Source organism: Meriones unguiculatus, chromosome 18 (assembly GCF_030254825.1).
Source record: "Meriones unguiculatus strain TT.TT164.6M chromosome 18, Bangor_MerUng_6.1, whole genome shotgun sequence".
Lineage (NCBI taxonomy): Eukaryota > Metazoa > Chordata > Mammalia > Rodentia > Muridae > Meriones > Meriones unguiculatus.
Window position 1 is genome coordinate 36,134,328 of NC_083365.1, and position 288,358 is coordinate 36,422,685.

The 288,358-nt window shown below is 46.7% G+C and overlaps 4 protein-coding genes and 1 pseudogene across 10 annotated transcripts; 2 read left to right on the forward strand and 3 right to left on the reverse strand.

Annotated features, from left to right (window-relative positions):
• Positions 1 to 11,040: 11,040 nt before the first annotated feature.
• Positions 11,041 to 23,875, forward strand: Rcn1 (reticulocalbin 1). The gene is made up of 6 exons (XM_021662153.2): positions 11,041 to 11,564; positions 15,726 to 15,919; positions 16,805 to 16,983; positions 18,651 to 18,711; positions 21,546 to 21,745; positions 22,686 to 23,875. Exons 1-6 carry the CDS (start codon positions 11,329 to 11,331, stop codon positions 22,791 to 22,793), a joined length of 978 nt encoding a protein of 325 aa, XP_021517828.1. The 5' UTR covers positions 11,041 to 11,328; the 3' UTR covers positions 22,794 to 23,875.
• A 4,149-nt stretch (positions 23,876 to 28,024) lies between these two features.
• On the reverse strand, positions 28,025 to 183,811 carry LOC132648954 (uncharacterized). Of its 4 annotated transcripts, XM_060371535.1 has the most exons (5): positions 183,658 to 183,709; positions 130,320 to 130,395; positions 129,115 to 129,232; positions 110,180 to 110,422; positions 28,025 to 28,972 (listed from the first exon to the last, which is right to left on the reverse strand). In XM_060371535.1, exons 3-5 carry the CDS (start codon positions 129,198 to 129,200, stop codon positions 28,594 to 28,596), a joined length of 708 nt encoding a protein of 235 aa, XP_060227518.1. In that variant the 5' UTR covers positions 129,201 to 129,232; positions 130,320 to 130,395; positions 183,658 to 183,709; the 3' UTR covers positions 28,025 to 28,593. The 4 variants fall into 4 exon arrangements, with proteins under 4 accessions (XP_060227518.1, XP_060227520.1, XP_060227519.1 ...); XM_060371537.1 differs by lacking the exon at positions 129,115 to 129,232 and having other exon boundaries at positions 183,658 to 183,759; XM_060371536.1 differs by lacking the exons at positions 129,115 to 129,232; positions 130,320 to 130,395 and adding an exon at positions 178,732 to 178,895 and having other exon boundaries at positions 183,658 to 183,722.
• On the forward strand, positions 111,649 to 119,421 carry LOC132649070 (transcription factor BTF3-like; annotated as a pseudogene).
• Positions 183,812 to 234,426: 50,615 nt separating the features above from the next.
• On the reverse strand, positions 234,427 to 277,974 carry Wt1 (WT1 transcription factor). 4 transcript variants are annotated; one of them, XM_060371492.1, is made up of 10 exons: positions 273,964 to 274,096; positions 271,944 to 272,066; positions 271,558 to 271,660; positions 261,865 to 261,942; positions 260,870 to 260,920; positions 243,489 to 243,585; positions 240,789 to 240,939; positions 238,715 to 238,804; positions 237,806 to 237,889; positions 234,427 to 235,811 (listed from the first exon to the last, which is right to left on the reverse strand). In XM_060371492.1, the coding sequence occupies exons 1-10, from the start codon at positions 273,971 to 273,973 to the stop codon at positions 235,690 to 235,692; spliced, it is 909 nt and encodes a 302-aa protein (XP_060227475.1). In that variant the 5' UTR covers positions 273,974 to 274,096; the 3' UTR covers positions 234,427 to 235,689. The 4 variants fall into 4 exon arrangements, with proteins under 4 accessions (XP_060227475.1, XP_060227474.1, XP_021502048.2 ...); XM_060371491.1 differs by having other exon boundaries at positions 237,797 to 237,889; XM_021646373.2 differs by lacking the exons at positions 260,870 to 260,920; positions 273,964 to 274,096 and adding an exon at positions 277,392 to 277,974 and having other exon boundaries at positions 237,797 to 237,889.
• A 1,301-nt stretch (positions 277,975 to 279,275) lies between these two features.
• On the reverse strand, positions 279,276 to 279,740 carry Vcx3b (variable charge X-linked 3B). The gene has a single exon (XM_060371564.1). It carries the CDS (start codon positions 279,738 to 279,740, stop codon positions 279,276 to 279,278), a length of 465 nt encoding a protein of 154 aa, XP_060227547.1.
• Between the last annotated feature and the right edge of the window lie 8,618 nt (positions 279,741 to 288,358).

Consider the following 288,358-nt stretch of genomic DNA (forward strand, 5'->3'; position numbering starts at 1 on the left):
TTGAGAGTTGGGGAGGCATAGAAGGAGTTGGAGCAAAGGGACCAGAGAGATGATAGGGAAGGGGGAATTGATAGAGTGATATTTTAAATAAAGAAATATATAAAAGAATTCACGTTTTTCTTGGGGACAACAAGAAGCCACTGAAAGGTGGGGTGCAGTGGGGTGTCCTGATTCCATGTGTTATAGAAAGAGCTCCATTTAGTGGAGGAGTTACAAAGGAAGGCCCTGCTATCAGCAGAAGGTGGTCGTAGCCGGGTAGGGAAGAAACCTGACACTTAAGACTAGGACCTGTTAGACCCCAGGGATCTGGCTTGGATAAAGGCAGTTGTGACACCACTGACTGAGAAAGCAGGTGCTTGAAGGGCCACAAGGCAAGATACAAAGAGAGATAGTGTTAGTTCTCTCCACATCTCTGTGAACCCCCTTCCCCTCACTCCCACCTCACTGGGTTTGTTGGTCAGACTTAAATGGCTCATTCAAACGCCTCTGGATTTCCTCAGGGGTAACTCAGAGTTCCTCCACCCAGCCCCCTTAACCCAATGGCCCAGAGCAAACCAGCCTCATTTCAGCCAGTCTGGACAGAGTGTGGCCACCTAACCTGGGGCCTTTACTCTGAAGCAGAGACACCAGGAAAAAGAACGGTTCTCTCCCTCTGTCTTGCTTCTGCTGACCCACAGCAGCTTCATTCTTTCACATCCGGCAACTCACGGTTGAAAGCTGAAGTTGCAAGAGAGGAGAAGTATGAAGTAAGCTTTGTCTAGATGATAGATAAACTAACAAGCTGTTCTGTCACAGATCATTCTAGCATATCCCACACTCAGAGTCCTTTAGATTCTGAAGCAAGTTTTAAAATCCTGAGTGGACTATGATTTGGGAATGGAGTGGGAGCTAGAGCTTCCCAGGCTCTAAGCTACAAAAACTGCTATCCCTGATCTTTTTGCAAATAAGCTCATTTCAGTAAGTCCTGCAAGGAAATGTTTTGCTTTGTTCCTACATATTGCTTTGCCTGAGAGGGCTACCTCACACGCAGTTAAGTCTAAATGGGAAGGAAAGCAATTAGCCCAAGTATGCCAACTTCAGCAGTGCCGATTGGGAAGTGCCGATTGGCCGGTTAGTTGATTTTAAAAGCTAATTGTTTTGTTTCTAAAAGCAGATTGCAAGAACAAACAACAAGGCACAAGCTGCTGCCCTCTGTCTGCTCCAGCCGTTATGGCCCTTGGGCGTGAACTGTCTGAGCCCCACCCAGGTTCCCAGGAAGAGGACCACAATGGAAACACTAGACCACGGGATTTCAATAGCCAGTGTAAGAAAGCTACATGACCCCCTAAAGGCACCCACAGAGCCCTGCTCTGTGTGCCGTCAGTCTGCGTGGCTGCCCACTAGGACACAGAGGCCACTAGCCCCACCTTAGCCTCGCTCCCCATCTATCACGAGGCAGCTTTGTCACCGTGTCTAACAATCCTGAGTTTTTGGATCCACATCTCTCTCCGGGATTAGACCTGTAGATACCTGTTATCCAGTCCCGCCCAACATATATAAACTTCCTGAAACCCCAGAAGAGTTGGCTGGAAACCCCCATTCTTCAACCTGCTTCTGAGCAAGGCCTCCTTTTCCTCTCAGACGCATGCATTTTCCTTCCACTGTTCTCTGTGACCAGCTCAAGGTCCCTCCAGCAACACTCTAGCCTTTGCAGGTTATAGGGTTCCTCTGGTAAATTCCATCCCCCTCACCTTTCAACTGTCAACCATCTTTAAACAGAACTTCCTAATTGCCCATCTCCTAGCTTTCTCACACTAGACCTCACTCCTACTTCTCTGGGGATTTAAAGACTACCAAATGAAAATTTCCTTCTGTTGTAGAAGCCGACACATTTGCACCTTGACTCTGGATTCACCCATCGCTCCTGGACACCTCATAGTGTTTGAAACCTCCTTCCCCCTATGTGTGTCCCTACTCCTTCCCTTTGGCTCTGTTTCCTTTATGTCTCATTAGAATAACATCTTAGTATAAGAATTCTCCCCAGCACCCTAGGAGAAGAATCAGTGATGACATAGTTTGTAGTTGCTTACCACAATTTAACGTTAAAGTAATTTTGTCTGTAAATTCTTGATAACATTAAAATAATTGTTTTTAATAAATATCTTTCAAAATAGAAAATTTCAAAAGTATCTGAAAACTATAATGAATATATAATGAGTATAATGAATTCACATTCACACGTACTGTGCGGCAAACTTTTCGTAGGGAGACACAACACACACATCTGCTCACCCCAGATAGGGAATCCACAACAAATCGAAGTACCATCAAAGTCCAACCAATGAGCTGGTCAACCAATAAGTTATACATTGCATGTGTGTGGGGAGGGTGGGACAGAGGCATTGGATTCCCCCTAGAGCTATAGTCCTGATGGGCATGCTAGGGGCATCTGAGCTCTCCAAGAGCAGGATGGGGCTTTTGACTGTTGGGCCAACACTCCAGCCCCTCCCCCTATAAGATACCTTATTTTTCCTGCTCATGTCTGGGAAACTTTGGTGTGTATCTTTCAATTCAAGTGCAAATTCCAATCCACAGACAACCTGTGGGTTGTGATACATCAGAAATATAGAGAAACTGACTTTTCCACATAACTTAAATTAGAGTGTTCATTGGTTTGCCTTTCTCCTCAGCAATTTGCCAGTTGACTTTGTGTTTAGAAATTTGTATTACAGACTAATCAGGCAACAACTGAAAGTATTTGCACAGGACTTTGCAGGGCGGGGAGAGGTAGCTCCCAGCTCTCAGGTCTTCTCTCTACCGACAAGTCTATTCTGCGCTTGGCACACAGCAAATACTGGCAAAAGATCTTGCACATTACTGTTAGCCCTCAGAACAGCCATAAGCACAGGCCCCAGCTAGCTTCTGGGACAGTTCACCAGAACAGTCATCTTGTCCCAATTGTCTCCTCTCTAACCTTTTCCCTGGAGTCAACAGGCAGCCAGCCCGTGAGTAAGCATCGTCAAATGAGGAGGAGTGCTCAGCCAACTGGCAGCTAGCTGACTTCAGAGAATGAGACAGCCCAGCTCAGATCAGCAGAGAGCCACAAACATGTAAGTTCACTAAGTTCTTCACTAATTCTTGTTTGCTCGTTCAAGGCGTTAGTACACCAATGGATAACAATCGCTGTCTAAATTCCAGACAATTAAAGGATGCTCTACTATTATATAGACTCTAAGAAGGCTGATGTAGACCTATAATGGCTGGAATTGTTCAATGCCCCCTTCTGGTGTCCTTGGGTACCCTTGCATGAACACTTACATATATGAAGACATACACATAAATAAAAATAACCTTCTCCCCACCCCCGGTTTTCTTTAATAGTCCTGAATGACTTTCCAGTGCCTCTTGCTGAGTGTCATAGTCAGGCATTCTTGAAGCATCCTGTACAGGAGAGATAGTACCGTCGTCTCTAACAAGCTTCACTAAGGACTGTGGGGAGCACAGCACAGTGGTGACACTGTAAAGAGAAGCCCTCGGGGCGGAGAGGTGACTTTGTGTCATCCTTAAAGGTCAGAGAAGCCCTAACTTCCCAGCCCCACTCACGGGGACTCAAGGGGTGAAGACACTGGCTTCCAGTCTACGGAGCAAAGCTAAGTGCAGCAGCCCTGATCTTCCTACCTACCAGATATATGGAGGGCCTTCGGGCAAACAAAGGAACTTTTCTAATATGTAGTAACAGGTTCTAAGTTTCATATACCTAGAATAAGTAAATGCAATGCTCCAGGGCAGGTCAAGGATATCTAACTCCTCAAACCTTCAAAGCCTTAAAGCAAATTTCCTTCCTTTATTCTGTTGTTCCTTCATTCCTTCTTTCTCTTTCCCCTTTTCTTTATCTTCTGATCTCCTTAGGCAATATACACCTTCTTTATAATAAATCCTAGATGAAAGCAAACAGATCTTTCTTTACCTCTGTTCTTCTTGCTTGAGTCTCAATGTTTAAGTACATCCCACATTCAGTTCTCTTTTTTAAAGATTTATTTATTTTTGTTGTTTTTAAAGATGTGCAGGTATATATGTGTGCATGTGGTAAACACACGTGAGTGCAGGTCCCCACGGAATCCAGAGGCACTGAAGTCCCTGGAGCTGGAGTTCTAGATAGTTGTGAGCCCCTGAAGTAGGTGCTGGGGCCTAAACTTGGGTCCTCTGAAGGAGCAGCAAAGGCTCTTAACTGCTGAGCCAGCTCTCCAGCTTACATTCCAATCTTATTCTCCCACTACTGCTGCTGTCCATATATGGTGGCTTTTCAGATTTTTGCTTTATCATACACGTATAAAGTTTCATGCTTTAACGTTTTCTTCAAATACTCTGTGCTAGGGATGAGTTGAACTTCTTCAGTCTGCAGCATAGATTTCTAATTCAGTTTACAAAACTTTGGACCATTCTTTCCTTAAGTAATCTTCCCTCCTTCTCTTCACAGACTCAAATGATATATTTATACTTTGAGACTGTCTCAGAGATCTTTCATCATCTACGTTTACTTTTGTTCATTTGGGATCATGTCTTTTTATTTGCATTTGAATTTATTTTTATTAGTCTTTTTGATTAGGACACAAAATGTATTTCAGTACAACATTTCATATCTATGTATATATAAAAGAATTTCATATATGTGTGTATATGCAAATATATATACATATATTTCATATGCATACATATATTCATATATGTACCTATATTTCATATATCTATACATTTCATTCTTTACTATAGTCTAAAACTACATTGTCCATACTGTAGTTTCTTTATCTGTTTATCTGTTGATGGCTTTCTATATCCTGTGGCACTGTAAGCAGTGTATTGAAATGTGTTATGAAATCTCCTTTGGGCCTCTACTTTTATTAATTTGCATTCTCTTTCGGTTTTTTTTTTCTTTTTTCTTTTTTTGCCACATTGGCTACAGGTTTGTCAATATTACTTTTTTTCCCCAAAGAACCAGAATTTCAGTTGATTCTATGTTGTTTTTTTAGTCTCCCTTTTATTGACCTCTGTTCTAGTTTTTATTACTGTGCTGCCATCTACTACTTTTGAGATAGCTCGTTATTTTTCTGAGACTTTCAGGTGTACCATTATATTATTTATTTGAGTTCTGCCTGGTTTATTAACATAGCACTCACAGCTATAAACTTTCCTTTTAGAACTATTTTGGCTATATTCCAAATTTTCTAATGAGTTGTGATCTCATTTAATTTTAGGGATTAAAAATTTTCCTATCTGATTTATTCCACTACTCACTGGTCATTCAACAGTAAATTATTTCAGTAATTATTTGAGTGTTTCAAGTATTTGTGTAGTTTCTGTAGTTTCTCTCGCTACCAATTTCTAACTTTAATGTCTGATTAGGTGCAACAAAACACTTCAACCTTTTCTATTTTGTAGACTTCTTATATAACCTGGAATGTGATCTATTTTAGAGATGGTCCCATAGGCTGCTGAAAAGAATGTGTTTTCTGTATCTGCTAAATGGAATATTCTGTATGTATTTGTTAAGTCCACGTGCTCTATGGTGTAGTTTAATTCTACAGTTTGATAACATATCTATAGATGGGAAAATACCAAAGTCACTCACTGTTACTGTAGCAGGATTGAACTCACATACACACACTCAGAGAGAAAGACAGAAAGAGAGAGAGAGAGAGAAATTGGGAACCCTAACATTTAGCACATATACTAACAATTGTTATTTCCTTTTCATAAATTGTTTCCTTCATTAGTACGCAGTCATTTTCTTTGCCTCTTCTGACTAATTTTGACTTGAAATCTACTTTGTCAAGTACTTAAAATAGTTATGGCAGCTAATTTTTAAGCTTCAATTTGTTTGATCAATACTGATTTCTATCCTTTGACTCTTGTCCTACAGGTGTCTTTGCCAGTGAGGCATGTTTCTTGGAGAAAACCAGCCCCTGGATCTTGGTTTTATGTTTCTTGTTCGTTTGTTTTATTCCAGTCATCTAGCCTGTGACTTTTCATTGGAGAACTGAAGCCATCTACATTCAAGGTTTTTGCTTGTTTATTTTTGGCATGTCTGCTTGGCCCTCCCACACTCCACAACTCTTTCCCAATGTTGTCTGTCATCAGGTGGCCATAGCAGGTTAAATTTAGGCTATCTGACTTTGTGACTATATTCCTGCTCTAGGGTGCTCAGTGTAGCTCGGTTTTAAACAAAGATTCCCTCTCAAGAAGGTGCGCAGTCCTCTGAGCCAGGAGACTCTTCTCCATTGATGACCCACCCTAGTGGAAAAGTCTCTCTCTTATCAAAACATGAGCCTGAAGTATGGCCTAGAGAGCTGTGGGCCTGTCCTGTGGCTAGGCCGTCTTCTCTTTTTACTTGGCTTTCTTGTTTACCCTTTTTCCTCCTGACTTGGGGGACCCAGGTTGGAGTTGTGTTCATCTTGGTATTCTTCTTTTCAGTGTATCACATTTTTACCATTCTGCACTTTTTAGCTGTCCTATCCTTTTGTGCATTTCTTTACATCTTCAAAATAAAGCCTGGCCTTCCCTTTCTTCCTTCCTTCCTTCCTTTCTTCCTTCCTTCCTTCCTTCCTTCCTTCCTTCCTTCCTTCCTTCCTTCTGTCCTTCTTTCCTTTCTTTTCTCTTTCTTTCTTTTCTCTCTCTTCCTTTTTTCTTTCTTCTTTCTTCTTCTTTCTTTTCTTTCTCTTCTTCTGTTTTGTTCCTCTGGGACAGTATCTCTCTACATAGCCCTGGTTGTTCTGGAACTAGCTGTGTAGACCAAGCTGGCCTCAGACTCACAGAGATCCACCTGCTTCTGCCTTTTGAGTGCTGGGATTAAAAGCACGTATCACCACACCCAGCATTATCAAGCCTATTTTTTTCTTATCTTGACACATCTGCACTGTATCCCATGGAGACAGCTGCTAGTCCAGAAACCTTTGGGATAGTTTTGACTGCTATCCTTCAAGTTCAAATAGTTTCTTCTACAAAATTGAATCTTCTAATCTTATATGGCTATTTTTCATCTCATATATTTCAGTTTTGATCATTCTGTTTTCAACTTGCATATGTTTGTTACTTCCTTTTCTCTTCTGAATTTTCAAAATCTATTGAATACAATGACAATAGTCATATTTAAATGTTTTCTCTATCCGTAAACATCTGGGTCAGCTGTTAAGGGTAGTTTCTCATTGCCCTTATGCTATGCATTGTTTTGTCTTTTAAAAATTTTATTATGAACTTTTTGTTTGTTTTCAATGTTGTTGTTTTTGTTTGTTTGTTCGTTTGTTTGTTTTTGAGACAGGGTCTCACCATCTAATCTAGGCTGGCTCCTAAGTCCTGCTCTTTTTGTCTCAGCCTATCAAGTGCTTTGATTACAAGTATTAACCACCAGTCCTGGTTCCCTGTTATGTCCATGTTTGAATGTTAGAAACTGTGAGTTTTGTAGTTGTTCTCAACCTGCGGGCCTCAAACTCTTTTGCTGGTCAAACGACCCTTTTACGGGGTCTCCTAAAACCATTGGAAAACACAGATATTTACATTATGATTCATAAGAGTAGCAGCACTACAGTTATGAAGCAGCAACAAGAATGATTTTATGGTTGGGGTCAGCACAGCATGCAGAACTGTATTAAAGAGTCACAGCCTTCAGAAGGTTGAGAACCAGGGGTCATATTGTCATTTCTTCTCCCCACCCGCTCCCCACCCCTCACCCCCACACAATATTAATTCTTAGAAGTTTTCTTGAGCCTTTTCTCTTGAAGGAAGTCAAGTTACACGGAACAGCTGTGTCTTTCGCAGTTTGTTTTTAGATTTTGTTAGTCATTTCTGGGAGCCATGCTGAGCCTAGGGCTGATTGTGACCCACCTCTGAGACAGGACCTTACTGAGCTCTCCGCCCAGTGTTAACTACGTGTTTTTCCAGCCTGACCGGTAGGAACAGATACTGGACCCGGTACTCCTTGTTTCTCGGAATGAGACAGTCCCTGGATTTATGCGTATGAGTAGGAATTATATAGGATCATTCCTCTCTGGGAACTCAGACTTAAGAGAAACTGAAATGAATCTGTTAGTGCGAATCAGAGTATGAAAAGTTATGTGTGAGATGCAAAGGCTCTGGGCATTTTGAGTTAGAAGTGATTGATTCTGATTTGAGACCTAAGGGAAAACATCATGGTATAAATGACATCGGAGCTGAGTTTTGACAACTTTCTATGACACTGAATGATGGAGAGGCAGGAGGTGACATGAGGAAATAAAGAAATAACTTTTAAATGCACAAGCAGCTAATTACAAATCCTTGTGGCAACTATAGCCGTCTGGCTTCTTCTTTCCTGACAGAACCCTCGGGGTATGCTTCTGAAGGTTCTATTGTTCCAGCCCTGTGGACTCAATTTTGATTGGTCTAATCAACCACAGACTTTCCATACCATCCTGGCCAATGAGATGTGAAAGGAGGTCTGATGGGAAAGTTTTCTTCCTAATACAGGGATGAAACTCTTTTTTTTCTTTCTATTGGAGGAAAGCCCAAAAAGCTTTAAAATCTGGTTCCTTGGTGATGCCCTTGAGCCATTTGCATGAGCCAGTCTGATGCTGATGTAAGTCAAGACTTTTTGAGCTGTGAAGACGTGGCTCAGTGGGTAAAGAGCCTGCCCAGCAAGTATGAGGATGTCAGTTTGAAACCCATGTGAAGCTGGGGCCTGCTGAGACAGGAGAATGCCTAGAAGCTCGTGGGCTAGAGTCACATATAACCACAGACAGGATGTGGGACAGAAGTGCCCACACAAAGACTTTCTGATACATGAAATAATGTCCCCTCAATTCTGTTAACCTTTAGTCTGAGTTTGGATGGTGTCGCTTGCAGCAGATCTGCACACCCTAACCATCAATTCATACTGCTTTTCCTCAGCTACATGACACACCTCATCCCATCTTGAGATCCTCTGCCTTACTAAGGGTGGAGGCCAGCTTTGAAGGGGGAAATGTGCTTCATCAATCTTCCCACATGAGCACAGGGGAGAGATAAAAAGCAAGCTTTTAAAATGACAGAACACAACAACTTAATGAGGGACCTGGGCCTGTTTTTGTATCATCACCTTTCCTGATAATTCGGTTGAGGGGACGTCTTAATTCTCCAGGGAAGAATGAAAAAAAAAAAATGCAAGAAGAGAATGGAGGCAAGTTGCAGGAGAAATTACACAAACGCTTCCTGTTTCACAGCACTGTGGGTAATTCCCACAGGGAGCAAGCCTCCATCTGAGACAATCTGTGGGAAGCCACCAGCACGTGGCAGGAACCCCAAGTGTAGCAAGGGTGAAGATACGTCACCTTCATTCCTGACATTCTGGTTCAACAGCTGTGAGCCTAGCCCTGCCAAGGAAAAAGTCATGAATGGGCAGCCTGTCACCACTCCCCACTCACTCTCCAAGCCCCTTTCCAATTTCTGCTTCCCTCTTCCCCCACTCAAGTCATATCCTGTTTGCCTTGTGAACGCAAAGGGCATTGAGCCACTTTACCTCAAGACATTTGTGTTTGAGAAGTTTATTAGTCGGGATTCTTTCAGGGAACAGAAACAGTAAAATAAATATGCATTGTAAAAGAGGATTTATTAGATTGACTTGCAGGCTAGTGGATCGGTGGCCATCCGTGTGCCAGAGAGGCAGAGGACCGGAGAGCTGCTCGGCCCTAATCTAGAGCTGAGGGGTCAGGAAATGCCTGGAGACTCACTCACTGGTCTTCAGTCCACCTTGGAAGCAGGAAGAAGCTGGAGTCTGATGGCAGTGGCCACACTCACCAGCAGGAAGGGTGGCAAGCAGGCCTGCTTTTCCTTCGCGTCTGGAGCTGCCCTGAACGCTGCCCCGAACCCTTAAATCGCTGACCGCTGGAAGGAGTCGTACAAGGCCACAGAGCATTACTTCCATCTCCACTGTCCTCTGCCAGACAGCATAGAACCCCTCACACTGCCACGTTGCCCTGCCTGGCTTACCCTACTTATCATTAGCCTCAGTTCCTTGTAAGTCGTTTACCTCGGTTGATCTACGATGGGACATACACTCTGTAGAACCGTGGCTGTCTTGTTCCTCATTATACCCTCAGTTACACCCACCATCTTCGTTTGTGAATTGAAAACGGTCTTTATAGAAAGGCACTCGCAGCTATGTTATAATGTTCTGACTTCCTTACTGCCAAGGGCAAGCAGCACAGCCCCTGTGACCTTGAGAACGTTAGGAAGGTGAAGGAGGTGAACAGATGGCCTTACAGCTCTTGAGGTTGGAGGCTTCTCTCTTCAGTCAGTTTCCTGGGACTCTAGAAGATCCACTGACCCTCTGACACTGTAATGGAATCCCGACGCCAATCAACCCTACATGACTTTTTGTGAAAAGAGTCATAGTCTCTGACTGGCACCCTCAGGATGCCAGCCGCCGGCCGTGGGCAGCTATTTACGTGTAAACTCAGCTACTGAGTCTGGATTCACTCCGGTCAAGTGTTCAATAGCTACTACATGTAGGACAGCCCACACAGAGAACATTTCCATCATTGCAGAAAGTTATAGAACACATATCACCTCTGGTTTCAGATCTAACATGCTGATAGAATTTGAGTCACGTGGTGGGCCTGTAAAATGTCTTGACAACATTCAGAAACGAAAGCATTATAATCTGATATGTTTTTTGGAGGGAAGCCTCTCTGCCTCCCTCCCCACAGAAGGCAGAAAAGACTTCTTTCTCAAGAGTCCCCTCCCACAGTTCGCCAGAGCTTATCTCTAGGATGTTGAGATTTGCCTCCTCCTTAACCCAAGGGACCACGCCCATCCTGGCCTCCTTCCAGCCTCTTGTAACTACACTGCAAATTGTATTCACTGGTCTGCAAATTGTATTCACTGGAGTTGAAGTGGGCTTAAATGCTCATCCCCGGGCAAGCCTGGGGCTTGAGTTTCAGGTTCTCAGCTGGCCCCTGAGGTGGAGCGCTGCTCCTCCACACTGGAAGAAGAGCTATCACCCCGAACATCTGTTGCTTTTTTTTTTTTTTTTTTTTAACAAGGAACTTCTCTCCGGCCTTGTAGAGAGCCCTCCAGTCCGCAGCCCCCTTCATCTGGGCCCGCCCCTCGCGACGAGCTCACGGGGAGGGGCCGAGGCGAAACCCGAGCCCGGCGCCCACCACCCCGGCTGGCGACGTGGCTCTGCGGCCCCGGCCTCCTCCGGCGGCGCCGTGTCCAATGGGCGCGTGAGTGGGGCGGCCCGAGCCTCCCCGCTCCAGCCGGTCGCGCCCCTCGCTGGGGAGGGGACAGCGGCTGAGGCTCTGCAAGCCCCTACTGCCCTGCCGCCTCCCTGGGCTCGCGACCATGGCGCGCGGCGGCCGCCTGGGACTCGCCGTGGGGCTGCTGCTGGCACTTGCGCTGGCGCTGCAGGCCAAGCCCACGGTGCGCAAGGAGCGCGTGGTGCGGCCCGATTCCGAGCTGGGCGAGCGGCCGCCCGAGGACAACCAGAGCTTCCAGTACGATCACGAGGCCTTCCTGGGCAAGGAGGACTCCAAGACCTTCGATCAGCTAAGCCCGGACGAGAGCAAGGAGAGGCTGGGGTGAGGCCGCGGCCCGGGCCGCGCGGGGGACCACGCTGGGGCCCACGGCAAAACCTCAGAGGGAGCCACGCGGGACCTCGAGCGCAAAGCGAAAGCGAAATCGCGCCAGTTGGTCACAGCGCCAGACCCCGCGTGGAAGTCGCCGCCACGCCCCGGTCGGGATAGCTTCCCACGGGGAGGCGAGAACGTGGCAGCGGGAGCAGGGAGTTAGAGGGCCCGCCCCCCACCTAGGTTTCATCAGAAGAGACTGGAAAGAGTGAGCCAAGTTTGCTGGCTGTGGCCTTTTAGTCCCGGAGTTCTTTCCCACAGTCTTAGCCACAGAGAGGCACTTGAGACTTGTTAAAAAGCATCTCAAGATCAAACAGAAATGGGTAAGAGCTGAATGGAGGGGGCAGGCGATGGAGAGGCTTATTCCTGGCCTGTCTCAGGGTCAGGAAAGGAAGATGAGCTCTTGTCATCTGACCAGCCATCCCAGAAATCTCACGTAGAGACATAGAAATCAGGTTTTTAAAGGGAGTAATTGGGATTTGTACAGAGATGGAAACTAATTCCTTGGTCTCTGCTTTGAGCATTATGCGTAAGGCACTCAATTTTTTGTTTTGTTTTGTTTTGGCAACTGATTGTCTGGGGCAAAAATGCTGCTGAGCGGCTATGGTGGTGCGTTGTGAGCTTAGCTTGGAACTCGGAAACAAACCTGGGCAACCTCTCAGCACCCTCCTCCCCCGATCCCCAGGAGACCAGTGTGCAGTTGACGGGAGAACTATGAGAGGGACTGGTAGCTAGAGAAAACCAGCTGCAGGCAGGGCCGGGAGGAACACAGCAGCCCTACGTGTGCGCCGCCAGAGTTCCCAGAACCTGGCTCCTGGGCCTGCAGGATCTTCGTGTTGTGCTAGAGTTGAAAAGAACACAGCCATCTCTGTGCAACTGAAAGGCCAGAGTGTTGAGTGGGACAGGATAAATGATACCTATTGTGGAGGCTCAGCATCTGCCTGTTGTGATAAAAAGACCTTTGGACTTCAAAGTCACCTCCAAACACTATCTTTTACTTGGCAGGGAAGTACTTTCTCTTCTTTTTTGGGACTTAACAATAGGGGCTGTTGATAAATTCCCTCCTTTGTACTGCTGTGAGGCCTGCAGGCTGATTTAGTCTGGGACCCAGATTGCAGTCGTTCTGCATTGTCCTGGGAAGGAGGAGGGGGAAGAGAGTCGGGAACTGGAAACACTAAGTTTAGGTCCTCTGGCTTCATTTAACTCCTTCATGCAGGCTAATCAGCTCAAATGGCAGAAGTGTTGACGGAAAGACCTTGATTTTGTTCATTTATTCATCCAGCAAGCATAGCAGTGGCTACTGTGCTTGGACAGTGTCCGACATCCATCTGGCAGGTACAAAGATGAGCCCTCATGGTCTAGGTCTCAGGGTGCTGGCCATCAAAGGTGGAGGCCAGGCAGGTCCTTTCAGGATCGCTATCATGGTAACAACAGCCTCAAGTGCCTGGGTCTCAAAGGCGGTACCTCATCAGAGCTCATGAGCTGGTTCAAGGGTTGCCGGGAATACAGCATCAGCAAGGTGTTCCAGAAGTGAGGGGCCTGCTTGTTTATCGGGGGCTTGAACTCTTTTGTGGGGCAGGAGGATGTCCTGGGCTCCTCAAGAGGCAGAGAAGAGGAAATGGGAGGTCTAAGAGAAGGGAAGGCAAAGGGCAGAGGGAAGGACCTCAAGGAGGCAGAGCTGTTACCTGCGCATGTGGGTGTGCTGATCAGGACATTCTAATCCCCAAACCTTGCTGAGGAAGCCAGCCTGGCCTTAAGAGTAGAGAGCGTAACCGTGGCAGATGTGGCGTTCTGAGTAGATATGAAGGTGAGGGTTACTGTGTCCGGCTATTAGGAAGAGAAGGCTGAAGACCTGGTGTGGCAACACTTGACCTTGACCCAGTGTTGAAGGAGGAACCAAAGGTAACATCTGGGCCCCTGGCCTGAGCCTCTTCCCTTCTAAGGTAATATGGGCTAGGATTGGGCTGTATCTTTTGGAAACGACAAGTCTAGCCTAAGGCTAAGTGTGAGGTTGCCTCCCGTCTGCTTTCTCAGTAGTCCCCTCCAAGTCTGGACTGTTGAAGGAGGAACCTGGCTAGATCCCGGCAACTTTGGCTCTATCGCTTGACCATCTGTTAGAAACACATGTTGTCTTTAAAATCTCTGGAAACACTGAAGGGTTACAAAGTGAAGCCATAGGCCAAATACAGCCTCATCGACCTCATACAATCTTAGAAAAATGCAAATGACTTTCCAACACCTAAAGTTGGGAGTGATTTCACCTGTCCACCCCAGTTTCTGGTTTCTCTTGAAAGCAACAGGCAGGGCAACATCATTTGCCCTAGGCAACTCCTGGAGGCTTTCTTCGTTTCTTTTACTTGCTGAGAGTTCAGTTTTGCTTCCACACTTGACCTACATCCTCCTGAGTGAGGAAAGGCACCCCCTCTCTTTGTTCCTCACACACATCTTGTCATTTGGGTGTTTTCGCTTACAATGGGGAAACGGAAGCTCAGAGGTTCACTAGCTTGAGGTCACAGAAATAACGGGAGACCACAGCCAGGATGAAGATCTAGATGTTCTGACTAAAGGCATTCAGAATCTACTACATTCCGTTTCCTTTCAGGATCTTACTCTTGCGACCTTTCAAGAGAGGTTAAGGTCCCTCCTCTAGTTCCAGTAAATAGTTTTAGAGTCCTTACTGTGTGTTGGTCCACAGCTATGCCCTGGGTGTTGGTTGTTGCAAGCTATTCTGTCTTCAAAAGAGGGTTGCATGGTGTCATGCCATTGAGCCTTTGTTGACCTGAAGTTCTGCTTCTCAGCGGTGTTGGGTAACCAATGGGCAGAGTTGCCAGCATGTCCTCAGGACTGGAGCTGCGCCTCCCTGCGCAGTGTTGAATTAATTCTGCTGTGTCCATCTCAGTCTGCCCCAGGGAAGCCTGAAAAGGCATGGGATCTAGTTTTTCAGTCCCAAATCTATGAAAACTGTGCTTGAAGGGACCCTTTAAAGTTGTTCTTAATACCCATAATTTCCAGAGAAAGGAGCTGGTCTCCTTGGGTTTAGATAGGAGATGTTGACTTTGTTTGCCCCTCCCCCCCATTTCTCTACCTTTCCACTGAAAGGTTCTCAGTTACTGCTCAAACTGTATTTATAAAGAACTAAGGAATTCGGGTCCCATCTCTAACTAATCAAGTATTTGCTGTTAATCAGAACTGCCACTGAAAAAAAAAAATGATCACTGGGGTTGATAGAACTCTAGCCCCAAAGAAAGACACTGAATTGTTGTTGGCCTGGCCTGTATGGCTTCATTCCAGGTGTGTGAAACTTTCTCTTAAACACTGGCAATAGCTTTTGGGTTTTTCGAAGTTCCCCCACAGAGAAGGCACTCCCTATTCGGGACTGTTTGACACAGAGACAAACAGATGGTGAGTGTCCAGTCTGAATTTTACCCTGAACTAGTGTTTAGGATGCCTCAGTAGAATCTAGTGTGAAATCCATGGACCCTAGGCCGTGTTTGGAAACCCAAGAGGGCACAGTGGTCTGTATCCTATTAGCAGGGGAACCTTGCTCCTTCAGCTACCAGAGGGCCAGGTTTCTGGGAGAGTTTGCTTTGTCCGACAAGACTGGTCTCCTGCTTCTTAAGTTTCAAATCCCTGAGTAAAAGGTATCAGGATTTAAAACACACAGCTCGCCAATCTTTGGATTAACATAGAATTTCCTGTTGTTGCATCGTACCCAAAGCTAAAAAGAATGTGTGCTCAACCCAGTTAGACCTAATACGTCTGCCAAGCCAGTTTTCAACAGTTAGACATGGCAGTCTCTAAAGTCCTGAGCCGAAAAGAATCCTGAATTCGTATCTGGGTTTCAAGATGTAGAAGCCTGATCCATTAGTGACGTCTGCCGCTGGCCTTGGTTTCCAGGAGGAGAAAGCATATCATCCTTGGAAAGAAACAAACCTTAAGGCCCTTTGATCTAAGAAGCATCAGATCACTGATAGGCCGAATCTCTCTTAGAATCTTATAACATTTAAGACTGCAAATTGCTTGACATTTTGCTGGACCAAGACCATACAAGTCTTGATGATGACCCTTGAGGAATTTGTTTCATTTTATTACTTTCTTTTCTTAAAACTACAGGAAAATTGTTGATCGAATTGACAGTGATGGAGACGGCTTTGTTAGTACTGAGGAGCTGAAAGTTTGGATAAAACGGGTACAGAAAAGATACATCTATGACAATGTCGCTAAAGTCTGGAAGGATTATGATAGAGACAAAGATGAAAAGATCTCCTGGGAAGAATACAAGCAGGCCACCTATGGCTACTACCTAGGTAAGGGGTGCCACAGTGGAGAACAAGGTCACAGGAGACTGTCATCATGGCTAGCCTTCTTCTGCCAGATGTCCCAACAACCTTCAAAGTAAAACCTGTTGTATAACATCCTCCTCTGCCTACTAAGAATGTACCAAGTTGGCTGACATAAGGAGGTGTTTTAGGCCATGGCCTTGCTTGAACCTAGCTCTCAGAGGCGCACACAGAGAAGAGACAGAAAATGTGCTTCTGGCAGTTTCTCATTGCTGCTGGAGTTGGGCAGTTAGGATGAAGTATGCCTGAGACATCATCAGGAAGGGCTTCAGTGGGAAGGGGGGTTTGGAAACTGGGCCTTGAAGAATGGATTTAAATTTGGAGCGATTGTAAGAGACTGTGAGGAAGATGGCAGAGGCACGGAAATGCACTCATGGTGGACGGGGCTTGGGTTAGAGGAAGGAGTATGGTGACGACCCCCGTACACACACCCAGGTGCCTGGTAGATCGCAGGGAGACAGGCTTGGGGGGAAAGGAAGATAATCAAAGCCAGATCCTGAGCGCTTGAAAGCTAGTGAGGCCTTTAGACATTCTAGAACACACAGGGAATCCTTGCATGTCCTAGATCAAGAAGTGATATGATGAATGCAGAAGTCTGTAAATAGAGGTCTGAAATTGTGTGGTCTAAAGCCTGCACTCTTCAGCGCTTGCTCTGAAAGCCCCTAATGGGCACCAAGGCTGTGATTCTGGGATGACTTAGAGAGAGAGAGAGAAGATGCAAGGGTATTTTGAATAGAAATGTTTTAAAGAAGCCAGTGGGTAAGTTAAGGTCTTTTTTGTGTATATAAAGAGTGAGTGATCTGGGACAGAGGGTCCCCTTCAAGGTTGGCCATTGCTGTGTGTGCCCTGCAGGAAACCCCACTGAATTCCAGGATAGTTCTGATCACCATACCTTTAAAAAGATGCTGCCACGTGATGAGAGAAGGTTTAAGGCTTCGGACCTTGACGGCGACCTGACAGCTACTCGGGAGGAGTTCACTGCCTTTCTGCACCCAGAGGAGTTTGAACACATGAAGGAAATTGTAGTTTTGGTGAGAACAGTGAAAGTCCACACTGGGAAAATACCAAGGAGAAAACTGTCCCCACACATTGTCCCTTTTTCCAAGAAGAGACTCTTCTCAGGCTGCTGGGAATTGGGGAAGGACTGAAGTTGAATGATGTCAAATCTCTGCCTGTCCAGGAAGTAGTCAGGACAAGCTAGATGCTATAACAAATACCCCAGTTGAAACCATTTAACACAAAGCAAGCTTGCTCCTTATTTGCATAACATCCCTTAAGGATGGTCCCAGGCAGATCCCCTGGGCAACTGTGCTCTAAATACTAGCAGGCACCCAAGCTACCTCTACCTTCTGCTCTGCTATCTTAGCTTCAGGGTCATCCTGGTAACAGCAAGGTGGTAGACACAGGACAGAGACAGAATGAAGAAATGCGATAGCCTGTCTTTAGTATTCAGGCTTTTAAAAAAAGGATATATGTATCTATTTCTGTTCTGGCCCCTTTTAGTTATGCAGAGGCTGAAAGACACACACCACTTAGAAATGTGCTCAGAAAGAACTGATGGGTTAGTGAACAGCTAGCTGGGCTCTGCCTAGTTTTTGTTGCTGCAGGTTTTTGCTTGCTTGCTTTCCTTCCTTTCTTTTGTTTGTTTTCAGCGTAGGAGGAATAGAACACCTTATGGAAACGTAAAAGTGAGCTTGTGGCTGGAAAGGCTGTTCCCAGCAGTCACCTCTAGAAAGCAGATGGCTCGGATGCCAGGCCTCTAAAGGGTCAATGCCTATAAGGCCTCTGAGTGTCACTGCTTTGTGTAGTGTCCCATTGGGCCCCATGTGCCTTTATTTTTCATGACATTTCAGTAAATACCATCACCTATTTCCTGGACAGAGTCAGTTCCAACTTCTGGGATGCTGTCAAAGATTATTTTCAAAAACAGCTCTGAGTATCTGAGATACCTAATCGCCTCATATTTTGCCTCATGACTCCCATGATCCCAAGGACTGGGCAGTGATCCAGGAATCATTTCTCTTAATCATTCAACATCCATGTAGTGATAACTAATTTTCCAGAGGACAATGAAGGAGGGCAGGGGCGGGAGCATTGCCACAGGGGAATTGTTTGCCTGCAAGCAGAATTGGTGCTCTGAACTCAGACAGACAATTTTCTTGACTCAGGATGTCCTTGAGTTGCTGGGCCAATGGACAGTCAATTCACTTAGTTACTGATGCAACTAGAAGCCAAGTATAGCTGATTGAAGCAAGGTGCTTTCACAAGTCAGTTTTAACTTTCAAGTTTAATCTTCTATAGTTTTATGTCTCCGACCCCATGTGAGTGTTCCTAGCTCCTAGCTATAGAATCTATTTCTATGGTCCCTCTAATCCGGGCCTTCCCATGTTGGACTCTCTCAGACTCCTAGGGGTGAGGTCTGGTATTGGTTGTTCTGCCAGGGCATCTTGAGGGCCTCAGAGCACACCGAGTTTACAGACACTCTTTCCTTTGAAGGGAGGGATCTGCCCTTCAGATTGTGGAGGGCGGGTAGGGGGATACCAGCCATCACCTGTGTTTTAATGTCACAGTGGGCTGCCCAGGGAGCTGAGAGAATGAGTCACCAAGTGTTATAAAAGCCAGACAAAGAGGGCAGCGGGAGTCTCGGACTTGCTTAAAGCACGTGGCCATCTCGTGTGGTTTCCCCATTGCTTCCTAGGAAACGCTGGAGGACATCGACAAGAACGGAGACGGTTTTGTGGACCAGGACGAATACATCGGTGAGTGCAGGCTGCAGTGGCTCAGCTGTCCCCCCACTCCCCCTCCCCCCGTGACCTGATGGCCTCACTGCTGGGAGCGCCCAACAGAGAGGACCCTTCAGCCCTATTTGTTGCATAGTCCCAACAAAGTGAGTAACTGCACCTCCCTTGGGGGAGGAAAAGCAGAAGGAGGCCAGCCAGCAGCCTGCTCCACAGGGCTCAGCAGTGCTGCTTGTCACACTGCCCTAGGCACTGGGATGGGAGAGGCCACAGATGTACAGTGATGCTAAACTAGTTGGGGAGGAGAAGACTAAAATTCGACGGAGGTCAGCTAGCTTAGAACCCAGACTGGGTGGGCACGGCCATGACTGACGAGATTGGCCGTGTGCCAGAGCTACAGGTGATGGGGTTACACCTGTCTGCCAGTGGGCACAGTTGCTCCTTGTTAGAGCCACTCATTCTCTGGTATTTCATCTTTTGGCTGGTGGTACCGTAGTTGACATTTACCAAGAATCAGGGAGAGTTGCCTGACTGTAGCCATAGTGCCCAAGCACAAAGATCTGCAGCCCACGGCTGATGCCCACCACCTGCACAGCAGGGGCACATGGCTCTAGCCTCAGGCTGCTGACTTGTAGGAGCCCTCCTTTTCCTGTCTCACGTTAGAGCAGGGGAAATCACAGCTTCAGGTGCTAACTAACAGAGAGAGACAGGAAGCTTTTTTGTGTATCAACAGGGGCGGTTACTCACCTTTAAATGTAATATTCTGCCCATGTTGCCTCGTCCCCTGGCTTGTGGCTGTACGATTTTGTCCCCGTGCGTAAGGACAGGCACCTTTGGTAATGTGATGAACACAGCTTTTGCTAATGGTGAACGGTCATATATAGTTCTAGAGCTGAACACTTCCCTGGGTGACCTGGCTAATAGTCGGGTAGCTCTTTGCCCGGGTAATTAGAGTGATCTCGGTGAGCCTTTGTACGATAAGGATGCTGACAGTGACCTCCTCAGTGTGAGAGGTGGAGCCTTCCTCTTGAGAGGCACAAAGGGTGGGGAGTACTCTGAGCCTCAAACCTGTCACCATGGCAGCAGTGAGTGAATTAGACCGAGAGGGGCTCCCTGATAAAAACAAACAATGCGGCACTTTTGATTAACAGTGTACACCCTTGATGGCCCTCCTGAACTCTGCGCTGAGATGGTTCCTGGCGGGGGCAAAATTCTCAGTCGCTTTGACTAAAAGAAACATTTCATTGGGCAGGGAAGGGAGAAGGGTATTATGTTTGGCAACAAGTTTTCAGCAGGTAATAGTGAGAAAGACTTTTATATAAGAACTTGTCAGGTAAGGGACCTGATTTTTTAGGGTGTGCTCACTCTTGAGTTGCTAGTGTGGAGTACTCAAAAGCTTTCCCATCCACTGAGAGAGCCCTGTAATTCTATGCCCCAGAAAGACGTTGTTCTTTAACGTGGGGGAGAACAGTGTGTTCTCAATTCAAGTGTCACCCTCTCCTGCCAGGTTAAACCAAGCTCGGACTAGCTAATGTGATTGTTGTTTCTCAAAAACAGTAGGCAATGGTGGGCGTTTGCTCAGCTAATGCAGCACCTGCTGTGGAAACATGAGGATCTGGGTTCAGATCCAAGATCCACCTGAGCAGTCTGGAGTTGGGGCACACACCTGTAACACCAGCACTGGGGAGGCCGAGACAGCAGGACGCTGGGACTCCGTGACCCGGCTACTTTGTAGCTTTTCTCTTTTTCCCTCCCTTCAAGTGTCTATTCAGTCTGATGACTATCTTCTTATATTGAAACTTGATGCAAAGAACCTTTTTTCTACGTTGAAACATTGTTGTAGTTTTTTTCCCCCCAAATGAAACTTTACTGCCAAGGGTTTCTTTTCTACACTGAAATTTTATCACAAAGCGCTTTGTTCTTTTTGTCTATCCTTGAAACTTTTTTTTTTAATTATTATATAAGGTTTCAAAACTGTGTTTCCATCCAAGAGAAACCACCCGTGGCTTCTAAATGGAAAGCTTTAACAAATAACAAAACAACAAAAATTAAAAAGTGTGTGAGGGATAGTCATGGTGTGCACATCTTTTATCCCAACACTAGGCAGGAAGAGGAGGGCAAATTTCCTAAGGGTTCCAGGCAGCCTGGTCTATATCGTGAGTTCCAGGTGAGCTACATCGTGAGACCCTGTCTCAAAACCAATCAAAAACAAAAGCAGTGTATGAATGTCCCCTTCCTCGTTTGTCCCGGGATTTTATAAAGTGGAGATAATGATCTGTCTTATCTCCTAATTGCTAGAGGAGTGAAATAAGATGGTCCGAGGAGGCCCTTTGGAAATGAGGTACGGGGTAGTAATAAGCGCAGATGGGAAGATGGGTCTTGGCACCAAGCCTCCCATGGTCCTGTGCGGCAGCCTCACATCATTCTCATCTGTAAAACTGGAGAACAGATGATATAAAGGGAGTGTACACGGGACACTTCCTGATGAGTCTGGGCTGTGGGAAGTGCCCAGGGTTATTGTTGCTGTTGATTTCCCCTTCGTGGTCAGCTGGAGTAGAGCCTCTCCCTTGAGTAGCCCTTTGGTCTTCAAAAATATGACTTACTGATTATGATCTCCATTTCACAAGCTTTGGGCTCAGATACTGAGCCAAGAGAACCCACCCAGGTCTCGTCTGCTGGCTTCTAACCGAGTCTGCCTGTCCCACCCCTGTGGCCATCCCTCCACTCTGCACCTGCTGTGACCTTCGCCCTCTCCATAGGTTGTCACCCTTCCAAAAATGAAGGAGTAAAGTTCTTTTGGATTTTTTTTTCCCTCCTTCTTGTCTTCTGTAACTGAGAACAGCTCTTCTTTCCAGCGGACATGTTTTCCCACGAGGACAACGGTCCTGAACCAGACTGGGTTTTGTCAGAACGGGAGCAGTTCAATGACTTCCGGGATCTGAACAAGGATGGGAAGCTGGACAAGGATGAGATTCGCCACTGGATCCTCCCTCAGGATTATGACCATGCGCAGGCCGAGGCCCGGCATCTGGTCTACGAGTCAGACAAAAACAAGGTAGTTTCCGTGGTCAGGGCCGTTGATTGACAGGAAGCAGTTTGTGCAAGATCGGGTCTGTCCGCCTTGTTAATGATACCGTCAGCTCCGTTTGTCTACTTCTCTTACTCTCCAGCAGAGGCCTGCACCATGACAGCTGCAGTGAGCAAGGTTTCCTCTTTCCTGGACAGTCACTTGTGGGCCACAGACTGAAATGGCTGAGTCTCGCCCTAGGACTAAAACATTAGTATCGTTGATATAGTGGGGCAAGGATTTAAGAAATTAACCCGGTATGACCTGAGGCAAGCTTATTCCTCCCTTCATCTAGTCATCAGTGTTTATCAAGTATGTCTGGCATAGGGGGTCCATTCCATTAGAGGTCAGACACCTCAGGCGAGTCCCTGGGGATCTGTTTGTTTGGGGACAGGGGCTCTACCGATTACCAGTATTTCCATGTCCGCTGATAGGTATCCAGGTAAATAGGGGCTGGGAGTGTTTGTAAAGCAGATGCTATTGTGAGTCAGGCCCTGGTACTAGAGTAGTAATACTTTGTTAGAATCCAAAGAAGTAAGTAAATGAGATGAAGACAAAAATCCTGCCTCGTCCGGCTCTGTTAATTGCCCCAAACACCGAGCTTTGCAGCCCAAAGAGTTACACAGTGAGGCCATGAAAGGGAAGTGAGGTCCTTCTGGCCTGTTTTGGGAACACCCCCATTACTTGTACAATCTATCTTCCGGTGTCCCGGGACCTAGCTGAGGCGCTCCAGCACAGCCCTCACAGACAGCGAGAGTTTCGTTTCTGTCTGGAGTTTTGCACTGCGGTCATGGGGGGTGGGAGAGGAACACATCTGGACTGGTGGATGTGGCCCTTGAAACCCTGCAGGCCAGGGCAGTACAGTGGGCGGGATGCTGACCGGGAGAGCTTCCAGCCCCCGCCTGACGGCTCTTTCGCTTTCCCTCAGGACGAGATGCTAACCAAGGAGGAGATTCTAGACAAGTGGAACATGTTTGTGGGGAGCCAGGCTACCAATTACGGAGAAGATCTCACAAAAAATCACGACGAGCTGTGAAGGGCGCTCATCCTGATGCCGACTGTCACAGGCTTCCGTCAGGGGTTCTGGGGGGCGATGGGGGGTTGCTGTAGGTGTCAGGTGTAGAGCCGCGGTATCCCTAAACGGTGAGATTATACCTCAGATTGGGGTAGGAGTTGTTTTTCGCTCCGTATTTACTGGAAAATAGCCTTTGCTATTTGTACCAGTGGGGTTGCCCCCGAAGCACATTAAACTCTTGACAAATTGCAAGTCTCTGAGGGGATACATTGCTATAATGTGATTTCTTAGTCTCCTCTCCCCCACTTAAATTTAAAGGAAGGGGGAAGAAATCATGAAAGGGTTCTGTAACGGAAGGAGGGTGGGTGGGTGGGACACAGTGTTAAGAGTTGACTGCTATGCATTTGAGCTATTAGATTTTTTCTTTCTTTCTTTCTTTTTTTAGTTGCCACTGTTAAACGGTGGCGAAGAAAAATGATGAAGGAGTGAATGTTGTATTGTCCTAGGTTAGCTGAAGCAGGCATGGTATTTCAAATTCTTTATATTTTGAGCTGTTACTGTAAATGGTGTATAAATTTTTGTGTGTTTTCCTGTATGGACCTGCTAATGTACACAATAAACCCACATCTTTTTTTTTTTTTTTAACCAAGAAACAATCAAAAAAAAGATAATGTGAATGAAAAAAAGGAATTTTAGGGATGGTAAAAAGATGAATGCCAGGTATTTGAAAAACTGTATGACCATGCTCAACACTTTAAATATACTTGAGAATTTTTTTTTTTTTTACAAGTTAATGACGTGGGTCCGGTTTTTGAAATAGTGAATAGAAATAACAGTCCTTTCCTGAATGTGAGGAGTGCGAGGCTATAGAGGGCTAGGGATCCAGATGTAGTGGAGTTGATTGTTTGAGCCTGCTTCCAGCACAGTGTATGCCAAAAACACAGGGCAAGGTCGTCATCTAAGCTGGTTTAACAAGTACAGGTGAAATTCCACCTCAGGCGAGTCCCTGGGGATCAGTTTGTTTGGGGACAGGGGCTCTACCGATTACCAGTATTTCCATGTCCGCTGATAGGTGAATGGAATAAAGGATACCTTGAGGATTTTCCCGTGTGTCTTGCGGTGTTTGACTTCATAGAAAGAATGGTTTCGTTGTTCCTCTGGAATTAAACAGTGGTAAGGGTCCATGGGTCAGATTGGAATGGACTCAGTCATTACTAGCAAGTTCGGAATGTATCCGTAGTTGCCGATTCCATCCCTGTATCCTTCATATCCTTCTGGGAAGTGAGGGAACCAGATGTCATTTCCACAGTAGGATTTTCCTGAGACAGGTTTTAACTTGGAAGATCCAGACCTCTTCCCTGTGCCTGTGGGGTCTGCCAGACAGGATTCGGCTGTGCCGCCCTTCTGAGCACTGTCTCCTTATTCCTCGCTTACCCCACCTTTTCTCACCCTTTACCCCAGACTGCACCCTCACTGACTTTGTTGTCCTCAAACACATCAAGTGTTGCTGAGATACTCTCCCCGGGTGAGATACGAACATTGTCCTAATGAAAAACCAGAGTATAGTCCCACTGGCTTTCACCGGGGAAAGCAGAGAGCTTCCCGCGCTTGCATACAGAGCATGGGTGACAGAGTACTGAGAACACGGTCGATCCTAGAGCAGCCACGCTGCAAAATCTTTGCCCAGCATGAACTGTACCGCTTCCTCACAGCCCCAGACACCAAAACCCCAAGCCCACTCACTGCACAGGTTGGGTTTGTGTCATCTTGACACAAGCTGGAGTCAACAGAGAGGAAGGAGCCTTGGTTCAGGAAATGCCTCCATGAGATCCAGCTGTAAGGCATTTTTGCAATTAGTGAGCAGTGAGGGAGGTCAGAGGCAATCGTGGGTGGTGCCATCCCTGGGTTGGTGGTCCTGGGTTCTGTGAGAACACAGGTGGAGCAAGGCCTGGGGGGCAAGCCAGTAAGCAGCACCCCTCCATGGTCTCTGCATCAGCTTCTGCCTCCAGGACCCTGCCCTGTTTGACTTCTTGTACTGATTTTGTTGAATAATGAACAGTGACATGAAAGTGTCAGCCAAATAATCAATAAATAAACCCTTTTCTCCCTGACTTGCTTTTTGGTCATGGTGTTTCATTTCGGCAGTTAAAAAGCCCTAAGAGAGACAACCACATTTGCAGTAGGGGCAGAACTGCATACAGATGACTGGAGAGAGCAGCTGCATGCTGAGGTGACAGCCCACCAACTCTCCTCAACCTCCTTCCAGGAATCCTCCCGGACCCTCCCAAGTAGGCACAGCTGACCTCAGTGGACAGTGGACTGTCTCATCTCCTCCTGAGGCTCTAGAACAGTAGAGTCTGCATACCAGACATCGTCAGGGCCCAAATTCAAATCTAGGTGCCAAAAATTTCTGCGATTTTGTATTGAGCTGTACTGAGCCAAGTCTCTGATTCTCCTGTATTTTCTCTGTATCTTTGCTCCTCGTTGGTTTATTATTGCATGGCTAGAAGCATCTTAACGTCTTAGAGCTAGAAATAGGCTGTTTCTCCTGCTGTCTCACTTCCTTCCCTTTCCTCTCCCTTCTCTCTCTTGTTCCCTCGCTCGCACTTTCTTTCCTCCCTTCTGTCTGAGGTGCCAGGATAAAACAAACCATAACCAAAAGCAATTTGGCGGGGAAAGGGTTTATTTCATTTTACACTTCCAGGTCTCGGCCTACAACTGAGGGAGGTCAGGACAGGAACTGACAGTAGGAACTTGGAGGTGGGAGCTGATGCAGAAGTCATGGAGGAGTGCTATTTACAGGCTCTTTCCCCATGGCTTGCTCAGCCTGCTTTCTTACAGTACCTAGTACCATAGACCCGCTGTGAGCTGGGCCCTCCCACACCAAACAGCAGTTAAGAAAGTACCCTACAAACCAGTCTTCTTGGGGGGGTTGGGGAGCATTTTCTCAATTGAGAGTCCCTTTCTTCCCAACTCTAGCTTGTTAGCAGGACGGCATGAAACTATTCACATACCTCCTCCTTTCCCTTTCTCCATCTCTCCCTCTCTCCCTCCTATCTTCCCTTCCTTCCCCTTTCCCTTTCTCCTTCCACCCTTCCTTCACTTTCTTTAAAACCACGTCTCACTGTGCTGCCCAGGATGACCCTGAGTTCAATGTGTGATCTGCCTGCCTCAGTCTGCCCAGCTGCTATGTAGCATTATGACCAACAGTTGATGCCTTTCCTTTTTTTTTTTTTTTTTTTTTTTTTTTAGAATTGGAAACCCCAACTTTGACAAAATGACAAAGTAGCATTGTGCAAACCCGATATATAATCATAGAATTTTGCAAGGCACTCATTATTTTTTCCCGTGCAAAGGGAATCCTGGCTGCCTTATTAGGTCGTGCATAGTAGGACGTTAGGTGCATTTGGAGCACTGAGTTCTTCCTCTCAAGCCAGTGCACACGAGGAGGCTAATACTCAGAGACTTGAGTGTCTGAGGCTGAATTTAACACTATTTAAAGAAAGAAAGCCTTAGCCAGGGGACATAACTGTTAACATGGTGATTTGTAAAACCCTGGATTTCTAATAAGGTCTGACTGTTTCAAAGAAAACATATTTTGTTTCTAGGTAACATTTCAAGTCTTATTATGAACAAACACTACAGAATTGACTTGTAATGGGCAATACTGCAATGTCACTAGACATTATTTAATGCCTAATGTGACTGAAAGCACTAATTGCTGGGAGCCATATTCTGTCCAAGCAGAACATGAGCACACGTTTTGTACCTCGTCTCTTACTGTAGGTTTTCAAATGAATTCGAGTGTAACAAAAGGCACTTAGAAGAGCTGCACTGTCTGGGGGTTTTCCTCACCTGCTTGGATGGTTGCAGTTGGGCCCTTGTTAGGAAGCACCGGAGTCACACCTGCTCAGAAGGGCCCTGTAACAAGGCTTCCATGTTGCTCGGCTACCACAAGTAGCCAGCGATTTCTTTTTTAAGGCTTATTTAGTCACTTCTGTAATAACACCCTCGCTTCCTCCAAGAACATGCAATCGGGACTTGGCTTTCTCTGCAGCCTTAAAATGAGTTTACAGTGCTGGAATTTCCCACTAAAATCCAGTGAGTGGTGTCATGTTCTTGGCTTTGGCTCATGCTGGAAAGGGTATGTCAGCACATTTCAGCTGTGGAGTTTACCTAATACTGAGGCTATTTCCAAAGACAACTATTCCAACTCTCAACTCTGGTGAGTTCCAGGAGACGGCCTAGGTCAAATGTATCCCGTCATCTCTTGGTCCCTATTTTACTGTTGTCATTTTTCTCACATAAAATAGGAATGACGTCTGATTCACTACAGAAGCACATAAGAGAAATGTAACAATCGTGTATCTTTCTGCCCTGAGGTGCGGGCACACATAGCACTTTAGTTCTCCTGGGGGAAATACTGATGGCTTTCTGGCAGGTACCAGGGAAGGACAATCTTGCTGCCCAAAGCTTGGTGAGCAGGGACTGATCCCCATTTCACAAATCAAAGAATTACAAAGGCAAGTAGTGAGTCAGTTACATAGCTCATTAGAAAGGCAACGCTAAGTGCCCACGTGGAGACACTTTTGCCAGTATCTCCCCCAATCCGGAGCCACTTTTTTTCTGCCAAATAGCCTTGACGGTAAAGGAATATCATGTAGGCTTTTTGTACATCAGGCATGGCACGTGTATGGCATGGCAAGGGTATCCCAGAGCTAATATAGGTGGCAGGGATTTGACACTCAAGTCACAGCTGACTAAGAGCCTCTGTTTGCTTAAAGAGCATTCAAGAATCCAGCTGGAAAAGGTCATGAGCGACCCCCTTTTCCAGATGTGGACACAGGCCCAGAGACTAAACCTAGAGTTTTTCCTGTCTGGTTGGCGCACAGGTAGACCTAATACCAGAACCTCTCTCCCTGTTCCCCACCAGTGTCTATAGAGGCTCGTTGTTCTCATCTGGAAAATGGTGATGATAGCATCAGCTCCTTCAAGCACTCCCCAGCATCAAGTGTGGCCAGCAGTCAGCAGAGGCAGCCTTTCCTCTCACCCCTCAGTAAGCTCTTCACATGTCTTAGCACCAAAGATTAATCTTATTGTTACTTTTCGGCTTCCACCCTTGACACTGGTGCTGAACAAAGGCTAAGGATGTGGCAGAGAAGTATCAAAGGCGTGGCATTTTGTTGTTTTAAATATATGAAAAAGAAAGGTGATTTTTTTCCCCTGTACCATAGTTCACATTGACAAAAACAAAACAAAACAGGTATCTATTTACTGAAAGAAACTGAAGACACGTAATGCGTCATATTAGATTCATGAACCCAAACCATAGGTAACCTACCTGGTAAGATTGGCAAAGAAGTAAAGAATTTCACGGGAGAAGCTGTCAGAACAGCTGGCTTGAAGGCAGTGAGTGGCCACTATGTGGAAGTGGCCATCTTCGTGGCCCTGGGTTTGCTCAGGGTTGGGGACTGCCTGGGCAGGCAGGACATCGGTGTCGGTTTTGAGTGTGAGTTTGGAGTTCCACAGAGGCAAATGGCTTTGTAAACCTCACTATCCACTTTTCCTAAAAGGGTTAGGATGGTGCCCGCTTCACTGCGTAGTTGTGAGCTGCTCTGTGTGATAAATCGTGTGAAGTCCTTGGCTACAGGGCTAATCTAAGGTGCTATTCCACTATGGCAGTATATGACTCTGTTATGAAGATGTTTAAGGAACTGATAGCCATTTTAAGGGCGAAAATACATGCTAAGGAATTAAACAGAACAATCTAAACTTCATTTTATGATGGGATAAGTCCTGTGTCCAGCGTTAGAAATCCAAACTATCTTGGACTCATCAGCCTCCGCAGGCCGCTCCTGAAGTCTTCTGGAAGGCTCTGCGGTTTGCCAGTGGCCGGATTCACGAAGACGTGGACGGCAGACCCCGTGGTGCACGCCAGAGTGTCAAAGTGTGCTAATTTGGGGTGGCCTAAGAAGAAACCGTCAGTGAGGTCACGCTGATCTGCCGAAGGCTGGTCCTTGCTGGGTTTGGGAGGAAACAGAGCCAGTCGGTAGCATACACTGGAGCGGCCCACTTTCTCCACAGCCAGGGCAGCCACTGGGATCTGAGGGAAGCTGATGGGTGCGTGGTACTTGCACTGATTGGTCACCATGAACCCCACCAGGGGGGATGTCAGCAAGCCGGTTTCCAGGCCACAGTACCTGGAAAGGGAAACCACAGTGCTTACTCTAGGTCACCACGATGCTGACAACAGCTCCTAACCCCAACTGTGTGTTTAGTGGCTTGTATGCACATAAGGCTAAGGATGTGGCAGAGAAGTATCAAAGGCTTGGCATTTTGTTGTTTTAAATATATGAAAAAGAAAGGTGATTTTTTTTTTCCAGCGCCGTAGCTCACATTGACAAAACCAAAACAAACCAGGTGTCTGTTTACTGCAAGAAACTGAAGACACGTAATGAGTCAAATCAGATTCATGAACCCAAACCATGGGAAACAGGTAACCTAGCTGTTAGTAAGAAACTGGCAAAGAAGTAAAGAAGTCTATCGCTTCCTGCCTGAATTCCTCAGGACGAGTCACTTAACTTCCCTACATCTCATATTCTACAACAATGTGATGAACATAGTCTTCATAGTCTGATTATGGGCATTGAAAGGCCAATGTTTAGAGCTGGAAAGAAGGCTCAGGAGTTAAGAGCACGTGCTGTCCTTCCAGAGGGTCCAAGTTTGGTTCCCAGCTCCCATGTTATGTAGTTTACAACCACCTGTTACTTCAGCTCCAGGGTATTCGACGCCCTCCTCAGGCCTCCGTGGCCACTACATTCATGCACACATACCCACATACAAGTGTAAGCATGGATGAAAGCAAGCCTTTTTTTTTTTTGACGTTTATCATTTAATATACCACAGTTTCTAGGCATAATGAGCCTTCATTAAACACAGGCTACTTTAATATAATTCTGTCAAACTTGTCCAGTTTTGTTTGTGTTGTAATAACACCCTCTGACAGAAAGCAACTTAGAAAGGTTTATTTAAGCTCATAATTTGAGGTTGGAGTATGTCACTGGAAAGGGAGTCAAGGCAGCAGGGACTGGAAATAGCTAGTCACGCCTGCAGTTAAGAGCGAAGAGGAATGAAGGCATGCATGCATGCCTGCACTTAGAGCTCTACTTACACAGTTCTGTGTCCCATGCCCAGGGAATGGTGCCACCCACAGTGGGCTCCCTACATCAGCACCCCCACAGACATACCCATAGGCCAAACTGATATATACAATCCCTTACTGATATTGCCTTCCCAGATGATTCTAGATTGTGCCAATTTTGCAATCAAAATCAACTATCACACCTGTTCTTTTTTTTTTCCATCAAGAATTAGGTATTTCTGTGATAAAAGAGAGAAAACTCCGCCGTAAGACATTACAGTATCCTTCATCTCTGCCTCTAAACTTTGATCTCTTTAAGAACAGGAGATGCATCTCACCCCCCCCCTTTTTTTTTTGCTTGTTGACAAACAATGGAGCGACACTTGACATAAAACATAAAACTGCCAGCATAGAGGACCTATCATCAACTCTTAGCTGCTGAGAAAAGAAGAGTCAGTTTTCCCTAAGAACGTAGACCCCAATAAGTCGCCCATGCTCCAGTGGAAGGCTACGCATCCAAGATATTTGAGCAGCACAGATTGGCCTATTTAGACCAGGCTGGGGGTGGAGGGTTTGGCGGGTGGAGAGTCACAGAATCGGGTAGGAAGGGAAGGGTGAGCTGAATCTAGTAAGGGGTGGGGAAGAAAGAGTGAACAAGGTCAAACAGAATGGGAAGGAAGAGCTATGTGCCAAGTTGCAGCCTCTCCCCCCTCTCCTGAAGGCCCCTTCCTTTTGTGAGTTGAGCATTTTTCCTACTGCCCTTTCTTGCAAAGAATGACTGTGGGCCCTCACTATAAGGAACAATGGACAATGGTAGGCTGTGTAAAGACCTCACTCTGAAATTGTTTACTGGAGGGGGCATGACAAAGCCCAACTCTTAAATTTCAGAGAGGCCATGGGTGGGGCTTGTGCCCCATCACCTCCACTGTGGTGCTCACTAATGTCACCCAGGGAAACACTGGATACTTTTTTACTTTCCCACATGGAAAGCTGTCCAGTGAGAAAGACCCTTACAGAACAGCTGTACCAAACAATCCTGGGCGACCTCATTTGTGACATAAGAACAGTGTATGGCCAGATTGCCTAAGGAAAAAAAAACACAAAAAACTTTGAAAAGGATGAACAGCAAACTGTGATATCTAAGACTTACAGTGCTTTCTTTTTCTTTTTTCTTGTATGAATGTTTCCAACTGAACACTATTTACCTTTGAAAGAAGAAAATGTTTTCAACTGAATGAATATTTTAAAGTAAGAGCACCCAAACATCTAAATGAGGTCTCTTGGTCTTTTCTCTGGCTGTCCTCTGGGTCTCTTCCTCAGGAATGGCACGTCATAGTCTGTTCAGGTTACTGTTACTGGGGGTTTTATAAACACAGAAGTTCACTTCATACAGTTCTGATATCCAGGGCATCTAAGATCAAGATACCAACAGATTGGGGTCTGGGGAGGGTCTACTGAATGCTTCACAGGCGCTGCTGAGTGTGCAGAGCATGAGTGAAAGCGCCCTCCCAGGTCTAGGTCAGAAGGGCATTAATTGTATTTGGGAGTCTCTGCTCTTGTCACCAAATCAACTCTCAGGGGTCTTGGCTCTAGAGGCACTCCTACTGAAGAGTAAGTTTCAAAGCAGGGATCCAGGATGACTCAAGCACCCATAGCATTGCAGAAGGAAGAGCAGAGAAGAACCTTGCTTTGTGCTCTGTCTCCAAGATCCACCAAGAATCAGATCCCCACTTCATTCCCAGAGCCTCTCCAAGGCTTTTCTATGCTGGCCCACCTTTCCCTCTCCCTGTTAGAAAGCAGACAGCAGAGAAACTGCATCTCTTCCCAGCAGATAGAAATATTTCATGAGCTCCTTGTTTCCAAGTGAGCACAGCCCTGATGCTCTTAAATAATTTAAACTCTAACAGCTACTGAGCACCTGGGATGCCGCAAGCCTGTGTCCCCTGCATTGTCTTCTCTTCACTTTTCCAAACAACCCTGCAAGGCAGCCTTTGCCTCCCCAGTTTACAGGGAGGGAGATAAAGTAGAGGAATCTGCATGCAGTAGTGCTGGGCTTGGCCCCAAAAGCTGGGCTCTCTCCATGCAATTTCCCCTACTCACCCCCATTCCAAACTTTTAGATGATGAAACTAGCAACAAAAACAAAATAATAATAATCTGTATATCAGGTCAGTGGATGGAATACATTAAAAATATTTTAAATTATTTGAGAAATTCATACAATTGATAACTACTCAATCTCCCATACTCCTCTTGTATTCACTGCACTTTCCTTAGCTCCACAACTTCTCATGCATGCATGCATGTTTGCGTGCGTGCGTGTGTGTGTGTTTGTGTGTGTGTGTGTGCATGTGCCAGGAGCCATAACCCTTGCACTGCAATTGTTTCTGTGATTTCAGAGCATGTCATCACCCTGACACACATACCATGTTCAAAACTTCATAGGCCAGTCTGGCTGGACTGGTAATAGCCACAGGCTCCCAGTGAGAAGCCTGTCTACTATTGATTTTATTTTTCTTCTCCAAGTTCATATGTGTAAGGGCACTTCTAAAAGTCAAGTAGTTGTTAAGGCCTCCAAAATAAAACCCAGTAGTTTTCTATGGGTTATTACCCTTCCATTGGCAAGATGATGGCTTGTTCCCTTTTGGTTGCAAAGGAAAGTCCTATTTCCCCTCCTATTTTATCCTTCTTCTTCCCATGCATAATATTTTTATCTTCAACAAACTTTAATTATGTACCTAATACATCCCCATCATGTCCTAGGTGAGAAAGAGGAAAAAAAAATAAGCTGGAGAGCAAGGGCCTATTTACATACAGTATCAGTCTCAAGTAGAATCGGTGATTGGGTTCAATTTCAATACAATTCGATAAACTCAATACGAAGCTAAAGTACAGGGGATCTGCCAGGTCAGAGCCGGGGACCCTACTTCATCTTGGGAAACATGGATAGTTTTCAGAGAAGTGACAGCTTAAAATGTGATGTTGTAAAGATGCAGGAGTCACTCAAGTGGCCAGTGGAAGGAAAAGCCTTTTGTGGAAGACGGCATATATAGGAGGCCAAAGAGAGATAGGCTATTTGTGGACACAACAGAAGCTCCCATCTGCTGAACATAGACTGTAGAGGAGATAAGAGACAGATTGGCAAGGGTTTTGTGAATGAGCTCGGCCTTTATCCCGGGCAATGGGAAGGCAGTGTGTATGTATGCAAGGGAGACGAAAGATGGGGGTTGTTTTGTCAAATAATCAATGTTTTCAAATGAGACAGTGGAAGATATGGAAGGTAATAATGCCTGCAAAGAGAGCTACAAGACAACTCCACCTTCCTGGAAAAGACGCTGGCGGCTTGGACAAGAGCGGCCACAGAGGCGATGGAAAACAATCTGATGAACTCAAGAGAGGTTTTCTTTTCTTTCCTTTTCTTTTCTTTTGCAAGTCTAGTGACAGAATGATGGAGAAGGTACCTAAAATAGTAGTTCCCAGGCTTCAGCAAGGGACTGGTGACTCCATTTGTGGCAGGAGGGAACGGTGGCAGTGCTTGGTGGGGGTGAGAAAGGAAAGTGAATCAGGTGCTAAAGAGGCTGAGTTGAGAGACTGGAAAGTTCTAAGCGATGATATGAATCATTGTCTAAAGTTCCCTGCCGAGATCTCTCCGCTCCGATCTCCAGCCAAACCTGTTTTCTGAACTCCAGATCTACAAATCCAAATGCTTCCTGGGAGAAACTGCCAGGCTCTGTGCTTAATGGAATCCAGTTCAGGCAGTAACACAGAGGGTCGGGGTTGGCTGTGAGTAATACAGTGTGGTTTGTCTGTGGGGAACTGGAAAGCAGGTGCGGGTCTGCCTCCAGACAGATTCAGACTTTTGGAAGGAGTTCGGCACACAGGCTCACGGGAGACCTGCCTGGTTTTGTCCTTCAACACCCCTGTCTACAACCTTTCGGTGAAGCGATCCTCCCAAACACGGGAGGATACACTGTCTTGGTGACACAGAGACTCGGCCTTCCATAAACGCCTTCGCAGTTGATGACTTCCGGGGGTATAACACACAACCGGAAGTGTGTGATTCCCCAGCGCTGAATGCTAATCTTCCGTAAACTTTAGACAACGGAATACTCGAACTGAAAGAGCCTTCGGGAATGGATCATCTAGCACTGGGGCTCTCAAGCCTGATACAAATCAGAATCTCCTGAAGAACCCCTGAAACAGCAGACCTCCTCAAGAAGGAGTGCAGGCAGCCTGGGAGGCTGCAGGAGATTATGCGCCTCAGTTTCCCCTCCAGAGCTGGGCACTCAGCTGAGGAGAAAACCCAGATGAGGAGGCAAACGCCCCAAATACTCTCCACACTTTTCAGTGGGGCTGCTCACCCCTTCACACCCCATGATAACCCAGCCCCGGATCTGGCTTGAGGCCCAAGAAGTCTCTGAGGCATTCATTACTCAGGGTCAGGCGAGCACTGCGCACCACCCTGCCCGCCCAGACTTGCACCTGACCTAGCAACTGGGTCCATTCCCACTCACTCCCCTCGCCTCCAAGTTCCCATTTCCTTCAGTGAACTCATAATTAGGTTCTGCCCGAGCCCCCAAGAGGTATCCCAAGAGGAAGCCACGTCTCCATTGCCTCTAGTCTGTCTGGGGATACAGCCCTGAAGAACATGTGCCTGTCAGGTAGTGGGAGGCCCTCAGGCTGGCGGCACTGTGAACCCTTTCTCGGAGGAGTGCAGCTATTTATGTCACTTGCTGTAATTTACAGAGAATAGGCTCTAGGCTACGGTCAGTCACCTGGAGCGCAAGGGCAGGACGACGACGACAGGAAGCCCATCCCCGCCCTCCCTCAGCTAAACACGGGTTTGGCAGTGGGAGCCCACACAGGGATGAGTTCTCAGGGAGCACCCCGCGGGATCTGGGGGACTGTCAGCCTCAGGAGATTAAGAAGCCAGCTCTTAGGATCGGATTACCTGTGGCTCCGCACGAATAATTCGTTTTCTAACAAGCGTGTGTGGATCTTGTCGTCACAGAACGATTAGAGTCCAGGAAGACTAATAGTCTCTGTGTCAGCCACGTCCAGTAATTTGTCATGGTGAGCCTTGGGTGGCCTGGAACTCTGCTTCTCTGCTCTGAGAGCAGAACCATTTCTCTGCAACTGCATTCTCACAGGAAGTTCATTCTGGTAAATCAGTGTCAAAATCAGTGTGTATAACCTGAACTCATAGAGATCCACCTGCCTCTTCCTCCCAAGTGCCGGAACGAAAGTTTTGCATCGCCACAACATTTAAAAGCGACCCCCACTTTTAATTTGTTGGTTGTTGTTCTTGTTTGTTTGTTGTGGTCCTGGGAACACAACCCAGGGCCTTGTACAAAGTCAAAGACTAAGACAAGAGGAGTAGCTACTGAGGCAGATTTCAGACTAATGCAGTTTGTGTAGTAAATATAATAGAATTTAAGTAGTATTTACTGCACTGCTGTAACAGGAGCTCTACTGAGCAAGTCTGGCTTGGGTCTTTGGTGGCAAAGACTCAAGCATAGCCAATTTGTGATAGTGAAATATTAAAAGTTGATGACCTAAGATTCACTGCTTAAGTTTTACCAATTTAACCATACCCTGCTGTTTGGTGCTGGTAAAAAAAAAAAAAAAAAAAAAAAAAAAAAAAAACGAAAACCTTTTTTCCTCTGGTGGTGCTATAATAATCAAAGAGCGGTGAACACTTCATTAGAAGCAGAGTGTGCCCTGCACAGGTACACAGTTGAATGGGAATGCTGCAATAAAGGGATCTGACTTGGTATAAGGCAAGTGGAACATTAGAGCTCTTAAGGTACCAAAAAAGAGGTAGGCGAAGTTGGAACATGGGATGGAATGGGAGAATGGTGATGGGAGAGCTGGGAAAGGGAGGCTGGGCCCTTCCATGTACACGTTGGACCTTCTCCTAACAGAACGGGACTATTCTGTGGAAGGAAGATAGTAACCGTGATCGTGTTTGCACCATAAGACCTGCACTCTGGCAATGAGCTGGTGTAGGCAGGGTGCATGCAGAGACGGGGTAGGAAACCACAGATTTGATGGATGGAAACATTAGAGCCCAAAGTGTGGCTTCCAGAAAGATCCAAGGAAGGAGGAAGTGAAGAGATCTGGGATTTTCTTGGCTAGCCATTTCCTCTGACAAAGGTCACAGCTGACGGCAGTTATGTCACAGGAAGAGATGATGTCCCCACTAAGTAAGTGCTCACCATAAAAGAATGTGACCTAGTAGATCTGCTTCAGTCTCCCTGTCCGTGCCTAGGCTCTCATCCCATTGTCTGGTGTGCTCATGTTCTTCCAGAACATTATTCTACAGCTGGGGGAAATGACCATACAGATAAATAAACTTATTTAAAATCTATGGAAGTTGTTTTGCTTCCAAAAGGGATTGGAGGCAGTAAAGATGAAAATGGACCAAAATGCTTTTTGACAGCCTCGTATTTTAAGCAACTATGGCAACTACGACCTCAAGTGCACTGGGTTGGTTTTTTATCTCTCCCTTTGATTAGTTTCATGCTGCTTTTGAGCATATTTTGGCTCTATTTACAGGACAAATGATCTTGGAGGTAACAAGAAAAATTTTTCAAAACTAAACTCTAGCAAGATGCTAGATTGAGCAAATATCTAAATAAGCTTTTAGCCCAAGCTATGTTTATCTTGGTGCTCGGCAATATACCAATATAAAAAATAAAAATGATATTTTTAAACCAAGTTGCCTAGCTCTAAACAAGTGAGCAATCATTTACATTAGGAATATGTGCAGATCCAGCTGGCTGCAGATCGTAGCTACTGCAGTTTTTACTGTGCATTCAATAAGGTCCCAGACTGGGGAAAAATCAGAATAATGGAAATTATCTGCTCTGAGAGCAGAACCATTTCTCTGCAACTGCATTCTCACAGGAAGTTCATTCTGGTAAATCAGTGTCAAAATGACAAGACAATCCAACATGTCTCTAGAGGCACAACATATAACAAGCAAAAGAAAAAGAAAAAATATCCAAATCTGTGTTCAAACGATGAAGACATTGAATCGATTTTTGTTTTTGTTTTTTGAAAATTGAAAGAGTGAAACAAATTCATTAAAACATTTTGAGTGAAAACAGGAAGACCATGACATGATGCTCAATTAACAGGAAAACACCATCAGCTAGAGCAAATGTAGAACGAAGCAATGTGACTTTTCAGATGCTGAGAAGCAGAATCTGCCATTAAATATGGCTCCAACAGAGGGGCTGTGGTACAGTAACCATCATGCTCTCTGTCTTTCCTGCTCCCTAATGGATGCTTCAAAGACCGCATCTCTGAGCTGTGATTAGCAAGTGGCTGGAGTTCTCAAAATGAAGCAGGCCAGGGATCTGATCATTGTCCTGGGCCCACTGAGAAGAGTGCGCAGAGAAGGTCCTATGTGTCTGGGTAATGCCGCCCTTGCCACAGCATTCAGGCAGGTCGCTAAGGTGGCTGCCATGGCAATCAGGCACAGACAAGAGAGAAGATTTCCAATTCTATTTTAAATCACCAAATGGCAGGAAAGACTTGAAATATGCAAATAGTTTTAGAATACCTTGCATGCCAGAAATTACTCTGAAGGTGTTTGTTTGTTTGTTTGTTGTTTGTTTGTTTGTTAATCTAGATAGGGCAGAACTAGAGGAGACAGACAGAGCCTTTAGAAAGATGTCTTTTGGGGCTGGAGAGAGGGCTCAGAGGTTAAGAGCACTGGCTGATCTTCCAGAGATTATGAGTTCAATTCCCAGCAACCACATGGTGGCTCACAACCATCTATAATGAGATCTGATGCCCTCTTCTGGTGTGCAGGTGTACATTCAGACAGAACATTGTATACATAATAAACCAAATAATTCTTAAAAAAAAAAAAAAGATGTCTTTGGGAGCAGACTGGGGAGATCGCTCAGTCAAGCTTGCTGTTCAAGCATGAAAACCTGAGTTCAGATCCTCAGAACCCACATTAAAAAGGTGGGTGCCCTAATGTCTAGCACTGGGGAGGTGACCATAGGAGGAGGCCTGGGGCTTGTTAGCCAGGCAGTCTAGCCAGACCTGTGATCTCTAATTCAAGACAAAGACCTTTGTCCCAAAAGAGATGGTGGGGAGTGATTGAAGAAGTCATCTGATGAGCCATCTGATGGCCAGCCTGGTCTACAAATCAGGATAGCCAGTGCTACAAAGAAAAAACCAAAAACAAACCAACAAAAATCAAATAATTTTGTTCTTATTTTAAGGCCAGAGGCCCTGTGGGCACTATGCAAGGGTTTGATTAGGTCCACAGGGCAGGGAGGGATGAGGTGGGGGGCTTGGAGGATGAGGTAGGGAGTATATACCTAAAGCTAAGGCAATCTGAGGAGATGAGACCAAATAAGCAGAGTGAACCATTTAGCCGGGCAGCCAGGCTCAAATGCCTTTCAAATCCATCCAAAAGAGACTGAGTGAAGAGAGGCAAGGAAGAGACAGTGTGGCCACAGCGGAGGGTGCAACTTTCATGATGTCAGGGCCTGTGATTTCCGGAATCAACTTCGGACCAGGAGGATTAAGGAATAACTTAATGTAATTAGCAAATGCCCCTTGCTAGATTCCCTTAAAAAGGCACACACCAAAGACAAGATAAACCACAGAATCTATTCTACATCTATCCAAATATGGTTAAGACTCACTAATCTGAGATTCTGCCCTTGGAGATGATTACTAAATCTGTCTGTGTGGAGTGAGTTGGCTCTGAAATCTTTTTAGTGGTTAAAGTAGTAATTTTTAGGAAAAGCATTCAGGAAACATTTTTTAATCAATTTAAATGATTAAATATTTTTAAAATACTCATTGCATTCATTCTTGAATATCCAGTATTCAGATCTGTCAAGTAATATTTCATGTTCATTTATTCAGCAGGTGTACCTAACTGCTTGGGCTTTAGTTAATTCCAGATGCAGTCAAGCTGACATCAGAGGCTTTAAGCAAAGGGCTGGTGGGAGGAACGCTGCAAAAAACCCTAGGCTAGGTCCTGAGGGGCTCCATGAACCCACTTCCCTCACAGATCCTCCTTCTGCCATGGGAACAAGTCTAGGCTAACCTGCTAGAGACTGAGACCATATGTGACAGGGTCACATCACCCCAGTGCCCTAGCCAAGCCTACAGGTGACAGTCATCCAGGGTCAATTAAGATGAAAACTTTCCACAGATGCAGGAATGAGGCAGGTGGGAGGAGAAGAAAAATGAAAAAATCAGATGCAAGAAACAGACACCACTTTTAATCAAGTTCAGGGGTGAACAGATATGTAAGAAAAGCTAAATGAGAGGCAGGCCTCACACTCCAGCAATATCAGTGAGAAGCCAGTGTTTTCACACACCTAGAAGGTGGGCAAGTTCACTCACAGCCAAGATGATAATACTGAGATCGCTGCCTCGGCAGAGGAACGAGAAGGGAAGCCAGCAGCAGGATAAATGAACATTTATCGACCGCCCGGTTCTGGGTATCTAGCTTATTAGAATTGTACTTCACATTCAAAATTAACCCGTGATGAAGCAGCGTTATTGTTTACCAGAACAGCTTTGACAGCCATGCGATGATACGTTTAACCGATGGCGATGGCCAGCGTTACCACCCAGCTCTGATAATGAGTCACTTTCTCTGCTGGCTGCACTATAAGGAGGTGCTCATCTTTGACTGAGTCCCATCACCTTCAGAGGGTCCTTTGACAAAGCAGAAGTATGTAGAGGCCTTTCAGCTCTGTTTGCTGTTGATGCTATTTTCCAGACAGGGTCTCACTATATACTCCTGTATACTCGGGTCAGCCTGGACTTCGCCACATAGTCTGGGTTGGCCTCAAACTCACACTCCTCCAGCATCTGTCTTCCAAGTGCTAGGAGGACAGGTATGTGCCACCACCTGTGGCTGGGGGTCAACTTTTTGAGGCTCATTTACACTATGACGGACGACTGAAGTTGGCTAGGCTGAAGCAGGAGCAGCCCGGAAGTCCCCTCTGTTCTCTCTGCCCAGAGTCTGGGTAGAGTCTCCTCCAGCAGAATTCTTTTTCAAGAGGTCTGTTCTGCTCCCTGGCTCTTTGCCTCTCCTTGACCTCCCACACCCTGCTGCCATTCCATCTCCAACTGAGTCAACAACTGTGCCTTTGTCTATCCAACCTCCAGCAGAGAAATGGTTCCTTTTTCCCGTAGGAAAAAGTCTGCACTCATAAGACCTAACTATTAGATTTTCAGAACTATTTTTTACCAATTTGTTATTAAATATGATCACAACTAAAAACTAAATTACATACATATAAAATGAAATAAATGACAGTCTTAAATGCTCAAAACTCATTACTCCTAGTTGTTTTTCTACAACTTAAAAAAAAGATTTATTTATTTTTGTTATATGTGTGTGTGTGTTTTGCCTGCATGTATGTGTGTGTATCACATGCATGCCTGGTGCCCACTGAGTTCAGAAGAGAGCATTGGATCCCCTGAAAGTGGAGCTACAAATAGCTGTAAGCTGCTGTATGGGTACTGGGAATTGAACCTGTGTCCTCTAGCCTCCACCAGAGCAGCCAGTGCTCGTAACCACTGAGCCATCTCTCCAGCCCCTCACTTTATTACATTTTAAACCTATGCTCTGCATTGATTTAGATCTATTGTACTTGCAGTTATATGCTGCAAAGCTCTTCCCTGCCCTTTGTTTCACAAACAGTATTTAAACATGGCCACGGTGGTGGTAATTGACACCAGCATTGAAATCAGAAAATATTTCAGATGACTGCCTTTGATTTATCAGGTAATTTGTTGTTTTATTGATTACAGCGACTGGGAAGAAAGCAGCAGGCATCTCTTCTAGAAGATCAGATAGTGAATATTGCAGACTCCAGGACTCATACAGTCTCTGTCACAACTGTCACCCATGCCTAGGTGAGCAGGCATGCAGATGTCCAATGACTATCACCTACAGAAACAGGCACAGGTCACAGCTGACTGAAGTGTCATGGTTTGTTGGTCCCTCAGCTAAAGACCCAAGAACATGCTTGAAATGCAGATTAGGTTTGAATGCACATCTGGTCTGTAGCACGAATGGTGGAAAGTAGAAGGTACTGTCCTCCAGCGTTTCCATTATGTTTGTATATGTGTGTATTTTGTGCTTGGGCAGGTGTCCCTTGGAGGCCGGGAGAAAACCGGACAGTATCCGCTGTCCCTCCTCGGGTGCTCTCTACCTTTCCCTGCTGTTTGGCAGGTCTCTAAGTAGCCCCGAACTTGCCAACTGAAATGGTCTGACTGCTGGGGCTGGAGAGACAGCTCAGCTGTTAAGAACCTGGCTGTTCTTGCAGGACACCCAAGTCGAATTCCCAGTAGCCATATTGCAATTCACAGCCCTCTGGAACTCCAGTCCCAGGGCATCCAGTGCCCTCTTCTGGCTTCTAGAGGTATCAGGAATGCACATGGTGCACAGACGTGCAGATAAAACACTCATACAAAAATAAAATAGGAGTGGGCTGGCTGGCCAGTGAACCTCACAGATATGCCTGTCTCTGCTTCCCTTGTGTGTGCCACACACTTGACTCCCTTTTTTTTTTAACTCCTGAATTTTACATCATGGACCCCAATCCCACTCATCTCCCAACCTTCCACCCTTGCAACCTTCCCCCACCAAAAGAAAATACTACTAATACTACCAATAATAATAATAATAGTAATAGTAATAATATCTCGCCATGGAAGATATACTATGTCCCAGTATGTCACACACTATACCCTTTTATTCAAACATCTTTACCTGAAAAATATTCATTGCAGTGAGTCATTGGTCTGGTTGGAGACCTCTGGCTTCTACTATACTATCAATACTTAATCTTCACTGGGACTCCTCTCAGATATCCTGCAGCTTTGTATCTGCAGGACTGGGTCTTGTATGCACTCCGGTAGTTCACAGATGGGGTAGATGTTGGGGTACACCAACCCAAACCCAGCCCTGGATCTGGGCCTGGGTGGCAGCTGAGCCTGACAGCTCTCTAGCACAGGCCTGGCTATCTCACTCAGTGCTGCAGCTAGCAAGGGGCAGGGTTAGTTCTTCAGCATCCGTGCCCTCAGGGCTGGATCAACTGCACCTTTGCCACCAGGGCCAGCTCTACTGTGCTGCCCAGCTGAGGTGCAGGGCCTGCTCTTCTGTCTGCCATCGGCAACGGGAGGTGGGGATGAGATGGGAGGAGGACATCTCTTTCTTACCCACACCACCGCATGGCAGACGAGGGGCAGAGCCAGCCTCCCCACACCCTTGCCATCAGAGCCAGCTCTCCTGTGCTGCCCAGGTGTGGTGCAGGGCCAGCTCTTGTGAGTGTCAAAGCCAGTGAGGGGTAGGCCAGTTCTTTGAAGCTCTTGAGCATCAACACAGTCCCAGGAGGCAGCCCAGACCAGGGGCATCAGCATGGCCTTTGGTGGCAACATGAGCCACAGATATCAACGCAGACCCCTGCTGCTGCATGGCCACTTCAAGGACCCAGACATGGCCCTTAGTGGCAGCAGGGGACAGGATTTCATCATGTCCTCAGGTGGCAGGGCAGGCTACTCACATCAGGCTTCTCCCTCCTCTCCACCCTTGCACGCCCAGTTCTGCCTCTCTTCACGGTGCTCAAACCATTCTGCTTCTCCAGCAGCGGGTGGACCTCTGGGCCCACTTGGCTCTTTTTACAGGGGTCCTGAGGAAAGAGCTCAGGTCTTCACACTTGCAAAGCAAGCACTTTACTGAGTGGTCTATCATCTCTCTGGCCCTTAAAAACTTACTTCTTAAGGCCCACAACATAGTTTTCATTCATTAACACCAACACAAAGGCCAGGCTGCATCCCACGCCAGAATGCACTGTGTCAAATGCAGCTGAAGGCTGGCTAAAGATAGAATTCAGCCCAAATCCCTACCAGTGTTCTCTGAGAACCAATTAGCTGTATGGAATTTACAATAAACAGGATTGCAGGTTTCATTACCATTTGCAAACCGTGTGCCAAGCATCTTTTGTTATTAGTGAAATCCATAGTCACTGCACACGTGTACATGGATGCTGGCTGTTCAAAACAGTTCCCTGAACACCACCCCTCAGGAGGCACTTGGTCATGACGCAGAATAGTAGATGCAAGTGGATTTGAAAAAAAGGGCACTGTTGCCAAATTCCCAAGCCAAGTGTGTCTGAATCTCCTTCGAGGCCTGTTTGGGGGTCGGGGGGGTGGTGAGAGAAGCCCAAGGCATCTCCACTGTGTTGATGAGAAAACGGAGGCTACGTGTGGGTTACATCGTTAGTTAGCGAGTTACTGATGACACCAAACCCTGAGCTGAAGTCTGTGCAGCTAGAGAGGCTAGGCCAATAGCCATGGAGTCTAAAGAGGCAGACTCTCTAGAAACAGCACGTTCGATGCAGAAGAACATAGCAGGGTTGGTCACGGAACAGCACTCAAAAATGGGAGAAACTGTAGAGTCAATGAAAAGGGTAAGGCCAGGCGGGCCTGCCTTAACCAGTACAAATACTGGTTGTGGCTATAGCTGAGAGAAGACAATTGGACCTGCTGGGAGAGAGAGGGGGGGCTTCCTGAGTGAGATCAGTGACAGCAAACCCACCAGTGGCCATCTGTCCCAATGAGCAAATTGTGAGTGTGAACATCTCTAAGTCAGTTCGGTGGTTTGTGATGGAGACGGAGCACACATTCCAAGCAGTCTCCAGAGGTTCACATGAGGTGCCAGGCTGCAGCTGAGAATGGTACCAGTCAGCTGTGAGGTACTGTTGACTGTAGTCACACCGTAATCACAGGGCTGGGGCTGGGTAAATGAGGAAGGGGGGAGGCCCCTGGCTCCTGCAGAGGATATCCAAGTGCAGTGCCAAGATCTCTGAGGATTGAAGCAATGTGCTCAGAATTTAGCTCTGTCCTGATTCCTCTCTAGCCCTCCACCCCTTTGCCTCTGGTAGCTTCCTGTTGAAGAAGGCAGGAATCCCAGGAGAGGTCACTCAAGCCTTTGTAGCTTCACACCAATCCTCCAAGAGACTAGAGCACCAGTCTTCCCATTTCTGAATATAAGTCCTCTTCTGCCCATCGTTAGTCGTGTGTCCATCTTCAGGCCAATCGGGGAGGTCGGGCAGGTCGGGCACCTACATAGGCCTGGGGGGTGAACTGACAGCCTTGTTAGGCTCACATGAAGAGAAGAGGTATTGATCAACCAGTAAGAGGGTGTGGTTTACCGAATGAGGGAATAGATGCTGAAAACACCAAAACCTATAGCTCCTTAATTTTCCATAGAACTCTTGGATCTGGAGCCAGCATGCTACATCATGGCCTGGACAAGGCCCTTGCCATCGACCCTAAAGGACAGAGTGGATGGAGAACCAACAGTTCTCCATGGGATGAGTACTGTGTGTATGAAGCTGTCCTTCGTACACGTGCTGCTATCCCGGTTCTTGCAACTCTGTCTCCCTCATCTCAGAGAGGAAGGAACAAAAATCAAGACAGTCAAGCAGCTTTCTCAGGCATACAGCTGATATCTGCCAGAGGTGGTAAAAAGAAGCTCAGAGCCGGGCACCATGGTGCACGCCTTTAATCGCAGTCCCCAGGAGGCAGAGGCAGGCAGATCTCTAAGGTGGAGGCTAGCCTGGTCTACAGAGTGAGTTAAGACCATTTAGCAGGGACATAGGTCTCTATCCCTCAGCATTAAGGAAAAGGCTGACTTAATGGTTTCTTCTCTAGTGTTAAAGCCTTACACATATTTACATCATATATTCTCGGTCTGTTTCCAAAGCTCAAAATGGAAAAAAGTTGCTTTCTCTTTCATCACTGACATTTGCATGTGAGATGTATTTTGATGCCTCTAAACACACAGAAAAAGCACCAGACTTGGCTAGAAGATGGTCTTGTTCATACTGCCCCAATAGCCATGGTGTCTCCAATAATATTCAGCAGGAATCAGCCAGTGTGTTGAGCTTCCTCTGCTCACAAATCTGTGTAACAAATGGCAAAGATGTTACAGAATCAGCAAGCAAGAGAATGAAGTTAGTTACACCTTGTCCCTCATTCCTACCTCTGCCTCTGACAGCTGATCTCTAACAACTTGACCTCCATCAGCTTCTGTACTGTGTCCAATCACACTTGTCTTAAAATGCACCAAACAGAAAATCATTTCCCTGACACTATTTGTTCTACCTACAACCCATGTCCTTTCTGGCCACAAGGGACATATTCCTGCCTCAAAGGCAGACAGTCTACTCACTGAACAATGCTATCCTGCTGAGAATTCCAACTGAGAAGAGTGGAGACTGTTGACGGGGCCATGGTGGTGACTTGAACCAGAAGGCAGAGGAAGCAGGAGTGGCTAACCAGCCTTAGTTGAAAAACAAATGAGCAGAGGAAGCCAGCAAGACAAAAGAGGTACAGTGGACAGACAAGACAGAACAGGTGCCAGCCTCCTGAGTGACAGAAGAAGAGCAAGAATGACCTTCATCTTTCCAGCATCAGGGCACTGCCTAGTCTCTGCAGGGCTAGCCTGAGGAACTCTCCATTCCTGGCATCAGAGCAAGACAACACAGAGCACAGAGAAGCAAGAGAAGACTGGTAGGAGAGCTTTTATTTCTGGCACATAGTAGGTGCTCAACAAACACAAACGTAGTTCTTTCCAAGGGCTTCATTGCAAGAGGTAAAACACAAGCAAACCATCTTTCCTTGGGTCTTCTGGCTTCCTCCTTCCAATCCTCCAAACCATGATCAAACTCACCCTACAAGATATACTGCACAATTAGTGTGCACCTCTTAGCCTTGGCTAATTAGCTCTTTTATCAATTAAAAAATATTTTTTCCCATCAAGCCCAGGAGTTGAGAGGAAGAATAGAGCCCCTCCTTGATTTCTAAAACCCCTGAAAAGCCCCGTAAGATAATGTCGCTGATTTGGCTCATTTCAGGTGCACATCAGGCTACTCAACCTAGGTGAATTTAATGACTCAGGACAGGTCGAGCCATGAATGTCCCTGTAAATCATTTCTAATTGCAAGCATAAAAATTAAAAATCAGTCTGAAGAGCAAGATAACACAATGCTAATGACAGAGAGCAGTAATCTGAAGATAGAGGTTCCCTGCTGTAATCAGGCCCATTTGGATGACAGAGCACAGAGCCTCTGGGGGCCTATCCTGGGAACAAAAGGCTGGGAGCCTACTTCAGTCTTTAATGACTTGCTATGATAAAAGAAATTAACTGAATTTTCACATTGTAATTATAAAACTTGAAAGGGAATTTTCCCCACTTGATACTCTTTATTTTTCTCCTCTCGAGATAAACCAACAGCTGGTCTAATCTTATAAGGATGACTTTAAAGACCCATTATGTTCAGCCATGTCATATACAAAGTCTAGCTCATAAATTATGTCCAGATGGAGGAATCAACAGTTCTACAGGGGAGCACGTACAGAGGCTTGAAGAATTTTGAAAAAGCCAAGTCTTATTCCTAATGTTTTGTTTTTTAAATAATAATACTGTAGTCCCTTATGGCAGTTAATGTCTACATGCCCGTAAGCAGAGTACCCGACTCAAACAATTCAAGAGTGGAGATACTGATTAGGGTGTGTGGTTTTGGAAAACTATCAGTTTATCTGAGTGGAGACAGTGGGTGGTGGGGTACTTCTGTCGGTGGCAGCTGAGGTGCCTTGGCAGAAAGGAACCAAGGCTGGGCGACAACCTTCAGCAGTCTTCCCATCCAGGCCCTGCCTCCTCAAGATCCCACAGGCTTCACAACAGCGGCACAGCCTGGGGGCAAAGTGCCGGGACACACGAGCCGTATTCCGGAGTTCCACTTCCGTCAGAGTCAAGGTCGCGTTGAAATTCTCTCTTCATGGATGACTGAAAACTACAAATTGCACCCCCCTTTCCTTGCCTCTTGAGCTGGGTGGATCCAAAACCACCTTTCCTTCCCCTAGAGGTGCTTCCAATAGGAAGCCTTATCTGAGTACTCAACTCTACTTCCTCCTTTCCCAGAATATCCCCAACCGGAAGGGACATCCCTCTCCTTCCTGTTCCCTCTAGACCTTTCGCTGAACCTAATCCAGGGTTTACCACTCTGGGCTGCAACATAAGAGAAGTGGGTTCTTTGTCTGTTCGGCAAGTACTCTACCAGTGAGTGACGCCTGGGAGAAAGCAGCAGAGAGGAAAGCAAGGCATTAACTCTGGTGAACACAGAGGTTGGGGCAGGATGTTTTTGTAGACGGGTAATCTTATTTAAATACACGCCCACTACACACACACACCTTGCTCTTGATCCTAAGAGAACACCTTGGGATAGTTTATATGGAATGTATACATATTTCTGAGCACGCTTGATAAAATCACAGTGTTTCCTAGAGCTGGAGAAGTGGCTTGTTGGTAAAGAGTATACAGTGCAATCTCTTGCAGAGGACCTGAGTTAGGCTTCCAGCACCCACGTCTGGTGGAACACAACCACTTAAAACTGCAGCCTCAGGGGATCTGACTCTCTCTTGGCATCTGTGGGCTCTGCTGAGAACAGACACACACTCACACATGCACTTAAAAATAAAAACGAAATCTTTAGAAATCATAGACTTTCCCTGAACATCTGGGGTGACACTGCCCCCATAGTTTCCTTTCCACACCAACCAGACACAGTCATTTGTGAGGTGGATGAGGAAAGGAGAGAACCAACTTCAGTCAACTTCAGGGATTAAAAAGTCAGAGGCAAGTTCAAGTCCTAAGTCACAGAAGGAGCTGTAAGTGCAGGGGCAAGGAGAAGAGCTGTGGACCAGAGTTTCTTTTCCATGAGGGTCCTCACTCCAGTCCAGGCGGCTCATCCTCTCTGTAAGAGGCTCGATCACAAGCCAACTACCTGCTGAGCTCCTCCTCAAGCCCCAGAACCAGTTGGTTAGACACAGGGCCTGGGCACATGCATTTCTAACCAGTGACACTGCTGCTACTGACTTGGCCACCAACTCTGAGATCCACTGCTCTGTCCAGACAGAGCAGTGCACAGACAGAAAGCCACCATGTTTTCAGCTCATCAATCACCAGGAGAGGTTCTCTCTGCCCTACAACCATATTCATGGTAGACAGGATTCACTGGTCCAAGTGGAGTAAGCCCCAGCAGCCATTTGTGCGTGTACAGTCGTTTCCAGAGACGAGAAACTGGCACAGGGGACTGCCAGGACAATCAGCAGCCTCTCGTTACTGCTGGGCTAGTGGAGGCCCAGATATCTGTGTCACAGCTCAGGAGGTGCCCTCTCAGCTGGGACCGAGTAATTCCCATCTCTGTAGGCAAGAGCCTCTGTAAAGGAATTCTGATCCCAAAGGCCAGCAGGAAGTAAGCTCTGCAGTGGACAGTTGACCAGTTTGGTCCACAGCGAGGTTCCCCCCCCTCGTAATTTGGGGCTCAGGGGAATGACTATTGGCGATTTCTGGAAAGAAGCTGTTTGTTTGTTTTTAATTACAGTTTATTTGGAAAGAAGTTTTTACAAATTGGATGAGAAGAGGAGGTTGGGAGCTGAGGAGATGGCTCAGCTTACCACACAAGTGTGAGGACCTGAGTTTGGATCCCCAGAAACCAGAAAAAGTAGAACTCACACCTGCAACCCTAGCACACCTGTGTCTGGTCTCCAGCCTAAAAAGATTCCTTAAAAGCAGCAGTCTCCTCCAGGGCAGGAACAACCTTACTATATATAGTCACATGCCATCCCTACACTGGGGTCCTACAGAGCTTCTTGTTGGCCTTGTGAACTCGGGTACACCACCCCTCTAGACCTCAGTTCCCACACACCTAAAGAGAGGTGTTAGGGGGAACTTAGCCCAAACAGTAACCCCACTCCCCAGGTCTGTTATAGAGCATTCTTGTTTTGTATTTGTTGGGTTTTTTTTAATTCTTTTAAAAAATATTTGTGTATTTCATGTGTATTTCAAGCTTTTTGCCTTGTGTATGTATGTGTACCTTGTGTGTGTGGTGCCTGAGGAGGTCAGAAGGCGGCACTGGATCCCCCAGCACAGAGTTGGGGATGGTTGTGAGCCACCATGTGGGTGCTTGGGATCTGACTTCTGATCCTCTGCAGGAACAAGTGCTCCAAAACATTGAGCAACCTCTCCAGCCCGTGCTGGTTTAAGATAGGTTCTTACTATGCAGTCCAGGTGGCCATCATCTTCTTGCTGCAGCCACCCAAGTGTTAGGATAACAGATGTGCACCACCATACCTGGTTTTGACACTATTACTGTTATGATGGAAGTATTTTTTTTTTAACAGAATTGGGCTGGATAGCTCAACAGATTCAGAATAATCTGAGAGCTGGGAAAGTAGACAGCTATGAGAACAAGTGTGTTTAGCATCATTCTGCCATCTTTCTCCATCTCATCCCAATGTGTCCTCATGTTGGCACTTTTCATACTGAATTACAGTAAGTGAATATTAATCTGAGCTGATACTAATCACCAGTGACAGAAAACTCCCACTCTGATCAAACTTTCATAACGTATTAGGAGTAAAAGGCCCTCTGCTGCCTCGTACAGGCTGATCTCCATGTTAGCCATTAGCGGATGGCAGGATCTGTTGATATGCAGCAGGCTCCTTAGCACAGCCCAGTGACAACCTGGACACTGGGATTGCATGGCAGATGTTAGCTGTCCAGGCAGCAGCCCTCTCCTGCATCAAGTGGTCAGTAATAACCAGTGTCCTGCATCCTTCAGGTACCTGAAAGATGGCAAAAACTCCACCCACAGAGTTGTCACATGTATGTGGAAACATTAAATCTTGGAATCTTAGAGTTGATGCACCTTGAGTCTCTGCCAATCCAATTTGTTTCTTTTTGAGCTACCTGAGCTTATGGAAGGGACTAGAGATGTTCCACCACATACAATTGAGTTATGTCCTAATTATCAGCCTATAAATTGAAAACACCACCAAGCAGAGAATGCAATGGATGTGCCTAACTTACCAAACATCCTGGCTCTCTGGCATCTTGGGAGAGGATTGGACCACCCATCACTAGCCCAGAGGAAGATCAAGATTAAAAGTTCCGAGGAGAATGATTAGGCCTGACCATGTCTCCTGCTTGCCACATCATACCATCACAGAATTGTGTACCAAACCATCAAAAATTGGTGACTGACTTACATGAATTTAACCTGAAGATAAGAACTCTTGCACAGGAACTTGACTATTAGCTACAGTGTAGAAATAATATCAGTTTTGTCACTTCTAACCCAGTTGTTGTAGACAGCCCTTTAGGAGAGTTCTGTGCCAATATTTATCTGGGCATTGTGGTGATTTTATTTTGATCTAATGTGATACTGTTTGACAGTTAATGGATTTGTCCCACTTCTTGATATACTGAGTTATTTGGGCCTTATTTTATGTGTTTTCGAGATGACTCAGTTCTTGATTTATTTCTACTTCTCTTTTTAGAAATCTATCTATCTATCTATCTATCTATCTATCTATCTATCTATCTATCTATCTATCTAATTTACTGTGCAGGTGTGTGTGTGCCTACATGAGCTTGTATACCATACTCATGCAACTTCCTGAGGAGTCCTGAAGAGGGCATCAGATTCCTTGGAACTGGAGTTAGAGGTGGCTGTGAACCACTGGGTGTAACTTTGTATTGTTGCTTTGGAAGCTCTAGAGTATATTTCTATTCTTCCCATCCATATTATTTTAACCTACTTAATTGCAGACAGTCTTTACACAGCAAACTCTGAAATTACTGAGTATTGCTAGCTTCCTCCCAAATCTAGCACAAATCTTAGTATGTAAAGATGACCAGACAGCTCCAAAGTTAAGGGTATTTCCTACTTAGCCCTTTAAGAGAAAGTTCAGAGGCCCTCACTTTGAGATAGTTTTGTTGGATGAAAAGTCAAGGTCGATGGCAATTTTCTGACAACGCTTCAGCATCCACTGGCCTTTAATATTGCTTAAGAGAAATGACACTTTATGTGGCGCTAGGAATTGAACCTAGGGTTTGGTGCCTGCCCAGCAAGCACCCTGCCGTGGAGCTGTACCCCAGCCCTTTGCTCTAAACTCTTACTGTGGCACATGCAGCTGTGAATTTTTCCTTGTCACTGCTTTGAGTTTGGCATGCGTCTCTATGTGAAGGTCCGAGTCTGTCTTCATTCTTGTCAGCTGCTCTTACTGCTCCATCTCCTTTGCTGGAGCCTCTGACCTCATTTCTGTATTTCAAGTTTTAAAAGAAATTTTCTTGCTGTTTTATTTGGTTAAACACCCTCCCTAGCCGTGCGGCATGCTGAGTGAATTCATTACCGTCTTCCAATCCACTAGTTCTTCAAATGATTAGCTCATTGATTTCCCCTGGTTGGGTGACTATTAATTCTTTGTTTTTGGTTTTCTAATTGGCTATCCTTCATTTGTCTACTTTGATTTTCATTGCTTGCTATCTTTCCTGCTTGACCACTTTGCAGTGGACTCCATGAACATTACCTGCAGTCTGCTCTCCAGTGTCATTTGGGGACTTTCCTTCCTGCAAGCTGTTTTTCCCAGGCGTTTTGTTACAGCGTTGGAAACCTGACATGCAACTGTTGAGGAGGGCCAGGGATGGTAGGGGACATCCTCCAATACCCAGATCCGCCGTGAAATAATCTCGCCTCCTGTGCCTAGAGTCCTGATGGCGATACATTTGTCATAGCAACTCCAGAAGTGACTAGAAATGGTCAGCCTGTTTTTACAGGTAAGGAAGCTGCACTCCAGGCCACAGATTTCTACGGCAGAGTGTGGCTGGGTGAGCGCTGTGAGGTCTTGTCCTCTCGTAGATGTACCTTTGAGCATCACTGTCAGCTTCTATCCCAAAGCTGCTGGCCAAAAGTCTCAGCCCCACTCATGCTGTTTTTCTGGACAATGAATTTTTCTTGCTTCTTACCTATACCTTTTGTACCTCCTTGGTTTGCTACTTAATAATTTATTTCTTGTAAATACGCATTTGGGACAAAGATTTGGGGTTAATTATGAATTCACTGAGCCACTTTGTCCCAAATAACCTCTTAATGAGGCCAGTCAATTATCTATTTGTTTATCTTTTCATTTTAATTCTTTTTTAATTTTTATTTTTATATTAATTACAGTTTATTCACTTTCTATCCCAGCTGTAGCCCCTTCCTCATCTCCTCAAAATCCCACTCTCCCTCCCTCATCTCCTCCCATGCCCCTCTCCAAGTCCATGGATAGGGGAGGTTCTCCTCCCCTTCCATCTGACCCTAGCTTATCAGGTCTCATCAGGACTGGCTGCATTGTTAATTCTTTTCTAAATAAAAATATCAGATGTTTTTGAAATAAGCCCTCATAAAATTAAAATTGAAAAGTGAGGTGTAAAGCCTCAACAGTTAGAGGGCTGCCATACTCTCCTCCTGGTTTGGATGTGACGTGCCCAACCCACTGAGCTTCACATATTGAACTGGTTCCCAGCCGATGCTCTAGGCTGGAAAATTAAGAATGTGGGAGACTAACTTCAGGAAGTAAGTTACCTGGGGTGTATGCTGGACACTATATCCTATCCTGGGCTTTCTGTCTCCCTGTTCCTGTTTCCTGTCTGGCTGTGACATGAGCTGTCCTGTCACACCCTTTGCTGTGGCAGACTGATGCTGTGAGTGAAAGAAATATGTTCTCTTGGTTACATCATCCATGGGTCATTGCAATGGGAAAAAGAAAATCCTCAGTGAAACACTGAATTATTTCTTAATGACCCTGAAAACATCATACAATTATATATATTATAAATTATAAATTAATTAAAATTATAAAATTATATATATATTTGTATAATATGTGTGTGTGTTTACAGAATGTTTGCCTGGCATGCATGAGGCCCTAGGTTCAATCTCCAGTACCACTGAAAAAAGACAGTGAAAAGATGAGACTTTTGAATTCTCTCTAGAATTTTTAAATCTCTCTATCAACACTGTAAGTGTTGTTACCCAAAAGAAGCCAGTCCATTCAGCATCCAAGCAGCAGCTCCAGGAGGTTTGATAATTCTCAGGATCTCAGATGGTTCAGGGTAAGAGGAGAATCTGGGCTCCCCCATCCTTGGCCTCTGCAAGCAGTAATTCTGCCAGAACAAGCTGCCCTGGCTTGTTGGCATCCCTTCTAATTTCTCTGCTTTTATTAATTTAAAAGATTTTTTTATTCTTATGTCCATTGAAATAGCTCTCATTTACTACTTGAGGTCTTTTAACTCTGGCAAGATGCTTGAAATAATGGCTGCATCTATCCATTTATAAATTGAGCATTTAAGAAACAACAACCCATCAAATACACAATTCCATTAAAAATTTTTTAAATGACCAGGTTATTAGAAAAAAAGTGCAATTTCTACTGTATTATTGTCTGTGAAATATTACAAGTGCCAAATGTAATTACCTTAATGCTATTTTTGATATCATATCAGCAAATTGCGCCGAGTCCCTGCTGTGACACTTCTCTCAAGGTAGGCATTATCCCCGTACGAATGTAGGTCCCTGGAGAAAATGGCGTTTCGGTGCTGCAGCAATTAGCCACCCCAAGCCTTCCAGAAAGGTCTGATTCCAAGCCACTTGTGGAATGTTGAACCTGTAAACATCTAGGACATTTACCCCCTGTTTGTTCTCTTCCCAATTAATGCCCAGAGAATCCTCTTTATATACACAGCGAATCATTTTATGCAATAAGAACCTTTCTCGCTCTATTTTCCTTCTTAATCATCAGAAAATCCCCTTCTCCCATTAAAATACACACCATGAAAACTGGAAAAAGAGCTAATAATGACACATTGTGCTGATGGCTAATACCCTAATGCTGAGAGGAGGAAACACACGTGATCTGATGTGTTGATGGAGGATTAGTTCTCTTCATGTTGAGCAAACAAAAATAAGAACCCTTAGCAACCTCTGAATGCCAGTGATTCGCCTTCCAGAGTCCACAAGCTTATTAAAGATTTTTTAAATGATGCAAAGAGCACCCTCCCACATATTTAAGCTTTGCAAAATACCCACTTACTTTGGGTATAAAAACACCATGTGCTGAAGTCCCATCTGGCTTACAGGTAGAGAAAGCTATATGGGGAAAATGGCACCCTCCGGGCACTAAAAATACCATTTAGCAGGTAGAATTTTAAATGGTCTAACTGCACAACAAAGGATTGCATCTTTACTTCACCCCCATTGAGCTCTGTTAAAAATTAACTAGAGGGGCTGGGGAAGTGACTCCGTGGGCGAGGGGGCTTATTGGGCAAGCACAAGAAAGGACCTGAGCTCAAGTCCCCAGCACTGAAGATGAGCCTGTTCCTCAGCACTCGTGAGCAGATAAAGATGAACTCCAGACCAGCTGGCTTCACTAAAAGGGTAGACCTCATGCTCAATGAAAGACCCTCTCCCAAGTAAATAAAGCCTAGAGGGACAGAGGAAGACACTTGATGGCTTCTTCTGTGGATGGGCTCATGTGAACATGCAATAAACATATACACGTGAAACGCTCCCCCATCCTCCCCCCCCCGCCAAGACACACAAACGGAAAAATAAACTGGAAAGACTCTTGAAATTTCATTGCAATTCTCAGCTGTCAATTTCTTTGGATGGGGTCGTATGGGACTTGCAGTTTTGAGGCTGGGCTTAGTTATAAAGCATCATTCTCGCCGGTCCCCTCCAGCCTGGCAGCCTGCTGGGGCTTAGTTGGAAAGATAAGGACCATAAGGTCAGTTACTGAGCCCCTGAGCAAGTCTGCGTGCTCAGTGTCTATTTTGGGTAGGAAACCATCCCTCAGGTTGCCATGCCATTTAGAAATGTAATTAATAAACCATCATCTCTCAGCTCTGCACACAGCCTTGGAGCGCGCACAGCGAAGAGAAAGCAACCGAGGTCTGTTTATTATGCATGTGTCCCTGTCTGGGCCTCTCACGCTTTCCTAAGCAGCCTCACATATCTAGACCAAGGTGCTTGGAGTTGTGTGAGGGAGCCTGGCTCTCTCCTCTGATGACAGAACTATCTCTGCTCTTTCTAACCAGCCAGTTCCCAACCCAGATTCATCACAGGTCAGCTCTTTTGGCTTGAAGCTTGGGTCTTGAATATGGCCCAAAGGCTCATGTGTTAAGGAATGTCCAAAAGCTCATGTGTTGGGGCCCAGTGGAATGAAGTTAGAGCATCGGAGAATGTCCTGGGGGGAATATTTGGACCTCATGCCCTCTCTCTGCCTTCCAGCTACAGTAAGGTGAGTGGCTCCTCTTACCTGTCCTGTCATTCGAGCAAAGGCCTCACCAAAGGCCCCAACAACAGTTCTGAGTGAGCTCCCCCATCCTCTCAAGCCCGAGGGAAAGCCTAGCCTCTCCCTTTCAGCTTGACGTACGTACCCCTGGCTTATCTCTGGTGCTCAGTACAGTAGACAGTGAATACCAGAAGCACCCCAAGGAATCCCCAAGGACTGACTAAAATGCTTTCCTGGGATGACACCTCCAAAGGGACCAGTGGAAGGAGACCTGAGGGGCAGAGTGTGCTCTAGGGCCAGGCCCAGGGGTGGGCAGAGCATCCGGAAATTGTAACTATGACACAGATGCTCATGCACCTTCTCTGTGCTGTGTGAACTTGGACATGTGATTTCTCCTCTCCCCCCATCTAGCTATGAGGGTTTAAAATGTTTATTACCTAAAACAGAAACACTGGTGTCTTGTCCCAGAAACATTTGCAAGAATTTATTGTGTGGATATTCGTGCATGTTCATGTATGTGGTGGTAGTGTGTGTGTGTGTGTGTGTGTGTGTTTCAGTGAGAGAGAAAGAGACAGAAAGACAGAGAAACAGAGCAGAGACAGGGAGACAGAGACAAGAGTTATATGATGTGTGTGAGAGATCCTGGCCATCTAGCCTCAGAGGTCCACCTGTCTGCCTCCTCCCAGCTGGGGTGACAAGTGCATCCCATGCCACCACACCTGGCTTTACGTGTCGGGTCTGGGGCTCTAACTCCAGTGCTGTACTTACATGGCGGCCATTTTACTGACGGCCATCTCCACCCCCACAGAGGATTTTCATCCACACTTTACCCCTCTTAAGCAACAAAGAAGGTGACACACAGAGATCAAGACAGCAGCTGTCCTCTACAGCTGAAAGTGCTGTCCAAGTCCCCAGGGCCCTGCACTCCTAACGGGGGCTTCATTCTTCCCACCTTATCTGACTGTCCCTCTTGCTACCTGCCCGGTGAAATGTTTGGCTGCCACATTAGGCCTAGAAGGCTGACATTTTGTACCCCAGCTCTTTGTAGCTTTAAATTAATATTTACCCACTCTGACTGCTGCCCTGACTAATGTCTAAAATTTGAGCAGTGCGGGTCTGCACAGAGATTTGTATCTATGATTTTAATCCTTCATACCAAGCTGGAGGGCTAGCTTAGCTTCTGGGTTTTTTTTTGTGCCTCCCTGCTTCTGAGTGCCAGGTATTTGGGATGAAGTCCAGCCTGAAGTGTCACTCGCTCCGTTTACTGCTTTGTGTGGTTTACTGCTCTCTTGTTATCGGCGTTTGCTTTGGTGCTAATTGCGCATGACTATGGCTGAAAGCAGGCAGCCCGGAGGACAGCAGCAGGATTCCAGGCTGCAGCTGCCACTGTTCTGTGCGATCCAGGTAAGACCACGTCTCAAAAGAGATGCCCAAAGGAATAAGGGGACAAGAGGGAGATCTCACGTTATAGTTCTTTAACAGCCGGATGCCATGCTGACCTTAAGAACAAACGACCACTTCAGGGCTTTCGCAAAATGTCCTACCATGATAGTATAGCAAAGAGAAAAATGGATGCCGTTCTTAACATCCTTTAACAGTTACCAAAATAAACCGGAAGCTGCAGACTCTAGAATCTACATGTCATTGTTTTCAAGGAGTATTATGGAAGAGAACTATTCAATCCAAAATTTTAAAGTATTTGAAAAGATGTCGGTGGCAATTAACTTGTCGTTAATTTAAGCATGGAAAAAGTCAGATAAGACGTTTGAAGACTGGAATTTGAACAGAAATTCTCAAAATCAGCTTTCTGCTTCTATGCTGTCTAAGAATTCACAGGGAAAGTTCTGTTCTGCCCTCTGCGGAAACACAGCCGGTATCCTAAGACGCGAAGTGACCTGAAGTCACGCTCCAGGGTAAAATACTCTAGCACATTACGAATACTCTGCAAGTTATTCTGAAAGGGCACGTATGGCCCTAAACACAGCTAAAGAAGTATGATAAATTACACATGGAAAACAAATTATGTAGTACTTCTCGGTATTTTTATTAACTTAAAAATGATTTTAGCACTGACATTTTGCACAGTGTAATGAAACACAAATTATAATTAGCAAATGCCTTGGTGTTTACTCTCAGATTCGTCTTTTTTGCCATGCCCGGTTTTCTGACGAGTGCACAGCCTCTGGGGAGGAGGAAGCACCAGCCACCACCAGCCTCAGCTCCCCTCTCTAGGACTTCAGTTCTTTCCACATCTCACACATCCTCGGAAGAGAAGGGACAGACTCACAAGAGGCCATGGGAGCCTAAGCCGGGGCCTTCAGTTCCTGCCTGTCAAGATTCTGGATCTAGTTTTGTACCTGTATTATTTTCTGCACATAGAAACGAGAGTTCCCAGGGGGATCCAACACTCTTTCGGCCTCCTAGAGCTCCTACGCAGGTGGTACACATAAATTTGCACAGGCAAGGACATGTGCTCAGAACGAATAAACACATCTAAAAGCATCTACCAAAAACTAATCCAATCAGCACATGGGCCAGCGAGTTAGACATTTCTGTTTAATATCCTTAGTGATCAGGGAAATGTAAATTAGAACTACATTAAGATTTTGTCTTACCCCAGGCATATTGGCTACCATCAAGAAAACAAGCAGATGGGCTGGAGAGATGGCTCAGTGGTTAAGAGCACTGGCTGTTCTTCCAAAGGACCTAGGTTCAATTCCCAGAACCCATGCAGTGCCTCACTATCATTTGTAACTCAGGTTACAGGACATTTGGTGCCCTCTTCTGGCCCCCACTGGCAACAGGCACACTGATGGTACACAGACATACATGTAAGCGACACACACATAAAACAATAAGTTAAAAAAAATAGGTTATAGCGAAAGAAACATTTTCCAGCCCTGACCATGAAGAGAAGTCACCTGACAAGATAAAGCAATACCTCTGCCCCCAACTTTGCAAAAAATCTTAGCTTATCATATCTTCCATCTCATTGAAAAGAAAAAAAAAAAGGAGAACACAGAGGGGTGTTAGTTCAGTGGTAGAGAGCTTGTCTGGCATGCACAAGGCCCTAGGATCTATCCCTGGCATTCACACACATGCACGAACACACAGATCATTAAACAGCTCAGGCTCCAAAGCTGAGGAGACACTTCCTGACAGGCACTGAGCTCATCATATCTAGCTTCTGGGCCCTAATGAGGGCAGCGCACAGCCTCCAAGAAGAAAAGACGGCATCGGAAAGAGATGAGAACATCATCAACTGGGGAGAAGGGGGAATTCTGGGGCTGCAAATCAGACACCGGAAGACAGGGTCAGTTGTTTCAGAAGGCCATGTTGTGGCTTCTCAATGGGATTTCTCTGAGGGTGGAAAAGTGTGTCCACCCAGTCACAAACTGGGAGCTGACAGATTGGATAGGAAATGGACAGAGGCTAAAACAGCAAATCAAGGAAAACCGACAGTCTGAAGCAAGAGAAGAATGAGCCTCTAAAATGAATTTGGGGTTGATTTTAGGTCTTTGGGCCTGGATGAAAAAAAAAATGACAGAAGCAGTTGATTTGATCTGGGGAATCGATGCAATTTCTTATTAAACTGTCAATCTTTCTTAGTGTCATTCCTAAAGCTCTTGATTTGGTGAGAGTTACCAGTGAACCAGAAAGCTACAAGTTCCAACATCTCTCCTTGAGAAGTAAACACCTGGCTCTCACAGTTTCTGGAAATTTTGGTGCCGTGAGCACTGCCAGGACAGTGATGAAGACATCTGCAAAGGCCAAGATTTCCCCGACAAGCCACGTTGAATTGTTTAACTTCGGAAATAATTTGTAGAAAATGTCAAACTTGAAAAGCACTTTCAAAGGAAGGTACCAAGCTCTGATTTCCTTAACACTCCCAAACAAACGAAGCCTGTAATACCTATGCCCAAACCTACAGTTTTCCCATCCAGAAAAATGTGTAAATTGCCATCCTGGAAAGCTGGTAATTTACAAGATCCAGCTAAAAACCACTAAGTTTGCTTTAATTATTTCTTCTTCAGTGATAACCCATGGCATCCATTCCTCCAGCTTCCTTGAGGCTGCGAAGAAGGTAGGAGATTCATCCAGACTGTAGTGGGGCAGGATGTGGCATTACAGCTCCCACGATTGTGACGTGGGTCAGTCTGTCCACATTAAGCTTTAAGACATAGGCCGATCTGGATAACCCAGCCAACCTGCCCGTGCTCAACCGCCGTTTCGACAGGCTGAACCAAGACAGCCTCCTGAATTCAGCTGACATCGACTTCGATTCAGGACCGGGCAAGGAAAAATATGTTTGCACATGCTGTTTCTCCAGTCTTCCCAAGGAGGTAGGAAGGCAGTATTTCCTCACTAAGAGCTGAGCAGAGGGCCGAGAGCATTAGGGACAAGAGGGTCATTCATGCATAGATGCACATGGAGATGTGTGCATGCTGTGCAACACATTTGACAAAGCTAAGCACTTTACATTACTGAATCCCAGCACTGAGCTAAAAGCCAGATGCAGAGAAATGCCCCAAATGATGAATGAAAGAATGAAGGCTTTGGTCTCATCAAACCATTTTATAGATAGGCTAAGGGAAACTAAAAAAAAAAATATGCTAGCTAGCAGAGTAAAGCCTAGGAATATTAATATGTCCATATGTCTACCTCCATAAAATTCACGGCCTTAACCTGTTTATACTCTTTAAAAAATATTTTTGGGGGGATGAGAATATAGGGTAGAGAGCTTGCTTTCTCTTACATATCATATTTGAGGTTATTTTAGGGGAATAGTTTAGTGATAGAGGGCTTGCCTAGCATGTATACAACCTTGGGTTCAGTCCCCAGTACTGAAAATGTCTGTCTGTCTGTCTCTCTGTCTGTCTGTCATCTACCTAACTACCATCTCTCTTGGCAAAATGTGTCAGACACTATGCCAGGGCTGTATGAACCCTGCACTTACTAAGTATACAGCATGACAGAGGGCACAGGGCCACTGACAAATGTATCAGCAAATAGTGGATGCAACAACTACAGTAGAGACAGAGTAAACTAAGCTGAGCCATAGAAGACATCCCAGCTCCCCGTGGAACATGTCATGGGCTGCCCTAGACTAGTCGGCACTGGGCCTGGATATAAAACATACTGAGCAAATCCAGGCCGAGAATGTCTTTCCTTACTGTTGATTGCTTGCTGATTTCACCACCTTGGTGCCCACCAGACACACCTCAGAGACGGATTGTTTAAAAATTAGCTGCCAAAGCGGCGGATTCTGATCTGCTAAGAAAGCATCTCTGCGGGGAGGCGGGGGAGGGGGCATATCCTGGGCTCACAAAGCTTTAGAGCAGTGATCACGCTGGCCAGTCAGACTTAGACCAGAAACCCTAACCCAACCAAGATCTGGTAGCAACATGCACATTGGGCTGTGCTCAGGGGCCTTCAGAGAATGGCACACCAGGAGAGGGTTTCAGCTCTCTCTCCTCTCATTCACTGGGCCCTGAGTCCCTTTCCTCACCTGCTCCCATACTCAGAAACTCTGCTCCCCGCCCATTCCAGAAGTGTCCTCAGACACATTTACAGCCTCCTCTATCCAGATCCAAAGAAATGAAGCTTGGAGAAAAACAGAATTTCCCCTTCCACGTCCAGTGAGGACTGCCTTCCACCCTCCACTAGTCTGATGCCACCTCTTTTTCTGGATTTTTGTCCCCAGGAAGGTTGCCTTCTTGAAGAAAAACGTCCCTTTGCTCACGAAGTGGTGGCTTTCCTCAGGACCCAGCGCGTTTATACAAGCGCTCCATCAAGGCTCGTCACCCACAGCGGAAATACAGGCCATGGGTGACTGACAACAGGGCTCTTAATGGCCATTTCAAGTCATGATTCATTATTCAAAACACGGGGTGGGAAGCTCTCTCTGAGCCAGAGGCAAAGCAAGGAAGATACCATCTCGGTCCTCTAGGGGGTGCACTGCAGTTAAAATATAATGGGGGCCACCATAGGCAAAGCAATCTACCTTTTCTGTATCACTAGCCTCCGCAGTAAACGTACAAAGACGTGATGTGAATAATGTATCTTATTTAACCCAATCCACCCAAGACATATTTAGTTAGACATGTATTTCATAGCGCATGTATGGTTGAGCTGTCCTTTCCCAGACCTCTCAGTTCACAGAAGCAGCGTCTGCAGGAGACAGCGGGCTGCTGCAACAAACCAGGTGCCACCTAAGGCTCTGGTGATGTACACGTTCCCAGTACCTCGTTACTCCTCCAAGGAAAGCCAAGTTCTGCCTTACCCAGGGCACAGTGGCCCAAGTCATTTATAGGCCTGCTGCCTTGGGCCGCCCTTGAACACGGATGGATGAACCAGGCAAGGGAACGGGCTCAGGATCATGAAACATGATCCATGCAAGAACTGCAAGACCCACAGGGCATCACTAGCCTGGGGTCCGCTGCCAATCCTTAGGCGAGGTTTGGAAAGGATCTGTTGGTTCCGCCACCCTGCGCTGTCCTACCCAAAGGCTTCCACAGGTGTGCCTGGCGAATCCCAGCTGTCACTAACCCCTCACCTACTGGTTATAATGAATATTCACTTTGCACTTAAGGAGTCTCCAGTTGTCAAGGGACCGAAATAACTCGGATTACGGATTACGGGCAAAGGAAATGGGCACTTCCGGATATGGAAGGCTCAGACAGGAAGCTGAAGAAGTTGCGGTAAGGGGCGCAGGGCAGCAGCTTTCGCACTGGAGAGCTTTCATCCAGTAAGAGATAATAGTGCCTGGTCCACTAGCTCCCCGGGGTTCACATTCTGCTATTGGCTAGGACTGGATCACGTGTGCATCTTTGACCCAATGATTGCAAGTGATTGGTAGCTTCTCTAATTGGTGTAGGCCACCTCAGGAGCTGGAGGAGAGGTTGACTCCAGCCGAACTACCAGAAGAAAGAAGACTGAATCGTGTGTGTGTGTGTGGGGGGGAATCCAGGTTTCTAAGCAGCTGGGGGTAGATACTGGAGAGGGCTTGAAAAAGCGTCCACAGCAGTCGATAGGACTGGTCCAAGCTTGTTTCTTTATCCTGCCTGGTGTATGCATATTCAACTAGGAAACTGCTGAATTCTCTAGTAGCTTCAACTGTGTCACCCCAAATTAATTTCAACCAACCCAAAGAACTGTCATAACGGTGGAACTCCTTTGGCTAGGTAAAACTTTGCCTGGTCCACCACCCTTCCTGGGAGGATTTCCCCTGGGCTGTTCAAGCAGACGTCTGCACACCAACCAGGGATATAAAACCATCAGTCCTCGTAAAAGTGAAAAACTGTAGACAGATTTTTCGAAGAAAGCACGGGTTATCAGCTAGTTAACACAAGGTTGAGCGAGTAAAGGCTGACTAGCAAGAGGTTGCACACATCTTTCAGCATTAAGAAAAGTGACTTCCGGAAGCTTGGGGTGTCAAATTTCTGCGAAACCTCCTTTAATTGATTTTTTTTCCTTAAGTTTCTCCTGGTGGCAGGACTGTCCCACCAGCCTAAAGGACTCAAGGACGAAGCAAGTGATATACTCTGAAGAAAGAGTAATTCTTGACGATGGAGTATGTTTCTCTGCTTCTTTCTGCTCCAGGGCACTTAAAAATACCACATTTATTTAAAAGATGGAGCACTCTTCCCAAGTTTATAATCTGTAGCAATTACTGCAATTAATAATCATTGGCATCTCCCATGGCAGGGGCTGCATCGGTCTATTCTGTTCACTGGTGAGTGCTCAGGTCTCGGAACAAAGCAGGTTCTCGGTACGGTGGCTGCGATGAAATTACAGCCAAGTCCTGTCATAGAAGCCAAAGCCAATGGAATTGCAATAGGCAGGTCAGTCTAAGGTGTTTTGGTGTGTTCTGTAAGTTCTCAGACTGGTTAGAACTGGAGGAGGAGGTGGGGGGGAGGGAGAGGGTGCTTGAGAAGGCAATGCTTAGAGACCACGAGAAAGCAATGCTTCCAACAGCTCAGCCTGGGTTTTCCCAGTGAGGCAGATGGAGAGATCACAAGAGCCATGATGTGACTCCACGGCAACCGCAGCGTGATGCGGTCTTACCCGGCAGATTTGGAACAGCAAAGAGTAATGAGGGCAAAGAAGAAGCGGGAGTGAGCTTCCCTGCTGGGCTAGGCAGAGGCTGATGTTAGGCTGCAGTCGGCTTCACCTGAAGTTCCCACAAAGGTGTCCTGAGACACAGGGGCCAGTGGGAGGGCCCGAGTCACAGTCACTCTGGCAGCTCCAATCCCAGGAGCCTGGGGCCTCGAAGGTGGTCCATCTGTCTTCACAGCCGGTTGAGCATTCCCTTCGCCGCCCTTAGGTTCCTTGTGATTGCCCCCCCCCATGAGCCCACAGGTTCCCAGTCTGCCAGATCAAAAGCCCAGTCAGGAATGAGTTCAGCACCCAGGGACCGAGGACCTCGAGGACCTCGTTTTCAAAGGAGGCTGAGAGCTGCTTTGGATTCAGTGTTCTGTTGCTGGCATTAAAAAAAAAATAACAAACAAGAAGGCCTGCATATTCTCTGCTAGATGGATCTGTTTTTGCCACATCGTTTTCAGTGTTCCTAATGAACTGTTAACAAGCTGTCAATTAAGTACACAAATTAGGAGAGATGGCACCAGAAGGGTGCTCTATCAGAACTCCCCTAAGCTGCAGACTGCAGGCCTTACAGCCCCTCTGTCTTGATTTTGACCTTTCCTACCTCTGACCCATACAGGGAAAATGATGTGATCAGGTCAGCCTTAGTCCTGAAGGGAGGGCAGAGGGTATGGAAGATACTGAAACTCAAAAACAAACTTCGTGTAGAAAATCCTCCAGCAAATCACACAGTTATTTCTCTGCCGGAACTTTGTAAATCTGTTTAGCTTAAGTGGGCGCTGTGAAGGCTTGACGCCGTGAGATTCCAATTGTCATTTCTTTTCCAGCCAATTGCTTCCGTAGGCTTTCTGCTGTTTACTGGCCCTTCTGTGTGCTTTTTGGTGGGGCGGATGGGGGGGGCGCTGCACACAAAGGAAGAAAACGGCACAAAAGAATAACTAACAAACTTCAGACATAATTATTCCCACTCTCTGCCTGCCGCTTCCTCCCCAGAGAGTCCCCGGAAAGCACAGCTCGTTAGAGGAGCCCTAAATCTCCTGGGCCATTTGACTGTCACACAACTGACTAGAGAGGAATGTCTAGCGAGAGCTCTGTCAGGGGTGCAGAGAAAAAGCAAGCAGGTAGGCACATTCCTGGTGACAGTGGGACGTGAAGGGACACAAAGGGACTTGCAAAGCTTTCTGTAGCCCGAGAGAAAGGAAAACACATCAGAAGCGCTTCCCAAGAGAGCTGCCCGGGAGATTTCCTCACAGAGAGGCAGAGCGGCAAAAAGGCTAGTTACTGGTTAACTTTCAAAAAAAAGAGAGGACACTCTGGGAGGAGGATGGCGAGCGAACCCGGTGAATGAGAGGGCCCTGTCCCTGGGTGTGCGGTCAAAGGAGTCCATGGGCGTCAATCTGGAAAGAAAGCCGCCGGGAGGACTGACCCTCAGCACATGGTGCCGGCAGTAACAATTGTTCAGGATTCACACCCCCGGAGTCAATCATTTCCCAGCCGTCCCGGTTGGACTCTCAAAGTTTGCAGAGCAAACGCCTGGATGGTTTGCTTATTCTGTGACTAAGTTTCTTCAAGACCTGGAGTGATATTTCCAGTCCCCGAATGAAAGCTGTCCAGGGCCAGTTCCTGGGTTGCCTGGTGAGGCAGTCTAGAGAGAGGGTTCTGCACACTCCTCCGCCTCCCCCCCCCCCGCAAAGTCATGTTCCCAGAGGCTCTTTCCCCTCCTGTGGCCTTCTGCTGCTGTGCCTCTGGTTTGTGCCTCTGCTCAGTCACACCTTGAAGACTCTTAGGTCACCCAGAGTGTGGACTCTGGTTTTGACCATTTCCCTCACCCAGACAGGGGCCTTGAGTCTACTAGCATTTGAGGAGCAGAGCCCAAGGCTTGATTCTGCCTCTCACTGACCTTCGCATCCTCCTCTGAAACAAAACAAAACAACAACAACAATAACAACAACAACAACAAAAAAAAAACAGAACAAAACCCTATGTGAGGTTCAGATGGAAAACTTCCAAGCCAGACAGCCACAAACTGGAGGCTTTTGCAATTCTCTTTCCTGAGTTCTTTGTCTTAGCCATGGGCCATCTTTCCAAGAGTAGTGTTTTGAAACTCAAAGCCCCTATTCTTGTCGTTTAGATGGATGACGGCAGGGACCCTCCCCAGTTTGGTTTCTCTGATGTTGGGTATGGTGTGAACTGTTTCTTTAAACACAGACTCTTACAACCTGGTGTCCTTCAAGCTTGTTTTGGGTCTATTTAATCATCCTATCACCCTGGGCTCCTATTGTCTGACCCTCCTGCCTACTGATCCACTAAAGAACACTCCCCCCTCACACACACACACACACACACACACATTACACACAGACATATACAAACTTAAGAACTAGATAAAAATACAATTTCCTTAAAACAAGCCTAAGAAAAGCAAGTCACAGATTCATTAACCAGAATAGTTTGAAGGCTCTAATAATCCCTATTAACCGTCTTATCTTCAAAGGTGACCACCTTCTTGTCTGCTGGACAGTGAAGGGGCCAGCAGTTTGCAGAGCTCTGATCAGCCAGCAGGGCCTGGGCTGAGGCTCCAGGATATTTTCATAGGTTCCATTGTCATCTCGGCCCCCACTTTCACCTCAGCATGAAACACTGCCTCCCAGGGATGGAAAATCAAACTATGCTCATTAAACCTCAAGCCCTGAGAGGCACAATGACAGCTTTCATGTGTCTCTCTGGACAGAAGAGCTGAGTGTCATTTTACATGCGTTGTCTGGACTAGACCAGTGATTATTTTGGGAGCATGGGACCCCAGAGGCTCACCACACCCATCACAGCGAAAAGTTCACTGACAAGTTATCCTTACTTAAGAAAAGGCAATGGTGCTTTTTCTGTGAGTCAATAGGCCTGATTTCTGTCTCATCCTGTTGTTAATTAAACAAAACAAATTATTTTATAATATTTTATTTTGTGTATATATGTGGAGACCTCTGTGTGTGAGAATACTTGTGTGTGTGTGTGTATGTGTGTGTGTGTGTGTGTGCCTATACAAGGTGACCTAGGAGGTCAGAACCTCGGAACTTTGAGTCACCTGATGTGAGTGCTGGGAACTGAACTGGGGCCCTCTGCAAGAGCAGCAAGTGCTCCTAACCCTAAAGCCATCTCTCCAACTCTTTCCTGTTTGTTTATAGCCACAACGGTATCCAACGAGATAGACCAATGCAACATATAAACAGAGAAGATGGGAGATTGGAGAAACTGAGGCAGAGCCCTGCCGCCGGTAGAGGTGGGGGTGGGAGTAAAATGTTCTGTTTGCAAAAGCCAGAGGTGGGCCTACAGGGGGCTAGTCTCCTTCCACGCCTCAAACTGCAGCGCCAGTGTGGCCATTTGTGGCTTTCTTCTGCCCTCTAGTGGGAAAAGGTGGTCAGTGTTTTTCCTTGAGTGACAGCCAGACTCTCTTCTGCACTTGTGGGCTTTCTTATTACATCATGAATTTTGATAAGCCCATTAGCCAGCCAGGCAGCCAGGAGGAGGATGTCTTTCTCACTTGATGACTACACAATGAGGAGTAATATATTTTAATTTAAACACCATAAACCTATTGAGTGCTTAATTAACTTTAACCGTCTTCAGGGGAATGAAGCCAATTTGAGGGGGTCAAAAGGAGTTGTTTCAATATCAAACAGTTTTACATAGTCAATCCATTCATTCGGCCTACAGCTACTGATTAACACACAAAATTAACATGTTAGTAAAAATTCATATTCGGGCCTCTGGGGAAATTAGGATGCACATGCACGGGGCATGATTAGCAGCACTATTGTTATCTCCCAACAATATAATTTAATGGGTTTTCAGAATTACAGAAAGAGAGACTCAGTGCTGGTTTGAATTGATTATTTACCACAAAGCTTTGAAATATAGAAACGACAGAAAACATCTCAAGCCCAAAGGGCCGGGGAACAGAGGCAGAGGAGCTCAGGGTGAGTGTGGTTTCCTGGGGAAGCTGGCCAGAGTGCACCAACAGAAAGGCGGGCTGGACGCCACAGCCAGCCAGAAGCCAGGCCAAAAGGCCCAGGGAGAGGCTTTTTGGCTGCCTGGGAAAGCACAGTATGGTCTGCTTTCCAAGCAAGACGGAATTGTTTCGTTTAAGATTTAATCACAGGACACAGCCAGCCAATTCCCTGAAAGTCTGTATCTTGGGCAGCGGATGCTACTCAAACACATCGAAATCAAATATAATGAGAAAGAAAACAGTAAAAGGGTAATGTAATTACCACAGTCACAAGACAAATCTAGTTCTGAGCTTCCTAGCAGACAAAGGAAAAATGCTAAATGCCCTTCAGTATATAATGCTCATTATCTCGTGTCCTTAGACATGTCTCCTTCCTTGTGCTGAGTAAGACTGATGTGTGGTCACTTGGAGAAAGGTCCCTGAGTTAAGAGGACTGTCACCGCTTCTAACGACAGCCCAGCAAAAGGTACAGAGGTCTTCAGAAAGCTCTTCTTACGTCGGAGTTCAAAGAAAGGCAGGCCAGAAGCTTTAAGCTGATCAGGCAACACCAGTTTTGTGTGGAGCTAAGACAGTGTGGGTCAGAGGGTCCGGGAGACCTTTCTGGAAGCTGGATGGGAAGGAAGCAGGTCAGGTTTTTCTCACTTGAAGAATGAGAAGCACCCATAGCTCCCTGACTACCTCCAGCCCCTGCCTCTCTCCATTACACTTTGCCTGGCTGGTTCTTATGTGAACAAGGTTCCCTCACACCATCTGACTGAAGGGCCAGCACTGACTGCTGTGTCACACGCTTTGGGGGAGTTACATGGTGATAGTACTTCTCCTCCTCACGTCATTACAGCATGGTTTCTTACCACATGATACATGTCTGCAGATCCCACTGCCACAACAGAGTGAAAGGGTAGGAGGTGAAGCAGTTGGAAACTGGACACACATGGCCGCTCTGGAGATCTCTTCTGGCTACCCAGAGACCTCCCTTCAACGCTGCTGGTGATGCCAGCACATCAGCCACAGGTCTTCAAGGCACATTCCTCAGATCCTGTTCATTTACATCAAGGTAAATAATTGCAGGTGCATTTAGAGATCTAACTGTATAGACATTGACCTCGGTATTAACTCGAGAAAAGCCAAAAGCACACTCAACAATAGATTAAGATTGGTTTGTGTTACCTGGTCATGCATACCTGAAGTCTATTGCAGACCTACAATTTATCAATACAGCAAACGTGCCTTCTGTAAGACTGAGTCAAAAGAGCAGAGAGTAAGGCAGCACCTACCACCTAACCCCACTGTCTTTAGGAGCGTATGCACGTGAACATACAGAGAACAGTCTAGAAGTGCAGCTAGCAAGATGCTTCCTCTTCTCACCGATAGAATCACGGTACTTCTTAACTGTAACACCGTCCTATTGATCTGAAAATTCTAGAACTTCTAACAGTCGAATTGTTCTGCTTTGAGAAAAGGAAAGCGGCCAGGAGCGACTGCAGCCTATCATTTCCTGACAACCTAAGCCCAGAGCTATGGATAATCCCCACTCTTGGGTTTTAGGGAGTGGCAGCGTGTGGGAGAAAGACCGTGCAAGCCTCTGCTCTCATCGTAACAGCCCTACCTGCCTGGCTCTGGACTTTTCATAGAAGAAATGTCACAATCATATTTAAGCCCCCCCCCGCCTTAATTTGGATTTTCTGTGCTGTGCAGTTCATTTGTATTCCTCCAGTGGCAGCTACAGTTACACTGAAGAGGAAAAAAGGACTCAAAATTCTAAGTTGGAGTAGCAACGGAAGTAGGAAACAGTTCTGAGATTCCTTCTGGGCTCTTATGTGCTATTATTTAAAAATCATAAACGCTGACAGCCACTCAGGAGGGAGGCTGTGCCATTCTTACAAGCCTCAGCGGCAGTGCTACGGCAACTTCCTTCCCTTTGAAGATGGTTAACACGGGTACCATAACTGTCACTCAGTGGGGCAGGGAACCCAGAGAAACCTGCCTTCGTGTGTAGGGCCTCCTCTCTGCGTATCACAAATATTTCCTTTTGTGTTTCAGAAAAATGTAATTATGTCTAATACAGATTACAAGCCTGAATCCACTTCTGTGACAGTTTGGTCCATTCATTATTTTTTAAGAACAGTAACACCCCACCACCAACACACACACACACACCGGGAAAAGAATTAACTTCCTAGACTCTTGGGAAAACACTCAGTGAGTTGGTAAATGCTATGCTGATGTAGGGTAAGGCAGGGTTTTTTTTGTTTTTGTTTTTTTATTCCCACAGCTCTTTCCAAAGGGGATTTTCTGGCCACCATTCCTTCCATTCCCAGACTCTGCTACTTTTTTTTTTTTTTTTTTTTTTTTTTTTAAGGATTCAGGTCTACCGTCTCCTCCAGACCTAGCATCCTCAGAGTCCATATCTGGCCCTCTACTCTAGTGCTAACCTCTGTGATAATAACAGCGGTGGATGTCTGAATCTGGAACACCTCTGACATCCCCGGCTGATGGTGCTCTGGGGGTGGGAGGTGGGGAGGTGGAGCCTGTAGGTGAGGCCCAGCTGATGGAAGCAGACACCTAGGTATGGGCCTTCGAGGGTGACGCCTGGCCCCGGTTCCTGCCATGCTTCTGGTATGAACAGCTTTGGCCACGGAAATCTGCCGCCCCGGGATATAGCGTGCATTCTACCCCACCTTCCCCGCCATGCGCCACGATGGACCCAAATTGTCTGAAACCCTGAGCCAAAATAAATGCGTCCTCCCTAGAAGCTGTTTCTGTCGTGCGTTGCCATCAATATGATGCCGGAGTAAACAAGACAGCAGCTGCCACTTCCCGATCTGCATCTGCTAACCGGCGCTTTGTGTGAACTGTCTCACATAACGCTCACAGCAAACATGGACCCTTCGTTCCAAAAGTGAGAATCGAGGGTCTTGGAGATGCGGGCAATTTCCCTTCAGCCATTCAATTTGTAGTTAACAGTTAGAGGCCAGGTCACACTGCGCCTCGGATGGTACAGTCCCTCGCACTGTGTGTGTCCTTCCCGCTCTCTGCAGTGCCCGGCAGGCATCTGGAGACCTCACGGTTAGCTGGGTTGAGTTTCCGTTCATTCCTACCCAATTGTCCTGGCTTGGATTAAAAGTCACTGAGTTTAGTGAGACCAGGTCTCCAGAACAGTGTACCACAAAGGGACGTGGGTACACTGTGGTCGTCTTCCTGCTAGACCAACCTACCATTCAAGAGTGGAGCCCACTGCCGAGGCACTTCGACACATAGGAGCATACGTGGTGAAACAAGAGCTACATCTACCTCACGGTTCTTCACAGAAACAAAGCAGAACCAACGGCGGCTTGAGACACAGGAACAGCCCTCTTGGAGGAAGCCCGGCCTGTGTCTGACTCGGATAGACAAGTGTTCCACACTCAGTCCAGGACTTAGCAGATGTCCTTGAGGAGGCTCCTGAGGTGCAAGGCTGAGATCGGGGAAAAGCCCTAACAAGGGGTTTCCTCAGGCCCCAAAATGTAGTGCTCCTCCCTGGGGCAGAGAGATTGACAGGAGGAGTGGAGAAGTCAGGCCTGCTTCATCTCCTCTGTGAGCTCCGAGAGAACTCTCCACAGTGCACTCTCTCTCTCTCTCTCTCTCCTTCCTCTTCTCTCTCCCTCCCTTCCCCCTCTGTTCCTTCTTTCTCTCTCCCTATGCCTCTCTTCACCTCAGCGAGCTCCTCTGTGCTTGTTGCTAGAACGCACACCCATAGGGAGATGGCCCTCCCAGCACAGACACAGGAAGCAGCCGCCATGACAGAAGGCAATGCCAAGTGCAGAGAGCGGCTTCCAGCAGCAGCACCTGGCCTCCTGGCAAGCCATCAGCCAGGCTTGGAGCTGTGCCTGAGCTTTTTTGTTCCTGATTTTTGACATCTCCCTCACTCCACCCTCCACTTCACTCCCCCTCCCAAACACCACCTTGTTAAATGCTTCCACGATGGGGCCAGTCCTGAATGGATGCCCCCTTTATCACCCTACCAAAGTTGTCCCTGATGCCTCAGCCAGCCACAAGCTGAAGCCCACGCCCTCCTGAAATCGCAAGTTTGCTTCGTGAAATGGAAATGAAATCCCCTTTCATGTGGCAGTTTAACAAGTTGGCTTCTGTTCAGGTTGTATGCTTCTGAGAGACTCTTCGGCTCTGTAAGGGACAGGGCAGGATGGTCTAAGCAGGGGCCACTCTGAGACTTTTGCACCCTAAGGAGAAACGGCGTGGGCTGAGAACACAGAGCGCTGTCTACACCGTGTGTGACTTGAGCCATAGACCCATCACCTGTCCAGCCCACAGTCACCAAGCTCCGAAAGCTCGAGAGCTCTGAAAGCTCTCTCGTCCTTAATAACTACTTATAATCCAGCGCCACAATGGCAGCCTTCAGCCACCCTCATCTAGGTTGTCACTAACTGCAAACTGTGTTCCCTCACTCCCCGTGGCCTTCCGCCCTGGGGGTCTGGAGCTTACATGGAACCATTCTTTAGCACTGCAACCCAGCTTCATGCATTTGTGACAATGTAACAATTCCTCTCTTTCCCTCTTGTTTCCTCTCCCCTCTACAACCACATACTCCGTGTCTGTGTTGCTGCCGGCGTCTGAAGTGTGTCCCCTCTATCCGACATTCTCCCATAAGCAGTTTGATATTATGAAGACCACAGCCTACTAACTCTGAGCCTGAGTGGGAAACGCCTTTTATTTATGGCTCCAAGTGCTTCCACTCCAGAGCGGAGTGCAACATTTCAGAGCCATGAATTGTAACACAGGAGAAGGGCAGACCAAGTACGTGGAGACTAGTCCAAGAGCCAGGCTCAGGTAAAGGAGGCCCTGAAAGACCTTCACTCTTAGGAATATCCCTTTCAGAGATAGGTCTGGCTTTGTCCAGTTCTTATCGCGAACTTAATGAGCGAAGCTTCCTATTCTGCCTGGTCATATCTTCTCTGTTTCTGAGTCATGCTTCTCCCAACATCTGAACTTGCTTTCTCAAATGTCTTCATCCTGAATTGTCCGTATAACCCCCCCACCCCCATTCCCAACTGCCTCTCCCCTTCTGCCTCGGCACCAGCAGAATTAGCCTTGTCCTATAATAACATGCCTCTGATTAACTTAACTACAGGAGGAAAGGTGGGGGGGGGGGGTTTCTATCACATATTACTCAAAAGACAGGATGAATGAAATGTGTTGTTCGTAGCCATATGATATCAGGATTGTACTGGGAAGGGCTGGGTAGGAGAACGGTCAGCTACACTGCTTCTCATCATTACAAACCCATCTTGATGGAAGGCCCTCGCTCATTTCAGTTTCTCCACTCCGGTTGCCACTGACAGCTGAACAGAAGAAATTAGGGCGTGCTGGACTCATTCACACAGTCAGACACTTCCTCCTCCCCTCTTTCATTATTCTGCTATGCAGAAATACCTCATCTTTCACTGAAGCAGCACCCTAGAAGATGCTCCCCCAGCATCCAGGATCTCCTTCCCAGTCACCTTCACACTGGAACCAGTTTTCTTCCTAGAAAACAAGAGGATATTAGGATCCTACACAAAATCGTCCAGTATCTCTCTGACTGCTTACAGAAGACACTTAAATGCTCTCAATGGAAGTTCCTCTAGCAATTTAGTACCAATTCACTTTTTGTTTCCTTACCCGCTTGCAAGTGGCTGGCCTTCCTTCCCAGTGAGTTACCGCTGTTCCCCTGAATTCAGATTGAATATTCCCTTCTTTCCAGGCAGAAATACTCCCCCCACACACACAACATCGCCACGACACATAGTTCATGTCTTAACTCCTTTGTTCTACCTGTCATTACATTCAGTTGCTTTCATAGGAGACCAGACACAAGCTTTGAGCAGAATAGCGGCTCGGTTTATTTACAGTAGCTGCAAATGGAACAAATGGATCAAAGATGCTGCGAGTTCTAGTTAATGGGTTCATGTGTGTTTGCAAATGGCAGTGGCTGGACCAGGGCATGGTACAGTTCAGGATGAGAAAGCAGCTCTTAAGGAATTCACAGTACGTCTGAGATAGTCTATATGAATGTCGGAACACTAACACATCACAGGGTAATGTAGAGGAAAACAATCCGCTTCAAGCACAAATGCCAAGCGAGGCAGAGACCACACAAGACTCACTTGGCATCTAGCAGTATTTTCACGCCGTGATTCTGGACCACACGGTCGCATTTAAAATAATTTTTTTTTTTTTTTGCCTCTCTATGGAGAGAGAGGGATTCTTTAAAAGCCTCGACATCACTGTTCTCGGCTCTTCGAGGTCATCCTCGTGATTGGCCAGTACAGCAGACTGTCCAGGGGCAGCAGGTGAGCCAGAGCACCTGGGTTTGCATCCTGCCTGTGTGCCTGTCAGCATCTGACCAGCCAGGGCATCTGCCGAGAACTTTTTCCTCCAACCCAGAAGGGTCGGCTCTTAGTTTTCAGAGCCCCGGAGTCACTGTTCAATGTAGAATCAAATCTCATCAGGTTGTCACTCCAGATTGTCGACCATGGCTCGCTATGGGCCACCGTGACACGCCTTTGTGGGAGCAGAACGCAAGGCAGGACAGCACCTCAGACTGGACGGCGGCAGGACACCCAGCTCAAGATCAGTTTGATACTAGGCGGAGCGGGACCCATGAGGAAGCTGGCAGGAGGACTGTGCTTAGCCAGGATAAGAGCAGCTAGATAAGCCAGTCAGACTCAGTCTCCCTGTAGTATATACACAGAGAGTTCCAGGGAGAACATTAGTGAAAACCAGGAGCAAGAGTAACACGCACACATGGACATGCACATCCGAGCACACACACACACACACACACACACACACACACACACACACGCCACAATTCAGAGACTAAGAGGTGAGGCTCTCCTTTCCCCGGAGGGATGTGAACAAACACCTGTTCACCTCACACAGGACACAGACACACCTGATTACAGGCAGATGCAGCTGGCGAACTAATACGTTTATTTGGGTTACGCACAGGAGCACGGATGAGCTGAGGGCATTTGCGTCTTGGAAAAGCCTGCTTCCGCATGGATGGTGAGGACTCACACAAACTGCATCTCTGTAACTCCCTGCCCGGCTTTCAGTCGCTGGGAGACTCTCCTCTCCTGTCCCAACAATTGTTTACCAGTTAACTTTGGGGAGGGGCCTTGGGAGTTTTCTAAGTTTGGGAGTTTTCTGGACCTTTTAGCTTCTTTGACTTCCTCGGTCATGAGAGCTCCCCTCTTTCCTCTTTCTGAGAGGGGGTATCTCACTTTGGAGGCTACACTTGAGGAGTGGCATCCACTTTGTTTCCCGAGGACAGAGGTGAAGCTCTCAAACTCTAGGTACCGAAGCAGAGGCCTTGGGTGGAGGATGATGGTGACTCTCCCAGATCCCTGTCCATCTCTGGATAGCTCTCGATCTAGACAAGAAGCCTCTACCCCCTGAGAAGTCTGTTTCTCTACAGCCTCCATCTATACAGCTATTGAAGACTCACCAGTCCAAGCTGCCCTGCCCTGCTCTCTCGTTTCTCTTTTCATACAACACCTGAAGGCCCTTTTGGACTCAGTCCTGCGCATGCTCTTCTTTTCTAGCCTGTATTCTTTATGTGACTGCTAGAGGGATCTCTGGCACAGCTCCAATGACATGATGGTGGGTCTCGCGTCTTCTACCACCTACCCAATAAATGTTGGCTGGCTGACTAGTTTTCTAACGCAAAGCACTATAATACTAGAGCCAGCCGTAATTCCTAAAACCACCCCTGGGGAGTGCAATTATGTCCCCAGGGGACATTTGGCAAGGCCAGAAAGATATTTTGGTCCCGGCTAGGGGATGTGTTCGTGAATGCAGCAGGTAGTAGCCAAATGTGCGAATGTGCTAAAGTCTCACACCACGGAACTTTTCGAAAAGGTTGAGGAAGACTGCAGTAGCATCCTAAGGAAGTGAAAAAGAAGCAACATCTGGAGACGATAATTGTAACATCCTAATGGGAACAGGGTGACTTAACCTTGTTTCCCAGATGTACTGCAGGACCGTGGTTCCAAGCCCTATAATGATGCTAATCGGAGGCCAGGCAATCAACAGTTGGCAGCAATCAGACGCCAGCCTTCCATCCCGCTCGCAGCTCGCACTGTGCATTTTAGAGGGTGGGGTTTGCAGAACCCCACTGACAGCGCTGGAGGGGGTTTGGTTTGCAGTGTCCCAGTATTGCAGAGATGGCGGACAAGCCTGTGTTTTACTGGCCAGTCTAAGGATGTTTCAAAAGCCACTCCATTAAGTTGTGCTTGGACTGGTCCTACTTGGCATCTTTCTAATCTGGATGATCTTTCTCCCTCTTTCTTGGTTCTATGTCCGTTAAGGACGTAAGCTCTGGTGGTATCCAGACTACATTTCGGTTACGGCAGGGCCTTTCACCAACCTATTCCGTGCTCCATGGAGGGGATAAGCTGAGAGTGTCTGTGGAGGAATGACTGACCCTTTGTTTTAGCTCCAGACACTGTTTCTTTCTGTGGAAGAGTGAGAACCAACACTGAACATCCAGTTGTTGCAGGAATTAAACGAAATGAGGCCTTGAATGAAAAGCTCCCAGCCACGGAAGGCCAGCAGCCTTTCACGTTTACAGTAAGATTATGCTGGCGCTTTCAGAGACCTGAACAGTACTGTGATTTGCTCCCCAAAGCCTCTGGTCTTCAACAAAGCACTACAGACGCAGAAGAAGGCCTAAGGTGTTGGGAATTGAGTGGGCTTCCATTCCTAAAACTAATTAAAAATCAAAAGGTCTGCCTTTAGTTGCAAGCCAAAGTTATGCTCACGTATTTAAATTTTAATTTGTACTCGCACAGCTCAGAGTAGCAACAGGAATAAGCACCAACATCCCATCTTTTTATATTTTCTCACATTACTTTACCTATTGCAAGTGCTTAATAAATAGTAAATGAGCAAAGAAGACCAACTTTAGGTTTTAGCCACTGGGTTTCCTAAAGTTGAAAGTGAAGATAACAGACATGAAAGCTTTCCATCTTGTTCTCTGGCTCACAACTGGGCATAATAAAGCTACTGGGATGAAAGAGTTTAATTGTAGCATCAGCTCTTCAGATAAGACTTAGCATCCCCCTGTGGCTGCAGAGAGAGCATCGATGAGACAGTTTCTGGACGTCCACCTCAGGCGTGAGAAAGCAGTGTGATGGTGCCGTGCAGGGAGAGGGCCGGATGCAGACATCAGCAAGCTCAGTTCGGAGCTGCCAGCACCTCCTAGTTGCACAGTTTCCAGTCTCGGATCCCCCATCTGTGACGAGCAACCCTGGAGGGGGTCTAACCCGGCTGCTGCCCCCCATCCAGATCACAGGCCGACATCTAAACCCCCAGCCCGTGGGAACAGCACGTGTGGAACAGGGTCTTTGCAGAGACAGCTGGGTTGAAACGACCCATCACACAAGCCCGTCTCTCCTATGAGAAATGAACTGAGAAAAACAGGGAATCTGGACATAGTCCCACACAGAGAGAATGCCGAGGGGAGGTGGAGGGGGTCGGGGCACTGCCCCGCAAGCTGAGAACGCTAGCGAACTCCGAGAAATCGGAGAGAAGCGTGCAAGCATAGCTGCCTCCACAGACCTCCGAGGAAGCCAATAACCCTGCTAAATCCTGATCTGAGGAGAGACATTTCTGGTGTTCGTAAGCCACTTGGCCTACGGTATTTCTCTAAAGCAACCCTACCAAACTAATAACCTGCCCTGTGGGGTTATCATGAGGCATAAAGACCAAGTTCAAAAGACAGGAAATACACACCACACCGTTCATGCTGACTAGAGTCATAGCGTTTGTTCCTCCTGGTCACTATTGTAACCCAAGCTGAGTGTCAAATAGGTAACAGACAACATGCACAGTAAACCCAAGGAAACCCTACATGCCAAAGTCCCCTTTGTCCCGAGAAAATAAGGAGGGGGCCAGTTTGGGGATATATACAAAATAGAGAAATGTCCATTAATAACAGCATTTACTTAATTTAGTTATATACACACCTTTAAATTGTTTTCTATATACGAGATTATAAATTCTGATTCCAAAATGCCTCTTCCATTTCTTTTCTTTTTTTTTTTTTTTTGGAGTAATTTTATAACGTCTTTTTTGGTACCATCTGTGTTTGTTGAATTAGTTCCCCAAAGAACTTCATCTTGGTTATTAGAGAGCCATCACTTCTGAATCTCTGCATGCTGCTAACGCAGAACCGGATCCCAGTTCACAAGCATTATGCGCACATACTGCTATAGCTGTTACCTCTTTCATTACAACTTACATGTATATTCCTGGCCTCCTCGTCGCAGCCACTAATTGTGTTGCCTTATGGCGTGATTTCTACAAGGCGCGTTTAGAACAGAACCTAACACTCCGAGAAACCCTGTAATTCCCAGATCAGCACAAGGAGTCTCACTGAGCATCGGAGTGATGTTGACGTAGCTTCTTGTGAGCTTGTCAACACAGAACAGATCGAGGTGAACTCCCAAATCTGAGGGAACTCGGAGCACCTGAAAATAGAGACACCCACCACCTTGGCTGCAGCTGAGCACTGCTGCCTGTATCAGTCAGGATGTCTCCCCCTCCCCCCATCCTTCAGTGCTAACTTCAAATGTCACCGTTCCTCTGTTCAGCCGCCCACCTATCCCACGCGGTAGAATGAATACAGCTCAGAGCTTCGCTGTGGCTCCTAGGCCAGGGCATTTCGTCTTCATTAGGCGCACGCGCCACTTTCTCTGCAGATGTGGCTCCCCTCTCTGTAATGCATCAGAGGGAACGCATTGATTCTTCTCATCTGGTTATAAAAAATAGTTCGTGTTTACTGGGAACCAATTTGCATACTGTGGAAAGGTTTTTGAAAGGTACATCCTCTAGCCAAGTGTGGTGGTGCAGGCCTGTTAGCTCAGCACCTGGCAAGCTGAAGCCGGAGGGTCATAAGCCCTCAGGCATCCTGGGCTACTTCGTTCTTGTCTTGAATGGGAGCAAAGGATGGAAGGAGAAAGGGAGGGAGGGAGGGAGGAAGAAAGGGAAGGAGGGAGGGAGGAATGGAGGGAGGGGGAGGAGGGAAGAAGGACAGGAAAGGAATATCTTCTAAACGTCTCCTGCTGTGGTGGTTTGGATGAGAAAGGTCCCTCTAGGCTCACATGTTTAAACTCTCAGTCCAGCGGTGGTGCTGTACAGAGGGGTTTAGGCAGTAGAAGCTTGCTGGAGGAAGCACTGTCATTGCATGTGGCTCCCAGAGACTCATACTCCAACCAAGTACCAGGCATGGAGATAACCTGGAACCCCTGCACAGAGGTAGCCCATGGCAGTTCAGTGTCCAAGTGGGTTCCATAGTAATGGGAACAGGGACTGTCTCTGACATGAATTGATTGTCCTGCTCTTTGATCACCTCTTCCTGAGGGGGGAGCAGCCTTACCAGGCCACAGAAGATGACAATGCAGCCACTCCTGATGAGATCTGATAGACTAAGATCAGAAGAAAGGAGAGAAAGACCTCCCTTATCAGTGGACTTGGGGAGGGGCATGCGTGAAGAAGGGAAAGGGAGGGTGGGACCGGGAGGGGAGGAGGGAGGAGCTTATGGGGGGGATACAAAGTGAATAAAGTGTAATTAATAAAATAAAATTTAAAAAAGAGTTTAGAGCCTGGCCCCCCTCCCAGTTCACAGTCATTACTTCATGTTTACAGTGGAAGATATGATCTCTCAGTTTCCACAGCCAGCCATGACTCCCCCACCATCACGGATTCTTCTCTAGAACTCAATAAACTCTTCCTTCTATAGGATGCCTTGGTGTGGTGGTTTGAATGAGAATGGCCCCCACAGGCCCATAGATTTGAACATTTGGTCACCAGGAGTGACATTTTTTTAAAGGATTGGAAGGTGTGGCCTTGTTGTAGGAAGCGTGTCACTAGCCGTGGGCCTTGAGGTTTCAAAAGCCCCTTCCAAGCTCAGGGTCCCTCACTCTTTTTAGTGCCTGCAGATTCAGATGCAGAACTCTCAGCTGCCATGTCTCCAGCACCGTGTCTGGCTGCCTGATGTCGTGATCTCCACCATAATAGAGTAAACCTCTAAAACTGTAAGCCAGCCACGGTTAAATGGCTTCTTTTATATGGTCATGGTCTCTAGAACACTGACTAAGAGACTTGGTCATGGAGTTTTATCACCGCAACAGAAAAGTGGCTGTGGTGGTTTGAATGAGAATGGCCCTCGTAAGCTCGTATGTTTGAATGGTTGGTTCTTTGTTGGTGGAACTGTTTGGGAAGGATTAGGAGGTGTGGCCTTATTGGAGGAGGTGCCCCTTAGGAGTGGGCTTTGAGGTTTCAAAAGCCCGTGCTAGGCACAGTCTGTGTGTGTGTGTGTGTGTGTGTGTGTGTGTGTGTGTGTGTGTGTATCAGATGTAAGCTCTCAGCTCCTGCTCCAGCACCATGCCTGCCTGCTGCCAAGATCCCCATAATGATCCCCATGGACTCGCCCTCTGAAACAGCAAACCCAATAAACTCTTCCTTCTACAAGCTGCCTTGGTCATGGTATCTTTTCACAGCAACAAGAAAGCGACTAATAGAGTCACCACTAAACGTGTAATGAGTTATTACTGTTTGCACAAGCATGCCCATACATGCACATGTGCACACCTACTCACACATGTATGTCTTTAAACAACTAAGCATCACACTATAGATGTCATTTTACAAGCTGCTATTTTTGCTCCACGCAACCAACCTTTCTTTGTAAAAAAAAAAAAGTTTATGTCATAATTTTTCCTGGAGGTGCAGTATTGGAAAATCAAATTTTACTTGATCGTTCTCCGACTGTGTTAGAGCCAGAAACAGTTCTACATCTTTCATAACCGCACGCAATGCTACAGTGAAAAAGAAAACCTGCACAGGGCAGCATTTCTCATTATTTTTAAGATTTACTTATTTATGCGTACATGTGTGAGTGTCCCTGTGTGTATGCCACATGTGTGTAGGTGCCCATGAAGGCCAGAAGAGGGCATTAGATTCCCTGGAGCAGGAGGTACAGGCAGCTGTCAGCTACCCAGTGGGAGCGCTGGGAACTGAACTCAGGTCTCCTGAAAGGGCAAAAAAGTGCACTTAATGGTTGAGCCATTTCTCTAGCCCTGAATTCCATGATTTTCATCCCATCTCTGTCACTACTGAAATAGGGAATTTTGTTTTTTGTTTTTTTTTTGTTGTTTTTTTTTTCAAATCAAAGAGATAATTATTTATTTTACAACATGGTGTTATGCAATAGTTTATATTACATTAAATATATCTTAATAATAAGATATAACTATTTGGTCGATCACAGTATTATATTGTAACAGTTATTTATTAAATCCCTAATTAATGAATCTTTTCAGAACAGTAAATGCTCACAACGTCCATGTGAAAGGCATTGTTCTCAGATTACTTTGATCTGGCCTCGTCTCCTCTCAGATAACTGGGTATACTTCCCCAACCAAAGGTGCTTTTTTGATTCAAAAAGAACATACCTATAATTAAATTTTGAAGCAACATTCATATTTTTAAACACTTTCTATTTTTTTTTCCATTTCCTTCTTAAAACAGTTCTGTGACTTGAATATGATGCTTTGCTGAAAAAGAAGCCGAGGCATGAGGTGTGACCTGTCCACTCTAGGGAAGGCATAATTTGAATCTAGGGGTTTGATCCCAAAGCTTCCACAGCACCAAGCTGCTGCTAGTAATAGGAGCCACTGCAAAGAACACGTGATACCCCAAAGAGACACAGTGGGTGAGACACAAGGCCCTCTGAGGAAGGGCCTTCTCGAAGTCAGAAGGAACAGTTAAGTGTTTTCAAATGAATAGCTGGAGAGATGGCTCAGTGGTTAAGGGCACTGGCCGCTCTTGCAGAGGACCTGGGTCTGACTGCCAGCACCCACATGATGGGTCACAACCATCTGTAGCCCCGGTTTCAGGGGATCCAACTCATTTCTCTAGCCCAGGGGCACTGCACTCATACAGCGCACAGACACACACATAGGCAAAACAGCCGTAGACATAAAATATAAATAAATAATTTTTTTTAAAAAAAAACAACTTTTAAAATTAAAAACAATGAGTCCAACACATACCCCTCAGGGACCCTGGAGCCTACATGCTTCTATCTTAGGCTTCACCCCTCTAAACCAAAGAATGTTTGAGTAGGAAAGAATTGGTGTCAAGATGGGAGGTAGAATATTCTCTGTGAGAGAGTTAGAAGAGGCCCTAAGGTGTCAGACACACAGTGGTCACCAAAGGCCAACTGAGACAGTGGCCCCAACTTCATCGCCTCATAACAATGACAATGAAAGACACACACTCTTCTGGGAGTATAGAAAGCAGGAACAAGCTCTATTAAGAAGAATGACATTGAAGTGAGAAATTGAGGAAAAGTGAAAGTCCTAAGAGAGTGGGGGGGGGTTGTGAGAGAGCATCCCTACGAGAGGAAAGAGCCATCAGATGCCTTTGTCGAAGGGTTTTTAATAGAATGGGACTGAGGCGATTGCTCTGGGATTGATTAATTCCCTGGGCTATAATGTCTGAACTAATGGAGGGTCCACTTGCTCTATGCATGATTTCCTGGTCCATGACCCCCTGATCATGGCCTACTTATGTGCTTCTCACTATAATAGGAGTGGCCAAAGCTACCCTCTGTCCATCACTGGTTCCAGCTTTATTTACTGACCTTCATGGCCCACTGACTGTTAGTCACTTGGCCAGAGTTTCTTCCCTCTGATCTTGAAGGTATCAGGTATCCCAGTGTGCACTAGACTAAGCTCTCTTTGTTCTCACATGACATGCTCAGCTTTATATGATGTCACAGTCACCAAGATGCAGGTGCAGCCAGTATTGGCTTCCTCACACGTGGCTCCTCATGTATGAAGTGGTCCGAGGCATTCTCGTAGGCAGAAGCCTGACATTACAAGCCATCCTTATAGTTTAGTCTGTCACAGTTAGCTGTATTAGAAGCAAGAATATAAGACAGGGCAATAGTGTCTCATATACGCCCCTCAGGGGCTTGAGAGTCTAGCTGGTCTGCAGTCACTGGCCTGCAATCTTCTTTCCTCTTATTTGTCTAGCTTAGTTATCTCGTATCCAACCGCAAGCCTTCATATTTATCCTCCTCAGCGTGCTAGTCTGAATGGGAATGATCCCCACAGGCTCACGTATTTGAATGGTTGGTCCCCACAGGCTCATATATTTATTTGAATGCTTGGATGCCAGTTGGTGGAACTTTTTGGGAAGGATTAGGAGGTAATGCGTTATTGAGGAGGTGTATCACTGAGGGTGGGCTTTGAGGTTTCAACAACTCATGCTATTTCCGGTTAGCTCCCTCTGCCTCATGCTTCTAGGCCAGACGCAAGTTCTCAGCTGCTGCTCCAGCACCATGCCTGCCTGTCCACTGCCATGTTTCCTGTGACAGCTGTGGACTCTAACCATCTGGAATTATGAATCCCAAATTAAATGCTATATTTTGTAGGTTGCCTTGGTCATGGCATTTTGCCATAGCGATAGAAAAGTATCTGAGACACTCTGTGTTCCAGAGCTTGCTGTGCTAAGCTTTACTCTTCCAACTCCAGTTTCTGGTCTTACTGCAACATGTGAAGAACTCGCAGTTTTCACCGTGGCTCCTTTCCCTCACTATTCACAGAGAGTGACACCTGTGTCTCTCCCATAGAGTCTACAACACAGGAAAGCACCTGTCACTCACTCCCGGTGTTCACCGCCTCCTGTACAAGTCTATCAGGGGCATTATAGAAATAAAAAAATCACATCAAGACCTTGCCTTGCTCTCATGTTTCCTACATTCCAACTGGTAGATCTACAGACTGAACACTGAGGGAACATGGCAATCCTGGGAAGTGCCATGCAAAACCAGAACACTTAACTACATATAGCAAGTAGTGTTCTTGAAGAAACAGGTATGCTAGAAAGTCCCAGAACTTCCTGATTAGCCAGTATAGCTGAGATTAGGAGCTCCATGTTCAGTCAGAGACATTTTCGTTTTCTAAAGTTTCTACAGTAAGCATTCGCTCTGTTTTGTTTTTTAAAGAAACACCAAGAAGTTCCTGTAAATATTTTCCCAACCAGTATCAAAACAGGTGTACGGTTGCTGTCTTAATTAGGGTTTTATTTCTGTGAAGAGACACCACGACCACGGCAACTCTTATAAAGGAAAGCATTTGACTGGGGCTGGCTTGCAGTTTCAGAGGTTTGGTCCATTATTGTCAAGGCAGGAAACATAGTGGCATTCAGGTAGACATGGTGCTGGGGAAGGAGCTGAGAGTTCGACATCCAGATCAACAGGAGGCAGGAAGTGAAATGGTCTGAGCTTCTGAAAACTCAAAGCCCAGGGTCTAATCACTCACCTCCAAAAAACCACACCTACTACTCCCTATGGGCCTAGGGGCCCGTTTTCTTTCAAACCATCACAGTTGTCTGTGATCGCTGCTTTCTGAAAACCAGCTGTTCCTGACACAGAATTAGCAACAGGTGGTCAAAAGTGCTAATTTCAAGGCAGGAACACATGCCTCTCAACACTCCCACTGTACCATCGACTCCCTCGTTTAATGGGTGGAGATGCTGAAGCTCAATTCATGCCGACTGTGGAAGGCTACGCTTCAACACCAAGGGCCACTGTTTATTATGTATTTTCTGCAGAAGAATTTTACTCCAAGTAGTTCATAGTCATCTCACTTGTCCTTCAGTAAGTGTAGAAGCTGGGTACTGAGGGCTAAGAACCATTACTGTCATGTCCAGGCCAGGAACCAGAGGATCCGAGATAAAAGCCACTTCCCCCAACCCCAGTTCCTCATGACTAGTATGTCAAAGAACCAGATTTTGAAGGCAAGTCTGTCCACTTTCAAAGTTTTCACTACATATTTTTTTTAAGTTATCGGTTTTCTGTATTCTTTGTTTTTTTCAACTCCATTATCCTTTATGTCTTCAGTTCTGCCCTTCCGAGAGACTTATTTGTTAATATTTGCAGAGAAGTCATGTATTAAAAAAGGTCTTTCCAAAGAGTTGAGCGTGGCATGAAGACATCCATCTAGGAAACTGCCAGAGATGAGTTAATCAGTGGCAGTTGCGAGAACCAAATAAATCCCCTTAAAAGGAGAGGTAACTCTGGTGATAGATATGCTAATTAGCGGGCTGGAGAGATGGCTCAGTGGTTAAGAGCACTGGCTGCTCTTTCTTAGAGGTCCTGAGTTCAATTCCCAGCAACCACATGGTGGCTCACAACCATCTGTAATGAGTTCTGGTGCCCTCTTCTGGGGTGCAGGTGTACATACAGGCAGAACATTGTAAATCATAATATGCTAATTAGTAGCCTACTTGTGATATGGCTTCACAGTATCAAAACAACAAGCTGTATACTGTAAAGAATACATAATTTCTTTAGTTGTCAATTATACTTCGAAAAAACAAGAAAATTAAACTTACAGAAACAAAGGCGATAGAGTACTCAGATTTTCTTCCACTGTACTTTATGGACTGGGGCCGTGCAGAGGGAAGCTGAATCAAGGTGCACTGTTCACGGCCTTTCCGCTTCTGCTCTAGTGGCTTGGAGCTGGCCACGGCAGAAATATTTACATCATGGAAACTGCCAAACATCACACACAGCCTTGATTTATTCTTTTGTTGGTTGTCCAGATTTCAAGAAGTAAAGAAAACAGGTAATAAAGTTAATTAAACCCAACATGGTGCCATCCTTCTGTTTGTTTTTTGTTTTTGTTTGTGTGTGTGTGTTGCAGCTATGACACGGTGAATACACAAAAACCAGAGGGAACCTCCTCCTGACTACTTCACGCTCCACCCAGGAATCAAATGAATGATGTTCTGATACTTGTCTTTGCCGCATGCTGAAAAGAGAGATTTCTTTGCCGAATCAGACTGGAATCAAACATTTGCTTGTTGTATGAGTTTGTCTCCTTGTGGTTGAACTGGGACCAGAGGCTGGTTCTGGGTACACAAACTGGGTAAAACTCAACAAACTCAGTCTGTGATCATCCACTGACAACAGACTTACAGTAACATGTGTGACTATGTTCATTTTTCTACACATCAGTAGTAAGCTTTAAATCCTTCGCATCAGTAAAAACTACAATAAAACATTTCTTCCATAGAGTTCTTGTTGAATGTAGAGAAAGCGTTGATAGATAGACCCATGGACAATCCTTGTCACACTTTGATCTGAGACTTACAAGCGCAAGTCTTCAGGGATTCCCACGGAACCCCATGAAGAGCAGCATTTCAGGCATTCTTATTTCAGTAATTAAGGAATACCTTATTACTATATCACAAACCAAAATATTTATGTTATTGACTTGGCGAGTGTGACATTTAATATTTTCCTGCAGCATTTAGATATGAATTTACTAATGGCTGACACACACATGAGGTGATTCGTCAACAGTATGAGAAGCTAAGAAAGGTTCATTCCCTAAGAGCGGACTGAAAGAAAACTGCATCTAGAAATAGATTCAGTGAGTACACATGTTAAAATATGTAAAAGGAAAAAGATGTCTGTGTAATCACACCTACACCAAAATTAAAGAAAAAATATGTCCCGTGTAAATAATCACACCTACGCCAAAATTAGCATCAATGAAGTGATATAAAATATTGATTTATATTTCATAAATATCACAGAGAAGCATTCTGACAGAAACACTACTGACGGAGCTTACAGTTTTCAGTCACATAATAAAGAGTGCTAAATAGTGTCAGCGTCACTGACTTTTTAAAGATGCTCTGAACTCTGGACTTCTACCTTTTCGGTAGAAATTTAGAGACGCTCCCTCAGAACATGAACTGGAATGCAAAAGCAGCTTTCTGCATCAGAAGCATCACCGGGCCCTTGAAAATGTTAACCAGAGTGTCTTTTAAGCAGGGTGTTCACACTTAGCACCACCGTTGCTGACTTACAAACCTAGCACCAATGGTGATCACCAGCACTGCGAAAACAGCGTGGTTTATGCTCATCTTTTGCCTAATTCGAGTTCGTTCAGTCCTTGGACTGCGGCTGCCTGAGTAGAGAAAGGTGTTTACAAGTCCAGCACCAGCAGACTTCACACCACTCTTCTTGTCTTTTCCTGCATGGGTCAGGAGCAAATGTCTGGATTATGACATGTAAATGCATGTATTAGTGAGTCAGTACAAAAGGCCATTCAGACTTTATCCTGGGAGATGGCTCCGTCTGGGACGGGCTTGCAGTGCAAACATAGAACTTGAATTCAATCCCCAGACCTCCTGGAAAAAGCCACACTTGTTCACAGCACTTGGATGGCAAAGGCAGAGGCAGGTAAATTGATCACTGGGGCTCACTGGCCAGCTAAGCTAGCTGAATTATTAAGTTCCAGGCTGGCGAGAGACCTGTAGATCAAAACCCAACAAAACAACAACCAAAGAGTGAACAGCAATCTGAGAAAGCACATCTGGGTTGACCTCTGGCCTCCATCCACATACAAGTGCATGAACACACAGACACAGAAACACACACACACACACACACACACACACTCTTTAAAGAATATACTTCATATATCTGTTACTCTACCGTATGACACATGACTATCATAACTGGTTAATATCTGTGAGGTTCATGCACAAAAATGAACTTCCTTTGCAAATAGGACTCCTCTCCCTGACCCCAGACGTGGAGATCAAAGATGCATTACATCTTTGTACACACACCTGATTCTCCAAGTCCCACAGGTGTGAGGGGAGAGCCATCTGTCCCAAGTGGCTGAGGGGGAGCAGGTCCCATCTAGACAGTTTTGCCTGAGGGTATTCTGTCTTTCATGTTTCAGAGACTTTGGAAACCCAGTCTCTGCCCTCTGGAGATGAGTGATCGAGAGAGCAGAAGCGTGCCAGGTACATTCCAGGACACAGCTGATGGTGAGGACGGCAACAGCCAACACACACACACACACACACACACACACACACACACACAGAGGCAGGGTGGGCATGGCTGACTGGGGAAGCCAGCAGATGGGTGGATGAGGGTTGATGGATAGACAAGAGTTTGAACCCACATGTTCCTCACAAAAGCTGTTAGGGAAAACTGCAAGACTGTACAGCAGAGGCACTTTTCCAAATTTAGCCCAGAATTAAAACAAACAAAGAAAGAAAAGCCAAAAACAAAGCATACACTAAAAGGACCCGAACGTATCACTTAACTCAACCACAGAAACAACAGTCAAAATAAGATCTTCCAAGTTCTCCCTTAGGTTCCATATGGAAATTGCCATCAACCCCCTATTCCTGATTTCCATAGCTTCTAATTTCTTCTTTCAGTGATTGGAAACCAAATATAAAATTTTATCCTCCTTAATTCCCTCTCACTAGGAGTTGGGAATTTCCAATACCACAAGCTAATTAAAGATATGTTATTAGAGCAAAGGCCACCTTGCAACTCACCTGGCACAGAAGGGTTAATCACATACATTTACTATCCAAACTTAAGCAGGAATAATAAGGGCAAGGAGCCGGCCTTTATGGCAACCTTTCTAAGATTATGCTTCTTCTTCAAAGCACAACAGTTTAAAAAAAAATTTAAAAGCCATGCAAATGGAGATGAATGGTACGCAGGCCACTGAGGTAATTAAAAATGTATTTCCCATCTCCTAGTAATTGAATTGTGTACAAGCTGCAAGTTAATGAGGTCATCTACCCTCGAGCACTGACAGGGAAGCAGGAATAATTATCTTTCAATTTTTTCCTATGTAGCAATTAATTTTAACCATTCGCCTCCACCCCACTTCCACTCCCCTCATCCCAGTCAGTCAAAGTCACTGCTAAACTGAATTGACAAGCAATTGATACAGTGGCGGCCTGGAGCTGCTGAGGCAGGCGAGGCAATCAAGGGGCTGCAGCTGTTGAGGGCTAAGCTCTTCCAGGTGAACGTCGCCCGAGATTTCGCATTCTGCCACTCGGAGGACACAGGACACGCCGTGGTGGCTGGCAGAACATCTGGTGCCAGGTGGGCTGGGAAGGGCCACGGCCGACTTGGGAAGGCGACAGGAGGATGGACAAGGATTGATGGATGGACAAGACTTTGAGACAAAATGTCACTTACAAAAACTGTTCTCCAAGAGGACGGGGGAGGGGCGTGTTAGGCATCCGTTCAACTTGGGTTGAGTTTATGGGAATCACTGAACTTCTTGGAGCATTTCTGACCAGTTGTTAGGGTCCTGCTGGCCAATTCCTCTAGAACTTGCAGGCATGAAAAGTTTCTTCAGTCATTTAGTGCAACAAATGCTCATGGTTGCTAGGCAACCTCATTCTAGCCCAGCGCAGCACTGGGAATGATTTTTTTTCCCCCACATCCACCATAGCTGGGCTACATGGCCCAGGATGCATCATGTTTGACAGGTATCAGTCTACCTGATGTCTAGGTCAAACCCCAGGCTGTGACTCTATCAGTTCTTGTTTGTCTAACTAGCACCAGCAGAGAAAAGTATCTTAGCCCGTGTCTAAGCGAGGAGAACCCTTGGAGTGCTTAGTTTCCAGGGTTAACTTGAATGGACTAAGGGATGCCCAGCTTGGCATTCTTTTTGCATATGTCTGTAAGGATGTTCCCAGGAAAAACTGGCGTTGGTTTCAATGAGCTAAGTCTAACGATACGGCCTTATTCAGCGTGGGCAGGAATGCCGCATCCACTGAGGGTACATAGGAACCCAAATATAGGAAAGGAGAAGTTTCTGGAGTTGACACACCTGCATCCCCTGCCCTTGAACACCAGAAGTATGGACCCTTGGGCCTTCACACTCCAAGATTTATAACAGAAGTCCTGAGGCAAATCAGTTGGGACCTAGCTTTTATGTCTTTGGAAGGACATAGGGCCACACCCCTGGTGTCCCTGATCTTCCCAATCAATGTGTATCTTGGCACTCCTCAACATCAGTGGTTTCATAAACTGCTTCTATTATTCACCTGTATGCTACTTAACGACCTATCACCTCCAAACCAATTCTATCTTGCGTCTACTATCACTTATATTCTATTTTTCAGCTCCATAATTACACCCACTCATTACGACAATCAACCGATCTACCCATCTATTTATCTGTCTTACTGGTTTGCTTTCTCTGAGCACCCTGACCAACAGAAGGCCTCCGTTCCTTACCCTATCTAGATGCACGCTTCATCTAAATGGGTCTTCTAAAATAATTGAATTAGATGTGTTTACGTCTGTGTGTGGGCATGTGCACATCAGTACAGGTGCCTGCGGAAGCCTGAGACACCGGATACCACCGGAGCTAGAGTTACAGGCAGTTCTGAGCCAACCTGATGTGGATGCTAGGAATCAAACTAGGTTGCTCTGGAGGCGCAGCAAGCACTGTTAACTCTGCACCATCTCCCCAGCTGCCTACTCATGTCTTGATGCCAAGTAAGTGCTTAACCCTAAGCCCTATGAGGGGAAAAAAAAAAGACTTCATGCTCTATATCAGCACCAGTACCAAATAAGTGCTGCATAGTGCATTGTGCTAATCCAAGCATAAGCTTATGTATGACGCAGCCTTGGTTTGTTGCCCGGACACAAGTATTGGTAGAAATTTCACTCTTCACATGTCCCTAGGTTGGTATTAACATTTGGTCATGGGGGCAGTGGTGTGAAGGGGAGAGTGGAGGAATTACCATCAGTGCTGCAAGCTCTCCTCATTCTCTGAGGGCACGCTGTCTGTCCTACCCTTCTGTGTGCGTCCGGGGTATATGACACAATTCAAGCACCCAGAGGCATCCCCCTGGGCCTCAATGATCATGGAGTTGCTCAGGAGGCTCAGAGGTAGCCCTGCCTGGGAAGTGACATCACCAGGAAGGATGGGCTCCTAGGAGCCTTGCTGAAAACAGCACATGCGCGTAGAGGGCATGGCGAGACCAGACTGAGTTCCCTCTTCTCCAGTGCCTAGTGTCAGCAGGCTTTCAGGAGGGGACCACGCCAGGCAGAATAATGCCTGAAAATCAACATTCACAGATACTTGCGCAAAAATGGATTTCCTTTTGAGCGTGTACCCTAATAGTTTTGAGTTGCAGAGGACGAGCTTGCCCAGGGCGTAACGAAAATTCTCAAAAGCTCTCCCATCCTGGCAACAGGCATGTGATAGGAGGTGGCGTGGGGTATCCTGGGTGGAACAGAAGGGAACTGGGGTGGAAGCTTTTTTCTTTGTTCCTGGGGCCTTTATTTGACTCCTCATTCTCTTAATGTCTATGTCATTTCGTCAAGGGGAGCACAGAAGGGAGGGGCCCTTAGAGTCTAGTCCTACTCTGATCATTGTCGAGGTGACCCAGGACGATTCAGGGATCTGAGGCAGAAGAGGAGTCTCCCTTAAGGTCTCTTGGGAATGACAAACGTGTTCCTACCTGAGCCCTGGAGGAGCGCCAGAGCGAAGTGGGCCACATTGTGAAGATGCGCAACAGTCACCACAGGCTTCCACCTCCCGGAAGTCAGTGGGTGCGGCGCCCACCAGTCCAGCCCAAATATAGGGAGGTCAGCAGGCACGCCCTGCATGATCACAACTGCACAAGCGAGGTAACTCTTATTGCCACTCCCTGCCCCCCGACAAACCTCTCTCCTACCACATGCGAGGAAGTTTCTGCATCTCTTCAGCTGGTTTTCCTAACAACCGCTGGCCGTGTTAAAGCCCGGTTTCCAAATGAGGAAACTGAGGCTGAAGAGAGAGAAGAAAAGCTTAACGGAATTGCCAGAGCTCCCCTCTGGTTCCACTCAGTACAACATCCAGGTGAAACAGCAAAGGTGGCCCTAGCTCACAGCCCCCCGTCCCCCCTTCCACACCTCACCAGTGACTCACTGCCAATGGCTATACAGCAGCATTTGTATGACAGAAAGAAGCTGGTACTCAGTGAGATGAGTTGTCCAAAGTGACACAGCCACCACAAGTTTAGAGCTGAGATGGACAGCTGACAATGTGTGACTGGAGAGTCTAAGGACTCGCTCCCCACACCCGTCAGCCTCCTTGGCCAAGGGCTGCGCACACCACACAGGTCTGAATCGCTTACTGAGTCTGCAGTGCTCCCCTGCTGCCACTTACCACCTTCCCTGAGAGAGCTGACATGTCCCAAGATGGCCCAGGCAGGTGGAGGTTCTCTCTTCATCCGAGGCAGCATCTCAAGCAAGCGATGAGACTCCGGTCCCGGGGAAAGCCTTGGACTGCACAGGTGTGCACGCACGTGGGCACCCATTCACGGAGGTGCTCTGAAACAGACGCCGTCGCGCTCACAGCTCCACCAGGGAAAGGGCCCACCAGCAGGACGCCCCACCGTCCCCTGCTAGAGACAAGCTGTTCTACCTCTGCGCTGATCCCCGGGACCAGTACACAATCAGATACAAAGGAACCTGGCTTCGTTTAGGCAGCCAGACCTCCACGGGAGGAGAAGCCTTCCCGGGACAACAGATTTCTCTGAGAAGAATACAAAAGAACGGACAGGTGGCTTCCCTTGAAAAGCGTCACCCACAACTTCCCCTCTAGACTCCAAGCTGCCTGGCCAGGCCTGGAAAAGAAGAAACACTCTGGCGTCAAATGGAGACATATTTTGAAATGCAAAAGTACCTTTGGAATTGGTCGAGCATTTTAATTCAGTAAATAGGTAAAGCTTCTTGGTGGGAGGGAGGTAGATGGTGGTGGTGGCGCTCCTGGTGATTAAGCCGGTAATTATTAAGCAGAATAGTAATGGTCGCTTCCACTTATTAAGCACCTACTACCTGCCAGAAACTGTGATTTCCATGCCTTCTCTAATTTGATCTTCCCAAGAGCCCCTGCGGCTGCTATTCGGTGCATGTCCCGATTTTGAAAAAGCAAGAACTCCAGGACAGGCTCTTGTAATCCCTTGAAAGGATGGACTCTCTCTCACCGCAGGCCTACCAGACTGAGATGGAGAAGGAGATACCCTTCATCCCTGGGCTCCCAGGGAAAGCCTGCATTGCTTTTGGACCCTTCCCTCCTTCCCTTCAGAAAACTCTCCGTAGCAATGAATCTTTTCTTGATTCATTCAGCCTCTCCACTTGAACTGTGGCCACATAGCTTTTAAGATTTATTCATTTATTTCATTATGTGCACTATGTTAAACCTGCATGTATGCCTGCATGCCAGAAGAGGACACCGGATCTCTTTTATAGATGATTGGAAGCCACCTGTGGTTGCTGGGAATTGAACTCAGGACCTGTGGAAGAGCATACAGTGCTTTTAAACCTCTGAGCCCTCTCCAACCCCCACACAGCTTTTAAACATGCCCCATCTTCCTGATTCTCACACATAGAGTTCCCTTGAATACACGCTACTCTTCACTGGCAAACTATCTTGTTGCCTTTGATCTCTGCTTGCTCACCTTTCATTTCCTGTTCAAGCCCTTCCTACAGGAGTTGTGCTACCATGTGGCACTAAAGCAGACCTGGCTAGTGTCTGATGACCATCGTGTTGAGAAGCCCTCAGGTTTGTTCTCCTCACTCCACTCTCTCTGAGCTGATCCCCAACCGTAGCACTCCTTCCTTGTTTTGCTTACCGTTTCCACCTCAGTGAAGTTTCAGAGCAGCTCCATGAAAGTGAGCTCATCCCTGCACCCACTCTAAAGGTAAGGAAACGGAAGCCTTGAGATGTTGAGTACACTTTCTTGAGTGACACAGCCCATTTGCTGCAGCAGGACTGGAGCCCAGACGTGTGGCACAGTCATCAGTGTCCTCAGTTACTAGAAGACATGATTCTGTAGGTGCAGACACCTGAAAGATGCTCATCAAGAAGGTGCTTGAGGGCTAGAGGGATGGGTTAGCAGTTACGAGTACTGGCTGCTCTTCCAGAGGACCCAGGTTCAATTCTCAGCACCCATGTGTGGCTCAAAACATCTGTGACTGCAATGCCAGATGCTCAGTTGCCCTCTTCTGGCCTCCATGGACTCACAGGACACATACATACATACATACATACATACATACATGTAGGTAGAACACTCATACACATAAAAAAGTTTAACTAAAGAAAGTATTCTATTCTCATCCCCTTTTTGACACAGGTGCAGTGAAAGGAGATGTGACTGAGAGTCACACCCCAGTCTGCTCAACCAATCATGGCAGCCAAGGTCACTGTCCTCAGACACGCTGGAACCAGAATCTTCATCACCAGTGGGAGGCAGCTGCCAGGGCCCAACCTTTCCCACCCAGCTGGACTCTGTCTGCACAGGTCTCAATATGTCAGCAATCCTTTCAGACTGTGGGGCAGGTGCGTTGGTGGAGACTAGGTCTTGATGCAAAGGTGGCTGGGAAAACACATGGCCTGATAGCCCCTGCTTCTCTGTGTGTGTATGTCAACAGAGAGGTAGCTCTGCAGTCAGGAAACGTATTCAGTGGCTGACAGGCAGAAAGAGTAGCTAGCAGTTGCTGAGTACACAAGGTTCTCCCACAAGGCCCACCGATCATTTTGTGCCTATTTTAAGACTTCTCTGTTGGATACAGTACTAGAGCATCACATTAAAAATTTACTCACAGTCACCTGCCCCTCCCCGAGAGCCCTGCCCTAGAACTTCCCAAGTATAAGCCTACTCCGTCATCACGTCTCAGCATCTCTTCTCTCCCAGAAAACCAAAAGCTATATAAGTCTGTGCTAACCATGGGAGACTCAACATGGTTTGGTGGATATTCAGTTCTTCCCAAATCTTTCTTCATAGGCAATCTCAGGGGACATGGACTGCCTCCCCAAAAGGATTTCAAGCAGCTGTATTTTGACTGAGACAACTGCTTTTCAATAAATACCCTGGGGTAAACTGATACCACCAGCTCCCCAACAAGCTCTCCTGGACCTTTGAGTGGAGACTAAATTCTTTCTCATACTTTACCTTCCCTGGTCCTCCTTCTAACCCTGAGTGATCTTCAGTGTGCAACATGATCTTCATTGTAGGTGTTAGTCACCTTCCTCTTATCTATGGGATGCCCTAAAAAGCTTCAGGGCATCCTGAAGTTGTCAGGACCAGAAAGATGGCTCAGCAGGTAAAGTGCTTGTCACACAAGTATGAAAGTACCTGAATTCGGATCCTAAACACCCATGGACATGGTGGCACACACTTTTTTTTTGTCAACTTGAGCAGAGTCATCTGGAAAGAGGAGAGTTCAAAAAATGACTTCCATAAGATAGAGCCGTGGGCAAGTTAAAAATTAAATGTACATGTGTGTGCATGAGTGTATGCATGCCAGAGGTTGGCTTTGGGCATTTTCTATAATTCTCTACTTTATTTATTTATTTATTTATTTATTTATTTATTTATTACACAAGGGTTTTTCATAAAACCTGAGGCTTACCATTTTGTCCAGACTAGCTAGCCAGTCTGGGATTCTCCTGTCTCTGCCTCCCCAGTGCTGAGGTTACAGGAGTGCCCTAGTTTGCTTTCTATTGCAGTAATAAATACCAGTACATAAAACAATTTGGGGAGGAAAGGGGTTATTTCATCTTACAGCTTAACAGTCCAACACGGAGGGGAGTCACGGCAGGAACTTAAAGTGGACTCAAGCAGAACCATGGAGAACCACAACTTATTGGCACACACACACACACACACACACACACACTCTTCTCAGCTTGCTGATTTTTCTTTTCGGCTCAGGCGCATGCGCACTTGCCCACGTATGATTCTTAAAAATTGTCAAGGGACTAAATTTAGAAAACGGGAGAAGTAAGATTAATTCCTTGATTTCCAACTAAGTATTCTTTACTTTCTGTGCTTCCTAGCTGCCCTTCTTTGGGTCCAGAGAAAACCCAGCGGTATCAGTGGGTAAAGGGAACAAAAGGACCCCAGGAGAGTCCTTGAGGCAGGAAAGGCTGGCAGAGATGTCCCAGGGTAATCTTCTCCTGGGACGCACCCTATTTGCTTTGATTTATAGCGGCGTCTTCAAAGGGCTTCTGAGTGCACGACACTGCATTCAGTAAGAGGGATGAAAATAATTACTTTTCATCTTTAAAAAAAAAAAAAAAGAACTGTTGCAAAAGTTAGGGGATGCCCAAGAAGTACAGAAGGAACCCAGGGGTGAGGTGGGGGCAGGAGCCAGTCTGCAGGGCCGGTGTGAACTCTCTCAGCCACCGCGAGGAGGACAGCCCGCCGCCACCGTCTGAGCTCCATGATTAAAGCAGCTGCAAATTAGTTTCAGCAAAGGTCTTTCCTCTCAAATTGAAAAGCCCCGTGTAATGGAATTTCATAGACGCTGCTTTGGAAATGACTTCATACCTCACTCTAGTGAGGGCTGGAAAGCGGCACACGACATGAATCCTAAGAGGCTAAAGCATTCCTGGGGCTCAGCCACCTGATTTGCACATCTCAACACAGGGACTCCATAGTCACTGCCCCGTGAACTGCGTCTTCTCCTCCTCCTCGGATCTGGGATATTTGCCTGCAATCTGCTCTGTCCTGCAGCTACTCCCTGGGGTGACCGGCTGCAAATTGATGTCCTCCAAGAGGGGACACGCCCTGGTGGAGGGAGGAGGTAAACCCTTAAGACTTCGGAAGCTACTGAACTCGTTTCTTAAGGCTCCCGGGGCTCAGGAAGCTTAGAAAGTGCAGACTTGAAAGCCCCTCCGCCAGGTTATTTGAGCAGTTTGCACTTGGCAGGGTGGAGGATGTTTCCCAGGCGCACAACCTGAAGCTGTGCTGCGAGCTCCGGGGATGCAGCTTTCAAGAATCACCACCCAGGCCTGGGCAGATTTTTCAGCGATGCAGGGCCTTTGAGTCACCCTGCAAGTATAACCCCACGTACCTTATTGGTTTGCCAAGCTAGAATTGGGTGCATTCTTTTTCTTGGCCAGTAGTTGGCGCTCTATGTGAGTTAAAGTAGGTATTTGTTGACCTCTCCCCCAGGAAGTTCTCCAACACCCAAGTACACAGATTTTCATTAAAAACTCTAGGGTTTTAGATCCCAGCAAGATTTCCAGTAGAGATGACAAACGCCAGATGATGGAGATGTGCTGAATGCCCCGTCATTTTCACCGAGCCTGGGAACCAGGGTTTGTCAGACAAGGATGAATCAGCAGAGAGCCTGACTACCATTTCGAGAACAAAAACTCATTGATGGTTGCCGGAAACAACGTCTTCGCACCTTCTATGAGCCAGGCACTACACAACACGTGTGGCCATCGGTCATACTCTCGGTTTGCTTACAGTCAAAATCACGGAACCTGATACCTGAATTTAGCTAACACGAGGAACGTGAAAATAATTCCTGACGCACACTCACTCATGAGGCCTCAGGACGCGCCGAAAGGAAGTAGACCCGGTTAGTACATGTGGGAGACATCTTTGAGATAAGAGCTGAGAGATGCAGGACATGGAGAGCAACACACTGGAAACAGGGGTCCAGCATAGACAAAACCCCTCAGGGCTGGGGGTGTGGTATAGATCAGGCCCTCGGTCCAGAAAGACCTTTATAATCCAGGAAGCCTGGAGCTGAGCTACTCCTTACAAGAATTCCCGGGAGGAACAAAGGAATTTTGTCCTGTGTGTAAATTGCATGCCATGAAAAATGTCTGTTGAGGACAAGGGTAATTGAACAACATGGAGGCCATGTTGGAGTTGCTTGTCAAAGACTTTTTTTTTTTTTTTTTAAGTGTCTGCCCCACAACCCAGAATTAATGATGCAATCCACATTGGGCATTCAGGTCACCAATCTCCTACCCTAAAGCTTTCCTTCTCACACTATTGCATAGTAACGGTTCAAATTTTAAGGAGTGATGTCACCAGAGGAGCACGTTGGGAAGTGAGACAGCACAGCCGAGGATCTCTCTGGCAAATGGCCCATCCACCCTGACAACAGCACCAACAATATTCGGAGTTAAGGTACCAGTTCCAGTACTGGGCTTGTCAGCACCCACCCCAGACTTTCTCCCTTCAGAACCTCTGCTTATGAGAGAAGTTTAAGTATGGGCTTTATGAAAGTCACATGATTTAATATCCAGTCGCTGTGGATATTAGTGACTATGCACTGATGATGAAGATGAGAGCCAGTCACTGGAGGACAGCCTAGGAAAAGGCCTCACGTTTTATGGCAATTTATGCACTTAAAGATCACTGTGTTCATTTTGTCAAATTATTTGACATTTGCTGATCTATATTGTCCCACGATCACGGTATGGAATTTTAAACTGTTATCAATGTTTACTCTATGCCAAGCAGTCTATACTGCTCAGGTATGGGCTACCAGAAACTTTGCCCCTTGTCCTCCAAACAATGGGCCAGAGGCACCCACAAGCCCACCTCTTGCTCTGATCACAACTTTAAACATGCCACACATCCTCAAATATATATATATATATGTATATATATACACTACTAAAAGATGTATATGAACCTACCATTTTATCTTTTAAAGTATGTGTATGTTTGTGTGTTTGTGTGTGGTATGTTCGTATGTATGCGGGTGCCGCTGGATGCCAGAAGAAAGCATCAGTTTCCCCCAGAGCTGGAGTTACAGGCAGGTGTGAGCGTCCTAGCACTGATGCACTGACGTTGGGAAATCAACTTGAGTCCTCTGCAAGAGCAGCACACACTCTTTCAACTGTCGCCATCTCCGCAGACCCATGGACAGGCCTTCAGCTACGTATCAAGACTTTGGACAAACTGAAGGCAAGACACGTGTGCCTTAGATGCAAGGGTGAAAGAAGATGGGAAAATAAAAATACAGGACCAGGTATTTACCCGGGGTAGCAGCCAGCACTGCGAAGTCCTATCAGCAAAGGGAAGAACCAGACCCAGGGTTCCTGTGCATCCTGGCTTATCCTTGTGTGAGATCATGCTAATTCCCTTTGGGGACACAATTCCCCAGAAACCTTTTCACTTAAAGGAGGCCACTTGACTTCTGCCCAGCAGAGGGTGGGTAGGAACATAGGTGTTTCTCTGTCAAATCCTCCTTGCTGTCTCTCATACGTCCCTAATGAATGACGAAGACCCCATGGATTCAGAGCACTGGCTCTCCACCAGAGCCATTTCTGTTCCTCGGAACCGCTTTCATTGTCTGGAGACATTTTCAGATGTCTCAGAATGGAAGATGCACCACTGGCTTCTACTGATCAGAAACCAGGGGAGACAATTATTCTGCAAAGCTCGGGCCAGGCGCCCCTGCCCCCCACCACCACCACACACACACAAACAATCAGCCAGACACAAAATGCTGCTTGCATTGCTTCAGAGAAACTGGACCTGATGGGGCTGAGCGCTGAGGGGTCTTCTTGAGTGTGTGTGGAGCAGAGTGCCCTCCCCGACACCCACTGACCTGGGCCAGCCCAGGCTTTGAACAAGAAATAAACTCCCATTGTGTTAAGTCACTGAGGATAATTAGTTACAGCACCTAGTGATGTTCCCTTTAACGAGGACAAACTGATAGAGGTTAGCTGTTTGTGTGGAGGGCAAACACCCATAGCCACACAGCCAAGTCATATGACTTGTACTGTGAAGATTCCAGGGCTGAATGCTGTAAGCCATGAGGCCCCTGGGGGGGGGGGGGGTCCAGAAAGCATTAGGAAATGCATCCCCTGTGCCCTCTGAGCAACTCACAGGGGTGCCTCTGGGAAGAGCCTCTTAGCAGGTCAGCTCAAGAACACAACAGGAGTCCAACACCTGTCCTGGAGAGATGGGAAGAGACCCAAGAGGAGCCCAAGGCTGAACCAGTACTGAATCCCATTTTCCTCTTGCGCCTGCCCTTTTTTGTGTGTGACAGGGACTAGCTGGCAATAATCAGCAAGGTCCTTCCGGTGTTCGCTCTGGTCTTGCTGTGAATAATAAGATGATTGGTTGTGTATATCCTTTTTATGGCTGTTCATTATATCACCCTAACATAAAGTAATTTAATTTCAGTGGGATAATTAGGGTCTCTCTAATCTAACTGATAGTCTGACTGAAATGAGATTCTCAGAGGGAGATTTGTGTATCAGGAGTCTGGTGACCTCCGGCCCCAATTTTCGCACAATGTATTAATCTGACAGCCCGACTTCCCAGGCATACTCTCTCCGTGGGTTCCACCGTCTGTGGGTTAGAACACAGCCGCCAATTGGATTACTTTGTATATAATGAGATTTCCCTGGGCTCGGGGAGCCAGATCATAATATTTTAACTGAGACCTTCACACTGGCTGGTACCTACATGTTAACTCAGTCCCTGGGACACAAAAACGCACTCATGAGGAAGTGTGTTTCTGTAGGGGGTGTTGGAGACACTGCTTAGCAGGAGACATAAAGATGGTGCCTTGTGACATGCCATCCTGTCTGCAAGATCCCAAGGACACCTCATCTTGGCTGAGGGCCACAGGAACAGAGCCTGGCTCTCAGCTACTCCCACAGGAGGGGGGCCAGGAGAGGCTACTTTAAGAATTTGCTCACCCACCATGGGGAAATTCAGTCCTCCTGACTGCTTCCCAGTCCTTCAAGGTCTCCCCCTCACCCCTGTGGCTGACCTGATTCATGTTTGTCCCCGGGGAGTCTTTTATGTGAGTCAGCTGAGGCAGGGCCCTGGCTCTGTGGGATCTTGCTGATGAAAACACCTCCCACCAATCACGCCTTAGGTGTTCCGGTACACCAGGTGGCGGTCAGGCAGCAAGCAGACAGAGTTCGCTTCCAGGCTCCTGACATTCTTCTTCTGGTGTTATTCAAAATTCCACCATATGTTTCCTTTGTGTTTCTATTAGAATCTAAAGGGAAAAGGAAAAAAAATCTATTTCTGGTACCCCCCCCCCATTTTCTTCGTTTTTGAAAACCCAGAGATCAACCCGGTACTCTAGTGCAGAAAAATCACTGAGTGAGTTTCTTCGGTCACTTCCCTTATTTTCTACTCTCTTGGTCTTCTATTTCTAACAAAGCCATGTATTTCAATGTGTTATATTTGGTGAGCAATTCTAAGTTCAATTTGGAACAAGCATATCTTTAAAAAAAAAAAAATGAATTCCAGAAGCCCCTTTGGCAAACCCTTTAGTGGGGACAGGTTATACTTAGCACATATATTAACTGACATTTGAGCATGATGTATTGCCCCCTTTCTAAATACTCCTAACAGCCCCTCGGAGGAAGTTCTATTAGCATGTTACGTGTGTGTGTATTCGTGTATGTTAACATGTGTGCTCATCTATATGTGTGTGTATCTATGTGTAAAGCTCAGAGGTCGGTACTGAGTGTCTTTCTCCATCCCTCTCTGCCTTAGACATGGTCAGTCCCTCCCTGAACCTCGAGCTCCTTGGTTCAGCCACACTGCTTAGCCATCAACCCCCATGTCCCTGCCTCAGCAGCACTGGAATTACAGGTGTGCTCTGGTGGTCCACCTCTCCTGTGATCCTGCCATGGAGAGACACCCAGCCTGCTCTACTTGGCCTGTCTGTTATCAGCACATTGTTTTAGAGGCAGAGAAAATTCTCTCCCAGCCTGACAGGAGGGGCTCACAGACCACTGCTCAGAGATTCTCACACCCTCACACTCCTCTTTGAAAGAAAGTCTCCTCAAAAGTCAGAGGAGAAAAGAAAGGAATGCTCCATAAGGCAGTCGTGGCTAGGAAGGCCTTCTCCAGGCTGTTTAGGGACCCCTCAGGAGACTCCCCATTTCTCACTTGTACTCTGCATCAGCTCATTCATGTCAGGTTGACTCCCACACACATTATCTACCTCTCACAGGTCCTAACCCTGGCTCCATAGCAAACCACCTACAAGGGGATTAGCCTCATCTCTGCTGGGGGAAGAGGCCTGTATCAGGGCTAAGACACTGCAGTTCCAACCCAGAGAGGCTCAGATATTAGAATGACATGCCACACCACTGCAGGGAAAATGGCCAAGACGCATAAAAACTCCACTTAAGAATTCATGCTGGGGGCTGGAGAGAAGGCTCAGAGGTTAAGAGCACTGGCTGTTCTTCCAAAGGTCCCAAGTTGAATTCCCAGCAACCACATGGTGGCTCACAACCATCTATAATGAGATCTGGTGCCCTCATCTGGCATGCAGGTGTACATGCAGGCAGAACACTATACATAATAAATTAATAAATAAATAAATAAGTAAATAAATAAATAAATAAATATTTAAAAAATAATTCATGCTGAATTAGCTGAAGCATGGACTTAAACTAGAAAAATATTAAGTGCACAGATAAAGTAGAAGTGGGAATTGATGAGAGAAAGCTGGCTGGGCATGTTCAAGCTTACTTGTTGGGATGGGTTCTGGGATACGTAGTTTGAAAGATGAAAGTAGTGTGTGGATCTCTGATATAGACAATCTAGGGTCCTGTGCAAAGGCAAAGATTGGGCACAAAACCTCTTTGAGGAATGGCAGCTGGAGGTCACACAAGGATAGGTGAGACACCCCACTGACGATCAGGGGCAAGAATATGCCAGTAGTAGAAATAATTTAAGGAAGGCTGCGGCTTTCATGGAACTATCCATTGTTTCCTATTGCAGGCAAAGAAGAGAAGATGAGGGGAGTGGTGAAATATGAGGCAACAACAGACATTTCCGTTAGGTCTGTGTTTGCCCTAGTTTCCTCTCTGTTGCCGTAATAAAACATCCTGACAAAAAGCAACATAGAGGAGAAAGGGTTTGCTCCAGGTCACAGGTCCAGGTGACTGTCCATCCCTGCAGGGAAAGAACGTGAAGCAGCTAGTCATGTCGCATCCAGCCAGAGCAGACAGAAGAGAATCCATGCATGCTCTCTTGCTTTCTCCTTTCTCATACTGCTCAAGACCCGCCCCATAGGGAATTGTGCCACCCACGGTGGGCTGGGTTTTCCCACATCCATTGATAATCAAGCTAATCCCCTACAGCCACGCCCATAGGCCAACCTGATCTAGACAACGGTTCAGTTAAGAACCTCTTCCCAGATCATTCTACGTTGTGCCAAGCTGACAATTAAAAATTAACCACTACACAGCTATGTGCTCTTTCTCTTGTCCAAGAACCAGAGCTAGTACAACAAAGAGAATCAGTAGAGCAAGCCACTTATCTTCCAGTGAAGGGACTGAGCTCATCACGTTCGGTTTCTTCTCAGAGACCAGGCAAACTCCTGCTACCAAAGCCATCCCCTTCACTGCTGGCCATTCCAAGACCCCCAAGGCCACCCCCTTTCTTCTTCTGTTGTTTTTTGCCTTCTCCTATTCTCAAATTTACTCACCCCAGCTGAGATGTCACTGTTAGGACCCTTGTTCTCCCCCCCCCAAAGCCTGCTTCCTGGTTCTCTGGTACGAGAATATACTAATTTGGCAGCATAGTCAGGCAGCTACGCTAGCTAAACTCAGTAGTCCCCAGGCAGCAACAGCTCTCTGCAGGCTTTCACACTGAGTACAGCACTCTGGTATCCGTCACAGGGCATGCTGATTTCTCTAGGGTGGCTTTCTTGTTTTCTGCCTCATGGACAGCTTTTGAACATGACACCAGACCTTCAGAATTTAGCGTCCGGGGACTGCTCCCTTCTAGTGCTCTCTAAAGACCGCTCCAAGAAGCGGGGAATACAATCCAGTGAGGACATGTTAATTAATCCAGTTTTCCTTGCTATAATCAAGGATCGGTAACTTTATAAGGAAAACGGTTTCATTTAGCTCACAGTTCTGGAGACTCAAGGTCATGACATCATCTGCTCTGGTGGACATCATGGCGGGTGGCGCCATGATGAATTGAATCATGTAGAAGAAGTCACATGCCAAGTCAGGAAATGGGAGAACATGTCAGACCCCTCCTCTTACACATTCCTTTAAGATCAAACAGATGAACCTTTCGGGGACAAATCACAGTCTAAATTATGGCAATTATTTAATAGTCTTCACTCTGCTTGCTCACAGCATCTACAGTGGCAGTAAAGGGCTCTGTAATCCCTATTCCAGTTAGACTTCATGTTTACCCACTCATCTCCCTGGTGAAAAGCTCAGATGATCTGCTCATTTGAAAGCCCTCGGCTTCCACACACATCTGTCAGGTTGTCACAGAATGGTAAGCCACTTAATTCCCGTGGGTCAAAAGACATGTTAGGATGTGGCCAGACTCCGGTTCATCACCACAGACACTGGTTATCACCACTCATACTGACTCTTTTAATCAAACAGGGAAACTGAGGCAGAGAAAGAACATGTACCGTGAGCCACAAAACTAACAAAAGAGCAGGGAGCAGATGGCATGTGCGATACCAACCATCCTCTCTAGTTGTTAAGCAGAGCTGCTCCCTGTAGGCAAAACAAAACAGATTTCCTTTCCTTTGTTTACATTCTGCCACAAAGTAAAATAAAATGTAGACATAATTAATCCATGCACCACACTAGGAAAAGTACAAAGCAATCAGATCCAAATTAAATCGACAACAGGTTATCTATTTACTCTCTTCCCAAGATGCCAGATTGGAGAAAATATGGAGAGGTCTGAAATAAAGCAATATGGAGAGGCAAGGGTACAGCAGCTTGGAAAATGGGGCAGATGTTTGCCATAGCCAAAGAAGAGAGACCTGTGCTCCTAAAGAACTCTCCGGGATGCTACTGGGTTGTGCGTCTAGGGAGCCGCAGGATGCATGGCCACCTTGTGTCACTGGCCTGGCATCCCCTGCCTAATCTCAGCCTCAGCCCCACTTCTCCGTGCCCTGCACTTACTCTGGGAGCCCCCAAACTACATGGTTTCTTTCTTCGTTTCATGGAAGCCATTTCCAGGTGTTTAGAGAGCAGGAGGAAGGAGAGAAAAAGAGCTTTCCTTCTTCAAGGACTCTTACTTCTTGGAGCACCTGTGGGCCACCCTTCTGCCAAAGGCCTTGCAGCAGCTCGGAACAGTTTTCTTCATCCACCCGGACTGTGCCTTTAGCATCTCCTTGGTGCTCCCATCCTCCATTCTCCTGGCCGCTCTGCATCAGGCCCCAGCCCTCCATGCAAGAACACTAAGGATGCTAATCTCTGCACAACGCTGCTGTCCCCTCTTGGTTTTGATTTCCTCCAACGCCTGTGTCACCGCATCTTGGTGTCAAGAGGATTTTAGTTTCCCGCCTGGACCTTAATCAGCACATTTCATATGTCACATCCATAGCTGTTAGAAAAGATGCTCCAGGAACTGATGACGTCTCTCTAGCATCCACATTGTCCGACTTTGGGCACACTGCCAGAGCATCTGCCCTGATCATCTCTGCACTTTATAGACATCAACAGGACAGATACACAATATTTTTTAAGCTGAACTGGAAATCCTGAGGCTGAGGTCACACAGCTATTGGTAAAGGTGTTTCTGAATGGAAGATGAGGCACCTCAACAGTAGCCGAGCTCCTCCATATTCCTTTCCCAGTCTCTGCACTCATCCCCGTGCAGAGGCTTGTTCCGGGCTCTTTCATTGCGTCTTTCTCTTTTCTTATCCCCTACTCTCCCTTCTTTCCATCCTCTTCCCCCATTCCTTATATCTCTCCCTCCCTCCTAAGATAAAATGTCCACTTTTAAAAAGACTCCTATTCCTGACCTTAAAGGAGAAAGCCTGTATATGATCTCACACCTGGCTATTGGTCTAGCCTCATCTCGGCAGTGAGAGAATGGGAGTCTGACCTCCTTGTTAGCTTGGTCCATTCTACTCAGACCACCCTTACACTCCTATCTTCATACCCAGCACCCCGCTGTTTGCGTGATGAAGAGCACTGGGGCCAACTCCCCTCCGACCCTAACAGGGCAGCCCCAGAGGAGAAGCTCCAGCAAGCAGGAAGGCTTAGGCGACACCCTAGAGGAACCTGCCCTAACGGTCACTTAGGAACACACTGGTTGCCTCACCAAGGGCTGACATGCAATTACATCCAAAACTGAGGTCACTGAAGCTCCTCCAAGGGCTCTCGGCTTCCCTGCCCAGGCTCAGTTATACTCTCGGCTGGCTTGGCGAACTAAGATTTCTAACAATTCGACATCCATTGCAGCCACAGTTCTAACGGCAAAATAGAATAAAGGTTAAAACTTAAAACATAATTTGGAAAACAACCTGACAGCGTCAAGCTGCCGGCCAGCATCAAGTTGCTCTATTCAAATTGGGTCAGAACTGGCTGCCAAGGATAAGGTAGAAGTGGGGAAAACCCAAATGACTGTGCGTGCGCATGCGCGCACATGCGTGCAGGCCAGTGGTCAAGCTTAGGCGTCTTCCACATCCCGCTCCATCTTAGCTGTTGAGGCAGGTGTCACCTCACAGCTGGTCCGCAGGGTAAGCAGCACACCACTCGTCCCCCCTCACTGGCCGGTCCCCAGTTCTTGCCTGGCACGCCTTCCTCCACAGTTTGGCCCTGGATACGCTTCAGGGTAAGTTCCTCCGCTGCGATAAGCAGGGCCCAATCTCTGACAGCTGTTCCCCGCTCTTCATCATCATCCGAAACAATCAGGAAGCATTAGAGAGTACTTTTCCCTTTACAAAGGTGATAATTAGATAACAAGCTGAGATTAAAGTAATTACAGTCAGACAGCTGGTGAGGCAGTACAGTCATGTTGAAATATTGTTGGTACTTCAGCATCTGGTTCTAATAACGGCATAGGCTAAAGGATTTTACATTAATTACAAAACATAATTTAATATAAACATATTTAATTACAATTGATGAGCGATAAACTGTTCAAGAATGACTTAACCCTTTCCATGTGTCAAAGCCATGGGAACTCGGGGCAAACTACGGCCCGAGCCGCTATCTTTCTTCTTCTTCCAGACATCTCCACCAAAACTCCCTGACGCCCTCTCTCAGAGCAAGGCAAGGGTGTTGCTAAGACACCCTTGAGCGTCCCACGCATGTGTGGCGCTCACCATCTTTGGTATGCCAGAAGAGAAGGCTGTACTGCTGTCAGGCCCGGCACCTTGCCTGCTCTACTCTTTCCTCTCACTCACTGTCTTGCCCTGAAAAATAAAGCCATTCCACCCTCCTCTCTGAGTTCCTCCCTTGTGTGCTGCTGACATTCCTCCTGACAGTTCATCTGTGTGCATCCTATGAACGTCCCAAGATCCCTTCTAAACTGATGTTTTGTGTGCCAGCATATGTATGAGTGCAGGTTTTTACATGGATGCTGGGGGACCTGAACTCAGGTCCTCAGGCTTGTTCGGCAAATACTTTACTGACTGAATCACCTCCTGGCTCCCACTTTTACAAATGTATTTAAAGGTAAATCTGTTGTCTTTAGTAAAGCAGAGGCAGAAACTTCCCTGGTCCAACAGTCAGGATCCTTGTCACCACTGGAAAGTCAATGTATAAACACTTAGGGTTCTACCTGAGATAAAACAGAAATTCTCCCTCACACAATGCCAGTCTGAATGCTTACCCCCAGAACTAGCAGGGGCTGCCTTTGGGTGCCTAGTGTAACAGATTAGAACCACGCAGGCACTATCTACACTAGAAAAGGACTCAACCCTCATTACCTGCACAAGGGCCTTCCAGGTGCCCTTCTGCAAACGGGAGACATCCAAAAGCCACAAATGCTAAATGTTGCTAAGTCGAAATCACACTGAGGTGGCCCAAGTATCAACCCAAAGAAGGCCTAAAGCTGACTCTTCACCAGAGAGAGTGTGTGACCTTTAGCAAGCTGGAAAATAACTGCCAAATTTCTCTATTTCACAAATGATAGGAAATTTTACAAATTACTTCAATATCTGTGCCATTTGCTGTGGATTTTAACACATTTTGACACATACAATTTATACAAGAAAAGAGATGGTTTGTCAAGGGTGGGAAAGTGACTCATTTAAATGCTTGGCAAGCAAACATAAGGACCCAAATTCAGATCCCCAGCACGGCATGGTGGCACACACCTGTTATCCCAGAATTGGGGAAGCGGACTCAGGAGGATGCCTTGGGCTAGTTGGTCGAATGGCCTGGAGAAATTGATGAGCTCTAGGTTCATAGAGGACCCACATTTCAAAGATGCAGACAGTTTGAGGAAAGATACCCAACATGATTGACTTCTAACCTCCATGTGTGCATACAGGTGCAAAAACACACTCAAAACACACACACATGGACACGATAGAGAGAGAGAAGAAAGGAGGGAGGGAGAGGTAGAGAGAGAGATTGAACTGGAAATTGTTCTGTATTCCCTCTTACAAAGAGAAGAAGCCTACGCTTCCTAACATGGAAAGCTGCGGTCTGAGTGGGAGCCCTACAGATGATGCACTTTAGCAAGTGAGAAAGGAGGGTGAAAAGCAGCCAGCTCAGCATTTGCTAGTCTAAAATTTCTCCCCAGGTCATTCAGTTTAACACTTCTGTAATAAAAAGGAAAAAAAGGGGGGGCAAAAAGAAAACAAGGCGAAAGAAAAGATTACAAATCATATATATATATATATATATATGCATATGTCTATATATGGAGCATATATATGGAATGTCTATACACATATATTTAGAATATTAAAAGAACTGTTACAACTCAACAACAATGAAAACCCAACTAAAGGGAGTGAAAGGCTTAAACAGACATTTTCCCAAGGAAGATCTGCCGAAGCCCAATGGGAAGTTGCTTGTGATCAGGAAAACAGGACCCGAATGGTGACCCCAGTTCACATACAAAAGAATGGCTGCAATAAAAAAAAAAAAAAAAAAAAAAAAAACAACTGGTAACAATTGTCGACGATGAGGTGGAATCTTCATGCCCTGCTCACAGGAAAGCTAATGTAGACACTCTAGAACACACACTGAAAGATCCTAAAATCTTTACACAGGGTTACCGCACAACCTGGGGAATTCCACTTTAAGCTTGTACCCAAGAGAACTGAGAATCGCCTGCACAGATAAATTGACACAGGATCATAGCGATATCGTTCATGACCACCCCCAGATTGCACAGTTCTAAATATCGGTCACCTGACCAGATAAATAATGTGGCACACCCCACGTCAGAGTATTTAGGAATGAAGCACTGGAATAGGCTGTACACAAGCACTTGACAAACACCATGGTGATATCGCCCATGTGATGCCACTCATGTGCGTAATGAAAAAGAGGCCAGAGCGACAGGAAGCAGAGTGATGGTTGCCAGAGGTGAGACTGCTAACAGGTATGGGGTTTCTTTGGGGGAGTGATGGAAATAGTCTAGAATTTGATAGTGGTGCTCGTTACCCATTGTAAATATACTAAAACTCACTGGACTGTTCATGCTTTGAAATTATTAAAATGGGGTTCTGGAGCGATGGTCTGGTAGTTAAGATAACATACTGCTCTGGCGGAGGACTTAGCTGGATTCCCAGCCCTCACAACAGCCCGGAAATCTGCTTCAGGGGATCTGACGCCCACTACTGGCCTCTACTGGTATGGCACCCTCATACACACAGCCCCACATATACATAAACATTAATTAAAAAAAAATAAAAATCTTTGAAGGTTGAAAACTGCATTTGTTGTTATGTAAATTTTACCTCCATTTTTAAAAAGGCCACCAACTCATGTGGCTGGAGGTCAGTCCTACAATGGAATTCTGGGAGCCGTGGTAAACTGTGCATGTCAAAGTTACCTCAGTCCCACAAAGGATGCTCTTTGAAGGGGTCAGTTCATGAGAACGTCTGCTCTGCCTATGAAAGCAGTTCTGTGTAGAGCAGATATGGCAGAGACTGAGGGAAGGCCCAACCAATGCCTGGGAAAGGACCAACCCCTGGCACTATTAACAATATTCTGCTATGCCTGCAAACAGGAGTCAAGCCTCTTAAGAGGCTCCATCCTGAAGCACCTTGAAACAGATGCTGAGGTTCACAACCAAACACTGGGAGAGGTGTAGGGAGCCTTGTGGAAAAGTGGGGGGGGGGATGACTGGAGCTTCACAAGAAGACCAACAGAGACAACTAACCAGGACCAAGAGGGGCCTGCTGAGACTGAACCGCCAACCAAGAACCTTGCATGGACTGGACCTAGGCCCCCTACAAAGATGTAACTGATAGGCAGCTCAGGCCTCATGTGGGTTCCCTAGTAAGGGGAACGGGGGCTCTTTCTGACATGGACTCTCTAGATAGCTTTTCAATTACTTCCCCGTGGAGGAAATGCCTTGCCAGGCCACGGGGGAAGAGGACATGCTCAGCCCTGCTATGATTTTATGAGCTGGGGTGGATGGGAAAGGAGTCCCCCCCCCCTTTTCTGAGGAATAGGGGAGGGGAGTGGGGGAAAGGGAGGGAGATGGGACAGGGAGGTGAGGAGAGGTGGGGCTATGATTAGGATGTAAAGTGAATGAATAGATAGATAGATAGATAGATAGATAGATAGATAGATAGATAGATAGATTTTTTTTGTAAAATACAAAGATTTGAGACAAAGAAATGCTCTTCTGTGTTCCAGTGTGCCTCCAAAAGACACAGGCCAGGAAGCCCACACTGACATTTTTGCTGCTCTGTCACAGGGAGAGTAAATGAGAAAACTGAGTAAGGCTGCATCACCGTGCCAGGCAGAGAGAAAGCCCTCAATAAGTGTGAGTTACTTGTACAGAAGACTCAATAAGGTTTAACAATTTTTTCAAAACCGTATACCTCACCGCAAGACCAAGACAGTCTTCACACCGCTTTCTCCGTAGGACACAGTCTCTCCAATAGACAGTTAAATTAACCAAAAGCTACTAACCACTCTCCCAAGCACGCTGATCAGAGGACAATCAAGTCATCAAGGCATCCAGCGGACACAATAAACAACTTTACATCTGTCCTCCTCCCCCGACCATGCATCCTCTGTGGGGGAGGCAGCTGCTTCTCTCACAAAAAGGCCTTGAGGGTTGATGTTCACGTCTGCTCAAGTTGCCCAGCATCCGAGCATCATGTGGTTTGTTGCGTAGGTGTTTATTTGAGCTTCAAATAAACACATTTACCGACAAGTTAGTGCAAAGGACCAAGATAGGTGAACACCTGAGACCCTGGGAGAGACAGAGAAACACATTCCTCACGCACATGTCCGGCCTCCTGCTCTCCTTTGAAGAGCCCGGCATCCAGACAACTCCACAAAAGAGGTGGGTAGCAGAGGATGCCCTACTCCGAGTCCCAAGCAAGGCCATGCAGCAAGTTGAAAGCGAGACTCCTGCCTACCTGATCAGGTAGTGGTTGATAATTGTGTCGAAGTAGCCGTAGTACACAGTGTTGTTCACGTGACCGTACTGGTCGTTGTCCTGCCATCTGGTCTGGATGGGCAAGAAGTACCCGTAGGCCTCCAGCTGCCGATGGTGATCCTCGGCCCTCTGATTGGCTGATGGCGTAGACAAGGAACGGTTGGCAATTCTAGGAAGTAGCCTCCGTGCCCAAGGAATCATAGTGATTGCCGCTTCCGAATTCCTTCAAGGGAAAAAGCGACCGTGGGTATGAATGTCTGTGAGAGCTTCGTCTTAGTTTTAGAAGCAACTGCATACAATTTTGATGGCTGGTTTCAAAAAAAGATACTAGGTTGATTTCTTTCTTGGGAAATGACGCTTCCAAGGTAATCCAACTCTAAGCACTTTCTTAAGGAATCTTAGTGCCAGTGAGCTGGCTCAGGAGGTAGATGTGCTTGATGCCGAGGCTGGCAAGCTGAGTTTGAGCTCCTGGACCCACATGGTAAGAGAAGAGTATGAAAATGGATTCCCTCACAGTTGTCCTGTGACATCTAAGCACACAACGTGGCACACGCACTAAATAAACATCAATTTAATATTTTTTTAAAGAAAGAACCCTTTTCTTTTTTTCATATCATATAGAAACAGGCAAAGCCTTTGTTTGAATTTTAAAAGAAGGGATTTTTTTTAAGTGTGTTTGCATGGAGTCTTTAGTTCTGCAAAGTATTTTCAATAATATAAAAATCTAAGGAAATCTATGAAGATTTTATATCAAGAATATAAAAACACAGCTCAGGTCATCAGTACAAAATAAAATCTTCACCAGAAAACATTATCAAGAGGGTCTGATGAATATATGCTTTAAAAAGAAAAGCACAGTAATTTTTTTGAACAAATGATATCTTACAGAAAAAATTAAATGCACGTTTACAAAAGAAAAAGATGGCAACAATACCCGTTATTAATAAACATTTTCATGCATGCTACTCCAGTCTCGTAGATCTGAGTGTACATTTTAAAATGGGATTCCACTGTATGTGTTGTTCTGAGCTCTTTACTAAACAATAGGCCACGGATGTGTTTACATATTCATCTGTCTCTGTGGCAGCATTAAATTCCATTATATCTCATTGCATTGATGCGCCAGAATTTATCACGTCCTGCATATTTAGTGTTCTGATTCCAGTTTGGGTCATGAGTTGGAAATCTTTCCAAATAAATCTTTATATGTGTTCACCATTATTTCCTTAGGATAAATTCCTAGAAGCAAAAATTGTTGGGCCAAAGGACAAACGAATTGTTAAGGATTTTGATATAAATTAATACCCTCTGGAAAAGACGGTACCAATTTGTCCCCTCCCTAGCAATGCATGAGCAAGCCAATTTCCCTGTCAATTGTAAAATGCTTTGTCAATTTGACTGTGTTCTCTCATTTCCATATAAATTTAATGAAATGTGCTAAGTGGAAAGATGACTGCCACCACCAGCAATGATGGAGTAACTCGGGTCGGAATAAACTCCTGTGTGAGTGAGAAGATGCCACAGAACCGCTGCTGGAAGCTGTTAAGAAATGATCAAGGTGGGCTCTACAGGCCACAGCCTAGGGACAGGGTGACACACCCTAGCAAGGCACTCGTTAGCCACTGATTGCTCTTTCAGGAACTTGCAATAGCTGAGGACATATTAGCAAGCTAGAACTGTGAGCTTGTTTGTTTGCTTGGTTGTTTGTTTTGTTCCTTGCTGTCCAGGGGATAGAAACCTGAACCTAAACCACGATCTGAAAATGCTCCAGCCCAAACTTGTGAGAAGAAACAAATGTAGAAGAGCACGGAGGGAAGGAGGGCAAGCTTCAGAGAGAGGAGACTGATAACGCCGTTCCCATTAAGGCAGTCAATGAGGCATAAGCTCATTGAGTGAGACGGAGAAAGAACCCAGCAGGAAGCACAATGGTCATGAGGCTGAAGGTTTAAGAAGAAAATAGGAGTCTTATGGTGCTAATGATACAAAAATCAGCTTTCAAGGCTTCTGAGGAGTAGGACAAAAGCTAGTGGGTGGAAAGACAGGGTCTCCAGAATGCATGAAGAACTGTACAACTTCCACAATGAAAAAGATTTTTAAAAACCCAATTGAAATGCTGGGATACAGCTCAGTTGGAAGAGCGCCTGCCTAGCATATACAAAGCCCTGGGTTCCATGCTGAGGATGGCCTAAACCAGGCATGACAGGCACCCTAGTACTAAGAGACGGAGGCAGAAGGATCAGAAGTTCAAGGTCATCCTCGGCTACATATGGAGTTGAGTAAGCTATGGAACATCCACACGAAGAACAGGAGACATCTATAAATTGACTCAAAGATGTATGGAATATAAAAGTACTTAAAAAGACTAACTACCAAGAAACCAGATAGTTCAACTAATAGACAGGGTAATGAGATAAACAGATAGTTTTCAAAAAATAAAATGCAAATGACCAATAAACGTATTAAAAATTTGTTCAACGTCCTTAGCCTTTAGGGAAATGCAAATTTAAAGCACACCCATATTCTCTCTCTCTCCCCAGTCAGAATTATTTTCTTAATATGTAGAGATAAGAGAACCCTTATACAACGTGGGAATATAAATTAGCAATTAGTCCATACACTGTGGAGATCAGTATGGAAGAAAAGAAAGAGAAAGCCAGCTATATCACTCCTAGGAATAGGCCCAAAGAACTCTGATCAACAGACCCCAGATACACTGCACAATAGTGTTTGTGTAGATTTGTTCACAATGAGCAACCTATGGATTCAGCCTAGGTGTCTGTCAAAAGAGGAGTGGAAAAAAAAAAAGTGCTATATTCCACCATAAAGAAGAATGAAATCACATCTGTTGCAGGAAAATGAATGCCGCTGGAGATTATCAAGCTAAGAGAAATATGCCAGATTCAGAAAGACAAATATTACATGTTTTCTCTTAGAATCAAGGATTTTATATAGATATAAAATATGCATATAGTTCATGCAAGTAAAAGTCAGACTGGGGAAAATGAAAGATAATAATGAGAGGGGAGAAAGGGAATGTCAAGGTATGTGATATTCATGTATGAAAATGTCTCTATGAAATCCATCAGCATATACAAAGAAAAGACACTAATGTGAGAAAGATGTGGTACTGATGATTTCTAGGACCTACCTATTCCCAACTTCCAAAATGAAAGTATGAAAGAGCATCCATGAAATGACCCCTTCATGTTTAGAAGGGACTTTGGGGCAATAAGATGCAAATGCATTTATTTACTTACTTACGCTTACAAAGAGAAACTCAGGAAGGCACATTAACACAGTAGTGGCAGGGGAAGGAAGGTAATAAACATTTCTGCTGGTATTTTTTTTTTTACCCTTAGCCAAGGGAAAGTTGGTACATTTTTTTAAAATATTTTTTAATTTTTATTTTATTTTATTTTATTTTTAATTACACTTTATTTACTTTGTATGCCCCCTCTAGTTCTCTCCCTCCTCCCCTCCCAACCCCTCTCTTCTTCCCCCTTCTCCACGCCTGCCCCTCCCCAAGTCCATTGGTAGGGGAGGGTTTCTTTTTCTTCCTTCTGATCCTAGTCTGTTAGGTCTCATCAGGAGTGGCCGCATTGTCTTCCTCTGTGGCCTGGTAAGGCTGCTCCCCCCTCAGGGGAGGGGTACTTTTTAATATAATTTTTATTTAGTACAATTTATTCACTTTTTATCCCAGCTGTAGCCTCACCCTCATGCCCTCCCAATTCCTCCTTCCCTTTCTCCCTCATCTTCTCCCATGCCCCTCCCCCAGTCCACTGATAAGGAGGTCCTCCTCCCCTTCCATCTGACCCTAGCCTATCAGGTCTCTTTACGATCTGCATTGTCTTCCTCTGTGGCCTGGTCAGACTGCTCCCCGCTCGGGGGAGGTGATCAAAGAGCTGACCACTGAGTTCATGTCAGAGACAGCTCCAGCTCCCCTTACTAGGGAGCCCATTTGGAAACAGAGCTGCCATGGGCTACATCTGTACTGCTGGTATTTTCAGAGCCATTTTGGTTTAGAGATGCTGATGATATTATTAACAGTAAAGGAGGATATAAAATCCAAAATAAAATGTAGACAGAAATAAATGAATTTAATGATTTTTTTAAATAAAAATATCACCACATTTTTACTAAACCAAAAAAAGCAGACATTTTTTACTAAATATTCTTAGTCTGGAGACAAAAAGACCTGTTTCACAAATTGTGAACATTAGAGTTATTAGGTTTTTTGTTTGTTTGTTTGTTTGTTTGTTTAGTTTTTAATATAGCAATAGGGTTCATTGTTCCAGATCAGCCTCTTGTGAATCTCAAGTTAAACAAATGAATAGAAACAATGAGAATACTGTGAACCAGATTCCTCTCGGGGAGAAAGGACTTAAAAATACTATGCAGACAGGCTGGAAAAATGGCTCAATGGTTAAAAACATTCACTGCTCTTTCAGAGGACCCACATTCAGTTCCCAGCACCCACACTGGGCAGTTCAAAACTGCCTGTAACCTTGGCTCCTTGGGATCTATCTGTCTGACACTCTCTTCTGGCCTCCCCAGACACCTGTACATACCACTTGGCACATTTTCACAGAAACCTACACATGTACACACAAATAAAAATTAAAAAAATTTAAATAAAGATAGAAGAAATACTGTACATAAAAGAGAAAGACTAAAATTAACTTTCTGGAATTAGATTGATTTTGTGAGCATCAGATAGAGAAAGATAGAGGTCGGGGGGCCTTAGAGACAGCCTTATCAATCCTAGATGTACAAGTATAGACACAGAGGCTGTCCAGTGCATCTAGTGTCCAAATTTTAATATCTAAGTATCATTAACCCCAAAAAGAAAAAGAGGCTTTGAATAAATGGCTAATTCTAATTAGAGCAGAGAGAGTAAAAGATGATCCTGGATCGCTGTTGCGCTAAAGCATTCAGAAATGCTCAAAGGATGCTCACAGCTCCATGGGGCTCTTCATGGCTCAGCCTGGACCATGTAAGCATCAAGTACAAGACCTTCAAAGCAATGCCAAGAAGACAAGGCAAAATAATGGCATCTTTCAAGGAGGTAAATAGTTGCAAAGCTAGAATTCTACACTCAGGGAAGACACATCTAAAAATAAAAATGTAGTTACTTAAAAACAATTAATCACCATTGAAATGGCCATCCTCTCCCGTAACCAGAGAAGACTTTCGATGGAGGAACTGGAACACCAACCCGGCCTCAAAACCTTTGACCCACACTTTTTCCAGCCTACAAGATGTTCAGGGGTAAAGATGGAGCAGGAGTTGAGGGAATGAGCAAGCAATGACTGGCCCAGCTTGAGACCCACGCCATGAGAGAGAGCCCACTCCTAATACTATTAAAGATATTCTGCTATACCTACAGACAGGCATCTAGCAGAACTGTCAGCAACTGATGGACTCATCTGGACTGCCTTGTCTAGCCACAGTTGGGGAAGATGTGCCTAGTCCTGTGCAACTTGACATGCAAAGGTGGGTTGATACCCGTGGGAGGCCTCCCCTTTTCTGAAGAGAAAGGGAGAGTGAACGGGAGGATGTGGGGGAGGAAGGGGTGGAGAGAGAGAGGGACTGGGAGGAGAGGAAGAAGTGGAAGGGTCCATCCGGATGTAAAGCTAATTAATTAATTTTGTGAAACATGGTATCACCTTTCATTAGTATTTTTGAAACCTGCCTAAGAATGTCTAAAACCAAACTCATCAGCTACATGGGAATAAATGCAATGATTCATGTGAGTCCTAATTTGCTTCTCTGTTCTCCCCAAGGGAGGAAGTTTATTTAGCTTACACTCCCGGGTCACAATCCACCACTGAGTGGAGTCAGGGCGAAGGGGATTAGGCTTCTCTCAAGGGTCATCCAGGGACCTACAGTGTGAACTACAGAGGAATGCTGCCTTCTGGCTTGTTCCCTCTGATTTCCTCAGCTGGCTTTCTTATATACACCCCCGGGCCATCTGTACAAGGATGCTGTCACACACAAGGGGCTGGGCTCTCTCACGTCACTCACGTCTCATGTCACCCAAGACAATTCTCCACAAACGTGCTCACAGGCCATTATAAACTGCCTCAGACTTGTGGTGTGGAATTAAACAATAACAGTAATAACCAGTCATCCGAGACAAGTTCAAAACGAGAAAGTTCTGGGGCTGGAGGGATGGCTCAGCGGTTAGGGTGACATGTTGCTCTTGCAGGGGTTGAGTTTTGTCCTCGGCACCCACACCAAATGGTTCACAACCTCCTGCAACTCCCGTTCCATATGACCCAGCAGCCACTGCAGCCTGGAATACCCAAAGGCATGTGAGCATGCACATTTATCCGAATAAAAATAAAATTAATTTTTAAGTGAGAAGGTTCTTGTTGTTGTTGTTGTGTTGTTTTGTCTTTCAAGACAGAGTTTCTCTGTGTAGCCCTCACTGTCCTGGAACTTGCTTTGTAGAGACCAGGCTGGCCTCCAGCCTGCCTCTGCCTCCTGAGTGCTGGGATTAAAGGCATGTGCCACCATGTCCAGCTGAGAAGGTTCTTAAAAGCCTACATTTTTAAAAAATGAATTTTCTTAGGAAACCAGACTTCATCATTATATCTCCTGTTAAAACATTAATGCCATCCATGTAAACACACTAAAACTCTCCACAGGAAAGAGTGGCAGATGCTGAGTGTTGTGGTTGAATTCTGACTGACGGCTGTGGGAAAAAGGAGAGGAGTTGTTCCTAAAGAGCTATCAGATAGGACTTTATCATCATGTCACAAGGACCAGTGGCATCATGCAATGACATCCAGTAATGACACCTGCTTCACAGATATTCATGTGCTACAGATGACTTCAAGGCCATTCCGAGGCCTTTGAGAAATGTGCCTTTAAGCCACTGAGCCACACAAAAAGTTGTCACCGATGGGCACTTTGCTGAAGTCTAGGTGCGTGGGGGGAGTATGAGGGGAGGCGGATCCTGTCTTGCAGAGACATTCTTGGGCAACTGTGAAGATATTAGCTATTTTACCCAATTTCTTCCAAGCTGAAACATAATAGTACATTATAAATCTGTTTTGATGTTACTTAATCTAATGAAAAAAAGGTTCATCTTTTTGATAAGTGCTCATTAGCCACTTTTTTCTGACATAAACAGACAAGAAAGATGTTCTCTTACTGCATTTAAAACCCAGCTCAGCTAATTACAGTGCAATGACTCAAAGAAGAAAATCAGCGAGCTGAAGTTTCTCACTTGAATTGTCTTTATAGTTGAATTAGAAATCTAACAGAAAAATTAAAAGGGCTCCACCAGTGTTTTACCCTTAGATGGAAGCAGTCTTAAATAAACAGAGGCCACGCTCAGCTCACAATAGAACAGTCAATGCCAAGTGCTCTCTGGATTTGCTAATGGCGGGGAAAGGTTGACGTCTTGGAGAAGGGGTGCTCTCTTTTTTGGAAGAAATGATGAATGTGCACGTACAATGTATCCATTTCACGAAGTCCCTTGTGAAGATAGAAATCAAGATGCAGATAACATCTGGTCAAGGACAGAGCCAGACTTGGACTGGAGAAAAGTGTGAGGCCAAGTGGTCCCTGTTATAGAGTCCATCTTATCCAGGCTTCCAACGCTGGGACATTAGGACTATCAGCTGGTTTAGGCTTTTGGTTTACAATGTTAATCCTTTTAACAGTTACCTGAAAGAGCCAGAAATAACTAACACCATGTTCCAAAAATATCTGATTTCAGCTCCAGGAAAAAAAAAAAAAAAAAAAAACCTAATTTTTGAACTTTTAGCTATTCTAAATGTGGTTGTGACTCAAAGAACTAATCATTTCATTTATTTCTTTTGTAAATTCATTTTAAAAATCATTTCTTTAAGTTTTGAGATTATACTATACATTATTTCTCCTCTCCCTTTCCTTCCTCCAAACCTTCCCATGTCCCCCTCCTTACTCGCTGTCAAATTCAACGCTTTTTTTCATTATGTATATTATTTTATATACAGAAGTATATATACATCATATCTATCCTTAAATATATAAATGTAACCTGCCCAGTCTGTATCATGTTACCTGTATGTATAAGTTTTCAGGGCTGGTCATTTGGTATTGGTGTTCTTCCCTAGGGAAGACTGTTTCTCAGCCCTCAGCATTCCTTAGTTGCCTGTAATTCTTTGTTAGAGTCGAGACCTTCAAGGCTTGTTCCCCCAAAAAACCCCGCCTCAGCGTTCATATTAGCATGTCTATTGTTGTCTTTGGTTACATTCAGGCAGCCATGTTGGTGAAAAGTTATAGGTGTAGACTCTGACATTCCTCCATGATCCTCTGGCGCTTAAATCTCTCTTTCCATTTTTAATATAAAATATATTTGCTTGAAACTAGAAATTTAGAAAATTATTCTGGGACCTTGCGCCCCAGCATGTGTGAGCCCTATCTCAACTGGTCTGCCTGAAACCCCCTGAGTGCAAACCCTAGTCCCTGGTGCAGCCCCATTTCCACTCCAACAAGATAAAAGAAACAATCACGAACTAGGAAAAACTTGTCAAACTGCAGGCACAAGTGTGCATTGATGGGAAAGTGTTGTGCCTGATTCCAGACACCCCAAAAGACCACCAGGAGTTGAGTCCGTTGAAAATCACACGAAGATCTTTATTCAAGCTTAAGCTTAGCCACCAATCTTCCCTGATGTAGCAGGTTAGAAAGTGAGTTGGGGTGGAGGGCCAGGTGACCCTTCTCGGAATCCAAAGGTGGGGGCCAAGGCACTCCAAGGACTGTCAACTTAAGATAGAGCCTGAGAGACAAAATGGAGCCACCCCTGCCATCCTCAATTCCTTCAAAAGGAACTGCTCACAGAAAGCCACAGCAGACTATAAGAAACTACAGTTCTTCTTTAAAAAAGTTAGAGGAGTAGACAGTATCTCCGGTATTGAAGAGGTGAACATGTTTACAAACCAAGAAGCAGTGATCTATTTTAACAGCCCTAAAGCTCAGGTATCTCTGTCAGCAAACACCTTCACCATTACAGGCCATGCTAAGACAAAGCAGCTGACGGAAATGCTTCCCAGCATCCTAGACCAGCTTGGTGCACACAGTCTGACTAGTTTAAGGTGAATGGCTGAAGCTCTGCCCAAACAATCTGTGGATGGAAAAGCACCACTTGCTACTGGAGAGGATGATGATGATGAAGTTCTGGATCTGGTGGAGAATTTTGATGAGGTTTCTAAGAATGAGGCAAACTGAACTGGGGCGGCTTCCGAAGAAGATGACACTTGCAGGAGTTACAGGAGCTGCTATTTGATGCCATGACTGCTTTGTAAAATTCTTTTGTCTATGGATCTGTTAAAATCTAGATCGCTAATCTTTTTAAGCCCAAGCCCCCTGGACACTGCAGCTCTTCTCAGTTTTTGCTTATACACAATTCATTCTTTGCTGCAAAAGGGTAGTAAAAGTCTTTGCCTAGTTAAAAAAAATTTATTCTGGATCTTTGGTGCACAAGTCATGCTCATTGTAACCCAAATTCCCATCACCAAGGAGCAAGGAACATTAATTAAACATAATTCACTTTCCTCCTTCCCCTAAGAAGCCAGGGTTTAAATGTGTACTTGGAATTTTATTAAGGTTCATTTAAATGAACAGAAAAATACCAAGAGAGAAGTCTGGTACTGAGTTCATTTGGTGGGTGGCTGCCTGAGCTCGCTCGCTGATGAAGGCAACAGTCCTTAGCTGGACACTGTTATGTTTAATCTTCGTTGTCAATTTAGCTGGATTTAGAATCATTTTGGACTGGTGCCACAGACATCTGGATGTGCCTGTAAGGATGTTTTTAGAGAACACTAACCCCAGAGGAAAACCCACTGTAGGTGTGGGTAACACCTTCCCATGGTTTGAGAGGCCATGTGAAATAAAGAGTTGGAAAGAAGAAAGCCAGCATCCCTTTTTCTCTGTTAGGCATGGCCTTCCCAGCGTGATGAACTGGCGCCCTTGAAACCATGAACCCACTAAGTTCTTTCCCCTTTAAGTTGTTTCTGTCAAGCATTTCATCTAATACAGGAGCTAAAGAAAAACATCTACGTGTATCTTGCAGTAACTCGGTTTTCCCTTAGCTTTGTGAAGTAGAAAAGTGTCTACCTTTCATTATCCAAGCTGTGAGCATTGCACAGCTGCAGCCTGAAGCAACATGCAAAGCTTAGAGGTTAAGAGCTTTAAAAAATAATATATTTATTTTATGTTTATGTATGTGAGCCTATATATGTGCAGTGTGTATGTGTGTTTGTGTGTTTGTCTGTGTATGCACGCGCGCACTGCTGATCCCCTGACACGGGCGTTACATGTGATTGTGAGCCACCTGATGTGGGTACCAGAAAGTGAATTAGGACTTCTGGAAGAGCAGCAAGTGCTCCTAACCACTGAGCCATTTCTCCAGACCTGACGTTAAGAAGGCAGGGAGAAGACATATCAGAAGTTCAAATCCCAGCCCTGCCTCTTCTCCAAGGGAACAGGGATTCAAGTCCTCCCTTCTTTAGACTTCGTAAAGGGGTTAAGTGGTTGGGGAACTAACACTGGTACTGCCGCTGTGAACGTCCTGTGAGATGGCGTGTGGAAGGCACTCAGCACAATACCTGGAACATTAACAGGGTTCAAAACCACCGCTGCCATTAATGAGCCACCACACACAGAGGCATTTTGAGGAGCTTTCTGCTCGTCTTCCATTTCATTCTGTGCCATTTTGCCATAAAGTGCAAGAGAGGATATTGGGCAGGCAGCAGCGATATCTGCCAGGAGAGCACCCTGACGTTCTGCAAAGTTCTACAAATTGCATTGCGATATAGGGTTAATGTTAAGGGTCACTCATTGCTAATGCAACCTCTGTGTCCACGTTTAAAGTCTTCCAGATAAGTTTGAATGATCTGAGCCAATTCTTGACCAATTGGCCGATGGCTTCATCCTTTGGACCCCCACAGTGTAGCAAACAGAGACGCTGTGGGAGGGGTTGAGGGCAGAAGGAGATGTGTGCTGTCACTCACTTGCTCTTGGCTTCTACCGCACTTGCTGCTCACAGTCTGCACTTCTGTTTTTTTCATCATCTTAAAGACATTTGTCTATGTATTTAGGGACAGGTAACCTACAATGCGTAAATCTGCTTTCCCAGGGCCTTTCCCAATTTAAAACACTACCATCTACAGTAGAATCCCCTTCTGATGGAACACAGATTTCTCTATTATGGATTCAGCATTATGCCAGAAGTTATAGCCCGTTAATGCTTAACTTACCACGTTTTCAGTTACAGACGCAGATGCCTGCAGAGGGCGGAGGTGCCAGACCCCTGGGGCCAAAGTTATAGGAGGTTGTGAGCTACCGTGCGAGTGCTGGGAACCAAGGGAGGGTCCTTTGAAAAAGTAGTATGCACTCCTGACCTCTGAGCAATCTCTCCAGCCCAACCTGCCAGTTTTGAATTAAACGGCATGCGGATTGGGGCCGCTAGCATTTTCTTTTTGCCTGCCAAGCCTTCACGGCAGATTATTGTGAATAGCACTTTGATACATCCCGTATTTTGGAAATCACCAGTTAACTAACGGCAAAAAAAAAAAAAAAAAAAAAAAAAAAAAAACACGATTGAAAATGGAAGGGCGGTGAAGTGACCGATTCTGTGACCCTAGGAACTGTGAAGAGATTCTTAGGCCCCACCCCACCCCCGCAACAAACAAAAGAACCATACAGTTCCTGCCAGGTCCTGTAGAAGTACAGACTGGGAAGAACAAGCAACGAGCCTTGTTGTTTCTCTGGGGAGCACCCAACCAAGGAGAAAGACTGAAATGCAAACGAGGGACTGCAAATGATAAGTGGAGAAAGCTGGTACGGTGCATTGGACATCCTCACCTTGCACTTGCTTTGGGCCTTCTCGATTGGCTCTACTCTGAACCTTTGTGTTTAATGAGAACGCTACAGGGAAAGGTGATGACTTTAGTCCTTGCCCCCATGCCCTTGTTACTATATAATTATACTCTAAAGTTCTCCTCCTCCTCCTCTTCCTCCTCCTCCTTCTTTTGAGACAAGGTTTCTCTGTGTAGCCTTGGCTGTCCTGGACTCACTCTTTGTGTACCAGGCAGGCCTCGAACTTACAGGGACCCAACTGCCTCTGCCTTCCTGAGTGTTGGGACTAAAGGCGTGCGCCACCTCACCCTGGTCCTTCCAACTATCTTTTGCGCATGCTGGCAATCTCAGTACACAGGAGACTGCGGCAAGATCACAGGGAGATCAACACCAGCTTGGGCTACATATGGACACTTCATCTCAAAAACCGAAAACAAAAGGTTATCATCACGTTCAGAGATGATATTACCCACAGTGTTACAGGAGTAGCCGAGGTCTCCCATCCATCCCATCTAACTTCTTACCAACTTTTTATGCTAATCATTGTGTAGTTGTCAGTGTGATCACTGAGTATCTACTTCCTTCTCCAGACAGAGGCTCTCTGAGAGCAGGAGACACAGCATTCTCTGATCCTACCAAGCACTTAAGAGATATGTAAAGAGTGAATGAATCTATATTGATGAGCGTCAGAATAAAGCTGTGACTTTGAGATACAGTAAACATATGCAAGTTTTAATCCACTTTAGAGAAGCAAGCTTAGGGAATAAAATTCTATAGAAATGAACCAAAACGCGTGTTTGAGCTTCAGTTCGAAGCAAGAACAAGGACACAGTTGTGAGACAAAAAGGGCCACCGCCATGGTGCAGTTCGGGACCACCTTGCTCAGTAAGTCACCCCAAGCTAGGAGTAACAGCTCTGAGCCAAACGAGTTTATAAGAGGTGACGCAATGTCCCAGCCAAAGACGGAAGTTCACGGGGTAGCTGCTTATCCTTGCCAAACTCCCACTGAAATGTATAACTGGGACCCTTCTTAAAGTCACATTGTCACTGGCACATTATTGTATATACTATGAGATCCAGTGCTACATCTCAATACAGGTATGTACTCTGTAATAATTAGATGGAGTAGGTGGCTTGTGTATCACTGTGAACATTTCTTTGTGTTGGAAACATTCAAGATCCTTTCTACTAACTATAGTAATCATCCTCTTTCTATCCTGACCAACCCTGCCAGGCTCTGCTCACATCCGTTCTAGCCTCTACTTCTGTCAGACCAATATTTTAGCTTCCATATGTAAGAACACATTTCTCTTCACTTAATATGATATTAAGTTCCATCTATGTTACTAGAAATAAAATGACAGATTTTATTTCCTTCACAACTGAAAAATATTTATATATAAATATTAATCGTATATACATATATTTACATATATTTATATATATGTATAGAGAGAATAATATAGATACATGGAACATATGCAATGAATATATTTGCATATATGTATATTATACATATATACACGTAAATGTTTATTTGTATAATACACACACATATATATATTCATTGCCTAGTTAAGTTTCTGTTTGATAAAACACTGACCAAAACTAGCTCGGGGAGGGAAGGGTTTGTTTCAGCTTTATATTCTATAGTCTATCTCTAAAAGAAATAAGGACAGGAACTCAAGGCAGGAACTTAGAGGAACTAAAGGAAAGGTGATGGAGGAGTGCTGCTTACTGACTTGATCCTCATGGCGTGCTCAGCCTGCTGTCTTACACAACTCAGGATCACGTGCTCAGGGATGGATCCTCTCACATTGGCCCAGGTCCTTTTATATTAACCATTAATCAAGAAAATGCTTATAGGCCACATTAGGCATTATCTCAACTGAAGTTACCTCTTCCAAGATGACTCTAGCTTGTGTCAAGATGTTTCTTCCACATGTGAATGCCAGTTCCTATGGACAGTCAGCAGTGGGCTTGCTGAATGACATGTCAGCTCTACATGCACATTTTGAGGAGCTTTCATCCGCTTTTTTTTATAGTAGTGGCACTATTTATACTTAAGAAGTGAGACCTTCAACCTCATTTTTTTCAGACTCTTAACTGGTCAAAGTACAAAGAATAAGTGACTTTTCAGTGCTCAGCCCTAAATGGGACCTCTCCATCACCCCCATGATGGTTAATCTCATTTGGCAGCTTGTTGAGATCTAAAATCACCTGGAAGAAGGGTCTCTTGCGATGCCTGTGGGGAATTATCTTGGGTACATTAACTGAGGGAGGAAGAGCAGCCCACCTTGGGTGGCACCATTCCCTATGCTGGGATCCTGGATTTGGTATAAAGAAGAGGAGATACAAGAACAAACTTTCATCACTGTCTTTTATTTAACTGTGTATGCAGTATGAGCAGCTGCCTTAAGCTCTTTCTGTCAGGACTTCTCTTCCATGATGGGCAATGATCCGAAATAAATTCTCCCTTCATTAGTTGCTTTTGCTAAGTATTTTATCACAGCGGCAGCAGCAACAACAAAATAACTAAGACAATTCCCTCCAAGGTCAACGGAACACCACAGAAGAAGGAGCAGAAAGAATGTATGAGCTGGAGGCTGGAGAAGAGCCCTGGGAAATGCTGTTTTCTGGACATGATATGGCAGAACTCACAGCAGCGGTGACTACCTGCGTAAGATTGCACAAGGCTGGGCCCAGCAGCATTCTGTCATGGAATAGAGAAGCGTTCATGGGCCCGGCCCTCACAGAAACAGTTAAAAGTTGTAGAGAGAGTAGGACTCCTAGTCCTCAGTAGGGTAACTTCCACTTGCTCAAGCGAACAACCTACCAGCCACGCTCACATTGGCAACCACAACTAAATACTGTGGGACATACACAAAAGGACATGGAAGTAGGTGGAATGCTTATTGGAAAAAGAGGGGGTTCAGCAGGAGGGGGGAAGGGGCAAGAGCAGATAATGGGGGCAATATGATCTAAGCACATCATATGCCATATGTGACAATTAACAATAGTTATATATAATTGTAAAAATTAAAGTAAAACAGAAGAAAGCTTAAGAGGTAGGGAGGCTCTGGGTTGGAACCCTGCCTAGCAGGCTCTAGGCCTTACGTTCCAACCCTGCCACCATCACATTCAAAGGAGGCTGGAAGCATGGTCCAGAGAGCACAATGGCCCCTCAACCCACTGTGATGCCCTCTCTGAAGAGCTCCAACCAAGAGTAGTCGACACTCATCTATCAGTTGTTTCTTTGTCTGTTTATGACAGGGTCTCCTGTTGCCCAGGCTAGCCTCAAACTTGCTATGTAGCCAAGGATGACCTGAGGCTTCTAATCCTCCTGCCTCCACATCCCAAGTCCTAGGGCTACCACGTCTGGCTCTGAGTTACTCTTCTGATGACTACATGTAAGCGAGATAGTCTGTTGGGTGTTTTAGTTTGGAGTTTGTTTTGTTTTTACTTTCACCTTTGAATGTCTAGCTCTTCCACCTTAGTTTCCTCTCGGGTATTTCCTACTGGGTCTTCTTGCTGCAAGAAGGAAAGGAAAATGCTTTATAAACTACAGTTACTATTAAATGGAATGTGGGAATCCTGGGAATCTGTGCGTTCTAAGTGGTCGCCATGATTATTATAATGAGTGGGCTTTGTTGGTGTTAACTAAGTTAATTCCTGGGGGTGCGGGGCTTGGGACCCTTAAGAGATGTTTAGGTTACAGGAGCTCCATTCGAGGGGGTGGTTTTAATGCCTTTTAGAAGTGATCTCTCTCTCTCATTGCTTTTCCATTCTTGAATCAAATTAGGAACAAATCCACATGGCTCTTCTAGAGGATGCTGCATACAGGCACTATCTCAGGAAGCAGAAACCCTTAGCAGACTCCCAACCGTGGTGCCATGATCTTCGACTTCTGAAACTCTGGGACAGTGAGAAATAAGTTTCTACCTTGTATAAGTCACCAGTACCATCTAGTCAAGAACACAATGGGATCAACTAGTAAAAGAAAAGATAAAACCCTGAGGCTTAGGTACAAACACAAAATGAAGAGGCTATGGGAGAGGTAAAGAAAATGAAAGTCAAGATATGGAAAGTCATTTGCCACCCTGAACCTGATTCCCCCTTATAAACAGGAGAGGTTACCGTACAGTTTTGAATTTAGGTACAAATTGCACTGTCAACTGCACAAAAACAGGGTGGGGAATTTCCAATAAGAAGTAAGAGTTTCCACTAATGAGATAAATACTATATACATTATGATACACATGACTGTTAAAGGTAAACAAACAATCTTTATCTATGAGTGGAAGTGAAAATCTTGGCAGTGAACCCAGCAAGGTTGCTTCTGTTCTTTCTGCCTCGCTTGGAGATACACCAGGACAGTCTCAAGGGGAACCACTTCAAATTCCAAATAGCCAGCATGTCAAAGGCCTAGAAACTACATTCCCTGGGATTATAAAGAGCACCCACAGCATCAAGAAGAGCACCATGGCATGACGCAGGAAGCCCAGCCCTCTCCCTGTTTCAGCCCCCATGGCACACAGGAAGAGAAAGCCAACCTTTTTCTCATCTCCACTCAATGTCAACAGACAGAAAAGGACTCCACACAGATAAATCAATATACTATTTTAGACACACACACACACACACACATATATGCATCCATATAAATTTATAAATCCCCTTATATTTTGTCTCTTCCTTAAGGGGATTCAAGGTGACTTATACAGTGATATATTAACCATTGCAAAGTATCACACAGCGGAGAGTGTATAATTATTCCATTGTTCTACCTCTTCCCTGCCTCCTGCAGAGTAGTGAAGTCATGGATGTCAGAAAGGATGACCCCATACCTGATCCACGTGAGCCTGCCCCACCTCCTACAGCCCAAGCAGTCAGCTCTAGCTTCCCCGCCACTGTTTGAAGCACCCTTGACACCAACAGCTATTCAGCACCAGAAGTACAATGAAAATCAGAATGGCTCCTTCCAGCCCCAAAGACTTTATTGTCTAGGGCCCAGCATCCCTTCAATGGCAAATGAAGAATTAAAGAAATCGGCGATGTTGACTTAGGAAGTGCAGAGTTAGAAAAGACAGAAGGGCGGTTTCTGAAAACTTGAAAGGCCACACATAACTGATCTTTTTATTTGGTTTTAAACTATGCTATTTTATGTGCGCACTTACTTGAAGAATCAGTAGCTTCCATTCACACTAAGTAAGTTATAAATTACAAGTGAGTGTCTAGAGGGTGACACAGGGGTAGAGAGACTTACTGAAAGTGTTCGAAAAGTCAGCTGTCTGGGCTTCACAGCCAAGCCTGGCTGGTAGATATGGCTTTGGATTAGATTAGTTTCAATTAATTAGATGAGCCTTTCAGCAAGTTATTTATCGTGTCTGAGCATAAGTTTCTTCATCTTTAAAATGAGACTATTAACACGCCGTGAAAACTCAGTGTCTGTGGTGGCGTATATAAAAAGCTCAGCGTGAGGGTTGGCAGATAGTAAGCGCTCCTGAGGCAGCAACTGGTTATCACTAACGGTGTGAGCTTGAAGAGACACTGTTCAGACGAGGAAATGGGAAGAGCAGTGTAGTGGACTCTCATGTCATCGTTACCACCTCTGGAAACAAACTGTCACAAATTAACACTTTCAAGCCAGGGTGGGGAAAGGCGACGGCCATCTGGAACAAAGACCTGAGTTTGACCCTAGAACTCCCATGGTGAAAGAAGAGAACCAACTTCCACAGTTCTCCTCTAAGCTCCATACACATGCCATGGTATGTAGTCATGCACCCTCATACTCACACATGTACACACACACACATACACACACACAGGAATGAATGAATGAATGAATGAATGCATGAATGAATGAAGAAACAAATGTTTAAAAAATTGCGAGTTGAGCATACATGTCCACACCTGTAATCCCAGCACTTGCTCAAGAGCAGCCTGAGTTACATAGGAAGATCCTGTCTTTAAAAACCCAAGGACTGGAAACGTAGCTTGGTGGTGAACTGCTTGCCTCACATGTGCAAGACCCTGGCTTATATCCCAGACACACACACACACACACACACACACACACAAATGCAAAACAAAGCTGCGGTAACGTGGGGTGCACTGTGCTATTTCGAGTGGCTGAGCGATGTGGTCCCCATCGCGCTGGGGAAGGAGCTGCGCCAGGTAGCGTACAAACTGCACCCTCCTAGATGACTCTGCATTTGAACCGAACCATCTGCAGAGTCATACAAAAGAACCATGCCAAGGCCTGAGGAGGTGATGAGGGATGCCGGCCATGCCAGCCTGCAGGCCTGAGTTCAACCCACACACCCACACAGTGGAAGGGGAGGGCCAGCTCTAGGCTGCCCTCTGATGTCACGGCCATGTCCCCCACACAAAAATTAAATATGTAAGGTTCTTAAATGCATGTAACCTCAGTGCTGTGGAGGGTGGAGGCAGGAGGAACTCTAGGGTACACACATGCATGTGTGTATACACCACACATATACACACACACCACACACCTGACTCACACACACACACACACACACATACATACATACACACTCTACACACACCACTCATACACACACACACCAGTCAGACACATACACACACACAAACACCACTTATACACATACACACACACACACACACACACACCAAAAAAAAAACAAACCACAAACTCAGAAAGATGAGGAGTCAGAGGAGAAGAGGAAAAAGGAGAAAACAGGAAGGAAGGAAGGAAGGAAGGAAGGAAGGAAGGAAGGAAGGAAGGAAGGAAGGAAGGAAGGAAGGAAAGAAGGAAGGAAGGAAGGAAAGAAGGAAGGAAGGAAGGCAGGCCTGAACCTCTCAATCAGCTTGACCCCAAAAGACTAAATTAAAATAACTGAAGGCATCTTCCCAAAGTGCGGCAAAGTAAGAGATCCCACCATGGGGGATAAAAAATTTTAAAACACTGATTAAAGAACACTGAGATAGAACAAAATATCGGATGACAGGTTTTTCTGTTTTATCTCAGGACCCTGCCTGTGAAATGTCAGTATTTTCCATCACAAGTTGGCGGACCTGGGTCTTAGTCTCCCTCCTGGACCACAAGGTGTATGCTCTGGGGAGCTGTAGCGTCTAATCCTGGAGAGAGCCGGTGACGGCATTCCCAAATGTGGATCCTTTGCAAAATGTTCACCTGGGGAACAGAAGTGTAGAGGAGTTGTCAGTCTGAACATTTTAGAAGTCTGGAGACTGAGTTCAGTCAATGAAGTGCTTGCTGTGCAATCATGAGGAGCCAGGTAAGATTCCCAGAATTCATGCAAACACCCGGGTGTGGACGTGCTCTTGTAACTCCAGCTCTGGAAAAGCAGAGACAGGTGGAGCCCTAGCAGCTGGCCAGCCAACCAAACCGAGTTTGTGAATTCCAGGCCTCTTAAAGAGCCTGACTTTAAAAAAAAAAAAAAAAAAAAGAAAAGAAAAGAAAAAGAAAAAAATTAAAAAAGAGGGCAGAAGACCCCCAAGGGACACAGAGGTTGACTTGCACCTGAACACAATTGTGCATGCCCACACAAGCACACTCACGTGCAGCTTGCGTCTGAACCCTTGAAGCAAAAGTAAAGACGGCATCTGAAAATGCACCTGCCCTTTTTGGGCAAACTGTAAAATAAACTGAATTTTTAAAGGAACCCCCTGGCTTCCTACACAATAATATTATTTTCTGTTTGTGATCGAAAGCGTGTGTGTGTGTGTGTGTGTGTGTGTGTGTGTGTGTGTGCTTTTAGTCCCACATTGTCATGTTGCCTACGAAATCCACAATAACGCGTCTGAAGCTCCGGAGTCAACAGTGTGTCCACGCAGACAGGCGAACCCTGGGAGCCAAGCTGAAACACGCGCACTGTCTGTTGGGATCCTTCCTACCTTCTCCGTTTCATCCACTTACACTAACGTGCGAACGTGAGGGTTGGAAACACTCTGCTAAAAATAAAAACCCCGAGATTTACGTGTAATTTCTGAGCTTATCCTCTGAAAAGAAGGCACAATCTGTCTTCAGGCAAGAGCGAAACACTTGCAATTCCCTTTGAAAAACAACAAACAGCGTCCAGTCTTCCCCTAGATGGAGACACCAGTTAAATCACAGAGCAAAATTAAGCCAGGTACAGCGGGGTGGGAGGAGAAGCAGGGCAGACTGTGGCAGATAGTCTAGGAATTCCGCATGCTGTCTGCCCTCCATCCACCGCAGAGCCCGACTTCCAAGGAATTAGAGGAATAAACTGGCAGCTCACCCGTGCTTCAATGGTAAACAGGTATTTTTCAGCAGCCACCCACATGGCCATCGTTTGAGTAGAGCCCGTTTCAATTCTATAAAACAAACAAACAAACAAACAAAAAACCTGAAGAACAGAGTGTTGACTCTTGGTGGCAATAACCCATGGCAAGGTTCCCTCGGAAGAGCCACTGGGCTGTGAAACTTTGCCACGTTATCACCATCAGTGTGGCTTTCGGGGATGTGGGGGTCACTAGAGAGTCAGGGGAGCACTGACAGCAGCAGCTGAAGCCCACTGGGATTCCATTTTGAGTTGGGTTTTGAAAGCACAGACCAATTTCAAGGAAAGCCTTGGTTGATCATGTTTTTGTTACAGCGGAAATGAGCTGACCATTCTGTTTTCGTGGTGTGTGCATGTGTAGTATGCGCTTTTTGCATGCGTGTGGCTGTTCATGGATTGGGGGGGAGGTGTGAGTGGAGGGCCCAGGGTGATATCAGGTATCCTCAATGGTTCTTCCACCTTATTCACTGAGGCAGGGTCTCTCAATCAAACCCAGAGCCAGCTGATAGGGCTAGTCTTATTGAGGATCCCCTGTTTCTTCCTTCTGGTCCTTACACTTCCAGAGCAGGAGCTATAACCACAGAACCATCTTCCCAGCCCAGAATCTACCACCTGTACAGGTTTGCCAGCTAAGATTCTGTTAAACTTCAAAACACAGGTTCCTCTGTTAGGACTCAAAATCAGGATTATAGGCTGCCTCTATCTCCCTGAGGCTCAGTACACCTTGGGAAAAGTCACAGTTCTGGCCCCATCCATTCTTATCTCTGGGTCCTGTAACAGCTGAGGCCTCTGCTGGCAGAGCACAGTGGGTTTGTTGGAGAGGAAGGAGGACCATTTGGATTGGAAGACTTTCTTTATGTCTGGCAAATATGTCTACCAGTAGGCTGGCCAGAAACAGACCTATCTCTCTAAGGCAAGGGTATTCCAGGACTCAGCCCAAGGTGGGTATCTATTTAGTCCAAATTTTTGCATCAATAGGACACACAAATTGATGGAAAGGTTTGTGTGGCTCCCTGTGGGAGGCATTGGTCCCACGCAAAGCAACATTGCCAGAGATGCAGTAGCCTCCTGCAAAATGGTCTTGGCAGTCATTTGAGGAAGAGAGAGAGGGATGGGGAGATTAATAATAATCTAAATTCTATCCAAGTGGACTTTGGGTCAAAGTTATACCAAATGCTGAGAAGTACTAAGAAACTAAAAGCAAAGCGGTTCTTGAGCACACAAATTCACATCCCCCCATCTTTTGTGCAGAGATGTGGCAGAAGGGTGCAAAAGGGTATTTTCTAGAAAACAGAGCAGAGCACTATAGTTGGCAGTGGATGGGAGACACCTAGACGGATGCTTGCCATCAGAATTGGAACAATAATCCTTAAACACACATACGCACGCACGCGCGCGCGCACACACACACACACATACACAGTTTAAAAGCCACAGAAGTCAGGAACCACTTTAAGAATAACTTAAACTCAATCTATACCTCATAATCATACAAACTTCCCCGAGGCAGAGGATGGGGATTCAAGGCAATTTCAAATTGGCCCAGGGCTTTTATTCCAGTCCACGAGACTGGGTTGCAGCGAGTGTACACACGTGGATGTAAAGTCAATGGGATTACATCTTCCTAATTATTTTCTGCCTGAGCTTTGGGGCACATGCACAAAATGAGATCAGCCGCCGGGACTTGCTTCTCGAACAAATCTCTCACATTTAAACACTGCTCACATAAACAAAGAGGGGAGCGGTGGGTAGGAGGGAGGTTCAGGCTGGGAAAAGACAGAGAAGGGCTCCTTCCATCACAGTTGCAAGGAACAAAAACCTGGAGGGGGAAGAGAGCTGTTGGACCGCCACCAAATCTCCCCCGCTGGAGACAAGGGCCCATCTGCTGAGCCAGGCAACTTCGCTCTAACTACCATTCAGTCCACGTCTCGGCAGAGATCTGTCTGCGGCGCTGGCAGATTGGACCCCCGCTTCCCCAAGTCGCTGTGTTATTTGTTTAATAAATTTAATTAATATCCATACCGCATTGGACTGCTCCCAGAAAAGGAGTCAGAGTGCTCCCTTTCCCCCAACAGCCACATGATGAGTGATTTCCCAGAAAAAAAAAAAAAAAAAAAAAAAAAAAAAAAAAAAAGCAGATAATGGCGTCTAGGGGCCACTGAAAAATTAAAAGTACCCAGTGCTTCCATTACTTTGCATGGATTAATTTTTTTTTCTCTCTGCCCTAATATATTTTTGATGTGCAATTCCCCACATGCAGACTTTCTCTTCTTTTGGGTCAGTTAGCTTTGTTCGATGTTTTTAGAAGCACCTGGTTGAACCCCACATCCAACACTTCCCTCTTTCTCCACCGAGTGGAGGCTCATGAGGACGGGGAGGCCCCACGGGCTCCACGGCCATTTTCAAGACATCACAGGCCGCCCCGATCACACCGAACCTCCGTTCCTTCCCAAGCCGTAAGAATGTGAACGTGGCGGCTGCAAACGTGGAGGATGGGAAGGAGGAAGATCGATAGCAGCAGGGCGCTCTTTCCTTGTTAAAAGTAGAGGCCTCACCAGCAACAAGTGATTTCCAAGTGAGAGAAAGCTGTGCTCACTCTTCTGCGCTATAAAAGAACTCAGAAGCTGAGCGGTGGCCCTCGCCTTAACCCTAACCCTCAGGAGGCAGAGGCAGGCATACCTCTGTGATTTCGAGGCCAGCCTGGTCTATATACAGAGTTCCAGGACAGCCAGGGCTACACGGAGAAACCTTGTCTTCACCAACTCTCCCTCCACACCCCCGCTCAAAAAAAAAAAAAAAAACCCTCCTAAAACACAAGGGGCTAGATTTTAGAGACTTGGAGGAAGGGTGCAAAGAAGTGTTTATTACATTGTATATATTACTGTGTGTGCCAAGTTCCGTGGCATGTTTTTATCTATTTCTTGGTTGTTTATTGGGTCGGGGTCTTGCTATACAGCCAAAGGTAATCCTCTCCCTACCTTAGCCTCCTAAGTAGAGGGATGATCAGAGCCAGCCACACGGCCTAGTTTGTAATGTATCTTATTACGATGATCTTAAAAATGACGGAAACTTAGGCTTAGAAAAGTTAAGCAGTGTGCCAAAGTTCACGAGGCTAGCCTGATGCAAACTGAATTGGGACCCTGCCCATCTGACTCCAGAGTGTATGCCCCATCCATTCTGCTCTCCCTTCTTTACCATATTCTAAGGTCTAGCTACAACAACGAGGTCCTTCTAGCCTCTTCACATACTACGATAATACTCAAAACATACAGCAGTAGCTGAAGGTTACAGAAAATAGCTCGTGGCATTAATTTGCTGACCTCGCCATTTTGAAACCATTGAACTGGCTTGGCCATCTTTTTCAGACTCATTAGGCCCCACCTCTGTAGGGTTTTCTTTTGTAAGCACCGTTTTTAATAGGTTTCCTAATAATGTGAACTATAATTGTTTAGCTCCTCAAGAGCCCCTCCTCATTTAAGGAGCAACAATTAACCCAGGCAAGTATACTTAACAACAAATCCTGTTAAAAGGCAAATAATTGTCCCTCCACCGTTGTCTGCCTTCTCCCCCAAAGGCCTCATTCTCCCTCAAGACAACAGGAAATTATGATTCCTAAAATAATCCAACAAATGTTCTCATTGTTACTAGCCTGCAAGTATTACAAAAGACACCTTGTGGCCATTCTGAGAGTCACCTCTTTCTCCATTCCCCTCTCCCTTCCTTTTCTATTAAGTGTTGGGTTATCATTGCATCATTAAAAGAAAAACTTATTTTTGTAAATGCAATTCATGGTTCCTAAAACTCTGTAGTATAAAACTCACCGCTTTTGCAGGAAAGAAAGGGCTCAGAGCTTAGTTGGGGCTCAAGGACTCTCAAGAAATGTAAGCAAGCCTAGGAAGGAGCTAAAGGCTCATCTGGAAACTCAGCTTGTAAGGGTCCACTTCTGAGGTCACTCAGGCGACCATTGGCAAGGTCTATTTCTCTGGCGCTGTTATATCAGAAGCCTCTTCTCGGTAGCTCACAGTGCAGCAGCTGCCTTCCCTCGGACTGAAAGAGGAGGAGGGATTCCAAGACAGTATCCATATTTTCATGTCATCTCGGCAGTGAGGTCTGTCACCTTCCCCATATTGTATCTGCTGAAAGCAAGCCACTGGTCCAGCCCACATTCAGAGCAAAGGGGCTGTTTGCAGGATGTTAAGACCAGGAGGCTCATCTTGAAAGGCCCCTACCTTAGAAAGCACACAATGGCACATTTTATTCCAAAAGGGAGGGTGGAGGAGGAAGAGAGGGTGGGAGAAAGTCAAACATCTGAAAGTAATTCTCATTCCCTGATATTTCTGTTTTAAAGTTAAATAGGCACATTCACATAGGCAAATGATTCCATTCATCCAACTGATATGTGTGTGTACTATAAATAACTTCATACTATAAGGTTATTTTATATAACAACCTTATATATATGTGTGTATGATAAACATCTAAAATTGCATGGGAAAATTCCACCAAGGGTAGCCGAAGCTCCTCTGCCTCAAGTGGAGACACATGGTGAATAAAGATTAAGACAGCCATTGTTCTTTTCTAATTAAAACAACTTCAGCATTTACTGTTGGAGACTATTTTAGGAACATTTTTGCAGGTTGGAGCGGTGATGAGCAAATTCACTTGCCTGCAGATATAATACGGATTGTCTAATATCAGCTTTACTAATGAGAGTCGAGCTATTTTGGTCTTCACGTGCCTTCTTTCTTTTGTCTTATGTTTCAATAAGTCAGAATTTGGAAGAGAAAGAAGGCTATTCAAACCCAATACACCTTCACCAGGGCCACTGATGACAGACAATGGCACAAATTAGACACCTCTCTCCTGATGCTCAGAATATGCATCGGCACTGTCTTAGTTTGCTTTCTGCTGCTTTGATGAACACCATGACCAAAAGCAACTTGAGAGGAAAGGGCTTATCTCATCTTACAGCTGACAGTCAGTCCATCGCGAGAGGAGTCAGGGCAAGAATTCAAGGAAGAAACCTGGAGGCTGAGGCCCAGGGGGGAATACTGCTTACAGGCATGTTCCCTGGGCTCTTGTATCTTTCTTATACCTCCTAGGACTACCTGCCTAGGGATAGAGCCACCCACAGTGGGCTAGGCCTTCCGGCATCAACCATTAGTCAAGAAAATGCCCCCATAGACTTGCCTGCGGGCCAATTTTATGCAGGCCTTTGTTCAGTTGAGGTGCTTTCTTACCAGATGACCCAAGTTGACAAAACCTAACCAGCATGGGCCCCTCACCTCAATTTTGATTTCCCTGGAGAAAAGGAGAAGAAGAAGAGGAGGAGGAGGAGGAGAAGAAGGAGGAGAGCATTTTGATTGGCAGGACACTTATCAAACAGAAATTTAGAAACTTTCTCCAGCCAGTGCACTATTTAACTCTAAGGCAATTTAGCTTAGCTGTGACTCAACCCACAAGAGGACTCGTGAGCTGAGGAACTGAGATGTGCAGGAAGAGAACATTCTATGCCTGTGAAAGCAAGAGAAGGTGTGCTGTAGATAGAGAGCAGGGTGCTTCCTGGTCAGCAGGATCTACAGGGAGCCACAGCTGGAACACAGTGTGATGTGGGGAGAGTAATCAAAGAGACGACTCTGCTATCCTGCAGAAAATGGAGAGGGCTTGACAGCTGGTGGGCGAGCTATTAGAAGGGTAACCTCACTCACAGACGGTCTGGTCAAGTCGCAGCCAACTGAGACAGCAGTTAGAGGCAAGAACAACTGAGTGCGTAAATGACAAGCAAGACAAGACGGGAGCAGTAAGAATAAAGTGGAGAAAGAGGAGGGGCGGGGGGGGAAGCAGAGAGACAGAGGGACACAACTTGAATGTGTCTGAATTATGACCCTGGGAAGCAGCAGACTTCAGTGTGATTTTTTTCCACAACCATGAAAGTGCTTCTCAGTTTCTGGGGGAACAATTCTGTACAGCCTAGTTTCTACTTTATTTTTTTGTTCTGTCAGACTCAGATGAAATCCCACACTAATTAGTAAACTGTATAGGATATGGACTATGGCAAGGTGCTCCCAGAAAGAGGCCCAAGAAACTATAGAGCATAGAGGACCAAGGAAAGGTGTTGTTAACCATCTCCTGTCATCTGGATACCATAAGGACAGTGTGACTCAGAAAGGTTATCCAGTCAAAATATAAACAGCTAGTTAATGGTAAAATGAAGGCAAGCATTCCATGGTCCAGAGGCAGTTCTGCCAATCAAACTGGATGAGTGAAACATCACGAGAATAGGAAAAGGAGATGGCTTGCACCAATAGCCAAACATCCATCTCTTAGTCTCTTCTTTCCTGCCTTCCTCCAGGCACTAGGGGAAAATGGGTGGCAGTCTAGTGCTAACTGAAGAATGAATTTTTGCCCGAATTCTTTCAATAGAGCCTGATAAAGATGGAGGGATAGACAAAGGAAAAACAGGGTTGTGGGGAGAGACAAGGGAAGGGAGGTTTAATCTTCAAAATATGTTGCTGAAAATAAATAAACAAACTTTAACTAAAAATAGGCTTTAATTCAGTTCAAATAATACCATTATTTAGTTCATAGTGGCACCACTTTTGTTTACTAAGCTGTAAATAACAATGAAATCTGCATTAAAATGAAAATATTTCCATTTTTCTAAGGCTACATAGCTCTTTGCATAAGCTTCTCCATCGCATTCTAGAAATCCAATCCCAGATCCTTTTCAACATAAAAAAAGGAACAGACTATGAATTTAGAAAGAGGTAGCAGGTGAAAAGAGAAATGTAAAATATCATATTTTAGCCTTAATATTCCCATTCCAAATGACATTTCAGTGCCAGAGGCTTCCGCTCCTCAATCTACCAACATTTACCTTTAACTCTCCTTTACAAAGCCATTTTGACACAAATTCAGAAAGAAATCTATGTAAAATACTTCTTTCAAATTGGGGCTCATCTCACAGGAACATGTTAGACTAAATTCCAGTTCCCAGGAAGACCCAGCTTTGAAGTCTTTTGTACAGACTTCCATCTCCAAGCCTTATAAATACATTTGCTTATGTCAGAAGGCCAATTGTATATGAGCTACAAATGGCTTTCACACATATGCACACCGAGGAAACAATCTGACTTGAAAACTACCTATTTTTTCCTAAACTTATGGGCAGCCTGTGCAAGTTGAAGATGTCCTTTTGAGAGCTTCAAAGCCAGAATTAATTTTGATTGCTTTAAGATAGCCACTGAAATGCTTTCTTCTTAACAGCAAGTTATTTCCTGGGGCCCAGGGGCCTTTGCAAATGCGAAGTATGGAAAGACCAACTACTCCTCTGACTTGATCTCATATTCTCATATCTAAAACAACTAGCTCAATTTGGGTAATACTTTCTGCAAACGTTCATTGCATCCCTCATTGTAAAGTACAATGTGACCGTTCAGATACTTCTGTGCCACAGAAAATAAGTTTACAAAGGCCTTTCCCACTAAGCAAATTTTTAAAAACAAGCAAGCAAACAAGCAAAAAAAAAAACCAAAAAAAAACAAAACAAAACAAAAAACCATTTATTGCCAATACTGGGAGATAAAAATCAAGACAGCTTCCCTGTGAGCCAGTGACTCAGTTCTATAATCCCCACAAGATACTTCTAAAATAATTTGCAAAGAGACTTCGCATAGGCTGCTCCAGAAGAGCTGAAGAAATGGCTCACTGGGTTCTGTAATTCACTGGTAAGTTCCTGAGAGGGAGTAGATAATTTCCGTGTCAACAGAAAGATCCAACTTAACTCTTGTATTGGGTTTGCCATTTGAGTGACATCTTGCAGGTTAGGTAATAGACCTTAATAGAGTGACAACACAAGAAAACTCTTGTGATTTCATTATGTCACAAGTAAAAAAAAAAAAAAAAAAAAAGACAGTCACCATCTCCACCTCCCCAAATCAGCTCCAGACATACATGTGGAGATTTTGTCCATAGACAAGAGGCTGGCAGGCTGAACAGGGAAACGGCAAAAAGTCTAAGTCTACCATTTCACTCTTTTCTTTCTCCAGTGCGTTGAGTTTTTCTACAGAGAAAGTAAAGGAATTTTTAAATTATTTTTTAGCATAATAGTGTGCTGCTATGAAAATAAGAGCCCATGATCAGTGTGTGTGTGTGTGTGTGTGTGTGTGTGTGTGTGTGCATATCTGTGCATCTGAGTGTGGGCATATGGAGGTCAGAGGACCCACAGGAACTGGCTTTCTTTTTTCACTGTGTGTCCCTGAACTCAAGAGGTCAGCTTTGGTACAAAGCACCTTTACCCACGGAGCCACCTCTCCAGGTCACCATGATCATCATTAGAATGAAGAAACAATTGTCTCGACCACATCCAAATATGTGAGCATTGTTTCCACAGAAATTCCCCACACGACTGACAGGCCACCTTTGTGCTCTACTCATTCACCCTCCAACATGCCCTACCCTCACAATCCACACCAACCCCTGAACTCGACTGGTGGCCCCACACTGAGGTGCAACAAGGTGAGACTCAGGGACCCTTTGTTCAACACCTGCCGGTCATGGGTTTCCCTTGAGGGTCACCACCTCCTCAGTCCTCCACAACCATAGGCAGGTGCCACTCAGCTAGAGCTACGTGGCATCCCACCCTCCCAGCTTGCACCACACTGATTAGCTGATGCCCAGTGGCGCATAAGTGAAAAGGGAAGCATAGAAGTGGGCGAGGCCCAGAACAGGGTCAGTAGAATACGGTACTTGTCGTGAAAATATGGGACTAAAGTTTAGAACGCCACATAAATATCAGAGGTGGCAGTCACTTATAATCCCGGCACTCAAGACAGAGAACCAAGAGATCTCGAGTATGGAGATCTCTTGTAGGGTATTGAGCAAGACTGGCACAAATCAGCAAGCTCGGGGCTCAACAAGAGACCCTTGCATCAATAAACACTTGTGTCTTCTTCCTCCGTTGCTCACTGCCAGCAACCTCAGAATCCAGGGATCTCAGACACAGGTGTTGTGACACCAAGAGGCATGTATGATAGTAGTTTTTCTCCATCACACGCCTGCTATAATCAGTCTATGTGGAGGAAAGGTTGTTTGGGATCACAGTTTTGGATACCTTGGGCCTGAGGTGAGGTGGCAGAGCAGGGCATACGGGTAAGCGAATCTGCTCTCCTCAACTGGAAACAGAAAACAGAGGGAAAGCAACTGCCATCTCCCAGTCCCCTTCAAAGCCATGTTCCCAGTGTTCCAAAGTTTCTGCCAGGCCTCGCTTTGGAGTTTCCTGCTTCCTAACAGTCCCATCCTGAGGGCCAGACCTCTAATACACAAGTCTTTGAGGGCTACTTCAGATATAAATCATAGCAATGTACAATCCTCAGGAAATCCCTCAGACCTAAACTAAATCTTTGGGATATCTGGGTCGGTGCAAAGAAGAGTCTAAACTTTCCAAAGCCTGGCCTTGCTACAGCTTCCCAGGTTCCAAAGAGGAACCCATCATGGAATGCACATGTATGTGTGGAGTATATTTATGTGCGTGTGTCTGTATGTTCCCATGTGTGCCGGTGACAGGCGTCTCTTCAGTCCTTCTCCCTTTTGTTTACTGAGGCAGGGTATCTCTAGCTAGCTAGCTTGCTCCAGGGATCCTGTCTCAGGTCCCCAGGCTCTGGGTCAGTGGTGGCCTCCGCATCTGTGCACAGCTTGGTGCGTGGATACAGAGTCCAGTCCTCACCCGCACAGCAAGCTTTGTGTCCACTCCATCTCCCCGGCCCTCTCTTAGCCATTTTGTTAAGATGTCTTTATATTCCCAAATTGCAGAAAGCATGGGATCTTCAAAGAATTCCTAGCAAGTGGCAACTTGTTAAAATAGTATGAATTCAATGTTAGCTAGGATAGCCTAGGAAATCACATATTATCTTTAACAAGTTTTGAAAGGTTGTCTGTCTGAAGATTGGGTCCAGATTATTTACTTTTTCCAACTAGAAAAAGCAGCCAAATTAGTAGATTTGTGTGTGTGTGTGTGTGTGTGGGTATGTGTGTGAGAGAGTATGTAGAGGAAATGATGGTAAGATTGTGTTTTAGGATTAAAAAAGCAAGTTTTGGAATAAGTCTGGTGTGTCAGTGAGCATAGCATGCCGTACTCAGGTCAAGAAACACCTTAGCCTAAAAAGCACTCTCTTTTAAAAGATTTATTTGTTTTTAGTTTTTGCACATGGGTGTTTTGCCTACATGTATGTCTTGTGTCACTTGCATGCCTGGAGCCAGTGTAGGCCAGTCGAGGGCATTCGATTCCTGGGAAGTGGAGTTACAGATGGTTGTGAGCTACCATGTGGGTGCTGGAAACGGAAACCAGCTCCCCCGGGAACAGCACCAGGCTCTTAACCATTGAACCCTCTTTCCAGCCCAGTGAGCAGCACTTTAAGTTTATAAGCACAAGTGCTTTATTTACAAGAAGCTTCATCCAGCCTAAGACTACCAGGCAGTGTCATAATTCGCTACCAATAGAAGACAGAACCCTGTAACCAAGTCCTAGGTTTCCTTAAGCCATTTGTCCTGACTGTCATTGCCAGTCACAGTTTTGAGCGAGAATGGAGAAAATGCTAAGTAATCTAGAGACCTAAGTAACCTAGGTCACAGTAAGCAGGGCCACATGTGCTAAACCACAAACACAGAGGAGACCTTCCCTCAGAGCCCAGGAAGAGACGAGCAGGGGCTCACTTTGCTACGAAGGGGATTTTTTAAGATATAACTTTCAGTAAAGCACAAACTGAATGGAATCATATCGGTATAATCCTCACATATTCCTGCCAGCTGGGATCCTGGATGCTGAGATGTAACTGCCTTTCCACGGGCCCCGAAACCCGAGTCTGTTTTCCACGGGTCACTGCCCAGCCATCAGATGGAGGCACGATGTGGTCACTACCCTAACAAATCTCTCCAAACCACCTACATCCAGGGAAAAGGCTGCTGCTCCCCGTTTACAATCTCCCAAGCCACCCAGTCCCTCTGCAAGGGAGATCAACAGAGAGCCAGAATGAATTGTTTACTTAATTGTGTTGCGCGAGCTGAATAATTGCATGCCTTCCAGGAGGGCTTTGTAACCAATGAGATGGCGTCGGACCTGCCAAAACCCTTACCTTGAAGCCAACATCCATTTTGCAGACTCTCCTATCACAAATAACGGCAACCCTGGCTATTATTTCTAGAGGAGGCAAAACCATGGCAGGGACATCAAAGACCATGTCTTTCAAAAACCACAGAGGGGGCGGGGGGAAAAAAGTTCACAAAGCAGTCCCTGTGGACAACTGTGATTCCCGTATTTCCCAGGGTGGACCCTTTAAAATCGTGAATCCTGATTTTAGTCATCCCCATCAAAACAGCCTACATACAGCAAGCCTTGGGGTGAGCAAGGCTGGAATCTTAGTGGTAAGCTCACTTTTTAAGATTTTTTTTCCCTTTTAAATCAGCATATCCTGTGTTGGATACCATTGTGATATATTTAAACAAAGAGTTTTTCTGTGGTGTTCCTCCCTCCATTCAACCCCCTCTGTCATCTCCGTTCCTCCTCCATGGTCCTTCTCCCGTATCTTTTTCCTCTTTCATGTCCCTGGGTCCTTTCACCCACTCCCCACCCTTTCTTACCATCAAATATTACCCTATCAAAATCTCCTTTCTAGATTTTTTTAGAGTTTACATGCATTTTTAAAAAAAGAAATGCATAATAAACAGAAACGGATTGCTAGTAATTTTTAAAATACCTAGTAACGTGTGGGATGACTAGAAGGATAGAAATTATTTACTTGCCAGAGTCTTCAGTGATGACAAAATAATGTGCTACTAAGACAGAAAATACTGAGATGTGAAGAGCAAAAACAAGAAAACATTAGGGCAGCAGTAGCAAACATTTTAGGCAAAGAAAACCCCTCAACACTGAGTCAGTCGAGGAGAACAAAGCCGAGGGATAGATGCCTTTATCGCTGTTTTCCCAAAGCTGTTGGAAATCTTGCTTGCAACGTTAAAACAACATACATCTGGGAAACTATAGCACTTCCTACTGACTTCGTTGTCTTATAAAGGTTTCTTTTCTAATTAAGTGCACGGGGCAGGGATAGCGCATGTGCCCTTGGAGGTCAGAAGAGGGACTCAAATCTCCCGAAACTGTAGATATAGGTACTTGTCAGCCATCTGGTGTGGGTGCTGGAAACAGAACTGGGGTCCTCTGCAAGAACTCTTAGCCAAGGTGCCGTCTCCTCAGCCCCTACTTGGTTGTTTTGACGTAAAGTGTTTTTCCCCATCGCCCCCTTGTTTTGATCTCTTGTGATGGTATTTCATTAATAACAAGCCCTTTTCTCTGGGAGCTAGCCATAGGCCAATGGAGTCCCAGCTTCTCCAACCATTTCTTTTCAGGTGCCTGAGCACTCTGCATAGAGCCCAGTCTATGCACCGCACTAGCAGCACTAGGACCTTGGGATAGGGGAACCTGCCAGAAGCTTAAAGGAGAAGAGGTGACTTTTATGCAAATATCCTTTAAAAATCGGGAGGCTGAAGACACGATGCAACGATGCAATCGCTCACCACTACGCTGACGTTTTAAGAGAGTTTGAGTGCTATCAGAGCATTGCTCCAGACTTCAGAATCACCTCTGTTTTTCAGTGTTAGGCCGGCCCAAAGCACTTCTGACCTGTGCATAGCCTTGAATGCATTTGGGACAGGAAAAGAGATGCTACATTGGAGACCTGAAGAGATGCTACAAGGAGGTCAGTGTGCACAGCTGGGAGGTACCTCAAAGACTCTTCTCCACCAGAATGTGACCGAATGCCCGAAAAGGAAAGAACGCACATTTCCAATAATACTCCATATTCATTTTTTTTCATCCCTTTCCAATCCAGCTAGCTTGATGGGATCATGTTCTCCTAACAGAGATCCATGTTCTAGTATTCGTTTTGCCATGGTTTTGATTTACCCTTATCCTCTTCATCATGACTGTAAAATAAGCACTCAACCCTAATGTCCTTTTTAACCTTTTTTCTTCTCTGAGACAAAGATTCAAGGTCATACCAATGTCTCATACCAATGTCTCATCTGTGATTATAGAACTCCCCTTATTTTTCTAAATTTGTGTGTGTGTGTGTGTGTGTGTGTGTGTGGTGTAGTGTGGCATATGTGGTGTGATGTGGTATTTTTGGTGTGTGTTCTGTGTTTGTGTTTGTATGTATGTGTGATGTGTTTGTGTCTTGTGATGTGTTTGTATGAGGTATATGTATGTGTGGTGTGGTATGTGTGTGTAGTGTGTGTGCTGTATGTTTTGTGTTTGTGTGTGTGATGTGTCTGTGAGTATCTTTTTGTGCATGTATGCGGAGTGTGTGTCTGTGTGTGTGTAATGTGTCTCTGTATGTGTGTCTCTCTCTGTATGTGTGTCTTTCGTTTTGTATGTGTATCTGTGTGTGTGTTATGTGTCCTTATGTGTGTCTCTGTATGTGTGTGTCTATGTGTGTTTGTGTATCTGTGTGTGTCTGGAGGGACGTCTGTGTATATCTGTGTGTGTAGTTCTCTGTGTGTGGGTGAGGGAGTGTTTTAAAATCTTCATCAGAGAAAAGCTGTTCTGATGGACAGCTGCTATTTTAGAGACAGCTAGCACTCAACTGTCTCCCTCTTCTCAGCACCTTGCCTTCTTCTGGGGACATATCTGGATACAGTATGGTGGTGGAAATAGGTCCCCCAGATTACAAAAACTTTAGGGGAACCTGGAGTTTCCCTCTGTCCAGGTCTCATCTCATGAATCCCAGGAAAGATATTCGACCTATCAAATTTTCTCTGCTCAGGGAACCTCTAGCTGAATCATAAGAACCAGAGACAATCCTGAGATTCACCCTCTAGGGCAGACTGATACTTGATAAGTTTGTTGAGTAATTCCTGCTAACGGCCTTCTGTTTTGTGGGCTTTTCCTCAGACCTTACAAACAGCCCCGCATCTGTCCAGTGAACTCCCCTTTCTCCTGAAGTGAGCCGTTTGCTACATAAGAATCCATTCCAAAGCACAATGAAGCAGAGAACCCCAATTCACCCAAGTGGAAAAGCATCCTGAGAGGAAGCAAAATCTGTTACCTCCCTTCTACCACATCATACTGATTAGAGACAGGGCTAGAGCAACCCAGTCATAGAGAGAAGACTGGATTCCATCTCTTAATCCTTATTAAGAGGAGTCAGGAACTCTTGGACCCAGAAACACGAATTCAAAGAGAACTTATCCCCCGGGGATCTGTAGTGACCTGCCCTCCTGGACTTGGTTTCTGCAACAAAAAAACTCTGCTCCATCAACAGCACTGTATGGCACAAGACACGACAGAGTCCTGAGAACTGAGCACTTAGGACATTTTCATCGTTTGCTTTGATAATGATCACTGGCATTAACTGGAAAGCCCAAGGTTTCAGGCACAAGAAGTAAAGAATGCTAACTGAAACTACCTTGGCTCAAGCCCTGCTAGTTCTTGAAGCTGTGTAGTTCTTAAATAATTGCTGCGACTCGTTTACCAAATCAAAATAAAAGTGATAACATCTGCTCCAAATTGCATGATTATTTTGAATTTTAAATTGTGCAGCTGAACTATTAGCAATCTTTGCCTTCTGGTGTGTTCCAGATTACAAAAATGACCATACAGGTAGAAATTATAAGACTATATTAATAACTAATGGTAAATACTGTAATTATCTCTTGACTTTCAAGTGTCAGAACATTTAGGTTTTCTCAGGTTCTAAATATATAGAAAATTTTTAAAAATTAGAAATAATGTTTGCTTGTTTAATGCATTATAAGCACTGTAGATAGAGTGTTTAATTTAGTTGTAAACTTTTTTGTCCAGCTTGGACAGTAATTGCCTTCTTGCCCTCATATAACTTATAACATGGAACAAGGCATCTTCTACGTCCTAGCAGGCTGTCACAGACCTCTCTAAGTTTGTGTCCTAGCCCTGTTCAAAGCCATGGGATAGCTCCATAAATTCCTTTAATGTGCACAGTTCTCTCAAAGTCCCTCTGAGCTAGAATAGTCTTACCTTTTCATTACAACCACTTTCTCCACTGGCATCAATGAATTTGCCTTGACTACACTCTCAGGACTATAGGACTCCAAAAGGCAGTATCAATATTCCCATGACCTGAAATTTCTTCTAGGTTGTGTGATTTGTCCTGGGGAGTTATGAACAAACATCTGTTTAACCAAAGTAAAGTAACAATCCCACCAAAGTCCAGCTTAGTGACTCAGTGAGTTTATTGGAGTTAATTATAAGATGTTTCTTATGGAAACACGGATGACTCAAAGGCAGCTGAATCATTAAACAACAACAACAACAACAAAACACCCAATATGGTTGAAAACTCATGGACGCTGCATGTCTGGAGCTCCCAACATGACCTGCAGGCATCTCAGTTCATAAGAGTCTCTTTCCTCCGGTAACTGTAACTGTTTATATAACCTGGTGGTGATAGTACTGCTGCTATTGGTGGTGATAGCGTCTCATGAATGTTAAGTTTCAGGAACTTTCTGAGACTTGTGAGTGCTTATTTCTTGAACCTTCTAAGTATTATTTACCTCTTTGAGACTTAAGGAAGTTTCCGACAGGGTGGAATGTTTCAGGTGGAGGAAACCACTCCACAACATTCTAGAACTCCATTTATGTTCAATTATCACTTCTTTTTCAGCATTTTTCTCTTTTCTTTTCCTTTTCTTTTTAATCGGGAGCAAAGGATGATTTTCATTTCTTTTTTTTTCTTTTTGTACTTACTTTTTCTTTCTTCCTTCTTTTCCCTCCTCCATTACCCTATTCAATTTTCCATCTTTATAAAGTACCACTTGACTTATCACTGAAAAACAAAGAGCTGTATCTTTTGTTCTCTGTTTATCAATTGAATAACAGATTCATGATGACCATTTCCAAAGACTTTGAAGAAAGTGACCCATTCAGTCACTGGACATGACATGCATTTCCTATTTACATAGTTGTTTATGGCCTGAAGAGCTAAGAGGGATGTTTTCATGTTTGACTGGTTATTGACTGCTGGTTACTGAAATTTAAAATGTATTGTAGGTGGTCTGTTTTATTTAACTGAAATGTGTGCATATCATAACTCCACAAAGGAAGAACTGTCCATATAAAACTTAGATGAAGCTTAATTTCATCACAGTCGCTGTGAAGGAAAGAAAGACCACACCTCACTCTTGCTAATTAATAAGGAGGTTCAATTGAACTCACACATGTACTGGACTCCAGGAGTTTTCTTTTTTGTTCCCGCAAAATCCATCAGATGAACCCCAACAGCAAGGAGCAGCAAGGAGGGGTGCAGGAAAGACCGGATGACAACTGCATTTTAACTCTCCCATGCAGAGTATATCTGAGCCCAAACCTCATCTGAAGGTGAGGGGAGATGATGCCCAAACGGAGCCAGTCTTATGATCACTCTTTTCTTCCAAGGCCAGAAAGAAAATATCCAAGTGATGCTTTCCTCATATGTTCCTGGTGGCATCTGCACGGTCCCTTCTTTCTTAGAATTTTTGTATCTGGCTGGTTACCCCGGTATCCAGAACAAAGTGTCGCACCCCAGAACTCCTTCTGGCTAGTTCTAGCCGATGACCTATACATGCGGGGGCTGGAGAGAAGCTCCCAGGAGCCCACTTTGTTGGGGTGAACAGCAGTTTGTGCTTCCTACTTACTGCCTGGAAGGTGGCTAATACGTGAGAACGAGAGACGCCAGGCTGCGAGGCACCGAGGAGAACAGCAGCTAGGCACCGAGACAGTGGAAGTTAGGCTCAATGTAAATCTGCTTTGGATTTACGGAGATACAATTCCAGTTCTGCCTCTCTCCATGTTTCTTTATTAATACTTACGTCGCTCTTTTCATCTTTCTTATCAGCAACTATTGCCATTCTTACCTGACAAAATGAATATTCTTATTTAGTCAATGGGCTCTCTCAGTGGCCAAGGCAAAAGTGCTTGATTCTTTTACCTTCTCTTTTTCATTCTTCTGTAAAATACGGATCCTAACGAGGCGGAAATATGTGAGCAAAACAAAAGTTTGTGCATGGTGTGGCTACAGATGCGATGTCCTAATACAGACTCAGGCTATCAAAACTCAACCACAGGCCTGGCTTAAGAATTATTTAGGAAGAATAAAAAGATGAGAGAAAGAAAAAGACAGCGCTGGTTCACAGCAAGTGTTTATTTCTTTACAAATCAGAATTGTGGGCAATGGAGGCCCTAAAATGTAATTCAGTTTAAGCATCCAGGGAGAACAAAAAGAAGCCCCAATTCAACTGCTCACTACAGCTAAAACGGACAGGTTATAAGAAAGTACTTGAGGTGAGAGCCACCACAGCCATTCAAATACCCCATTCTGTGAAGGGTGAGAGGAGGAGCTAGGGCCATTCCCCTGAGAGCAGAGGACACAGGGCAGGACCCTGCTGACAACTCGGTCTCTCTGAGATACTTGTCTTGTAGAGGGGCATGCCTGATCTGCATGACTCTACGCAGAATCAGGACCCATGCCTGAGATAAAGCTAACCCACATTTCAACTCAGCAAGATGAAAAACCTTCTGAAGCTCAGAACCCCCTTAATCTGGAAAGCATTAGTTTATGAAGTATCAAATTCCCCAGCATGGCAGAGGACTATCCCGGAACTTGAAGTCTATGTAAATGTCAGAAGGGGAAACGAGAGCATCACTGTAGGCTGGAATCCTTGAGGAATGAAGTGATTCGATTCTGGAGGGGTTACCAGCATGTGTGCCGGGGGTAGGCAGCTCTTCACTGGCGGGGAGACTGGTGCATCCTTCCAAATCCCACGGTCCACGAACACCGGCTCTTCCGCTTAGGCATGAAGCTCCGCCGTTCTTAGGTGCTTTCTCTTAGCTGAGCTCTTGCATCTGTGTACAGGTATGCCTGAAGCCCCCTTGCAGAGTTACTACGAATGATTCAAGTGCTGAACAAAATATTTCTGAGGAAAATGAGGAACCCTTTCAACCGTGGATAGAAGAAACGCGTCAGGGTAAGTTGAAGGAGGAAGTAAGACACTAATGGTGGAGTTAATACAGCTTTGGGCCTGGATGGTCAGGCCCAGGAAGGTCAGGATCTTTCCGCACTCTTTGTTTCCGAGCTGTCGGATGGCCTTCAGTATTTTGCTTTGGTCTGTCCTGTTTTCTGGTGCTGAAGACTGAACTTGTGTATGTTAGACAAGCACACTCCTCCTGGGCTCTGTCCCCACTGACCTCCATGTTTAGATAGTTACTACATGGAAGCATCTATCAGCCTCATGGCTCATCCTCTAGCTTAGCAATTCCCATGACCTTTGTCTCAAAAGATTGACATGGACTGTCTTGGCCCTCAGACACAAAACCACTGTTCTCTCAATGACTGGGAACTTTGGAAAGGCCAGCCTGGGGCCATACGAACAGAGAGTGGGCATGGGGTAAGAAAAAAAGAAGACTTCTGTCAGCAAAAAGGACTATGGGAGACAAAAAGAAGAAATGTCCATTGTGAAGCCAACAATCAGTGGGGTACATTTTTTAATAGCAAGCTTAGAGGAATTCTCGGCTACCCTAATTCTCAAAATTGGGAATTGGAAATACCATCATGGCAAACCTATGAAAAAATAAAGCGAATCTGATGCAAGGCCTTGATCTAAAATTCTAATCTTTTGGCAAATAATCTTAGCATGTTTGTCTTTTGACTCTTCTTCCTCCTCTTCCTCCTTCTCTTCTTCTGATATCTTTGTTCACTCCCTCATCAGATAAAGTCACAGCAAATTAAGAGAGAAGCAGGACGTGTATATTAAAGTAGATGAAGGCCCAGCATGAAAAGAAAAATTCTTCATTAATAGCAGAAAAAATCTTTCCCTATATTTAATATTTAGGTGACATATTTCTATTCCAGGAGAAGTAAACATTACAGTCATGAATAACAAATAGAAACACAAACTCCATTTATTTGTAAAATCAACTCATTTTCTTTTCATATCAATGCAAAAAAAATGACCCAATGCCATGTGTTCCATTTGCTGTGATTCTAAGACAGCAAAGCTATACAATTTCTAGATCATTAACTTGTCTCCCTGTTTTTCCACGCCTCATAGTTCTGCTAGGTAAGCGTTCGTTCATTCACTTTGATAATGCTGCCCTTTATACGTTTGGTATTTCGCTTGCTCAATTACTCCAGGCAAAACTATAGCAGCCAGCGAGAGGGTGGGCAGGGTGAGAAAGAAAAGGGTCCACCCCACAGTTTCTCTAAAGGAGCAAGACCTCAAGGCTACACTTCTAATGGTTTCAAACAAAAGGTGAGGGGCTGTCTTACGCAGACTCAAGTCTGAAAGAGGCATACACACCCTCTCATTTCACCCCATGGGTGCCAGAATGAGACTTCAATGTGTAGCATAGCCCGCCAGTGCAGTCAAAGCCGCATGTCTGCTCTGCAGTTAGGATAGCAAACAGCAAAGAGCCTAGTGTTCCTGTGGTCCTGTCGGAATCACGGAAGGTCCCCGGAGGCAACTCGGAGCAATCAGGGAGCTTTGGGATGTTATTATAAACCAACTGTGTAGAGGACTGGAAATAGAAACAGCAAAATACCTAGACAATGCAACCCACAGTTATTACGGCAATAGAGCCAGGAGACACCCTGAGGTTACAGGGGCTCTGCAGTCATCACTCCTTTATCTTACATTGTCCCTGGCCTTACTTACCTTATCCACAGAGTTTTATTTGGTTGTTGTCATTTAATTCATTCAAATGATTACATAGTAATGATGTCACTTTCAAGGAAAAAAAAAAAAAGAACATTCTCAGCCTCTGAGACAAGCTGAGGAGGAGTTCACACCATCCTGATCTACGTGACTTAAGCAGCCACCAGCAATCCCTTTAAATCTCTCCCTCTTCCCTCTCTCTCCCTCTCTCCCTCCCTCGCAGTCATGTTCCATCTTCTCCATCGCCAGCCATTTCCTTCATTAACTGGAAACTACTGCTCTTGCTGCTAACGAGCATTACTAAAATGCAGAAATGTTTGCACTTGCACTCAAGTTCCATCCCAAGAAGGTATGCAGCTGTGGTTACTCCTGTAAGAGCGACATTTGACTTAATATGCACCCATCAGTGCATCATATCTGCTCATTTCATTAAGACCCGGAAGGAAAGCTGAAGCGCTGGGTGAAGGTAACAGCGGAGACAGCAAGTGATGACTGATGGAAACAAGACACTTTTTTTTTTAAAGATAAGAAACGGTTCGTAGATCCCAAGCTTCTCTGGTTGGAATTCCCCTCCCATGTCTGGATCTGCTTCCAGCCTTGTGTTAGAAAAATGAGACTGTCTGCTCAGCGGGCAGCCGCCAGCTGTGGACAGAGTGGTGTCCAAGAAGCCAGACGATCCGTTCAGTCACAGGCCTCTGAAATAACTTAATATCCTCGCAGGCGAACCACCCGAAGGCCCCTGATGGTTCTAGGGCTGGTTTGGTTTGGTTTTGGCTCTTGAAACTCAGTTTTATGCTTTCTAAGTAAACCTGATATGGCCAGCCAGTTTTCATGAACGGCTATGTCTTCCTGTGGCTGAACTCTCTCTGATCAGAAAACTGACAGGAGTCAGTTCTTTTCTTTTTTATTTATTTTTAAATATTTATTTTTTTATGTTTTTATAGATTGATTCCTAAAGTGAACCTGCATTCTTTCACATAAATGAGCAGTGTGGATAGAAATGTTAATATCCTTCATAATAGTAAAGACTAGCAAAGAGCCCTATAAGCATAATATGACGTTGTCAGTGATTTGTATGTGTTTTTTTATTTAATTTTATTTTATTAATTACACTTTATTCACTTTGTATCCCCCCATAAACCCCTCCCTCCTCCCTTTCCAGTCCCATCCTCCCCTCGCCCTTCTTCACGCATGCCCCTCCCCAAGTCCACTGAGAAGGGAGGTCCTCCTCTCCTTCCTTCTGATCTTAGTCTATCAGATCACATCAGGAGTGGCTGCATTGTCATCTTCTGTGGCCTGGTAAGGCTGCTCCCCCCTCAGGGGGAGATGATCAAAGAGCAGGCCAATCTGATTATGTCAGAGGCAGTCCCTCTTCCCATTACTATGGAACCCACTTGGACACTAAACTGCCATGGGCTACATCTGTGCAAGGGTTCTAGGTTATTTCCATGCCTGCTATTTGGTTGGAGTATGAGTCTCTGGGAAGACCCCTGTGTTCAAATTTTCTGGTTCTGTTGCTCTCCTTGTGGAGTTCCTGTCCTCTCAAGATCTTACTATTTCCCACTTCTTACATAAGATTCCATGCACTCTGCCCAACCGTTATGGAAGACTACGGATGAACAGCGCCCCCTCAGGCAGAGGGGGTTGTGATAGCGTGGTTACAGAAGCAAACCGAAGAAGAGGGTGAATTTTAAGGACCAAGACTCAAACCCTGAAACCTAATCCAGCTTCAGGCAGGATGGGTCCACATTATTGGTCTTCCTTGTGCATTTGTCTGCTGGAAAAGGGCCCACTGAGAGGAAAGATAATTTGACAAATACTGCCCTTCCCAGAATTATAATCTGTCTCTCCCTCTATCATTATAGCCAAATCAATTTTGTGGATGACTCTGAAAATACAAATATCATTTGCAATAGGGATTCCACAGAAAGACATGGCACAAATCTAAATCCAATATGGTGAAATACTTCTATGTCCCCCAACAATGTCCCTGGTTGATCCAAAGACTGAATTGTTCTTTCCTCCCTGAATGTCCTCTCCTCCACCCGCAAGCCCAAGCTCCCAGATGAGAGTAAAGAAACCTGTCCTCATCACCACAGAAGGATCCACATTTCTGCCCTCTCCTCACCCCAGCCATACCACAAAGGCTAACATTCAGCAAAGGAAAAGGACTTCAGTTGTTCCCGAGAGGCCTGGCTGCAGCAGCAACTGCCCCAGGAGTATTTTACATGCGAAGAACACACACACACACACACACACACACACACACACACGCACACTATGTAAATCAAGATACTATTAATTATTTCACTTGTTGGGCTTTTATTTCTCCCTTCCTCAACCTCCATTTAACAGTGTGCATGCTAGCAGCTCCTGCGTCAGCAGGGGCCAGATGCCCCGCCCTCCTGAACAAACTTGCCTTCAAAGAAACACAGATCCGTTTGGTAAAGAACACACGGGGCTACTGAGCTGTGGGTCAACGAAAACGTTCCTTCACCATAGAGCGTCTTTGCGAGCAAACCCAACGGCTTACGCTACCCAACATGTGTCTTAGACTCAGATCCATCTGACTTGGGGCTCTACACCAGCCCCAACGACTGCCTGATCTTTGGGAAATGACCTATGGCAGCCTCACTCTTGCTTGAGGGACTTGAGAGATGGCACAGATAGAGCCGAACTGTGCGTGCTGAGACGAAGGGCAGGTTGCATAGGATGCTCAGGAACGAACGCTTGGAACCAGAGGTTCGGGGAGCCCTGCTAATTACCAGCAACAATGCCTTGAGCATTCCAGTTAATTAAGGGCTTGCCTGGCGATTGCATTTGCAACAGTAAGAGCTTTTATTCATTCATTGATTCAACAAATAATCATGACAGCCAAGCGCCCGCCCGGCACTGTTCCCGGCCTCGTTTCTAATCGCCCCACCCCTAAAATTCCACCTTCCGACTATACTGTGCCACTTAATGATACTCACAACATGGAGTAGGCGCTCCAGCCTCCAGGCCCCTGCAAATGCGTGTCCGTCCTCCCCCCACCGCCCGCTCTGTAGAAAGAGCACATACACACACGCACACTCACACTTGCCTCCATTCTGTTTGTGTGACTCACTCCTATCTTTAAAACCATGTTCTCTTTCCCTTGGCTAAAACGGCCACGAGGCCCTTGCCACCCAACCACCCCTGCCCCCAGCAGTGTGCGTTTGTTCTAGGCTTACGTGACTTCGTAGCCCGGACCTGTTTACATGTGTCAAAACGTGTGAGTCTCAGAAAGGCACCCTGTGGAAGGACAAAGGCAAGCTGCAACAGCAGACCAATTATAAATGCCAACCCGAAAGGAAGCCCACGATGGGAAACCCTGTTGTATGTAGAGCCGACACAGGAAGAGCAGAAAAGCACGTGAGGGCATGGGGACACGTGCACAAATGCCATCTTCAGGCTGAGGAGAGAAGGGAGCCAGCAGGGCTCTGGTTCCCTGTTCTCTTTCTTTATAAGGGGAACAGAGGAGGACTGGCAATATGGCTCAGCAGGGAGGAGCGCTTGCTGCCAAGCTGGGAAACCCGAGTTTGATAACCGAAGCCACGTGGTGGAAGGGGAGACGTGTGTGAGCTGTCCTCTGTCCTCCACACACATCCAGACTCCCCTGCCCCATCCCCCCACATATAAATAAATTTAAGAGGACGAAAAGAGTTGAAAGCAAATATGGTAACAGAATGTAGCTACACGTTTGTAAAAATGTGGTTGTTTTTTTTTTTTTTTCTCCTGCTACAAGCACCCCACACTAGATCTCACATTGCAAATGAACTTACAAAGAGCAAACATTTGAGAATAAATGTCTCCAGGTATATTCCAAGATCTTTCATAAAATACCAAATGCCCTCACGATTTCTCGAGATGAATGTCTGGGCAAGTGAGGAAGGCGGGGGAATGAGGGACGGAGCAGGCGGGTGGGCAGGCCAACATCGGATACGGAGACAGACAAAATAAAGCCGCTTAGGGGTGTCCAGAATTATTCAAACCACAGGAAGTGAAGCTCTGGGCTGTGGAGTCTGAAACCTCAGCTCTGCCACCTCCTGCAGGGTCCCTGTGGCTGAGGCCACCCTGTGAACTGTACAACCCACGGTGCGAATGGCGCCCCCTGGCGTCGCACAGTGCCGCGGCTCTGGGGAACAGATGCCCAACTCATGAAGTTCCCAGCAGGGACTTGCAGAACGCTGGAGGAGGGCTTGTGAAGTGCTCAGCCCAGAGCCACGCGGAGGCTGGCGCCTGAGCATGGTAACTGGGAAGTTGGCACTATTCCAGTGCGCATGTGCAGCAGCGATCCAGGAGATGTTGCCTTGCTACCGTGTAACTAGAGCTCGTAAAAACTGACATTGTCCTATGTGCGGGACAAGGGAGGAACAGGTTCATTACGTCTGCCTGGCCAGTCTGACTAACACAGGAGACTGGGAGGTTTCCAGCGGACACTAGAAGGTGGTAAGGTATCGGCCTCCGCATCCACTATGCTGGGGTTCACTGGAGGACCTCAGGGGGGCAGGTGGCTCTTCGGTGTCCTTAAGCTCCCATCATTCTCACCCTGTAGCAGGCCAAGCCGCTTCTGCATGAGGAGCCCTTAGGCAAGAGCCGAGAGGACCAAGATACAATCTGAGCGCTCTCAGGCCCAGGCTAAGACTTGGGTGACATCGTTTCCACTCGACGGTGTAGGTCAAAGCAAGACCCAAAGCTCCTAGTGTGAAGAAGAAGGGAACCAGACTCCTCCTGTCCACGGGAAAAGCAGCAAATGTCATCGCAGAGAGGGCTGGGACAGACTCCGATGGCTGTGTTAGAAAATGATACCCACATGACCCTTTGAATACCGGTGTAATTGAGCTGGGTCTACAATTGAGTTCCTTATTTTTAAAAAAGATTGTTTTTTTTTTTAAAAAAAAAAAAAAAGTTTGTAACCAAAGGAAAAAAAAACTGGAAAAACTATTAAAGCACAGAGCCAGAAAACAATGTGAAAGTGGGTATAGGGGTTTGTGGGGACAGCGGCGGTGGTGTATATGTTTGTGTGTGTGTGTTCTCTTGAAAATGTTGTCCCCACAGTGAAAACAACAGGGTTCTGGAGGAAGTGAGAGCTCTCCTCCACTGGACAGACGGTACAAGGTCACAATGGTGACCAAGGGCTGGGACGAGAGTGTCCACTAGAGGGCATGACTGAGCTAACCCTCATGGAGCAGACGGTGTGATGGTCGGTAGAGACAGGCCAGCCCCCAGGGAGAGAGATGGGCAGAGGTGGAACCGAGCATTCTGGGTGGAAGGAAACACACCCAGCAGCTATTCAGACAGCGTAGCGATTCCCCCACAGAGCAGGAAGCCAAAAAGTGACCCTCGAGGGTGACAAGTGTTCTCCCTGTCTCGGAGGGCAGGTGGGCACAGGCAGGTGCTCTCTTCCTCGGTGATGGCAGGTGGACAGACAGGTGCTCTCTCCGTCTCTGAGGGCAGGTGAGGCAAGACAGGTGCTCTAGTGTAAGTGGAATCATAATTGGCTTCATTTTATTCCGTAGTAGAATAAGTTAACAATGCATCCATAGTGTAACAATGTTCTCTAGCAAATGATCTAATTAGGAACCCACGCTACGATGTCAGAACTGTCCAGACGTGGGTGGACCCCAAAGACCATCTGGAACCTGGACTTCTGCCCAGGCAGCAGTAGACTGTCCTTCATTAGACCTCTGTGTCCCACCTATTTCAGAGATGAGAGTTACCTGCTGAGCATCCTGGGACAAACTGTCCTCCAATTCCCTGCTCAGACATCTGATTTTATAATTTCTATCTTTTTTTTTTTTTTTTTTTTTTTGCCATGGGCTGTAGTAATAAAACTTGGGGGGGGGTCTGTTTTCTGGAGTTTGGGGTGTACATTGAAGTCTCTTTCTGTCTGCCAAACACTCATGTAGGAAACAGAAGAAAGTCGATACTGCTCTTCCCTATTTTCACCTATAAACTATTTCAGTTGGAAGGGAAGACGCTTTTTAAAAAGCAAGAATAACTTCAGAATCTAGAAGGAGGAATCGCTCCGAGGGGGGGGGCATGACAGGACAGCGACGCTGAGGTGGATTTCAACTTCAATCATAAAGCACCCCCAAGTGGCCGTTGTTTGAATTACATTTAGAAACTGCAGTCGTGATCAAGGCGGAAGGTGCAAACACTGCAGCTGATGGGCAGCAGCGAACTGGCTTATCCATGGTTTTGTACATAATTTAACAAGAGAAGCACCTGGGGAAAAGAATTCCATAAATGTTAAAAAAAAAAAAAAAGTAGACACTACAAAAACACTTTCTTGGCCTCCTGGGAACTTAACTGGGTTTTAACGCCCTGTGGCTATACTAGATCTTACAAGGACAGAAAGGGTCCTGGAGCCAAGAGAATCCCCCTGTGGCCCTTCTAGAGAGCTCCCTGGTCCATTTAATTGTATTCCTTACTCCACTATCAGGATTGATTATACTGAATTACTTGGCACCCCTGTTAAGCTTGTCACTTAGATTCCAGAACAAATTAAGTTCGTTGAAGGCTCTGCTCTCTCTCACTATTAAATTATTCATATCTCCTCTAACAACCTGATTTTAAAAAACTGGCTAAAAGCTTTGCTGGTATCCCCTATAGGAAGTGCCATTTTTAATGAACCCATAGGCATTATAAATAAAAAATGGCTGGTCTTAATAAAGAATTGATAGAGCAACTCTGGCCCCAGAGAGATGTCAACATAGCCTTGGGAGACCCCTTTCCAAAGAGGAGTCTGGGGCCCCGAGACCCCTAAACAAACAGTAAAGAATCGTTGCTCCAAGTTTTGTGGGTGAGACCTGGGTTGGGATTTAGACCCTTCCAAGTCCTGCTCATAAGCATCTGCTTCCATTTATAGCAAGGAAGCTGTCGTGCCTGTTTTCCAGGGTTGATGGAGGACAGTGCCTAGTGTGGTAAACACTGCAGAAATACTGGCTTCAACTCTTCTCCCACCTATAAGTGCTTCCTTCCCTTCCCATACATGCCTAGAAGGCCCCCCTTGGCACCCTTGGCATCTGCCCTCTTTGAGGCTGCTGTGTTTTAAGGAAACACATTCAGCAAGTGACAAATATTCCGTAAGAAGGAAATGAGATTCCTTTACACACTCAATAGAGTGGGCTTATTGGGGGTTTTTTTCCTCCCAGCCCTAAGCTCCCAAATAAAGACTTGTGAGGCTCAAAGTATATCTTTAAATACATAGTCTTATGGCCAGGCTCTTCTCTGACTGACTCATAACTTAAAATAACCCATTTATACTAATCTACATTCTGCCATGTGGCTGGTTACCTCTCCTCAGGTACCATGCATCTGTCCGCACATATTCCAGGTGAATCTCCTGGGCCTGCTCTCTCCCAGAATCCTTTCTGCCTGCCAGATGCCCCACCTTCTCTTCTACTCTTTCCTATAGGCTATAGGAGTTCAATTGACAGACAATGAGTCCATGCAATACACGATATTCTCTCTACACGGGCCTAAGTTTTTAAAGATGAGAATGACAAGAGTTGACAGCAGGCGAGAGAAGACAGACGTGGCTCTATGTGGCTGGTTTGCAGCTGCTTTGTAAACTTCGTCTAAATATTCCTCAGAGACCTAACAAAGTTAGCGCATGGCCCAGCATGATTCCACGGCGAGGCGTGCACTCAAAAGGATGGAATTAGAAAGCTGCACAAAAATTCATGCACAAATGCCTAGCAGCACCATTCCAAACCACTCCAGAGAGAAACAAGTCAAATGTGGGATTCCAATGCAGTGAAATATTATTTTGACCACAGAAAAGAATGAGACACTGAAGCATGCTACAGCACAGATGAATCTTTGCAGCTTTGGGATGATGAAAGAAGCAACCACAAGATAACATAGCACATGGTTCCATTTATATGGACTGTCTAGCACAGTGGCCCTCGACCTTCCTAATGCTGCAACCCTTTAATACAGCCGCTCATGTTGTAGAGAGCCACAACCATAAAATTATCTTTGTTGCTACTTCATAACTGTAATGTTGATACTGTTATGAATTGTAATATAAATATCTGATACACAGGATATCTGACATGTGACCCCTGTGAAAGGATCAATCAATCCCTAAGGGGTCGAGACACCCAGGTTGAGAAACACTTATCTACAAGTAAGGATTGAAGTAATGAAGGTTTCTTTTCCAGGGTGAAAAATGTTCTAAGGTGAAAGGCTATAATAAAGACACGAACATACTAAAGACTATGTAATAGTCTACCTCAAGTGGGAATGAGGCGCATTTTGACTGTGTGGTGTGTGGATTACGTTTTGATAAAACTGTTACACGCCCTCACATCTTCCGCAAAACAAAACAAAACAAAACGACGAAGAGAGCAATTAGAATGGGGAGGAAGTTTGAACTTGCACAAAGAGGGAATGGCTTTGGTCAAAGAACATCTCAAGAGTGACCTACCAGCCCCTGGAGAGGAAGACGTCAGCAAGATGACATCAGAGGGCACCAAAGACAACCGGTGATGGCCCTGCCAGACTGGAAAAGCTCGTCCTTGACAGGGACCTGGACTTCCTCTCATTTTATGGTAAAGGCAGATAACCCACCCACACGCATCCGCTCACCTCCCACACCAGAACCAGCTCCAGAAAAAAAAAAAAATCACCTACCACACATGGGTGATTCAGCAGAATTTCCCAAGCCAGAACTCACCCAGAAGCTAACCTCCTGCCTTGCTCTTGAATGGAAGGGCCTGGCTCCAGGCCCAGACACACTCTGTAGCTCTAAGTCACACCAAGATCCTACTTTTTGTTGTGATTTTCTTTGTTTTTGTTTTGTTTTGTTTTTGTCTCCTTCGGTTTCTGCCCTCAAGCCAAACCCAAAAATTCTGACCGCTTAGTAACCAGCCACTTGAAAATACTTCTTGAAGAAAATAATTTTTAAAAGCATAGTATTCAATACACAAAAGATTTTTTTTTTTTACCTGTGGAAAAAGGCAATCTGTCAAAACTGATTTTTTTTTTCACTCCTGGGGGGGGTATTTTTGGTGTGTGTGTGTGTGGTGTGTATGTTGTGTGTGTATATTTGGTGTGTGGGGGCTAGTGTGTGTGTGGTATATAACCATATAGCATGTGCCACAGCATTTGTGTGTGGATATCAGAGGACAACATTCAGGAGTCTCTCCTCACCTTGTTTGAGCCAGTATCTCTCTTCTTGGTTCTGCTCCTGCACTGCACACTCCAGGCTAACTGGTCTACCTTCCCCATAAGAGTTCTAAGATTACAGCTGCATGCTGCTGTCTCTGCCTTGTTTTTAATATGGAGTCCTGGGCATGTAAATTACTGTTGTCAGAATCACACAGCAGGCATTTCAACCCACCAAGTCAGAGTCTCAGCCTCAGAAACCACTTACATTAGACTTGTATGCTCCCTACTAGTGCTAAAAAACTGTAATGATCCCACCAACTTGCTGAGCCTGTGCCCTGGGCCAGAACTCTCTGGGAAATAGGAACCTCAGTGGTATACCAAGCCCAGTCCACACACTGTTAATCACTCTAAAAGTGGCAGGATAGCACCATAGCTCTTGCTGTCTCCACTCTCCAAGTTGATAGTAATGATCTTTCCAGTTCAGCAAGGAGCTCGCTTGAGATGGACTACTGCCTTTGGGATGTCCAGGAAGTGTCGGATATCAGTGACAACTCCTCTGGGCTGTTCCTCTCAGCAGTTTCCTGTCTGTCAAGTCCTATACCAGGAAATGAAACGTCCCAGCAGTCTCATGTTAGGCTACACATGGCTGGCCGCGTCTGGATTCACTGAAAGGGGACAATTCTCTTACAGGAAGACGGTGGGCTCTTTCTGGAGATGTTTCTCAGAGGGGCCCTTGGTAGGAGAAAATGAAAGGTTCCCACTGGAAGATTTGTGTCTGTGTGCCTGTTCCATCCGTTCAGGCCAAGACCTTACCAGATCAGCTGACTGCTCTGACTCTCAGACCCACAATGGGAGGAGGACCCTCACCTTCCACTCCAGCTTTGTTAAACTCTGTTCTATGTAAGCTGTGGCCATCGCTGTATTTAGGGAGAAAAGTGATGCCAACCACCAGGCACATATCTAATGGCATCTATAGCCGTTGCTCATCGAACTCTTAATCTTGTATTATCACCTTCTCTCAATTTAGTTCCCCCGCCCCCATTCTTCTAAGGAGGTATACTCTTGCTCCATTTACAGCAGGGAAGGGCAGGCATAGAGACACATGGTCTTCAGCTAGCAAGCAGCAATGCTACAACTTGACTTTGGGCAGTCCAAGGAGTCCAGCAGACAGTCTCTTCATTTTTAACTCTTCAAGTGGATGGCACCAAGTACAAAATTGAAAGTGGGAAGAAGTGGGGCGGAAGAGAGGGCTCACCAGTTAAGAGCACTGGCTGCCCTTCCAGAGGTTCTAGGTTCACTTCCCAGTACGTACATGACAATTCACAACTGCCTATAACTGTAGTCCCATGGGACCAGATACCTCTTCTTGTGTGCTGATGTACATGCAGACAAAATACACACATACATACATAAGATAAATCTATTTAAAGTAAATAAATAAATAAGGAAGAAGTGTTTGACTTCCAGAATGGGCAAAAGAGGTGAACTTTGTTTTAGTGTCAGGACTGCAAAGGGTAGCAGGAGTTTGTTGTCATAGTTTTAATTAGCTGTACTTATCAGTGAAGATACTGTGTACTTTCAGGCTCTCTGTATCTTCTGTCCATAAAGTAACCAATTCTTCTAGAAAACCTTGAGCCTACTCTTGTGCTTCAATGTTACCCTTCCTTCTGCCTGGCACTGGCTGTTCTACAGTGATCATAAAGAAAAAGCAGCTTGCTTGCAGATTGGTGGTTCTCAAGCTCTGTGAAAACAGCTACAAAGTGATGGATTTTTGCAAGAAGGGGCATGCCTGCTTTTAAATGCATGGACCCTCAAGGGTGAAAGAGTTCAGGGTAGGAGTCAGCTTTCACCCAGCCTAACTGTGACTCAGCGTTAGAGGTCACCCGTAGCAGTCCCCAGAGTGAAGGGACACTGTGTTTATAATCCCAGACTATAGCTGCACCTAGAAAGTGGGGGCAGGAGGATCAGGAGCTCAAGGTCATCCTTGGATACATAGAGTTTGAGGCCAACTTTAACCACAGAAAACCTTGTCTCAGAGGGGGAAAAAAAACATCACCATCACTGTTGTCATCATCTTCATTGTCACCAACATCTCACTGTCATCATTATCATCATCATCATCGTTATCATCTCAGACTGTAGATGCCCTTCTGGTCAGATTCCCCTCAAGGGAAAGCTCTCAATGTTGACTGAGCTGTTAGCGGTCTAGATAGTACATCCCTTTAAATGAGGTTAACACACCCCAAAGCCTGTGTTCATCACGATTCTCCATATCAAAGTTTGCCTCATTGTAGTGGACGGTGGTTTGCCAAAAGAGCACTCTTCAATAAGGCCTTTCAAACCCTTCATGGGCTGGCCCTCCTCTCCCATTTCCCCCCGCACCCCCCCCCCCCACACACGCTGCAGCCTGACCAAACAGCTGTGTGTCTGTCCTGTCACTGCTGTATGGTCGCAGTGCCTGGCATAGGTAGGCAGCACCATGAACACTTTCCTGAAGTCAATAATGTCCTTATTACACTGCTGTCTCTGACTCACCATTCCCAGCCCTCTGGCCAGCTTTTTCCCTTTTCCTTAAGAATCAGTTCCAGCTGGGAACTGTGGCACACACTTGTAATCCCAGCACTCGGAGAGGCAGAGGCAGGCAGATCTCTGTGAGTGTGAGGCCAGCCCGGTCTACAAAGCGAGTCCAGGACAGCCAAGGCTACACAGAGAAACACCGTCTCAGGAAAAATAACAACAACAACAAAACAAACAAACAAAGAGAGAATCAGTTTCAGAGTTCTCCTCACCTCATTGTCTCTGTGACCCTCTCCCTGTGCTGTATAAGGGACACCACATTGTCCCAAAGATCCTGAGTAGGATGGAAGAGAAATGACACTTGGTTTTGATTTCACAAAGACCATCAAATGGTCATTCTGAAGGAGCACAGCTCTTCTAAGGAAGCCGCTTTGTCCACGTTAAGAGAGTAGGTTAGGAAAGGGCTTGCAAGCAAGAGGGGACCTGTGATCAATCTCCAGAAGCCACATACAAAAGCCAGCATGGTGGCCTGCGCTTGTAATCCCAATGCTGGGGAGCAGAGAAAGGCAGAGGTCAGTTAGGCAGACTATTCCAGGCTGATGAGGGGCCTTATCTCAAAAAAAAAAAAAAAAAAAAGGTAGAAGCTGTACCCTCTGGCCTCCACACTCCATGCACATTTGTATACATGAACCACACTGATAAACACGCATGCACACACACACATGATGGCAGGCATACGGTTCTTCCTGAGATACTGAGAACTGCATAAACTTCCGGGAACATCACACTGCTAAAGCAAGAATCTCAGATCCAGTCTCCCGGAATTTTGACTGTGTCTAGAAGCCAAGGCTGGAAGGTACCTCTGAGCTCAACGCGTCCTCTCCATTTATGGATGTGAAAGGCAGGGGTGTCTGTCTATCAGAAAGACAGAGAGGAAGTGGATGGCAGGTTCTGCCCAGATGCAGCTTGTCTCTAAGCTCACTGAAGTCCCAGGAAGTCCCCCCAGTGCTGCTGAGACTTGTACTCCATGCCCAGTACAGACATGGACCATCTCCAGTCAACAAAAGAGGAGAGGGGGAAGGTCTTAGGGGAACCATCAGTCCATGTTCCCTGAACATTGTTCACGTGTGTGGCCCTGTCTCCTTTCGTCCTGTTTCAATGCTATCTTTACTTCTTTGTCTCTGTTTTCCTTAACTCACTGTTCAAAGCCATAAATACCTAGTTCAACCACAACTGAAGCAAAATTTATTTGGTACATTATTATTATCCTTTTCTCAGCAACTTTAATAGGAATGCATAGCTGATGTGCGTGATGTGTGTGTGTGTGTGTGTGTGTGTGTGTGTGTGTGTGTGTGTGAGTGTACATTTTTACGCAGGTTCTGCAAGTGACAGTAGGTGGCTTCTTCCATTGTTCTCCACCTTGTTTCTGAGAAGGATCTTTCACCCAAACAAGAGCTCAGCCATCGATTAGACTGGATGGCCAGTGAGCTCCAGGAATCCAACTGTCTCTGCCCTACCAAGTGCTCAGGTTACAGATTTGTACCACCACATCCAGCTGGAGACCTTAACTTGGGTCCTCATGCTTGTATTTCAGGCACTTTCCTGACTCAGCCGTTTCCCCAGCGCTGCTAAACTTAAAAAAACAAACAAACAAACAAACCTGTAAAGCACTTAGAGTCACCCACTGGCCTTCCTCACACACATACAGCGCTGTAGAGAATCGAATCTCAACTCAGAGCACAGCTGAGTCCCTCCAGAGACGGACTGTTTACTGCTCTTCTCCCTCGTCTCTCTCCACTCTTCCACACGAACGTATTCCATCTGAAATGCCAACCAGCAGGAGCATATGCGGCTCGCAGATCACCCCACACTAGCGGCTTCTTTACAGTAGCCTCTTTACAGCCACTAGGTCATTCTGTCTCCCCGACATTTCATCTGTGTCTTTGTTTGAAATAATCCTTTGGAATGTTCTTCACTGAGATTAGAAATTGGGAACAAATAGCAGAAATAATTAGCTAGGAAAATACAGGTGACTCCATCGTAATGGTCTGTCTCTGATATACAGCTGTACCCAGCATAATGGATGCAAACTCGTAGCAGGACATGGCTGAGTTATTTTCAGACAAGCTGTCACACGTCACACAAATTACATGGGTTTCTACTAGCTGCTTAAATCACAGACATTTTTTTTTAAAAAAAAAAAAAAAAAAGGACACAAATTCCACTCGAAATTCCTGCCTTATTTCTGGGTCTCTTGGGGATGGCAGAAGGCCATCCACAAAATCTCCAAAGAATATAAGATTTAGGGAAAACATGCATTCTGTAGGTAGAAAGATTCTGCTGCCAAGGTAAATAATGTGGGTCAGAGTCATCCAAGGATCCAAACAGCTTCGGCAAAGGAGACAGGGGCATAGGATAGTGGGAGAAGACTGAACCTAGGTGTCCTTTGGGAGAAGGAATGAGTGGTCTCCAAATCCACCGAGCCCGGGGAAGGCGAGGCTGGTGAGGCTGCTGCAACCGGCTGCTTTCTACTGTCCTTCCAGACTGGACAGAGTAAAGCCCTCCACATTAGTCCCTGAGGAGAGCGACTGGGGACTGCAGGCTTCTGTTGCTAGGGGCTGTGAAGCCTGTGGATGCAGCTGTCGACTCAGAGCCTAAGGCTCTGTTGCTGTTTTAGAAAGCTGGCAGATGCTTCTGGGAACTGACCTGGTTTGATTCACAGCTCTAATATCTTAGAGATGGGCAATGCTGTTACCCCCTCTTATAAATACCCAAATGCCCATACCACGTGTTTCTGAGCAGCTCCTGTTATAACAGGAACACGTGCAGAGATCAGAGAGGCCTCCTGGAAGGAGAAGCCTGTGTCAGGAGCAGTGAGCACTCTGTCCCTGACCAGTGGCCGTTTCTCTGGGACTCAGTTGTCTTGTTGGTGAGGAAGCAGAACGAGAGAAAGGATGGGTTCATTCCCTCCAGATGCCAACTCTGGGCCTTCTGGGCTATCCAGACACCATGCCGAATATAATTTTAAGTCAGCGTGAGAGCTGCATAGGATTAGCAATATCTGCCCCCACAGGCATGGGGGCAAGTGCAGACACAGCATCTACTTAGCAACTTGGGATATCTTTAAGTCTCCTTCCCACTTAAAAGATTTGTATGTATGGCTCTAGCCCAACCTTGTAAGTGAATGTAGTCCCCTTTTAAATAAAAATAAAAGGATTCACCTTGGAACACCAGAGACATCAGTTTGCCATTGGCTTTTATCAAATAGTTTAATCTCCCCAGGTTTCTCTTTCCCCATCTTCAAACTAAGGTCAAAATCATTTAACCTATATAACAACTTTTTATTTTCCCAGTGCCAGCGATGGAACCCAGAGCCTCAGTCATGCTAAGCAAGCACTGTATCCCTGAGCCGCACTCACGGGCCTTAGAGAACACGCAAGAATGTAGAAGATCTGCCATAGACAGTGCCCACTGCTGGTGTTCAAATAAAGAGGAGCCGCTATCATTCTCGTCATCACCACCGTTAGTCTATCAACCCCAAGCCGGACTCAACACATACTCTAACATGATTAATAAGATATACGCTTACAAGGAGAGCTAGTTGCCATATTATTTCAAGGAAAAAAATTATTAAAATGCACCGAAGTAGGGAATTTTACAATAGATTCCCATGGGTGTATGGTCATGCTTCAGAAATCAGCCATTTGAGGCTGGCCTTGTTTCCTTTATAGCCTCACTCATCTGCCCCTCCTCAAGCCCACCCGGATTTTCAAAAAGCACATTCTAGACACACCACCTTCACCAAGCAACAGTCTCACAATGTTTTGTAACTAAGCGTTTTAAGCAGATGAAACAGCAACTTCCAAGTGTGACTGGGAAATCATTTCCCCACATCCATGAAGAACATTCCAGAAAAGTCACTCGCAAGTGTATTATTTTTAAAAACAATAATCAGGCTGGCTCAGGAGGCCACATGGGGACAGAACTGTGCATGATTTATTACACTGCACAAAGTGAGTTACTTCTGTCTTCCAGATATTTATGACACTGTTAAAACACTGAATACATCAACATCAAAATTAATCATGAATAATATTTAATTAGCGCTTGACAAGGATCAATTTGGCAACTCTTTTTGTTCTTTATCCTTCCCCCCCCAAATAGAAAAATACTCATAAACTAAAATGTTTTATTTTCCCCATCTGCTTCTGGTAAAGTGCATCCCTGAATGGCTAACTTGGTTGAGAGCTCCTGAACTCTCATCTACCCAGGTAATTAGACTCAGATGCTGCTCAGACTGTGATTATAAATCACGCTTGTGTGTGTAAGCAGAGAGCGGACCAGTCGCACCGGGAGGGAAGGGTGTCTCCACCCCTTGGGGACCTGCCTGTCTCAATGAGCTCCCACACAGCTGCCACGACAGACACCGAGTTCCTTCTCTCGCCCTGCCACCCGTCAGCAAGCAACAGTCGGATTCATTCTTCGTTTACAAAAGAAACATAATCCTCTAGGGGGAGAAAAATGTTCAACAACAGTTCAACAGATACAGACGGTAAGGCCTTCAAGACACTCGGAGAGCACCCAGCAACGACAGCTTTCTGAGTAGGTTGCTGACATCCAAAGCCCTTGGTGTCCCAGAAGGACGTCACCTGTGTACCACTTCACAGTCGGAGCCTTTCATTCTATGGGGGATGGATTGAGAAAACTTTCCTTTATTTTATTATTATTATTATTATTATTTGGAACAATGAGGGCATTCGTTTAGCTTTCAGAAGACACACTGCAATGGTCCTGACGCCTACTGTGATGGTTAGTCTTAATGACCAACTTGAGGAGATCTAGAAACACATGGGAGACATGCCCCTAGGGATGCCTGCAAAGGACAATCTTGATTCGGACAGCTGAAGCTGGAGTCACTGGAGGTGCCGCCATTCCCCGGGCTGGGGTGTAGAAGGTGAGCTGACCACGAACATCCATCATCCTTTGCTTCCTGACTGAATGCAGTGGGACCAGCCACCTCAAGCTCCTGCCGCTGTGACGTCTCAATATATTTAGAGGATGAGCTGGGACTCCTCTGAATGGATCTTTCCTCCCCAGAAAGCCACCTGGCTCTGGGGACCCGTCCCTCAGTCACTTGCCGCACCAACCCGCGGCCAACGTGGGGCATGCCCTAGACATTTCTGAGTGACTCAACACTCTGAAGACCCCTAGTGTGTAAGTTCTGCTGAGTCCCTGGGCAAGTGCTGGAGGAGAATAAAAGATCAAAAAGCCCCCCAACAGAGGACACTAGACACAGAGCAATCTCCTCAGGGCACAAGCAAACAATGGGTACAAACAACAGCTGTGTGGTTTTTCCTAAGGGGGAGGAATGGCACCATGGGAACCGGGCTCCTATGAAAAGCTAAGCTCTCGGAAGATAATATTGAAGTAAAAATGCTATCTGCTTCACCCTCCCTCTGCTCAGTGCCGAATTTCCTCCCTTGCGGTTTCAGGGACAAGGTCATCAGAACTCGGTTTCTGCTTCACTGACTTTTCCACATGCAACCTGAAAGTCCCTGGAAAGAAACCAATGACCATGAGATCATGAAAGTATGTGATTTTAATTAAAGCAGGGTTCTACACTGGAGAGAGGGCAATGAGCCTGCTCACGGCCAACCAAAGAACCAGGTGACAGTCTATTCATGGTGTCTCTGTCTCCCTTCTTCTAGCTATCCCTCCATGCGATGGCCCCTGACTGGGCCCAGTTCTGCTTTAAACTCATCTCAGACTGGGTCAGCTCACCTAGACCCTTTCTGGGTATGCCTCAGGAAGTCAGATGTTTGCTCTTTAAAGCGATCGTCGTCACCGGCAAGGCTAAAAGAAAGACGCACCATGTGTACAACACTGAAAAAGAAAAATGAAAGCAAAACAAAGCGAAAGTCCAGACTGCCGGAAAAATAATAAATTGGCATCCCTGTAAAACCGTGTTACACGACAAGAATACAAATATTATTCATCTCAAGGAAAGGGCTGACCTAAGAGTTGATTTATAGGCACTTCAAATGCAGTCCAGGAAGTAAACGGAAAAATTAGGGTGCAAGGTCACCGAGTAGCCAAGAGTCAACTTAAGGGTACAGTCAGAATCTTGAGGAAGGGAGCACACAGCTCAGCTTAGCGTATTAAATTAAGATCTGTCCTCACTTTGAAGCAACGGAAAAAGCCAGATCTTAAGGTGCATGTGCTAGCAATGGCATTTTCATCTCCACACGGCACGGCTGAGACCTGTCGGTGCCAAGAAGATGCTTTGTAAGGGGAAGAGACTCGGTAGTAGGCCTCGAATCAACCACGTCACCAGTGAGTAAGCAGGACAAATAGCCGCGATAGCTGAGGGGCTTTGAAGGCGCAGTCTCGAGGCAAAACAAAGAGCCTAGAATGAAGTTTGTTTGGGGGGTGGTTTGTAGGGGCCATGTTGGTCCACTTTTTACGAGAACAGTCTGAACTGGTCTAGATGGCATCCGAGCTCATAGCTGACCAGGGAGAATCGACAGAGGTAAATAGGGGTGCTCCATCAGGCTTAGCACGAGGTCAGGCCAACGAGATCAGTCACCATTCCAGGAGACAGTGTAATGGGACTCAGTGGTGGGCTACCAAAAAAAAAAGAACTGTCAAAGAATAAATACAAAATATTCTTTCAAGGGGGCTGCTTCACTGTGAGGATTCGGGGGGCTATAATCTCTCAAATCATCCTGCTCTTTCCATGATAAAAATTTATTCAGTTTTTTTTTTCTGTGTGTGTGTGTGAGAGAGAGAGAGAGAAAGAGAGAGACTAGGGTATATGTATGGCGCATGCACACGTGTGCAGAGTCCAGAGAAGACATCTGGTGTCCCACTCCACTTTATTCCCCTTATTCTATCACTGAACCCAATGAGATCCGGTGACCCTCCTGTCTGTCCCCACGGTGCTGGGGTTACAGGTGTATGTGACCATGCCTGGCTCTTTATATGGTTTCTTTGGATGTGAACTCAGGTCCTCATGCTTGCACAGTAAGCACATCTACCCACGAAGCCACCTCCTCAGCCCTCACCCCAGTCTTGTACTTACTCTGTTTAAAACCAATTTGTATTTAAACTCCTCTCAGGCCAAACCCTACGATGTGAATGTTTTCCAGTGAACCGCTAGAGGGCGGTGGCTTGAGATGTTCTGCAACTAGCAATTGCTAACTCAGCCCAGCTTCCTGGCCACTGCGAGTAGCAATCGGAAATTACCAGGACGGAAGAAGAAGAAGGAAGTCCACGCCCGTTCCCCGCACCAAAATCGACATAGAGCAAATCAGCCAAGGCCTTTGAAGGATGTGAAATGTGTAAGCCAGGCTCCTGGTCACTATTGATAAAAGGCACACCAGAAAGGACCCGCCCCACGCTGAAGGGGAAAAGGCAGAGTGGCGCTCAGAGCCACCAAGCATTTCCAGCATCCCCCTGCCTCAAAAACAAACGCAGGAGGGCCTCCCCTCCACACTGGCCACACTCTATACACTGTCAGGAGATGCTTTCTCCTGCAGTGCCTCCTCCTTCAACAGGGCTCTGATGTCAGCTGTCCTGTGACTTTGCCTGCCTGTTCAGATGGCGGGCAAGAAGACGGGGCACAAGGAGCATCAGTTCTGAGCCTAAGACCCATATCCACTAGGCTCAACATCAGCTGTCAGCCAGGGTCAGCCATGATCAAAGCATCTTGAGGACAACTGTGATACTGTGGAGATCCAAATGGGTCACCAGGAACTGGCCCGGGGCTGCCATTTGTGAGCCACAAACTCTCTCTGACCTCTAAAGGGAATTCCCATGCTGCGATATGGGAGCGTGTTCCTGAGAGAGTGTGCCCCTGCGTTGTCATCCAACCCTGCCCCCTGTCTGGAGACCCGAACACACGGCTGTGCCTAATCACAACCCAGCCCTAAAGGAGGCTTTCCAAGCGTATCTGTCAGACAGAAATCTGTCAGCCAAGGGTGTGAGAGGGGATAATCGGAATGGCTGCTTTTCTTTCAGACTTGGGAGTTAAAGAGTTCGAGGCCAGGTTACAACTCAAACTTTCACACAGCCTCCGCTGAAGCGCCCTGAGCCCTGAGTCCCTGATGGGTTCAAAGGGGAGACCAGGGTTGGTTGAATTGCCTCAGAAAGTCACTAAGACGCTGAAAAGAAATCATGGGCTAAGAACCCTGAGTTTAGTTACAGACGTTCTGCCGCTTGCTGCGAGGTCACGTCCTGAAAAATCCATCATTAGATTAAAAACACCAGCTGAAAATGCATTTAATTCATGGGACCTACCTCGCCTCCCGGCTTAGCCCAGCCGCTTACTTTGCATGAGCTCAGAAGGCCTGCCTCAGCCTGCAGCTGGGCAAAGCCAGCTAATACTCAGCCAGTTGCGTATGGAAGTGTTAAAGCCCTCACGGAATTGACTGGATACTGTGTGGCACGCTGTGGCTGCCTGCTCTTCAGGCTTGGGATGGGGTAGCTGACTGGATGTGGTGGCTTCCTGCCACCGCCTAACGGTGACATCTGACCGATGAGTAGCCCTGGAAAGGTTCCAGTGTCAAAATTCACAGTGCAGTTTCTAAAGCTCTGTGTGTGCCAGGGTCTTCTTGTGACACATATGTGAACTCCCTGGACTTCTTGGTCCGTGTTTATCCACAGGACCAACCACATGGGGAGGAGCTCACTGCTCTTGGCTAAGAACAAGGTTCCAGGGACTGAAACCAGCAGTGGCTGCAGTGTGTGGGTGAATCCAGTTTCTCTGTTTACTGTGCGGGCTCGGCCACTTTCTTTGAGCTCTTGTTGTTGTTGTTGTTTGTTTGTTTTGTTTTGTTTGTCTGTAAAGCACAGGTAGCTTTGTGCATCAGAATAAAAGAGTCATTCTCCTGGAGTCGTCCCTAAAGAACGGGCATTCTCTCTGGATTATCCTGTTCATCTTCACCACCTTCTTGTGAAAGAATTACAGACTTGTCACCTTTTGCTGATAAGGAAGCTGAGGCCCAGAGATGTTAAGCAGATCTTTCTCAACTATTTGCCAGTGATGGCAGGCAGATCAGAACTCCTCAAGTCCTGCTGCTGCTTTGTCCCTCGTCCTAAGGCCTGGTCAGTTCAAGGCCTTTCTTCCTCCTGCCGTTTATCTTTGATCACTCGCTCCCAACAAACACCCAGGGCAGTGGGGGGTACAGTGGCACACGCACAGGCTCTGGGGCAACAGCTCCTAGCTGTGTGGCCTTGGGGAAGAAGATGAATGTTTCATACGTGTAGCACGGGGCCGGTAACGAGAGCACCTGTGATGCTAGCGTGTCTCTTGGGAACAAAATAAGAGGCAGTGAGAGGGCTCCCTGGGTAACAGCGCCTGCCACACAAGCCTGATGGCCTGAGTTTGAGCCCCCGAAGTCACAGTGGAAGGAGAGAAGTTGTCCTCTGAGGTGCACATATGCACTGTGGCACACACACACACACACACACACACACACACACACACACAGGCAGGCACGCACGGTAAATAAATTCTTAAAGGCTAAAATGGAAATGAAATGTTTACATAAGGGCCTACCTAATATATAAACAGTACTATCCTTCCAAAAGCAGGAGAGTGGACAACTTGCTAAGCATCTTGCTCTTGCCAAGACTCTTCTGAGCTGAAAACATGACATTTTGGTTAAGCAAGAGCCCTGGAATTACCCATGCGTTTCTGCAAACAATTCGGAGTAGGCTCTTACTCTGTAGTCACTACCCCCCACCTCCCATCTGTCTCTTGTCTGTCTCTCCCTGTGTGTGTGTCTCTATCTCTGTGTCTTTGTGTCACTCTCTCTGTCTTTCTATCTATCTGTCTGTCTGTCTGTCTGTCTCTGTGTGTGTGTCCCTGTCTGTCTGTCTCTCTCTCTCTCACACACACACACACACCCTTCAGGGCCTTGAAATCCATTCAGTCTGGTTTGATGCCTAATGCACATGTTATCCCAGACAAACCAGTGGAGCCACAGAAAAACTACCTCTGTGGGAAGGCTGTGGAGTTCAAAAGAAGAAAAAAAACAAAAACAAAAAAAAAAAAACGCACGTACAGAATTCTTCAGAAGTTCAAAAGCACAACTGTGCAATCTTTTCCCCTACCACTTACACAAAAGCAGCCCCCAAGGAGAGCATATGACACAGGGGATTTGTAATTGACCTGGCTTGATAGAGCACTGAAATATTTTTTAAAACATGCCCCTCATCATAGGGTAGCTGAGGTGTGCACTTCATTGCCATTGATGAAGTGTGATGAATCTGCACCGCCTCCAGCACTACACCTAGTCTAACCTCGACTGGCCCTGCTGTTCTCACGTCTGGGTTAGCTGGCACTCAGACCCGATGGCTACAGGGGCGTGCAGAGTCTTCCATGAGCGCCTTTGCAGAACGGGGGTTTCTTTGGAGATTCCTCCCAGGCAGTGGGGTTGGACGGCCTCCACCTTCTGTATTTCCCCAGCAGACAGAGCAACGCTGCTTTGGAGTGAAGCCCGTTTACATCTGTCTTTGCTCATTGTGGGTCCTGTTCTGCCTGGGCCCTGAAATGCTATATGTTATCTTGAGCTTGTTTGTTTTCATCTGTCCGAGCAGTTTATTGTTAAGGAAATACAGTGTCAGCTGGCTCTTCCCCGCCATCAAAGCTGCTTCATTAAAGTTAATAGTGTTTGACTCACAAAGATCTCTTGCTGGGGTAACCCAAGAAAGGCCCCTGTTGGCTATTAGGTTTTCCGGCAGTTAAGGCACCAAATGGATGTCACAGCTGCATTAACCTTTCAGGAAGAGAAAAGCGAGAAGAAGAAAGGAAAGGAAAACAGACTACATGGCTATATCCAGTAGGTGCTCAATAAATGCACCTCGGGTTCATCAGACTAATTCTACCCATCTGTTTGGAATAAGGTGCTGACATAAATGACCTGGGTCCTGACCTTGCCACTCACACCTAGGTCCTGTCCCTTCTCCAGGCTGAACTTTAGTCTACTTATCTCAGGGAACCAAGGGGACGGATTAGGAAGAAGCTCTCTTTTGGCCTCAAGTAATAGTACCTTGAAGTCTGATAGACATCGGGCAAAATCTAAGTTGTTGGTGGCTAAAGCACACGAGTCCAGAAAGTCCACCTTGGCATCTCCACCCTGCACCCCACTCCCAGCTCCATACTCGACTACACTCCTCTTGACTGAACACTATCAAATGTCTAACAACAGCGAGTCTCAGGCAAATTCTGTCACCTCCAGGTCCCGCCATTTATTGCTTGTCAGTTCAGGGTCAGGTGGCCTCCGCTGAGCTTGAGCATTGCCCCCTTCCTCTCCTGCAGGCCAAGTTGTACTGTGCCATTCTCCTCAGCTCAGGGGTCATACCGGCTGACCACTGACCATGCAGATGTAGAGAACAGAAGCCTAAAAATCCACCTTCCTTTCTTGAAAGAAAGGAAAAAATTTAGTAATGTCTCCCCCTCCCTGTCCTGGAAGACTCCCCCCTCTTGGCTTCCTGGGTTACCCTTCATCGAGATCAGCAAGGAGGCAGACTGAGGCCGTGGAGAGGTGGGAAGCAGAGAAGGAAAGAAGTGTTTAAAACGGGGAATCGAGCAGCCAATTCGGTTAGCACAGGAGAAAGTCCCACCAACCATCCTGCGTGTGTGCAAAGCCGGGACCCTCGTCAGAGCAGGCTGTGTCCGTGCCTGCGTCTCAGCACCCTGCACCTGGCTGAAACCGTTTAAACAACCACAAGCCACATAGTTAGTTCTATTCGGGGCCCAATTCTCTGAAGAAAAGTAGAGCAAAGAGGGCCATGCATTTAGCCAGCCAGTCCAGCGGTCAGTCATCACCATCTACATGCCGTTCTTCGCCCAAGTTAAATACTAACTAGCTGCCGAAGCGAGGCTGTAAGGCATGACCTCTTTGGGGGGTCGAACGACCCTTTCGTGGAGGTCGCCTAGGACCATCAGGAAACATATGTTGACATCATGATTCACAACAGTAACAAAATGACACTTCTGAAGTAGCAACAAAAATACTTTTATGGCTGGGGGGAGGGAGGGATGGTCACCACAACACGAGAAACTGTATTAAAGGGGTCACAGCCTTAGAAAGGTTGAGAAGCACTGCCGTGAGGAATTAAAACTTGATCTTTCTCCACACATTTTTATTCAAATCCGTGGAAAGTCAATTTGGAAACTGCTTGCTGCCCAAGGAGGACCTGAGTTGGGATGGACAGCGTGGCAGCACGTACTAGGGCCCCAGCACTGAGGGACCAAGGCAGGTGGATCCCCAAAGCCTTCGGAAAAGCTGGTCTAAACAAATGGGTGAGCTGTGGATTTAATGGTGGACCCTGTCCTGAAAAGATAGAGAGCCAATTAAAGAAGATACCTCAAGTTGACCTCTGGCTCCACACTTGCATGCCCGGGTATACAAACACACACACATACAAAACGCACGAGTGCACCCACACACACACACACACACACACACACACACACACACTTATATCTGTGTAATTCTTTAGCGGTTTGTAAAAGGATGCAAATAATGAAAAGAGAACCATCTATCTACACTCATTAGGATCCTCACAAAAGCGTTGTGAGTTGGCTAAAGTCCGTATACAGTCACCGTCCGAACAACTGACAAGCAGAAACAGGGAGAGAGGAGCTGACGTGCCCGGTGACTGGCTAGTTAAGAGCCAGGCAGTGATTAACTTAGGAATCATCTTTCCTCTTGGTGCCCTAAGTTTTTTGTTTTGCCCACAGAATCTTCAGTTTCCCAGCAGCTGCCTCTGTCATGAATGGACAATAAGAACTTTCAAGGCTCCTTTCAGTTTCAGTCATCCGAGTCCCTAGTCTTCTAGTTTGCTGCTCAGTCCCCTTTTATAATTGTTTTGAAACGGAATGACTTGTGCTAGTTTTAGGTTCAAAATATCCGGCTTTCCTGGGCTGTTTTCACAACTCCAGAGCGGGTGGAAGTCAGAGAGATGCGCACATTAACATCAGAAGTAGGTGGCAACCTCAACTCTTCAATCAAGCCACCCTGTGCTGCAGAAGATGGTTTTACTACCCGCAGCTTTTCAGCTAGAAACTGCTCTGACATTCTCTTTATTAATCTTTTTCCTGTTTCAAACCCTCCATCATGCCTTTCTGCCAGGCTTCTGAAGGGTCCCACATGCACACTTCCAGCCCAGCAACGTGTTCCTTCTTGGGTCACTGGAAATTCTTCAGAATCTCTGGCATGAAAACATACAGCCTCCAATTAGAAGGCTATAGTTTCTGTGAGTTCCCATTTAAGCCACTGAGAGAAATCTGTTCATTCAAGCCAAAACAGTTAACATGTTAAGATATAATGCTGAAAAATGGTTTATGTTTTTGAGACTACTTAAACAGATGAAAATAAGCTGACTGGTATTGAAAAAAAAAAGTTCTCAAATTTAGTAAAATCCTTCACTTCCAAGTGGAGGGGAAAATTTAGTACATGTGTGCCCAATTAGCCATGAAAACTCAACTGGACGTAACCACCTCCACCATCTGCCTGTTGATGTTAAAGCTTAGATAGATCCTATTAACATGAATGCCATTTAAACAGTTAAAAAGTGATAAAGTACATACCTCAGATCTGATAGAGCTTGAAATATGATACCTTTGTATACTAATGCCAAATCAGCTTTGAATGATGGTTTCAGTAAAGTTGGGGATAACTCAAGCATGTTAATTAGTGAGCCACCAACTCAAAACTCACTTTATTATAGCCAGCATTCAGTCACACCTCTTTGCCCACGAGCAGGAAAACATTCTTCGACATTCAGAGGTAAAAGCCATGCAAATCCTCCCAAATCCTAGATCCTAGAAGTACCCGATCTATCTTTCCTTGTCCAAGTTAAGTTATCTTTTAAATGAGTTATAGTTCAGGGTAATTTTTCCAGGAACAGTATTTAAAAGGATCATCGGAGCAGAAACATTTGATAGTTACGGAGAAAGATACAATCAATAGAACCGATTCTATCCACATCATTGTTCCAACCCTGAGGACATGTCCACACGGGCCACAAAGAGCCAGCAGGAAGATCGCATTCATCACTAGCACTGCAGAGAGGCAAGTGGCCACTTAAATACATATTTTTTATGCCAGTACCCGCCATATTCTCAGGACCTGGCTGAACCCATCAAGAAGGTTCTGGAGAACGGCAGGTCTTGCTTTGAGCATCACTACTCTAGGTGTTTACTCTATTAAGAAGCATTTGTAAACTGAACCTGAAACCTGATCATTTTGGAAGGCACCCTGAATTCCAATCTCTCATAAAACTATGCCATCTTTTAAAATGGCTGCAAAACTGCCCCCACCGAGTCCTCCACCACACAAAGCCAGTTCTCTCCTGTTCATTGAAGGCTCTGCTGTTATTCACACTGGAAAGGGAGAAACGGAATTACTCCGCCTTCCAGCTACCATCTCACTGCTGAGAAAGAGATGTTTAGCAGGCTCCTCCTTGACCTTTCTACAGGGATCAGACATCTTCACAGATTAGAGTAGCTGCATGGCTCCAAAATCCCACACTGGAGGCTAAGCAGTGGGTATTTCATGGAGTCCAGCATGCATGAAGCTCCTGTATAGCTGAGTTAAAGCAAGCCATTAGGCTACCAGCCCTCCACTCAAAGCTGACCAGACATTACTGTGGCTTTCCAAGAACAATAAAAGTGTCATCACTGACATCCTAGGCAAGTTCAGATTCATCTCCCCCCCCCCTTCAGAGCTGTATCATAGCCCAGCTGGACTGCTGCTATGTCCTCCTGGCCGGTCCCTCTGTTTGACTCTCTCATCTTTCACACTGCTGAAGTGTAGTCTTCCAAAAGTGCAAGCTCTGATCCGTCCGTCAAAAAAGCTGGGATCTCTGATTCTCACTTCCTGTCAATAGAGTTAAGGTCATGGGGGGGGGGGCTGGAGAGATGGTGTAGACGTTAAGAGCATTGGCTGTTCTTTCAAAGGTCCTGAGTTCAATTCCCAGCAACCACATAGTGGTTCACAACCATTGATAGTGAGATCTGGTGCCCTCTTCTGGCATGCAGGCAGAATACTGGATAAACGATAAATAAATCTTTTTAGAAAATGAAAATAAAGTCATGTTTTTTAGCATGGGATTTAGGGTATTTTAAGGCCCCTAGCAATCTGTAAGGATCACTACTTTCTGTGCACACCCTTGCTCCTACATGCAGTGGAACACTGTCCCCTCCCTCCATTCTATCATCTCATCAGCCCCCCTAGACCAAAAGCCTACGGGTATTTCAAAGGTCTAAAAGAGGTAAGTTCTACGCTTTCAATGAAGAATGCAAAAAGCACTTCCTGGGTCGCAAGCAATCAACAACGTGTCTGCTACCACTGTCCCTGCTGCTGGTGACTCGACCTCTAGCCATCAGGACACTGTGGAGCGTTAACTGTGGCTCCGACGACACCAACTACTTTCACTTTACTTCCTAGCTATTCACCTATTTATAGGTGCCTCGCCTCTCCTCATCAACTATGAACTCCTTAAAAAGATCCCATTCTATATTCTCCCCATCAGTCAGTCCTACCCCAACGCAACTGAAGTTAAAGGAAAAGGTTAACTATTGCATCTAGCCACAAGAGGGCAGACTCGGGCCACTGTTAGCGCAAGCATCCTACAATTAGTCCCAAAGAATTGAGGCTCTTCTCCCTAGAAATTGGTTTGTATGTTTAAAGTAAGAAGGCATGTTTGTTTCGTATGATTTTGACCACATATATGTGCACGCGGGCTGGGAAGATAACCCTAAATCAGCAAAATGTTAAAGTTAACCAAGTAGAGTATATACGATCCAAATTTGTTAAATATCTATTGTTAATCCCCCTCCCCACCCTCCCCACCACCGCCTCCACCCCCCACCTCCCCACCCTACCCCACCCCACCCCACCCCCGCCGCGCCCCAGAAAAAATCTTTAAAATCTCCACTAAGTTGTAGCAGTTATTATCCCCGGGGGCACAGAGACGTTTTCCTTCCGTGTTGCCTCTTTCTGGATGCTATACAGACAATCCATATTCGTTAGGTGACCAGAGGAAGTAAGGGTCTCAGCTCCCTGTCCCTGGCTGTGATGAAATACCCTGAAAAAGGCACCTGAATGGAGAAAGGCTGATCTGGCTCCCTGTTCCAGATTGCAGCACATCATCTCCGGGATGTCGAGGTGAAGCGGAACTCACATGGCCTCCGCCGTCAAGAGCACAGAGCGATGACTTCAGGCGCGCATGCTCAAGCTCAGTTTGCTTTCCCTGCAGCCCAGGATCGCCCTGCCCGAGGAATGGTACCTCTCACAGTGGCTGGGTCTTCCTGCCTCAGTGAACACAATCAAGGTGCCACAGACATGCTCACAGGAATAACCTGGGCAATCCCTCACTGAGACTCCCTTCCCTGCTCATTCTAAATGGTGTCAAGTTGATTATTAACAATAACCATCACAGGTGTTTACTTCAGAAAAATCTCAAAGCAAAGTACTTGGTTTCACTTGCCATCTTATCTCCAGTCCCGCACCTGATACACTTAAAACTGGCTACAATACTTATTCGGGTAGAATAAGCCATAAGTTTCCAGACTCTTTTGGTACATTAGCCCTAGAATGAAAGAAATACTAAGTTTTATTTGCTAAGTCAATGAATTAAGAATCTATGTCCTAACAGTTTCGTAGCTGCTTTAAAAACTAGTGCATATGAAAGTTTCAATGTAGCGTCTTTATTCTGTTCTTCACTAATCACAATTACTTATTGGGACATTGAGAAATCGACAAGAATATTATTACTCTTTTTTTTAGCCCGATGAGTTTTTAATATATTTCTACATATCCACGTAACCACTATGCCAATCAAAAACACAGGGAACTCCTCCATATCCCCTCCATTGCTGGTTTTTTTTTTTAACAAGGAAACTCAATGCTTATCAAATAACCACCGAAAACCCAGGATCCCCCCAAAAAATGATGTCATGGAAAGGCACGCAGTGCAAGCTCACTCTGAAACTAGTCAGGCCAAAAGTTCATGGGCATTCCTCATGGAGATGCTGGGTGCAGCTGTTTTCCCCCAGCATCGTGAGGTCCTCTGGGACACCCTGAGTGTTTACTGCGGTGCCTTCAGGACCTCAGTGCAGTATGGCTAGAGAAGACAAAGCCAGTCTCCCTGAAAAAAAAAAAAAAAAAAAAGTATCAAGCGCCCACTTCTAAAACAGCCTTGAAGGGATCGAATAACCATGAGCTTCAAAAGCAACTGGTTTTCTCTGACAAAAAACTGTTCTGTGGAGAAAAGAAGGACCCGGTGGAAAGATGAGCTGAGAGGAGTGGTTTTTGAGGGTTGTCACTTCCCTCTGTCCCACCAAAGTCTTTTCCTAATCCAGCCTTCTGTCCATTCAAGGTTTTGATCTGACAGTAGCCCCCAAACACTGTGTTTCTGAGAAGTAAATAAATTCCTCTGCTGTGCAATCTAGGCCTGGATATCCAACCACTCTAAATGACTCTTCAACCTCTGGACCAAAATACCTGAGGCTTTGCCAAGCCCTGGCCTGCACAGGGCCCCAGCATGAACGGCTGCCCACGAAGATAACACTTTTCCCTCCAGGATGAAGCAGGACTTCTGCCAGGAACCACTGCCCAGCTCCTCCCACAAAGTCCCAACCAAACACACAGCCGCAGCTACCCACAGCCACTTCAAAATGGAATGTAAAACTTACGGACTCAATCTTACATCTTGGTTTAGTGAGGGAGTCTGTCGGGGTTTTTTGTTTGTTTGTTTGTTTGTTTGTTTTTTGTTTGTTTTTTTTTAATCCACTCAGACCTGATTAACACAGATCTATGAGGAATCTCCATCACGTGTGGAAGGGCCAGTCCAGGCTGGGGCTGAACAGCTTGATCACAGGGAAATGGAAGCCCGGGGGTCTATAGGCAGGCGAACGAATAACAAATAACGAATGGTCTACTTACAGAGTGGAACATGGCCCAGGCTTAAAAAGAAGCTTCTGATATATAACACAGCTGAACCTTGAGGACATTGTGCTAAATGAAATCAGCAAGGTGCGAAAGCATATAAGATTTGCAGATTAGTCAAAGTTATGCAGAGAGGCAACGGGAAGTTACTGGTTAATGAGTTTGGAGTTTCAGCTTTGCAAAGTGGAGGCTTTGAGATGGGCAGTCCTGACAATGACTGTGGCAAAACAGTATCCGTTTCCTTCTTGCCACTGTACATCTAGAAATGGCCTAAATGCTACCTTTTATATTACGTTTATTCTGTTAGGTTTTTAAAAATCACGAGAATGTCTTTTTGACATGGAGATCCTTTTATTTTACTTGAATCATGTCTTTGGATGTCCCCTAGAGAGTCTGCCCAGGCCTGGAGATGAGTTCATCTGGGTGGTCTAATGTGAGATGACATACAGGATGGGTCTAAGCAGAGGGACCCTGTTTTAAAGAAGCAGTGCCCAAACAGGAGTAGTAGCCGAGCACTGAGAATAAATAGAAAGAAGGCCCCTGCCTTTTGCATTCCTTTGAAAAGACTGGTGTGTGTCCTTTAGAAGGAAGACGTCCAAGGAATGTTCCAAGTCTTCAAACACACGTGTGAAATCCTCACTCATCTTCCTTTCAAATTGGACACCGTACTCTCCATAGACTATAGATCCAAGGTGACCTGGGGCCTAGAACAGCTGCAGGAAGAAAAAGGCAGATTCCAACCTTGACCCCTAAAACCAGCGTCCTGGGCTTGGTCCTTCTGGCGAGAAGCCTCCTGGCTACAGTTGCTGAGAACAGCCAGCAAATGTGGGGCACTAGGCTTTCTCCCTCCCAGGAGGCCTGGTCTGTGGGTACACTTCCATACGGTGTCTCGAGAAATGTACCCAAAGGAGAAATGGGTCTCCACGCTTACCCTGAGACATGTCACAGGACACATTCTCTTTCCAGGTTCACAAAAGCCCTGGGGTTGGACAAGCTATCCAGCCTCAGTCTTCCCTCCTATGAAACAGAAGTAATAATAGCACCTCCTCTCAAGGTCATGCAAAAATAAGTGAGGTTGCATAAGTTAATGCCTCCATGGTCTTGGGAGTAATGAAAGGCAGCATATTACATGGAAGAGTGCAGTTGTCATGTTCTTACTACATACTGAGCAAATGCTAAGACATTCACAAACATACGTAAATTTTAAGGAAGCTTCAATATGATGAAGCCTCATACTCAGCCTGTTTATGCAGCAACATTTGTCTTTTAAATATGAGATCTAATGAGATCTTCCTGATGCTGTTCCCCTTCTCCCTCATGAGGTAGCCCTCACCTTCTCCATAGTTCATGCCTATTTTTTTCCCTATCCCTTACCCTGTTACCATGGCCACACTCTCTACTAAGTGCTTTCTATTAGCTACTCCCTCTGACCCTCATGGCACACCCTGTGGACATCAGCACCACCGCTGATAGCCGCCCACAGACACAGCTTGGAAGTGACGCGATCAGGCTACGAACCCAGGCAGTTAGCCTCCTGGGTCTGTATTTATGAAATCCAGCATTAGCAGAACACTGACACAGCCAGGCTGGAAACACATTTCTTGCTTCAAAGAGCAGTTATTAAACAGGCACCATATTGCCGGTGCTGGGCTGGACAGTCTAAGAAATAACTTTTTCCCTAGCTGGCTACTGGCATTTCCCAGAACATCTGGTTCTTTCAGCACTGTTATCTCTAAACACTGACTTGACATAAGGCTTTGGCTAGGGGCCCTGTAAGACCCTGAGCTTCCTTGAGGATCAGACCTTTCACTTCACATCAGTACCTTCCACGGGTTCTCTACAATCATCCATCCAGAAGGGACCATGGGAAATTCCAAACTTTCTTCCCCTACCTCCAGCCTTTAGTTCCTCAGAGCCACACAGGAATCCAAGGTCTCTGCCAGCAAGCAGGCCAGACTGAGCCTTGTAGCCCAGCCCACAAGGAAAAGCTTCAACTTTAACAGCATGTCACTCCCCTAATTATTCCCTGTGCCTGGAATCCAACACAAACAGAACATCTTTCACAAGCAGCTCCCACCATGCACCAACCTTAGCGCCTCCCATGAACAGCCAAATGCGGGAGGTGCTAAAGGGTCAGGGGACTAGCGTGGCTGCCCGCCCCAGGCCTGTGGGAGAGAGCCCCTGCTACTCTCTACTCCAAAGTCCAGAACCAACAGAAACTGCCCCAAGCCCCAGTTTCCTCCGGGTCCCAATTCCTGGGGTGAGAGCAGAATGTTGCGGATGAGACCCAAAGAAAGGCCAGAAGAGCAGGGAGCATTTGTGCCTGAGCCACCCAGGGGGAAGGAGCAAAGGACAGAGAACAAAAATTTTTCCTCCAGGTTACACTCAGCATTGCAAACCCTTTACAGTGTTGACTAAATTCCAGCCCTGGGAGACAGTGTGGGGTGGAGATGTTTGTTCTCCAAAAGAACAGCAAATAAAACTGGTCCTTACTCTCTAGAACCCCCCTCCCATCACCCCTCTGTCTCTGTCTGTCTTTCTCTCTCTCTCTCTGAGAGAGGCAATAATCAAGAGAATGAGCTCATTCCAAATGTTGCTTCATGAGGTCAGGGAAATGGGTGAGCTGAAATCTGAATAAGGAGGGATTAAGGGTCTAAAAACAAGAGGAATAGAGAGGAAACAGAAGTACAACACTCAGAGGCCTCTGAGCTAAATGCTGACTAAGGGTTTAAGGAAATGTTAATGAAGACTTGATGGTCTCAAATTTTCAGTACACAGTAAGGGTGAGAGTTACTTTCTTGAGAGCATAAGAGCGAAGTGCAAAGTACCCCCCCCCCCCCCCCGCTTTAAGCAAGGGTGCAATAGAAATGTGCGTGGATACACAGGAAACATATAATTACACATCTCGTCAGGCTCTTTTTGAGAGCCTTTCATGTCCTGTCGCCTTTAAACTTTTATGATACAGGCTAAAAGCCCGATAGAATCTTTGACTTCCAGTCGGTTCTGCATTGTGAGATCTTTTCCTCAGAACTTCTAAGGAGACTTTCTTCTGCAGGGTTGTAATTTAGCCCCCTAGTTTCAGAATTTGAAAAGGAAATGCAAAGGACCTCTAATGACAACTAGATACGTGAGTGCGTGTGGTCAAGGAGGTGGGAGTACAGGAAGGGGCGGTTGGTTGTTGTTTTTTTTTTGTTTTTGTTTGTTTGTTTGTTTGTTGTTGTTGTTGTATTTTTAGAACTGGAAATGTGCATAAACCGTGCACGTTTGCGCAGTCTCCTTGTCTTCAAGGTTAACGAATGAAGATCTCCTGTCTAACATCGCTACAGCCTACCCTGAGGCGAGGCTACAGAGAAAGTTGAAAAGTGCACCGGGGGTTGCGGCGCTAGCTCCGCGAGTGAGTCCGCACGCGTTCAGTCCCGGTTCAAGTCTCTTTTCTTTTCGTGGACAAAATTTCCTGGGGTTTGCTTCAGGCCCCTGGCCATATTTCTCCCTAGGCACTTATTAAAACCAGGTGCACGGAAGGCGGGCCTTTAGGGACCCAAAAGCCTTCGTGTGACCCAAAGCTCCCCCTTCCGGTGTGTTCGCTTGAGTCGATCCCGAGCTGGGTCTGGGAGAAGCAGACAGCTACCCTGGCTGGGGCTCTGCGAGGGCCGGACGAACAAGGGCGACTCCCGTAGCCGGGGAATGACCTTCTGGAGACAAGGGGCAGTGTCCCCCCCAAGCCACGCCCAGGCGCTGTCCGCGCGCAGAACCAGGCCCTAGAGCCGCGGCGCTTGCCTCACCGGAAGACAAAGTGCAGAAGGGAAGCCACCGACCCGAACCTGAACCCCAACCCCGGCGGCGGGTCACGCGACACGCGCCCAGGGCGCGTGGAGGACGCGGCAGGAGCAGGATCTGGCCCCCACGGCGGCGCAAGGCTCTGCGGCCCCCGGGTCTGCACCGCCGGGGTAGGCAAGGCTTACCGTCCGCTGCAGCTCGGTGTAGCTCCGGCGTCCCGGGGCAGGGGCGGGGCCCCGCTGGGGTCAGGTTGCAGGTGACGTGGCGGCTTGGGCGGCCTTGCCCTGCCTTCTCCTCGGACTATCCACCGCGATCCCGAGCTGATCGCTGCAGATTGGGTCAAAGAGCAAGGTCCACCTGCGTTTGGGTTTTGTTTTTCCATTTTCCCTAACTTGAGGTTATAAGAGCCAATGTCCAGGCTCTGTGTAAACCTTCTACCCTGATAACCCTTTCTGAAGGAGGCGCATGGAATCCCAGTGTCCCCGGGAAAAAGACAGTAGGCCAATCAAGATTAGAAAACTCCACCATCCGATTAAAGGTCTGACTAAGGAATTCACCTAAGGCGGGGTCACCAATCACTTTCTGGACTTGATGCTCTGACCGCTGAGTAAGAGCTGTTCTTAGCCATTATGCCCGTTGTCTGGTGGATCGTAACCAGAGAAAATTTCAGATTCTCACAACCCTAGTGATCTGGGACAAAACTCTGCCTGAACCAGATTCTCAAACCGCGGTGCGTGGAGTACATCGGGTTTTGAGTCAGCGCCTAAAACCTGCCCTAAAGCCGGTGCACGGGATTAAGAGGAATGAGGCACGGAGATCCACATTTCATCACGCTTGCTTTGGGAAATTTCACCGTACTTAGAAAATCACTAGACCTGGCCCAGTGTTTGACTTTGCTGAAATGGTGCCTTTTTTTTTTTTTTTTTTTTTTTTTTTTTTTTAATTAATGGAGCCCTTCCAGAAACCTTTCAGCAACGTAAAGACATCTTTAAAACAAGCGTGGAGGGACGCACATTGCTAAGTTTCGCTTCCGAATGAAGGTGCCTTCTTTCAGAGAGTCATGGATTCTTTTATACGAAATTATGCCCAAGCACGATTTCCCACTGTCTAATACTCTCAGCACATCAGCAGGGTTGTAGAGGGGGGTTGTGCTGTGTACTTTCCACTAAGCTTGGCCAGTCTGTCATTCCGAGCCAGGCGTCCCCTCTCCTGTAATTTTTCTTCTCCTTTCCTCCGGCCTCAGTCGTCAGAGCTTCTCTAAGTGTGATGCGTGCTTACTCCAGAAATAGGGTGACTTTCAAGCTACACAGAAAAAAAATCTGGTGAGCTTTTCAGACTGACTTCCAAGTCCACAAAGAATCCCCAGCATTCCACTTCCTTACAGGATGTTTTGGGGTTTTGAGACCCGGTTTCTCTGTGTAACAGACCTGGCTGCCTGCACTCCCGTTGGAGGCCAGGCTGGTCCCGAACTCACAGCACTCTGACTGCCTCCTGGGACTAAAGGCAAGCCCCATAAAACCCAGCTGTTTGTTTGTTTGTTTTGTTTTTGTTTTTGTCCAAGACAGGGTTTCTCTGTGCATGCTGGCTGTCCTGGAACTCACTCTATGGACCAAGCTGGCCTTGATCCCACAGAGATCCACCTGCCTCTGCCTCCCTATTGCTGGGATTAAAGGTGCGCACCACCACCACCTCAAGAATGGTTAAGTGGCGAAGGAACAATTGCATAAAAGCCTGCACAAGTACACAAAACCTAAGCATGCTGTTCCTGGGCGGTCTCCAGTTGTGATAGGAAGAGCCATCTTGGTCGTCCTTAACACTGCACAGCACAGCAATGAACTGAATCTAGTCATGATAGCGGGGACAGTATAAAGTGATTCAGCCAAATTTATGCCAAAATCGCATCAAGAAGGGACACGGGGCACAAAAAGGGTAATAGGAATATGCCCAAAATCCATTATGTGCATGTATGGAAATGTCATAAGGAAACAAAAAAAAACCAAAACGTATTGTTAATATAGACCAGTTTATTTTGCAAAAAGAAAGGGAAGCTGGAGAGACAGATCACCAGGCAAAGAAAGGTGTCTGTACAATGCCTGGGACCCACAGGAAAAGGAGAGCACCAGCTCCTACCAATCGCCCTCTCTCTCCACGTGTGCATCATGGTGTTCATGTGTAGATATGCCCCTGCTCACACACACACACACACACACACACACACGCACGCACACACACAAACACACACACACACACACACGCGCACACACACACACTAAATAAATAAGTGTAATCAAAAAGCTTAAAAAAGAAGATGGCGTAAACACTGAGCAACAAAGTGACCAATGGCTGAAACTTGTTACACAATGGAAATTCTTAGACAAAACCAAAGGAAAAAGGAAGACATGAGTTAGAAAAAAAAAAATCTAATGAAAATGTTGAAAAGCCGCTGCCTCCTGGAAGCAGGAAGTTGCACAGGTAGCTCTGAACATGTTACTTTTGGGGGATAAGCCTTCCAGAACAATCTGACTTCTATAAAAGCATGCTTTTCCAACTCCTGCTCCCTCCATCAAATATGCCTCCTACCCCTTGAGACGGTTTCTCTGCATGACATCACTCTTAGCCTTCTTGGTGCGGTAGCTTATTGGGCCACTGTTTATGTTCCTGACCGACAGACATGTATTTCTAACTGTAAAAAGAAGAAAAATGAAAACTCTTCCTGCTCCCTAACCCTGGGGCCACGTCACACATCGCCAAAGGACCTTATAACCAGGAGGCCACGAGACACTTGGATTCGAGTTCACTGTTGTGCGGTTGGCACCTGTGGGCGAGCCGCTATTGGGCAGGGTCATCAGGGAGCCTCCAGCACAAATCTCCCCCCAGCAGAAGGTGGGAGGACGGGCTCTAACTTGTATAAAAGGTATCAGTCCAGATGATTCCCTGAAAATGACAGATGCTCTACTCAAACACACTAAGCAGGAGGCAGAATTTACAGAAGCACCTACCTCAGCCACCCCAGTTAATCTAGTTTCAGGCAAAGACTGATCCTGGGCCCAGGAGAGTCATGGAGTTCTCTCCATCCATGATGCTCTACAGCTCTGCTCTTCTCTCCCAGCTTCACAGCCTGGAGTGGTGATGAGGTGGGTGTGTAACCACACAGCGATCTATCACAGTTCCCGGGGGACACACTGACAGGTCCCTGTGGGCTCGGGGGAATGTGTACTGTGATTGGTCAGGCCTGAGTCAGCTTTCAGAAAAGCGAAGATGGGTGAGAAACTGCTGGGCTGCCAAAAATAATACTTATTACATCCCACTATAATTGTACGTACCAAATACACCTAGTGGTGATTTATGAGAACCCAGGCCAATTGGCAACCTGAGCGAAATGCTAATGCACCATGAAATGTTGGTTGTGGGTCAGTACCAAAAACTAAGCCTGCATTGATCGTTCCAGACTGCGCAAGTACTCCTGCAGCTCTGCTCTCCGAGTAGCTCAAGTTTTTCTTTTTTTCCCAGCAGCTTCATTTGTCACAGTTTTCCCAGCTATTGGCCTCCCTCTTCTGACGGAGTCTGCTTCCAAGTGCAGTGAAAACTTGGCTTATGCGAGTTTTCAAAGGAAGTCAGAGGGGAGAAAAAAAATCACTCAAAGCTGCAATAGCTCAAAACTAAACACTGTGTGTGTGTGTGTGTGTGTGTGTGTGTGTGTGCGCGTGTGCGTACGCGTATCCTTCACTCTAAGATTTCCTTAATCTACTGAGTCATTTTCTTGGCCTCATTGTACCAGTCTTCAAATAAGCCAGAGATATTTTTTCTGATATTCGCTGCAATTTATTGAGTGATGGTGTATTTGTAATGTACTTTGAGACCGAGTTTCGAGCCCTGAGGATTAGGCAATTAATTAGTAGGAAAAAAATTTTTGCCATCTAGAAAAACACCTCTGATTAATTGATGGTCTATACTGGAATTTCCAATTTTTCTAAGACCTCTCTTAAGCATCTGCGTTTTAATTAAGTAAGAAGTATTTGTCTAGTGCTGAAAACGGGAAGCAGGCTGATTCCTGAGGTTGCTTTGGATTAGCTTCCTCACTGTTGTCAACACTTATCTAATACTGCACTGAGCATGTATTTAAGGATGGCATGGGGCTGGAGAAACAGAGCAGCAGGCGAAGTACTTGCTGCTCAAGCAGAAGGACCTAGCTTCAGATCCCCAGAGCCCACACAGAAACCTATATGTGGTGGCACCAGCCTCTGAGCCTTACTCCAGGGATAGAGAGACAGGAGGGCTCCTGGAGTTTGTTGGCCAGCAGTTTTGCCAAATCAGTGAGTTCTGAGTTCAGTGAAAGACCCTGTCTTAGGAGCTCCTCAAGGAGACCAACAGAGCCAACTAACCAGGGCCCAGAGGGGCTTGCAGGAACTGAAACACCCAACCAAGGACCATGAATGGGCTGGACCTAGTCCACCTACACACATACAGCTGATGGGCAGCTTGGACTTCATGTGGGTTCCCTAGTAAAGGGAGGAAGCAGGGGCTGTCTCTGACATAGACTCTATTGCCTGCTTTAAAAAAAAATATTTATTTTATGTGCATTGGTGTTTAGCCAGCATGTGTGTCTGTGTGAGGGTGTCAGATCTCGAAGTTACAGAGAGTTATGAGCAGCCACGAGGGTGCTGGGAATTGAACCCGTTGATCACTTCCTCCTGGCAGGTCACATTGCAACTTGATGAGCTGGGGTGGGTTAATGGGGGGGAGGGACTTTTCTCATGCATAAAGGAAGAGAGAGGGTAGAACAGAGATGGATGGAGGGTAGGACTGGGAGGAGAGGAGGGAGGGGGCTGCTATCGGCTGTAAAGTGAATAAATACATTAATTTAAAAAATTTTTTAAAAGACCCTGTCTCAAAAAATAAGATGGACAGCAACAGAGAAAAGCACCTGGCTTCCTGAGCCTCCTCGTGTACCTGCACACCCACAAACACAAGCACATGTATACAACACATATAAACCAAGCACATGTATACAGCACACACAAAGAGAACATGGATTGTCCTAGTTTCAATGTCCCTCCAGATGCTTTCGTATTTGACCACTTGTTCCCAGTTGGTGGAGATCTAGATCTGGTCCTGCTGAAAGAAATATGTCCCTGGGGGTGGACTATGAAATTTTATAGCATTACCCCACTTTCCCCTCCCTCCCTAACCTCTCTCCTTCCTGTTTGCATTTTAAGACGCAATCTCTCTCCTTATTCCTGCCACTGTGTCTGTCCCCTGCTGCCACGGCTCCCTCAACATGATGGACTGACTCTTTACACAAGGTCACTCTCAACCCGATGCTTCCATGCCAGCTTCCTCTTACACCCGAAAACTACAGGCATTCACTTTCCCAGCATCCCCCGCTGCCAGCAATCATCACGTGATCCGGGCCAATAGCTAGAAGAGATTGATATCTAACGCATCCTGAGGAAAGGCTTCCCAGCCCTCACGAGCTATAGGACATGTAGGAAGAGAACTGTTTTATCTCTTGCCTTCCTCCTGCTGGCACCTCATTTGGACAAGTCATGTCTGGATCACCTGTGGCCATTTGTGACTGTTTCTGAGTTCTGAGTATAAGGAACCATGCCCCAACTGGAATGGTCTTCACACTTCCTGTTGTGGGATTAATAAACTCATGCATTACAGACCCTGGACCTTCTCTCATTTTTAGCCGAAGATGCACTTTACACATGAATAATTCAAAGACATGAATTATGTGCCCAGTAAGCATGCCATACTCTCTCTCCTTCCTGACTCAGATTTTCATTTGGGTACCCTGATGTAAACCATGCACCCCGTGGAAACGTATCCCACCCATATTATCAGAGACAATCACTGGTTGGCTTAAGACGGTCAATGAATTCTGCTTCCCTGACCTTGAATGCAGATTGGGTTATCTCTAACTTAAGCTGTCCAGCAAGAGGAGCTGTTCGGATTCTTGCATGAATGCTTGTAAAGAAATGTTCTCTCACCTTTTAAAAAGATTTTTTTTTTAATTTTGTGTGTTCGTGTGCGTGTGCGTGTGCGTGTGTGTGTGTGTTCGATTGTGTGTACATGCACAGTGACTGTGGCGGTCAGGAGAAGGCATTGGATTGCAGGCAGCTGGAGTTACAGGCCGCTGTGAATCACTTGGGTCCTGGAAACAAAGTTGGTCCTCTGGAAGAGCAGCGAGCGTTTCAGTCACTGAGCCCTCTCTGCAGCCTCTCTCTCACACTCTTTTTGATGATACAGATATGAAACCTAGAACTGCTGTAGCCATTCTTTTCCCCACCAGTCGGCAAGTCAGCCTTCAGGCAAAGTGGACACCCTGGAGGCTAACTAGGAAGGTGGAGGATTTAATTAAGTCTGTGATAACTTTGCTGAGGTGTTGGCTCAGCCTCGCTTTGTACTTGCAGTTGACTGAGCTAACAAATTCCCTTTATTTTCTTCTTGTTCTCTCTTTGTGCGTGTGCTGTGTATGTATGTAAGTGTTCATGTGTGTGAATATGTGTGTTGATGAGCACACGCAGTGACAGGAGGTTGGTGTTAGGTGTCTTCCTCTATAGCTCTTCACCTTTTTTGTCCAACTTTATTTTTTGAGCAGACTCTCTTTATTGTACCTGGATCCCACAAATTGGCTAGACTGGATGACCGCTAAGCTCTAGGGATCAATCTCTCCACACCCCCTCACACATACACTTCCAGGCATGAGCCGCTGAACTCAACTTTTACATGAGTTCTAGGGATGCAAATTCACCTTCCCCTCCGATCCCTTCTCCCAGCCCATAAATCTCCATTAATAAAGTCTGTTTGAATTGGGTTTTCTGTTCTTTGCAACTTCAGAAGACATTCTGATTTGATATACTTTCCATCTGGACTGTCAGGCAATAGGTAAAGAGGAAAAAAAAACAAATGAGGATTTTTTTTTTGTTTTGTTTTGGTTCTTTGAGACAGCATTTCTCTCTGTAGCCTTGGCTGTCCCAGATTCACTTTGTAGACCAGGCTAACTTCGAACTCACAGAGGTCTGCCTGCCTTGCCTCCCTGAGTGTGGGGATTATACCAAATGAGGATCTTAGGAGGCAGAACATAAACTCCTCTCTCCCCATCTCAACCATGTTGGGGATGTGTACGATTGTGCGTGCATCTCTCCTCATTCAAGCAGGACACAACAAGTATGTGCTAAGCTGTCATATGCAATGTTCCCTTCCCTTACTTGCCTGGACTTTGAGCAAGATGACAACATGGAGGTGGAGGTGACAAAGTATGTCTCGTAATAAGGCTCTGAAATCAAATAAGAGAGTGTCTAAACATACAGCATGACTTGCTGATGGGAAATATTCAGTACATGCTGGTTATTATTATTTCTAAGACACCCTCACATGCACACAGTTATCCCCTCACCCTGTCAAATCTTCCAAATGAAGGCTGAAGTGCCATCTTGTTGAAAAGCTCATTCCTTTTTCTTTTGGTAGAAAAGAATTTAAAAAAAAAATTCTCCAGATTTCTAAGACAGCCCCCAGAGCTCCTTAGTCCACACAGCTGCCCTGCTACATCCATCCTGCCTTTTAGAAAGGTCCTGCATACTGAGGACAGGACGGGCCCCCATGCTCCACAAAGAGAGCAAAGGGTCTCCTAGTCCTGGGAATCTAGAACCAATCCTGCTTGTGACAGCCCTTCAGCCCCAAAGCCCCCACAAGGAGAAAGCGAACCTCTATCCTTCATCACCCTGGGAAGACCAGGTTAGATTTAATAAACCTGAAGGGAAAAGAAATAGTGAGACCGAGGAGCTGCCCCTGGAAACAGGATTCGTGGAGCTGCTGGGTGGGTGACTTCATCTCTAGGCAAGGATACCATTTAAAAAAGAAAAAAAAAATATTTTTTTTTTTTAGTCATAACCATTTCCCACTACTGTAGAAGACTTAGGGGAAGGGCCCAGTAAACTGTTCCAGCAACATTCTGAGATGACAGGACCTTAAAATGCCTCCTGGAGTCAAGTCAGAGAGAAAATTCTTAAGGTAACTAAGGGCAGTAAATAAGTAAGTCAAAAGAATTTGTCCTAATTGCCAAAAGGACTATGGCCAAGACTCCAAAGGAGGGGGAGGGGGACAGTTTGAAAAAAGAAAGCAGAACCACTGTGATAAGAAGAGAAGGGATGTTCATTTTCAAGCAGGAGATAAGATACGGATTAAAGTTCATCCTCAGGATAGCAGAGCGAGAAACTTTATAGCCAAAGTCACTCCCAACCGGAAAGGCCCCTGTTGCTCCGATCTCTTTGAATTATAGGGAAAACTAATTGGATCTCCATGTTTACCATGGAGGAGAGCGAGTGCTATTCAGGATGTAAATCCTGGAGGTACTTTAAAAGGACAACAGTGACCTTTACAAGCCTCTAAACTTATAGATCTGTAAGGAGAAAGAAATTGATTTCCTGACCTTTGACTGGTCCCTCATCATTTTCTTTTCTCCCCTCCACCCAAGGGCCCTCAGTCCTATCACTCTCTTCCTGGTGTTATTTTTCTGACTGTTCTCTCGATCCGTGGTCAGCCCCAGAGGAAGGGGAATAGTCTGCTGTCCAGGATGACCCAGAAAAAGGCCAACCTGAGCTGAGGAATGACTCCACCTCCACCACTGACCCAAAAGAAGCCTGAGATTCCCACAGGGTATCCTGCCTGCAGAAGCCGAGGTCTGTCTCTCCTGCAGACAATAAGATGAGCTGCCTGCTCAGGCACACACTGCATGCTGGGTAGTGGTCAGACGTGTGTGCATATCTATCTTAATTCAACCCCACAGCAGTCCTATGAGATGGTGGTTCATTGTCTGCACACATCTCTCTCTTTCTTTCTCTCTCTCTCTCTTTTCACAAACCAGGAAACTCCTACTCCCCGGGCTGTTTCTGTTTCCCTTCTGCTTGCTTTTTTTCAACCCATCTTCCCTGAGAGCAGAGGGGAGATAAGCGGAGATACATAGAGAACAGACAAGTTGACATAGCTTTGGGGGCCGGTGGAACAATAATTGTAGGAATGGGAATGCTGAGGGTAAGAAAAGCGTAGTGATTTGTTCAGGCCCAAACCCCAGGAGGCTCCCAAGATGCAAAGCCCGGAGCCTCCGTGCCAGCCTCTTCTCCTGACCCATGCAGCATTTTTCACTCACCCACATCTGGTCAGGGAGGCCAGGGTGAGTCACCATCCTTCTGGATGAAGGAATTCCCCGAGAGTTATCTGGCACCTTCCTTTAGTGTCAGAATCCACCACTGGGCAGAGAGAGGGAAACTCAAGAGGTCACTGTGGGAGTGACAGAGAAAAGGGCACACCCCAGAAAAAAACAGAGCAAATCGTGGGAGTGGTGGAATTATGGGGTATAAGAAGGTGCTTACCCCCAGTATGACCCTTCTGAAAGTAGAAAAGGGGTGTGGCAGTATGATTTGAGGTGTGCCCACTCTCTGGCATGGAAATGATTGATAGAGATGCCTCCTGACCTTAGCTATTTCTTAGCCATAGATCAAAATTTTGTCATTTTCATGAATCATCTGTACTATTGTTTTCTTAACCTCTCAGATCTATATTTTAGAAATAAATATAGATGTATCTAAGGAGAAACGTTGAATTGATAGGCTAAAGCCTTCCCCAAATAAAAGACTAACAACAAAATACTGGAAAGAGCAATATTAATAAGTTCCGGTCATTGATTGGCTGTCACTTCTGGCTTCCTTCACGTCTCCTCAGATTACAGAACAGTCACACCCGGGAAGGCCACATCTGTGAGTAGGGCGATCACTGCTCAGAACAGAGAGTCAGACTAGATACTGTCTGCAGTTCTTTCCCTGTGTGACAGACCCTTACGTCGGTAACTGCTAAGTCAACCCACATCACATCTAGGACACAGGGCCACTCCATTGTAACGAGAGTGAGCCACTGTGAAGCGATAGAGGAAAGGGTAGTAGCCCTGACTGTTGGATGAGGGTGGGGTGTGGAGGACGGAAGTCACTCACGATCAGCCTCTCCAAGGCCCCAGGAAGAAACATGCTCATCCCAAGGACATTCAAATGGCAAAAATGTAAAATTCTTACCCTTTCACAGTCGACACTCGGGTTTCAGAGTACAGCTAGCTAACAGATGAAGAGAAAATTAGTGTTTGTTTTCCTCTTGAAAACTCAGACCTAGTTTCCATTCCAAGTTGTCCTGCGTGGAGTGGTTTCCACTTAATTGAGATGTGGTCTAGCACAGAGGTTAATAACTTGGCTTGGATTCTAAGGAGTCCCAAATGGAAACCTAGCTTCCACGAGTATGACAGACACCAGAGTGATAGTGTTTGCAGAGTACAGTAAGTGTGTGGAAAAAAAAAAACATTAACAATTAATATTTTCTGCTTCTCTTAGCTTTTCTGCCTGCTTGTCCTAATGCAATATCCCTTTCTCCTCAGCAGCCACCCACTGGAATCCTTTCCTCTGGCCTTCTCACGCTGTCGTTAAGTGTGCCTTCCTCTGTGTCCAATGGAGATTAAGCAGACACTCCAGAATCTGCTGAACTGTGCAGAGGTCCCTGCAAAAGGTAGAGGCTGACTTTTGCTAAAAACAGGCAGGGTTTTACATAGGTGGGGTTTTTTGTTGTTGTTGTTGTTTTGTTTGCCTTGCCTTCAGGCTAGCTTCAGAAGAACATGACCCTGAAGTTCATCCCAGATGAGAGATATTCGGGCAACACATGGCTCCTTACGGGACTTACTTGATACGGTTCCTACTCAGTTAAATTAAGAGGGGAAAGAACATAATCTCCCCCTTCTGGTTCATTTCATCTCTGGGTAAGACAGAAAAGAGGATGCAAGTCCGCTAGCTGCCCTGGCTTTCTTCTCGAATTCATCTATGTGTGTTTACCAAATAGACGCAGTGGGCGCCTTAGTAACACACAGGCTTAGCCTCTGTTGCTATCCGAAAGATAGATGAATTGCTGGGTGGCTGAGGAGAAAGATCCATGAAGGGTTTTTTAATTGGTTTAGTAAGATTATTTCCAGTCAACAATTTCCTAGTTTAGTGGTAGAAGACAGGTCTGTTTTCCGTAAAAGCCAAATGCCAGACTTTTGAATCACTCTGAATAAAAACATTCCCTTAAAGAGTCACTTGCTATCATTTGTTTTACAGCATTAAAAAAAATAAATTAATTAAAATAAAATAAAGGTCGGGATAGAAACTTTTATCGCAGAATGGCAGGCTGAGGAGGCGCTGGGGAGATAAGGGCACACACAGCTTACCCCAGCCTTACATTTCCAGCTACTGCTCCAGGATGTGCCGTCCTCGTTGGATACAAGCAAACAAACATAAACCCACTTGCCCTCGTTGCAGCCATCAGCTCCATAAAAACTGCTACCTCCTCCTTGGAGAGCGCTTTACAGTCTGAGGACTCTTTGTTGACTGATTTCTGTGTGCTCTTCAGAACTTCCCTCTGAGGCCCGTTGTGAAGCAGAAGGAACACCACAAACAATCCAAACATCCGTCCGCTAATGCACAAATACATAAAACTGAAGGTTGGGAGAGGAGAAGGAATGATGTGTTGATGAACGTCACAGCAGCGCTCGCTCACCTCTGGGGTTCTTGTGCTAAATGAAAGAAGCCAGTCTTGAGGCTGGGGTTGGTGACTGGGTGGGTACAGTGCTTCTGTAACCAGCACAAAGCCCGTTGTTCAGTGCCATCCAAACCTGTCATGGTGGTATGCATGCCTGTAATCCCAGCACTAGGGAGACAAAGGTAGAAGGACCATGAATTAAAAGCGGTCCTCTACTACACAGCAAATTTGAGGCTACCTGGACTACAATGAGACCCTTTCTAAAAAACATTAAGTACAAAGAGTAAAAGCCAATAACAAAGAACCATATGTTGTTCTATGATTCCATGTATGAGCATCCCAGAATAGTAAAATCTGAAGGGACAGAAGATGGCTTACCTGGTCTGCTTGGGGCTGAAGAGAAGGGTAGGACTGAGATTAGACATGGTAAAATAGTTGGGGTTTTTGTATTTGGGCAATGAGCCTCTCTAATCTGATTGTGGTGCTGGATGCACAACTAATTCTGTGACATGAGTGTATCGAATGTAAGAAATGGATGAATGGCGTATTTCTTATGTCACACCACAGCTGTGTAGAAAAGAAGGGGAAACATCATGATGGCTGACCTGATTTCAGCGTTGGGTATAAGTCCTGGGCTCAGCACTGCCAACTCACATGCTCCCTTAACCAAACTGCACCAACTCTCTCAATCCCACCTGGCCCTCTGAAAAACCAGAGGAAACAATGCTTTTCTCAAAAAGCTGTGCAGAGGGTCCAGCGCCAAAAGTACACTGTACTTTTATTTGCTACTTGATTGCAAAGCTGCTGCGGATAACTGGGGCTCAGGGAGATGAGAAGCAGAGATAAGAAGTCCTGGGAAGAGCAGGGAATTAGATTCTCTATAGAACTCACAGTGTCTTCTCTCTATGCTTGAGGCAGAACAGAGAATGAGAAACAGCCTTTGGTGGCAGAACTGGACTTTCTTCTTGCAGCAACTCACTCTATCAGAAGCTAGAACTGAGCCAGGCAGAGAGAACACAGCAAGCAGTGGCTCATCTCTAGCCTTCAGAGATTAGCGAGTAAAACTCCTAGATTAGCAGGCGTGTTGCTGGAGAATAGACTGAGGACCCTACCGTGCACCTGTTCCATAATCCTGGGCGTGTTAACTCGCTCCTTTTAGTCAACGTTTAGTCAACTTTTAGTCAACGTTTGCACCCATCCAATGGGTATAGTAGCACAGCTGAGCTGTATAACATGGAGTAGGTCACATGGATGACAGTACAAACTGCAACACCTAGGAACACAACAAGCTGCACCACGTTGTCTTGGATCCGTCACTTTCTACACAAGTTCAAAACTGAGTAAAGGCCTAGTTCTAAAAATGAAACCACATCACTAAGCAACGCATGACCATGACACATGACCTACAAAATTGGTATGATGGATGGATGGATGGATGGATGGATGGATGGATGGATGGATTGGTTGATGGACTGGGTGTTGAGAACAGACCCAAGGCCTTCCATCTCCTAGGCCAGTGCTCCAGCTCCCATCCGTAGCTCCACGCCTATTGTGACAATTTAATCAACTTATCTTCACAAAGGACTGAAATCCAGTACCTGACACACAAATAAACACGGATGAAACATTAACCCTGAACGCCTAGGATTGAAATGTAAATTTATATTTCATATTAACATAGTAGTGGTAAATAATGATTGGCTGAAACAATCAGTGATAATAAAGTTTACTATTGTTATATTTATTAAAATCTACAGGAGTGTTGCATTCCTTGAGGATAATGCGGATTGTTACTCAACTTTTCTGAGGTTGTATTTTTAAGACTAGAGATGTTAATGGTTATCTAGATTTTTTTATGTGCACTGGGTAAGAAAAACGCAGTTTTAATATGAGATAATTATTTTTATTTCATGGAAGCAACATTACTCCAAACCCTTGGTGAACCAAAATAGTGCTTTGTTTGCCTCAAACAGCAAGCCATTCTAAATTACAGCCTTGGGAACTGAGGAGATAGTAAATTAGTCAAGCATCCCCTGGCCTGGGGGCCTTCGGGTTAGGGTTCAGGTAGTAAGTCCTAGGGTAAGTGGACATTTGGCCCGGTTGCAGATTGATGAGTGACGAGAGGAGCCGGTTATTTGATCCCCAGGAAATGTTTCTGGGCCAGGGTCAGTGTTACCAACTTTTGAATCAATAAGACAGCGCCTCTCGGGCCAGAAAGTTCAGTTCGATTTATCAAGTGGGAGAAGCAATGAGCCTGCTTCTAATGGGTGTGCGTTGAGCCTTCGGCCAAGGTGTGAAAGGGAGGGGCCAGGACTCACATGGTAGGGCTGCAGGGTATTTACGAACACCCGAGGGCCTTCCTCTCTCACGCTTCCCTCATCTCTGAAGGACTTCGTCACCCTTAGCACCTCTTCAGAGAAATAAGTTCGAGACACTGCTCCACTCCACAAACCTGCAAAGGACATATTCCAGGACCCGGTGCTGTTTCATTCACTCACCTATTTATTCAGACTCTCTGACAAATGAAAGAACGAATAAGAAAGACGGTCCCAACTCGGCAATGTCTGTACTCTGAAAGGGAAGACCACAGTACTTCCTGAGGTCACAGGGTGCTAATCTTAGGGAATCTAGGGTGGCTTCCCAGAGGAGGTCATGCTTCATCCAGATAGACAGGGCGGATAGAAGCCAGCCTCATACAAAGGGAGGAGGGTGCAGGCAAATGCAGCTGTGTGCTCGAAGGCCTAAGTGTAAAGCCCAGGCGATATTTTGCAAAACAGAATGGTTCTGTTTGGCTGCGTGAAAGTAACTCTGCAAACACACACAGAGTAGAGACTGATCAGAAACAGCTTTAGAACGTTGACTGGAGTTTCCCTGCTACCTGTGTGCTCACGCCCCCGGGGCATTCCCAAATCACCTCCAGGACACACTAGTGTGTAGCAAAGGAAGAGGATGTCTGAGATAGAAACAGACCCTATCCGGCATCCCAGGACCTGGGAAGCGAGTAACAGCGGATCACGACATGAAAAAGAAGCCATCATCCCAGTAGAAGTTCTCCTAGCAACCTCTAAGATCTTAACTTGAAGTCCAGCACCCCCTCTACCCTCTCCTTCCCCTCCTCTTCAGCATGTGGCCTTGCCCTTTGAGGTCACCAAGAGCTCCCCTCGGAGTGAGATTCCTGGAAGCAGCCTGCCCCCATGTGAAGGAAACTAGTCAGTGTCCCCTTTTCCTGTTACGGTGTCTTGTCCTTCAACGTCTTGTCTCACCCAGTCTGTGTGCGGCATTCCAGGCTCTGCCTCAGTTCTTCTGAATCACTCTCTTGGCTGTTGCTAGGAAACCATAGCTATGATGTTCATGCAAGGAGACACTGGGGGGAGGACAGGATGCTCAAACAACATGGTAGCCAAGAAAGGAGATCGTGGCCTGAAGCTGCAAGCGTCGAGCGATAAAGAGGGGAGATACGGATAAGCTAGCTTAAAAGGCTGCACCCAGGAGAAGCACGTGTTTACGTCTCTACACTGGGCTGAGAACACAGTGGTTTGTGACAATCCTTTAAGAAGCGCACACACAATGAAGTCATCTTGGGAGCTCACCACGGGGCACCTCCTGATTCCGTGCTGCAGATGAGGCTTGAGGCCTGAGCTCTAAGAAGCTCCCAGACATGGCTATGTTTGCCGTCCATCACCACCTGGCAAACCACCCCCAAACTCAGCAGGATGAAACAACAAATGTGCATTATTCTGAACGCTCTCTGAGCAGTTCAACTGAAACTACAGCCCGCCTGCAGGCCCAGGGTTTTCCTATGGTGTAACAGGCAACTGGTCAGCTGAGCAGTGGTCTCTTCGGGGACTGAACTCCTGAGTTCTGTCATGCTTCAGCTGGCGAGGACCTCACTCCTCACTGTGTGGGCCTCTTCGGGGCTTCTCAGAGCCTGGAAGCTTTTACACAGAATCCACTTTAGTTTTCAGTGTGTGTGTGTGTGTGTGTGTGTGTGTGTGTGTGTGTGTTCAGGTGTATGCACACACACATATGAAAGCCGGAGGAGGATAACCACAGACATCATTCTTTAGGCGTCGCCCTCCTTGTTTGTGTTGATTTGTTTTGTTTTGGAAACAAGATCTCACTCTGTGCTCTGACTGGACTGGAACATGTTGTGGAGACCAGGCAAGGCTTAAACTCATGAAGCTCTGCCTGTCTCTCTCTCCCCAGGGTTGGAATCACCACCATACCCAGCCCCACTTTGTTTGTTTTTGTTTTTGTTTTTGTTTTGTTTTGTTGTTTTTACGTCAGGACTCTTGCAGGCCTAAAGCTCACCAAATAGAAAAGCCTAGCTGGCTAGCGAGCCCTGGGGGTCCTCCTGTCTCCACCTCAGCTGTTCACACGTCACCATTCTCAGTTCTCCTGTGAGCTCTGGGAATCCAGCTCAGGTCTTCACGCTTTGTACTTTACTGACCAAGCCCATCAACCCAGCAGAAGACAAGGCTTTGGAATACAGTGTCCATGGGCACTCAGCTGCCTGTGAGCGCAGACTCACTAGGACTTGCTCTCAACCCATTAGCCAACTTTCTACCTCACCTGAAAATGTCATGAGGGACCGTTCATTACCTTTGCTGTCTTACGGGAAACTGATCAACGTAAAGCTCACGCCCGTGCTCAGCTAATGGCAGCCATTGTTATTCATAGGTTACCAGATGAACTGGCCTGTTTCTCAGCAGCAGGTTCTAGGCTCTGCCCTCTCTGCCCAGCGCATGCTGTCCTCTAATGCAGGAATGTAGACAAGGAATTATGCCAAGATTCTAAATAGCTCCTCTTTTCTCCCTGCCCTCCAGCCTCCTACGAAGGGTCTGGACTAGGTAGGTGGAGTTGGAGCTGAGAGAAGAAATGGGGATGGCACATACAGTTTTAAGACTGTCAAAGGGTCATTTTGGAACAAGATCCAGGAATGAGGATCTCTGGCGATGGGGCTGATAATCTGCATTTATCACACACCTTCCAGAACAATTCTGTGCACATGAGGGTTTGAGCAACACTGCAGGCAGATTCAGGAGATTTATTTGTTCACCTACCTCCCCCCTCCACCACCCCCCAAAAGAATGAAAAGGCTTGACTTTGAGTTCCTGAGGACAATAATGAGCTGTCCTCCTGGGGCCCTGTATGAGGCCAGAGCAGGGCTGGCCCTGGGGTTGACCCAATGCAGAACTTCTGTCCCAGTGACTAATGATCCAGCCTAGGCCAGCCTGGCTGCGGTTTGTCTACAGGCCCATGACAGGGCCATCTACTCAGATAACCACAATCTTACTTTGTGGGATCAAATACTAGCTCAGGATTTATGAGTCCAAGACACAACATGGCTATGCTCAAGGGGGGGGGAAGGGCGGGGGTGGAGGTCCTTCTCCCTCCAGAGCCTTGGCTCCTTACCTAGCTTCAGGCTTCGGGACAGGCCAAAAGGACAGGCTCCTGCTTGTTTGGGGGTAGGAGCAGGGTCAGTAGACCAAGGAACAGCAAAGCAGCTGTTTTGTGTCTCCTTTCAATTTCTTCCACTCTGTCAGAGGCTAAAATCACTGCATAGCCCACGCTGATGCGTTTCGTCATCTTAAAATGTAAGGGTGAGATTAAAAATGAAAAGGCAGCCTTGTCTTGTTCTGTAATCAGGGCACGGAGAAAATGTTTGTCACTGTTATCCCCTTAACTTCTGGAATGAGCAGCTGGCTTAGGGCTGACACGCAGCAGGCTTGACATGCAGCATCCGAGCAGGTATCTTTGGGTCTCTTCTCCCCTTTGGACTTGTGGCTAAGTGATGGCTTTTAAAAACGAGGAAGCATGGAAAACATCAACTCTAGTTTCCCAGATGTTCGGGGCAGCATCCATGTTTTCTTTTAGAGACTCACTTTTAGCGGCTCATCCCTCAGGCAACAGCCAAAACCGGTGATAGACTTCAACCTTATGAAAAGCGCTGGTGGGTGACCCCAATGAGTGGAGACTTGGGAATTAGCAAGATCATGTCTAGTGGTGATGATGATGAAGAGGAGAGTAACGGGAGGGCTTGGAAAGATCAGTCGGGCTTTGGTTCAATCAGTAGTCGTTGACCTGTGGGTCGAGACCCTTTTGGCAAACATCTATCTCCAAAAAAAATGTTTACATTATGATTCATATCCGTAACAAAATTACAGTTATGAAGTAGCAACAAAAATAATTTTATGGTTGGGGGTCACCACAAAATGAGGAACTATCTTAAAGGGTCGAAACATTAGGAAGGTTGAGAACCACTGGGTTAGAGGAAACAAATAACCCAAACTTGAGATTTTTTTTTACATTTGAGTAGCAGGACCGGGAGATGGCTCCTGGGTAAAGTGCTCTCACTGCCCGACTGCAAGGACCTAAAATTGAAGCCCCTGAAACCTAGAGTTGGCAGCATTGTGCACCTGTAATCCCAGCATTCCCTTGGGGAGATAGGAGGTGGAGACAGGAGAATCCATTGGAGTTCACGTGACAGGTAGCCTAACACACACAACATCAGGGAATGAGGAAAAGAACCCGGCTCTAACAAGGTAGAAGGTGAGGACGGCCCCTGATGTATATCCATGAATTCCATGCTCTCCCTCACACAAACACAGCTTTTTTTTTTTTTTTAAGGTTCTAATCACTCTTCTACACTGGCCACTAATCTACGGACAATCTCTTGCTCTTTTCTCACTTCTTCCCACTGCCATTTGCGTCGACTAGAAGCTCATGCAGCCTCCAGGCCCAGAGAGGCCAGGAATAGCAAGCACGCTGTTACTCCAAAGGTTTCTCCAGATCAAGTTTTACTGCTTTTGGCCCAAAGCTGCTGCAAAATTTACAGAGCAAAGAGAGGTACAATGTGGTCTATGGAACAAATCACTGAGTTGGGGTGAGTCTCTGTGCTCAAAGTTACTTAGTGTTTAGAGGCAATTTCCTAAAAGCCGTCATTGGGCTAATACATCACAACAGCAATCCAGCAAGGATGTCTGAAGGTCTGAGTTGTGATTTCAGGGCTGTCAGCTCCCAAAGCCTTGCACACAGAGTCGGGGAAATCTTGCTCATGTGTTTTAAGGGCGATGGAGCCCTCTGAGTCCTGACGGATGCCACGAACCTTAGAAAGTGCTCGCATGTGTATTCACATAAAATTCCAGGGTCCGTGAACTCCCGGAGTCCATCCATGGGTCCCCCTGGGGCTCCTTGGACCCCAGTTTCCTGCTTTAAAATTTATATTTGTGGAACTTTATCCAAGGAATTTTTAAATAATGTTTTTTTTTAAAGCAGACAGCCTATAGAGCTTTTAAGTGTTATACAGGAATGAACATTTGGTATCTGAAAGCATAAGAGCAGTGTTTACCTTTTACTAATATATATATATATATTTCTTTAAATTATTTTAAACTTTTTAAAAGATTTAGGCTTTTTAAATCTGTGCCTGCATGAATTTAAGTGTACCACACACGTGCCGGAACCTTAAAACCATAGTTTCAGGCAGTAGTGAGTCCCAGGAACTAAACATGTATCTTCTGCAAGAGCGGCAAGCATTCTTAACCACTGAGCCACCTCTCCAGTCCTGGAATGATTTTTGCCTAGCAAACTTGTTATTTTTGTAATAATACTTTTTAAAGAAATTAAACCTTCAAAATTATAGATAATGACAAACATGAGTCAGAGGATGTATTTGTCACTTCTGGCCACCTGTTCCTGATGGGAGACCAGCTACTTCAAGGAGGAGGTAGAAAAGAATGGGCAGGGAAGGACCACAGGGGAGAGGCGGCTGGGGGCTCGGCAAACATAAGGTCGATGAATTGACAAGAGCCCAGATAATAGAAGTACATTTCTGCTAGAGTTGTCTACTATGAGAAGAGACCAAATTGGCCATGTCAGGTGGCCCAGGCGATCTCCTCTGATAACTTCAGGTCAAGATGAAACCCATGCTTGTAAGTACACGAAGCACTGTAACCACAAACTCCTTTCCTTAAAGAAATAGAGCTGAAGCAGTAATAACGAACACAGACTTGATCATCCGACAGCGGGGTCTACACGGGGAGGTGTTATGTTCAAGCACTTCTGCTCCCATGTACAAGAATCTTCATAAAAAGAACATACATTGGGTGTTTACACAACAAGCCATGATCTTCTTTCTGACACAAATTGGTTCTCTGCTGAGGTGGTGAGTGGACCTCAGAAAGGTACTAAATAAAGGTACTAAATCACTTATTACCTTAGGTGGGTTTGAGGGGTGGGAACATATTACAGCTTAACACATTACACAGTACGTTACGGAAGGCTCAACTGTGATAGGAAAAAAAGAAACTACTTCTCTGAGTTACATCCTGGCTTGTCTTTGCCAGCTTCCTCAGTGAATATGGGCTTTGGTCCAAAGTCACTGCAAAATTTACAGAGCAGAGGGAGGGACATGATCTACTGACCGAGTTATGAAGGTACCGTGAATTGCTCAGTATATTCAAGGTACTTGGCATTAAAGAGCAATTTCCTAACAGTCCTCGTTACGGTAAGACCTCATGTTAGCAATTCAACAAGGATGTCTGAAAATTTGAGATGAGCCAAGAGAAGACCTAGCCTTGATACTGCTGTCTCCCTCTAGACTTGGGGCACCATCCATTCATTGTATGCTCTGTCCATCCTCTTGAGACCCAAGGGCATATAGATGAATGCTCACTTTTCAAAATTGCTGGTCTAGGAGAGACAGGAGAAGGAATGTATTTCGTTATTATTTGTGAGGTTGCCGTGTCGTGAAAAGAGCTGCTGTCACACGGATCTGCAGAAATCTAGCTGGTGTCTGTAAGTAGGGCTTATACATTTATCCCACCATCAGAAACAATCACTCTTACCTTTCCCGTATTTTGTTCCTTGGTTCTCCTTGGGACCAAGTCTGTCAGGGGATATGAGACAACTCATGATATCAATAGTCCATGTGACTTCCTTATTCCATGCTGTGACTGTCACTACCTTATACAGAAAGCCCTAGACTGGTGATTTTTTTTTTTGACTTAACGATCTCACAAAGCAAAGCTACTCAGTAGAAACCAAGCTTTGAGTTTGAATCTTTTCCAAGGCTAGCAAGATAGAGTATGGTCCTTTCTGGTGAATCTGGACTCTGTGTAATCAAGAGACCATGAAAGGAAACAACCGTTTCCTATAGTGTACTGTGTATAGAGATGCTACAATGTCTGGGTGGTTAGGTGTACTAAATTGTTTTCAACTCACAATGTTTCAAATGTATGATGGATTTATTGGGTTTCAAACCCATATGTGTTCACAGAATCCTTTTCAGCCTCCTCAGCTCAGCCTCATGCGTCACAAACCATTGTCTCGTTTGATCTCCTGATGCATTATTGTGAGGCCCTGATGAATGTCTCCACTAGGCAGGTAAAGAAACTAAGGCTTCAGGAGGACAAGGAAGTCTCCCCAAGCCTACTCAGTGCCTCTGTGGAGGAAAAGGTGCTTGAAATTTGGTCTTCTGAGCCCAAGTCCCATGCCCTTACTTGCTCGGCTAGACAAGAGCAAGTAAGTGACACAGGAAAGCACCATATACCTGTAAACAAGAAGCTGTTTGGGCAGAATTCAAGGTTTATTTTGTACAGAGCAAAGGAAACCCTGCTTTCATGAAAACAAAAATAACAGTAGGCAGGTGGCGTGTTCTTGACGCTGACCCTGTGCCAGGCTCTGCTGCAAATACCTTCCAGCCATCCTTGCCTCTGACCCCCACAAATTGGGACGGCCTTCCACCAGGAAGGATCACTGAGCTCGCGGTTTCAGAGAAATTTCAGTTATCCTCATGGGGAAGGCATAGTGAGAATAGCTCAGTTCGTGGAGGCAAGAGGACGCAATGGCTTGTTCACATCCTGGGGGGTCAGAAAGCAAAAGTGGGGGGACGCTGCAACTAGGAAAGAGTATAACCTTCTAACCCCACCTTCTAGTGACTCACCAGCCAGGGCCCATCTCCTAAACACTCCACACCCTTTAAAACAGCAGCACAGGGCTTGGGGGACGATGGCTCAACCGGCAAGATGCATGACTTCTGAGGATGGGACCCTGAGTTCCATCTCCATCTAGACAAGCCAGAAGTGTGTGCTCCTCACTATAATCCCAACCACGGGAGGCGGAGAAGCATCAGGCTTACTAGTCAGACAGCCTAGCCTACCTAAGTGAGCTCCGGGCTAGTGACCCTGCCTGGAAAAAGAGGTGAATGGGTGGCGACTAAGTAACAACACTGATGCTGACCTTTGACTCCCACGTGAATCTGTGCATCTGCACACACATACACACACACGCACACGCACACGCACACGCACACTAGCACTGCAAGATAGAGAACAAGCATTCAACTAGTGAGCCTATGAGGGGCATTTCAGGATCAGACCACACTGCTACCCAAAAGAGAAAAGACCGTTATTGTCCTCCTCGTCAAGTCAATGGCTGTGCGAATAAAGGCTCAAGACACCAACTGACTGGTGCACAGATGAGAGGCGGATTTCATTTAGGCTGCGGGACTGTGGAGGGCCTGACTCTCAACCACCAGACTCAGCTCCACCTCCCCGTGGGCTTGTTCATCATCTCATTTATCAGGCAAGTTGATGGTCCTGAGGCCCGCAGGACCCCAGCTTGGTAGCAGGTCACTTGATTGAATCAAGCTGAATACTTCCACCTCATCTGTTAACGCCGCCGCTGCGATGGAGCATGAGGGGCCCAGGAGCCCTTAGAGCAGGAACACAAAATCCTCTCTTTCTACACAACTACTCTTTCAGTTGCCGATCAAACTCCACGAGGACTCACAGAGAGATTTCCCAAACAGAGCCTCACTCGGCAGTGCAATTAATAAATGTCCTGAAGAAGGTTGAGGGGGCGGGATTGCTGGGTTTGTCTGGGCATACGGGAGTGAAACACAAGCAATTCGGATGCATTTTTTATTTCCACTTATTGCCTTTGTCAAGAACCTCTATATTCCATAGGGCCAGATGGATTAGCTGCTTTTTTTTTTAAATAGTTTTACGCTTCAATGAAACAGCACTTCTCTTTCCTACCTCTGTCAAGCAGAGAAGGAAAGACACTCACACACACACACACACACAGACACACACACACACACACAAAATGGAAAAAAAAATTACAGCTTCTATGTTGACAAATGCCAGAGAAGAAAATTTTTTCTTTTTATCCAACAAATGCTTGTCATCTCGCTTGGGCAATTTGTTCCTCTAAGGGAACCAGGCGTGAAGTGAATGCAATTTGGAGGAAAGGAGCAAGCTTTTTTTTTCCTCTACCCCCACCCCAAAAATGTGCTGATAAAGACAGTGCAGTTAAGATGTTGGAGGTAGCTGGTGCCAAAAACAGAGGAAAACAAGACTCCGGTTGCCTGTGACCTGGAAGTCTCAGCCTGCAGAGACTCGGGTTCAGCCTCGGGTTTTGGCCTCTCTCTTGTGACTCCGATTGATAGCTGGTGTCTCTGTGGATAAAGCTTGAGCTAATTCCCAGGATAATGACCTGGCCCCCATGATTTACTAACCTCACAGTGCATAGCTGCTCTGTCAGGGCCGGTTAATCCTTTAATGGTCCCTGCAGTGTGTCCAGAGGGGCTCCAAAAATTCCACAGCCCTCCTTGGAACACTGAAGGGCATTGAATGCCCTCTCCCCTCCTCAGCCACATCTACCCACCCCAAGCCCTTATCTTATCAGGTAGCTAATTCCCACAAATTATTGTGTGGTTCAGGCAGGAAAAAAAAAATGAAATGAAATTGCTCTCAAATCATAAATTTCTCACTTTTTGGACAGCTGCTAAGTCAGGGAAAGCACAACCAAGTGGATCTTAGTCTCTGTTCTGAACAATTAAGACCCGCAAAGTGCCTTCAGCTCCCCTGAAAAGCAATGTTTATTGATGGGAGGGAAGAAAACAGTTTATACAGAGATTTAGCATGCTATCCGCTCCTAAGTGGGGTGTAATCCTTCATCAGGGATAATGTGACTCCCAGAACACCGTATCAGGCTTAAAGTCTATGGTCCAGGGCACTCCGGTCAATTTGACCAGCCTCAGCCTCAGTATTGGCCTTAGGATGGGGAACTGCCAGGCTTCCCCAAGCTAGTCTTACCCAGAGGAGAGAGACCTTCCAGGAATCCAAAGGAAATCCAAAGAGCACACTGGTTATCTGGGCCTCAGAAGGGGCACAGAAGGACCTCTTTCTCTGTTTTAGGTTGTCTCTAGACTCCACCTGTCACTGTCGCTGCCACTGGCTCCCAAACCACCTCTATCCCTCACCTGGGTTACTGTAAGAACCTCTTCCAGCTCTATCCCTTCTTCTCCATTCAGTCTTTTGGATTTCTTCTTTTGAAGTAAAATTTCTACAATGTAAAATTAAGCAATCAAAGGTATATAATTGGGGCTGGGGGTGTCACTCGGTGGTAGCATGTCTGCCCAGCATGGACAAGTTCCTGGGTTCACCCCTTAGCACTGCAAATAACCACAAACGTAACTTCAGCAAGTGCATGGTTTGGTGGGATTTTAGTTAGCTTGTGATGCTAGAAAACCTCTATCTAAGTCCAAAGCCATGTCATCAACACTAAAGAAAATCTGTGCCCATTAAGCAATCAATCCCAGGCTTTCTTGTTCCCTAGCCCTTAGGAAAACAAACAAACAAAAAATCTGCTTTCTGCTTTGTGAGTCTGACAACTCAGGATGTTTCCTTTCAATGAAATTCTGATCTCTGTATCTGGCTTCTTTCGCTTAGCCTTTTTTTTTTTTAAATTTTACCCACATTATAACATAGAATTCCTTTCCATGGTTGAAAAATATTCTGCTGTGTAGCTATAACAGCCTTCTGCAGTTAGATACTTGAGCATTTCCCCAGCCAGCGACTAAAAACATATTACCATGAACATTCTCAAGTCTGGGTTACAATACTTGTTTTTAATTTAATTTAATTCTTTTGCATATATAACTGAGAGGGGAAGTTCTGGATCACTGTGGTGGTAGATTTTAGGCTGAATCATGTTACTCTTCTGCTCAAAAATCTTCCAATTGTTTTCCACGCTGAAACAAAATTAAACATCTTAAAGTGGATGATAAGGTCAGCCCTTGTGATCCAGCTTCTGCTGCCTCTCTGAACCCACTGCCATCCACCCACCATATATCTGTTCAGCCTGGACCACTCTTCCCTGTTCCTGTTTCCTCTGGTCTCTGCCCAAAGCACAACCCCACTAAAACGGGATGTTGTCCCCTTTCCCCCACGCTCTGCTCTTCACTTGGCTTAATGATAAGATGCTATTGCTTTGGCCTATTTCTCCCATAGAGTGTCAGTTCACTGGGGGCATGTTTTTGTTTCTATTTGTATTTCTATACTGTTAGCCTTAGCGCCTATATGAAGCCACTTACGTATGTGTTTGACTTCATCTTTATTATCACTGGCTCTGAAGGCAAAGGATAGTAGTTCAAGTCCATATATACATAAAGTTTAAGGGGAAACAAAACAAAACACTGAAGGCCTGAGAGATGGCTCAGAGGCTGAAGGTGCTTACAGCTCAACCTGATGACCTGAATTTGACCTCTGCAAAGGTTGAAAGAGAGAACAGATCCTGAAAAGTTGTCCTCTGACCTCCACACACCTATTCACACATACACAGAGCATCCACACACTCGTAATAAAAAGAAAAATCAGCACACACATAACTGCTACATAGAGAAAAGGGGGCATCAATTCAACTGTAAGTTTCTGCATATATTAATTTAAATAATCTTTACCCAAAATTAGGATTCACAGATAAGATGGCTGTTAGAAGCCACATCTGAGTGAGTGGATTAGCGTTAGCCTAGTAGGGGGCCTGGGACTGCTGTTCTGCCCACTGTCCAGCCAAGATACCTCACCATGACCACGGTCACCGGCAAAACCTTGTGAAAGTCACCTGTCATATGACTCAGCACCCATTGCTGCAGCTGCCCGGGGCACTGCCAGGGGGCTTAGGAATGTTCCAGAACAAGCTTAAATACACCTCTCATAGGGAATGGGCCAGAAAGCCATAGCTGAGACTTTCTTCCGTAAGGAAGCTGTTGGTATAATGTTCTTTTAAAATGTATATGCCTTACCCTTGTTAATTCAAATGCTGATTTCCCCACCCCCAACTCTCTGGTTTCAATCTGGATATTGCATTGTGATACTCACTATAAGCATCCTGTCTCAACTCTTGTGTAAACAGGACACAAATAAAGCAACTAGATACAATGTTGTGCAATGGGAGGAGCCAGAGGACAGGAAAGAGGGGAGGAGCTAGAGAACAGGAAAGGAGTGGGAGGAGAAGGAGGAGAAGGGGAGAGGTGAGCAAGGAGAGCAGGCTGGAGGAGAGGTCTTGGAGGACGTGGAGCATGAACCAGACCTAAGATTTCACAAAAAGCAAGTATAATGTGGGAAATCTAAATGTTAGGAAACTGAGAGCTTGAAGGTTTAGGAGGGAGTAAATATTGCCCAGCATTGTGTTCTAGGCTAACTAAAAACCCAGTCTCTGTGTGGTGATTTGGTTATACAGCTGTTTAAGATTAGCAGCAGCTTTACTGGAAGATAAACCTATAGTAAATATCAATAACCGCCTACAACAGGAAGCTCTATCCCACGGACAGTCAGCTAAGGCTAAGGCAGTAGAGCCACACGCCAGCACCGCAGACACACTGTCCCTGCCTTTGTAGAAGCAGCCGTGCCTGGGCCCAGTAAACATCACCTTGACCATCCGTCTCTGAATCAGCACCAATGCCTCCTCCGCTGAACTTTCAGCAGGGGCCACTCCAGGGGCCTCCGAGAGAAGCTTTGACTATCAAAAAGACCCGAACAGGGAAGCACACGGCCAGTGGCACCAGAAGTAACACCAGGAAAACCAAACGCTAGCCTGCCAGACAGAAGAAGCAACCCTTCTCCCCACCATTCTTGGCTTGCTAAGAGGGAGCACCATGCAGCAGAATCATCTCTCTGCTAGCACGAGAAAGTGCTCAGGTGGGCAGGACTTTTGCATCTGTTCAGAGCGTGGACCGCAGAAAGTGATGCCTGCGGAAAGTTCAATCCCTCACTCACACAGAGTTGTCCATATATGACCAACGGGGCAAGGAGTCCGAGCCAGCAAACTCCAGCAGAAGAAGGTTTAAGCATACGAAACCGCCCTACCTGATGTGACACCGAGGTTTAATCTGGCCACATGGCTAACAACATTGGTAGTCCTCCACATCACTGGTTAAAACGGATACAAATGATAGCTCTGGAGAAGGAGGAACCTTCTTAAACCAATATATCATCAGCGAGTTACCACCTCTTTTTGCCTGTTGGTTGTTAGTTGCATGGATATTTTTGTTCTGTGCTTTTTTAAAAAAAATATTTAGTCTTCATCTTTTTTCTAATGTTTTAGTAGTTTAGTTTTTCTTTCTGTGTGGTTATTTTTATAACTTCTTGCGATGGGTGCATTTATCGTTAAGTCATACTGCTTTATCTCAAAAGAATAGACCTCAATGGCTAGCTACCCTCCAACTTTCTACAACTACAAAATCCTTCTTTTCCATATCTTTAATACTCTTCCTACTAGCTCGAATACCTCCGACCTCTATACCTTCCTTCTCACTCACACTGTGACTCTTCCCTCCTTTCACCATTCCTTTTGTGTTTCTCTACTAAATACTGATAACTATTTGCTTTGGAAAATATAGAAGCCACACTTTCTCCAACCAGTGTCCCAATGCCAGTCTCTAATCCACAACAGGACAAAAGGGTAACAAAGAGTTCCTTACAACTAAGCAAAACAGCTATTAAAGAAGTGGGAAGCATCACTTCATTTCCTCCCTTTAATAGGTGTGGTAAACAAAATTCCTAATGAAGACATTGCTCTGGAAAGATCCACAGAGAACAGGACAAATTGCCAAACAGGGGTGGAAAAACAAAAAGTTAATACTGAAAAACACACTCATCCCAACAGATGAGTAAAACACAATAAAAACACAAAGAATAAGAGGTAAGAATCTATAATGATGACAAAACAACACCCCAACTCCTCTAAAATGGGAACCAAAGCCACAGGGATGGCCGAAAGGCCCAAGGAAGAATTCAGAATGTTCCTTTTAAAGGGAATTAATGACTAAATAAGCATCTAAATACACCAAGGAAATCTATTCAAAACCTCAGCAAGATAATTGTCCAAGTGGATAGAGCAATTTGTAAAATCCAATCGGAAATCCAAAAATGGTGGGGGAAATTAAGTAAAAAACCTGAAAAACTGAAAGATAACAAAACAAATTCTGTAGATGAAAAGAAAATCATAAATTCAATGAACCATACCAAAACACATCAACCAACAGACAAAACCATGCAGACCAAATTTCAGAAATGGAGGACAAAGTCAAGACAATAATATAACCAGACATATAAAAAATATGAATATCGTCAACACTTCCAAGAAGCCTAGAATAAATGCGAGACTGAAACTTAGAACCCATTGGGTAAAAGGAGCTGAAATGAAAAGTAAAAAGAATAGACAAACTATTTAATAAAATTATAATGGAAAATTTCTCAAACCTAGCAAAACAGGTTTGAGAAGCACAAACATTTAGAACCTTAAACATTACCAGAGAAGAATTTCTCTGTGAGACATCATAACTAAGATTTCAAAAAGTACAAATTAAAATTTGCAAGGGGAAATTCCAATCACACAAACAGACAGGAATAAGACCTTTCACTGGCAACACTTAAAGCCCATACCAAAAAGTTATGGGCTTGTGTAACTGAAGCCCTGACTGCTTCAAACCAAACAAGACTGTTATACCCAGCAAAGCTATCCTCCAGGATTAATAAAGAAATAAGGATTATTTAAAGGTAAACCCAAATTCAGGCAATTCATGATGACCAATCCAGTACAGCAGAAAAATTTTAAGGAAATATCAAGGGAGAGAGAAGAAAAGAATGAATCTAAGTAAACACTTAGATTGCATGAAAGGAACAGATAAATAAAGAAGAGCTGGAAAGAATCAGTGATGTCCAACATAGCAAACCAAAAGCAAAAGCAACCTGAACAAACAGAGGGTAAGGGAAAGGAACACCAACAGTCCAGCCAATGTTCTAACAAACTCATAGGAAATAGTCTCTTTCAATAGTAACCTTAAATGTAAATGCACTCCCAGCACTATTAAAGACACACTGTATCTTACCGAGTTAAAACAAAACGAACAAACTGGAGAAGTGGGGCGGGAGAGATGGCTCTGCAGTTGCGAGCATTTCCTGTACTTGCAGAGGACCTGGGTCTGATTCCTGGCATCCACATGATAGTCACAACCACCTGTAGCTACAGTTCTAATTCTGTCCCTTGCAGGTCCAGACACACATACGGTACACATGCACACTTGAGGCAAAACACATACAGAGAAAAAAAAATCTGTAAGAAAAAAAATATAAAAACAGGAACTATGGCTGACTCTAAGACACACATTAACTAGCATAGATGCCCCAAATCTTCATGTCAAAGAACATAAACCAGCAACCAAGGAAACAGACCATAAATAGAGCACAATTATTGCATAAAGTTGATAACAAGCGGAGTGTGAACTACTATAGCCTCCGTGGAAATCAGTATGAAGATCTCTCAAAATAGGATCCAGCTATTGCATGAGCATATATTCAAAGAACCGGTACTCTCATATCCAGGCTTACTGTTGCTCTGAACACAATAGGGAAGAACTGAATCAGCCTGGATGCCCATCAAAAGACGACCAGCTAATGAAAATGCTGTGGGGATGTATCCTAGACAACATGCTTACACACACAGTGTTGTCAGTCACTCAACATGAGGTACGGAAAACACGACATAGAAGTCCTGCCCACATAACGGGGTATACAGTTTGGTTCAGTGTTAGTTTGTAAGCATAGAAAATGTACTTCAAAACAACCTAATTATAAAGCACAGTAAACTGCATAAGGCGACCTATCAGCACTGTCCTTTTGTGATCATGATCAAGCACTGCTGTACACAGCTGTACGCAATAAACTTTTCTACAGTCTGCAGCATCGTAGCTTTGCTCACACCGGCATCACCAAAAACGCGGGAGCCATGCGCTTTGCTGCGACATTAGAATGTCTCCGGCATCGCTGGGCCGCTGGGAGTTTTTAGCTTCACTGTAATCTTAGATCTGTGTCATATGTGTGTGACCTTCCTTTGCTCCAGACATGGCTCCATGGCAAACAATTACACCCCCCAGAATGTCTCAAAAACTCCAAAGAGAGACAATGTCACCACCTACTCTCGCCACATGTCGTCTGAGGAAAGAAATTCAGAGACTAGCTATGGAAGTGGGGATGGGTAAAACAGACTGCTAGGGAAAAAATACATAGGTTACTCTTGCAAAAAGAGTAGCCTATCACATATTATTGAGCACTGTGGTGGTTCAAATAAGCACAGCCCCAAAAGACTCGTGTATGAAGCATCACTAAGAGATGTGGCCTTGTTAGAGTAGGTGTGACCTTGTTGGAGGAAGAGACGCTGCGGGAGCAGGCTTTGGGGTCTCCTATGTTTAAGCCCCACCTTCTGCTGCCTGAAGATCAAGATGGAGAACTCTTGGCCCCTCCAGCGCCATATCTGTCTGCACACTGCCATGCCTCTTGCCGTGATGAAATTGTAAGCCAACCCCAATTAAATGTTTTCCTTTATAAGAGTTCCTGTGGTCATGGCATGTCTTCACGGCAATAAAACTAAGACAAGCGCAGAATATGTGCCAATAACTGATCTGGGTGTTAAAGAGAGAAGAGCAAAACCCACAAGGGATGTATGAGTTTCCTGTTGCTACCACAGCGAATAACCATGAGGCTCAAAGCAAAGAATGTATTGTGTTATAGTTTTACAGATCAGCCGTCCAAAATGCTTCTCACTGTGCTGAAGTCAAGCCAGTGGCGCTTCTCAGAAGCTCTAAGGAAGAATGTGATCTCCTGCCTGGCTTAGCTTCTGAAGACTGCTCCAACCATTTGCCTGATGGTCCCACATCACCCAGCACTGTTTTTGTCCATTAGATTCTTCTTAAATTCTGACTCTCCTACCTACCTGTTTTCTTTTTTTATTATTATTATTGATTATTTGTGAGTTTCACATCATACCCCCCAATACACTCATCTCCTCATCCCTTCATATCCACCCTCTGCCCTTGCAACCTTTCCCATAAAAGAAAACAAAAGGCAATAGATGATAGACAGGCAGACGGATCATAAGAACATCTTTACTTGCAAATGTTCCCTGCAGTGAGTCACTGGACTTGTTCAAGGACTCTGGCTACACTATCAATGCTGAATCCTCACTGGGACTGCTCCCAGAGATCCTACTGTTGTCCTGTGTCGTGGAGACCCTGCAGCTTTGGTTCTGCAGAGCTGGCCCTTTCGTGCACCCCAGCAGTTCATAGATGATATAGGCGTTGGGGTGGGCCAACCCAGCGCCCTGGATCTGAGTTGGTCAGCCCACCAGCTCTCCCACGCCCGCACGCATATCACCAGGGACGGTTCTCCAGCACTGCCCTGCCTTGCTCACCCAATGCTGCAGCCAGTGTCCCAACTCTCCAGTTCTCTTGATCCCTGGGCCAGCTCTCCAGGGACCGCTGCAGGTGGTGAGGGTTGAGGGTGGGGAAGGCATCTCTCCCATGCCCGCACCACCTCACGGCGGCAGGTAAGTAAGTGGCGGGGCCCGCTCTCCCATGCTCATGCCCTCAGACCTGCCATCTGGGCCAGCTCCCCTGTTCTTCCCATAGGATGTGCAGGGCCGGCTCTCTCCCGAGTGCTGTAGCCAGTGAGGGGCGGGGCCAGCACTGCCCAGCCCTTGGCCATCTGCATGGTCCCAGGTGGCTGCCCAGACCATGGACTTCCAAATGGTCTTCATTGGTAATATGAGTCATGGATATTGACACAGACCTCCACTACTGCATGGCCAGAGACTCAGACCCATCCGCAGCAGTGTGGGCTTGGAACTTCACCATGGCCTCAGGTGCTTCGCCGTGGCCTCAGCCGCAGTGTGACATGGAGGCAGGAGGTCCTGTGAGTGTCCTCTCCTGCCTGTGCTTTGTGGTATGGTGGCAGGCCTCTGGGTGCCCTCCGCCCCTCCTCTGACCTCCCTGTTTTCTCTTCAGAATTTTGATCCACTTAGAGCCCATCCCAGCCATCCAAGAAAACCTCTCCATCTTAAAGTCTGTGTGCGTTTGGTCTCCTAAGAGAGCATATTCCTAGCCTTTAGGAAATGGGTTGCACATCTTTGTGGGCCATCATTCCACCTGCCACCAAGGATTTCATCTGAGTTGCTGCGGTGTCATAAAAGGTAGAACATGGGATTATATGAAAAGTGACAGGAATGTCAGCTTTGAGGGTCAGGAAATGACTCTCTTAAGGCTGGGATCTAGATGAACAAGAAATATTTGGGGAAGTGGAGGCAGTAGAGCAAAAGGGATTCAGATGGAGGTTAGAACCAAGGCTTAAAGGTGACAGAAAGCAAAGTCACCCCTGGAGCTGTGAGTAGTTGAGAAAGGTAACAGTGCAAGGTAACAGCTGGGTGACAAGTTCCCCAAGAACCTCTGGGAAATTTGGACTTTATCCTGAGGGCTGTGGGTAGTGAGAGGGATAATTTGCATTTTGGAAAAGTCATTCTTGCCTGCTGGGCCAATATAGTTTAGCTAGGACCAGACTGGTGATAAAGAGAACAGTTATGAGTTATGACATTGACCGGCTGTGGAGGTGCTGCTAAAGGACTTAGATTTAGAGTCACTGTTATGGGGAGTGAGTTATTGTTCGGATGCTGGGTGAGGAAAGAAGGAAAAGTGGGGAGCCTTGGGTGACTGCCATGATTGAAACTGTTCATATTTTGTGAGCATTTACATATGCCAGCTACTTGATTAAGAATTTCTCATGGATTCGATACTCACAAGAACACCAGACATGGCCAAAGAGCCAATGGCTTCCAGGGCACCAACACTTCAATCCCCCATAGTTAACGAGTCAACCTGTTCCACTCTGCAGTTTCCCTGCTGCTCTGGGGGCAGCAGTTAGTGTTTGTCAGATCCAGACACTGTGTTTGTTGCTTTGCTTCTCCGTGACAGAAAAGATTTAGGAGAGGAAACCTTTATTCTGACTTACCTTTTCAGAAGGGTTTCGGTTTTCATGCAAGGAAGGCGTGGTAACAGAGCCTCTCTACTAGTGAGAACAGGAGCTAATGATTCTGCACGTCATGGCAGTCGAGGAGGCAGAGAGGGCTATCCCAGAACCTGGGGTTAGTGTGGCATTCAAAGACTGGCCTCCGGAGATCTATTTCTGGGCACCAGGCCCCACCTCCTGAGGGTTCCATGGATCTCCAAACAGCACCGTGATCTGGGGAACTAAGCATTCAAAACACTGGGTTGTTGAGGACATTTTAGACTAAAAAAAAATCATAATGTCACGGGAGAGGGATGGCAAGGAGCCATCTGAGTCCAGTTGCTTTTACATTCCCGGGAAGCGTCAGAGAATTCTAGACGAAGAGTCCCCAGTGTCTCTATGAGAATCAGGAGGGAAATGGGGCTGATTTCTGGAATTAACTTTAAGTGGGTGTTATTTTTTTTAATATGTATTTATTTGTGTCCGTGTACACATGTGCAAGTGTGTGGTAGCCATGGAGGTCATAAGCTATCGTTACAAGTGTTTGTGAGCTGCTTGGCCTGGGCTGGGAACTGAACTCAAGTCTTCTGGAAAAGCAGCTCTTAACCATTAGGAGTGTTGTTAAGTAAAATTTGGTATTATAAATAATTGATCCGAATGTCTTTGCTTTGTTCACTGCCTACTGACAGGCGGCATCTTTTCAGTATTTGGGTTACTGGGTCAACAGAAGCCAGGAAAATAACTTTGTTACATTAGAATGTTATCTAACATCTAACTGCACATTGCTTACGTTACTGTAAATAATGTTGAACAGTGGCCCATACCTTTGCGTTTTTTAGTGGCTGGAGAAATGGCCTAGCAGTTAAGAACACTAGCTGCTCTTCCAGAGGACCAGGGTTCGATTCCCAGCAACCACATGGTGGCTCACAACTGTCTATAACTCCAGTCACGGGGGATCTGATGCCCTTTCCTGCATTTATCAAGCACCGCATGCAATTTGCTATGCAAACATACATACAAGCAAAACACGAATACACTTATAAGAAAAAAAAAAAAAACCCTAATTGAAAATGAATGCTATTGGCCTTCTCCTACCCCTACTTCTTTTCTTCATATAAAATTACCAGTCATAATGGGTTAAGTACACATCTCTTTCCGTCATGACCTCATTTTAACTAACAGCATCCGCAATGGCCTATTTCCAAATAAAGATGCATGCTAACGTTCTGGGAAGCACTACCCAAACCGGTACCCGAGTCTCCACTCCTCAGAAACTAATTCCACTTCTAAAGTTAGTCTCATTTGATCTGTGACAGACGCAGACAGGGTCTTGCACTCAGAAGACCTGGGTTCCAGCCCTTGCCCTACCGAGGTCAGCGATGACCGTGGTTGGTTTATTTCACCTTTCTGGGCTTTATCTGAAAACTGAGGATGGGGCAGGTAGCTTTGAATTCTCTCCCATAATTTAATCATTCTCCAGATTCACAGATGAAATACTGCTTGTCACCACCATATAATGCAACCGAGTTAAAGACTCCAGCACACCCTCTGAGCCGTGTGGGCTGACGCGCCCCAGAAGTGGAAGGAACAGTGGATGCCACCGCCTGGAACATTGTTGGGCATTGTGCTGAAGACGCCACCTGGCACGCTTCACTTAATCTCCAAGAGAGTCTACGAGACCATGTGTCAGTCAGTCAATATGCTGCCTCTCATCTCTGAGTTCCCCCTTCAGAAGCTGTTTTGAATTATGAGACTAGACACTCTTCAACACTTTACAGTGCACACCATGCTATGCTTTGTCAATGGAGGGTGACAGAGAGAGGGCATGAGTTTTTGAGTGCTTGCTTCCCTCTATCACTTTATAATCCTTCCTTTGCATAAGTGAGGGTGTCCAGCGGCCTCTGTCCCATCCAGCCTTCCAGAATGCCCAGGCACTGAGCAACCAGAGACCACATTGTCGTAGCCCTACTGGTATAGCAGTACACTCTTCAGGCGCGCGTGCACGTGTGTGCATGTGTGTGTGTGTGTGTGTGTGTGTGTGTGTGTGTGTGTGCATACACACACATCAGCCTTGACCTGTCTGTATTCTGAAAGATTATGATCTTTCAGAATGATCCTCTTATTATTTTTAATATGTGTATGCCTCTCTCTCTCTCCTTCCCTCCCTCCCTGTCTCTCCTTTCCTTTCTCTTTCTCTCTCTCTCTCTCTCTCTCTCTCTCTCTCTCTCTCTCTCTCTCTCCTCACCAATTATACAAGACCAGCTGACCACTTGGGCCCAGGCCTTTCCCATCTCCTCAGAGCTGGGATTAGAAGTGTGTACCACTACGCCTGGCTCCTTCTGAAAATGGGTTCCAGAGATCAAACTCAAGTGGTCCTCATTCCTTTGAGAGAAGCACTCCATCAACTGAACTGTCTTCCCACCTCCCCATGGTACCCTTCACCCTGACGCCACGTTCCTAGACCTGCCCAGGAAACAGATTCTCAACATCCCAACCCCCTGGCCCCGCTCACTGGAAGTGATGCAGGAACTGTGGACTGGCTCTGGCCCAGACAACCCAAGAAGGGAGCTGAAACCAGGCCTTTTCCAGCCCATTCCGAACCCTAGCCTAAAGGGAGGCCTCCGCATTCCAAGTTGTCCTTCTCGGGACAAGTTATCATCACATCTTATGGTTAATCACCTGTTATATTTCAGTATAGCTTTGGACCAAACCGTCTCTGTTTCATCTCTGTGTGGCTCCTGTCTCCTGATTGGATCCAGATGGAGCCAGACAGGTACTACTATTATTTCCGTTTTGGATGAGATTTCAAGAGGCTTACTGAGGATCACATGACTGTAGCAGAGCTGGACACAAACCAGGACTGCTTGGCTCCAAAGAATTTTTTTCTCACTCTTCTAACTAGGAGTGAGTGTAAAGATACTGCTAGAAAGAAAAGGGGTGAGCGAGACTTCCACCGCTCAGCCTTCCTTCCCCATGCTCACACGCGCTGCGTGGTCCAGATCAAAATAAGGACAGAGACCACAAAATGAAGCCAGTACCTTCAGGAAGAGTTTTCAATAGTCAAGAATGTGACAAGTAAGACAGAGAAGCCGGGCAGCGGTGATGTATGTGCCTTTAATCCCAGCACTCAGGAGTGAGGCATCTCTGTGAGTTCAAGGCCAGCCTGGTCTAAAGAGTGAGCGCCAGGATAGCCAAGGCTACACAGAGAAACCCTGTCTTGAAAAAAAGCAAAGAAAAGAAAAAGGAGGAGGAGACAGAGAGAGACCCGCCAAGCGCCATGCCGCACACTGCTGGCCTGGAAAGACACCCACAAACTTGTTCTCTGCTGCATAGCATGGGCAAGCCTTAGACACACAGAGCCTCACCTACCCCCATGCCACACAGGCACACCTACAGGCCCACTAGCTGCCACAGCACGCAGGACTAGCAGAAGGACACCCAGAGGCTCGCCTGCAGCCGAAGCCACTACAATATGCAAGTGTATGGTGGACAGATGGAAGAGAACGAAAGTGGAACCTGTTTGAACAGTATAAAGAGAGATGGAGCTGAAGGGTGAGGGTGGAGAGGAACAGCCAGCCCCGCCACCTAAAACCCCAGCCTGTGCTGCTGCTGAGGACCAGGTCCAGGTCCGGGTCCATGGCTTTACTTGGAAGTCCATGGGTCATATTACCACTATAGATCATGGGGACTTCGCCGGTTTGGGCAGCTGCCAAGGACCACATGGATGGCCAGGGGCTGTTCAGAACTGGGGGACTGTTCCTCTCACAGGAAGCAGTGCTCCAGAGAGCTCGGGAGAGCTGGCCCTGTGCCTCATTTGGACAGCACAGCAGAGCTGGCCGTGGTGAAGGGGGCAACCCAACCTAGTGGGTGAGAGCCTGGGAGTACTGCCCGCACCACTTGTCTGCCGGGAGATGGAGAGAGCATGGCGGCCATGCCCTCCCCTCCCCTCAGCCCTCATCCCCTGCAATACTCTGAAGAGCTGGCCCCCACGGTTATGAGAGCGGGAGAGCCAGCCTGGCTTCTCACCAGCTTAGCACGCAGGAGGACAGCTCTGCGCCTTGCCTGGGCGACATGGTAGGGCTGGCCCTGATGGCAAAGGTGAGCCGGCCTGTGGAGTGTGAGAACCAGGGAGCTGGCCCAGATCATCACCAGCTGCAGCATTTGGGAGAGCCCGGGCCTTGGGCCTTGACCAGGCAGCACAGTGGAGCTGGCTCTGGAGGCCTGGGTGCGGGTGAGGCCAACCCACGGGATGAGAGCAAAAGAGCTGACCGTGCCTCCTGCTGATGGGGACCTTGAGTGGCCTTGAGTCTGAGCAGTGCTGGAGAGCTCAACCTAGCGGTGCAGTTAAGGGAGAGGGGGGTTAGTCAGCTCAGCTGCCACCGGGGCCCAGATCCTAGGGCTTTGAGTGGGCCCACCCCCAAATCTACATCAGCTGTAGGCGTCGGGATGTGTGAAAGGGCCAGACCTGCCAATCTAATCTGCAGGATGGCCATGACACAGGCTAACAGGATCCCTGGAAGTGAGGATCCAACATTGACGGAATCACAGAAGTCAGAGACCTCGAGCCAAACCAATGCAATGAAAATTTGCAAAAAGATGTGTGTGGGTAGAGAGGTCTACTGTAGGAAACCTTGGGACATACTACTGCTTCCACTATGAGATGTTTTCTATGCTTTGGTTTGGTTTAGTTGGTATTTTTTGTCTTGGTGGGAGGGTTGCAAGGGTAGAAGGGGGATATAAGGGGACAGGGAGAGGGGTGGGACTGGGGTGCTTGATGTGAAATTCACAAAGAATCAATAAAAAGTTTTTTTAAAAGAAAAAAAAAAAAAGAATGTCAAAAGCCATTGAGGCAATGGCCAAGACAAACACACAGGGAAAGACGAAGGGAGAAAAATCACCCCATAAATTTTTTTCCGTGTTTTTATATCCTTTACATAATGTTCAATACTGTGCTCCAAACACATTTATTTTGAGGCTATTTGATTTTTGCCAACTTCCCCAGTTTTGTCTTATCTGCTAAAATGCTTCATTTCCCTTTGGAGAGACCTGAAACCCCAGTTTTGAGTCTTGTCTTGTATTTGTATTTGGCTCGAGGCAGCCAGTTTTGTTCATGATGTATATCCCATCAGCTTCGAGGGCTCTGATTCCCTTGAGGTTGCGATGGAGGCAGCGTGTAGCAGCTTCCATGTTCCCGGAAACATGCCCTGCCCCCTCTCACAGCCGCTCCCTGGAGCAGCGCGACCATGTGAGTCCAAACTATCTCCCAATATTAATGGTCTTTCCTGAGGACTGGCTTCCCAGCCTTCTTAAGATGGGAAAGAGTTCAAAAGGAGGATCCTCCACTTCCTGCTGATTAGAACCAGTGAGCTCTGCCCTGAGCTCTGAAAACCTGGACTCGGGTCTTGGCATTGCCACTAATGATGGGAGCCCTGGTCTCTCTCTGTACAAGAAGACAGGGCCACAAAGTTTCCTTTTAGCTCCCCAGTCCTTTAACCCTCAGAATCTTCTCAATTCTGTTCGGTTCTAGCAGCTTAAAATAGTAGTGGCTCCCCATTGTCAAGAGCTCACAATGCACCATGCAAATTGTTCAACACCTTAAATGCATCCCCCCACAGAGCTATGATGTCAGCTCTCTTCCTGTCTACTCTTTGCAGATGCAGAGAGCTTAGCGCTAAGGCTGCGTGAGCCCTTTCTCCACGTGGGCCACTGACCGCTGTCTTCTCCTGGCAGACGTGCTCTATCCACACCATTTAAGCCCCACTAGAAAAATTTAGGAGGGTGGAAACTACACTGTGTACAGGACATGGAAGAAGATGATGATGGGCCTTTTGCTTCATTGGTCTTCCTTCTCACCACTGAGGCAATTTATCCTATTTCTGCTGCTGCTGCTGCTGCTAATGATGATGACGATGACAATTCTTTTGCTGGCATTTGAGGCAGCTTTCCTGGGCTTCCAAAACAGATGAAGAGCCAGTGGTCCTCTAAGAGCCCTCCAGGTTTCAGCCTCAGATTTGGAGGGCAGAGGTATTCCAGCCTTACAGACCGGAAGTAATTACCAGGTTGTCTGCTTTCCCGATGTAAGCAACTATTCTTAGGCTATTCCAATCTTGTTGTGTACGCTGATTTAATAAATCCTTCATATAAATTTTTCCATTCTTGAGAACCCTGACTGCCACAGCAGTTCTATGACAAGAAGGAGAAAACTAACCAAGAGGCTCTCTCTCCTGCAGTGTGAAACCCTGGACCAACCAGCCAGACCTCACCAGATCATCCTTCAGATGCCTGAGCCCATTAGACCTTCGTGTGTTATAAACTGCTCAGTCTGTGGCACTTGGCTATGGCAAAAACAAACAAACAAACAAACAAACAAAAAAACAGGCTGAGACACTAGGTCTGTGACACTTTTTCTTCTTTTAAAGTCAGTGTCTGTCTCTGCCATCATTAAGTGAGGATGAGGAAGGACACAGAAGTGATCAGGCATAGTTAGAGTAGAGAGGAAGACAAGGCCTCCTTAAATCTTAACTGGGATCAGCATTGCCTTAATGAGTTGAGTTTGTCAGTCCGTTGTGCAGGAGAAGACAAGTTTCTGGGGATGGTTAAGTGATGTGTCCTCTGACCCCTGAGCAGCTGCCCAGCTGAATTTAGGCATCCTGGTTTGGCTCCTTCTGTCATTTTGGATTGGCACAACTGAGATCTCATGGCCGGAGATCCCAATACCTGGAACCCAGGCTCACATCTGGTAAGGATAAGGTTAGGTCGAGTTTCTGAGAAGTAACTGATGACTCTGTGAAAAAGGTCGAAGATACTTCTTGGCCAAACTGGCCTTTTCCTGCATAGTGATGGAGCTGAGGTCACGAGGACCAGCCCACCCCAGCTGAGAGAGGCTTTCCTGTCCAAGGGCTGCCCCACCACAAAAAACAAAAAACAAACCAAGGCTTTCAAAGGAAACTGTTTCATGGGTTGACCACCAAGGAGGTGTCAGAACGGCATGTTAGAGGAAGCTTAAGGACACATGCTGGTAAACACATGCTGGTAAACAGCCTGTGCTGAACACAACATCTTCAAAGAAAGAAGGAATTTGGACGGTTTTTGTTGTTGTTGTTTTGTTTTTTTCTTCTTCTATGTCTCTTTGGCGCTATCCGTGAAGACTATGAGCTTAAAAGAACTACCCTTCCTGACAGAAGGGATCATAGACTCTAATAAAATAGGCTCATTGCCCAGACTCTCAGAAAGTGCCCACCACACAGACAGCAGCCCTAGGACCAGGCTGCTGTTGCTGTCAGGGTGTGGGTGGTTGTCAAACAAGCAACCCCATTTTGAAGCACTCACCAATTCTTGTTGTGTAAGCACTTCTAATTTGAGTTGATGGAACAGGCAGTTGTTCCTGCTGAGTAACTTCCTGAGCCAGATAGGTAGCTTGGCTCCTATTAACAAGCCTATGGAAGCCCTTGGCTGCCTTCCCTACTCTAAGCAAATCAAGAAATTGCCTGTCCTTTTAATTTTTGAAGTTCTCTCTTCCTGGAAGGTTCTTTCCTTTCTTCCCTTTCTACAAAAAGGTCATGTGCATCTCTGAGACTCAAAACCCACCCGGCTAAGCGTCCCTTGCCTCTACAGATGAAGCTCATTTTTGATCCTTGGTAAATGTGTGCATCACCTGTTTGTGTTTCTGCTTCTCCTATAGGACTGAGGCCCCGAGGAGAAGGGCTAGGGGTTGAGCACTCAGGAAGTCTGCAACAAACGTCTTCTAAGTGGATTTATATCACTCGGTATCTCCGGAATGTCAGTAGCAACCACCTAGTGATAGAATCAGGCAGCACCAGCTACTGGGATATGCTTCTCCAGCTCCAGGCTGCAGCTGATCAATCACATTAGAGTCCCCTCAGCCACCCTCGGCTCTGATAGCAGGTTCTGGGGGCACCTGAAGCACTGCCGTGGGCGTGGACTGTATGACAGTGCAGCCAGGTGGGAGAGGTGGATTTTATGACCAATACTTGGTCCATCCTCTGTGTTCCCTGAAAGCACCTGAGTCCCGTAACCTTCTCTATGGAGGGCTGCAGGCAGATAGTGTCCTGTAGGATGTCCCCTCAGGATCTGCCAAGAGAGCTTGAGCATCAGAAGGACAGAATGCAGGGCTGAAGGGGCATGCGGGTGAAGGACAGTACTTGCTCAGCATGCACAAAGCTCTGGGTTTGAGAACAGATTCTGATAGCTCCAACCCATAGCCCATGGACCTCATGTGCTCCAAAAGTAGCTACGAATGTGGCCCAAGACAAAATCATAAACTTACTTAAAACATTATGGGGAGACAGGTTGCAAGATGTTTGTTTGTTTGTGTGTTTGTTTGTTTGTTTGTTTTGCAACCAGATTGTATGGTTCTCAAGCCTGAACTTTGTAGATTTCAATGCGTGGTTCTCCATCGTGAGCTTTGTAGATGACAAGATGAGACGCTAGACCAGCTGCCTAACTGGGGATTTCTAGCCTGCAAGAGAGAAGTGGGAGACAAGGAGAAGGAGAACAGTGAGTGAGAAAGGAGGAGAACAAGACAACTGGAAAAAGTAGTAATGGTCTCTACATAAACAGGCGATAAAAGCTGATAACTGCGATGGCAAAATTCAGAAAATAAAAACACTGCTCAGAAGATTTATAGACAAGCCAACATGGGGCTTCGTTGGCAATAACTCGAGCTGATAAGCGTAACAGGGCATCAGCCACATAAACACCCAGCCACTTCAATGCTTCCCTGTATATTATGATGACCCCGGTTTGTTGACACCGCACAGCGCCCCTGACCCAGCACCAGGAACAGTGCCCAGTGCACCGGGAGGAGGCTGTGCAGGGTCGAGGCTGCCGAGTAGCTTTTTCAGAAAGACAAGTTATGTTTGACTGGATGCAGATGGCCCGGTGAAAAATGAATTCTGCCAGCAGACCCTGCCTTTATCAGCTGCAGAAGTTCAACAGGGATGAGACTTGCCCGCCCCTGGCCCGACATGAGCGAGCCTCTGGTTTCAGCACCGCATCACAGAATGTCCTAATGAATTCCTCCAAGTGGTCGGGGTTGACATATATCTGCTTCTGGGAGTACATCCGGGGCTTTGGGGCATGGTACGGAACATACGGGGGGGGAGGGGGCCGGGGGAGGAGGGGGCAGGGCTAGGTTCTGTTCCACAGGGTCAGCAAAGAATGTAGACTGCAAGAACGTGAGCCCCAGGAGGGCTAAGTACCTGTCCCTGCCACGGCCATCCAACCCTGGTCCTTTTGGCCTTCCAGCTATGGTGGGAGGTGCCCAGGAAAGGTCAAGAGACTCCCACAGAGCACCATAGGGAAGACCCATATATTTGGGGTAATAAGTGAAAGTCCTGCTGCATGCCTGAGTTTCCCTTTTGTGTCAAACACTAGGACGGCCAAACACTTCTCATTTAACCAGCCGCCTCACACTCCTAGAACTGTGCCTTTCCCACCTTGCTGACCTGTGACCTCTGAAACCACAAGCCAGCAGAAGTCCTCCCTTTCCTGAGTTGCTTTTGCCCGGTGTTTGGTCAAATCAATGAGAAGAGGTAATAATACAGTGAGGGGACTGGATACGAGAGGCAGTGTTTGACACCCAGTTAATCAGGCTGGGTAAGGACTGTGTTCATTGGACAGCTGAGAAGGAAGTTAACGAGGCAGGAACCGTGGAACTGAGCAGAGACGTCGGTGGCCTCACCAAGATCCACAGAGGGTCATGGTCTTTGTGAAGTAGGGGAGGCTCTGGAATGACTTAGGCCAGAATGTCAATCAGGTCCATAAAACACTAGTGCAGTGGAGAAGAGGCTAAGTCACACAAGGGAGCCTGACAGGACAGCAGTTCACCAGAAGGGTGTGAGAGGTGCCAGTGATGCTCATTGTGCCTGCTGTTATGGAGGGAGGCACTCTCATCGTTGAGAACCATCCAAGCCACCTTCTCCTTACCTGGGCGGTGAAGGCTGCCTCCCTATGGGGGCTGTGCTGGGTGAGCAGAAGCCCTTCTGATTTATTGACCCCATGCTCAAGTACAGGGTATTTGATTCTAGAGTATGTGTGTGTTGGGTTCCAGCAACCCCTGGGAGCTTCAGAGACAGTGAATATCAGTGGAGATGGCTAGAGGATGGTGAATTGGGAAGTGAAGGGAACTGGGCTTGTCCTGGGTTAGGCAGCAACCCTCCCGAACAGAATCACTGTACATTTCTCCCTGCAAAGTGCATTGACTTGAGTCTTTGAGGTGGTTCCCTGGCCAGGGCGTTTTCAGCAACCAAATGTGCCTGATTGAGAGGTAGTGGCTGCAGTGGAGTCTGAGAGCCTCTCGGATCCAGACATTCAACTTCCGCTAAGCGTCAAGTGCAGGAGAAAGTGTGGCCCTGTTCCCACTGGCCCCACGCTGGGCAAGGCAATGCAAGCCAGCCCCACCTAGCCCTTGGGTGGAGAGATAGATGGTAGCCCAAAGAAGCATCCAAGGATGAGAAAGCTGGATGGTTCACAAACAATGGTTACGGAGCACAGAGCGCTAAATAAAGTAGTAACTTTTAGTTGACACACTCGAGATGACATTACTCTTTGAGGAAATAATTGGTACATGTTAACAAGACCTTTTCATGTTATGCCAGACCTTGTTAACACTTAAGGCTGTCTTTTTGGCTGCTAAACCCTCAAACCAGTTGGTATATGCCTTCGGAGACCCTACCTCCCTACCTGAAGAGGTTTCCTATTGTATTGGTACCCTCTGGGTATCTTATAGATGCAGAAACATGTACAGAAGATATGTGAGTGTGCCTAAAGGAGCAAAGATGGGAAGCCAGTGTACACAGGGTGAAGGGCCAGGCACAACTGTGAAACCTTGGGGGAGTTTTATGGTTGGGCAAGGCATATTATGATATTTAACAAAGTTATTAAGGAAAAAAATCTCACATCAGGCGATGCCTTAAATGTTACAACAATGTTTGTTTAAAGAGTTTAAACGGAGATAGCCTGAGTGGAAGGAAAAGATATTCCCAGAAGTCATAAGGTTATTGAATGAAAACCCAGTGTCAGGGCTAAGTTACTTCCCTATAAGCTGTGGGCCGGGAATGTCTCTAAAACCCCTGACACAATAAAAGCCACAGCTGTCGGTTGCCCGCCAGAACTAGATGCTAACATCTCTGTTACTGAAGTCACCACACACTCTGGTTGGAGCACATAAAGAAATCAGAAACAGAATTCCCCCTTCCTGTCAAAGGGGCTACGGGGACTATAAAGATATCCACTGAGCGATAAAGGCCACTAGCATACATTATTAAATTTTCCATCTATAAAGAGGGCCTGTTAATGTCAACCAAGTGCCAAGCAAGCTATGTCCACTGGTGTAACAGTGGTAAGACTGTTATGGATGCAATTGTTTCCTAATTGGATTTAAGGCGCATGTCACAGACAGGAACTCACATTTAATAGTGTGAGACAAACAAAAACTCGTGGTCGGGAAGATCATCAGCACACGTGGGGAAACTACTGCCTTTGTTTTGTTAAATTAGCTCTAACATGCCTGTCTGCCTGTCAAACTGCTTTCTAAATACTTGTGTCTGTGACTATAGGTTATTACTAATGTTGGCCTTGGTTAAAGAAGCTTCTTTTTGCAGTGGGTGATGATTACTTCAGACTCATAGATAAAGTACAAAAGTAGAAACGATAAGAGAATAGAAGTGTAATCATGTAGCTTAGCACCTCTCCAAGGCTTGGGAAATGTCTTGAAAGAAGCAGGTTAGAAGAATGTTGGGACCAGAAGAAGGAGCTGAGCGCTGTGGAAGTCTGACCTGGAAGCAGCATGACTGCTGCTGTCTCAGAGACAAAGCCATTTCAAGTACCCACACCAGAACTTTGTAAGGCCAGGCCCACTAATATTCCTCTGTGGAAGGAGAGAGTGCTCACAAGGCCCATGAGACAGATGATGAGGTGGCTCAGGAGGCTGGTGGGGCTTCTCCCGGAGGATACACGTGTGGTTAACAATTGTTGGGAGTAGGTCTGAGTGGTATTTGCCCATAAGACTCCCAGGATTCTGTAACTGATGGCTCATTTGTGTTTCTTTAGCCCACTTAATTGTATCGATTTACTACCTAGACTGGGTCAGATCATTTCTTTGGTGTGTCATTAGTGCCTTATCGAAGGCAAATGCTGTTTGTTCACATTGCCCCCACGGAAAGTCATGTAGCATCTGGTCGCCTCAGTCACTAGAAAATACTGACAGCTACAAATCAAGGGAGAAAAGCAGAGGCTACTTTGGGGCAAGGTAAACTGGGCCAGTGGCCTGGCCTTACCTATAAGTCCATCACAGCCTGCTCATCACCCAGTGAACTCAGGGTATATTTATCCAAAGGGCATCCACAAGAAGAGGTCAGCTCCACACAGCTGCTTCCGGGGGGGAGGCAAATGCTGGTTCTTCTAAGTATGCTTGCTGTCATCTCTCTTGCTACAACATTATCCTGGGATGGTTCTCAGCTTCTCTCCCTTGCTAGAATGGAGGTTTGTTAGGGTGCAAGATAGAAGGGACGTTGTCCCCTTGTTGAATGGCAAAGGGCAGTATAGGCTACTACATCAGAAGTAAGGGCAAGAGACATCTCGGAAGGCTTCAGACCTTCATTGCGTAGGCGAGCGTGCTCATGTTCATGCGTGCACATGTGCCAGGTGGATGCTTGTGTATGCCGTTGAGTATGGACGCCAGAGGCCAACTTCACACGTCTTCTGTAATCATTCTCAAACGTAGCCTTCCTAAGGTGGACGGTAAGAACTCAGATATGCCTTACAAAAATGGAGGCTGCCTGCTATAAAGAAGACAACTCTATCCTTGGTGACACGTTCAGCGACTCTGCCATCACTAGAAAGCAACAGCTTCCCCCAGTCACCTTCTACGTAGAGCTCTCTGGGAAAGCCATGCTGCTCTCCAAAAGTGATCGCTGGCCCTGAACCTTTCAAATGTGTTTCTCGGCTTTTCTCTTCTCTCGGTGCCTGGCTAACATCATACGCTTGTCAGTTTTGAGTTCTGGTATGTGGTATAAAATACTGAATGAATACAGTGAGCAAACGGGCTCTAGGCCTGAATATAAGAGAGAGAACATTTTGCCAGCCATGCCCGTTGTGTCTAGGAATGAGATAGGTGTCTCCAGTGCCCTGGAAAGTGGGTGAGCAGGGCAGCTGTGACATGCTCTACCCCGTCCTACTGCTGTGGTGGGGGAGGGGGTGTCCAGCGAGTTCAAGAGCATTGGAAGATACAGAGCAGTGTGTGAATTAAGAGACGGCCACTTAGGCTGAATTCTCCACTGTGCCACATCGGCAAGCTGAATGACCCTGCATGAGGATGAGGTGCTTCTCCGGACCTCGGTTTCTTCATAGGCAAAGTGGAGATTGTCCATAGGGAGAGCATGCGCAAGTGACAATGGTGCTGACGGGCCCAGGAGTTGGGCAGTGGATGTGTGCAATTGTTCCCCTTGCGTCCCTTAGGCACCCTGTATACAAGCCCTGCGCGTGGGGCTGGCAGGGCAGGTCCAGGTTCACCCAGGGGTCGGCCTTGTCAGACCTCCCTGACATCCACACCTCATTCCTCATCCGTCTCAGCTTTCTTCCTGGTTGCATCTTCCTCTTTCTACCCCTCCGCCTTTCCCCAGGAGTCTGCCTGTCCGCTCAGTGGACCTTGGAGTCCCTCATGTCAGTCCATCCTTCTCCACCACTGTCAGCTTCACCAATGCTCCAAGGATGACGCAAGAGAGGAAACACACTTGTCCCAACCATCACCCCCCTCCCCGACATTTATCTCGGCCCTGTCTCTCCAGGCCACCCTTCAACCCTCCCCTGCTCCCTGAAAATCGCTCAGTGTCTCTTCAACGCACATTCACAGTCTGGTCTGCTTCTGTTGCTTCTGTCTGTCTACAAGCTCTGCCCAAGGCCTCCTGATAACTGCCTGATTTTCAGCCTGTGCACACCGGCCCTGTCCTGAAGAGCCCTAAATTCAGGAGCACCCGTTGTCTGTCCCTCCCTAGCCCCTGCAACCCACCCCTATCCAGGAGTCTGTGGAGAATCTGAGCCCCAGAACTGCTGTCCCAGGCCGCCTGTGAGTTATCCTGCGGTGTTGCAGCCCTTTGAGACTCGCCTCCCTGTTTTCTGTCTCACCGTGAAATCCATCTAAGAACAGAATCAGGACTTTGACAGGAAAACAGGAAAGCCCAGAGCCTTCCACCGAAGCAGCTACTTTCTCGGTATAGCTTCGCTGATGATGGGCGTTCCACCGGGTCTGAGACCATCATCATAAAAAATTGTTTTTGTTCTATGTGGTTTCGAGTGTTTGTACTGTGCATGTGGGGCCTGGGGTCAATGCTGAGTGTCCGCCTATGTGGCTCTCCACCTTACTTTTCGAGACATGGTCTCTCGTTGAACCCAGCGCTCATCAATTGGCCCGTCTAACCGGCCACAGAGCTCTGGAATCCACCTGCCTCTGCCGCTGGTACTAAGTTGGAAAGTGTGCTGCCACCCCTGGCTTTTTATATGGACTCTGGGGATCCGAGTTCAGATCCTCATGTGTGTACAACTGGCATTTTACCAAACCATCGCCTCCTAAATGTGCTTTTATTTATTAACTTCAATCAAGTGAATATTTATACAGATTTCAGCCATTTGATAAGTGATCACTAAAAGAGAAGCCGTCCGTGAAAAGAGCAAGAGGCCTTTATATTGTCTTCAAGATCTGTTTTTCCTATAGTTCGTTTGCACTCATCTAAGAGTCCTACAAGCTACTCTGCCTGCTCAGATACTTCAAAGAAAAATGCCTCCTTGGAGTAGTTACTTCAGAAAGGTGGGTTCAGGTATCAGTTCTAAAGCACAGTTCTAAAGCACCCATTCTCCTCTCCTAGCTGGTGGGAACTCTTTCTGGTGAAAGGGACTCTCTTCTGTACCAGGATCTCTCAAACCTGGGGACCACTGGCACGCAGGGATGGAATAATCTTTGGCAGAGAGGGCGAGTGTCCTGGCCACGATAGACTGTTTAGCTGCATCTCTAGTATGAGCACTTCTATCATAAGCACCCGAGGCTAGTAAGCTTCTAGAAGGGCAAAGCCACACCCTGTTTGAAAGGCCTTGTGCTGGCTAGTCTTAGGAAAAACTGACACACAAACTAGAGGTTCGTAGTCTTAATGATGGAACTGCAAATTGAGAAAAAAAAAATGCCTCCATAAGATCCAGCTGTAAGGCATTTTCTTAATCGGGGATTGATGTGGGAAGGCCCGGCCCATTGCGGGTGGTGCCATCCCTGGGCTGGTGGTCCTGGGTTCTACAGGAAAGCAGGCTGACCGAGCCATGTGAAGCAAGCCAGTAAGCAGCACTCCTCCGTGACCTTTGCATCAGCTCCTACCTCCGGGTCCCTGCCCTGTTTGAGTTCCTACCCTGACTTCCTTCAGTGAGGAAGTGTAAGCCAAAAAATTTTTTTCCTCTCCAACTTCCTTTTGGGTCATGGTGTTTCATTGTAGCAATAGAACCCCTAAGACATCCCTGGTTCTAAACACGTGTGCACGTGCATACACCCTCAAGGGCACACTGGCTGGCCTGAGTTTGACGAGGGTGCTGTAGTCATTGCAATGAGAATGGCCCCATGGGCTCTTATGTTTGAACAGTCACCAACTGGCTGAACTGCCTGGGAAGGATTAGGAGCTGTGGCCTAACTGAAGGAAATATGTCATGGGGGCACACTTTGAGGCTTCATGAGCTTCCTGCCATGCCTTCTCTTGCAGTTTTGAGACATGAGCTTTTAGCTTTTCTTACCACCAGGCCTTTTCTTTCCCATCATGGCTCTAACCCTCTGGAAAATGTAAGCTCAATTAAATACTTTCTTTTGCAAGTTACCTGGGTCATGTCTTATCAAAACAATACGTAAGTAACTAATACAGAGGTTGGCACCAAGGAGTTGGCCATTCCTGTGACAGACTGGACATGTGGGTTCTGGATGAATATGGAATATGAATATGGAACAGGGCGGGTCTGTCGAATAGTTGAGACAAAGTGACGGGGTCTGAAGAGAAACCTCCTCATGGAATGTATTTCCTGGACTAGTGTGCACAGTTCCTGTGGTGCCTTCTGCATGATCCTCCTGACCCTCAGTCCATGGACTATCAAAGCAGAACCCTGGCCATTCCCAAAGGTTGGCATAGTTCAGTGCCATCTTAGTGTTTGAGTGTCACCTTTGAGTCCCTTTCAGCAGATACTTGTTGAGCCCAGCCGATAGGTTCCTTGACACATGCCAGCTGTGGCTGTCCACAACCCACCATGGCAGGAATCATCTGGAAGGGAGTCAGAACGAAGATGTTCAGGCCTTCTGCCAGCACCTCTGTAGCAGAGCCTGTACCTCAGCAAACACTTCAGGTGTTTTCTATGTGCATTAAATCTGGGAAAACATGACATGAGTAACACAGGGAAGGGGAAAGAGCCCCCCCCCCTCCTTTAGAAGTTCACATTATGTTTGGGAAGATTGACAAAAATTAAAACAATGGGGCAGAATGTGGGTTTTCATCACCAAGCACGTTTTGGTGGGAAATGGGTATTAACGACCAAGTCATTCCTCCACCATGCATGGGTGAGACTCAATGTCCTCACCTATAACACGGGGACACACTTCCTATCCGCCTGATAGGACTGCCCTAAAGACAAACAGAGCACAAAAAAGCACCACAGTGACACCAGACACCAGGTAGTGATAACGTACTCTTGAGGCTAGAGAAATTCAGAGACAGAGAGCACAGGACACTTAAAATGGTGTCGAAAGATCCCAAGTATGGAGCCAGGTACTAGAGCGAAAACAAAGGACACTTAAAATGGTGTCGAAAGATCCCAAGTACGGAGCCAGGTACTAGAGCGAAAACAAGGTGGGAAGCTGCACCCTTTGGCCAGTCTCCAGGCCTGACCACAGGGAGCACCTACCCACCACCACCCACCAGCTGCCTCCTGACAGCCTGCAGAATGTCCGCACCACGGGTCTCAGAAACACAAGGTCAACGGGTGCTCTGCAAAGGACACAAAACAGATGCGGTCGTCGTGGAGAGGCTGGCAAGAAGCCCAGCTGTCGCAAATAATCGCTGTGTTTCAAGGCACAGGAGGAAGGACATTTTGTCATTTTGCAGGCCTGACCTCTGGGCATGGCCAGACCCTGCAAGCCAAGCCAAGGATGGGGGTTCATGGGCAACAGTTTCAGAAGACTCGCATAAGCCTTTTTACACACTAGATTTTGTTCTCTTTAGTTGTCCTGCGCTCTTGCCAGGGAGGGGGCTATTGCTTTTTCATACATTAAAACAAAACTGCAGAGGTAGGATTTGAACCTAGACTGTTCGTCTTTCCAAAGTCCACACTCTTCCTTGTGGGCTGCCCTGCTGCGGACTTTGAATCTCTGGCCTTTCTCTAAGCAGCGGGAACGATGTGGTTGGACTTTTGTTGTGAAACCCCGGCTCTCTGACTCACTGGTGTCTGCCTTGCTTGTCCTGAGCTTCTCCAGAGAAATGCTGTCTTCTGGCAGGAAAAGATAAAGACGGCTGATACACATGAGTCACCGCAATCACTATAATTAACAGTGATGCAAGAGCCAGATGCAGAAGGAAAAGAGACTCCAGACCCCGTTTTTAGGCTCTCCTGACTTTGAGCTGCAAAGACTCCTCTGCAGCTAGGCTCCTTTGTGTAAATGAAGACACAAAACCTGGATTTCGTGCAAGCTCTAAGGTAATGGAGCCAAGGGAGGCTGAACAAATTGGTATCTTTGTGATGGAAAACCGTATACCATGACCAGAGAGTTGACAGGCTGCGAAGAGTGTGGGTCTCAGCTAGCGTGCTCAACTGCCCTCTAAAGGCTAAGCTTTCCCACCTGCTGAAATGAGTCACAGTAGCTACAGCTGTAAAATACAGTTGTACCAGGTGTTCAACTACTGCCCTCCTGATCCCGGGAAGGTATCAGTGAACTTTTCAAAAAGGTTAGACATCAGAAGAGCCTCTCCACCTTCCCCTGTGGGTGTGGGCGCGGTTATTTGACTAAAATAAGCCTTGAACCACAATACACACCACACCAGGAACGTCACACAAGGGCAATCTCTCCATGGTGCAGGTGTAAGGTTGCTCCAGACCGTTCCCAGAGCCCAACAAAAGAAGTCAACTGTGGTCAGGACCCCGGACGGGCTGTGCCTAGTGGCTATCAGTGTTGATAGGCATGATTCCCTGTTTAAAAGAAGTTCAACTGGCCTTGAGATTTGAACACAATACAACCAACAGACTCCTGCATTATCTTTTTGAATAGACTTTAATTGACAGCCAAGTGAAAAAAAAAAAAAAAACAAAACACTGCAGGTTACATTTTTAGCATTATCATCAATACACTGTAAGATTGAACATCCACACAGTGATGAAGCTAATATCATACACCTCCTAATTTTAGTTGACAAAGAGCACATCATATATATATATTTACACAGTATTTCAAGCAACAGTAAATAATAAACTCCCTCCCTTTAAAAAAAAAAACAACAACACACACACACCTTTAAACAATGAATTTCCTCACAATAATATATCTTTTCCCCCCCACAACACTTGCAGATTCAAAGATACTTAAGTTACTTAAGAACAGTCTTACCAGTGAAGATCCTGGACCAGCCCCTACTTTCTCTTAAAGTCATTTTAATTTTTACAACTTGAAGCCACATAGCCAGTGTGGTCTGTACACTCTGAAGACACCCCAGATGACGGAAATGAATTCTTCCACTTCCTCTGAATGAGAAGGAAAGCACAACTCTGAAGACGTATCTAATTACAACTGAAAAGTAAATCAAGAACATTTTAAACAATCTCTGCTCTTACAGTATTATTTCTTAAGAGCACAGTGCTAATGTTAACAGTGAATCGCTGAACAGGAAGGCTCCTTCAGGTTTCCACACAGGGCTTCTGGTTACTCCTAATCCACTAGGCAGTTACCTGAAACCTATGAGCTTTGAAAGTCGCCTGGTAGAATTACACCCTGCCTTCCATGTTTGCAGTCTGACCTCTGGAGTCCGCACCATACTTGCCCCTGGTGCCTTTCTGATTTATTTCTTTCTAGAGCTGTTAGTAAATGGGAACCATGACAAAAGTTTCCATTAGCAGATACATACACATGCTCTGACCTATAAATATCCCGCCAAAGAAAATGGAACAATCGCTTCGATCCTGGTGGAAATGAGCATAAAGGGGAAGGGGAAGGTAGGGAGACGTTACCAACAACGGCTCTTCTAGCAGTAGAAAACTCAGACCGAATGGCAGTGTGCTTTAAAGACACGGTGAGCCCCTCTTCCAGGCCTGGGAGTTGAGCGAGAGCGGGCAGAGCACAGACTCCCACCAGCAAATCTGATGGGCTGGGCTGTCGTCCAACAGGGAGCTCTGCCTCAGAAGTTGGGTGACGGTCCATCAACGGGTCCTTCCGCGGGTGATCGGGGAGCAGTTTCAAAAGCAGATTCGGAAGCAGTCTTCACAGTCGGCCTGGGATGCTGAGCTGTCCCTGGGTCGGGCCCCTCAAAGCGCCAGCTGGAGCTTGGTCATGTTTCTCTGGTGCATGTTGTGATGGCGGACCAACTCGTCTGACCGCGCGAACTTTTTCTGACAACTGTGCCACCGACAGCTGAAGGGCTTTTCACCTGTTGACACAATCGCCCGTCAGAGACCCTCGCAGCAGAGCGCCCGGGCACAGGTTCAACTATCAAAGGCCCGAGTTAAATCACCACAACCCGCACCGGACTCCCCTGGGCCATTCCCTAAGCTAACCAACTGACTCTTCGCCGGCAGCCTGGAAGTAGCAGTGCCTTTTGCGAGGGTTTAGAAGCACTGGAAACGAAGTAAAACGGGAACCGGTGGAAATGGGGGAGAAGTCCGGTTGGTGGGAATCTCTAAGGAACTCATGAACTCAGGGATTCTGGGAAACCTCTGTTTCATCTCTAAGGATGCTCGGAGGCCCTGCCAATGGGTCCCTGCTGTCCTCTAAGTGGGATCTGAGCTGCAAGGGCCTCTGAACCACACCACTCTGGACACTGCTGGCTGGTGGCTGGCCAGCAGTAGATCTGGGACTGAGGCTTTAGTCTCTATGGAGAGATGAGGTAAAATAAATCATGGATACCAATTTGAATCCCATTTGCTTCTTTTTAGTGCAAAGTGTGACTCAGAAATGAGCTGTGTGAAAGGGTCATCCCCAGTTGCGGCACCCCTTCTGGTGATCCATCTTGGGGGCTCTCACCCTCCTTAAAGCCAATAAATAGCTAGCGGGTGATGCCTAACACACAGGCGTTACCTGCAGAAGTGTGTCTGTTGCCGTGTGTGTCCCTCAAAACAGCCTCACGAAGAAACGTTATCCTCACTCTACAGATGAGGCTGTAAGGCTGCTGCGGCCAGGTCCAGGCAGGACTCAAACCCAGGTGTGGCTAATTCCCAAAGCCTACACTTGGCCTGTCACATCCCCAGGGCTCGCTGAGGAAAATGCCACAGGGGCCAAGCCCTGTGTCACCTGGAGGACCTTCCCAGGGGATGACTAGCCCCACTGAGAAATGTCGGACTGAAAGGCAACATGTCAAAGATACCCAAAGAAGGAGAATAAGACTCGTATCTCTCCAACACTGGGACACAGGTGCTTCGACATACCTTAAGCATATCCTGCCTGTGCTAAGGACCAGGGGCTTTCTGAAAAACTTAGTGTCATGGATCTCTCTCTCCTACTCACTGTCCATCTGCTTTTCCTAACCCGGCTCCTGCCTGCCACTCGCACCTCCTCGTGGACACTTCTCAGTCCTTTCTCCTATCAGTCCTCCCAGTGACACCCAGCCTGGCTGACCCTGGCTGACTCCTCAGTTCCCTGGCTTCCTGGGGTGGCTATATGAACTCATACTCTTTCTCCAGTAGAAAGACTAGGGATGGGATGGGGTCGGAGCCATCACCACTGAGGGCGACATCCAATTGCTCTGTGGCTCGGGGCAAATCACCTAATCACCACCCATCACTCATTTGTTAAATGAGGATTAAAAACGCCCATCCTTCTCTTCTTCCAACGATGCTCTAAGGATGGGGAGCTAACCTAAGAGACAGCCCTGCCTCCTGCTATTTTCACGGTGAAGCTCTTTAGCCTTATCGGCAAGCAGAAGGCTTCAGCAGCCACTGGCTGTGTCAACCCCCCGATTCTCTCTGTGCTAGTATAAAGGAAATATATCCATGAGTTTATGTTAATCTGGCAGAAACCTAGACTCCTCAAGGAGCTTTAACTCTAAGGAAGCAAGGAGCACACTCTTCAGTCTGGGGTGAAACATGTTTTGCTCTCGGCAAAACAAGAGTATCTTGAATTCTGATAGCGCTGTTAGGTTGAGTGCTCTATCAGTAACACAGCAAACTGGGGACAGTGGGGATCAGATCATCTCTCCGGCTTGGTTCTGAACACCCTGGACATTCTCTTCCCTAGCTCAGCGCTCTTCAACCCTTTCTCTGAAAAAACATTACCATTTATCGCTTAAAGACACTGTCACTCTCTGAATGGATTCCCAACTCTACAACTTTTACGTCGGTCTCTCTCACTACAAACAGTTTCATTCGACAGTAGCTTAAGAAAATAATGAAAAATAAATGTGAAGAAAGGTTTACGCACTTGTTTTACCTGTATGAGTCCTGGTGTGGGTCTTCAGGTGGTCGGACCGGGAAAACTTTCGCTGACAAGTTTTACACTGGAATGGTTTCACACCTAAACGGACAGAGAAGGTCTAGACTCGGCCCTAACAATGCGGGGCACAGCGAGACCCAGAAGGCCGGCTTTTTGGCAGCTGAAGAAGCCCGGCACATCCATCACATCAGCCAGGTCTGTGTCTACCTGGACCGCACATCTCCTTGATCCTGAGGCCCAGCAGAAGCCACCTGATTCTGTAAGGCAGCCTTCAGGAGCTGCTCCCGACTTGGAGAAAACCATTCCCTAACCACAAAATCCAATTCTCACCAGCAGCCAAGTGTTAAAGAGACTGAGAAAAGTGAACCACTACAAACCAGCTTCTCTCCACTGCCCTGGTTCCTGACTGCACGTCAGTGGATCACCAGCGTGCCGTGGGATCTGACTTGTGCCATGGTTCTCATGACAAACATGAGCCGTTTCCTTTCTTTCTTTTCTCTTCTTTGTAAGGAAAGACTTGGTGTTTTTTATTATTATTATTATTATTATTTACTGTGTGTGTGTGTGTGTGTAATATGTGTGTGTGTGTGTAATATGTGTGTGCATTGCCCTCGGAGACTAGTAGAATGTCAGATCCCTTAGGGCTGTACTTATGGGCCTCATGATGTGGATGCTGAGAACCAAACCCGAGTCCCCTGCAAAACCAAGTCCTCTTGACAGCTGAGCCATCATCTCCACAGCCCCTCTCCTTTTTAGAAGAAAAGTCTCCAGATGAGGGGAAGAAAGTTAGAAAAACTTAAACAGATAGATCACCCTCTCATCCGGGTTCGGCAGAGAAGACAGTCACAAACTCAGCTCTAACCCAAGCGCCTGTGACTGCTGGCTACAAGAAGTGAACCTACAAACCTGTGTGTCTCCTTTGGTGCCTTTTGAGCTGGTCTGAGCGAGAAAACCTTCTCTCGCAGTCCTTGAAGTCACACTGGTATGGTTTCTCACCTTAGGGAAGACACACATCATTCTGAGTACCATGCTGGAAGTACAACAGCATCACACGCAAGCCCTCCTAAACACAGATGAAGGGATCCTAAAACGCCCAAAGCACTTCCGGGGAGCTCACTAGGGCAGGGCTGTAGATTTCTAAGAAGATACAAATCCCACCTGCACAAGCGCCCGTGGACACAGTGGGGGAGTGAATGAAGTTCCCTCACTGGGAACCGGAGCCAATAACCGGACAACTTCAAAGGGGTCATGAACAGATTGGAATAGCCCATCCATGCAGAGGGGATAGACTGGTGCCTAGCACTGAAGCAATGTTCAAAAAAACAATACATATATTAGCAGGGACTATTTAGAGGGGCCAAAAAATAAAAACAGCTTGTTTCAAACTCCTTGGTTGAGTTGGAGATAGAATTTTAGAGAGATATGCCTTGAGGATGGCCTCGTGACTTAAGCATCCTTTGTTTTATAACCTGAAGGGCTGGTGTTCTCACCTACTGACTTATTGTTCTTGGGCCCAACATAAATGACTCCATGCTTTGAGATTCCCCAAGCTGAAGCATTTAGCAAGATTGCTGTCCTTTCATCTGAACCGAGTCAGTGATAGGATTGCGCAACCATGGACTCAGAAAGAAGGGCCCCACCCCTGTCTCCACAGTAAAAATACAACCAAACCCTGGGCGAGGAGTCCTCTGGGGAGCGTTGAGCTTCTGCAAGTGTTCCCACCTCCTCGAGATCTGACTCACTGAATTCTGGGATGGAGATCGAGCTACTTGGGGACCAGTAGGGTCTTTTCTTTCATGAATAGCTCCAAGTTACCTTTCCTGCCTCACTACAACTGATGCTTCTCTGGTTTTCCTGTGTGTCTCCTGACCTCACCGCTCCCGAGCCCTCCTCAAGCAACACCCCTCATCATTATGTGTCGATTCCCACCCATCAAAGTGTTAAATGTACATCCCCACAAATGCCACTTGCTCTGCAATGCTCTCTTATGGTTTGAATAACTGAATGTCCCCACGCTGACTCATGCATTTGACCCCTTGGTCTTAAGCTCATAGTGCTGAGGGGTTGTGGATCATTCAGGAGGGGAAACGTAACAACAAATAGTGGACTTTTGACCCTTATAGCCTGATGCACTTCTGGCTCCTGTCTCCCATCTCTCTCTCTGCTTCATCCAGAGACATGAACAAGTGGGCCTTATTCTCCCACTTCCAGAGCTTTAAGGATGTCCCCAACACAACCTTCCCTGCTGTGGTAAACTGTGCCCCAAACCATGAGCCAAAAATGAATCCATTTGTCAGGAGTTCAGTGACAGATGCAAAAGAAATACCTAGAATAGCCTGCTTGGAAACTTCATGGCCTTCTTCATCAAAGAATTGATTCCAGAACACCAAACCCTTTGGACCTAACCTTCAAAGTTCATGGTGACCCTGCCCATCAATCACTGAGTCATCTGACTGTCTTATCCCAGGTTTGTCTTCCCTGTTAAAGATGCTAACGGTCCTTCAGGAATAAAACTATCGTTTATTCAGGCCTAGAAACCTGAATCCTCTGCTAGGTGTGCAACAGCTACAATTGCTGTAGGACAATTTGAACTGAAGTGCAAGGCTTAAGAATCATGCAGTGAAGGTGTTATCACCTTCGTTGTCCATATAAAGCACCTGGAGTTCAGAGGGATGGCAAACAATTAGCTCACGGTCTCACCTGGTAGTGAGGAATGCAATGTATAAACACTTTCATTCTGCATCCTTTGCTTTCCAGCACCCTGTTCTGCTTTCTTGAACACGGTTCACCGATTTCTTTAATAAAGGATGGGAAACCAGCACACCAACGGCCCCGAAGGCCTTGGCAAATTACCTTGGGCTGACTTCTGAAAGTGCCAGCTTTCCATCCCACAAGTCCCCTGTGTCCTAAGGAGTAACAGAGTCCAGAACGGGAGCTTATGAGCCACCACTGCTCACGTCCGGGCATAGGACACACTCACCAGTGTGCTTCCGGCTGTGCATCTGTAAGTGGGACAGCTTGAAATATCTCTTATTGCAGCCCGGGTACGCACACATGAAAGGACGTTTCTCGCTGGTTTCGGAGGCCGACCGGACAAGCGTGGAGGCCACTCCAGAGACACGCCGTACATCCTGCAGGCAGAACAGAAGAGAGATGGGCCACATGTGAACCCTCATGTCAGTCCCATGGGAAAGTGGGCACTGAAACATACCAAAAGAAGAGAAGGAAGGTATGGCATGAGACAGAAAAAAAAAAAATCACCTCCATACCCTAGATGCCTGTGTCAGACATCATTAATGGATGACAGACTAGGAAATTCCATGATGCAGTGTTCGGATGTCATTACTACTGATCACCAGAACTTGGATTTGAAAGGAAGCATCTTTGGGGTCCCTCGGATAGAACCTCTAGAGAAGAAAAATTAGTGCCTGGAAAAGTCCCCAATCCATCCCTCACTTGAGACACAAGGTCTAGAATTCTGGAGCCCTGCACTGTATATGTGTGTCCTCCCACTTGGAGACGTGATCACGTGACTATGGACACAATCGAAAAACGGATGAGAACGTTCTTACTAGAGACACTGAAACACGGAATGAGGCCAGAACCGACCTGAGCTTCGCGCGTCGGCAAGTGATAAAGAAATCCTAACGCAGACATTTACCATGAAGCCTGTCTGGCATGCAACCCCTAAAAGAGTCATGACCCAGAGGCTGAGAATCACTGCTCTAAGCTCGACAACTCCCTGCCCCCACGTGTCTTCCAATCCACCACACTCGCGTTCTTATACCTAGTTCGCTTGCCTTGCCCTGAGAGGGCACTTACTTGCAAGAGAATGTTCTGTAGTGCCATACAATACTGTATTGGTAGGTCATAGTGTATGTCAACCATCTGCCTTTCTCCCAGGAATAATGGTGCTATGCGAGTAAATGGCAGGCCGGTAGGCCAGTGGTTTTCTTGGCATATTCTAAAAGAAAAAGAGTAAAGGACCAGACAGCGGATCTGATAAACTGAGTCTGGGGGGAAGACAAGAACAGTAAGCCTTTTTCGTCTCTTTTTATTCTAGATAAACTTGTGGAAATAGGACTTAAAAAAACAAACAAACCAAAAAACAAAAAAAACAACAAAAAAAAAAAACAGCTGTTACTGTCAGCCTGCAATCTGGCGAAGGATGCTGATAGTGTCTGTTGTGGGACACTCAGATGACTCCTTCGAAGCTCTGTCACATCTCCACATGTCTGTAGCTCATTTATTTCTCACCACAAGAAGAACTTGGGATGGCAGGGCACACTGTCTGGTTCCATGAAGTAGAGTTCCTTGCTCACACCACACAGAGCCTGGCCCACATGTAGCTCATTTCCAGGGCCTTAACTTTCCTTGAGATGATACTCTAGCCATTTCTCTAGTGTTTGTAAATAGCAGATGTTGAGTCTCTGGTAATTGTGGTTCTGACTACCCAAAAGAGGCTTGGGGCCTCCCCTGAAAACCCTTCACTCACAGAGACCTCTCTCCCTCCTGTTTCCACCGATAAATAATATTATTTAATTTCCACTAAGAAACAACATTAATCAGTGAAACAAGGGTGGTGGCGTCCTATAAAATTTGTGTTACACACTTCAGCTCCCGATTACCAGCCATGTGACTTTACACAAGACTCTTGTCTTGTCTGCAGCTTCCCTCACTCTAAAATGCCTACTTCTTAAATGTGCAGTGAGGATCACAGGAAAGAACAAAGGCCGTGCCTAGACGTGCAGGAGTGATGAGTTCACACTGCTAAGTCAAAGAAGCTGGCCTGAAAATTCAACACAGAGTATCCAGGATCCTGAGAAACAGGAAGTGACTGCTGGAGAGAGAGGGAAGGGAAAGGGGCATGATGCGCACAGGTGGAGTACAAGCATTTTTGAGACAGTAAACTACTCCATATTAATACTAGATATACAGATGGATGGAGGGAGGGAGGGAAGGAGTGATGAGTGGGTGGGTGGATGAGTGTGTATCAAAGCACACAGAACTATATGACAAAGCATCAGTTACAAATAATATTCTGTTTGTTTGTTTGTTTGTTTGTTGAGACAAAGGTTCTCTGTATAACCTTGGCTGTCCTGGAACTCACTCTGTAGAGAAGGCTGGCCTCAAACTCAAAGAGATCCACCTGCCCCTGCCTCCTGAGTGCTGGGATTAAAGGCATGCACTGTCCAGTGAGTTACAGATGTATACTGACATCTACTGTAACAAGTCAAGCGAAGCGTGCCAGGGGACATCATGTGAAGGTGGACATGGAGATACTACACATTTTGTAAATAGTGTGTGTAAACCCAGAAGCTAGGTAAAATCCGTGTTATAAAAGCCTGTGTCTAAGTTTAACCACACCACTATCACCAACACTGGGCCACATAGTTCTATGAGACACATCAACTCCTACAAGTCAAGGGTCCGAGTCACGAACTCAAGTGCCGATGACCAACAGGCAGGGACTGTACCACCCACCGAGGAAGGAGAAAATCCTAAAGGAAGAAAGGGTGAGATTCTGCAGGAAGTACCACAGTGGCAGTCAGGCAAGGCACCAACTCTGCCAGTGGGGCATCTCTGGTGGCAAACACCTGCCAGATGGTCCCACCAGCGGGGTGCTGTAGGGCATGTAAGCAGAAGACGCAGTGCTGTGGCTGGGCCCCCTTGCACTCACCTGGATGCCTCGGAAGACGCCGTGGGTATGTATTCTGTACTGGGCACCACAGAGGATGGGGGTCGTGTGGTTCTCGCTCTCATACCCTGTGCCGTGGCTGCAAACAAAAGGTTGAAGTTGCTTCAGGGCCACCTTTCGGAAATGCCGAGCCTTACCCGCTTACTCTGGAACAGAGCTCTGCGAAGGAGGCCATTTCACCTCTGCATCATCACCTTGCAGCCACTCCCCTACCCCACCTCACTGCGAGCCCCGAAATTCACCCTCAGAGGCAAACTGTCTGGTTCCAGTTCTGCGCCTCACAGACAGGCCGAGAAAAAGCCACAGTGGCAGGATCTCATCCCAGGCGAGTTGTTTACCATCTGTGCAGCAGGCTGACAGCGTGAGCATCTCAGGAATGAGCAGAATGCTTCGGGCTCCATGTGAAGTGCACTGGGGTTTTGTCGGCACCTCATGACTCAGTTCTTACCAGATAGCACCAAGAAAGTGATGACATTTACAAGAAGAGATGTCACGTCCCCAGAAGGGCTCGGGTGGTGCATGTCTGCAGCTCTCAGTTCACTGATCAGTTTTGCAGATCAAATTGACTCTGTGTGTGTGTGTGTGTGTGTGTGTGTGGTGTGTTCAGCTGCATGTACATATGTATGAATGTTCATGTGGAGACCCTAAATAGATATCCTGCTTCTTCCTTGGTCTTTCTCCCCGTGATTGTCACTCACTGGACCTAGAGCTCACCAATTCAGCTAGGCTAGCTGGGAGCCCCTGCCTCTACTTCCCCACTGCTGAGATTACAAGCACACCTGGAATTTTTAGATGGGTAGTGAGGATGCTGAGCTGAGGTCCCCGTGTTTGCAGGGTGAGTACTTTTCTGACTGAGCTATCTCCCTGCCCCGAAATTAGCCTGACTTTTCAGGCTGTTCTTTTTGAAGCTCTACATCCCCCCGGCCTTACTTGTAGTCCTAAGATACCCGCAAGCAATCCATTTCCTAGGAGTTGAGGTAGCCTGGAATGAAGGACAACTGTCCAGCACTCACAGATGGCCACTTAACTCTTTATGGGTACTCTGCTCTGAAAAGAATTCTCTCCTTCAGGTACAGTTCTGGAATCGTTTCTACAATGATTTTATTTCCAATCCAGCCAGCACAAAATTCTTACCCATACTTGCACTATATCAGCGTTATACTGAGAGCCTGTGGGGATAGGGGTCAGGTAGCTTTCACACACATCTCTGTGAAAGCAGGCAGCTACTTCAAAAATATCTGTAAACCCCACAAAAAAATAGCCCCAAAGTGGCCATATTATCCAGAAATCCTAAGTATATTCCTAAGAGGCATAAAAGCTTATGTTCAAGAAAAAAAAAAAAACAAACAAACTTGTATATATACCATTCACTAGAAGAATTCTTTATTCTCAAAAGCCAGAAATGAGAATCAACTCACCAGTCACCTGATAAAGCAATAAATAACGAAGTATATGCACATAGTGGAACATTGTTTGGCAAGAAAAAGCAAAACATTGATATGCTAGAGACTTTAAGAACTAAGGCACAAACAACCATCTACTGCAAAATTTCATTTATACAAAATATCCAGAGTAAGCCAGTCTACACAAAGTATCTTAGTGGTTGGCTGTGGCACAATTCTGTAACTTTATCAGAAACTGTTGCATTGTACACTGGGGGGGGGGCTATAAGGCATGTAAACAATGAAGCTCCTTTGAAATGTTTCATAGCAAATTGAGCATGCAGTGCACACCTATAATCCCAGCCACTCGGGAGGTAGAGACAGAAGGATCAGAAGTGTAAGACTAGCCTAGGCTACATGAGACCTTTTCTCAAACAAGCGTACATATATACAAACAAACAAACAAAATAACAAAAATAATAGGCTTTGTAGTAGCATCATTAAAAGCCTCCAGGTAAAAATTAATCGTCTGCTAGGCTAAGAACCTGCCCCTCTGCCTCCACCCCTGCTGCCCAAGCATCGTGGATACCAGGGTACACACAGGTGACCTGGTGGATCAGCCCACACTGTCTGGTGGACTTGGGGAAGGCCCTAGAGCTGACTCATATCTAACTCCCCAGAGGAAAGAATTCCTGGAAGAGAGAAGTGTCTGCCAGGATGGCTGTAGCATCCACACAGCCCAGGGTCACAGCAGCTGTGGGGTTTCACATTGAGTTCTGGCTCCAGCATTTTAGAAAGAAGGGTCTGTCTTTTCTGGACAGTTTGGGGAGAGAGGCGGCTGTTCTGTTCCCCTGGCCTACACTACACAATCTCTGAATGTCCCTCAGCAAGCGGTCTGATGCATCTTGGCAGGGGAAGGTGGAGCCTCAGATTGCTAAACCAGGGTCAAACATGCAAGAGTTGGGGAGAAACACCAAACTCAGACAGCATCTGCCTTGTCGACCCTCAGAGTGTGCTCGGCGGGAGAGTGAGAATGTGACTGCCTTCCTAACACACTGTTCCAAACCCTGCAAGAGGAAGAGCCTGCAATGACTCTGCAGCAGCACAAAGAGGACAGGGCTGGGATGGGCCACAGAACGCTGTGCCTCAGCAGCTGGGAGATCCTGGTTTACCTGGTTTCACCATCTGCACGAAGCCAAGCTGTGACACGCATATTTTCCTGGGCTGAGAGATACCTAACGGAGAAATCTGAATTACCTTAGGGGGAGAAATTAACAATCTTTATTGACAGCTGTTCTCCTGATAGTAGCTGAGCTCTTCAAAGGTGGAAGCAGTGATCAGGGAAAACAGATTTCCATCAAGACACTTGTCCAGTGGAAGAAAGTGTCCTGTCACTCACGGGAACAACGCTTGAGCATTGATCCTCACACAAGCCAGCAAACAAAAGAAGCCACCAAAAACAAGAGCATGCCTGCCCTATCATGATTTTTCTACTAAGTCTGTGAGTAGGAAAAACAATTGGTCCATGCCTGTTTATTCTTCTGTCCCCATAAGACAAATGCTATACCATTCTGCATGGCAGAAACCCCATAAGCCAGCTTGATTACCAGTGTGGTCTTCCCAAAACATTTAAATAGTATACTCTCTCTTTGTCTGTCTGTGTGTGCGTGTGCGCGCCCACTTACATGTGCATGCTCGAGTGTATTTCTGCATGTCCATCTCCCCCCACCCCTTTCTCTCAACAAGGAAAGCCAGGTGGCTTTCTTGAACCATAGACCAAAAAAGATAGAAAGCGTCTGGGCAGGACATCTGCTTCTTTCCCATGTGTTTGTGTTACTGTTCTGATTCTAGAATCTAGAAGGAGGACTCTGTTTTAGTTCGTGCCTGTGGCTGGTGACTAGTTTTCAAAACGACCATTTCATTTGGTGTCGGTCAGCTGAAACTTCCCTCACTACTGGCTTCTGATGAGCCACGTAAGTGAGTGTTATTAAATTTCAGCCATTTCTGAGTATGTCTTGTGCTCAACGCTAAACATGACCTTGAGTATAGCATCTGCTCCTCTCTCTGTATGTCGGACCCCTGGTAACTGTAGTAAGCACAGAGCCCATAAACATCCCAGGATGGCTGGAGTCTAAACCCTTTCAGCTCTTGGAAGAAAGTCTTCCAAGCTACTCAGTTATGACAACTATGACAAGGTGAAACGGGGTCTAAAGATTTTAGAACCAGAACATAAATCCAAGAGTCTGAAGAAGTAGGCCTCGTCTGGAGGGAATTCCATCCGAATTACTCAAAATCAGTATGCTGGTCAAGCATATGTCACTGTGATTGTGATCCACAAGGCTGCCAGTGCTTTCAAGCCTGGGGCATAAGCCTGGGCTGCTCAGCTTAGTGTGAATGTGACCACGACTGAAAATAAATAGTTCCATTGCCCTCCAGCAACGGTGCCTTTTCTCAGTCTAATAAAATCTCCAATTCTCCCGTATTCCATCTCTATCAGCATGAACTGAAGAAGGTACCCGTGGCCTGAACTTACAAGATATAATTGTTTTAGGTAAGAATCAAGCACTACACATTATTAATGTTTCAATTCCTATCTGACTTGTCTCTGTGAGTCATTCCCAACTGCTGAAATCTTTCAGACTCTGGATTTGGCTTCCAAAACATTTGTCTTCCATCCCTGTATCATCTCTACATTTGAAAAGCACCTTCCCGGGGCTGAGGGGATAGCTCAGTCAGTAAACTGTACTCCACTGGAGCACGAGAAACTGAGTTCAATACCCAGAGGCCATGTGAAAATACAGCATAGTGATGTGTGCTTACCAGATCAGCCCTGGAGAGGTAGAGCTCTGGGGCTCACTGGCCAGCCAGTCAGCAAACCCCAAGCCAATGAAAGGACTCTGCACTCAAAGAACAACTCTGATGTCCTCTGGCCTCTGCGAGCATACACATGTATTCCCAAATGCACACAAGACACAGATGCACACAAGAGATGCCCTCACTAGCTGTTGATACGTATTCTATGTTGCGTAATAAATGACAAAAATTTCTCTGGGATATTGACGTGATGAGAATCCAGAAGATCTCTCCATGGGACAATCTGAAGGATGTCATTATAGAAAAACAAGTCTTACAGACAGGGTCCAGTCTGCCAGGGCAGAAGTTCGCCTGAGACAGAAAGGCTCGGGAAGATGATGGTGGCCAGTGCAATCACTGAGTGCTGAGACCCACCAGCTGGCTTAGACGAATAGGTGGAGCCAAGATTTCTACATGGACTACTTTCTTTGCCAGGGCCCATGACTCTGCTGTGGATGAACCAAACCAAACCAGGGTGAGGGTAAGAACTCACAAAGGACGAGAGCTGCAGAGCCTGCCTAGAATGACATGAAGCAGAGCAGCCATGGTGAACATTTTCCTAAAGGCACAGATGCACATTCCAAATAAAAGGACCACAGGACAACCCAGCGACAGAAATTGTTATTTACAGAGATGAAACTAGGAAGTGGGTTCTGGGGCAGAGTGTGAACCCTAGCGTGACAAGAATGTGAGCGATTCCCTTTTTCAGGGTAGGAATGAATGCAATGGCTTTCCTATCCAACCGGGATAGTGAGAGAAATAAAGACAAAGTGAGATGTATGCACAGCAAACTGTATGAACCAAGCAAAGTATTTGAGCAAGCCTGGCCTTTCTTAGGCTAAGAAACTGTTGCTTCATAAAACAGCATTCCTGAATGCTGAATGGCAAGAGAAATGGGTAAGACGGCTTACGGCTAATATCCTTAGGATGGGGTTTACAGGTTTACAGGGGTTTACAGTAAGATGTAATTGGCAGCTGTGGTTCCAGGTGGGCTTGGTACAGGCAGGTGAGGATGAGAAAGAAGAAACCTGTATGATGCAGTTACTTTTCCCAGCCTGCAAGAGCTTACTCTGTTCTAGAAGTCAGTCATTAAGGATGACAAAGACACTTTAGACCATCTTTGGTATTACTGTTCAGCCAATGATAAACCATTTAGACCCTCTTCATCATGCCCACAGAACTTCTAAAAGAACCTCTTTTAGAGGTATCAAAAATACCTCTTTGTAATACAGGTTCACCATAGCAATTACCTTCTCCCCTCAGAATGGTAACCCAATCACCAAAACGAAAAACAAAACAAAACAAAACAAAAAAAACAAAACAACAACAACAACAAAAACACCTTGGGCTTGTGTCTTGTCTATGAATGAGCAACTTTGGTTCTTTATTACTTGACATTCAAGGCCCTTACTGGTCTCAACTCTTCCATCACTTCTCTCATTCTCCATGAATTTAGAGTGTATTGGGCAAGTGGACAATTGTTTGATGACAAAATGCAGGCTCAGTTCTTTTTTGGATAAAGCAGAAGCCACAAACTCAAACATCTCTAATGAGTCCAGATTATGAGGAAGTAATGGCACCTCAGGAAAGAGTAATCCTAGCCTTGCTGCCTGTGTATCACATGTCTGCCAGCCCGTCCCTGTCGCCATGAACCTAATGCTCTTCCCATTCTTAAAGGGCTTCTCCAAGATTACCTGAATTTTGCATTCTTACAAATAACTTTACTTTTACAGCCTTTTTCTTGAGCTAAGAGCGACCAGTATGCAATGCATTCCCTCCTTCTAAGGCTGAGCAGTGAAGCACCAAGTATCAAAAATAAATAAATAAAATAAAATAAAAAAATCCCATCTTGGTTCTGCTGTGTTCACCTGCATGTCAATCAAATAGAGGTAGACACAGGCCTGATCCTTTGAAAACTGGGTACCAGCCCCTGAAAACTTGGAAGAATGCTATGCATGTGTGTGTGTGTGTGTGTGTGTGTGTGTGTGTGTGTGTGTGCCTGAATGAATGTATAAGCATCATATACATGTTCGGGGGCCCATGGAGGTAAGAATGGGGGACAGGTACCCTGGAACTGGAGTTGGATGTCAGCGAGCAATGTGTGGGTGCTAAGATCCAAACCCAAGTCCTCTGCAGGAACAAGTGCTCTTAACTACCAAGCCATCTCGCCAGCCTCCGGGGATGCTATACTTCCACAGGAGGAATGACCACTGCTGTGATGGCAGAGTCTAGTTTACAACTGTAGGTGTTGGGTCTGAGCTTCACTAGTACACATTTAAACACGGATGTTACAGTCAGAAAGCCATCCCTATCATACCACCATTTCGAGAGCATTGGTTTCTCCTGACTGCTGTAGTGAAGAAGCACAAATCGGGGTGGCTTAAATCAAAACAAATTTATCTTCTCACAGCTCTCGGCACAAAATCCCATCATTTGTGGGGGGGGGGGGGTAAAGCAGGGAGGCTGTTGCAATTTCCAGGCCAAACTGGGCTACACAGTGAGTACAGAGCCAGCCTGGGATAGAGTGTAAAACTCTGTCTCAAAAAAAGAAAGAAAACAAAACAAAACAAGGTCAAATTCAACCCAAGCCTCAAGGTTCTGGGTGGGCTTCCTTCTTCCACTCTGAGGAGCTTCTTCCCTTGTCTGTTTCAGTTTCTGGTACTTTCATGTCTTGGTCTCTGTTTCTGCAGACTGTACCCTCTCTCTGCCTCCCACTACTTCCCTGTAGTCACGTTTCCCCGTCTCCCTCTTCTAAGGACACCAAGAGTGCCCCCTTTCCAGAGAATCCTGGGTAATCCCACCGTCACCACCTCAGGACCTTAGCTGAGCCATTTTGCCAGTTGCCACATAAGTCAACACGCACAGCTTCAGAAATTCTACTCCGGATTCTAGGTACCTCTAGGAATTTACCCTGTCTTACTAAGGGAGCCAGTATGTTCCAGTTCCTGCAGATTCTGCTGAAAAAGCTAAATTCATCTGGACTCTGTATCTCCAGATTACTCTGAGGATACATTGTTCTGGAATCTGAAAGCCTGAGTCCCAGGCCCACCTCTATCACTTTTTCCGCCCTGTGGCAAGTGAGTCATCTCATTGTTTCTGTAGCCAAGAGTCACCATTTGCAAGATGAGGCTAATAACCTATTTTGCAGTTTTGTTTGAAGATTAAAGAGGTGAACTGTTCGGGGAGCAGAAGTTAAATATCACTGGATAACCACATCCCAGCAATATTCAGGAGGTCTGTGAGAGTCAACAGTTAGTGACTCACACCCATAAAAATTATTTACTCCATGCTTCATGAGCCTGGTGATGAACATAGATAAAATTTGTATTTTTGATCTTGAATACAACTCTAGAAACCGTTCAAGGTGCACCTATCACCTTAGTCCAATGACTTAAGTCTCCTTGGTCCCTGCTCCATGTAGAGTGAAAATTACAGTGCCAGCCCTACAAACTGCTAGAAGCCCAAACTAGGTCAGGGAAACATTGTGCAACACTTGGAACAGGATAGACATTAAATAAATGTTCACTGTTGCTTCCATAGTTACCACTGTCATTTCATTATAAAGTATTCTGAGGTTTAAGGAGAAGTTGAGTTTGTATGTCCAATGTCAGAGAAGGGACAAATGGCAGAGCTGAGGTCTGAGTCCAAACCAGTTCATCTCTGTTCCCTTTACAACTAGCAGGACAATTTTTGTGGTACAATCCCATCTTCTATCATCATGACACTTGAATGACCTCCAGCTCTTTCCTCCAGGGTCTGACTCAAGTCAGGCATGCTGATGTTTTAACAGTGTAGCCAGGGTAAGGGAGGAAGGAAAAGGAGATGGGTGTCAACAAGTTGAGCTGCACACACTGTGACTTTTACTATGAGACTGTATTTAGCTGGGTATAAAAGTAAGTCCAGTACTGGGGGTAGAGAGATGGATCAGTCAGCAAAGTGCTTCCTGCAGAAGCATAAAGATCTGAGTTTATATCCTCAGCACAGATGAAAAAAAGAAATTAAATCTAACACAGTAGAGTGTACCTGTAATCCCAGTCCTTAGGAGGACAGAGATCCTCTAGGGTCCTTGAGAGCCACTGGCCAGCCAGCCTAGCTGAAACCGGGAGTTCTGGGTTCAGTGAAAGAGTCTGTTTCAAAAGGTAACAATTGAGGAAGTGGGTAGTAATTGAAGAAGGTGCATGATGCTGGATTCTGACCTACACAAATACACATACACACAGGGGAGGGGGTGGACAAAGCTAACTCATTAAAATGCCCTGCTTACAGGTGACTGAGCAGTCCAAACTGCACAATTTTTATTATATATATATATATATATATATATATATATATACATTTTTTTCATTGAACCATACAGAGGCAGTTACCAGCAGAGCACACACTTCCTGGCTTCATTCCCTGCAGCACCATGGACTGCAGAGCAGCTTTCACAGGAATGCAATGTGTCCTAAGTCTGCTTTTCCTACACACCTTTAAAGTACATCAGCACATGTCCCTAGAAAGCTTACAGAAAGAGGAAAGTGTCCTTCACAGAACACAAATTATAAACCCTCTTCTTTCTAAAAATGTGTACACCGAGGTCTGGCTCAGGAAAGACGCAGAGCATTCAAAGAGAAGCTTCTTTAGAAATGATTAATTCTGATATATCACAGGCACAAGAAGATTAATAAAAAGGAATTGAGGGTTTACAGATGAAGAAAACCAGAGCTTCCCTAAAATCCCTTATCAACAGAAGTTTTTTTTTTAAAAAAAAAAAAAAAAGAAAGAAAGAAAAGAAAAGAGAGAAAGAAGCTTTTTAAAGGCAATTAGTATTTAATATAAATATTCAAGAGAAAGCATCTTGGCCTGTGATTTTTCTCCTCCACCTCTAGTTACTGCCAAATGTGCAAGGCCCTACACTCACACACCATCATCACCTTTGCCTTCTCACCTCGACAAAGCTCATCAGGGAAGCATTCAGACAACCTGACAACCTGTAGCTCTTAAGGATCAGACCATGGAATTTACCCAGAAGGCTCTCTGCACTCTCCATCCTCAACACCCAGGGCTTAACCATTAGACACGCAAATGAGTGGCTTTCCTTCTGGTGTGGACAATAAACTCTGCTGCAAGCCCTGAGGCCCATCACGCCCTTGCGTAGCGTGAAATTTCTGAGAAGAAAAAAAAAAAAAAAAAAAAAAAAAAAAAAACAAGAGTAAAGGAGCCACGTTAAGAAACTGTGGACTTTCCTGAAGGCTATGCACAGGAGCTGAGACTGAGCGCTGCACCACTTACCAAAATATCCTCCCCTGAAGCTAAAGAAGCCCACGGAGAGCCAAGCCTCTAGATCTAGTTATCTGATGGTAGAAATGCAGGACTTCAAGGTCTGAGGTTGTAAGTCTGACAGCAGCGGCAGCCTCCCAAGCAGCTGCCAAGAACCTGGCTTGTTCTCTTCCCACATCAACAGATACAAAGGCTTCAAGAGAGGACAGTCAGCAGAGGCAAACAGCGCAAGCCTCCTGAGGAGTGCTCACCACCAAGCAGGATGGACAAGCCAGCTCAAACTGATCAGGTCTAGAACACTTCAGGCCAAAAGACCCCAGAGCCAACCCTAGAAGTTCCAGGAGTCACCACTGAATGCTTAGGGGTAGAATGAAGAAGCAGCTTCTTTGAGGCCAGAGGAACTTCAAAACCCATTTTCCTAAATGCAGATGAGATCTTACTGGGGAGACAAAGGGCTGCCCGCTTATCTCCATTCAGACTAGTGACAACCTGGCACAGAAGGTTCTAGAGCGACATGAGCACGACTTCATTCTGTCTGACTGTGGTCACCTGAGAGCAAGGTAGAATCTGCACTTACACATGGTGTTAGCAAGGCCATATAACCACACTCACCTCTTCATGAAATGATTTTTTTTTTTGGCTTTTTAGGAAAACAATGCATTGTGTATACACACATGAGAGTGAAAAGGCCCAAGTATGGAGATCAGAGGAAAACTTGTGGAAGTTGGTTCTGTCTTTCCACCACCACTGAGTCCTGGGTTTGGGTCCCTGAGTTTGGCAGCAAGTACCTTTACCCACTGAGCCATCCTGCCAGACCACTGACCTTGAAGTGTTTTGGATGCATGTGCGAATATGTATTACTTGTGCTCCTGGTTCAGAAGAGAGTTGGATCTCACAGAACTGGAGGTACAGATGGTTTTGATCCACCATGTGGGTGCTGAAAACCAAACTCTTGTCCTCTGAAAGAGCAGCAAGTGCTCTTAAAAATGTTGAGCCATCTCTAGCCCCTCATTTAATATTTTTCTCATTATTGATTTTTTGAAATTATAATAAAATTTCATTTCCCCCTCCCTTTCCTCTCTCCAATGCCTTCATTGACCCTTCCTTAATCTCTTCAAATTCACAACCTCTTTTTTTATTAATTGTTGTTACATATGTAAATGTTTAAGTCTTACATATATACATGTTTAAGTATTACATATATATTCCTAAATACGCAAACACACTCTGTTCAGTCTGTATATTACTTGGCTGTGTGTTTCACTGACCACTTGACATTACATAACCAATTGCTGTGCTCTTCTCTAGAGAAGAATACTCTTGCTTTCAGCTGCCTATGCCTCTTTGTGTAGGGTTGAATTTATTTATTTATTTATTTATTTATTTTTTTGAGACAGGGTTTTTCTGTGTAAACCTGGCTGTCCTGGAACTTTCTCTGTAGACCAGGCTGGCCTCGAACTCGCAGAGATCCACCTGTCTCTGCCTTCCGAGTGCTAGGATTAAAGGTGTGTGCCATCACGCCCAGCCTTGAGTACTTCTTAATGAACCTTTCCCTTGAGACTGAGAAAGCATACACTGACATCCATCATTCACTCCCTCTCCATCCTGGCTTACACAGGCCACAGTGTCCAGTTCCACATCTGGAGAGCACACTCACTCCACTATCACCAGCTCTGGCATTTGTTCCACTCGTACTTTCATTGCTTAAACCTTGACTACATTTTCCTTTTGAAAGTTTCTTTGGATATATGGCTCACTTGTCTCCATTCATCATGCAGCCTAGGCATCAATCACTACTTCCTAAAACACACAGACTCAGGTGGTTCAGAGCTAGCCCTCCCCTCCCTCTGTATAAATCAGTGCTCAAGAACCATCAAAATCCTCACCACATGCAAAGCTCCTCAAACTTCTCCTAGCTGGTCTCATCATATTTCGCACTCAGAACAGAGCTAAGAGATACTCTATTATCCACTGGCCCGGGACGCTCAGCAGACGGTTTTTAGATGGAACTTTCCTTCCTATGTGAACACACAGACACAGGAACACAGTCTCACAGACCACACAAGACGTATCAGGACTTGCTTTATACATCGCTGTTAATGGGGTGCTAATTTATCAGAATCCCTATTCCATCTAACTTGCTGGATCCTTCTTTATTCTTAAAGGTTTGGCTCTATGGACAGATGCTCATCTTCCTGATGAGCAGTACCCTGAACCTGAGTGACAGGTGAACCCCTCACCTCCTGTGTCAGAAAAGATGAAGGGCGGGACCTTCCTGTTCTCACCTTGGTTCTCAGAGGCACACAGCCAGCTTGCTCTCTAACTATCTGAAAACTTCCAGAAAAGATCCAATGGTCTGGATCAGCACAAGGTTCTGGAGACTGAACTCCTGCAGCTCCAGTTGCAATAGAGGCGCCTGGGGGTTGAAAACTTCAAGAAAGTCCTTTCTGATCCACCCTTCAAAATCACCTTGAAGAGAGCAACAAACAAGCCGGTGAGGCTGCCCCAGAGGGGACACGCTCACCTGTCATGCAGGCAGGCCTGGGTTCCATCTCCAGGACAGAAAAACAAACAAAACCCTCAAAGAAACAAAGGAAACCCTACGTAATAATTCAACCGAATCACACTCTCAAAGGGATTATGACTTATACAGTAACAATAAAACCCTTTTTTTTTTCCAAGACAAGGTTTCTCAAACCGAAAGATCTACCTGCCTCTGCCTCCTGAGCGCAGGATCAAAGGTGTGCACCCCTAGTGCCCAGCTAATAAAAATCTTCCAATGTGAGGAAAACAGCCACTGACAAGAGGTAAAACAGAAAAGAGACAATATCTACATGACATGCAAGGAAAAGACCTCGCAGAAACAAGCAACACTTGAGAAGCACTACCACTACGAGATGAACTATTCCAGCTTGTACCCACAGCCTCTCGGCCGAGCCTAAGGGACCTCTCCCTTCTCTCCCCTGCCTTGCTCCACCATCCCCTCCCAACATTCACTTTCTTCTTTCCGATCGCTATCACTGGCAAACAATTATGCTATACTCTGTCGCCTAGAAATTAAAATAATTTTAAAAAAAAGAAAGAAAGGAAAAGGAAGCCACCCTCTCCTGACCTCTTCCCCAATCGAGAACCTTTGTCTTTGTGTCTGGGCTCTCTTTCATGTAGACCTGCCTAAAGAAATTGTCTGTATGGGTTGTCTCCAGTGCACCTCCATTAGCCCTTGGTCATGCTAGGAAAGTACACCGCACCTGATCTACACCTCAGCCCCTCAGAATCTCTTAAACCCATCTATCAGACCTCCCCCCACGGCCCCAACCATCCAGGGACAACTGCTGTTAACAGCCACATATTTTCTTTCTGCAGATGCACACACAACAAATGTTGCTTTTTAAACATTATCTAGGTGGTGAGATGGCCGACGGTCTCTCTGTAACGCTTTAGTTAGCGCTGTCTGAATTCTTTTTCCTGAGAAATGTTGTGTTGTTTTCTAATCGTGTGTGGGGGGGGGGTGATTTCATCTCAGATAAAGCACACACCTCTGCCTTATGAAGCCCTCCATCCATGGCTTGTTTCAAAAGTGAGGAGCTGGGAAGAAAGCTAAGACAAATAAGTAGGAGAGACGCCTACGAAAATATGCAGTAGCCCCTCATTTCTGAGAAACGTTTGGAAGACTTTAATAGTGTACATGCTAAGTCAGTATTTCATTTTCCTAGCTGGAGATTATTATCTTGCCTTGGGCAGATGACGGAGAGAAGGATAAATGGTGGGGGGGGGGGGTGCCTCAGAAAGGCTAGGAGTAGCCAGAGCTGAAATACTCCTTGAGTCAAAACGTATCCTTCCCTCCTCTGTTGTGTCCTCTCTTCCTGTAACAGTTCATTCTCTTCGCTCCACCCAGTGTTAGAGAACACTCACTAACTTCACTTCATATCCAAGTGTGGAAACCGCCGCCATGATCCTCATTTCCAAGCTGGCCCCTTGGTACCGCTTTCCTGTCCCATCTTCCCTTTCTTATCTTGATCTAAACAAACCTGACATTTCTCTCTCGTGTTTATGAGAGGAACATAATTCTCACCTTAGCACTCAACAGTTAGAAACGTAGTTTTGAGGCAAGAAGCCCACGGTACTCAAAAAAGAGAAAAAAATTTAAATAGAAATAATTTTATGATAGTTTTAAGGGAAGATTTTCTAATAATCAACACTCTGATGAAGGTTGAGACTCCAATTTTATGATGGCTTGTTAATACGCATTTACCGGACTCAAAAGGTTGAGTCCATCATTTCTTGAGCTGGGAGATGGTCAAGCGTCAATGAAAACATAGGAAGTCTAGAGGAATATACAGCATAGTGTCAATGACACTCCTCTGGGCTACTGGTTTGGGGCAGGTGGTTGTTACCTTCCCCACATTTTTTTAAAAAATGCTCTGGTTTTCACAAGTAAAAATTAAATGTGCTCACTGGTAGCTGCTCAAAGAGAAAAAGAGGAGAGAGTAAGAACAAGAAAGCAGAGTAAGTCCTCCTCCTGTCCTACTGTAGCCAGAAGAAGGAGGACACTGCCCTGAATCTTGAGTCTCCAGCGAACCCAAAGTCTGCTCTTCAGAGAGTACACCTGTCAGACCTCAGCCAGGCCCAAGGCAGGGCAAAAACAGAACTGTGGTTTGAGCAGTGTGACTCGGTGGCAGAGAAGTTAGGTAGCATTCGAGAGATAGGGTTCCATTCCAGAGACCCTAAAGGAAGGGAATTGCTTCGGCAGCATAAACGGAGCCTTTTGGAAACGAGAAATGAACAGCATGGGGCAGAGGGTTAAGGAGCAAGCTAAGGAATGTTCTCTTCACTGAGCTGCTCCTGTTCCAGGAATCATGGCTCCCCACCTTTGCTTTGGCACCTGAAGTGCCAGGAGCTACTTAAGAGCAGAGCAGGTTGTCTGTTTTCAAGAAGTAAATCTCTGGGACAGGTATTGTGTGCACAGGCGCTGAGGGAAGGTGCGGGGCTGTGCCTAAGCTCCCAGCCAGCGCCTCAGCTATCTCTTTTGGCAGAGGTTCTTAGGGATGAGACCATGTCTAGTGGGGATTTTCTCCAGCTTTGACAACCCTGGCCCCACCAAAACACACAGTCTTGTCTCCCCATCCATCACTCCTTGGGAGTCTTCTGGGCTTTTCCTTTCCAGCATCCACAGGTCAAATACTGTGTGTTCCCAACAGTCTGTGAACTTCTTGGAGCAGCAGAGGGACATTGATTTTGCTCAGCCCTCCTTTTGAGATTCTATTGTGTTAGATTTCCCACTCCCCCTACCCAGTCCCCAGAGAGTAACTTCCTCCTTGTTCTAATAACTTGGACCACAGTCAAGGTTGATGTGTTTCTCCATTCTGCAGGCTATTTTCTTCAGAAGAGACAAAACAGAGGCCAGCAGGGTAGCAGAGGTTTGTCAGCAGTCTTAGGAAGTCAGCAGCCATTTAAGAACACACAAAGAAAATGTTTTCAAACAAACACAAAGTAGACAGAACTAGACGTCAGAAACAGAAGTGTCCAAAATGCAGAACTTGTGCTCAACAATGACTCCCCAGGAGTGTGTTGTGCTAAGAACCCGCTTTAAAAATATATATATTTCCTTGCCTCAGGAGATGACACAGTAAGTAAAAGTACTTGCTCTGCAAGCATGAGGACCCGAGTTAAAATCCCCAGTACTCAACACAAGAACCCACATGTGGCACCCTGTGCCTGTAACCCCAGCATTGGAGGCCAGAGACAGGCAGATCCTGAGAGCTTGCTGCTTGCTAGCTATTCAGCCTAGTCAAAAGAGCGAGCTTTCCAGGTCAGGGAGAGAACCTCCCTCAAGCCAACAGTGTGGAGAATGTTAGAAGAAGATGCCCAGTGTCTTTTTTTTTTCTTCCTCTGCACTCATGTGCATGAAAAACACACAAACACACACACACACACATTGAATTTCATTTGTCTATGGGAGAAGAAAAAAGGGGCTTCACAAAGTGCCTTCTCTCTGACTGGAACTAGAATACAGGATTCTCCCATTCAAGGTGATAAAAGCAGCGTGGTCCCAAGGGGCATGAGGAAATTCAAAAACAGGCAAAGAGGAGCTGCAGAGATGGCTCAGCAGCTATGAGCAAGAATTTAATTCTCATCACCCTTGTGGTAGCTCACAACCATCTAGAACACAGGTTCCGGGAGATGTTAGGTCCTCTTTTGGCCTATGTGAGCACTGCAGGCATGTAATGCGGACACACATTCAAGCGAAACACCCATACAATAAAATAAAATCTTCGGGGGGAGGGGGAGGTGAGACAGGGTCCCTCTATATAGCCTTGGCTGTCCTTGAACTCACTTTGTAGATCAGGCTGGCCTCAAGCTCACAGAGATCCATCTTCCTCTGCCTCCTGAATCCTGGGATTAAATCTGTGTGCTACCATGCCAGGTCAACAAAATAAATCTTGATAGATAGATAGATAGATAGATAGATAGATAGATAGATAGATAGATAAGACAGACAGACAGACAGACAGACAGACAGACAAGCAATCTCTTCCAGGGTGGAAAAATGGGTTCAGTCTAAGATACATGGTATTTTAATTTTAAAACTGACATTTTTATATGTGAATAGTGACTATTTATTTAAGAAATCCACTTTCATGTCAGAACTCTTTTTCCAAGATGGAAGTAATGGATAAAAACTCTTCTCATTTTTTTTTTTTACATAAAAGTAACACAATCACACTTAGCTTCATCCTGAGATGATTTGCAAACCCTGCCAAGTGATGCTTTTTACACAGATAAGCCCTGTAAGATATCCAGTCAAGGCCAGGCATGGTGTCATACTTGGGAGCCAAAGCAGGTGAATAAGTTCCCAGCCAGCTGGTCTACACAGTGAGTTCCAGGCCAGCCAGGGTTACCTAGTGAGACCCTGTCTCAAAAAAAAAAAACAAAACTAATGGACTAAATAAAAAGTTATCAAAATTGTCTCAGTTGTGGAAAGACTCAGTGACATTCCTTATCCATAATTCTTGGAATCAAACAAACCATGAAACCTATATTCTGGCCTGAAGAATATTTTTAAATTAAAACATACTGCTTACTTGAAAATCATACTCTGGAATTTCATCTAGGGAGAATTAGTAAACTGTGAATGGTGAAGGATGAAACCAAGAAAACTTAATAGAAACGGAGAGAGGAATATTTCAAAACTATAGAGATTTTTGTTTGTGTTGTTTTCAGGTCCATAGAGAGTGGGTAGAAACTTGGATAGAGTGCAGAAAAGCTGAAAGACAAGGAGAGGTCTCAGAAGACAAAAGTATGACTCCTCTGATGGCCGAAGGATATCCAATAAGAAGGACAGATCCAACAAAGGAAGGAAGATGAAAGCCAGTCCTGATGTTTAAGCATAGAAAACAAAATAAAAAAGATACCTCTGGAAATGTCCCAGAGTGCAGGCTACAGGGCTGGCGAGGCACAGAAATTTAAGAACAGAGTGGGGATGACTGTCTTTGCAAAGTTTGCCCACAGAGTCATGGGGAAAAGTCAGCTCTCCCTAGGAAATGGAAATCTATGGAGAAAAGCTAAGTTAGGTAAGCAAGGCTGAAAGACCTGACTGACCTACAAAGAACACATTTGATGCTACAAATAGAATGAATGCTCTGTGAAACCAAGACATGAGCAGGGCTCCTGCTGCATGGGTTTTTTAAAATTGTGCACGGATGTTGGTGAGAAAAATAATCACCAACTCTCTGTGGTCTCCAAAAGTCTACAGTAAATAAGGACAGGGCTGAGACAGGGGTAGAAACGTCGTCTTCTCTGTCCCCATGTCAGGCCTAACTCCTGACTTGCCCCAGATGTCAGTCAACAAATCCATTGTCCACTCACTTGCTCTGCCCTTCTGTCCATTTCACTGAGCTGGAGCTCCCAGCAGCCATTCTAGAAGAGAAGAAAGGTAGGAAATGGGGAATGGAGGACGCATGGTTCCAGCAAGGCCCTGGCTCCCAGAATCCAACTAGAAGTTCTGAAGCTAATAGTCTTGTCAAGAGTGCTGAAATATGTCCCGAGTCCCACTGGTTGGGGTCAAATGAGCCCTCAGAAAGTCTAGACAGAGTCTGAGCACTGGAATCAGATCTGGGCTTGGATTCCAAGCCTCCCTGTCCCCTCCCCACCCGCTAACTGGATGGGAACTTTGGAAGTGTTATGACTCTCGGAGGGGTGTTAATTAATCTGTAACAGGGGTGACGATGCTTAGAGTCCAGAAGCCGAGGTGTGGTGGCCTAAAAGAGCACCTGACATCAGCTCCTCAGAGCTCTTTGACCGCTGAAAACCAGCCCCACCTGCCTTCCTTTTTTCCAGTTTTTTTTAGGCACACAGAAAAGCTCTCTACATGTCTGGCAGCCACGCTCCCCCTACAGCACTGGTGTATCTTGTGTGAGCAAAGCCTTTCAGGAGTGGACACACCTGACTTCGGGCTGTTCCAATCAACACCACACCACTACAGTTCAGACCGTAGACTTTGTACATGCGGAGCATTTCTTGATAAGATAATACAAGGGTTAACATCAGTGATATCGCCAGTGAACTGTAAACATTCAATGAAATTTCATGGGCACCACATCTTTGAAGAATTCTAAAACGTTCAACAAGGAAAGGCCACATGAAGGTGTTCCCAATACTCCCTGTTCCCTTGCTCCAGACGAAAACATCCCATTGTACATTTTTTTGGAAATTTTAATGTTAAACATACCTCTCCCACTGAGAGAGGGAGGAAAGTCTCAGTGGCACTAGGAGCTATGGCCCCCTTTCTAGGCCTAGGCCTGTTCTCCCTTCAAAAGCTATAAACACCCTGAAAATGAGTTAAAAAGGTATAAGTTTCTTACCCCTTTAAGGTGGCTCCTAGGTTCATCTGATTCCAGGTCATGCATTCAAGCTGGGAGGTCATTTGGTATAAATTGTCACTGTGGAAAACATCCATCGTTAGAAACATGGCCACATGCACAAGGACAGACTGTTTCTCTAAATAAAATGGAGTGTTTGCTTTACAGCACAAGCTCCCGTGTTTTCTACAATGATGAATATGTGAATCTGAAATGGTTTTCATTTCATCCTGATTTCTGCATACACACACACACACAGAGCAGAAAAGGTGAGTGATATAGATAGATAGATAGATAGATAGATAGATAGATAGATAGATGTGCCTCAGTATAGTGAGCTTTGGAGTTTCTGAAGAGATATAAAACCTTGGAAAGGAACGGGTAGAGGGAGTAGGGCTTTGAAACGTAACACAGGCTGGACAGCTCAACATTAAAGTTAAAGGCCTGGAGCTAAGAGTAAAATGACAGAGGATTAATTATTCGTGAAAAGGCCGTTACATTTGTTTAATCAAAAGGATAAGTATCACGTGGATGATGAGGGTCCAAAAGGTCAGAGTGATGGATGATGAACGGGCTAATACCCAAGGATGTGATGAGCAAAAGAAACAGGGCAAGAATCCCAGCACACAGCCACGGAATTATTCTGCATTTATTCTATAATCCTAGTGCGTGCCAAGTAAAGTTTGAAGAAGAAATATTTGAAAACAGCTCATGATTTACATTATAACCCCAAAGGGGAAAATATACCTCCCTGTAAGCCAACCAAGAGCTGTTAGTTCTCCACTGCAGATCTCGCTTCGAACACACAAACCAATGATCAGAAATCTGCAACAACCAGGCCCTATTAGGGAGACATTAAGCACCGAACCGAAAGGGTTAATTACGAAAGCGGAGGCCCAAGAGATTAATGGTTTGTCTGGAAACCTTCGGTCTAAGTGTATTACAGGAGAGAGTTTTCACCCTGCCTTCACAGCCCAAGTGAACAAAGATAAGATGCATTCGATACCTAATGCGTGATACCGGATCACAAATCCTGAACAATCTCCTATCTTGTCCCGACATTCTTTTCCGTTGCTTCATCTGGCACAGGCAATAGGAGTTTTTTTAATTCAGAAAGCAAGCGTTTTCTGGGCCAACTGAACTGAGAACTTGCAGAGGGCTTACAGCAGCCACACGGCTCTGAATCACTGAATACTGTGTACACTCACCGACGCTCGGCCCCGCTTGATAAATAACGGCGGAGTCCATCTGACTCTCCTATCTATCAGCTCTCTGCAAATTATTCAGAACTCCTTAAGGCCAGTACTTGGGCTGAAGAGGAAATCAGCTTCCAGGAGGAGATTTTTTTTTTTTTTTTTTTGCATATGAAAAGTAAAGTGACTTCAAACTCCCAAGTATGTGTAGCTTCATTAATCAGTGTGTATCTGGACCCTATCATTCATCCCTGGGTCTGACTAGTTATTACGCTACCGCAATATCCTACATATCAATGAGGAAGGAAAAAAAAAAAACAAGATTAGTCTCTGCTGGAGCTTCTCCATTCGCAGCGGCAGCCCGTGCTGGTCTGTGCCACTACATTTCGTAATTCCACGAATTCTTTCTGCGAGGCTGATGTAATTAATTCCTGAAAGACCCCCACTTTTATTAGAAGCGCCAGCCTGCCGCATTTACCACAGCCCAGTTTCTTGAACTTTCTCTGGGCTGACAGTTCATTAATAAGCGGCCTCCTCCACAATCTCTCCCCGGTTTTTGTTCTCCTATGCCTTTTCATCAAGCAATCCATTTATTAATCTTGCCATTAATCTCAGCCAAACGGGCATTGTTATTCCCCAGGTAGCTCTATATTTTTGTCACTGATTTTTAAAAAATTGTTCACCAACTAAACCCACTCAGCTGCAGCTGACAATTTTTTCCCTGGGCCCCGTTGGGACGTGGGGTCTCTCTGGACTGACTTGATCTTTACATGAGGTCCAGAATATGATAATTTTCAAGGGGGGCTGGGAAATAAGGTGAGCGGCAGAAGCTGGTGCATAAGGATGACTAGATCTCAAATATCTAACTTTACACTCAGAGATGTTCTAAGACTCAATGCACAGTCCGGATTCCTAACTGCATTGCTACAGAAAGATCCCAAACACAAATATCTTTAAATGTACTTCCTTGATCCCCAGGAAAAGAAATTTCTCAAACACCGAACATAATATCTTATGTGTGTGTCTTCCCACAAGTTATTTAATAATAATTTTTTCAAAGCTTCTGTATTGCACTGTCTGATCTGAAGACCACTAGCTGTGTAGGGCTATTGAACCCTGGAAATAGCCCTGCTGTGATGAAGTTTGGGCTCTTCTGGGTCAAGTACAATGGTCTGTAACAAGCTCCTTTTTCTTTTTCTTTTTCTTTTTCTTTTAATGTGGTTACTAGCACATTTCAAATACATGTATGGTTTATTGTATGTTTCTACCGTACAAGGGGTATGACGAGTGGCATTTGGCATGCCCTGCTCCTTTGGAAGCATTTGGAGTCTGTGCCTGCTTCTTGCTGTCATTTACCTAATAATCATACTCTCACAGTAATACCATACTAATTTTTAAAATAATACTACCAATTTTTAAAAGCTATCTTTTCATGGTGATCTTTCTCTATTAGAGACCCTTAGGGATCGATGGGATTATGTTTTGAGTCTATGTGAAAATCTGGGCAAATTACTGTTGAGCTCTCTGTACCTCAGATTTCAAGTGGCAAGTGAGGCAGCTGATCTTAGTCTCATTTTATAGGGATACTGTAAGGCTCAAAGACACTGATGTTCAGAACGCCTCTCCAGAGATGACGTGGAGGGCGTACGGTGTTCTAACCTATCAAATCTTATCAGGCACATCTGCGCCTTCTGGGTGTCGCTGACGACAACTTCATGGAGTCATCCCCCCCATCATACTCCTGGGCATGAATCAACGGTTGCTTCTACGCTATCATTTACACAGTAACAGTACAGAGAGAATCTGGAGGTGAAAGACACACACCCAAAGGAACACCGGGACCAGTGACTCCTGGAAGCTGCAGGGATGCAAGATGGCTGCCCTATTCTTTCCTTCTCACTAGGGACAGTGCATCCTTCCTGCCAGACTGACTGGCCTCCCAGCCCTGCAGTGTGCTCTGGTATTTCAGCGGTAGCGCTTGCTTCAGAATAAGGGGAGTAGGGAGATGGATTGGGGGAGAAGGGACTGCAGAAAATCTCCAAGCTGCTGGTAGTTTTCCTTAACCATGTCCTGCCTGCTGCCGGCTCGGCAGCGGGTCAGAGGGTGGGCTGGCGGCGTGGCACAGCTTTCCCTCGAAAGCAATGGCAATAACCGCCGCCGCACAGAGGGCGCAGTATGAGCGTGAGCAGAAAATACTGGCTCATGCGATAGTCAGATTCTCATCTCTTCGGGCAATCGGTCAACACCCACCTCTCCTCCTGAGGAAAGCGGCAGCATCAGTCAGGGAATATTGACCTCTGGCAAACGAAGCATTTACTTATTAAATGGCCATGGTCAGTCTCCACCACTCCTTCCCTAGAAGGGATGAGATAAGCAGGTGGTCTGGCTCAAGCTGCCCCTGTGGTCACGTAGACATTTCAGCTCCGACCATTAAGCTCTGCCTGGTCGGAAGTGGACTCTGAAGATACAGGCTGCTAAATTATATCCCCGAAGTCATGATATCCTTTATATTTTAAGGAGATTTTTTTTTTAAGTCGGTTGTTTCCTATGTAAGAAATGTTTGAAGTCAGAGGCAAGGGAGCAAGGAAAGAAACTTCTATAGCTGGGATTAATGCGAGTTGGAGTAAAATAAAAGGAAGTCAGTCCTAGCAAAAGGGGGAACTTAAAAGGAAATCAGTAGTAGATCATATAGTTTGTTTTGGCCAGGACTGCAGAATTGCTGTGTTCTTGACCTCTACACAAAAGAAAGGAAGGAAAAAAAAAAACCTCCACTATTATCTAGACTAGCACTCCTCCACTCTTCAAGTGCAGTGGGCTCAGGCACGTTTTCATCTTTAACTGTGTTTACCATGTTCTGCTGAACAAGGCAGAAAAGCTCCTCTCAGAACCCTCTAACTAACCCATTTGAGATCACAGTTTCTTCTGCCATCGTGGCTGGGGCTGAGCAAAGAGAATTTCAGCAGAGATTGTAAAGCTTCCCCCATCGGATTCAAACACAGTCAAACAGTGTTTTGGTTTTTCAAGTGGAGATGCCCAGCGTTGGTGGTAAGACTTTGGAGATAAGGGCTCCTGCCATGATGGCCTAGCCCTGTACCAAAGGAGAAGTCTCCGTGGCCTCGCTTCTACCCTTCAAGCAAGCTGCATGAGGAGAGGTCTCCACAGAGCCTTTCCCTGTACTGGTCCTCCCTCCATGGCGCCATGGAAGCTGACTGCCCTGAACTTTCTGCCCAGCAGGCTACAGTGAATAATTATTTCATAGTCGCTCTCCTGGTATTGTACTTGCTCTCAAGCTCACCAGCTAACCAAAGGAAAACCCACTAGGGATTCAATTTCTAATAATAAACACTTGGTTAGCACACAAGCTACAGGAATATTTGGAACTAGATTTCTCCCCCTCCCTGGAGACAGAGTCAATTGAAGCCTGTGGCTTTGATACCACCACCCTGAAGAGCCCTTCTGCCTGCCTCTGTGGAAAACAAACAGCACTGTTGTGCTGTATAAAAAGATACTGTACGATGTATATAGGCTCACAAGTGAAGACAGGTGAAGTTAATGGCGATTCTGAGTACAGCTGTCGTCTGATTCATGACTTAACTGAAGACCAGTCCATGTGGTAACTCACGGCTACCCCTTTGACCTCCAGTTTCCAAAATTCCACAGGAACTCTGTGGCTGCAAAGGTGGGTGATCTCCTGGGAAGTCTACGGGTCGGGGGCTCCACTGAGCGCATCAGTGTGAGGGGATCAGCGGTCCTCCATTAAAATACTTGAAGCGCAAGCTTTTAGAATTGAAGTAGCGCTACCTGATAAAGAGCAAACACGGGGCAAACGGAAATCTTCTCATTTAAGCCCGTAGCACAGCCAAGGAAAGCCATGTAAAGCTAGAGGCTAGAGAAATGACTCTCACTATGTTCCGTGACCCCCACAGGAGTCACATATCAAATATCCTGCATATCACACTGCAATTCAAAAATTGTCACAAAATTACAATTAAGAAGCAGCAATTAAATCACTGTATGGTTGGGGAGGTCATCATAAAATGAGGAACTGTATTAACATGTCCAAGCATTAGGAAGGTTGAGGACCACTGGGCTAGAGAGATGGCTCAGCCCTTAAGAGCACTGGTTGCTCTTCCAGGAGACCAGAGTTCAATTCCCAGAACCCATACAGAGGCTCACAAGCACCCGTAATTCTAATCCAGGGGCATCTGACACTCTCTTCTAGTCACCAAAAGTACATGGTACAGAGACATACATGTAGAGAAAACACCATACATGTAAAACAAATAACTGCAATTTTTAAAAAGAAAGACATGTAATAGGAAAGACATGCTAATAGGAAAGGCAAAAGGGTGGGTTAAAAACTAGAGTGTGAAAAGATCGGTATCAACAGGAATATGCTTCAAACACAGTGTCCAGCCCTTTTCAAAGTAGCCATGAGACCCACCATAGGCCACGGGGAGTAGAAGTAGGTTAGTAAGTAGAAGAGACAAACGGTGGCACCTGCAAACAATGCCCAGCTGGCTGCCTTGTCTGGCAGAAACTGCAATGGGTTCTGGTGTGTAGGGCTGGACTTCATTACAAACCAGGTAAGCCCGGAAGAAGTCCTCCCAGAGCAGTACAGATGAGAAGAAAGATCTGTGCTCTAGAGTCTTTAGGAGGCGTGTACTGTACTGGGCATCACGCAGTGCTATATGTCCAATGGGAAAGAGGAAGCTGAACAGATATGCAGCTTGTTTTTTTGTGTGGGTCCCCTAACAATGGGAGCACGGGCTGTCTCTGACTCTGTGGCCTGCCTTCAGATCTCTTTCCTGTACCTGGGCTGCCTTGTCTCCCCTTGGAGAAGGAGAGGGGAGAATAGGGGAAGAGTGTGAGGTCGGAACTGGGAGGAGAGGAGGGAGGGGGCCTTGATCAGGCTGTAAAGTGACTAAATAAATTAGCATTAATTTATTTAATTAATAAATAATTAATAATTAGTATTAATTAATGGAAAAAAGGAATAAAAATGCAACTTAAAAAAAATAGGAAGCTGAAGGAGTCTGGAGGATACTGCTTTTGACAATACTCACCAAAAAACATACTGTCCATAATTCTCTACAGGAGCTGTGAGTAACATGGACATTTTCTCCCACCATTATGGGAGAAAATAAGAATGACACATGCCATCTTCTGAGAGTGGCACTTAGCCGTGTGAGAAAAAACAGGGTGCAGAGAGTAGAAGAATGGACTAGATCCTCGCTATCTGAATTTGAATCCAAAATTATGGTCCTTACTGTGCCCCACTGGGGGAAGGAGGAATCACCTCTCAGTTTTCCTCCTTTGTAAATGGAGGTGAGAACCCACTGCCCACCTCAAAGAACAGTGAGTGACGTGGATGAAGGAAATCAATACCCATAAGGTATTTTACACTGGCACCTCACGCGTTGGTCTGTGCAAGCATTTGCACTTAGTATTTATCAGTAGAAGATCCTGACATAAAAAGGGGCATAAACCAAGCAAGTGGTCCAGATTCCTTCATGTTCAAAGCACAAAGGGGCTTTGGACTCTCTTCATCAAGTTCGCTTAAGTTTCTAAACTTACCTCCTCCTCAGTAAAATGAAGATTATAGCATCTACTTCAGAGGTAGTAAGAAAGATTAATGAGCTAGCTGAGCACTGGAGAGAGGAAAGAATGATGTAGGGGATGAAGGAGCTGAAATGTTCAGACTTTCTTCAAAGCGGAGTCACAGCGGTACTCTGCTTGTTTAATGCCAGAGTTATGCCCTTCCGTGTATCTCAAACTAGAGATGGAAAATAGATCCCAAGCCTGGGGAGACAGAAGTTTGTATGGGCAGAGAGGGCTGTGCTATGGGGAGCAAAAGAATAGCAGCAGCAAGACAGACAAAATACGAACAAGCCTTTCTCTCCCAGGTGTTCCCAACTTCAGAAGGAAAAAAGATACTGAGCTAAGGACCCCACCACCACTGAGCATCTAAAGAGGGTAAAGATCTCAGCAGGTAACGTTTGCTTCCGTTTTCTGGGCTACTTAAACATTACATTCACGTAAGTGTCAAATGTTTTTACGACTTCAAAAAAAAAAAAGGAGTATGTAACCCCACATGTAAACTTGCCTGCTCATCATTCCTGTGGAAAGTTATCGGGATCTGGAAAAAAGGATTACCAGTACTGTGAATTTAGGATGAGAAGAGCATCAAAGACTCAAGAGAATGCTTCAAGGGAGTAACCTCTTTTCCTATAAGGGTCATAATTGTTCTCGCTATGATTCTACTTAGGAAAATTCTGTAGTAGAAGAAAACGGTGTTTTCATGAGATCAGTGTTAAAAGCGAGATCAAAGCAAGTTTTAGAATGTCATTGAAAAAAACAACAAGATAAGAAAATGTTTATGGAAGGTGAACCTGAGAAAATTATTTCAACAATGGTCAGCCCAAAGCTGGGCTAGAAAATATGTGTGCTTTGTATATAAAATAAGCTCTTGATGTAGGGCGATATGGTTCAGGGGTAGGGTAGATGTTTGGCCTGCAAAAGGTCCCAGTGACAAAAACTGAAACCATCAGAAGGACTTCTCCCATCTTGATAGTAACCATAGATTCATCCCCCAGTCAAAACCCATCACAGTTTTCCCCAAGTCAAAAATCCATTAGTGGCAACTTCATTTGTAAAAAAACGATACTAAATTGTATCGATTGTGATCACTATATCCAAAATACCTTCTTGTGGCCTCTCAGCCCTTCTGATGGACACCCTTCTCAGAGTGCCTCAGTATGGGCAGATTTGGCCAAAGGGGGAATGAGAAACGTGCCTGCAGCAGTGGTTGAGCAATAGGTCACACACACACACACACACACACACACACACACACAGTTACATCTTGCTCCTCCCCAGTCCCCAAAATGGTACAGGCCCCATCTCCTCAACAATGCCCACTCCCACATCACGCTCTTCTTCCTGAGAGGACCAAGGTCTTCACACCGGGAACTGTTCCAGCAGCCTCCTTCAGAGCTACTAGAATAACAGCGGGGACATGCTAGCAATAGACAGGAAGGATGTCTGTGGCCCATTGCCACCACTCCCCATAAGGGAAGCAGCTTCCAGTGGGGAGTGCGTTCAAATCTTGTATTCGCTCTGGTGATTTGCACCCCCCGCCCCCCCCCCCGGCAGTGCTAAGGCGGGAAAAGAGGCTTAGGTCCCTCTCTGTTCCCTGTGCATGCATTTCTCTCCCTCATGCCCAAAAAAATTGATGCTAAACCCAAGATCTGAGTAGATGGGCTGGATTTTTCACATCAGATGGAAACGTTTTCCAAGTCAGAGAGCAAACCTAGGAGAGAACGGGCTTTGTGCCTCGATACCCGGACTGGAGGGCCGGCCCAGCCCCAGAGTCAATTTCATAAACACACCTGGGAGCCTCAATTTCGCCGCAGCGCTGCAGGCTCCAGAGTCTGGAGCAAAATCGAGCCGAGCCCCTCCTCCACCCGAGGGACTGGAGGTCCCCAGGCGCGGCCAGTCCCCCACCCAATCTCCCACGACAGACGCTTTTCCTTCCTTCATTACCTCACTACCTCCTTCCCTTGACGTCAACCTCCCGGAGCTGAGGGGCGGGAGGATGGGGATGGGGATGGGTTTGGGGCGGTCGGTGTCAGGATCCCCGCAGTACCCGGGGGTGGTGTGGGGGGAGGGGGCGGTGAGGTAATGCGCACCCAATCCCCTGCAGCCAGGACCAGCGAGCAGCACCTTCCAGCCTGTCGTCGCCGACCGGTGTGTACGCATCGCGGTTACCAAGCAACGCTATCTGAGGAGCGGGATGCCGGCCAAGTTCACCCAAAGTTGAAGAATAAATTTTTTTTTGGGGGGGGGAGAGAGTGGAACTCGAGACCCAGAGAACGGGGAAGGGAACAGACTTTCGACGAGGAAAAAAAAAAAGCGATCTTCCTTCTCCCGGGAGCAAGAAGGGCATCCCCTGGGCATCTTCCCGACCAAAGGCTCGGGGTCTGGCCGCAGAGCGCACAGAGCAGCCACAGAACACTGCCCCGCGCGCGGGCCAAAACTCTTGGGCCCGGGTGGCCAGTTGGTACAGAATGCTTTCACCAGAAGGGTGGAAAGGGAGTGGACGTGGTCCTGAATTTTCGGTCCTGGGGAAGTTCAAGGGGCTCCCAGTGCGGACCGTTAAGAAATAATACAGCCGGGCCTGGTGGCGCAGGCCTTTAATCCCAGCCCTCGGAAGGCAGGAGGCAGACGGACGGACCGACCCCTCCAATTCGAAGGGGAGCAAGTGCCAGGGCGGCCCGCACTGCCCAGAAAAGCCCTAGTCCCGAAACACCGAAGAAAAGAAATAACCCATATTTTGTTTTTCTTCTCCAAACATAACGACCTTCGTCTGCATCGGAGCAAGCTGTCCCGGGCGCCTGTCTCGACCTGAGCACTACCTAAAAAAGGCTTCCAGGCCCGCCTGCTGGCAGGGCCGGGTGCCCCCTGGCTCGCCTGCGCCTCCGGCCGGCCCGCCCCGTCTTACCTGCTGTAGGGCGTCCTCAGCAGCAGGGCCTGGCTGCCGGGGCAGCTGTCGGTGGGGGTGTGGCAGCCGTAGACCGGGGGCGGCACGGAGTACTGCTGCTCGCCTGCCGGGAAGCCGAGGGCAGCGGTGAGCGGGACCCGGGGGTTGCGGGGGAGGGGGAGGGCACGAAGGGGAAGGGGTGTGATGCGGGGGGAGGGAGGGCGTGCGGACCCCCGGACGGGGGCGCGCGGGGGGGGGTGGATTCGATCCTTCAAACCGAGTGCAAGCAGCTTTTCCTTCTAGGGTCCCTCCCGAGGCCTTCCCCCTCGCCTCCCCCTCCCCCGATTTGCCGTGGGGCGGGAAGCGGTCGTCGGGCGAAGACCCCGCACCTCTCCCTGGCCACTTACCCAGCGAGCCCTGCTGACCCATGGGGTCCTCGTGCTTAAAGGAGTGGTTGGGGAACTGCGGCGCGTGGTGCGAGGGCGTGTGGGCGTAGCTGGGCGCCCCGTCGAAAGTGACCGTGCTGTACCCTGAAAGGGGGAGGGTGGGGGGGGCAGAAAACAAAAACCACAGGGTCAGTCAGGTAGAAAGAGCAGGGGCATCGGCGCCCCCAGAACCCGGGTGCCAGCGGGTACCTGATCCCCAGCCGGCGGTGGGGGGAGGTCACCCCCAGCAGGGGTCCCCCTCCCCCCGCTTTCCTCTCTGCGGTGGGAACTCGGCCCCTCCTTTCCCCTAACCGGGGCGCCGACCTCCCCGCGGCCCCCCAGATGGTTGGAGAGAGCGCCCAGCCTCGGACCCGTTGCCCGCCCCGGCGGGGCGGCGGGGAAGTTGTCTTCCTTAAAAAACAAACAGCGCCGCGGCTGGCTCTCACCTAGGGGCCGCCCGGCCCCGAGCGCCGAGGCTCCTCCGCTGACCCCGCTTTGACTCGGGGCTGTAAATCAGAGGCCCCCGCGCACCGACTTTCATTAATTACTCGGAGCCAGTTCAACGGTCTGGTCTGCGCTTTACGCGGAGAGAAGTAAATTGCCAGGGCGCGTTACCTCTCCGGGGCGCACAGCCTGACACCAAGACGCCCACCGCCTTTGGGAAAGCTTGTAGGGGAAGAAAGAAAGGACCCTTTCGGTTGGGTCGACTCCTTCTCTCCCCCCAACTCCCCACGCCTACCGGAGAGCCCTGGAGGGCTCCATTCTGACCACTGCTGTGGTGACCGACTTTCTTGCCCTACGGACCAGACAACTTAAAAAATAAAAATAAAAAACGTATCGTTGGTTCCTTGTGAGTTTCACATGAGTCCCATTCACCTCCCTGTCCCCTATCTGCTTCGCTCTTGCAACCTCCCCCCTCCAAAAAAGAAGAAACAAAGAAAGAAAATTCCTTTTAAAGTGTGCAAGGGACACTGTCTCTGCCTGTCCCTGGGCAGTAGAGTCTCAACTCCTTGCCTCAGTTTCCCTGCTGAGAAACAGACGCTAGGGCTCCTCCCCATCTCCCAAATGGATGGAAGGCAATAGAGTCTTGAAAACCTTATTCTTGTGTGTTATTACTAAATTTCGTGTCCCACCTGTTTTGCCAAAGCTCTGGCCGGTGCAGAAGGGGCACCCTAAGGGTCCTTCCAGAGACTTGATGGGGGTGAGGCCTCCCGCCCCCGCCCCCGTGCTGGAGCTTGGAGGGAGCCTGGACCTGAAGGGTAGAACAGGCCCAGTCTGTCGGAGAATGGCCACTCTCCTTCCCCTCAGGGCCGCCACAGCAGCCCCAGGGGCTACCCACCTCGCAGCCCCTAATTCCCAGTAAATTCTAGAGGCCTCGGTGGGACAGAGTCCCCACCCCTGCCCCGGCTGGGCAAGGGTCTTCCACGAGCGGTCTCGGGGAGCATTCATTCATTCATTCAGTACAGAGGAACAGGAGGCCGGCCACCTCCAGCTTCCAAACCCAGCGGGGGCACCCAGGACCCAACCAGAACTACCCGAGCTTCTCCGGGGTGGCTCCGGGAGCCGCCAGTGAACGGCCCAGACTGCGGTGAAGCGAGGCACGGGGGCCCCACGGGAAGAGCCAAGCTGTGTCCCGGCCTCAGTGCCCCCAGGGTGCTCTGCCTGGAATCCCGCAGCTTCAACCCGGGCTACCCCAGAGCGCTCGTTTTTCTGATTTGTAAAGGGGTGGGGGTGGGGGTGCTAACACCCAAACCCCCACAGCTCTTGGACTTGGATTAACCAGCACGCGCGGCCTTCCCGAGACTCCCTCCTGCGGGAGATGGCCTGACCCTACCTGAGGCCTACAGCTTCCAAACGAAATACGGGTCCAGACACCCACCCGAGCCTTCCCGGCCGCGGCGCGGAGTTTGTGAAGGAGCACTTAAACAAACAAACAAACAAATAAACAAAAAGAGGGTGGGGGAGGACGCAGAAGCAATAACGAAATTTTCTCTAAACGAACCCTTCTCCATTCTTGAGCCAGTGACCTCAGGCCACGCAGCATCCGAGAGAGCCGCCGGCAGCGAGGGCCGCGGGTGGGTGCCGGGCTGCGGTGCCCACGCCGCTGGCGCCCCCGAACTCCGGCCCAGGGCTGCGGGGCCTCCCCACTCCGCTGGCTCGCGCCTGAGTCCCTCCCTCGGGGCTCCGGGGAGGGGCGGCAGCGAAGGCCGCGGGACCGGAGGGAGGGGGAGCTCTCTTTAATTAGGGGCTTATCGGAACCGGGGCTGATTAGGAACCCGCTGTACCCGGGCTGAGCCGAGCCCAGGTCGGAATGAGGGGGGAGCGGGAGTGGGGGCCGGGGAGGGGTGGGGGAGGGATACTGCTGACTCCACCAAGTATCAAGAGCGTTCAAAGGCTTCTTGTTCAGGCCTTGGAGGGAGAGGCCCTCGAGGCCGCGTTCCCACGGTTGGTCCGGGACCAGGGAGGGGGAGAGCAACCTTGACTCTGCCGGGGAGAAGAGTAACGCTCTGAGCTCTCCTCCCTTGGCCCTGGGGAGCTGGGGGGTGGGGGCGGGGGGGCATCCCTACAGCGAGCTGAGCCTGGAAGGTGTTCCGGAAAACCCAGCGGCAACACGGGACAGGGCGGGTCCTCACTCCCACCCGGCTACCGTCCTTGATACCACCGGAGGGGGGCGCCTTTGGCCCCACCACGGCTGGTCTCCCCTGGCAGGACCAACCGACGGCCACTGATCCCCAAACTACAGGGCTGGTGGGGAGGGGGTGGTCAGAAGCTGACTGGCAAGGCCCGCCCTGGGTTCAGGCTAGGAAAATCCTCACACACCCCCACACCCCACACCCCGCCATCCCTGCTTCTGGGTCCCCACAGATTATCCAACCATCTCACACTCACACGTTGTTCGGGCCCTATTCAGCTGGGCAGAGAACACCCCTTTCAATCACGGAGCCAAATTTTCCGGGAATAAATAAGAAAAAGAAAAAATGTGGGTTCAAATCCTAGCTCTGCCTCTACCTAAGAGGCCTCTTGAAGTCTTATCTCCTGGGGCCTGGATTTCAAGCACCCAGCATTAAGAGGCTCTCTCCATCTCTCTCCATCTCAGTGCGTCTTGTGAAGGTCCCTATGGCCACCAGCTGTCCTAATGGCCAGTTCACACACAGGAACGTTTTGGTGTTTGCTAAATTAAGGTTTAGAAAAATAAGAGTGCCGGCTATCTAAGAAATGGGGGGTGGGGGTGGGTGAGTGCCCTTAAGAACCCCAGGAAGGTATGAGGGAGAGCCTTAGGCTCCCAGGCCTGCGTCTGGGTCCGCTCCCCCGTGGCTGTGGCCATCCTCACGTTCTCCAGGGACACCTGACACCTTCTACTGATCGAAAACCCCCAAACCAAGCCCTGCGGCGTTAAAAGGATCCACGGGAACCCCAGAAGTAAAAGGAACGACTCTCCCTCTTGGGTCTCAGGGGCCTGACCTAGTTGTCGTGGGGGCTGAGAGGGGGGCATGGCACTCCTCCCTCCCGACCCCAGCAGCCAAGGAAGCCCTGGGACAGTACCCGCGCAACCCACGTGTTCTAACTAGGAGGGGGGATGTGAACCCGCCCTGGCCTTTTCTTGCGTGAAGTGAGAACAGCCGGGTGTGGTGGGGAGCCCTCGGCCGCTGCGTCCTCAGGCCCCCGAGCTCGCTCTTGGGCAGCAGCAAACAGCAACCTGTCAACTCCAGAACAACCGACCCCCCAGCCCCAGAGCGACGGCAGGCACCGCCCTTGGGCTTTCCAGTCTCGGTCCCACCCACCCTCTGCCGTGGGCCTCTAGCAGAGCTTGCGGCGTGGAAAGTAAAAAAAAGGCCCCCACACCAGCATCAAAGCATCCTCCACGCCCCCTCCCCCCCGTGCGCCTAGACGGACCCAGGAAGACGGTGGCCCCTTGGAATCTGTACCAGTGTCTTAGGATCTGGGGGTTATAGGTCAGTGCGCCTCTCCACGGAAAGGGCGCGCCCCTTCGGGCCAGGCCTGACAGAGGCTCGGCCTCTGCCCCAGAAAGGTGTAGGCCTTTCTGGTGTAGGCTGTGTGTTCTGTGTTTGGAACCTGGTCAGGCTTCCTCCTCTGGCCTAGAACGTCTGTTCCAAACCCAAACTCCCCTTTGCCCATCTCGGCTCCCCTCACCAACCCGGACCTTTGCCAAAGGAAACACCTGCCTCCCAGAAATCGACAGCGTGCCCCCAGCGCCTCGGCGGGGGCACACGATTCGTCCCACAGGTCTTGTCCAAAGCACTAACTTCGTTTATGAAAGACCCGGGACGGGAGGACCCCCGAGCGCGCTGCAGGTTGCTCCTCGGGCCCGCTGGTTTCGGTTTCGCTAGGGCGCGGGGTGGTCCAGCCTGGGCCCGCGAACAGGGGCGCCCGCTCTGCCCCCCCATCTCCCCCCCCGCTTCCCACACAGTTCACAAACCCCCAGACCCAGGGCAGCAGGATTTCTTGGTCCAAGAAAAGCATCCGCCTCTGTATCGGGAAAGAGTTTTCCTAAGACACTGACTCCAATCAAATGAGAGATCCAATCGCCAAGAAATCAAATGAGGACGGCGGCGGCTCAGCGACCATGGTCCCGCCAGGGCGCTAACCACAGGGAGGTGTGACGCCTCTGGCAAGTGTTAAACATTATATACTTACTGTATACAAGTATATACAACGCTGTATGCTGCATCCTTGTTCACTGACTGAAGACTGCCAATACTCTTGTTGTTCGCAACAGTCCCAAGCCTCCTGAAAACCTTTCCCCCAGCCCAACCTCGGCGCGTACGTGACTAGCGAACACCCAAGGAGGGCCCCAAAGGAAGAAGGCCCCCCTGTCCCTGCCTGCCTCCGCAGACACGGTTTCGTACCGCTTGGAGCAGCCGGGCTGCCTTCCATCCCCGCGGGTCCTGCGTGACCTGGAGAGGTCCCCACGGTCCTCTCCAGGACCACTAGCTATTCCCACGGAGGCTCTGGGCCCCCCCAAAGGGGTTGGGGCCTCGCTCCAAAGCTCCCCGCTGCTCATGGTGGGCTTGAAGCGGGCCAGCGCCGGGGGAGAGCTAGAGTCCTTCGGGCTGGCCCGGGGGATCCCCAAAAGCTGGTCCCACTCAGCGTCCTCTGCCTAGTCCCGTCTACCCTGGGCGGCGGGAAAGGTCGGACGCCTTGGGGCGAGGCCCTGAGCCTCAGCTCTTTCCCCTCCTCCTCCTCCCGCGGTGGGGTCCCGAAATCTCCCGCGCACCCCGGGGCCCCAGATGTCCTCCCGCGTCCTGCGAACTGTCGGGCTCCGGGGAGGAGGGGGATCGCCAGTAATTGACAAGAGCCCCGGCACCCCGCAACCCTCAAGTGCAGAGCCGGGAGCAGGAGGGAAGAGGGGCGCGGGAGACGCCGCCGCGCGGGCCAGGGCCGAGCCACCGCCGCCCCGGGCCCCCTCACCTTGGTTGCGGATGGCGGGCTGGCTCTCCAGGCAGCTGGGCAGGTAGGGCGCGTTGGGGAACATCCTGGCCTGGCCGGAGGCCGCCTGGCCCGGCGGGGGGGGCCCGAAGGGGCCGTAGCGGCAGGCGCCGGCCGTCCCGGTGAACTGGCCGGAGAAGTGCAAGGTGAAGGCGCTCAGACACTGCTCCTCGTGCGGCTCGGCGCCGCCCCAGCTGGGCTCCTGCTTGATGAAGGAGTGGGGGGGCGGCGGCGGCGGAGGGGGCGGCGGAGCGGCCGGGGGGGGCGCGGGCCCCCCGAGCGAGCCGTAGGCCGAGGCCCCCGGGGCCGCGAAGTCCAGCACCGGCGCCCACTGGGCCGCCCCGCTCACGGGCAGCCCGCAGCCGCCGCCCCCGGCCAGCGACGGCACGGCGGCGGGCAGCAGGGCGTTCAGGTCCCGCACGTCGGACCCCATGGGCTGAGCTCGGCTCCCGCGACCCCGCGGGCTCTCGGCGCCGCCGGATCGGGTCCAGGGATCGCCTCGGGGGGTTCGATCCCCGGGTTGCCGGAGGGGACGCGGGGACCCCGGCTCCGGGGCGCACGTGGAAGCGGGTCCCTGAAGCGGGAGGAGGAAGTCCAGGATCGCGGCCCGGAGGAGGAGGAGGAGGAGGAAGAGGAGGCGGCGGCGGCGGCGGCGGCGGCGGGCCCGGGCTCCTGGGCTGCCGACCTCGCTCCCCGGCGGGTGGGTGGGTGGATGGGTGAATGAGTGGGTGGGAGGGAGGGCGGGAGAGGAAAAGGGGGAGCGGGAGGGCGGGTCCGGCGGCGGCGGAGAGCCCCCCGGGGGTGGGCGCTGCCTTGAACTCCTTACCCCAGCTGCCTGACTGGCCCCCCGGGCTTCCCAAAGCTCAAATAAGTGGGGACCGCGGCGGGGCGGGAGGGAGGAGGAGGAGGAGCCAGGATGCTGAGCTGCTCCATTCACGCGGCCTGGCCCGGCGGCGCGCGCCGCTCCCTCTCTCGCTCGCTCTTTCTCGCTCGCTCGCTCCCGTCACTCGCGGCGGGGGTGTGGGGCGGACCCGAGGGGGCGGACGACTCGGAGGCGCCCTCCTCCAGGGCCCCGCCACGCGATCTCGGCCGGCCCGCGTGGAAAGCGTCCCCCCTCCCCCGGCTCCCCCCCAAGCCGGGCCTTCCCCAGCGTGGGCTCCTCCTCGAGGCCAAGGCCTTGCTAGGTGAGTGGCGTGTCGGCGTCGGGCCGGGTGGGTCATCAGAGAGGGTGGGGTGGAGGGAGGGGCGGGTGGGCTCCGAGGGGGCGGGAGCCGGGGGTGGGGGGGACAATAGCCCAACTTTGAGCATCGTCTCCTCCCACGCCCGGGACCCTCGAGCCTAACCGCGGGGTCACTCCGGGCTGTTGGCTCCTCGGGGTTCACGTGTTGGTTTTCAAGGTGGAACTGTTGTCCTTCGGGATGGGGAGTCGGGAGGCGTGACGTCACTGGGACCGACCGCCAGCGAGACCTTTTCGGGCACCCGGTAGCTGGCCCTTCGGTGGGGTTGGAACCCCTAGGGCGGTCGCCCGCCGCCTAAAAACCGCTCTAGGTGACGCCTTCTGGCGCTTTCCGGCTCGGGGTCGCTAGACCTTAGGTGTAACTGGGGGGGGGGATTGGAGCTGTTTGGCGGGAGCTGGGGGGACAGGCGGGCGCTTGGCAGAACCGCCCAGAACCTCCACGGAGGGTCGTAGGAACCTGCCGGAGCCGCGTTGAGGAGTGGGGATGGAGAGGCCGTGGCCACGGAACCCGGAAGAGGGTGGCCCGGACCTCCCTAGTGACGAGGGACCCAGCACGGATGAGCTGGGATGGACCGGGAGGCTGACCACTTAGACTGACCTGGGGGGGGGGAGGATTGGGGTATCCTTGGCTAGAGAGAGGCCTCTCGCGGCGTTGGAGAGTCCAGGGGCGGCTTCTCGGAAACGGCTCCCTCCTCCGCCTTGTGCCTGTTGGGGACTCTGCTCTTGTAGAACAGGTGTTGTTTGGGTCGATTTTTTAGGTGTCCTAAGGCAGCGGGATCGGGGGGGGGGGGGGCGTTCTGCGCGAGGGGCAGGCTCGGGGGGTCTGCGAGCCCAGCAGCCTGGACCCCCCAGAACCGCGATGGGGCTGGAAGCTTTCCAACTAGACGACCTTGCAACAACCGTCGGGGGTGCTGGCTGGCCGCGAACACCGAGAGAGCCCGGCGACCCCGGCCGGCGCCGTCTCCGATCGCCGCTCGCTGGCTTTTAAGCTCCCGTGGACCCGTGAATCCGGACTCGCCGCCGCGCGGGTGCTGGTTTCGGGACCTGAGGCGCGCTGGGGGCTCAGAAAAGCGCGGCCGCGGGCAGTTGTCCATCCCCTGGGGCTCGCCCAGTCCCCGTGGGTAGAGAAGAGCCCCAGGGGGGGTTCCGTGGGTTCCCTTTCCCCGTCACCGCGGGGCCCCGCGCGCGCTGCTCGGAGCGTTTGACCGATTTGTGATGGGTTAGAAACTCGTGCCCCACTCCCCGTCCTCCCTCCTCTTCTTCGAAACAGAGGCGCGCCCCGGGGGCCCTCAAGCCTCTCCCTGCACCCAGCCCTCCGCTCTCCCGTCTCCCGTCTTTGAGCCTGTAACGGGGCTGGGGGGGGGGGCTCGGTCTTCTTGGCGCGAGCGACTTACCAAGCCCCGCGCCCCGCTCCCCCCTTCCCGACCCCCGATTCCCACTCCGAAGTCGTTTCCCTCAACTTGGGACCCCGCCGCCGCCGAGGGAAGTGGAGGGAAGAGGGGCCCTTCGCGCAGAGCCAGGATTTCGTTACCAAAGGAAAAGTGGAGGTTGTTTCTTTCTTTTCTTTTCTTTTTTTAAATTTCCACAAATTTGGGGGGACATGGGTGTGCAAATAGAAGTGATGGGCGGGGAGGCCGATTGGATTTCAGCTCCTGAGAGTCTCTGCGTTTCAGGAATGAGAAAGGATGTACCTTTGCCTCCGCCTTTAAAAATTTGTCGTTTTGGCTTCGGAGTGGGTTGGGGCGAAGGGGAGGCGGTGGCATACAGGGGCCCTCAGAAATGTTCAACGCCTCTGTCCTTCCTTTTTTCAGAGTTTTTGAGAGGGAGCCCGGAAAGCTTACGGTGGATTCCCGATTCCTTTCCCAGGAATCAGTGTTTTGCCCTCGCGCCCCGGGGTGAAAAGCAGCCCGTCGGCAGGGTGGAGAAGTCAGTGCGGGGAAATCCGTCCAGCCGCCGGGCCCTGGGAGGCCCCTGTGGTCGGACCAGCCGCCGCTGGTAGCCCCTTCCCCTCCCTCGGGTCCCGAAGCCCAGGCGGCGGCCAGCCAGCGACTCCCACCTCTCCCTCCTGGGTGGCTGGCCTTCGCCTGAGGTGCCCCCCAGCAGCCCCAGCTACACCGACCTGGGTGCCCTGAGCTGACCGAGAGCGCTACCTAGGGCCTGGCCGGGGGGGGGGGGGGGGGTCGCACCTGCCGCCCGCCCTGAACCTCCTCCTTCTGAGGCCCTCCGGGCTTCCAGGAAAACGAAGGTCGCGGTGAACTTCCCCGCTCGATTCCTCTTCCCCCCCACCGTGGTGGGGCAGACTCGGGCCTTGAAAAGATCGCTGCGGGCCCCTAGGACCTAACCGGCTGCTAGACTCAAGCCGGCAGAGGGAAACGAGGCCCCACAGGAGGGAGGAAAAGCCAGTGGCACAGCCCTGTGGGTAAAGGCTTGGCGGCCTGAAAATTGGATTCCAAGTCACCCAAGGGCTGTAGGACCCCATAGGAGTTCTGTAGTATTTTGGGGCCTCAGTTTCCTTCTTGATGGTCAGAGGGGAAAATAGAACAGTAGGGTTCCACCTTTGGGGGTGGTAGATTAATCAGATAGTAAGGTAGTGTTGTGTTTACAGCCAAACAACGGGGTTTTGATACTTCCATTGGCTAGAGACGCATAGAAAGGTTTTTTTGTTTTGTTTTGTTTTGTTTTGTTTTTTTGGCCAAGCTCAAGCAAACCTCAGAACTTTCAACGTCCAGTTCGCACTGATGGAATAAGGAAGAAAAGAGACGCCCTGGCAGTTAGGTGGCTTCAGCGCGTGTCTTAGAAGGGGCGTCATCACTACGGAGATGAAAACACCGCACCTAGGTGGAAGGGGGAGCGGGATCTCCCTTCAACCCGGTCTTCTCGGCCGCGGCTGTCAACCGCATCTGGCTGGGCCCCGAGCCTGGCGGCTCCAGCCCCGGCCCCAGGGACCAGCGCGCACGCCAGGGCCGCGCGCCGGCGGGTCACCCCGCGGCTGCTGACAATTGAATAAACAAGCCGAAGCCCTGCGATCTGTCAGTGGCCGAGGCCGCCAGCCAGAGCCAGGGCCAGGGAACGGCGCGAAGAGTGACCCGACCTCCACGCCACCGGTTCCCGGGTTAGCCGCTGCCCTGGGGTCGTCGGGCGCCCTGAGCCTCAAGGGCAGGGCAGCCGCGCCACCGCGGTTCCCCTCCCCTCCTTCCTAAGTTAGCAGTCCGCCCAGGCCTGCGGGGAAAGCGCGCAGGGCCGTTTCCAGGCTGGCGCAGTTGGCGAAAAAAAATCACAGATTTATTTTTTGCAAAAGAAAAGAAAACACAGCTCATCTTTAGACTTCTTTCATTTGAAAATTGTCTCGATCCATTGTTTACTTTTTTTTTTTTTAACCAACTTCCCATCTGGGCTTCAGACCCTCCTCCCGGGGCTGGTTAAGGCGCTAGAACCAGCTAACGCTGCCCGCAGAATTCGCCCTTTCCACCCAGTTCGTGGTGCCTGCTTCAGTGTTTTGACACCATGCCACGGGTTCCCTCGTTCCCCAAGAGCCCCCAATGAAAGGGCTCAGCAGCGCGGCCTCTGTTATTATCCCGTAAATCTTTTTAAATTCTGGAACTAATTATATAGAGGATATGTCTCAATTTGTTCTGCATTAATGCCACAGTGGGGATGGAGACCAGGCCGTGGCCAGAGCAGATATGGGAGCCCATGAAATTGATGAACTGAGAGGCGCTTCCAGTCCAGGGTGCACCATCTGGAATTCCAGTCTGGGGTTACAATTAGAACTCCTGACCCCGGATTCAACTTTGCAAAGAAGGGAAAGAAATGTGAGAAGAAGAAAAGGAAGAAGAAGAAAGAGAAAAAGAAGGACTTAATTCTAAACCTGGAGGGAGAGAGGAGAGAGAATCTTCCCATCTGAGAAAATTCCTTCAAAGTATTTTTATAGGCAGGATTTCATCTCCTCCTCTTCGCTGCTGGATACACTCAGTTTGTCACTTTTCTGTCAGCCTTGGATTTAATTGTACATGAATGAAATTACTCCTCAGAAAACTAGCTTGCTAAATCCAAGTATCACTTTGTGATTTCCCCTTTGATAAGTAGTATAATTGCAGAACTGTATGTAGGCTCGTTCTTTTCTCTCTTTCCTCTCCTTTTCCTTCCCTCTCCTCCCCTTTCTTTAGTTTAACTTTAATCAGAGATTTTTATTTGTGTTGTAATTCTATTTGGGTTCAAAATTCAGTAGATACAATTTCTTCTTTCCTCCAGTCATTTGCTCCTTCTCTCTCTCTCTCTCTCTCTCTCTCTCTCTCTCACACACACACACACACACACACACACACACACACACCTCAACACCCAGAAGAAACGAAGGACCAGGCAGTACTGGGGAATCTGTTAAATTTATTAGCATAAATGCCTAGACAAAATGAGTTATAAATCACTTGGATGTATTAAGCCATAAAGTATCCCAATGAAGTCAGCCTCATGGCAGCGTCCAGGGGTATAAAGGCTCATATATAGCACAGGTCCTGCTTGCACCGCCCTGAGCACGCAGTGTAGGAATATACAAATGTTGAATATGGAAGGTGGTCTCCGGGCAGGGGGTTAGGCTTCCAGTCTCTGATAAGAGAGAGGTGCTGTGGACTGTCTGCATTTTGTTTTGTTTTGTCTTTTTATTTGTTTGGTGGGGTGGGGATGCAAAGAGGCGGGGGGGGGGGGAAATCAGTGTTTTCCTAAGACCAGTCAGTTTCATAAAATCTCAGAAAGGACCCTAGTGCTTCCTGCAGCTAACAGATCAGCTTTAGTGGAGAGGCACCTGGGTCTCTGTCTTGTGCCCAGCTAGTTGGCAGGCAGGGAGCTGTGTATTCGCCGGAGGTGGGTGGGGAGGGGTGTGGTGGGAGAGTCAGGGAGATGGACAGAATTCCTAGCAGTTTACCAAGACAGAAGTGAGACAAACCAAGCCAGAGAGAGGGCTTAGCTGGGAGTAGGGCTTACACCCTGCTAGGCTGGACATCCTGAGTTCATTCCTGGAATGGGAAAGCCGGCTGACTTCCACACACAAAGGCTGTGATGCCACCCCCAGCACATGCAAATACAATCCAATACTCTTTCAAAAAACAAAACATTCAAGGAGCTATCTCATAATCACGACTGTAAATCTTGGTAAATTAGGGCATCTTTAGCTTCAAGAAACAAGTGCCATCAAGATTTTTCTTTAAATCAAGACACTCCCGTGAGTTCTCAGAGATGAGCTCCTCAGCCCAGGGCCTCTCATTCATGCACTACGTAGTGACTGTTGAAGGTCACCGCTCACCGGCCAGCACTGGGGAGACTCAGAAAGCAGGGATAGCCCTCAGGGACCATCCACACCAGGAGGCGTGAGCTTCCAGAAAGTCTAAGTACCTTAAAGGAACAGGGCGGCTACAGGCACCAGGCTACAGGATGGAAGGAGCTTGGGAGGGGAACAAGCTAGAACCCTCATTTCTTGTCACCTTCTGCCCTGTGAGAGCCAATTTGAAGGGTCTGGAAATCAAGGTCTAGAAAAATCTCCCCCCCAGGCTTGCAGAGTTAGTTACACTTCTTGAGGCAGAGCTAGGGTGACCCACCACTGCCAGCAGCTAAGTGACTCTGAAAGTCACTTACACCCGGAAAAACTTAGTTTTCCTGTCTTCAAGGTAAAACATGAGATCCCTACCTATTGCTCTTGGGAAAAGTAGCCAAGGTAAGGGATGGCCGTTTCTTATCCCCACCCCCACCCCCATAGGCACTCCACAAGGGTGGCTCCTCTTCATATAGGTATCCTATAATCTGTCCTGCTTTGCTTCTTATTAACTGGCAGATTCTAGGCTTAGCAGTATGAGTTAGAGCAGAGGAAAGGGCAGGAAGGGAAAACTTCGTTAGAAGAGTTTAACCTTAAACAAGACTTTTGCCATTTCAAAGGAAATCGAAATAGTTTGTCCTGAAACAGGAAATAGAGGGCTTTTCTTCAAAATCAAGCAAAGTTTGCCGTTTGTTTTGTTTTGTTTTTTTTTTTTCTAACTAGAGGTCCACACAGACTTGTAAAAACTGAAATTGCACTGACTACACAGCCAAGCACAGGGTGTGAATGCTATGTGCATAATAACAAGGAGTTCTGAACCAGGTACAGAAAACTCAAAGCTCCAGAGCTGCCCCTGCCGGTGGTCAGGACCTTGAGGAAATAATGAAAGTCCCTCAGCTTTCAGCACTGTTATCTGTAAATGAGAACGATGATAGAAACCAAAGTGCTAGACAGATGCAGAGGACCAGCTTTGAGGAAAAGAAGACATCTATAAGAAAACTGCATATTTCACTGTGTGTGTGTGCGCATGCATGTTCGCAGCTGTGCTCACCTGCATGTTTGTGGAGACAAATGGTCTACAGTAGTGTCATCTCTGTACTCTCCACTTTATTTTTGAGACAGGGTCTCTCCTGAATGGGACATGCAGTGATTTAGCTAGAATGGCAAACTGCCTTGGGGACTCACCCACCTCCTCTCTCCCATGCCCAGTGCTGGGGTTACAGGCTTTCCTCAGGATGCCAAGCTATTTTACATGGGTGATCAGGTCCTCGTGCTTTCACAGTAAGCATTTTACCCACTGAGCCATCTTCCCAGACTCTGCTGCTGGATTTCTTGAAGTGAGCAGGGTGCCTTGCTCGTGGGACAATGAATGAGAGCATGCACATAAACTTTTAGAACACTGCCTAGGATAGACTGGGTGCCACCGTCTCTGGCCACCTTTATTCGCCAATGGACTTTTACTATGCAAACACCTATCAACAGAAAAAGCCCACTGTTTCAGGTCAGCATGCTAAGGTTTAAGTCCTCCTGTGCTGGTCTTTGGGTGAGTTCTGTCTTCTTGGAACCATCATTTTCCTAACTCTGAACGGGAGTGGACGGTAACACCACTGCATAGATTTGTCTTGAGAACAAATAAATACATCCATGAAAAAAGTGTTATGATTCATTTATACTTCTACATTTAACACAACGCAAAGAAAAAAAGATGAACACATGTTAATTGAATGATGGAACAAAGAGTGAATGAAAAAAATCAGGCAATAATCCTAAAAATCCCAGCACATTAAAAAAACGTGTGTTTTTTTATATATATGTGCATATATACACATATAAAGTGCTTGTGTGATACCTGCATATAATAGGGCATTAATAACTGGTAGTTATTAAACTTTCAGTTTGGCTAATAAGATAGTAACCTTGACTAAAAAATAAGTCAGCCAGCTGCAGCTTGAATTACACAGCGTTCACGGAACTCTGTGTTTTATGCATCACAAGCGTGCATCCTAACCACGCACAGAAATGAGTTTCCATCTTCCCTCTGCTTTCAGTTCTATGCTGAAAGCGCATTCTTTCATGTGTAAAGCACTGTGCGGTCACGTCACGTTATTCTGACTTTTGACTCTGAGCCCTTTACTGACTCCTCGCTACAATGACTCTGTTCAGCATCCGGGGAATACCCAGCGTCTCTCAAGGACTCCGGCTATCCCATGTTTTCCCAAAGAAACAGGAAGGTGTTCCCAACAAATGCAGAGGAAAAGCGGTTATACCCTGTTCCTGGAGCTACCACGTAGCAGTTATGGAGAGTCCTATAAACAAGCTAGAGCCTGGCATCGGCCTCCTGTTCAAGAACTGCAAATGTTTATAGGCAGCCACTCGGGAAAAACAAGACAGGGTCCCTGGAAATCCAGCACGACTCCATAGTGCATTTATCCAGGACTCCATAAATCACTACAGCGGGCCTCCTATTGTGGTCATTCTTCCAGATCTGAGACAGCCCCCGTCACTGGAGAAATCACACCCAAAGCCTCTACTGATGTTTTTTTCCCTCTGCTGATACAGAGGCTAATTATAAAATTTCCCAAGAGATAATAAATATTATACTCCTATCAACACGTGTGATGCAAGATAAATAAGACGCACATAACTTAGCCTTGGCTCCCTATGTTGGGCACATATTTGTCTTTAATTATCTCCCAGCCGGGAATGGAATGATCATTATCAGTGATGTTTACTCTGTACCTGGAAGATCACTCATTTGAGGCAGGGCTGTCTCAGTTTGAGTTGCCATCCCCAGTTAATTATGAACTGCTCTCCTTGTGGTCCTGAAGTACCCTGGTTTGGGTGGTAAGTAATACGAATACTCCATTTACTTCAGATTTTTATTTTATGCCTGGCATGGTAGAGCGGGCCTTTAATCTTAGCACTTGGGAGGCAGAGCAGGTGGATCTTTACGAGTTCGAGTCCAGCCTGGGTCACAGAGTGAGTTCCAGACCAAACAAGGGCTGCATAGTAAGACTATGTTTCAAAAGGAGAAAAGAAAAAAATAACTTTACAGAAAAGGAAGTCTTAAGCCATTGACAATGGTGAAAGACCACAGTTAAGTGGGGCTAGTGAGATGAAAAGATTGTCTCATATTAAGTTATTAAAACTCAAACTCAAGGGATGATGAATAAGTACGTAACTGAGCAGAAAGATGTGGATTTGAGCCTCAAGCAAAGAGGCACTTTTTTTCCCCCTTTTCCTAGAGATAAACTTTTCTGGCACTAAAATTCTGGAAAAGCTTATCACACCAGGCTTGCACACAGTGACTTCAACAAGAGTCTTTGAAAGATGCGGTGACAGTCTCTCCTTGGTGATCCCTTCCTTCAACCGGGCAGAAGAGACAGAACCTCATTAGTTAATTCTTAGAGATTCCCCGTTGGCAATCCTAAAGGGCATCCTTTATTCTTAACACTCAGACAACTGAACATGGACCCACATGTGCCTAATGACCCTATACCAGTCCGCAAAACTCTAAGAAGAATTGAGGAGGCCTCACAGGAGAGGTTTCTTCACTGACCACTAGCTCTCCAGGGGACATCTTACGATGCCTAGTCCAGTGACTCTCAACCTTCCTAATGCTGTGACACGTTAATACAGTTCCTCATGTCGCGGTGAACCCCCATGTCCCAACCATAACATTTGCTACTTCATGACTGTACTTTTGCTGCTGTTAGGAATCGTAGTGTAAATATTTTTGGAGGTGGAGGTTTGTTGGGGTCGGGGGGGGGGGGTAAGTCACGACCCACAGATTGAGAACTAATGGCCTAGATCCTGATGTGGACAGTAGATGCTGCTACTATTTAGTAGACAGAGGACAGGGATGCTCCCACACTCTTCAGTGCTAAGCACAAGGCAGCCATTGGGAACACAGGACTGTCCAGCCTAACACATAGCAAAGCTGAGCTTGAAGCCCTGCCTTAGAGAACCGTCAGTAAAGAGACAGCGTTCTCTTTACTGAACGCTGGGGGCGGGGGCGGGGCTGTGAAATCAGAAAGCTTATGGAAGAAGGAGCCTCAGTCCAGTCTCTCCACTCCAGCTCCTTCCCAGTGGAGCTCGGATGATGCCTTTCTCCAGGCTAAACAAAGGTTGGTGAAAGAATTAGGGAGGTGACAAGAGGCAAGGCCTGTCGTTGGAGGCACGCCACAGAGGGAACTGTGGAGACACTAGTTGAACTAGGAGGCTCTAGGGTGGAGCAATACGACAGCCAGAGGACATGCAAACTCGGGGCAGATGCTCTGAGATCCCTAAATACTGCTAGCGTGTTTTGAAACCTCACAAATCAAAGGCAGCATAAACTTTTATGTTCACAAAGATCATCTTTGGAATACTGGCTTGTGGCGTGTGTGTATATATATATGTATGTAT

Excerpts from the sequence above, each read along its gene's own strand:
- Rcn1 (XM_021662153.2), top strand. The coding sequence starts at position 11,329 with ATGGCGCGCGGCGGCCGCCTGGGACTCGCCGTGGGGCTGCTGCTGGCA. Across the intron at positions 15,920-16,804 it reads CACCTATGGCTACTACCTAG|GAAACCCCACTGAATTCCAG; the intron begins GTAAGGGGTGCC and ends TGTGCCCTGCAG. Across the intron at positions 18,712-21,545 it reads GGACCAGGACGAATACATCG|CGGACATGTTTTCCCACGAG; the intron begins GTGAGTGCAGGC and ends TCTTCTTTCCAG.
- LOC132648954 (XM_060371535.1), bottom strand. The coding sequence starts at position 129,200 with ATGCCGTCACCGGCTCTCTCCAGGATTAGACGCTACAGCTCCCCAGAG. Across the intron at positions 110,423-129,114 it reads GGAGGGAGACTAAGACCCAG|GAATTCGGAAGCGGCAATCA; the intron begins GTCCGCCAACTT and ends TTTCCCTTGAAG. Across the intron at positions 28,973-110,179 it reads ATCAACCACTACCTGATCAG|GTACTGTGGCCTGGAAACCG; the intron begins GTAGGCAGGAGT and ends TTCCCTTTCCAG.
- Wt1 (XM_021646373.2), bottom strand. The coding sequence starts at position 277,842 with ATGGGGTCCGACGTGCGGGACCTGAACGCCCTGCTGCCCGCCGCCGTG. Across the intron at positions 271,661-271,943 it reads GGGTCAGCAGGGCTCGCTGG|GCGAGCAGCAGTACTCCGTG; the intron begins GTAAGTGGCCAG and ends GCTTCCCGGCAG. Across the intron at positions 235,812-237,796 it reads GACTCATACAGGTAAAACAA|GTGAAAAGCCCTTCAGCTGT; the intron begins GTGCGTAAACCT and ends TTGTGTCAACAG.
- Vcx3b (XM_060371564.1), bottom strand. The coding sequence starts at position 279,740 with ATGGACAACTGCCCGCGGCCGCGCTTTTCTGAGCCCCCAGCGCGCCTC.